The 264359-nt window shown below is 37.3% G+C and overlaps 12 protein-coding genes and 2 long non-coding RNA genes across 26 annotated transcripts; 7 read left to right on the top strand and 7 right to left on the bottom strand.

The window, feature by feature from the left end:
* The first annotated feature begins 11777 nt into the window (after window positions 1-11777).
* LOC121731237 (SH3 domain-binding glutamic acid-rich protein homolog) lies at window positions 11778-13580 on the top strand. Its single transcript, XM_042120593.1, has 4 exons — window positions 11778-11938; window positions 12044-12247; window positions 12356-12451; window positions 12580-13580. The coding sequence occupies exons 1-4, from the start codon at window positions 11894-11896 to the stop codon at window positions 12997-12999; spliced, it is 765 nt and encodes a 254-aa protein (XP_041976527.1). The 5' UTR covers window positions 11778-11893; the 3' UTR covers window positions 13000-13580.
* A 339-nt stretch (window positions 13581-13919) lies between these two features.
* On the bottom strand, window positions 13920-29485 carry LOC121730861 (sphingomyelin synthase-related 1-like). The gene is made up of 5 exons (XM_042120057.1): window positions 28863-29485; window positions 28258-28462; window positions 23362-23648; window positions 15341-15533; window positions 13920-14516 (listed from the first exon to the last, which is right to left on the bottom strand). The coding sequence occupies exons 1-5, from the start codon at window positions 29311-29313 to the stop codon at window positions 14096-14098; spliced, it is 1557 nt and encodes a 518-aa protein (XP_041975991.1). The 5' UTR covers window positions 29314-29485; the 3' UTR covers window positions 13920-14095.
* Window positions 29486-32040: 2555 nt separating this feature from the next.
* LOC121730860 (poly [ADP-ribose] polymerase) lies at window positions 32041-55186 on the bottom strand. Of its 2 annotated transcripts, XM_042120054.1 has the most exons (20): window positions 54936-55186; window positions 53603-53744; window positions 53260-53420; window positions 52972-53153; window positions 50116-50329; window positions 49695-49797; window positions 49211-49397; window positions 48735-48957; window positions 48326-48430; window positions 47956-48061; window positions 47124-47286; window positions 46238-46394; window positions 42731-42889; window positions 41590-41726; window positions 35629-35765; window positions 35073-35233; window positions 34306-34426; window positions 33949-34108; window positions 32704-32877; window positions 32041-32437 (listed from the first exon to the last, which is right to left on the bottom strand). In XM_042120054.1, the coding sequence occupies exons 1-20, from the start codon at window positions 55044-55046 to the stop codon at window positions 32365-32367; spliced, it is 2976 nt and encodes a 991-aa protein (XP_041975988.1). In that variant the 5' UTR covers window positions 55047-55186; the 3' UTR covers window positions 32041-32364. The 2 variants fall into 2 exon arrangements, with proteins under 2 accessions (XP_041975988.1, XP_041975989.1); XM_042120055.1 differs by lacking the exon at window positions 54936-55186 and having other exon boundaries at window positions 53260-53416; window positions 53603-53699.
* A 4626-nt stretch (window positions 55187-59812) lies between these two features.
* Window positions 59813-71202, top strand: LOC121731134 (E3 ubiquitin-protein ligase siah-1-like). Its single transcript, XM_042120488.1, has 14 exons — window positions 59813-60012; window positions 62471-62557; window positions 62682-62808; window positions 64433-64584; window positions 65352-65408; window positions 66018-66119; window positions 66476-66547; window positions 67272-67402; window positions 67855-67924; window positions 68307-68350; window positions 68622-68789; window positions 69084-69254; window positions 70119-70322; window positions 70713-71202. Exons 1-14 carry the CDS (start codon window positions 59949-59951, stop codon window positions 70956-70958), a joined length of 1695 nt encoding a protein of 564 aa, XP_041976422.1. The 5' UTR covers window positions 59813-59948; the 3' UTR covers window positions 70959-71202.
* Window positions 71203-78084: 6882 nt separating this feature from the next.
* On the top strand, window positions 78085-81379 carry LOC121731211 (zinc finger MYM-type protein 1-like). The gene is made up of 2 exons (XM_042120566.1): window positions 78085-78261; window positions 78900-81379. The coding sequence occupies exons 1-2, from the start codon at window positions 78085-78087 to the stop codon at window positions 81315-81317; spliced, it is 2595 nt and encodes an 864-aa protein (XP_041976500.1). The 3' UTR covers window positions 81318-81379.
* A 5503-nt stretch (window positions 81380-86882) lies between these two features.
* LOC121731135 (importin-13) lies at window positions 86883-100573 on the bottom strand. The gene is made up of 17 exons (XM_042120489.1): window positions 100231-100573; window positions 99944-100111; window positions 99561-99677; window positions 99202-99314; window positions 98775-98954; window positions 94898-95093; window positions 94560-94775; window positions 94180-94356; window positions 93589-93826; window positions 93034-93233; window positions 92618-92761; window positions 91138-91293; window positions 90418-90555; window positions 89758-89965; window positions 89225-89362; window positions 88787-88979; window positions 86883-87086 (listed from the first exon to the last, which is right to left on the bottom strand). The coding sequence occupies exons 1-17, from the start codon at window positions 100381-100383 to the stop codon at window positions 86966-86968; spliced, it is 2856 nt and encodes a 951-aa protein (XP_041976423.1). The 5' UTR covers window positions 100384-100573; the 3' UTR covers window positions 86883-86965.
* A 254-nt stretch (window positions 100574-100827) lies between these two features.
* On the top strand, window positions 100828-107415 carry LOC121731030 (ruvB-like helicase 1). Its single transcript, XM_042120333.1, has 10 exons — window positions 100828-101077; window positions 102949-103077; window positions 103294-103468; window positions 103695-103897; window positions 104097-104265; window positions 104555-104646; window positions 104859-104965; window positions 106298-106400; window positions 106495-106586; window positions 106877-107415. Exons 1-10 carry the CDS (start codon window positions 100937-100939, stop codon window positions 107034-107036), a joined length of 1371 nt encoding a protein of 456 aa, XP_041976267.1. The 5' UTR covers window positions 100828-100936; the 3' UTR covers window positions 107037-107415.
* Window positions 107416-107646: 231 nt separating this feature from the next.
* On the bottom strand, window positions 107647-153027 carry LOC121731029. The gene is made up of 14 exons (XM_042120332.1): window positions 152877-153027; window positions 125747-125836; window positions 121128-121269; window positions 115210-115350; window positions 113559-113727; window positions 112621-112735; window positions 112327-112443; window positions 111902-112097; window positions 111272-111437; window positions 110796-110913; window positions 110409-110529; window positions 109747-109932; window positions 109055-109139; window positions 107647-108941 (listed from the first exon to the last, which is right to left on the bottom strand). Exons 2-14 carry the CDS (start codon window positions 125811-125813, stop codon window positions 107820-107822), a joined length of 2745 nt encoding a protein of 914 aa, XP_041976266.1. The 5' UTR covers window positions 125814-125836; window positions 152877-153027; the 3' UTR covers window positions 107647-107819.
* Window positions 153028-156273: 3246 nt separating this feature from the next.
* On the top strand, window positions 156274-208721 carry LOC121731000 (serine/threonine-protein kinase MARK2). Of its 8 annotated transcripts, none has more exons than XM_042120283.1 (28): window positions 156274-156488; window positions 177875-177980; window positions 182384-182583; window positions 184035-184143; window positions 184456-184564; window positions 186716-186835; window positions 187418-187550; window positions 188122-188200; window positions 189291-189432; window positions 189726-189831; window positions 190063-190189; window positions 190508-190595; window positions 190845-191054; window positions 191488-191599; window positions 192466-192555; window positions 193132-193244; window positions 193625-193740; window positions 194286-194386; window positions 196270-196426; window positions 197095-197262; window positions 197656-197856; window positions 198401-198575; window positions 199742-199839; window positions 200982-201008; window positions 201081-201122; window positions 201558-201634; window positions 203816-207365; window positions 207763-208721. In XM_042120283.1, the coding sequence occupies exons 2-28, from the start codon at window positions 177880-177882 to the stop codon at window positions 207821-207823; spliced, it is 6612 nt and encodes a 2203-aa protein (XP_041976217.1). In that variant the 5' UTR covers window positions 156274-156488; window positions 177875-177879; the 3' UTR covers window positions 207824-208721. The 8 variants fall into 8 exon arrangements, with proteins under 8 accessions (XP_041976217.1, XP_041976216.1, XP_041976220.1 ...); XM_042120282.1 differs by having other exon boundaries at window positions 198398-198575; XM_042120286.1 differs by lacking the exon at window positions 203816-207365 and adding an exon at window positions 203316-203413 and having other exon boundaries at window positions 198398-198575.
* LOC121731008 lies at window positions 172035-188860 on the bottom strand. The gene is made up of 3 exons (XR_006036176.1): window positions 188660-188860; window positions 186284-186286; window positions 172035-172049 (listed from the first exon to the last, which is right to left on the bottom strand). It is a non-coding gene; the product is annotated as an uncharacterized LOC121731008 (long non-coding RNA).
* A 3094-nt stretch (window positions 208722-211815) lies between the features above and the next one.
* LOC121731004 (gastrula zinc finger protein XlCGF57.1-like) lies at window positions 211816-215076 on the bottom strand. Of its 2 annotated transcripts, XM_042120296.1 has the most exons (5): window positions 214877-215076; window positions 214028-214147; window positions 213618-213750; window positions 213092-213322; window positions 211816-212937 (listed from the first exon to the last, which is right to left on the bottom strand). In XM_042120296.1, the coding sequence occupies exons 1-5, from the start codon at window positions 214982-214984 to the stop codon at window positions 211862-211864; spliced, it is 1668 nt and encodes a 555-aa protein (XP_041976230.1). In that variant the 5' UTR covers window positions 214985-215076; the 3' UTR covers window positions 211816-211861. The 2 variants fall into 2 exon arrangements, with proteins under 2 accessions (XP_041976230.1, XP_041976231.1); XM_042120297.1 differs by lacking the exons at window positions 211816-212937; window positions 213618-213750 and having other exon boundaries at window positions 213258-213322.
* A 1836-nt stretch (window positions 215077-216912) lies between these two features.
* LOC121731003 (dipeptidyl peptidase 3) lies at window positions 216913-238898 on the bottom strand. 2 transcript variants are annotated; one of them, XM_042120295.1, is made up of 14 exons: window positions 238788-238898; window positions 237377-237498; window positions 237078-237230; window positions 236516-236743; window positions 235873-235999; window positions 230689-230977; window positions 230133-230386; window positions 229248-229390; window positions 228855-228966; window positions 228115-228247; window positions 226273-226396; window positions 223887-224034; window positions 218283-218456; window positions 216913-217694 (listed from the first exon to the last, which is right to left on the bottom strand). In XM_042120295.1, the coding sequence occupies exons 2-14, from the start codon at window positions 237494-237496 to the stop codon at window positions 217546-217548; spliced, it is 2154 nt and encodes a 717-aa protein (XP_041976229.1). In that variant the 5' UTR covers window positions 237497-237498; window positions 238788-238898; the 3' UTR covers window positions 216913-217545. The 2 variants fall into 2 exon arrangements, with proteins under 2 accessions (XP_041976229.1, XP_041976228.1); XM_042120294.1 differs by lacking the exon at window positions 238788-238898 and adding an exon at window positions 238583-238775.
* A 3662-nt stretch (window positions 238899-242560) lies between these two features.
* On the top strand, window positions 242561-256760 carry LOC121731002 (rho GTPase-activating protein 39). 3 transcript variants are annotated; one of them, XM_042120292.1, is made up of 22 exons: window positions 242561-242681; window positions 242858-242948; window positions 244086-244178; window positions 244273-244401; window positions 244770-244912; window positions 245828-245951; window positions 246491-246602; window positions 246929-247038; window positions 247521-247616; window positions 247926-248104; window positions 248396-248551; window positions 249095-249231; window positions 249498-249614; window positions 250332-250487; window positions 250838-251115; window positions 251414-251587; window positions 252228-252433; window positions 253156-253348; window positions 253599-253730; window positions 253905-254145; window positions 254746-254900; window positions 255208-256760. In XM_042120292.1, the coding sequence occupies exons 1-22, from the start codon at window positions 242668-242670 to the stop codon at window positions 255430-255432; spliced, it is 3261 nt and encodes a 1086-aa protein (XP_041976226.1). In that variant the 5' UTR covers window positions 242561-242667; the 3' UTR covers window positions 255433-256760. The 3 variants fall into 3 exon arrangements, with proteins under 3 accessions (XP_041976226.1, XP_041976227.1, XP_041976224.1); XM_042120293.1 differs by having other exon boundaries at window positions 245825-245951; window positions 247533-247616; XM_042120290.1 differs by having other exon boundaries at window positions 245825-245951.
* An 862-nt stretch (window positions 256761-257622) lies between these two features.
* Window positions 257623-260181, top strand: LOC121731009. The gene is made up of 2 exons (XR_006036177.1): window positions 257623-259166; window positions 259427-260181. It is a non-coding gene; the product is annotated as an uncharacterized LOC121731009 (long non-coding RNA).
* The last annotated feature ends 4178 nt before the right edge of the window (window positions 260182-264359 follow it).

Genomic DNA, 264359 nt, shown 5'->3' with positions numbered 1-264359 from the left:
TATATATATATATATATATATATATATATATATATATATATATATATATATATACAAGAATTGCTCGTTTAAAGATATAAGATATAGCTTATACATCAGAATAACACATAGGCTACAACTTTCAAAATGGGGGCGGTGTTATGTTCGTTTTTTATATTCAACGATTACTCCGCGTTTGTGAACCGATTTTCAAAATTTTTCTTTTGGCGTACAAAGTGTCATCCCAATTTGGTACTATACTCACAAAAGTGGTGATCTGATGCTGGGAGCCATGACTAATCGAGGGAACTCCTTAAAATTTATATGGAAACATGTGGTGACCTCGGTTTCGTGGAAAGTAGTCTAAGCATATGCAATCAACAAGTAAGATTTTGCACCAATGTATACCATGATTAGATTGGGAAGGTGCTGAGAGAACTCCTTTGCATTGCTTTAAAAACGGAAAGCATATGCTACTATGCAAATTACATTCATCATCACTACCATATTATACCTTATAAAGTTATATGCATCCCATGATTGTGAGCCTATTATGACCCATTGGTACTTTTCATAGTCATTTAGATCAAGATTCGATTTTGTCAAGCGATTTAAAAAATATTTATTTGTTTGATTGAACACGTTAATCATAGGAACTATTGGTCCGATAAAAAAAAATGTAGTGTTAGATAGCTCATTTATCAAAAAAGGCTATAGGCTATTTTATCACGCAAACTAATAGGACCGAAGAAACAGAGGAAATGTGGTTAAAACGGAAAATTATTAGCAAGGGTTTATCTCACGAACTACTAAAGCAATTTTGTATGTTATTTGGCACAGATATAGAGTAGACTACGTGAAGAGAGATAAGCTATTTTGTTGCGAAAAAATGTACGATTTCCGTAAAATTCCTAATAATTTACGCGAGCGAAGCCGCGTGGGACATCTAGTTTATAATATAAAGTAAGATAAATTTGGCTCAAGGGCGCAAACTATAGTGCGTCAAGAAAGTGAAGAAATTAAAAAGTGGCAACATTGCGAACATGTCGCGAACTTTGCGAGTGTGGATCAGTAAATTTGGCAGAAATCAGAATGCGCGATCCGCGCCGCGGTCCGCGGCGCGATGTCGCGCGCGAGTGTGGATCGGCAGATAAAGTCAATATTTTTTACAAAATATAATTATGTAGTAGGTAGTCCTAATGTCGTTGGAACTAAGGTCGAATTTCGACCATTGGGCGATCTCTGATCTGAGTAGCAGTAATCGCTAGCTACTTATATTTTTAGATAATAATACGGCTATTTTAATGTTCTGACCAGTAGGCTAACTCTCTACACTTGTTTGTACTATCAGAGAAGTTGATTCATAGGCAGATGGCAGACCAACGAATTTACGTCGCGTTAAGTCAAACCCAGCCCACAAAATATGACGATTTACATTAATTTGACATAATTCAACCAAATGACGTAGGTCCGTTAACTGACAATCTTCGTATGAGCTCCGTGCTGACAATGCATCAATTTTTTCGATGGTACATTGCTAGGTTTTTTAATTTTTCATTGTTGCTATTAAACTTGAAATAAAAACCTTATAGTAACTAATAACAGAGTAGGGTTATGTACCGTCGTACAGTGATATGGTCCAAGCTACGGCTAGTCACAAAATTTAAACAAAATATATTTACATTTAATTTGAAGTTTTGTGACTAGACTTGTGGTTTGGGTTGCAGTAGTTTAAATAACTACAAGTATGCGCACGCTAAAGCTTTTAGCGCACATAATTAACAAGTAAGATGTCAGGACCACGGACGTAATTTTTTTTACGTCCGTGGTCAGGACTTATTAAAATCGTTGTCTCATTATATTTTAATGAATACGATTATAAAACAATAATTTCGAAGTCAGTCACTGGTTTTTCAAATATCAAACTCAATTAACATCATTACGATTTTTCAATAGTCAAATCACTCATGAAAATTTAATTTTACACTTGATTTTTTTATACAAAATATTATTTCAAAGTGCAAAATATATTTCTCAGGGAAAACCTGAGAATTGAAAAATCAGCATTTAGAGTGGCAAAATATTTCTTTGTGACAGATTTTTCTGCTTTTATTGCTTATTTATATATATTTATACATATTATTATGAACTGCAAGGCCTTAGAACGTTTTGTCGTGTCGTCGATGACATTGTCAGCCGGTCGTGAACGCAAGGCAGCTGTCAATCCAAACGACGCCAGCATCAGCTTTTATTTCGACCACATGTATATTAATATACATACTTGTACGACATAGCCTTTTACAGCGTGGCGGAGTTTGCTCTGATCTTTACTACGCGCCAAAATACCTTGTTAATCTGTAGATTTAACGATACAATAGTTTTTAACAAATATGGGAAATAACCCGAAAATATTCTTGACTCTCGTGTTTGTCAGTTTTTCTGATTTTTTTATAATTTTCTGGCAACACTGAATAGCACTTTTATTTATTTCCCGATAGAAATTATGATTATTATGTATTTAGTAAAATTGGATTAATTTAAGATAATTATTGTAAATTATATTTAATTTGTATTTATTTACAAGTGTATATTCCATTCTCTTGGCCTAACATAATATTCCACATTGTGATATTTATTTGTATTTTTTACTTCAAATTTTTTTGTAAGTACATGAATTCACTTGTAAAAAAACATTGTAGTAACATTCCAAAATGATATAATTACCCTAAAATATGCGTTCAAATGTATTGTCTTTATTTGCTGGACAGTTTCCAAATAAAACACATTTTATATAAAATTTTGTATTCTTTATTTTAAAATATTACAAATTAACAATTCTCTTTTGACCTTGAAATTTAATTGCGCACACCCTACCATAAATGTAGGTTTTGAAACTACATTTAGGGTATACACAAAATATTTACAAACTTACAGCTGGGTATCTCGAATTCCGAGGTTCCTGACTAATTTAAGCCTAGTTTGACTGGACCAATTTGGATGATGACTGATGAGTAAACACTAAAGCAATGTACAAATTACAATTCAATGGCCCCAACGAATAAACGTGCAATCGAAAAAAAGACAACTTTTCAGGAAGCCAAAAAAACGTTTGGAGCCACATAACTTTGGTCTTTGACTACATAATAAATAGACAAATATAATGTATAATCAAATTAAAGGTAAAAAAATGTCTTTCAGCTCATATATTTATTAAAAATCAAATATTAACGGTTTACTACATATTTAAGAAAAACCATATTAAATTATTATTCTAGTGAATAATATGTGACTTGTTAACACTATTGTATCAGTGCACGTTTATTCGTGTCATAAATTAAGTTTTAACAAGTGCAGTGAAATGTTGCATGGTTATTCCACGTATATTTTTTTCCTCCTGAGCCATGCTCTTTTTTTTTATGAAATAAGGGGGCAAACGAGCAAACGGGTCACCTGATGGAAAGCAACTTCCGTCGCCCATGGACACTCGCAGCATCAGAAGAGCTGCAAGTGCGTTGCCGGCCTTTTAAGAGGGAATTGGGTAATAGGGGAGGGTAGGGAAGGGAAGGAAATAGTTGAGGGTAGGGTAGGGAATAGGGTAGGGGTTAGGGGATTGGGCCTCCGGTAAACTCACTCACTCGGCGAAACATAGCGCAAGCGCTGTTTCAATTTGCTCTGGTCATTTACACGCTTATTCTTGTATATTTTGTTTCTTTTACATGTTTATAAAGATAAAAGCCCGTTTATTAGTGTTAAGAAGTTGATTCATTATTTATGTAATACGACATTATTAGTGTATGGTATAAAATGTAAATCTATAAAGTAGAAGAGTTTGTTTGTTTGAACGCGCGAATCTCAGGAACTACTGGTCCGATTTGAAAAATCCTTTTGTTGTTAGATGGTTCATTTATCGAAGAAAGTTATATACTATAAATTATCACTATAACACGAATAGAAGCGAAAAAACATAGGGAAATGTAGAAAAAACCGCTAAAATTATTTGAGGGCGCTTATCTCGCGAACTACTGGATGAATTTTTAAGTTATTTGGCACAGATGTAGAGTAGAACATGATGTGAAAGAAAATAGGCTATTTTTTGCGGGAAAATGTACGGTCTCCGTAAAGTTTCTCATTTATGCGGGCGAGGCCGCGTGCAACGTCTAGTTAGCTAATATTTTCTTGTTGATGGTTCAGAAAAGAAAATTGTTGGCCTATTGTTGTTGTTAATAAATATTGACCTATCTCGCGTCTATGCGTGGACACATACATATAAAATGGAGTACAACCTTGCCTATAGATCCTTCAAGAGAGAGATCAAACAGCACGTCAATAGTATTGGTGAGAGACTCGACCTTCCTTTGGGAACCCGTGAATTCTGGTCTCTGGCCTAAGCTATTGAAGGGTATTTTTACAAGCCATCCTGTCATCCCTACAAGTAGGAAATGGATCGTAGGCCCACGACACGACACGACAAATACAAAGACGATCTTCTGGGTAAGCTTCTTGCGTCTAACTCGACCCTTGATGACCTTGGGATAAAAACCGCCGACCATACCACGATGCAGGGGCATCATGTGGGATATTAGGTAATAGGTTACGTCAGCGCTCAGTGTGAATAGCCCTGCGTGCCCTTGATATCCAAAAGTCGAGTGGGCCTGACGGAATCCCTCCTATTGTGCTGAAAAAGTTTGCTCCAGAGTTGGCTCCGGTCTTAACGCGTCGTTTTTGGTTCTCCTCTTCTGGCATTGTCCCGGCTTCTTAGAAGACAGCCTTAGTGTACTCGATCCCCAAAAAAAGGTAACCGCTCAAATCCTTCCAACTACAGACCAATTGCTTAAGCCTCCGTCATCTCGAAGATAATGGAATCCATTATCAACTCTTTCGATACTTGGGCGGCCAGACATTACAAAGCGACAAACACGACATACAGTACAGGTCGTTTGGCTGGTTATCTCTTGGCGTACAAAACTCATCGTTGGGCTCAGGTGATTGTGTGGAGAGGAGACACATTGGCTGTTAGTTTGGACATTGCGAAGGCCTTTGATCGGGTTTGGCTCAAAGCGTTACTATCAAAGCTTCCATCACATTATGGGCTCCCCGAGAATTTATGCAAATTGGTCACAAGTTTTTTGGCAGATCAATGACATGTTACATTCCAATGGCATTTATTGCTATACGGATGATAGTACAGGTGATGCCCTATCTACCGGCTTCCACCATATTTCTTGGCTAAATGTCATCGAGAGTCGAAACGAACTTATGTCTAAAATAGAGAATTCACAGGAGAAAATCTCTGAATGCGGTAGACGATAGTTTTCTAATTCTGTTCTTAACAGGTCGAGACAGCATTTCAGTCTGGACCAATGCCTGCAACTCTACAAGGTGCAGGTTCGGCCTCATATGGAATACTGTTTTCATATCTGGGCAGGGACCCCAAAATACCAACAAATCCCTTTTGATCGTATCCAACGAAGGGCCGCTCGAATTGTTGACTGCCATAATGTTTCAAACAGGCTGGACCCCTTGGAATTACGCCGAGAGAATTACGTAAATAGCTTCACTCTGCATCCCCAATCGGTTGTATCACGGGGAGTGCTCTGAGGAATTTATAGGTATACATAGGTACCTCCTGCAACTTTTCGCCATCGTTCCACGTTAAAAATATACCATAAATGAGGATGGTATATTTTTATACTATACAATCCTCATGGATGGTATATTTTTCTCTCATCAAGGTAATGATACCTTGATGAGTGGCAGACTTCCACCGTGCTTTTTCGCTTAAATTTCTGCCGCGTACTGTAAAATTTGGAATGAACTGTCAGCAGTATTTTCGGACATATATGACCTGCAAACCTTCAAGGAGAGAGCGTATTCCCTCTTAAAAAGACCGGCAACTCACCAGCAGCTCTTGTGATAAACTTTACAATAGCTCTTCGAATAACCTTTACAAAAGCAGAAAAGACAAGAGATGTTAGTAAAAGATAATAGAATAGATGTGATTATTATATTCAAAGTTTCGCCATCTGCAATGAGGCATTAGTGATAGAAGTCGCTTGCATTTTTACATGAATAATCATGTAAGAGTTATAACCCAAAGGAAAAGATAGCCACGAGCGCCAGATTGTTTTAACACGTTTATTCTGGTGAACTCAAATAAACAAATAAGCGCATGTTTTAATTTTAATGTGATATATGTTATTATTTTTCCGTACAATAAAGATTTACATTGCTATAAAATCGTTATTTTAAGTCAAAAAAATTACATAGGTATCATAGTCCATGCAAGCGAAAAATAAAAAAAAAAATTTTGGGTAAGAGCTCTTGCACGTTTATTCGTTGGGGCCATCGAATTTTTCTAAACAAACCCGACGTAATATCACGTGATCGCAAACAGCCATCACAGAGTGTGACGTCACGATCTCCAAAACATTGTGTGTGACAGTGACAGTTTTGCCCTACTAGAGATAGCTCTAGTAGGGCAAAACCAGAGATAGATCAAATATTGGGAACGGCCGTAAAACGCTAAAGTTCATCATAATATGGCGTCGCTTTGACATCACGGTCCTCCAAACGACAAAAATCTTTGTATGGGTTTGACATCCAAATGTCACTGTCACACACAATGTTTTGGAGATCGTAATAGCTCACAATTGACATAAAATATATGTCTCTAATGTCTAATGTGAGCTAATCCTATCTCTAGTAGGGCAAAACCAGAGATAGATCAAATATTGGGAACGGCCGTTAGTCACCGCCAAATGCCAATGTGTCATATGTGTTATACAGTTCGACAAGGCTTTAAGGAGGTGACTAACCCTAAAGTGTCGATTTTATAATTCATTTTTATACTTTAAAATATTATGCCCCGAATTGTTTCATTTTGTAAAATTAGATACCTACTACATTATATTTCCGAGAATTCGATCTGAGCAAAAACACGATATCTTAAAATTTTCTCGATAGAAAAAAATCACAAAGATGCATCTAATTTTGACGATTTTTTCAACCGTGCATTGAACTAAGTTAATATTTTAACACATTGTATAAAATTCTATCATTGAGAGATCGACCTAGCGGATTTTTAAAATGTTGTATTTTTATCGAGTTAATGAGAAGAAACTAATTTGGATAAGAATCCGCGTTTTTTACATATTATGTTTGACAGTTCTCCTTTACCAGTAGCGCTACCGTCAATGTCCCCACGTTCAAATAAAACCTTGTCGAACTGTACATTTGTTATGGCGGCTCTCGACATATGCCGGCTCTTGATATAGGCGAACGCGTTGGCCAACGCGTCTGCAGACGCGTTGGCAGTGCGCTTGCAACGGCGTTTGTGAGTAATCCACACATAGGAAGGTCGTTCAGTATGCTTTGGATCGCGCCAATGTGCGGACGGATTCAAAATGGATGTTTAGTCGCTAACAGCTGCAGCTGTTTATTTATTCACAGCTTATAATTACTTTGTAAATGTGGACAAGAAAAAGTTTTTAAAGAGTATTCTGGAAATAAATAAATAAAAGGCGAGAAAACGTAACAAACAAAGAAATAAACTCACTTTTACATAATATTTTATAATATTAAAATAATATAAGTAATTATTTTATTACCTACTTATTATTTATTAAATTATTACATACAAAAATTATTACATATTATAATAATTATCATAATTATAACTCCGGGCAAACTGATCGCGCGGCCTATGTGTGGATGGAGCGCGAAGCTTGCGACAAATGTCCTTTGATCTTTTGCCGACATTTCCGACCCGCGCGGCAAGCTCGCAGATGCGTCGGCCAACGTCTAAATACCTACGGCCAACGCGCGAACGCCCGTTCTACACATTGGGCCAACGCGTCTGCAGACGCGTTGGCCCAATGTGTAGAACGGGCGTTCGCGCGTTGGCCGTAGGTATTTAGACGTTGGCCAACGCGCGAACGCCCGTTCTACACATTGGGCCAACGCGTCTGCAGACGCGTTGGCCAACGCGTTCGCCTATGTCGAGAGCCGCCATTACACCTAAAATAAACACACCGGCAAAATTAGAGGAACATAACAACATTTTCAATTTTTTTTTAAATTGTTCACTGATTTTTATATATTTATTTATTTACTAATTGATTATAAAAAAATAAATTATAAATATATAAATTTAGGGCATAAAAACGTGAAAAATAGAAAAAAATCAGCAAAAATAAAAAAATTAAGAAAATCTTTGAAATTTTAGTAGTAAGTTTTTAAGATAAATTCTCCATTTTTATTAAAGAAATGCCATGTTAAAAGCGTGTAATGCCTTCTATAGATCTCAAGAGGGCCTGGATACGCCATTCCATGCTTGCATTTTAATTGTCAATCATTTCCTGTGGGATATTCTCCTACTCCTCCAGTAGCGCCAACTCGAGCTCCTGGACACATTTTGGAGCTGGAGTTTTAACTCGTACTGTTCACCCATTGATGTGCCACACGTCTTCAATCGGATCCACATCTGTAGACCACGCTGGCCTCTCCACCTGGGCTGCGCCAGCATCGTTTAGGTAATAATGCCCAATTTTCTTACTCTATGGACGCACATAAAATTGAAATTACTACCTAAAATTGTGTAAAAGGAACACCATGCAGTTCCAGGATTTCGGTGCTATAGCCCTGTACTGTCAAAGTACCATCATCTATAATCATCATCTCCATGCGGGCTCCAAATCATATGCAACTCCAAACCATTACGAAGCCTGCGTCATAGGCCACTGTTTCCGGTAAGTTTGATGGCCTGTAGCTTTCCTTATGATTTATCCACATTCTTTATCACCCGTCAATACAATGTACACAGAATTTGCTCCCATCACTGTACAGCACAAGATTTCACTCACTTGTCTAATTTTGATGTTCACGCGCAAATCTTAGCCTGGCTCTTCGGTTTCCTGTCTCAAGTTTTGGTGCCCTTGCTGGCACTTTTGAGTTTAATTTAACTTCTTTGAGTCTTCTTCTTACTGTACAATCACTTACACGTTCATCTTGGATCTGTTCCGACAGGTTTCGTGTCTACATAGCAGTTTAAGGTCGATTTCTTAAGTTTTGTTTCCTTAAAAATGGTCATCCTGAACCATTGTCACCCGATATCTGCCTTGTTCTCGTCTCCGAACGTAAGATCCAGTCTCTCTGAAGCGTTGAAAGTTACGATGAACCACGGAAGCCGACACACCTAAGGCCTGACTGACCGGACGGTAGGTGTGACCTTTCTCTATCGTGGTTACAGCTCTAGGTGTCGCAGATGCTGGGAAATCACTAATTTTGTATCTAAGCAATGTGGTCTTCCAAAAACCAAACAATCAAATGAGCTGAGCATACCTTGCACCCCGCTAAAACGCCATTCTTATCAGGAACACTTACAACGTCAATAATCGAAAAACACTTATTAGGGCATAATTGCTATAAAAACCCTGTCAACTTGCCAGTTTTGTTCAATATTTTATTTCTTGAATGAGCTTAGAAGCTATAAAAAAGGCTTTCAGACAGCCCGACCCACTTCAGTTCAAGTTTTGGCCCTTTTCACCTATGTTCCGCTAATTTTGCCAGTGTGTGTATATACCCAGGGCTTCATAACGTTATCGAATACCCGAAAAAATATCGTTACGTACTGGTATTTTCATAATGGTAGCCAGATAACGGTATTTTTTATCGATATCTAGTAACATAACCAAAAAATATCGTTATAAAAATACCGGTAAATATAACAATATTTTCTGGTATCAGGTATGCGGTATGCGTCGTGCACTAAATCTCACTCGCAGCCCAACTTCCGACTTCCAAGCACCAGTTTATATACGTGGGAGAGCCGAGAGCCATGCTTCGGCACGAATGGGCCGGCTCGACCGGAGAAATACCACATTCTCACAGAAAACCAACGTGAAAATGCGCTTGCGCTGTGTTTCGCCGAGTGAGTGAGTTTACCGGAGGCCCAATCCCCTCCCCTATTCCCTTCCCTTCTCTTCCCTACCCGGCTACTTATTTTACAAAAGTTGACGTTATCAAAGAACATATATTTACCGTTATAAATCCTATTTACCGTTATAATATTTACCGGTATTAATTCCAATTTTTACCGTTACTTCTAGTATCGGGTAAATTTTCATACCGTTATCTATGCCCTTGAAGCAGTATCGTTATGAAAAAATACCGGTATTTGAAGCCCTGTATATACCTTTAATGGCGGCACTCGACATAGGCGAACGCGTTGGCCAACGCGTCTGCAGACGCGTTGGCCCAATGTGTAGAACGGGCGTTCGCGCGTTGGCCGTAGGTATTTAGACGTTGGCCAACGCGCGAACGCCCGTTCTACACATTGGGCCAACGCGTCTGCAGACGCGTTGGCCAACGCGTTCGCCTATGTCGAGAGCCGCCTTAAGAAATAAATACTACCTACCTTATCTTAATATATATATTTCTTGTGTGCGTGTGTATGTGACTGAACTCCTCCTAAACGACTGGACCAATTTTGATGAAATCTTTTGTGTGTGTTCGTGGAGATTCGAGAATGGTTTAGATTTACAGTTTGGTTTACTGGAAAATGTTTTTTCAATTAATTTCTTATTTATAAGGAGTTGTTAATTTTGGAATGTTTTACATTAGATCCGGCGGACGGCGCTATCATCGCATTCAATATTATTCTATTTCAATTTTAGTTTGTCCTGACAGATGGTGCTACGATTAATTTGAAAAAAATTTTGTTATTCAATTCATGTGCTGATTAAAATATTAAATAAATAACACATAGGCTACAATTTTAACCGACTTTCAAAATGGGGGAGGTGTTATGTTCGTTTTCTTATATTCAACGATTACTCCGCCGTTTGTTAACCGATTTTCAAAATTTTTCTTTTGGTATATAGGGTATCATCCCAATTTGGTATTATATTCAGAAAAGTGGTGATCTGATGAAGGATCCATAAGTAATCGAGGGAACTCCTCAAAACTTATAGGGAAACATATGGTGACTCCGGTTTCGTGAGAAGTATTCTAAGCATATGCTACCAACAAGTAAGATTTTGCACCGAGATATACCTGGTATACCGTGGTTCGGAAGGTGCTGAGAGAATTCCTGATTCTTTATAGATACAAGTTTGGGAGTTTCGGCGTTGTTTTAAGAACAGAAAGCATATGCTACTATGCAAATTACATTCTTCATCATCATCATCATCATCATCACTACCATATTATACCATTTCATAGTCTTTTAGATCGAGACTCGAGTTTGTCAAGCGATAATTAAAAAAAATCTATATCTACCTAATATTATAAACCTGAAGAGTATGTTTGCTTGAACGCGTCAATCTCAGAAACTACAGGTCCGATTTAAAAACTTATCTCAGTGTTAGATAGATCATTTATCGAGTAAGACTCATCATTTATCGAGAAGGTTATATTATATTATTACTCTAAGACTAATACGACAGAAGAAACTCAGGAAAATGTGGGAAAAACGGGGGATATATTTTTTATGGGAAAATGTACCTACGGATTCTGTAAAATTTCTAATTTACGCGGGCGAAGCCGCGCGGGACATCTAGTTTAAATTTAAAAAATGTCTTATTAAATTTCGTTTTAAAATTTCCCGTTACGGAATACGGTCGTTTTGAAAGATAATACGGAAATGTCATAAACACTTGACATTTGTCGACAATACGGGTGTGTTCCAAAACGGTAACATTGTGCTATCCAGTGCATAGATAATAGAATATAGTGCGACTCACTGAGATTTGATTGGCTACCGAGTCGTCAGATGACGCATACTAGAAACCTGTTCAGAGTTTAAGAATATACCCTATTATTATTAGAGAGATTGTCTAATGGCCAAGCCTATTTTTCTGAGATAACGTTTTAGTATTTTTTATTTATAGAAAACACATAGCTCAGTTGTTTAGCCATGGTGGTGAAGGTTTATATTAGTGGAATTTCAGGGAACAAAGAGGTAAGCATCCACCCATAACTTGTTAAGAATGCAGGACTTTCTGATTATCTTTTTGTTGTGATTCATAACCGGATTTTTTAACTTCCATGTAATTTTACTATGCAGGTGAAAAAGAGACAACAGCGAGTGTTAATGATATTAGATTCGAAGAACATAAAGTATGAAATTATTGACATAACAGAGCCGGGCCGAGAGTCTGACAAAGACTTTATGCAAAACAATTCGAAGTCTAACGGCGCTACTGTTAGTGATTCCAATCCGCGCTCGCCGCTCCCTCCGCAAGTTTTCAACGAAGAAGAGTACTGTGGAGTAAGTACAATGCATTTGCATTTTACCAGAATCGTTTGATGACATTACCAGAGCAAAGTACTGTGTAAAAAATACAAAAAAAATTTAATCAGAACTTTGCCTTTTCAGGATTATGATCAGTTTGATTTAGCAAATGAATTAGACACCTTGGAACAGTTTCTTAAACTAGAAACTCCCCCAGAACCTGCACAACCAGAAGAAACGGTAAAATATTTTTTATATGAAATATTATATTCCACTTATAACTTTATTGTGCATCTAGTGTTACACAGCCATAAAAGATATATCTAATTATAAATAAGGTAGCATTCAGTTTAAAATTAATCTTACAGGTTGCTGTCAACGGAGATGCAAAATTAAGTGATAAGGGATCAAAGGAGAATTCACAGGAAAGGGAGAGCGTAGAGAGAGTGGCCGAGGAACCAAAACCTGAAGCCGAGGATAGTGCACCAAAAGAGGATAAAGTCGCAGAAGAACCAAAGGAGAAGGAAACATCAAATGAGAGCCCAGAAGAGGAAAAGAAAGAGGATGAAAGAGAAAAGACTCCTGAAGAAACTGAAAAGCCCCCAGAACAAATTGAATCGAACGCTATAAAAGATGTCACAACAATGTCCAACACTGATGTAGTATTGAAAGAAAACGGGTCTGCAGGCTCCCGGGAGGCTTCACAAGAGAAAGAAGTAGAAGTCAAAGAGAAGGAAAGCCCATCCGAAACTCTTATACAAAGTGAGCAGGTGGCCGCAGCTGAGTAATGCTAGCTTGTAAGCATGTTGTCAGCTCAAATCACACTTATAGTTGTAAGTGAACACTACCCATTAATCTCACTATTTATGAAGCATCTATCATTTATTTGCGTCTATAACTTGATGTACATAATTATACACATTTTATATTTCAAGTTAGCTCTCGCTTGTATGAAATTCTCTCACATAGTGGCCTAATCAGTATATAAAAGTATTCATAATTTTGTTAACTTAAAATTATTGTTGAATATGAAATCAGGTATTCGTCAAGTATTATTTTTAAGATTTTAATTGCCATGTTAAGCTTTCATTAGGATAAAAGAGTATAGAATATATTTATTCGACAAATTCTATTGGATATTGGAATGTGTGCTCACTGGATAACATGACACTAGCATTATAGATTTGATCGAGGTGCTGAGCTTGAGTCCATGTGAATCTAATGAATTCATAAATGAACTGCTTTTTATAATTTTTTTCTTCAAATTCTTTTTTTATTTATATAACCATTTAATCAATTATACTGTTAAAGACATTTTTTAATTTACTAATTTTTTCATATTATGAATTATATTAAACAATTATAAAAACACTGTAATTTCATTTCAAAACTACACAGTTACTGTTAAAATTTGTCCTTCCGTTGCTAGATGAGTTGGCAGCACAGTTTCAGTTAGGATTTTCCAACTTCTTTTCCCACAGGTCACGAGAAAATATGGAAATGCTGTAATATAAGCATTTACTTTCTGTCGTTATGAACAAAATATAGTATTATCATAGACCAAATTATAGTATTATGGACAAAGGGTAGAATATAACTATTGTAGTTATCACACACAATATAGCAACTGTAGTCTGTATTACCACTTTCCAGGGTAATTCATTTTTTTTGAGCTAAATGTTTGAGAAATAAAATAAAAAAACTTCACTTTATTTGTACATATTGTATTCATATTGAGCAAAATAAATCACTGTACATATAAAAATGAACTAATGATATCAATAAAAACATGGAATAACAGATTATAAAATATATAACAGATTAAAAACTAACTCTCTTGGGTACAGTCTAGTAAGTCTAAATGTAATGGAAACCGTGCAGGTTTCATATTGTTTTCTTGGAGACCGGCGAAGGTGGGTTGCTTAGGTCCCGGAGTGGTATTTCCCCAGTGACAATGTTGTGGTGGATCAGGTCGGACTCGGGCAACTCATCGAGTAGACAAGCTTGTACATTCTTGTCCAATGTGACTAACTGCTGCCTGGAGCTCTTGTACTCCTCCATAAGGCTGAGATTCCTCTTGATCCCGTCGACCAATTTCACCACGGAGTATTCCCCCATAGCGGCGCCCTCTTGCAGCTTGGTGCCGGCGATTTTCGCGACGGACGACGTCTTGACGTCTGTGACGAGCTGGAACAGCCACTTCCGAAGGTTGTTGGCGATCGTCATCGGCCCCTCGTACTCGTTCGGAACTATCCCGTCCACTTCGGACTCGAAGAACGATAGCAGAGGGAACCAGATGCGTGTCCTGAAATTATAGAAAAACAATTTAGTAGTAATGAGTTAAAAGCTGAAGTATTTAAGATAATAATTATTAATAGTAAAGGAATCTTTGCACGTTTTAGTCTTTGTCTACCCTTCTTTATTCTAATACAATACATATTTAGAAGGGTAGCCAAAGACTAAAGCGTGCGAAGACTTCTATATTATTAATTATTATCTTAAACACTTCAGTCGAAGTATGATAAACAGTTTAGACCGAGTTAGATAAAATAAAAGACACGCTTGTTTTGGGGTTGTTTACGTGTTTAAATGCCACCTGTAGAATGTGTTTTGTTTGTGTCGTCTGGCCAATAGCTTCGGCATAAAAAAAATACGACAAAACCATAAACATTTAAAACCTTAAAAAACAGCAGGTTTTTTTAAAGGTTGGCTTTGCATTTATCTATAGAGTATCCTTTGTTTAGTAAGCGAAACGAAATAGTCGAGAGGACGAAGAGACGAGAGGGCTGTGTCTAGTTTTAATTACAACCAAATAACAATTTACTACGATTCGGAGCTCAGGCTTGGTCAGTCTTTGTCTAGTATTTGTGCTTAAGAATTATGACAATCAGGCAGGAGATTCTGTATGAATACAGGATTTCCTGTTTGTTTGGCAGTTTTTGGTTTAATTTAACACAGTTAACTTTAATTTCGTCAGTTTAGACGTTTGCGTATGCCACTAATGCCAAAGCGAAGAGCCGTATCATGAAAGCCGTTTTTCGCGGCGATCATCAACGTTGGTGTACTAACAACGTTAACAAAATGATGCATTGTAACTGAGGCATCGATATGCAGGCGTCAATAACGTACCTGGAGGAGTCATTCCTCATGAGCGCCTGGTTGTTGGACAACGTGTGGTAGTACAGGAACAGGCGCGATGTGATGTAGAAGGCTATGAACACGTCGATGGAGTAGTGCTCGTGCGCCGCCAAGATGAAGAATATCCCGAACATGTTCATCACCCACGTCAGGATGTGCAGCAGGTACAGACTGCGGGACGTGTCTGAAAAAAATAAATAATAAAATATCATTTTATTCAAAATAGGTATCATAAATACACTTTTTGAACGTCGTAGAAAGATAAAGAATAAACATTACAGCCCAATAGGTACATATTATAAATTATAAAGTCCGTATTACAGCACACCGTATTATGGATCTTTATTTAAGGCAGTAATAGGATTTAGGAACTTTAGGAAGTAAGGTAACCCGAAAAAATATCACCATATTTTTTCGGGCTTAAGTCTATCTAAGGCACTGACTGTTGCAGAAGTTTCGTCGAAATTGGTTTTGGAATGCATTGAGACGTTGAACATGCTAGGAAGGGATAACAAAATCCGCCAAGTATGGGTACCGGGCCACAGTAACGTCCCCAGCAACGAAACCGCAGACGAACTGGCTAAGCTTGGGCCGAAGGTCTCATATATGGCCCAGAACCGGTCTGCGGAATATCTCCCAGTAGGTACTACAAAGCAAGTGCTCGAGGAATGGGTTCGCGAACTAAGCAGAAAGCAATGGGTTGAGACCCGTGGCCTTGAACACTCCAAGGCAATAATTCTCAAGGCTTCAACAAGAAACTGTCAGAAATAGTTTACCATGGATAGGAATCAATTAAGAATCCTTAACAGACGCCTAACTGGGCACTGTAAGCTCAATAAGCACCTTATCAGAATAGGTGTTAGTTGCTTAACGACTTGCAGATTCTGCGAGGAGGACGAGACACCTATACAACTTCTCCTTGACTGTCCTGCTCTACAGAGCAGAAACAGGCACCTCAGTTGCTACGAATACTCATCCACAGAGGAAATTCGTGGCACCAACCCCAACCACATCGTTCAGTTTATGAGCATAAGGGTTGGGGACGGTACTCTAATGCGAAGGAGTCACAATAGACCCTCAAGGGTCGCAGTTACATCAGGGCTACTTGCCTTCAGCACAAAAAAATGTTACTAAGGGGTTTGAGACGAAACGGTTCAGTATTTTAGACGTTAAGGTGGAAACAGATGTCAAAATTAGGTATTTGACGAACTCGGAAGAAAAAAAGCTAGGCTGCGCGGATAGATGTCGCTGGCAGCTACATCATGCATCGCGCTAACGGTTTTAAAACATTGTTACTAACATTAAAGCTCAGCAGTAGTTCATCTTTCTTGGCTGTAACATAATATAGAAATAAGTATCAAAATGTAACTTATGCCCTATAAACATTGCAAGTTGAAACAATAACATAATGAACCGAGTATATAACGTCAGCCGTAGCAAGAGTTTATCAAACACATGCGTAATATCATCAATTTATCAGTATTCCGTAACAACATTATGTTACGAGAGTAATCACTCATGATAAGCTGCACAAAACCTTGTTCATGGGCCATGGCATGGCGTTGTCCGATCCTAAAGCCTCCCCTACACAGGCGCGTTATTATCGGTTTATAATATCGTATGCGTTATTGCGTTTTTTTTTATGAAATAAGGGGGCAAACGAGCAAACGGGTCACCTGATGGAAAGCAACTTCCGTCGCCCATGGACACTTGGACGCATCAGAAGAGCTGCAGGTGCGTTGCCGGCCTATTAAGAGGTAATAGGGGAGAGTAGGGATAGGAAGGGAAGGGAATAGGGGAGAGTAGGGAAGGGAATAGGGAAGGGTAGGGAAGGGATTAGGGAAGGGTAGGGAAGGGATTAGGGAAGGGTAGGGAAGGGATTAGGGAAGGGTAGGGAAGGGATTAGGGAAGGGTAGGGAAGGGATTAGGGAAGGGTAGGGAAGGGATTAGGGTAGGGGGATTGGGCATCCGGTAAACTCACTCACTCGGCGAAACACAGCGCAAGCGCTGTTTCACGTCGGTTTTCTGTGAGAACGTGGTATTTCTCCGGTCGAGCTGGCCCATTCGTGCCGAAGCATGCCGCCAACACGTGCCGTTCGTCTGTAAGCGCTCTAACTAGGAAGCAATTGGCGATATGTCTATGACCTACATTGATAAAATATGTAATATTTATTATATTATCAATATCATTATCTATTTAGAGAATGGCGTGACGTCAACTACTACAAAATATGTTTATCAAAATTCAAAACAAAACTTATTATTTTAGTTAACTTTTAAGCAAACGCACACTGTACAATATGTAGGTCATGATTCATAATAGTCTGCAGTTGCTCTAGATTCTATTTAATTGACAAAGTAATTAGAAACCCTGGAAGCATCATAGGTAATTTGCTAAGCTCATAGGTTTTACCCATCCATGCGAATGTGTGACTGTCTGTCTGTACTCTGTATCCAGTATAATATAGTCTTAGATACTCTATACAAGGATCCGCGCAACAGATTTAAGTATATTTAAATTCGCTATGATACTTTCGGTCCTGGGAAAAGTTTGGATAGTATTTGTTCTGGGATTACTATAGCATCAGCATGCCACGTTCATCATTATTTGTATTTTAGTCAAAAATTTACACGTGGTGCTACAAAATAGCTTATCTGGCAAGCAGCACCAGAAGAAATGTCAGAATCTTATTTACAATGTTCTACAAATTAGCATAATAATTTTGGCCTCGTATTCTATCATACGTCAGCCTATACTGGCATTTTGACACTAATTATTATACTTATGCTTTCCTGTCTTACCGAACAATAAAATCGGGTGTTTTAGTACAAAATTTGGCAGAGCCCTTGAACAATAGATAGATAGATCTACTAATAGGCAATATAACGTGTGCTTTATTCACTCCTTGTCATGAGTCATGACTCATGATTCACTCCTAGTGTGAGTAATCAAAAAAGTCAACGTGGACTGGATTGGCTCGCGTCCATTGAGTGGTTTAGATAAGATAGTAAGTAAGTAATTGTGGAACGTGGTTCCTCATATTATACGTACTTACTAATATTATAAATTTGAAAGTGTGTCGGTCTGTTTCCTGAATCCTGCTGAACCAATATTCATAATTTTTTTTTTAAGATAAGTACCTACTATGATCCCGGAAAATTTTACGCCCATGCCCACCTCAGTGCCCACGTTATGATTCATGAATCAATTTCGCCGGAATTAAGTTGCGTCGAACACAGTTAGCAGTTTATCAGATGATTAGTAGTTATTAGAAAATAAAAGTTCTAGGCCAACAATTTTAAATCAACACACGGGAAAATAATCCATTGTAAAACAACACTTTGACCTCAAGGAAACCTTAGATTTAAAACAAAAGAATGTATAAATGTGCCGCTTGATATAAATGGGTCATCTCATCGCCGCAGTCTCGACTGTCGAGTCTTTGTAGTTTCCATATAATTGTTGGTTTAATAAATTAATATTCATTTCATTCTTTAAAATTGCGACTGAAAACGTTACGAGCTTATACATATTTTTAAATTAGATGGTGGAAAGATAAAATTTTGTTTGATTGCAAGAAATATAAGTATAAGTATAATAAATAATAAGTACCTACACGAAATGTGCGGAACCCTACAATAAAAAAAATTACAATGCGCTTAGCCACTATACCAAGCTCTCTTGATTTATAATAATTTCAAAATCAATAAATTTTATTGACACATACATATACAATATTATGACCCATATAATATGGTAGTTGGTAAGTAATAGCTTTCTTTACGCGTTGGGGATTTTCTCGAGTCAGTAGTGACTAGTAAATAGTAATACTCTTGTGGTTATTTATTGCAAGTCTTTGTACATTGTTGTTACAATTCAAATCTCGCTGTGTTCAGCGAGATTCGTGAGCCATAACAAAATTATGAACGTTTTAAAGTCACGCTTATATATATTATGTAAGTATAAAACTTTTATAGCGATCGCAATAAAAAGCAAAACATTTTTACGAACAGTAACTTTAACATTTTACCTGATCATTGATATCTGAGCAATTGCAAGTTAATGGGAGGGCCATGCTTCGGCACGGATGGGCCGGCTCGACCGGAGAAATACCACTGGCTCACAGAAAACCGGCGTGAAACAGCGCTTGCGGTGTCTTTCGCCGGAGGTTGGGCCTCCGGTAAACTCACTCACTCCCTACCCTATTCCCTTCCCTACCCTTCCTTACCCTTGCCTACTCTATTAGTTACCTCTTGAAAGGCCGGCAACGCACCTGCAGCTCTTCTGTTGTTGCGTGTTTCCATGGGCGACGGAAGTTGCTTTCCATTAGGTGACCCGTTTTCTCGTTTGTCCCCTTATTTCATAAAAAAAAGCCCATAGCATGACGAATAAGAAAATTGGCCATTTTACGCCTGTTTACTATGAAGCTGTGCTACCAGAACCTGCATAATTTAGAAGCATGACTTTCCCACGATAACAATTTGAAACTATCTCCCTTCTTTATCAGTTAATGAGAAGAATTGGATAAATTACTACCAGTATGGGCAAAAGCCATCACAAAATGTCTCATCCTTTCATATATTGGCCTTATCGGTGATGGCCCCCGCCGTTATGTATATTTAAAAGAAAATGCATTTTATGACGTCATGGAGATATAACATATTAATTATAGGTTTATAACATTACATTTAATAAATTCGACCCCAGTTGCATATAATTTGCATAATATCCAAATTCAACAATCATAGTATCATACTAGTTAATATTATATTAATGCGAAAGTGTGACTGTCTGTTACCTCTTTACGCCCAAACTAAGGCCCAATTTCACCAACGTATGTTAGTGTTAACAGCTTGTTAAAATGTCATGTCTTATCTTTCATTCATATGAAAAACGAAAGAGATAACGTGATAATAATTTGAGCATTAACTTTAACAGTTTTTGGTGAAATCTAAGTAGGTATCTGATGTTTCCTAGGTTTGTTATGGGTATACTTTGAGTCCCAGGAGAGGACAAGGATATTATTCATCCCAGAAAAACGTACGGTTCCCGCGCGATAACAAGTTTTGTCGCAACGGAGTTGCGGGCGTCATCTAGTCTAAATATTATTATAGCGAAAGTACCTATGGCTATGGAAAAGTTGCGTAGGTACCAACAAGAGAAAAATCTTAATTCATTGCCAGAACTCGGAAGAGACGATCGACGACTGGAAGTCTGCCAGATATCAATCTTTTTATTTTATTGATAGTTTTAAAATTGCAATGTGTCCAAAAAGTGTTTATGTAACATTGTTAAATCGAAGACTTCATTATTGAAATAGCTACAAATGATATCATTTCGCATATGTATTCAGGTACAATATGTACCTGAATACATACTTGTAAGCAATAACAAATAGCTAATTACTAATACATAACAATTAACAACTTTGTAGAGCATACTAAACACAATAATATCTAACTATTCTAGGTTTTAAGGAGATAAAGTCAATAATATTAGGGACCAGGGTAGGTACATAGAATTTATCGTTAAATTCTCTGATTCAATTAATTAACGTACAGGGCCTCTATCATGAGCTCTTAAATCCATTCTCTTAACGTCCTTATACTGACTGTATAACGACGTAAAGTGAATGGATTTAAGAGCTCATGATAGAGGCCCAGGAAATGAATAAGAAATAACATCAACCTACATTGCATATGTTAATACAATCACAACATAAATAAATTATGTACTTAATGCATAATTTCATATTAATGACTACATTTACATAACCGTCGAGACTCGAGAGCGATATTTTCATACGATCTAAGCCAGTGTTTTTCAACGTTGGTGATGGTATGAAAAAATATTACGCTTTTTTAGGGTTCCATACTCAAAGGGTAACGGGACCCTATAATTACAAAGACTTCGATGTCTGTCCGTCTGTCTGTCTCCAGGCTGTATCTCAAGAACCGCTATAGCTAGACTTCTGAAATTTTTACAGATTGTGTATATCTGTTGCCGATATAACAACAAATACAAAAAATAAAATAAATTAAATATTTAAGGGGGGCTCCCATACAACAAACGTGATTTAATGCTATTTTTTGCTCGATATCAATAATTGCAACACAAAGGCACTTGAAATATTCACGAAATACTCAGTTCTATTTGTACTTTAATAATCAATAATAAAATGTGAATAAAAATAAATAAATAAATAAAACCATACAAAAAACACAATTTTCAGCCTATTTTTGCTCTATTGTGGTAAGGATTACGAAACCCTTCGTGCGCGAGTCTAACTCGCACTTGACCGGTTTTTATCATGGTATGTACCTATGTTATTAAAATATATAATATCCCTTTGTTATCATCAAAAAGATTGACAAATTAAACTGAGAGTTTTCTCAGTTTAATTTGTCAATCTTTTTAATGTTTACTGTTTTTCTTACGGAAATAATTTTCTCCACCTCTGACGACCCGTATAGAGGCTTAGCTTAGCTTAGTCTAGCGACCCTCGGGTTGAAAAACACTGATCTAAGCGATTTAGAGCGTGCGCAATGCTCAATGGTTGTTTCCGTAAACTATGACATGTTATTATGTTTGCGATGGCTCATGGCACCGTTTCAATGCAACACAGATATTATAACTACGTGACGAAACGATTTGTTTACATGTCGTTTACAAAGTTGTATAATGGACTGGAACGTGAAATTCCACAGATCTAACAGTTCTAAATAGGAAAATACGAAAGGTCGTATCAGAGGTATCTTTTATGAGTCTTAACTTAGGATCGTTTTTCTATTAGTCCTTTTCGTGCTTTATTACATAACTAGCTGTTGCCCGCGACTTCGTCCGCGTGGACTTCAGTTTATAGCGCGCGGTGTCAATAAAATTGGTGTCAAAAGCTTTTTCGAAACCCTGGTACCCCTTAAATCAAAATACCCAAAACAGCCGTGTAGTGTGCACATAATATGATTTTTTTTAAATAAACTTTTTTATATCAAGCTTATTTAGCGTTACACAACTTAGCTGCATAATGCATTTATATAATGCATTAGCTTTGCCCAATACCCATAAAGTATAAACTATTTAGTATTTATTATTGGTAGACTGTTGTTTCTGATATCTATGTTGGTACGTGAGTTATTTAATAACATGTATAACAATCGAAAGAATCGAAATATTAACTAAACATGGTACCGCCTCTTATAGAAATACATATGAGCAAGCGATAGCGCGATCTAGGCGACTCTTGGCGCCATCTGTTCCAGTTTTTGGAACTAACTTAATTTGAACAAATTTACGCATAAACACCCCCTTACAACCCCTTTTTCCAGTAAGAAGTAGCCTATGTCCTTTCTCAGGCTTTAGACTATCTGTATAAAAAAAATTTCATTACAATGGGTTCAGTAGTTTTGGGGCTGTTGTTTTTGAATTTGATATCTAAGTTGGTAGGTGAGTTATTAGTTAGTGACGTGCATAACAATCGAAAGAATCGAAAAATCTGATTCAGCATGGTACCACCCCTTAAAGAAATACGCATGAGCAAGCAATAGCGCGATCTAGTGGACTCTTGGTGCCATCTGTTTTGAGTTTTTGGAACTAACTTAATTTGACCAAATTTACGCATTTTCACCCCCTTACAACCCTTTTTTCCAGTTAAAAAGTAGCCTATGGCCTTTCTCAGGCTTTAGACTATCTGTGTACAAATTTCATTACAATCGGTTCAGTAGTTTTGGCGTGAAAGCGAGACAGACAGACAGACAGACAGAGATACTTTCGCATTTATAATATTAGTATAGATATTATATTTCATCGAGCGCTCAGTGACAGTGCCAGGCCCAGGGGTACTGAACTGATGTGGCAGAAAAAAAGGCAACTTTAAATGGACTATCCATTCAGTCATTTTACTTCAAAGCTTCAAAAAAAAGTTAAAGGCTCTCTCAGAAGTAAAATACCTCCGAAAGGTTCACAACTCATTCATTATATTTTAATGAATGACTTGTTTACTTTCAAAACTTACATTCAGTGATGAAGAAGTTGAGCAGCGTCAACGCAACAGTGTGCCCGGAGAACATGTAGTCTCCGCAAGTCCGGACTCCTCTCACGGACATGCCCGCTCCGCTCCATATTTCGTACGCCTGGCGCAGCCGTCGGCCCCATATGGTGAGGTCGTCAGCCGGCGGGTAGAACCGCGGCTCGCACTTGAGATGCGACCCCGGCACCGACAGCGAGGTGATCAGCATCGTGAAACATCGCAGCAGGAACACCGTGCCCGCCAGCGCGAAGAAACGTCTCAGGATTATAAACCTGCAGAGAATTATTTCAATCAATGACATTCTAAGGCCTGCCATAGACGGACCGCATCTTGCAGTCGAACCAATGAATAATAATTATAATAATAATGATTTATTTTCTCACCACAAGATTCAATTACATAATTAACTTAGACTATAATATAACAATCTTAGGTTGTTGTGGGAGACTGGTGCCTAAACTGGGCGTGAGCCTGTACTTCAGGACACCAGGCCTCAATCCCAAATATACACTTTACACAGTCTTGGTTACATTAGTGCGGTTACAGAACGACATCTTGGTAACTGGTGAAGTCGGGTTAGTGAGTGTGTGTGTGTATGTGTTTGTGTATGTGTTTGTGTGTTAGTGAGTGTGCGTGTGTGTGTGTGTGTGTGTGTGTGAGTGTGCGTGTGTTTGGTATACTATTCTGGTATTGCAATTAATTTTTCAGTGGTCTCATAATTCAGATTTATAAGCCAATTTGTTACTCTACTTTTGCAGACAGATTTTGTGGCGTTATATATGTGTTCATGCATGTTGATTCTATTGTAGAGGTAGCCCCCAATGAAGCAGAAGAAACGGTTAGCAAATCGGGTACGAAAAAGGTTGTTGCCTACGGGCTTATGTCTTCTCTTTCCGGAGTGAGAGGAAGGGTCGTATGGTAGGAGATCATGCTGCTTGACAACTGTGTGGAGTATGAAAAGTTGTCGCACAGTTAATACCTTAGTCTTCCTATAAAGGTCTTCAGTTGGGAATAGATATGGTAGGCCATACAGGACTTTGAGGACGGCTCTTTGGGCTCTCTCTAGTTGAAAAAGAGTAGATTTGTGGGTGCCACCCCACGTTGGTATGCAGTAAGTAAGCAGGGATTGGCAGAGTGTGTGGTAGACTATTTTTCTGATAGCTTCATCCGCAACTTGCCGTAGGTTTTTAAGGGTGGGAATCATTTTACTAATTCTGGAAGTAAGGGCCTCGATGTGCGGATGGAAGCTAAGAGAGGAATCCAATATGACACCAAGGTATTTAGTAGAGGCAGTTTTCTCTAATGTTCTGCAAGAACACTGCCTAGCGGGCGTACCTGTCCGCCCGCTAAGCAGTGCTCCAGGAGAACACTGCTTAGCGGGCGGACAATAAGGAAACAGATGGAGGCGACATAACTACAAAAAAGTGTGGCCGGCGCCATATTGCCAAGAACTAAACATGGCGGTCTATAGTGATGGGACACTCGGTTGATATTTGTTGAGGACATCGATAAACTAACATGTTATAAGTGAGCGTCCTGTTATATTATATATTATATTGATATCAAAAATGATTTTTTTATCTATATATATAAAAATCAATTGCTGTTCGTTAGTCTCGCTAAAACTCGAGAACGGCTGAACGGATTTATCTTATCTTGGTCTTGAATTATTCGTGGAGGTCTAGGGAAGGTTTAAAAGGTGAGAAAAATTCGAATAATTGCCGGGAAAATCCTCAAAACAGCATTTTTCTATTTCCCATACAAACGTTTTCTAAATAAAATGGAGAGTCAATTTGTAATTTATTACCGCTGCATAAAGTTCAAATTCGCGTGCGCGTTGGAGGACCTAATATCGCGTTCTGAAACTCAACAAAAGTGAAAGTGAATCGCGAACGCGACAAAATTGCATAGTCTCAAAATACATAGTACATAAATAAACACAATTTTAGCTAACTTCAGTTGTTACTCTGTCCGATTATTTTTTTATTTTAGCTAACTTAAGTTGTTACTCTGTCCGATTATTTTTTTAATAAGACTATATAGAAATCGAAAGATAAATCTATATATATAAAAATCAATTGCTGTTCGTTAGTCTCGCTAAAACTCGAGAACGGCTGAACGGATTTATCTTATCTTGGCCAATTTTGATGAAATTTTTTGTGTGTGTTCGTGGAGATTCGAGAATGGTTTAGATTTACAGTTTGGTCTACTGGAAAATGTTTTTTCAATTAATTTCTTATTTATAAGGAGTTGTTGATTTTGGAATGTTTTACATTAGATCCGGCGGACGGCGCTATCATCGCATTCAATATTATTCTATTTCAATTTTAGTTTGTCCTGACAGATGGTGCTACGATTAATTTGAAAAAAATTTTGTTATTCAATTTATGTGCTGATTAAAATATTAAATAAATAACACATAGGCTACAATTTTAACCGACTTTCAAAATGGGGGAGGTGTTATGTTCGTTTTCTTATATTCAACGATTACTCCGCCGTTGGTTAACCGATTTTCAAAATTTTTCTTTTGGTATATAGGGTATCATCCCAATTTGGTATTATATTCAGAAAAGTGATGATCTGATGAAGGATCCATAAGTAATCGAGGGAACTCCTCAAAACTTATAGGGAAACATATGGTGACTTCGGTTTCGTGAGAAGTATTCTAAGCATATGCTACCAACAAGTAAGATTTTGCACCGAGATATACCTGGTATACTGTGGTTCGGAAGGTGCTGAGAGAATTCCTGATTCTTTATAGATACAAGTTTGGGAGTTTCGGCGTTGTTTTAAGAACAGAAAGCATATGCTACTATGCAAATTACATTCTTCATCATCATCATCATCATCATCACTACCATATCATAGTCTTTTAGATCGAGACTCGAGTTTGTCAAGCGATAATTAAAAAAAATCTATATCTACCTAATATTATAAACCTGAAGAGTATGTTTGCTTGAACGCGTCAATCTCAGAAACTACAGGTCCGATTTAAAAACTTATCTCAGTGTTAGATAGATCATTTATCGAGTAAGACTCATCATTTATCGAGAAGGTTATATTATATTATTACTCTAAGACTAATACGACAGAAGAAACTCAGGAAAATGTGGGAAAAACGGGGGAAATATTTTTTATGGGAAAATGTACCTACGGATTCTGTAAAATTTCTAATTTACGCGGGCGAAGCCGCGCGGGACATCTAGTATTATATAAAAAAATATCATTTTTGCCTATTTTGTCTCTATGTATTATAGTACATAGAGACAAAATAGGCAAATATGGCTTTTTTTTATATAGGAGCCTCCTTAATTTTAATAAAACTATTTAATTTATTTTAAGTTTATTAATTATTATTTAAGTTGCCATTATTGATATCGGCAAAAATTACCAAAAAATCGGACAAATACTAGTTGTACTCGCGCACGAAGTGTTTACAGTTTATTTTAATTTTACCATCAATTATTATTATTATTAAAGTATGTATACAACGAGTATTTTGTGAACATTTCAAGTGCCTATTTTTTTCGCGATATATCGAGACCGATATTGATTTTTTTTCAAATATCGATGTATCGATATATCGATATTTTCTTTCAATTTCGACATCCCTATAATACGACACTTTGACAGTTTATGTACCTCGGAGAACCGGAACATAAAATGGCGGACCGGCCACAGTATTTTTATTTGGTAGAGACCATTATAAAAGTCAATGAGTCGAACTGACTGCAAAATGCGGTCACCGCACGGCGATCTGCAGTTTTTATAGTAAATTCATATCCGCAAATCTCAATACACTGGCTGTTCGAGCAGATCAGAGAGTACCAACGCGACCGCTCTAGAGTAGTTGGTCCCGACTGCAAGTTGCGGTCTGCCTATGGCAAGTCTAATATAACATTATGTCGCGTAACATCGTTTCTTTTATTGCTATTTGAAGCTACACTCGCGCATAATAAATCCCGTAGAACCCATTGTTCATTTTCCCCCCCATAAAAAGAAGCCTATGTAAACTTTGTCTTACAATAAGTAGTTTGATGAAGTTTCATCACTTTTGTTAAATTAGCTACTATGAGAAATGATGATTGGATGACTAAAAATATAATTTTAATGAATTTAGATAATAATTGTCTGTATTATGAATGTAACTGTCTGCAAAACAAAAAGTTATTATAGTTTATAATAACGATGTAATCTTAAAAAAGGAAAATAAATATTCATGTTTTGTTTAATTAAATTATTTTCCTTAGTATGACATTATCATGTTTAATTAAATTTGTCCTCTACATTTACTTCTTTCAGAAAGCATTGTTTATTTGCAATGTGTAAATAAATTTATTGCCTCTTATAAATATTACTACATATTTAAGGGTGTTCACTGCGTTAAGCGTGCGCCCGGCGCGGCCACCCGCGAGGCGTGCTTGTTTCATGTCATCCCATAGAGCAGCGCTGCGTGAGGCGGTTCAGCCGTCGCACGACGACTATGGCGAGCGCACGGCGCGGGCGCCCGCACCGGGCACACGCTCAACGCAGCGAACGACATAAGTTTATAAATTACAACATTTTTACAACTTATCTATCAGAACAAAAGTCATGGAATACGGTATCTATTCTTTGCAAAATAATGACTGTACTTTACTCTGTGACTCACAGTTCACAATAATATTATGAATTATTATCAATCTTGAACTTTGGTATCTTACACAAAAACTGACTTACTGTCCATTTTGTACCTTCACATAATTATAATTGTATATTATGTTTTTCATTCATATCCATTTAATTTTTATTTTAGACAATAGGCCCTTTTAATACAATTTTACTAGTATGTTGTAAAATAATGTACAGAATCAGTAGATTTAGAAAAAAAAAATCACTGACCTGTGTTTATGGAAGAATAGCACAATCAGCCATATGGCCATCAATAAGGATCCTGTTATTTCGCACATATCAAAAGCCCATGGAATGTGTGGAACATTATCTAAAAAGAGATCAGGAAGCGGTGGATATTTCTTCATGTCCGGCACTTTGTCGTGCACTATCACCATCACGACAGCCGTTACCCAAGTCACCAGGAAAACATAGCCTGAGAACAATACAATTTATAATATGAAACATCTACGTAGCATACTTGTGAAATAATTATTATAACTTTTAATGAAACGGGTAACATGCAATAATGATTTGTTGCTAAACTTACATTAAATAAAATTAGAGGGGGTTGCACCAACTAACTTTAACTATAACTACCTTTGCCTTTGAATCTTTGGTTAAAGCTAAATTTGGCGTCCTTACCTCCGCTCATATGTGAATTTCTCCAGTTAAAGTTAAAGCTAAAGGACGCCATATTTAACTATAAAAATAACTTTAACTTTAACCACGCCTCTGGTGCAACCCAATCTTAGTGGTTATAAAATAAGAGAATGTCAGGTTTTTTTTTTAATAAATTATTTTTAACGAATAAATAAAATAGCTGTATTCTTTACCTAATGCTATTGCTGTCTTCCACACCTCTGGCTTTAGCCTGGAGGCTTGTATGTCAGGTGTAAAATTCGAGACACATTCAGTATTCTTATCATAAAGCTCATTGTTTAACTGACTGTGTAAATTGTAGCTCAAATGAGACAGATTGGTGCCAAGAAAGTTTATATTAGTAGCTGGATTCTGAAGCACTTGGTCCTCGCGTAAACCCAGTTCGCACATTGCACTGCGATTCTTCTTTTGTATTTTTTTAACTAACAGAATAAACTTCTTTCTTTCACCTAGTTTTAATTGGTCGAATGGATAATCATAAAAATCACGATCAATTAAAGACAGCAGACATGGTCCGTCTATTTCATTAGTTTTACATATGTCTATCACAGTGCTTGATATATTTTCTTTATGTAGAAAATCCAGTATCTCTTTGTTGTTCCACTTAACAAAATCAACTTCCATTTTCGCAGCTAATGGTACACAAACACAATCAATTACGTTCTTTGTTATGAGAACAACATGAATTTTGTTTAGTACTTCAACAGATTGTCTTATTCATTTATGAATAAAATTATATTACGGTCGATATTTACGCTAGTTCTGTTAAGTTTTTAATTAGAAACTAAATAAACTTTAATTACAACAATTTCACACGGGTGTTTTATAGCAAATTGACGTATGATTGATATTTTGATTGACTTTGACTTTGACAAATGACAGCTGACGTTCACTTACTACGTCCTCTTCTTTTTTCTATAAATTTGCAAAGCTATAGGTCTACCAGGATCTGAAGGCTTTGGATGACAGATTAAAAAAAAATCATTTGCACTGTTAAATATGACTTTATGTATGATGATTGATGGCAGCGTTAGTTCCTTTTTTCGCTACAAGCTGCTGTATTGCTAGATTGTGCTAGAGTCAATTTAATTTCTCACTTTTTGCCATCAGATTCTGGTAGACCTAAAATCCAAAACTAATATAAACTATCCAATCCATAAAGAAATTGTGTTTCTACTTTCTGATAACTGATAGCAAGCGCTTATTAAGAATTCGCTTTACTAGTTAAGCGGATAAATAAAATGCTTACTAGTTACTACGTTCCGGGTTGCAACGATTATTTTTTTGCTTTTATATTGTTATTTGTTACACACAGTGCCGTCAAGCGTCAAATAGTGGAACCACTCGGGAAACAAAGACAACGTGAATCTTCCTACTTGATACTAGATGGCGTTAGGTGCGCGAGTACATGCGCGAATTTTGTAGAAACATTCCACACTTATTTACGTGAATCGGATACTTTCTGGAACTCGACTCGGCCCATATAAATAGCCGCAGGTAGACGAGCCAGTCGATCAGTTTCATCTTCAAGGCGACTTCGGAGTGAAAAAAAGTGATCGAGAGTGATACCTACGACTTGGCTACGACCTAGGACAGTGATAGTGCTTAGTGTTTTGGACCAAGTGCTAATGAATAAAGTCTTCAAGAGAGTCAGCAGGTCTTTCTCTCCAATTCCTTCGAACCCTAGCACTTAACAATATTTTATCCCTTATTCTTATGAAACGAAACTTTTAAACCTATCATTAATGGATATGTTACACTCAAAGACCGAAAACGCTCAATGAGCGGAAAAATTAGCTCACAATGCGTTGTGGTCACAGTGAAACAGCCACGATGCGAAATTCGCGTTGTGGCTATAATGAAAACGGCCACAACGCGTTCTGGCAATCACAAAAAGACCAAGAAGCGAAATTCGTGTCGTGGCTGATATGTTATTCGATTTTCTTGATTGATTAATCATTCATAGATATAGAAGCTTATAAAAGACATTGGAATTACCACGCGTACTACAAAATATATTTTCTTTTACCAAATCACTGCATTATCATTATTATTTATAAAATATCCATAGTTCCATACTATCCGTTATTTCTGTCTATCTGGCGCAACGTAGTTGCGGGCATCAACTAGTAGTATTATATTTAAAATAAGTATATAAATTAAAATAAAACTATATTGGACCGAAGTTCCTTGTCAATTTGTTTATCGCGGAGGAGCCGTACATTTTTCCGGGATAAAAAGTATCCTAATAATATATTGTCCTTTCTCGGGTCTCAAAGTATCCCCATACCCATACCAACTTTCATCAAAATCATATTAGTATGGAAGTATGGATTTGAAAATCACATTATTTAAAATATTTAATTTAATATGATTTATTTTATTATGGAATATGAAGTTTTTTGCCCGTCTTTTTAAATTTGACTTACTAAGGTCTACCAGAATCTGATTTCTATATATTTTTTCTAATTTTATTATTATTATTCCCCGTATTTCCTTATTTGATATTTCCCCATAATCAAGTTTTGTGTTAAATAATTCCATGATAAAGCAGTATTCAATATTTATGATATGTTTATGCTTCCCATAAATTAAATGACAAATACAAGAAATTAAAAGTTTTATTATGAATCAATTAACATGAAATAGGTAATATTCATAATCAAATTAAAAAAATGTGATGACAATAATAATCCGAAAGAAATAAAAATGTCTTTTGTAGACCACATATTAAAAATAAGAATGAAAAATATTCCCAATCTCACCAACAACTGTCAGTCAGTGTTGATTCTTTTTCAAAATATCTTGTTCTACTCTTACATTCATACGAAAAGAGAAAGAGATAACAAGATATTAATAAGGCCAATAAGTTTCACAGTTGTTGGTGAAATTGGCATAAAGTGTAATACTCGTATAATGACAACAACATAACATTCATACAATGACCAATAAACAAAACATTCAGCCCCATTTATGCCAGTCTGATTTAAAAGTAATCAATTATTATTAATCGTTTCTTCTAAACATGAATGGAAAGGCATGATATTTTGCCAAAACGATTAGTAATACCTCAGACTAGCGCAAGTGGACATTACAGGTACAAAATCAAGACGGTAGCCGAACAGCTGTCAATACTTATTTTAAGGCTCTACTTTCTAGCAGCTATAACATTGCATGGCACAAAAACTTAAAAAGTTACAACAATCACTATCAAATTAAACACAAGACAAATATGAAATATTTTTTATCATACATAAACCCTTTTACCAATAAGGCTGCGTTTCCACCAGAGCTGAGCGGAGCTGTGCAATGTCATGGCAAAGTCATGTTAATGAAGCGATTCTATTGGTTTTCAAAAACACATTCCTCGCAACACAGCTCCGCTCAGCTCTGGTGGCAAGGCAGCCTAACAGTAGTTATAGTGTATACTATGTTTTGAGTGTTTCAGAAAAGGACAAAACTTTTACAGCTTATACATTGGGTAAATATTTTACATGATTAAGGTGTAAGTACTCAATATTTCTAGGGGAACAAAAATTTGTTTTGTTATCTTATTATCTTTCTTTTTAACAAGCGAGTGTATTTGATAGTGTTTGTGAGAACACATAAACATTTAAAAATAATTTGGAATTTCGATCATCCAGTTTGAGATTTTACAACTAATTGAAAAAAAACTTAATAAGAGTAATTGAACTTCATCTGCACGAGGTATTTCACGTTCACTTGGGCGACGTCGTACACAATAAATCTGATAAGTGGTTAAGAAAATTTATTAAAACTACTACGGTACTTCGCTGCAGTGGAGTGACGGCCGAATGATAATCCTTGCCGAATCTTGGCCGTTGGTATTATTATCCGCGACAACACACTATGCGACAGGGGAACTACGCGAATGCTCGCTTCATATCTACGTAACGACAAGAATTGCGTCTATGCAGTGTAATTACTTCTAGATTTATTCTCAGACTAGACTCACTTTATGGGGGATTCAGGTATATGAATAAAAAAGGATACTCATTGTACAGCAGGCTGGAGTCAACAGGTTTCGAGACAGGCGGGGCGAGCGGCACTATCGTCCCGTCGGGCAGCGTGCGCGCCGCCGAGTAGTCGGGCTGCGTACGCCCCACACCCCACACCGAGTGCGCGCCCGTCAGCTTCGTAACGTATTCCGCCTGTTTACACTCCTTCCTGTAAATTAAATAATATACAAAGTTGTATAGCTAATAGCTATAGTAGTCTTAAAAAAATTAAATACTGATTTTTAATGTTTGTCAAAAGTGTATTTATAGATTGCAGCTAAATTATATTTTTAACGTAGGACGATTTTAACCGTCCTACATTAAAAATTATAATTTAATTTAATGAAAGTTATAATTTAGGTTTTATGCTTCGCAGGAATTTCGCGGCGCCGCGGCGTCGCGCACGGTTCGCGCGCGAGTGGGGATGCGGTCGGGGAACCAGCCGCGAAGTGCGAAAAATATGCGAATCGGATCCACACTCACGTTTCGCGGAAATTCCGCGGCGTCGCGCGCGGTTCGCGCGCGAGTGGGGATGGGGCCTTAGTCCTTACATACTAGTAAAGATATTTTACGCAGCATATTCAAAGTCTTTATCAAAAAACTTTTCCAATTTAGTAATTGGAAAAGTTTTATATGCAGACACACACACACAATTCCTGCCATGTTTCAGTTTCTTAGTTACAATGTAAGACGCAGTACTAGTGGCGTGGCATATCCAAAATAAAAAATTGATTTACTAGACAAGTGCTGCCATCTACTAACTGTATCTATATCTATAACTTTGTATCCCTTTTGACGAAAAATGGGGAAACGTAGGTGAATGAAATTTTGCACAGTTATAGTTTATATGGTGAAGGAGTGCATCGAAATTTTTTAACAAATAAAAAATTACACACACTACAACACACACACTAGGAAAAATGACAGATTTTTGAGTGACAAGCCTATACATACGAATTATAGTACTCTTTTATTTATGGTTGAAGTCTGTTGACAACAAGGTGACAAATTGAAAATGGATTATAGTTTTTTTATTGAATCTTAGATACTATTAGACAATGCTTACACGGCCAGGCTGAGATCAGCTGAGTCCCAGGGACAAAACTTGAAAAAAATATGATAAAGTCAATATTTTTTTATTTTGTAATAGTCCTAATGTCGTTGAAACTAAGATCGAATTTTGACCATTGAGCGATCTCTAGTTATAATAATTTGTATTAGTAAGGGTAAGTTTACTCACATATCACCGAGCGCGACCTCGCTGAGCAGCAGCAGGCCGACGTCGTTCCGCTTGTCGGTGCAGCAGTAGTTGGCGGACTTGGACACCATGTCCGCGAAGTATATGCCCTTGCCGAACATGTAGCCCGTCACCGGCGCCTCGGGTGGCGCGATACGAAGACCTGGCAGCAGATGGCCATTTTTATTATAGGTCTACAAGGAACTGATGGCAAAAAGTGATCGCAGCATTCAAATGTAAGAAGGGTCATAATAAGGAGCACAACACTAATGTCGGAATAAATTACACAACTTTCTCATATACCTTACCTTTATAGGCTTGTAATAAAGGTAGCATGTTCAAATAACATAAAAACTATACCTTGCGACAGTATGCCGGCGAAGTTGGTGACGCGGGAGCCGTGCCACAGCAGGCGGCGGTTGTGCAGCTTGCGGAACGGCTTGTAGCGCTTGTCCTCGCCCTGGCGGACCACTTTGAATACCTGTAAAGTAACATGAAACATCGTACATTATTTTTTTACGTGTTAGATAGTAAATCTGTTAATTGCTTATTTGCGGGTGACAGCGTTAAAGTGTGATGATGGTATAATATTATTTAATAAGCACTGTAAGTGTTTATTTCGCATCCCTTTAGACCTTCAGCGTCCCCAAGGCCCCACCTTGGCTTCGTCTACTTTGGGAAAGGCTGGGCTATACGGTTATCTTCAAACTTAACCATCGGCAAACTATCAGCCGATGCTAAATCAGTACGACGTTCTTCCACGCGCGCACACGACGCCGATTATTTGGTTAAAATATTCCGTTCAAAAATCTATCGCGGTGAATGGAACCGAGCGAGATTTACTTTTACGATGGTCCTTTTAATAAATAAAGCCGTAGTAAAATTATTAAACTTAATGGTAGAACAAATCTTTTTAAACACCTTTTGCAAATATTTACAAAGACGTCCTTTGAGTGACATTCCTATAGAAAATCGAAGATGTCAAGATCATTAACTGTAGTTCCATGGCAGAGAACGTAGCATACGACGAATAACGTACGTAGTATACGACAAAATGTATCAAAAGGTCAATTTCCGATTTCGATGTGTTCCAACTTCCAACCTTACTTTAATTGCTTTTACCCTACCTCCTGTATCTCAAGCGTGTATGACGAGTGAGTGGCAGCGTGGGTGTTCTTAGCGTACTCCACAATCATGGCGAACTCGTCCGAACTCTTGTCCAGCGGTTGTATCTCCGCCTTCAACTTCCTGTAGTGACTCTCTATTGGACTAACATCATCCTCGTTATCTGAAAAGAGGGCAAATTACCTGTTGAAAAAGGGTAGGTAATAAAATGTCGTCATTTCGTATTATAATATCGTTTTCGTTGTTTGTGTTAACATTATTTTGTTTAATTCACAAATGACAAAGTTAAGAAAATAAATTTGTTTGCTACCTGCGTTACTTCAAAAGTTGGCAACACCCTATGCGATTTTTTTCTTTTGTGATAAGTTTTAACTTTCCTTAAAGGGTATCCAAAACTTTTTTTATACGGGCCCGCCAAGTCACGCTAAGCTTTTGAGTTTGACTGATAATGGGGTTTATGTTAGAATCTTTATTTAATTACCGTTAAGTTATTAATATTCGTATCTGAGTGAGGCAGTCTATGTGATTTTAATTCAATAATGACAAAATCATTCTTACCAGTCTTCAATAAGCTGTAAGCTATTTCAATTTCGAGCAGGTTATCTAACATTTCTGCCTTAGTTTTGATCAGTTCTTTATTATTGAGAAGTGGTGGGTTGTCCAAGCCAAAGCTATGTGGGATAAGTGTATAAAATCTGAAAGGATAATAAAGTTTTGAAATTACAATTTGCAATATATAAGATAACATTTCAGAAATATATAAGTTTTTTTTATTATTCAATAAATATAAACAATATAAGTATCATTAACTTACTGTACCGTAATTCAAAGCCAAATAATGAGAGTGGCAACACTATTTTTCGTATGTGTGGCGGAAATAGTACCTAAACGACTTCTATATCCTCCTACGTCACCCGCTTTCTGCCTCCCTATTGGTTGACGTTTAGTTCTAAGTTTTTCCACCAGGTGGCAGAGTTGAGCTTTTAGCAGCACAACGGATTTGGAACCATTGGCGGTTATTTTTCGTGCTGTGCGGACGTATATTAGATTACGCGTAATTTCATATCTTTGTTTAAATTTGTGCACGTGGCATATCAATTTTACTTTTCGGTTTACCGAACGAATTCTTATAATTAGAAATAATGGGTTCGGATAAAAATATTAGCTCGAGTTCCGACCGACCCTCCTGCGCGAAACAAAAGGAAGGACGAAACGTCGAGGAGCAGCAGAGACCAACGTAAGCGTCGCCGGACATCCGACATTGAGTTAAGTAAACTCGCTGAGCAGGTGAGTCAAATTCAAAGTTTTTTGGCTCAATAGTATTTTCAATGGACAGGCTATAATAATTACTTTCCAGCTTGGCAGCCGCTCGAAAATATACCCTCGCATAATAATTCCGATGACAACCGGTGTTTAGATGTTTGCGGCGAATTATTTTCCGATAATGATAATGAAAATTTAGCTTCGAGCTCCAAACAAGTTGAAAACTGTGTAAATTTTTCGATTAATGCAATATTAAAAGAGTCCTCGTTGCCGAGGTCATTGCAAGATCATTTAGATTTGCTAATGTCGGCGCAACACTTCGACACTCCCGAATGGAGTGACGTGCGCTATTCCGATGTTAAATTATATTGTTCTACGCCCGGATTTCTCGAAGTCGAATCTAACGACGAAATAAAACCTTTCGAGAAATAGGTACCCTAATTTGTGTATTGCCGAACGCAGCTATGCGACTATTTCGCAGGCAGTGCTAAAACAAAAAGATGCCGCGCAGGCAGGTTTTGAATCGTTTTTAAATTGGGTCGTGGAAAATTCCGTCGATTTGACCGTGTCTTTTATAAAAGATAAAAGTAATGAGATTTTTGTGGAAGGTATGTACACAATAAAATTTCTTGCGATATGTTTCAACTCGCTTGCGGGCTCAGGGCAGATATGATAGGACAAAGAAGGGATGGTATTTTAAGATCCGTTAAAGATACGTTTTTACGAGCGAGTTTACGCAAAATACCTCCGTCTTGCCATAATTTGTTCAAAAAAAGAACAGTTTTTGATTGGCTGTTGAAAAACCGGGCGGTAGTAGTAAAATTTGTTGGCCGATACGACCTACAATGCAAAGAACGGCCGCGCAGGCTAGCTCGAGCTCAAATTATAAAACACCCGCGCAGGGTGCTCGCTTTCACCCACCGTGGGGTTCATACGACAGATTAACATCTGTTTTTGCACAAAATGCACACCCGTATCAATATCAACCGATTCAAACACTACCTTCGGGACCTAATTTTAATAATTACCCGAATTCAAACTACCCACAACATGGGTACACACAAAATAAAAGGTTCGCGCAGAACCAAAATAAGTCGAGGGCCGATGCGAACGGATCTCGCCAGAGATCTAATTTTGACAATGCTAAAGGGTCAATCTAAGACCACACAAAATAAAAATAGTTTCAAATCGAAACGTAGTTTTTGACACGGACGAACGTGTTGCATGTCGCTTGCATGTTGCATTTTGTTCACGCTTGGCAAATTTTGTTCATCTCGGTGCTCCAAAAACTGTACTAAAAATTATCCAGGGATTCCTCTAAAGAAAAAGCCACCGCTGTGGGTACCTTCTTCGACTTGTCAAAGATTTCACACTCGAAATTCAACTCAAATGTCGCTCGCTATAAGTAAAAACTTTACTAGAAAACAGTGCCTTGGAGAGAGTACGCAACTCCCCGAGCTTTGTCTCCCCGATGTTTTTGACATCCAAGAACGACGGCAACCTGAGGCCGATATTCAATCTGCGATTTTTAAACAAATTTGTAATTCTAAGCAAGTTCAAATTAATAAACATGCAAAAAGTGCCCAATTTCTTACAACCATACGATTACCTTGTCCCCGTTGCGACCTCTCACAGGAGGTTCCTGAGGGTGATTTACGATCAAAAATTGTATCAAATGACCTGCCTCCCTTTCGGTTTTGCGACGGCGCCTCATGTTTTTGCGATGTTGAGCGATTGGGTCGCGCAGACCTTGCGAAACCGAGGAATAAGAACAATATCTTACTTGGACGATTATCTAATAGCCAATCAAGACAAGAACCGTACTTTCGAGTCAAATTCATAATACAGTAAATTTACTGAAAAGCATAGGTTGGCAAATCAATTTCAAAAAATCTGTTTTAACTCCTCAAAAGGCCCTGGAATTTCTCGGGATCTGTTGGAATCCATGGCTCGGCCTCAAATGGCTTCCTGTAAAAAAGACGCAAATTATTATCGACAAGTGTCGACCTATAATACAGCGAAAAACTGCGCATTTACAAGAAATCCAAAGCCTAGTCGGTCTAGTAAATTTTGCCAGCTTCACGGTCCCTCGAGGCCGCTTAAATTTTCGGGAGCTTCTGCGATTTTGCAATTACCTTTTAATACTTCGCTCCTGTCGTCGCTATGCGTTCCCAAACGTAGTACTCCGCGATCTAGAATGGTGGATAAAGAATTGCAATGTTCAATCTCGTCTGCATTACCCCGCGGCCGAGCATTTTCTCTCGACGGACGCTTCTGAAATAGCATGGGGCGCCCGAATAGACAATCACGAAGTTTGCGGTCCCTGGACATCTCACGAGATGATCTTGCACTCCAACCAGAAGGAGATGCTCGCAGTGCTTTCAATATCAAAAGATCATTGTCTTTACCTAGCCAATTCGTCCACTATGACAGACCGACAACAGAACTGTTGTAACATAATATTTGAAAAACGAAGGGGGCTCAAAATCTCCCGAACTCATGCATGTCGTTCGCAAGGTCTTCGCCCTGCTCGACACTTTCAATATAAATCTCATAGTTCACCATATCCCCGGCAAGATGAATTGCAAAGCGGATCATCTATCCCGCTACCGAGCGGCTCCGGAATGGCACCTGCTACCGGAGATAACTCGAATAATTTTCAACAAATGGGGAACCCCAGAAATCGATTTGATGGCTTCGAATTCGGCTCATGTCGTTCCATCTTACGTGAGCCTCGACTTGAAAGACGAACACGCAGTGCACGAACGAACACGCACGATTGTTTCAACCAGCAATGGAACTTTCATTTGGCGTGGGTGTTTTCTCATCCCCAGAATTCTAGCTCACTTGAACTCGGAAAAAGGGGTCTATTTAATCGTTGCTCCTTTTTAGGAAGTGTTTTGGGTTTTGGAGGCCCGACATCAAACGAGCCCTGTCTCCACCGTTCACGATACATCGCCTCCATAGAGTGCTGGTGGACACGTCGACCGGCCGGGCCCCTCCAAAGGTCGACGAAATGACCCTACAAGTCTGGAGATGTGGGGGTGGACGTCATCATTAAAAGATTGGACAACGGAACAAAAGAATTTATTAAAATCAGGCTGGCGGCCTTCCTCTATTAAAACTTATGAGAACGCTTGGACAAAATGGCTAGAATGCTGTAAAACTAACAAATTAAATGCACCTAGTAGTAGTCCCACTGGCTCTCAATTTGCTAGATTTTTGTCGAATTTATTTCAAAAACATAAATTATCTTACAACACAATTTTAGTATATAAATCTGCAATATCGTCGCTTTGTGATCTTGATATTTCTGAAAGATTAAGTTCTCAAATACTCATTTTCTTTACATCTCTAATCAACGACCTAAACAAATCAGTAAACTTCCCATTTGGGATGTCGATGACTTGAGCGCTTGGCTTCTTAGCAATGTTACGAATCATAATAATTTGTACCAATATTCTAAAAGAGCAGCAACCCTTCTGCTACTTTGTTCGGGACGTCGAGTCCATGACCTAACACTACTAACGACAGATAACAGTCATTGTAATATTCCAGATGACTCTATCGTATTCTGGCCTAGACTAGGGTCAAAAACTGACAAGTCCGACGTAAGACAATCGGGATGGCATCTGAGTAAAAATATTCAACATAGAAATATCGATCCAGTTTATTGGGTACAAGTTATTAAATTATCATCTGAAAGGAGAGCCCAGTGCAGTAGCGATAGGTTATTCATCACTGCTTGTGGCGAACCGAAACCGGCGTCTCGCGCTGTGATCGGTGGATGGGTGCGACGACTGCTGCATGAGGCCGGAATCAAGGCAAGTGCTGGCAGTGTCAGACCCGCAGTCGCGTCAAAAAACTGGGTCCTAAACTGTCCCTTAGATGAAATACTAGCTAGAGGCAATTGGATATCACAAGAAACTTTCAAAAAGTATTATTGTCGTGAAATTAAGACAAAACAAAACCAAACAAATGTGGTATAAGCTATGTTTTCTCCCATAGCAAATTGATTGTTTGCTTAATTTAAGGAGATATATTAATAAATTTTTTTTATTACTGTATTGAAAAAAAAAGTTTTTGCTTTTGTATTGGATAATTTAACAATCACTATTTGACATATTATGTAACTAATTAAGTGAAAGTGATAGTTAATTTAATCCTTCGATCGTAGATTTATGGAAATCAATTGTTATTCTATTGTGTCTCGCTCACTGGTGACTGGTGAGCTAATGGGGCTTGATGGGTTAAAAATTAAAATAAGGTTAACCTTTCATTATGGAATTTGGTTACATCACTATGCATCTTTAAGCTATAATTAGTAATTAAAAACTTAACATAACTAAAAGTTAAGTACTAAAAGCAAAAATTGTATAAAATGCCAGGCAGGCATTTGTTTTTATTTTGGTAAAATATTATCTTTTCTTCTTTAGTAACAAAATAATGATTGTTTGAATATGCTTTAAAAAAAATAGTATAAATACTGACAGTCTTACTGTATCTTATAATGTGAAAATATATTATGTGTGTTTTCAATAATCAATTACTTATCCATTTTGGTATTTCTTTTTATACTACAAAATCATTTCCATTCCATCACCTATGTAAGCTTTTTTATTGAATCAATTTAAGTTTAATTCAGTTATCTTATCTTTCTTCCACCAGGCGATATCAGACAGCTCTCATTATTTGGCTTTGAATTACGGTACAGTAAGTTAATAACAGCGTTTTACCCTGCAATAGAACGCTTATTAATTATACTTACCTAATTCTAAGCCAACTTTAAATTCTGCCTGGAATTTTCAATGCAATGGTTCCAAATCTGTTGTGCTGCTAAAAGCTCAACTCTGCCACCTGGTGGAAAAACTTAGAACTAAACGTCAACCAATAGGGAGGCAGAAAGCGGGTGACGTAGGAGGATATAGAAGTCATTTAGGTACTATTTCCGCCACACATACGAAAAATAGTGTTGCCGCTCTCATTATTTGGCTTTGAATTAGGTAAGTATAGTTAATAAGCGTTTTATTGCAGGGTAAAACGCTGTTATTATAAATGTGGACATGTGTATTTCTGTCTGTCGGTCACACCCAAACCACTGAACCGATTTTGCTGACATTTGGTATGGGGATACTTGGAGTCTCAGGAAAGGACATAGGGTACTTTTTATCCCGGATAAATGTACAGTTTTCGCAATAATCGAATATCTGAGCAACAGAGTTGCAGGTTTCAACTAGTATTTCATAATTTTGTTACCTGTTTGTGGCGTCAATGATTTTGCCTTCATTAGAATTGCCCTTATCAATTTGTTTCAGTAGCTCTGATAACACATTGTAGCCTGTCTTTATTTGCTTCTTTGAAAGTTTTCCTAAAGGCATTTTCTCAGTATCCAACTGAAATGTAATTAAACAAAATATATTGTATAGATTAATCTAAGTAATTTGTATATGTCGCAGTCATCTAGTTCAATCTGCGATTCGATTGAATGACTAGCGCATTCATTGAATGACACCATTCAATTGAATGACTCGGCCGAACGTCGAATGTACGATCGTCACTCAATGTCCAACTAGTAAGCGATTTGTAACATAGCCCTTTGAAGATAGCGGACATGAAATCAGTCAGGTAATTGAATGTATTTTTTTTCCACTGCGGCGCTAGTAATCACTAAAACAAATATGGCGTCAAACATGAAACAGCTCGCACAGCTGATAGCACTGTTGATATTTTTTCGATTAAATTTACTTTAAAGTTGTAAGTGCTTTATTTGTAATAAAATAATATGACAGCGTGGATTTACCTATAACTACTCTGTCAACGGCTACTAAAAAAATATATAGCATCCCATTTAACGACTTCACATGAGTTATGACTTTTAGTCAAGACGTTAAAGGTCACAGTCAATGTCTTGACCAGTTGTCCTTTAATTAAATGGTGTCATTCAATAAATGCGCTAGTCATTCAATCGAATCGCAGACTAAACCAGATGACTGCGACATATACAAATCAATGTTGTTAGCGGTAGGCATACCAGCGCATTATTTCACAATACGTTCCACTCGAGTTCAGGAAATTCTGCATGGTTATTGGTCAAAGCTAAGCCCGGTGCTCGTTCATTATGTGTCGCGAGTACGTAGATGGAGAACCTAACGTTGTCCCAAATCGAGTTTATTTACGTATTGTGATCAGCAGTCGTACCCCAGAAACTGATATATGCTAAGAGTGGGAAAAACCGTTAAGATCGAATTAGTTCAAAATATGCCGCAGCATGATTTTGCGCTAATATAAAATGAAAAAATGTGAGATCGAACTGATTCGATTTGAGATTCGATTGTCTGTTCTGCTTTAAGAACTTGTACCCATGTTTGCTAATTTCTTAGTATTCTATTCTACTTACTTCAAACTCTAACAGCGTTCTCTTCATGTTGTCTATGTCGAATATTTTGGTGATCAGTTGTTGGACGGGCATCGCCAGGCTGCACTTCTTGTCTACTTGCAACTTGGCGGTCGGCTCGTCACCATAGTCCACCTCTATGGGATAGTAGCACCCTGGCATCTGGCAATAGTAAGTAATACCTCGATCGTGGGAATCACAGACACAATAGATTTTTAATTGTTATGCGGCACCCGAGTGCCATATCAGTCCTGTCTTATATTTCTCTATGGGGTGCCACTTGAGGTTTGATGGGTTAATAAATATTTTTTATTTCATTCATTACCCATAATATATTGTCAGTAGAACAAAATTGCAGTCAAGATAATATGAGTTTAAAATTTGTAAAAAAGTTTTTTTTTATTTATAAGTACCTACTCTAAGTAGGTACTTATAAATAAAAAAAAACTACTACCTAAGTACCATCGAGGAAGTTGATTCCTATGCAATTGACAGACCAACGTTATTTGGCCGAATATGTCAATTCAATGTTAATTGCATAGACATAATATAATGCTAAAGACCAACAAAGAGTGCGAGAGAGAAGAAAATCCTTTATGGAATTATAACAAGATGAAAAGAGAGAGGCAGTCTAATGAAAATTGTAACAACTTTTATTTGACAGGTCGTCAAAAGTCGTCAATCGTTTTTATGCCCTTTCGGTATTTGCAATTTATTATTTAAATCGTATGTTATTTTCAACAAATACTATTATATATAACAATAATAACTTGTGCTGTGAGTGATTGCAGTGTAAATCATAGGAATAATCCTGAAAAATATACATTTCACCCGTAATTAATCTTCATGTCCTAATTGCTACGATGTGTTTATTTTTGCTATATTCTGGTCTTTAGTTCTCTATTTCAAATAAAATATTGTGAATCCTCCCTTTTGCTTTCATATTTTGCGTAACTAAAGGTACTATTGTTCCTATATTACACAAATTTTGAAGAAAAATTTTTCATCAAAATTTCTTACATATACGCTAGTGCTTGAATCAAATTTATCGATATGCTTATCGATATTTTACAATAACATAAATCTAAAATTAAAATCATTTACCTTTATATATTTTATCACCTTAAGCCCGGCCGCACATTATCCGAAATTTCTGATCAGAAAAATTCGGACGCCTGGCGGAACGCACTCTGTTCATACATTTTGTTGTAGACCCATCATACTAAAAAAAATTTTGACGTGTCAAAATGTATGAGCGGGGCGGGGCGTTCGAATTTTTGTGATCAGAAATTCGGATAATATGCGGCCGGACTAAAAAGGACATATTATCTTATTTTAACTAATATAATATAGTATAGTATAATATAGCTAATATAATATAACTACTATAATATAGAGTGACTCTAAAACTAGAGGAAGGTTTATATTTATATATCATAATCATTTGTTTTACAGATTCCTCTAATAAGAGGAAAATGGCTGAAATTAATTGGGCGTGTTGGTTGGAATCCCAAGAAAAATTCAACAATATGTAGGCAAACATTTCATTGAAAATTTTTAAAGAAAAATTAGAATAAATACTATTTTGGTTAAAGGAGCTATCCCAACTTTATTTGTGCCAGTAAGTTTGACATACTGTTGCACTTGTTACTGAAGCAATTATTAAAAATAAGCAATTATAAGCAGTTAATTATTTTTAGTTCATTTAAGATTATACTTATATGAACTAAAAAGTATTAAATAATCCTTATTCTGTACTCAATCTTCATAATTTTGAAGTCGGTGTCAGTCCTAAGTATATAAGTTGCTGTTATACCTATTCTGTCAGAGAACTGGCGATTAGGTTAGCTGGTACCGATTGCAAAATAATGAAGATTGAGAACAGAATTAATACTGAGAACAGAATAAGAATTATTTAATACTTTTTAGTTCATTTAAGTATAATATTACTATTGTCATTGCCTTGGAAGTCGGTTTTAATTTTTTGTTTAAAAATAATAATTTTACTCATTTTAGCTGTCCTTAACGTTTTCTATACTTACAGTTGGTGTTTTAAAAAATCAAAATCAAAATTGCTTTATTTCTGAACAAATCTAAAATAAAATATATTTTCCGAATACATAGTGCCTACCACCGGTTCGGTAACTAAGCCGACGAGAAGAACCGGCGTAAGAAACTCGCACGCTCACTTTTTACCAAAAAAAAGTGAGAAAAAAAATAATCTTTTAAAACAAAATTTACAATGTTGTAACTAAAAATTATACAATGTAAACATAGATAGATACATAATAATTGTAAGTCATGTAGAAGTAGCTTTGCAAGCAGTCATTCAGCATTCTACTCCCAAGATGTGCCATCAATTATGAAATCATTTTGGCTTTGGCACAAAACGTTCTTTGACTACTTTTTTAAATTTATTAATTGAAAGATTTTGAACGTTTTCTGGGACCATAATATGTTCCCATTTGAATATCAAGGAGTCACTTCGATTTCTCATTGTTTCCATCACCAGACCACCACTTTTGTGAACATGATACCTACTCGGAACAATACAATGTATAGCAAAAGAAAAAATTTGAAAATCGGTTCATAAACGGTGGAGTAATCGTTGAACATACATAAAAATATATCCACAGGCGAACGTCTAGACTCCTCCTGTTTGGAAGTCGGTTCAAAATAATTGTAATAAAATATTATGATATTTTATAATATGTATTTAATTTAAGAATAAAATATAATATACTATGTGTGTTGTTTACTTTCAACGTTTACTTTCAATGTAAGGACTGATTTACCAGATAGATTTTACCTGAGTAATAAATAAGTAACTTTATAATGTGTTAAGTGTAAATTATTTACCCCTATAAGGACCTCATGCCATAACATATCCGACGATTGAAAAATCATTCCAAAAGAAAATGTGTATCTACTTTTCAATCGTCACCTTTTTTTGCCAATTAAAATTTATGATACCTAATTTGAAATACAAATCTATCAAAGTTGCATATTATTTATTTCTTATAGAAACTCAGGTAAAATAACTCGAACGGACTATACTATCGATAGCAAAATACTATACTATCGATAGTAAAATATACATCACTAGCACACGCACACATTGACAGATCAAAAATGGTCACGCATTTTCGAGTTGTCAGGTGGTCTTTACGACAGTATATATTATGTCTATGGTTAATTGTGATCTGTCAGCTGGGTTTGACGTAAAGCAACCAAACTACTTGGTTCCCGATTTGCATAGGAATCAACTATAGCCAAATAGCTAATATGTAAATAGGTAGTCAAATACTGAATAATAAAAAGGTCTTAGTGGCTTAAGGCTATGAAAATCTTCATAAGTGCTCACTGTTAAAAAATTTTGGTGTAGTAATGTCACTGTTAAAATCGTTAGATTGAAATATTTTTAAGTGATCGCCGATCGGTTTAAAATTCACTTTTTCCCTAAAACCAAGATATTAAAATTGCGAAAATAATTGAGAATTTTTATATTACCTTTTCGAAGTCATGCCTCATTTCCCATGGGTTTTCTGTCTTTTCGAGGTAATGATTTTCGAATTTATTGATTGCCTCGTTTAGAGACTTACAATCCTCCACTTTGTTGCCGCCGATCGGTGTACCGATCCTGCCCCAAGATCTAAATAGCCAGAATCTAAAACGAGATATTGAAAAATACAGTATGTATGGAGTCTTGGTAGCGATAAAGTTTTTGCAGAGCAGTATAGGATTATCGAATTTATTCGATCATAGAGTACTCCTAAATATATTCCTTGAATTTTCCCATACTGAAGTTTATACAAGTTTGCAATTGAATTTCTGCGTTTTGCGCGAGGTCAGCAAATGAGTCGATTCTATTGGTTCTCGCAAACACATTCCTAGCAACGCAGTTTCGTTCGAAACGCACCTTTATAACTTCTGTATAGTATAAAATTAAATTTTAATATTCTTTTTCATAATGAATTTTTACAAAATTACAAAATATTTTCTACAGTGACAATGTGTTGAGAGTACTCTGAGGAATTGTTCGGAATCATACCTCCTGCAATTTTTCGCCATAGTCGCACGCAAAAAATATACCATCCTCATCACCTTGATGAGTGGAAGTCTTCCTCCGTGCGTTTTTTGCGTAACTTTCTGCCACGCACTGTTAAAGGCTGGAACGAACTGTCACCGGCAGTATTTCCGGACCTATACGACCTGCAAACCTTTAAGAAGAGAGTGTATTCCCTCTTAAAAGGCCAGCAAAGCGCCTGCAGCTCTTCTGAATATGTTGCGAGTGTCCATGGGCGACGGTAGTTGCTTTCCACCAGGTGACCCGTTTGCTTACAAAATATTTTCTGAATGTCAAATTAATGCATGTGTGTTTACACTTTACACTCACTTGTCTTTGTCATCGGCTTTGAGCAGCTGCAGCTTGTAGTAGGAGTTCTTGCCGGCGACGACGTCGGTCTTGGCGAGCGTGACGGTGTACTTGGTCCCGTCGCGGTCCGTGTACACGTGAGCCACGTCCGCCAGCTCCGAGTCGGGGTCGACCGCGGTGCCGCCTGTAACATAGGGAAACTAACTATAGTGCAGTGATCTTCTATCCCTTTCTAGTGCGCCATCTAAACCAATAGGCCATAACTTGATTTGTTTTGAATGTGTGGACAATGGGCGAGGCTCGTGGTGTGGGTGTGAGTGTGAGTGAGCGGGGCGAAGTGCGAACATAATTGCGAACGGTTCTAACCGGTATTTTAAGCTGAAGCAGTTTCATTTTGCTCTTTGAATAAAACCAGGAATAATTTCGGTTCGTCCGAAAACATTTCCAAAAGAGCATTTTCATTTCGATTCTGCTCTGAAGCGGAATTGAAATGAAAATGCTCTTTTGGAAATGTATGGCGTTTCTAACGAACAGGATCGTGAAGATTAAACAGGTTTCCGAGCCCCAGATAGGTAATACAAGTTACAAGCTGTTAGTACCCTGATGTCTCAACACAGACTTTTTCGCGTTTTCTCGCATCAGTGTATAAAATTATTTCTATGGCTTTCTATGACACGAGGGGGTCGCCACTCGCCAGTATATTTCAATCCGTAAAGGGGTCGCGAAATCAAAAAGATTGAAAAACACTGCTTTAGATGATTTAGAACAAGACTGCATTCAACTCCCGCGTTTTGCGCCTACATAGATGCAGCGATGATAAGGTAGGATAAAGGTAAGAAATGGGGTTAAGTACCTTTAATTTTCAACTTTTCAATGGTGGATTTTGGTTTGCTGTACATACTACCAGATTTTGGAATAGATTTTCCGTCTATTACATCTTGCGGCACGCGCTGTTTTGGCTGTAATGATGTTGTGTTATTACAATTTTTTATTCTCTCAAATTCTCTGTTTCACCAAAAAGGGAAACTACAAATATTGTCCTGAAAATTAAATTAATCAAAAAAATCTGTTATAAATAACATTTATAACAGATTTTTAAATTAATTTAAATTTCATTCTTACATTTCTGAAATCGGTTATCTGAAACTGCCAATTTGAAAATAATTATTACGTGAACGATTCCATATTTAAATGTGGCTTTAGTTATAAACTTAGATACTTACATCAGATCCCCAATCAGCAATATTATTTTCTTTAATAAGTTCTAGAGTTTTAGCTATTGTTCCTGTAGCTGGATCGATAAGATCTAGAAAACTCTCTTCTACTACCTAAAATTAATAAGGACATAAAATGAGGTTTAGAGTAATGTAACATATTACATTGTTAACCATTACAAAATTTTATAACACTGCAACCTGTGTTTCCTACGATTAAGTTCGAGCAGAAATTTAAACGAAAACTAATCTTATCCATATGCATATCATCAAAATTGGTTCAGAAGCTAGACATGAAGTGGTGAAAGATAGACTCACATAATTTCGTATTTATTATTATCTTAATATTTATTTATAAATGATAAGTAAAATTACAAATTACTTAATAGTTGATAGGTAAGAAGTCAAAAATACCTACCTCTATAGAAAGGTATTGGATATCCTGCATCTTCGGATTCATCTTTTCAACTTCATTTTTAGTGGACACTACAGCTGCAAGTGTATCAGTCAGTTTGCTAGTCACAAGTCCTCCTAATTTCAAGATGCGATTCTTCACTTCTTCTTTGGGTGCTTTAAACTTCCCGTGCAGGTAAAACTGCAAATTCTTCAATGGTGGAAGAGGCAGTGGTTTTTTATTGTCACTGAGGTAAGAAACATTTTTTTGTCTGTCAAATTTTATTCTTAGAAGTTTGAGAAGTTCAGAACAGTAGAGTGGATTTTCTAAAGACAGAGATAAGACCTAGCCCCGACACTTTTTCTTAACTGCAACTATTGATTATTCTTAACTGGTTTATGGAGGCCCTCACAATACTAGTTACGTATGTTGAATATCTACAATACAGTTATGGGTTAAGACTTAAAAAATAAGATTCTTAACAAAGATTGTAATCTTACCCGTTAGTTTCCTCTTTCTTCACAACAAGCAAAGTTGGTGGAGGCTCCACCTCAAATACTCGAACGCCAACCTTCGACTTGAACTTTAGGAAGGCTGACTTTGATTTGTAAGCCTCGGGAATTTTCATCACAGCTCGTTTGGGCTCTTTAGTTACATACCTACATTTTGTCCACTCACTAATATCACCTTAAAAAAAGACAATACATTTTACATCCAATTAAAAAAGAGCAGTCCAACTTTTCTACTTAAACTATACTATAAACTATAATATAAACTATAAAAAGTGCCCTGTTAGTTAAATTTCGCCACATTTACATTGGATCATTATAATAAAGCTGGTACGTGTTTTGGTGACATTCTTTGGGGTGTTAAACTAGTGAGGTAAAACCACTCCCATATCTTTCTTTTCATCATCTAACTCGCTCACACATTGTATCTTAAATCTCTCCTGTACAATACCTGTACAGCTGCATTATATTTTACCTGTGCACTTGTAATTAAAAGTGTCCAACTCTAATTGTCCTCCACACTCTGGGCATGGTTGCAAAACACCAAATGTCATACAATCAGCCAAGGCATCTAAATTCTGAAAAGAAAAGTGTATGTTTTTAATATTATATTTTATTGTATCATGTATGTATTTTAGTTGCTTAATTTAGTTTGCAGGTATATCCCTTGGGAGAGATACATTTTGCAGGGATGATGAGCAGTTTGTGTCCCGTTGAGAGATTTCACATAATATTATATTTTTAGTAAATAATAGACAGCAAAGGAGGACAATGTAATAGCATTGAACTCCTTTCAAATCAAAAAGACCATATTATAAGGTGTATGCCAACAGCTCAACTAGTGTTGCAATAATTTTAAAGACATAAAAGTCTAAAAGAGAATAGCATAACAATACCGCATCAATGCCAACACGAGCAGCCTGTGAGTTAGTCTCAAGCAAATCAATAACTTCCTGCTTGGTCAGCTCAGTCAGTTTATTCCTGTGTTTATGGAAATCACTATTTTGTTTTTCAAGTTTTTTCATAAAGGCTTTTTCCTCTTTTATCTCTTGTTTGTCTTTTGGTTCAGACTTTAGCTTTTTAACAGGAACTTCGTCCATCTTCAATGCTCTGAAATTGTTATTAACTTACTGTACCGTAATTCAAAGCCAAATAATGAGAGTGACAACAATATTTTTCGTATGTGTGGCGGAAATAGTACCTAAACGACTTCTATATCCTCCTACGTTACCCGCTTTCTGCCTCCCTGTTGGTTGACGAGTTGAGCTTTTAGCAGCACAACGCATTTGGAACCATTGGCGGTTATTTTTCGTGCTGTGCGGACGTATATTAGATTACGCGTAATTTCATATCTTTGTTTAAAGGGGATATGAATTAAATACTTCAGATCAGTAAAAAGCAGAATATAAACCTAGTTTTGTTTCAGACTTTATATTTAGATAGATTTCTATGTGTTATTGGAAAAGGTAAATAATCAAATAAAACAACATCAAACCGTTCACGATACATCGCCTCCATAGAGTGCTGGTGGACACGTCGACCGGCCGGGCCCCTCCAAAGGTCGACGAAATGACCCTACAAGTCTGGAGATGTGGGGGTGGACGTCATCATTAAAAGATTGGACAACGGAACAAAATAATTTATTAAAATCAGGCTGGCGGCCTTCCTCTATAAAAACTTATGAGAACGCTTGGACAAAAAGGCTAGAATGCTGTAAAACTAACAAATTAAATGCACCTAGTAGTCCCACTGGCTCTCAATTTGCTAGATTTTTGTCGAATTTATTTCAAAAACATAAATTATCTTACAACACAATTTTAGTATATAAATCTGCAATATCGACGCTTTGTGATCCTGATATTTCTGAAAGATTAAGTTCTCAAATACTCGTAAAGAAAATTCTTTTGTCTATCTCTAATCAACAACCTAAACAGATCAGTAAACTTCCCATTTGGGATGTCGATGACTTGAGCGCTTGGCTTCTTAGCAATGTTACGAATCATAATAATTTGTACCAATATTCTAAAAGAGCAGCAACCCTTCTGCTACTTTGTTCGGGACGTCGAGTCCATGACCTAACACTACTAACGACAGATAACAGTCATTGTAATATTCCAGATGACTCTATCGTATTCTGGCCTAGACTAGGGTCAAAAACTGACAAGTCCGACGTAAGACAATCGGGATGGCGTCTGAGTAAAAATATTCAACATAGAAATATCGATCCAGTTTATTGGGTACAAGTTATTAAATTATCATCTGAAAGGAGAGCCCAGTGCAGTAGTAGCGATAGGTTATTCATCACTGCTTGTGGCGAACCGAAACCGGCGTCTCGCGCTGTGATCGGTGGATGGGTGCGACGACTGCTGCATGAGGCCGGAATCAAGGCAAGTTGATTCCGGCCTGCTGGCAGTGCAGACCCGCAGTCGCGTCAAAAAACTGGGTCCTAAACTGTCCCTTAGATGAAATACTAGCTAGAGGCAATTGGATATCACAAGAAACTTTCAAAAAGTATTATTGTCGTGAAATTAAGACAAAACAAAACCAAACAAATGTGGTATAAGCTATGTTTTCTCCCATAGCAAATTGATTGTTTGCTTAATTTAAGGAGATATATTAATAAATTTTTTTTATTACTGTATTGGAAAAAAAAAAGTTTTTGCTTTTGTATTGGATAATTTAACAATCACTATTTGACATATTATTATGTAACTAATTAAGTGAAAGTGATAGTTAATTTAATCCTTCGATCGTAGATTTATGGAAATCAATTGTTATTCTATTGTGTCTTGCTCACTGGTGACTGGTGAGCTAATGGGGCTTGATGGGTTAAAAATTAAAATAAGGTTAACCTTTCATTATGGAATTTGGTTACATCACTATGCATCTTTAAGCTATAATTAGTAATTAAAAACTTAACATAACTAAAAGTTAAGTACTAAAAGCAAAAATTGTATAAAATGCCAGGCAGGCATTTGTTTTTATTTTGGTAAAATATTATCTTTTCTTCTTTAGTAACAAAATAATGATTGTTTGAATATGCTTAAAAAAATAGTATAAATACTGACAGTCTTACTGTATATTATAATGTGAAAATATATTATGTGTGTTTTCAATAATCAATTACTTATCCATTTTGGCATTTCTTTTTATACTACAAAATCATTTCCATTCCATCACCTATGTAAGCTTTTTTATTGAATCAATTTAAGTTTAATTCAGTTATCTTATCTTTCTTCCACCAGGTGATATCAGACAGCTCTCATTATTTGGCTTTGAATTACGGTACAGTAAGTTAATAACAGCGTTTTACCCTGCAATAAAACGCTTATTAACTATACTTACCTAATTCAAAGCCAACTTTAAATTCTGACTGGAATTTTCAATGCAATGGTTCCAAATCCGTTGTGCTGCTAAAAGCTCAACTCTGCCAGCTGGTGGAAAAACTTAGAACTAAACGTCAACCAATAGGGAGGCAGAAAGCGGGTGACGTAGGAGGATATAGAAGTCGCTTAGGTACTATTTCCGCCACACATACAAATAATAGTGTTGCCACTCTCATTATTTGGCTTTGAATTAGGTAAGTATAGTTAATAAGCGTTTTATTGCAGGGTAAAACGCTGTTATTATATTGTAATATTTAATTTCTCTAGGTCACACTGAACCATGACAATACATTTAAAAATTGTAATTAAAAATATAATATAACTAGATGACGCCTGCAACTCCATTGCTTAAGTTTTCACACTTACTTGATTTCATCTTTTACCATTTGCTGGTCTTCTTTACTAAGACTTTTAAAGCCTGGAATGCTCTCACCTCCAGCAAAGAATAAAAATTCATCTCTTTTTTCTGCAAAACATTTAACATGGTGCCACATTGGATAGTCTCCAAATTTGGGGTCATACCCCAACTTAGATACACGGATTTCATCCTGAAAATATTTTTTTAAGATTAAAGACATTATCTGACACCTTTCAGTAGAAAGAGAAAACATTTCAACAAAAAAAAAAAGATAATATTAATAAATATGATCATACCTTGCAAATCTTAATATCACAGTGTTTACAAGAAGCCCTACTAGACTTGGAGTACTCTATTGAAAAATTAGCCAAAGCTGTTGTATCACTATTGTCTCTCTTCTTCCCTTTTCCTTTCTTTCCTTTTTCTTCTGGCATCACAATTCCACCAGTACCACTAGCTGCCAATAGAAACAAATTGCATTTAACAAACATATTCCTATCTATAGAGAGATGCTGTATTATAAGCCAGAACATTTTGAAAATATTCAAATAATTAACAGCAATATTTGTCACACACAATGTTTATTGTGTGTGACAAATATTGCTGTATAATATTGTATAGGTAAAATAAAAATTTTACCTAGCTTGCTTTTAATTTTCTTCTTGTCTGCATTACTTAGTTTATTGAAATTAGCAATTTCGCTTATGCTAGAAGGACACTTCTTCTTAAAGAAGCATTCTTCATGATGCCAGTTGGGTTGTTTTCCATCATGGAATGCTGACTGAAAAGAAAAATTTATTTAAATTATTGTCTCAGGACTCAATTTTTTTATTTTTTTAATAGATATAAAAACAAAACTGAAATTTACTATCAAATTATTACTTAATTTAATGTTCATTTGATAGTTAACATTAGACACAAGCTGTATTCCTAATGTAACTAAATAATTTCAATTTCCCTTTTTGGAAAAAAAAAGGCAGGTTTACTGTTTATGAGTGATTTAGCCTATTGAAGTTACGAATGACATAGGTTACACAATCAGTTTCTCATCAATCTGGTAAATATTGATGGAAAACTGACCCACAGATTGATGGACAGATCATTTTTTAAATTCTTCAAGCCCCATAAGAGCACCGGTGATCCCGACAACAATAGAATACAAAAGCATTTCCTGGAATCTCCGATCGAAGTATTAATATGTACTTTTTATAACCATCAGTATTCCATCAATCATATTGATGGATCAGATTGATGAAAAACTGATCATGTAACCTACATATATGTTTCTAGACATGCAGAATGTAAGTTTGAGATGAGTTTGAGCACATTTTAGGCATCCATTACACGGTAGATTTTGCTGACAGTTTTACCACAGTCATGACTGTGAGTGTTGAATAACCTGCCGTGTAATGCAGTGACTGATGGTTGCATGAAATTGAATGACAGTTATCTGGATATTTTGGTTTTTATGGCATGCAACCATCAATTATGACTTTTGAGTAAACATTTAATGGAATTTCGTCAATCAGGTGTCAGTCAGTCAGTCGTCCATAATTATCTTGCGTGAAAATATGTATTCTTTGTGAAGTTTTGCATATGACTGGCAATCAGTCAGAATGACTGTGTAATGTGAAATTAATTCCAACACTCATCAACAGTCAAACGAAAGTTATGATTGATGGAATTGACTGACCAGGGCATGCCCGTCTAATAGACGCCCTAGGAATAGTTACATGTAATCAGTAATACCTCGATCGTGGGAATGGCAGACACAATAGATTTTCAATTGTTATGGTCGCATAACAATTGAAAATCTGATGAGCCGGGTGCCGCTTGGGGAACGCAAATTTTAACCCGTCGATCGTGGAAAACGAGACACAATAGAATTTCTATGGTGTCTCGGTCACCGGTGACCGTATGGGGCTTGATGAATATTGTTTTAATTGAAATAATATTTGTAAAAATCCCTTACCTGAACCATAATGGCCAGCCTTAAGGTACCCTGATCAATTTTTTGTTTGCATGCTTTGCACGATGCTCTACCAGATTTGGCATATTCCGCCTGGTACGGTAACTCGTTCATTTTTCTTTTGTGAACCTATTTGGCACTTTTATGAATATTATAATATCTTTCTGTAGTGTTAATATTTTCGACTTGAAAGTTGGAAAAACATTCAATATTTTCCTTGCGGAATAATAACAATGAAAATGACCGCAAAATTTGCCGGATGGCGGTTGCCGGTTAAAATCAGACAAATGTCAATGTCAGAACGATGTCTAGTTTTTTTTTCTTATGGCACTTCGGCAATTTAACAATGGCCAGTGTTGAGTATATTATGGCGGGGAAACAATATTTAAATACAATTACTAGTAGCTGTCACAGGGCCCCGGCAAATATTGTTTTGCCATAAAATGATTTTCCCCGATTTCCTGCTTTTCTCTTGAAGTTTTTTCTGAATTTTTTTCTATATTTTCTTAACTAAGATTACTCTATTAAAATATGATTACTCCTACGATTAATAAAAACTAAGGAAACGTAACTCCCATACTTCAACCGTTTTAAATTTGGCACCTTTTCCAAAACTAAAATATGACAATTCAGATTTTCGCCAAGGTCGTATCCCAGATAACGTATCATAATATTGCGCGCCAGACGACAGCCTGCGCGGTTATTGTCTAGCCCGTCAAAAAAGTCACGACATTAATAGAGTCGCCATTTGTTTCCGGTGTGGCCTCTTATGGCCAAACTGTATCCAGTCACTATAAAAGATTTTGATACTTTATAATCAATACAGTTTAAAAAACACGTTGTAAATATTATTATGATTTATATATTATATTGTGTTGAACTAAGAAAATTTGAAATAATAATGATGTAGTGTATGTTTAATTTACAACATTACAAGAAACAATCTAATCTGTGTAAAGTATTATAATCTTTGTATATGTCATAGTCTGTCTCTGTCAAGAAAGTGAAGAAATTAAAAAGTGGCCACATCGTGTCATCCCTTTCAAATCAATCTAAGAAAAAAGGGATGACATTACGATGTTGCCAGTTGCCACTTTTTAATTTCTTCACTTTCTTGACGGACTATATAAAAGAAGAAATTTAAAAAACCCCCGCCAAACAATTTTAAAAGTAATGAAATAATATATTTTATTGACTTTAAGTTTAAATAATTCCTAAGTGTAAAGTGATATTTTAGTCCATAATTGTTGTCACGGTGTGTCGGGGGACCGCCAACAGTGTCTTTTGCAATTAAATTGTTACATCTCGCATAACATTGTCCATGGCGACTTTGTAAAAATTTTGTAATTATATTATTTTTTGATTATTGCACTTTTAGAATAACATGTAAATTAAATAAGACAAACACAAAGAGACCAGCTTAATTTTACGCAAATACCCTAGCATCCAACTTAAATAAACCATCTTTTTTGGGTCGACAAAAATACAAGAAATTTAGGCATAATTTTAAACAATTCACTTACAGATGAAAGGTTATTCCTGTACTAAAAGTCGTATCTGTATGACTTCTACACCATTTCACAGGGCATTTAGGCATTTTAACAACAAAATATTGTAAAAGGCTACGTAAAAAGTAAGTAAACAAACCTATGTAAACAAATTGTAAAATGAGTTTGACAATCATTGTCATATCAACTTGAATGTCACTCGAGTATATATTATACACGAAAAATGTGTACCGAACACATGCATAAATATGCATAATATGTATTCGGGTCACATTTTGTAGCATTTTGGTGCACTTTTTTTGACGCATTTACTCTTCCTTAGTTTTTATTATTCGTAGGATTACTCAAATGTTCATAAAAATGTTAGTAAAATAAGAGTAAAAAAAAATGTCATACTAAAAACGAAACAAATATTATGTATATTTTTACATATACAGATTGAGATATGTTAATATAAAAGCGTATATAAAAGCGACAGTTCTATTTTTAAACGTCGAATCGTATCGCTGTCTCTTTCTTCGCCTGAGCTATGACGAAAATTCGAGTTTTTCCAGACTGTTCGAAAAAATAATTGAAAATGTAAATCAAGACATGTGGTAAGATATTCCATGTGTTTTGTTTACTTTTGAGTTTTGAGTCATAATTGGTAAATTTTCGATACACGCACGACGTCATTTTCAATTTATTTAGGTAAGACAAGACGCAGCACGTTCGTGACTGCTCTCGATGCCGACTAAACAACAGACGGCCCAATTGGGCCGTATTTGAATCTTCACAACGCGCGTGGCAGTAACATGTCTGCTTTGAGTTTTTCATCATTGATGAAAATTGATGATAATGTAGCCAGAGTAGACAGAATGTAGCCCCCCTTGGATAATATGAAACTTTTCTTGCTTTAAGAGGATACAACAGGGGCTAGAGAAATGAAAAAAAGTACGTGTAATATCTATAGCTGTCTCCCTTACCTCAAGCCTATACCGCAGAACGCGATAGAGACAACTGCAGAAAATCCAGAAAATCAACGATTCGTTGTCCCCTGATTCCTTCTCCAAAACTTAACCGATTTAAGTACTTTTTTCATTAAAGATTAAAAAAAGGCTTGAGCTGTGTTCCTATGTTTTGCTTTTTTTGTATAATCTTGCCAAATCTGTTTTCTGGACGTTTGAAAACAGTGGAAAATCTGGCCATTTTTTTGGGTTTTTGAACGTTCATATCTTATTTAATAATTAAATTATGAAAAAAAAGAAAACATAGGGACATTGTATTAGTGGCCGTAGATATTCCGGAAAAAAATTATAACTCTACTAGCATTATCCAGGGAGGAAACAGGGGACAACGTTTGTATGGAAAAAAGGGCGGTGTGGAATCCTCTTAATACTTTACCGACTATACAAATACCTGAAGTGGAAGAGATATATTTGTTGAATAATGTAAAATGCCTAAATAAACCAAAATTTTATTTTGTTTTTTTTTTTTCGATTTTCCTTGAATCACTCCATCTTTTACTATTTGTACTTTAGGATGTCACAAATTACAATATTATATACATCCAAAAGTGCAATAAGTATTAATAAATGTCGACTGTGAAAGTAGCAGCGCCTAAAGAGCATTTTTTTGTGATTTGTCATTGCAAGCGCCCCAGATTATAAATGAATTTTCCCAAACAAAAGTAAAAAAAAAAATTACTTTCAGTGCTGCTACTTTCACAGTGAATTCTATACAGGAGAGACGTGCATACCCTAAAGTATTATCACTCATGGCTCATTTTCATTGGTCGATGGGCCCGCATGCGGGGTGCGGGAGATTTCTGAAACGCATGCCACAGGGCCCGCATTCGGGGAACCGTTTTCATTAGTCGATAGGGCCCGCATGCGGGGTGCGGGAGATTTCTGGAACGCGTGCCACAGGGCCCGCATTCGGGGAACCGTTTTCTTTAGTCGATAGGGCCCGCAGGGCTGGGGAGAACCTCTGTGTTCGTCGCCAGTTACAGACGTTCTTGCCATGGAACAACAACCTGATTTCAAGGTACCAGACATAAAATCATTTGTTACAGTATGTGTCTAAGCACACTAGGCTGAATTACGCCGACGTAAATTCCGCCGCATTTACGCCGTGTATCAAAACCCATAAAAAATACGGACGTAACGCGACAGACGACACACTATGCCGAAATTCCGTCGCCAGATGAATTTCCGTCGAGCCGAGTTGAGCTTAAAGTTCGGCAGTGATTCGGCGGTAATGTTTTGTACAGCAACACACTTAGATACGCGACGGAATTATCAAAACCGAATATAGCAAATCAAACCTTAACTCCAAATCGTTAACGCACACATAACATCTGAGAATTTTAAATACTCACTTACGCGCGCGTTCCGCAACTAAATTACACCACGAAATTTCAGCTCTTCGCGTTGTATGGCCAGTAGTATGGCGGCCATTGGGAACTGTCGGAAACGTGGCAACTCGCGTCCCGCAAGCTGTATATCGACCGATGAATTTCATTGGTCGATATCACGGTCGGTATAAAGGATGCGGGCAATCCCCGCAGGCGGTGTAACGAACACGTATCGACTTGTAACTTTCATTGGTCGTTATCTCGGCTGCGGGGACTGCCCGCATGCTGTATAACGAACGAGTTAACGACCAATGAAAATGAGCCATCAGTTTCGTTACACCCTGTAGAACAATATACATAAGTTAATCTTTAATATAAAAACAACTTTACAGCCTAATATGCCTAATACTATTTGAATTATTGTAACTATCGATATTTTAATTTGAAAATCAATAGCACAACTTTTCAATAGGTAAACTTTTTTATTTATGCAGCTACACGTTCCTTTTTTTCTTTTCAATTTTCATCCACTATTGCAAAAATCGGAGGCTTGCACGATTTTTACGCTCTGAGAACTCCACTAGTTGTGTTTATTTTCCTAAAATTATCTGGGCTTTTAATATGCAATATTGGTAGGATATTAACCATAAGATATTTGTTATCGTGCAGGAAAGTGATGCAATATCCAGAAACGTGCCATTTTGTGTTCCCTCCAAAATTCCATCGAAAGTTTTTGTAAAGGGTCTACCACTTTACGAAAACAACTGACTTGACTCGTTGACTTTACTGACTACTTTTTTAGACTTTTACTAGACCTTCGCTTGACAATAATCTGGAAAAACGACTTTATATTTTGTAAACATTTTACGATTTTTTTCCCGCCATATTTTACTTGACACTGGCCGTGGTTAAAAAGCTGAGCGCTATAATAAGAAAAAAAAAGTATTTTTTTTCATTGTGTTGACTTTGACAAATGACATATCAACCGATTGTCAAACTACAACCGATTTGTATTTTGCGTCGGTGTAGGTATTTTGTATTGCGTTTGCGTTTTCTTGTTTTATGAAGATCAACAAAATAATTTTGAATTGGTTTCGACAGAAAACTTTTTGCGGCTATAAAAGACTACATAAAATACAACAGCCCTGTTAGATCCCACCAGCGATTGAACAAATGGGTAATCAGAAAGAAAACCTAAAGAAGGCTCTCGGTATCACCGATTACCCCTGGAGTTCCGGTAATTATGTTTACTTGTTTAAATATTACTAGTTTTCTTAAAATGTCTCCGTTCAAGGATTTGATGATTAAAAGCTGTTATTAACATCAACATCTAAATGTGTCTTGTTGTGTTTACTCGGTCTATCGCAATTGTCTCGTTGCAGTATAAATAATTGAATATCTTATAAAATTTCCATGTCCTTATAATTTAAAGCACACTTGGTCTTGAATGTTTATAAGTTTGTTGAAGTCTGAATACACTATGACTATACACATTTTTTTATTTTTATATTATACTAGCTGTTGCCCGCGACTTCGTCGTTCGTGTCAACAAAATTTGTGTCAAATTTAAAAACTTTTTAAAACCCTGGTAAGTGGTACCCCTCTTAGGGCCGTGCTACACCGGAATGGCAGCGCTGAAAGTGCTCGCCTCGCCGCTGCCATTCCAGTGTAGCGCGGCCCTTAATTAATCAAAATACCCAAAAACAGCTGTGCAGTGTGCACGTAATCTATACTAATATTATAAATGCGAAAGTATCTCTGTCTGTCTGTCAGTCTCGCTTTCACGCCAAACGCCAAAAGTATCTCGGTCTGTCTGTCAGTCTCGCTTTCACGCCAAGCGCCAAAACTACCGAACCGATTGTAATGAAATTTTGTATACAGATAGTCTAAAGCCTGAGAAAGGACATAGGCTACTTTTTTACTGGAAAAAAGGGTTTTAAGGGGGTGAAAATGCATAAATTTGTTCAAATTAAGTTAGTTCCAACAATTTATAATAGATGGCGCCGTGCGTCTTTTACATCGCGCTGACGCTTGCTCAAAAGTCTTCCTATAAGACGTGGTATCATCTTACATTTAAGTTTCGATTTTTTTCGATTGTTATATCTATTCTACGGTATTAAATAACTCAGTACTTTATCTGTGCAGTGACGTAACCTTAAATCTATCAATGATAAATAGTTTATGGGTAAAGTTGTGTAATTGGAGGGCTAAATAAGCTTTAAAATTTGGCATAAAATATAAAGTTTAATATAAAAAAATTAAATACTTATTGTGTGCACACTGCACAGCTGTATTGATTTAAGGGGTACCAGGGTTTTTTATAAAAGCTTTTGACACCAATTTTGTTGACATCGCGCGCTATAAACTGAAGTCCACGCGGACGAAGTCGCGGGCAACAGCTAGTAACTAATAAGTATGATTAGTTCTATTTTACAATGAAGTAAAAAATAAAACGCCATCTGTTGAATCGTATTAGAACTAAAATGTTCATTGCATCTATATATTTCTGGATTTTTTATAATATTATACATAAAATATATTTAAGATTTTTGAAATTTTGTTTTAATACACATCCAAGACCCAGGAACATTGAAAACTTTTTGTTCCGCCTGCGGGACTCAAACCCAGGACCCCCGGGATGAGCGCTGGCCACGCGCAATGCGAATTCATTTTCATCGATATTTTCATGGAAATAAGATATTTTCCCACATCAAAATGTAGCCTATGTCCTTTCTCAGACTCTAGAATAACTGTGTACAAAATTTCATTGCAATCAATTCAGTAGTTTTGGCGTGAAAGCGAGACAGACAGACAGACAGAGATACTTTCGCATTTATAATATTAGTATAGATTTTCGGCGATAGCATTAGAAGATATGGATGCAACATATTTTTTGACATCATCCTCATTGAATTTATTAAGAACAAATGAAGGAAAGTTGTGCGTGGGAAAACTTTCTAGACTGTCAATAGTTTGAGACTTTAGTTGCGGATAAGTCAAGTTAAGGGAGCTGCAAAGTGAAAGTTAAGGGTATCTGGGTCTAATGTGTTGGTATTATTATCCGCACTTTTGCCGACTCCTAGGGATCTCAGGAATTTCCATACTTGACCGGGCTCCCAATTCAGTCACTGTTGTTCGTAAAAAGTAAAAAGAAAAGAAAGAAAACCAAAATCTGCACCCCTTGGAAATTATTTCTGCCGGGGCCCATGAATACAGGGTTTTCTAGTGTGTGGAGCAGTGTTAGACTTAAGAAATCATATTAGGCTTTCTATTTGATAAATACAGTTTTTATTTACTAGACGTTCCGCGCGGCTTCACGCTTCCACTTTATATAATATTAGTATAGATAATTTTATTATAGTTATATATAGATAATTTTATTATACTTTAGTAAGGGCTTATTTAAAGAGTAAATTAAAGTTTGAATTGTTATGGGACCAGGTAGTGTAATTGTTGTCATGTACATTCTTTCAATTTGGAAACTATCTTAGTTATTATCTATTTGTGTGGTCTCATGTATCGTTATGAATAAAAATGAATTAAAAACTTTGTTAGTCTCTTAATTTTGAGGACAGCTGTACCGGTTTGGCTAATTTTAGTCTTGAAATATGAATGAAAGTCCAAAAAAGGAGAAAAATTGTGATATGGAGTTCACTGGGTCATCTATTAACATTTAACATAATATTTTTTTCTAGATGATGATGATGATACTCACACTGCAGCAGAAGCTACATCAAGGTTTTCAAATGATAACGATGCAGCAAATTCATCCAGACTTACAGGTGTGTCTAAAATTTTTACTTATAGCTTTTTTTTGGTTATGCATGTCTACTTTTAAATTCCATCATAATTGTTTAATGATCAAATGTTATAGCTTATAATTAAACTTTTATGAACCTTTTTTAGTGCAACCACAAGCACCAAATACTTCTCTATCACCGAGAATTAGGAACCCAACAAAACTAGAGCGGGATCTCTTCTGGAGGATGTTACATCATCCTCGTAGGATACCTCCTACTAGTGATCCAGCAAGGTATAAGTTTAATCCATCCTTCTATTACGTACTCACAATTATTAATCTTGATATAGTCATAGTAGTTGTCCCAGGACAAGTTTTATTTTATAAAAATGTATAAGTTCACTTATGAATATATAATCTTTTTTTTTTAAATATTTATTTATTTCAAGAAACTTAAAAACGAATACATCTAAACCTCGCCAAACCAAGGTTTATCGGCGAGATACGCTCATAAATAAAACTATTGAGGACACTGGACTGAGACAATATACCAAACATCTGCTAGCTTTCTCAAATCCATTCCCATGCTAGTTTCGTAGGCATTGTTAAACATCTGTCCGTAAATATCCGTAAAAGTCCGTAAAAATATACTTTTAGTATTATATTTATTATCTATTGCTTTCTTAGCCCGGGCGCGCACTAGCGGCCAGGCCGTGGCGGCTATCGAGATAGATACCTTCGTATGAAACCGCTATAGACGACGGGCACCTGGCCGCAACGCGACCTGCGCGGCCACACCACACTTTCGATGGCCGCCGCGGCCTGGCTGCTAGTGCGCGCCCGGGCTTATACTCGCTACTATATTATATTGAATTCCGATTAAATATTCAACTTTTTTATCAATGGGAAGATATTACATGTTTGAATTTTGAAATAAATTCTTATAATCTTTTTTACTCCCAATTTTTTCTTTTTTACTTAATAAGTTCTTTAATAATCTTATTTGTATGCTCTTAATATTTTTTAAATATGATGAGGGCCATACACGGACCCGATGGGCACACCCACACTCACATCGTCGTCATCAACAGTCACCCCATCTATCACCGTTTGTATTTTCCTGTCGCTCAGATAACTCTTAAACCATAAACTAGTCGGCCCATGACCCACGTAAACCACATTCATCCATCACCTGTATTAATATATTATGATCAAGTGTGTCAAAAGCTTGTGGCGGTACCCACAATTCGCCTAACATTCTTGCATCGCGCTATCGAAGTTTCGGAGAACGGCAAGATATATACAACGTCTGAGATGACGTCAGTGGGCTTCGGCCTGACCGAGCATGCGATCTCTCTCGGTCGGAAGATCTTCCTTTTCGGCCGCCACGAACAACGTTAAATTGGTGACCACCGACAAGAACACGCATCCTTCTGGACATCAATCATCACCAACACTCCCCGCCCCTCCGCACCACGTCAGCAGACATCAAGCATAACCGGGTCGCCTCGACCATAAGCCGCGTTGGGCGTCCGCGCCGGTCGAACCCGTGTATGGCTTGAACGGGGCAGCCATAGGCTACAACGACCGGTCAGCAAGCAGAGCACGGGTTCCCTCTCCTGGTCATTGCACGCGTAGCTTCGGCCCACACCTGACAACACAAGCGCATCGAAGAATACCACAGGTCTTCGGGGGGGAGTGGTGTGGCGGTACCCACAATTCGCCTAACATTCCTGCATCGCGCTATCGAAGTTTCAGAGAACGGCAAGATATATACAACGTCTGAGATGACGTCAGTGGGCTTCGGCCTGACCGAGCATGCTATCTCTCTCGGTCGGAAGATCTTCCTTTTCGGCCGCCACGAACAACGTTAAAAGCTTTTTTATAAAGTGTAACTTGAAATTTATTACATTTTCAGGCCCGGTCCTAGCTCGTGCCAACCAATTGATAGTGGACACTGTATAGATCTGGAGAGCAAGTTCTCAAATATTGCACGCATGATTGCAATTAATAAACTTCCACGAAAAGTTCCACGTTTAAGTAGCTATAGAAGCAGTCTACCGCTATTACGTAAGTGAAATAATTAAGTTTCCTTTATCAAGAGAAACTTTCATGGGCGTACCCAGGGTAGGGCAGGAGCAGCTGCTCCCTCCTCCCCCTGCATCATATTGACGTCCCTACTAAGTACATATCTTTAAATCTAGTACTTTTATCTATAAAAATTAAGAAAACGGATTTTTGCCATTTGTTTGCTATACAATTTTTTTACAACTGAAAATTATTAATTTTTTATTCTTTATAAACACCTAGCTTATAAAAAATCTGATTTGCCCCCGCCCTGGCCCATAACTTGGGTATGCCCATGCAAACTTTAATTTGTATTATAAAGGCTATAAAAGCCATTTCACCAACAAAGGTGGTAATTAGTAAGTACGATCCTAACCTTTATTTATTAATATACCATTGTATACCTATAAATTTTCCAAAATGGATATAAAATTTTGTTATTAATTAAAATTTACAAAAATATTTTTACATGTTTAAAAATTCATTACGCATTCACGCCCCTAGATATTACATCTTTAAACATTACATTCAAAGTAAGTACTAAAAATAAATATTATGGAAAGGTTCCACAATTTGTACAGGTGTGCATTGTTGTAAATTATAGATCTTACATACTTTCAGTTGGTTGTGAGACTCAAATCAGTTATACAATTTTCATTGCCATATTTATGTCTGTTACCAGCCATATATTATATTATATGAACAATCAAATGTTACAAGAGAGTTGTTGTTCTATACTGTATTATATTATGTATTAATATTTCTTGCAGCTGTTAGTCCCCTAGAAAGGCCTCGAAACAGATCATCTCGCAGTAGCCAAGGTGACCGTATGTAATACAAATAGTAATTTGGATCACCTTGCATCTTCATTTTCACCTAATTCATATGTCTTTCCATCAACAGTAATAACCGCTACATTCTTATATTTGTTAATATACTATATCATGGATTTTACAAAAAAATATTAATAATTTAAATAAAAGATTTCATCAATTGTATTTTGTAAACAAACCATTGTATTTTGCCACTAAAATCTAAATCATTAAAGTATTTTACTACTGTGAAATATAATATCAATAAATTATTATTATCATTACAATAATAAGTTAATTAAACCAAGCATAATGAAATATAACCAAGAAAAGTGATCGTAATTCCGATCAATGAAATTGATTTAAAGGGAGCCAGCTATTCTAGTCTTCTAGCCACATTAACTGGATATAACCTGACTAAACACTAAGTTCCACCATCTGCTTATGTTTTAATTTCTCTGATAGTATGAGTACTATCAGAGAAATTAAAACATAAGCATATGAGTTCATAAAAAGTATCACAGAAACATTAACTTATTATTTAACTTATTATTTACGTCTTCAAAATACTATTATTAAAAAAAAGACAATGTCTAACTAAACTAAACAATTTATGTTGGCTAGGCATACCACCAACTATAGACGTTACAACTACGGAGCCCAGACCTAACCAACCTGCAGCCCTCGATCAAGACTCTGGAATTAATAATTCACTTTCTGATGATGGTATGCTATTATTTTTACTTTTTTAGATGTTTACACAACTTTAAGATTACTGGGTTGAAATGGAAAGGAAAGGCGCAGTGATAAGGCTGGTTTTATCGTTAAGCGTTTCGCTTAACGTGCGCCGTTGGAGCGCGCGCGTTCAAAGATGTATGGGGGTAGTAGTTTCGTTTTATTCGACTATAAAACGCTACTAACCCCGCGCATTCACCAATTGTCCTTTCTAGTTTCGCCGAACAATCTTAAAGTTGTGCTCGGCCTTTGCCTGTCGAAGAATCATCATAAATTCTCAAGCATTTCATATCTAAAACTTAACTGTCAAGTATCACATTAACGATTATCATATTATAATATTTTAGAAGTCGATAGTAGACTACGTGTCTTTCTTGACGAATCTCACGATGACAGCAACGAAAATGGCAACAGTACAGGTAAATTACTATTTATTAGTTTATTAGCTACATAAGTAGCTATGATTTTTTGAAATGCATTTTTTTAATGAAATAAGGGGGCAAACGAGCAATCGGGTCACCTGATGGAAAGCAACTTCAGTCGCCCATGGACACTCGCAGCATCAGAAGAGCTGGAGGTGCGTTGCCGGCCTTTTAAGAGGGAATAGGGTAATAGGGGAGGGTAGGGAAGGGAAGGGAATAGGGGAGGGTAGGAAAGGGAATAGGGTAGAGGATTAGACCTCCGGTAAACTCACTCACTCGGCGAATCATAGCGCAAGCGCTGTTTCACGCCGGTTTTCTGTGAGAACGTGTATTTCTCCGGTCGAGCCGGCCCATTCGTGCCGAAGCATGGTTGTCCCACGTATGATGTTATGTAATTATTGTCTGACACATTGAGGCCGGTATAAATAGTCAGTACTCAAGATGCATCTCGGTCTCAAGACACGGTTCAGGCTCTGTGATTGGTTGGCTGTCAAAATTTGGAGCAATCACAGAGCCGAACCGCGTCTTGAGACCGAGTCGCATCTTGAGTACTGACTATTTATACCAGCCTTAAAAAGTCGAAGTCATATACAAAACACGTATAGCTTATTTTATGAGTAAGTATGCTATATAATATGTTTTGTTCACAATTACATCTTTTGAACATTATTGACACTGTAATTTTCACTGTAGCTTGTATATAAATGAAGTTTTTTTTCAGCTGCACAAGCAACAGAAAATCCACGTCCTGAGGAAATAGTGGTTGAGATTGAACCGGATATAGAGGTCGTAGACAATGGTGGCACAGATAATGCACAGTCTGAGCAGAGACCTACTGAACAGGCGAATGAGGTATTCAATTAAAAAACAAGGTTTATTCTACCACACTTAACGTTAAAATAAGTTACTCTATTTATTAATTTCATCGGCGTAGGCCTGTCCTATCGTCTTCCATGACTCCCGTTCTTTCTATGCTCTCTTTTACCATTCTTTTTAAATATGTCTCCCCATCTTGCTCTTGGACGTACCCTTCCTCTTCTTCATTCTCTTAGTATCCATTCTATTATTATTTGTGTCTATCTATTGGTTTTTAGTTTGGAAATATATTAAAACAAGTTTGCCTATTGTTGCTTGTCTTTTCACTTGCACCCGAAAATACTTTCGTATGCGCATGTGAAAGAGACAAACGCAATGGAATCATTTCTCTCTCTACGCCGACTGTCTTGAAAGCTATATAAACTATCTGTACAAGGAAGTTTGAAACTATGTGGTAATATATAAATATTATTTGATGTTCTTTTTAGGAATCAAACGCTGCTAGCAACGATAATGAGCCGAATACAAGTCGTCAAGCCGTTAAAAGGAAGGCAGATGGTATGATTTTTTTGTAATATCTTCATTTTGATTATATTATTAAACATTTAGAAGTCAGTTCTGTCTACAAAAGATTTCTATCTAATTCTACATATTCAGTTCCTTATTCGGTACAATCTGCTTTTTAACAAACTTGAAAATGGTTTTATAAAAAATTTCTTGGACATAATAAAATTTATGCAGTGAATATAAACTATACATTTTTTTCATTTACGTATTTAAATTAAGTCTGCCTGTCCTTATCTGGCGTATTGGACGTTAAGACAACGTAATGGTTACGTTGCTTAAATATTTTTACTAATAAGAGGATGTTATACATTTTAAAACGTGAAGTAAAAAAAAATGTGAAGTAAGAAAAATATATAGCATACTTTTGTTTCAGATCACGACGATAACGAAATAAGTTCCGTGCGAGAATTCAATCAGGTAAGATTAAATTCTGACCAGTTTGGAGCATCGCTCAGGGGCTTACACTACCTTATTCATATAATATCTTAAAAAGAATCAACATATCTTCGAAATTATGTTATTGAGGGCGTGGCACGCTTTACCAAATCTTGTGAAGTTTGACTTTTGAGTCTCAACTTGCACGCAAATTCCAACACGGCCGCTGGTTGTGACCAATTTCATCACAATTTGAATTGTGACAGTAGCTTGGTTATGAGCCACAGAGATCATCAACAATTAATTTTTGTAGAGCGTCCTCCGTCTGCTGGAGTGCCCGGTGTGCATGGAGTGGATGGAGCCGCCGATGTCGCAGTGCCGGCGCGGGCACCTGGTGTGTGGGGGGTGCCGCGCGCGCCTCGCCGCCTGCCCCGTCTGCCGCACCGCCTTCTCCTCCGTGCGGAACCGCGCCATGGAGGCCGTACGTATATCTACTCAGATGACCGTTATTCCGGACCACCACGTACGCGTGACTTTTCAGTACGAGTGTCAATCGGGCTCGTCTGCGTTCTACCCGTTAAATTTTAAAAATAAAAAAATGGCTCTTTAATCACCAACGGAAGCCTTAAACAATTTACTTTCACTTTATCGTTTATCTATCGGGCTAACTCAGTTTCTGTTACCTGTTGTCAATACCTATATTTTGTTTAAATTTGTTATTTATTTAATTTACAAAAAAAATAAAAAATGTGGTGAATACGGTGGTAATAAACAGGTGGCGGAGCTACTACGCTACCCGTGTCGTCACGGGTGCGGGCGCGAGGCGCGTCTGCGGCGGCGGTCGGCGCACGAGGCGTCGTGCGGCGCGCGCCGCTACCGCTGCCCCGTGCCCGCGTGCGCCGAGCGCGCGCCCTTCCCGCTCGCTGAATTGCACTATCATTTTCAGGTGAGTTGTAGTGTATTTTTTATTAATATAATAATCTAATGATTAATGAAATAGAGTATAAATTACTGTGACATTCAGTAATGATCCAGTCGCATGTATAGAGGTATAAAATAATTGTAATAAAATATGCATGCGGCCAAAACTGCAGTAAGTACAATAATTTAAAAAGCTACATTAGTATTATACTGCTGATGTAAAAATGAGTAGCATTGGTCCCATTTTGATATATCTTAACAATCTGACTTTTCGATTTTTCGTCATTTCTTTTCATTTTCATAATAATTTTGGTCACCGACGATCATAGATCATCGAGGAAATTGATTCCTAGGCAGTTGACGCACTTACGCCACGTGGTTGGTTTATGTCAATTTAATGTTAGCTGTGATCGGTCGGATGGGTTTGACTAATCCTGGCCACATATACGTGGGAGAGCCATGCTTCGGCACGAATGGGCCGGCTCGACCGGAGAAATACCACGTTCTCACAGAAAACCGGCTTGAAACAGCGCTTGCGCTGTGTTTCGTCGAGTGAGTGAGTTTACCCTATACCCTTCCCTACCCTCCCCTATTCCCTTCCCTTCCCTACCTTCCCCTATTCCCTCTTAAAAGGCCGGCAACGCACCTCCAGCTTTTCTGATGCTGCGAGTGTCCATGGGCGACGGAAGTTGCTTTCCATCAGGTGACCCGTTTGCTCGTTTGCCCCCTTTATTTCATAAAAAAAAACATTATAAGAATTTCGGATCAGAAAATTTCGGACGACCCGCCATGACGTAATGCGTCCAAACTATGTAGGTATCTGCCTAGAAATCAACTTCTCTGATAGTACCATTGCTATAAAATAACACTAACGAGTAACGTTATCCAGGCGCGGCACCTGCCCATCCTCAAGGTGGGTCGTCGTCACCGGTTCTCGATGCGGGTGAGCGCGCAGCAGCACGACACGTGGCTGGTGGCGGCGGCGCGCGAGCTGTTCCACCTGCGAGTCGACGTCGACGTCGGCAGCTGGGGACTCGTCGTGTACGTCGCGTACATCGGCCCGCGATGCAACGCCAAGAATTTCACTTATGAGGTTAGTTGGCGTGTAACTAATTAATTGGTTTATGTGGTTTTGTATGGTAGCAAATCTTCTAACCGCGTAGCGGCGCACTCAGCTAGCAGCAGCTGCAGTCGCGATGCCGTTGCAGTTGGTACAGGTACAGGCGATTTGGCATTGGTGTTTTAGCACAAGCTTGACAAGAAAGTGTCTTGATATTAATCGGATTTATTTGTGAAAATAAGTAATCCATAGAAGTTCGAAATTGATAAGCAAATGATGAATGACTATCTACCATATTAAATTATCGAATTTTACAATGATATTTATAATTATTTCATTATAAACTAACAAAATTTATCCCATCTAGCTTTGTCTCACTTTACTTTTGACTAGTAATAACTGAAACCTTATATTATCTCGCAGGTAACAGTGACCGGGCAACACAACAGTCGCAAGCTCGTGTACACGCGCGCCACGCACAGCGACCTGGAGAGTTCCACCATGAACGTGAACCGCCAGGACTGTTTCCATCTCACCCTGGACCAGGCGCTCAACTTCATACGGCAGAAGAACCGTCTGGCGGTGCCGGACAAGTTCCTGGACTTTGTGGTGGAAATCAACAAACGCGAGCCGCCCCCGGCGACTGCGCAGGAGCAGTCGGACTCCTGATCGTGTGTGGTTTACGTCAGCGAGGGACGTATAGTGAAGTGTGAGACGAGTGAACTGTTGGAGTGAGTGTACTTATTGTAGGAAATGTCAGTATTCTGATTAAACTCTAAAGCAGCTTTGCTTCATTGTTCGATTCAGTCTCTCCTGTCGAATATACACCGAAATAGTACTATCCATAAATCCCCAAGCGGTACCCGGCTGCCGCATAACAATTGAAAATCTATTGTGTCTGCAATAACTACAATCCAGGTATATATTATATAATAACAGTGTATTAGTTTAATGAGAATATTATTATGTACTTTTATAGGGAAAAGTTTGCATCGAACAAGAAATGAAGCTGCATTAAAATAGTATAAGCTGGGTGTAGATAGAAAATAAAATTGCGGACGGCTTTTGTTATACTGAAGCCACAAATTTTACACGCGCTTGCACACATATGCATGAAACCATAGTGTTGTTTGATGTGTATGTGCGTGTTTTTCGTTATTTCGTATGAGATTAGTCGACTGGACATACAGTAACGAAAGGAAACTTTTTTTGATCTTTCGCTTCCAAAATTGTGAATCATAAATAATTTTATTATTTTATATTTTTACTAAGTTTAACTTAAAACGTTGGAATATGAAGTATGAAGTTTTGTCTTGTTTATATTTTTTATGTTGTCGAAACTGGTTTATTTGTTGTCACTATTTTGTTTTAGATAAGGTGATCAGCAATCCACCATCATAAGTCATTCCTTGTTATAAAAGTGGTGCCATAAGTTTTACTCTTAAACAAACATAAAATATATGCTTGTCATATTAATATATAAAAATAAAGTTTATAATACGAGTATTTGCAATTCTAAGTAATCTTATGCCGATTCTTTTTGTGGATATGTTATGGTCTTAGGTGGTTAAGATTTGTATTCATAGAGTATTTTATAGTATTAACTTAATTCATATTATGAATCAGTGTGTATTTGTGTATGTACAAGAAACTAGTGCTCATTTTCATCATTATAGTGAGGCCTGCTTGCACAAGTCTAGACTAAAGTTAACCTTGGGTTAATAGGATTGTAATAAAAGGGTTCCCAAGGATAACGTCGATAAAGGATTGAGCACATCAGATTAAGTGAACATACCAAAATGTTATAGGTATGTAAGTAGATTTGGATTAATCATGTAACCTTATTTAGTCTTGCTCAAAAGACATTAGTTCATAAGAAAGTAAACGTATTTTTGGAACCAGAAAATTATATACAAATATGATACATGTTAGAAAATTGTTTCCAAAAATTGAGCTCAGTTAGTAAACTGAAGAGATTGAAAACTATTGTAACTGCTTTCTATGAACAGGTAACGATTAATTGCCCGCTTTTACGATCGAAAATCTTAGAATAAATTATTGTCTGTTTATGAAATGTATAACTGTGTGTCTATAATATTATTTACATAATATAAGGTATGAAGTATAAACTGATTTGCAATATTTTGGATTCCTTTTATTTTAAGATTTACTTCGTGTTTTAATGACTGATATTTTTCTATTGTTTAATGTCATTGTGTTGAGGGAGGGTGCGAATGTTTACCAAAGACCAAAGTGGTTACTTTTCATGTTACTAAGAAAGTTGAGTTTTTTTTTGTTGTGTTTACTTTTAAATAAAACTACCGTGCCTATAATATTTCGTTTAATTTCTATATAGTCGCTGTACAGTGTACACTATATTTACAAAGTAAAGAATAAGAATAAGAAAAAAATATTTTGCACAACACAATATAAATTACAAAGGACGAAAGAACAAGGATACAGTATAATATTTAATTACATTATATTGTGTGATCACACAAAAATGGATCCCAGCTCAGCATGAGCAGCAAGTTGCTGCACTGATTTTCTGCTGGGACCAATGAGTGACCTCACAATAATATAGTTTGAACAATACAATTAGGAACTAAGAGCATACTAAATTAATAAATTTAGAAACTTAAATACTAAATAAATTAATAAAGAAAATAAGAGCTAAAAGATAATAAATATTATACCATATTGGGAGAAACAAAAGAAAAAGCTGTTAGCTGTCAATTGTCTATGACGTTTGACGTCTCTGGTGCAACCCAGTCTTATTTTTAAGCATACCTACCTTATTCTATGAAAATAAAACTGTAACGTGGTTTCATACGTGGCATAACCTATTGAAATATGATGTTACTGCTTAATATTATAACAATAAAAAATTAAACCTGTGGAGTGAGAACAGGCGAATAACTATATACCCATAGCTGGGCACCGTTAATCAAATAGTTAGCTTCGTTAATCGTTAATCCGTTAAAAAAATGTTAGCTTCGTTAAAAGTTAAAGCGTTACATTTCGGACGAATTAACGCAAGTTAACGTTAATCGTTAATCCGTTAACACGTTAACAGTGTAGCTACAAATTGCTAGGTAGTCACCTCACGTGCAAACACGTTTTTTCATAGTAAGTTAAAAAGAGTGTATAATATTATGACATATTATTTAACATAAAATCATATTTAGCCCCTATATTTTCATTTACCCACATGTGGTGCACTCAGTTAATTTATTAAATTCCACGTTAATTATTTCATTTTTTTCGTTTCCTTTAATATCTATCAATCAACTCGTGCACACAGCACAATATCTACTTTTGGTTTGGTGTTTTCTTCGGCTTTATTCATTTAATGAACCGCCGTTCAAGACCCTTGACGGAAGAGGAGTTATGGCATCTGCTATTTTCTATAATCTTATAGAAAATAGTGCTATTGTTTCTCATACTATAATGCTTGTTATTAATCTTTTTATTATTTTCTTACATTATAATTGTCATTTTCATTGTAATTATCGATAAATTAGTTTGTTTTATTTTACTCTAATACTACTAAAAAAATGTAGTAACTTTACATACTCATACTTTAGGAACCCCATCGAAATGTCCCCCGGACATTGTTCAGTTACTTTTTCTAGTTTATAGTTCATACGTGTATGCAAAAAAAAACGATAAGAAACTGATACGTGTATCCTTTAAAAATGTTTTAAATTTCTATGGAGGTAAGACCCGTATGTGGTGCACACACGTACGAACTCAAACTCAAAATGACCCACATGTGGTGCAGGCACAGTGAACGTTAATATGTGTAATATGGCCTTGTTGTAACTTATATCATTGCGTTAGTGTTCATACAAAACCTGTTTGTTTAAGGTTTTGGAAGATAACAGGTTAGAGACAAAACAAAATACTTCTATAATTATTGTATTTTAGGTAGAATACAATAATTATAGAAGTATTTTGTTATTATAAATAATTTGTTGATAAAGAAGAGTGCAGTATAATTTAGTTAGGTAACTTAATTATACTGCACTCTTCTTTATCAATATGCAAATGATTTATAATAAGAATAAACAAATCACTCTCTCTATAAGCACCGGCGCTGAGTAATTAAATGATAAAACGAAACAAATCTTTTCTCACTCGCATGCGCCCGAAAATGTATATCAGCTAGTATTGTTTTTGTTTCGTCTGAACCTGTTTTTGCACCGCGCCGCGGTGCCGCGCGGTAAATAGTAGGCATTGGATTAACGATTAACGGACTTCTGCATATTAACGGAAGTTAACCAGTCCGTTAATATTTTTAAAAGTTAACTTAAAAGTTAATCCGTTAAAGTTAAAATGTTAACTTCGTTAATTAACGATTAACGGATTAACGAGTTAATGCCCAGCTATGTATATGTCGCAGGGAAAAGAAGATATCAGGGATATCCCGAAATCCCTAGGGATATCACGAAATCGCGGTAGATACCGAATATTCTTGTTTCTTACGTCGTCTTACTAAACAAATCTAGTGATATGTCATTTCACTAAACTAATCTAGTGAAATGTCAGAAAAGCGGATACCGCCGAATAATCGAAATCGAGCTACGCATTTCTCTCGCTCGCTCTAATACCCTATAACTATCGGGGCGACTAACTCTAAATTGAAGATTTTATAATTCATTTTTATACTTGAAAATAAGCCCCGAATTGTTTCATTTTGTAAACATACATACTACATTATATTTCCGAGAATCAGACCTAGCAAAAACACGATATCTTAAAATTTTCTCGATCACAAAGATGCATCTAATTTTCACGAATTTTTCATATATTGCCATAACCGCAGTGGCGTAGCGTGGGTGGGGCGGAGGGGGCGGCCCGCCCCGGGCGGCAGTCCGCGGGGGCGGCAAAAAATGTCGCCGGTGAATTGGAAAAAATCCCGATGTGTTTCATTGCTCTTCCTACATCCGCCTGACTCTGTTTTTGTCATTTTTTTTTGTTTGTACATAAATTTGGGTTCTACAGTTTTATTATATGTACTAGCTGTCCCGGCAAACGTTGTTTTGCCATATAAAGTACTCCGCCCGCGTGGATGTCGGTTACCGCTGCAAAAAGCCTACCCAGGAAAGACTCGGTCAGCAAAATGATTCCCAGGTCAATTCACAGACTCCGACACTAACATCGACGACGCAGTCATTATTCGCAGGCTGCACACAACACAAATAATTATTGTCTTCCTCCCGTACGCGCACCCCCGCCTTGGTGACGCCCACGGCCCACTATCGTAATATTTTAATTTCGCCATAACTTCAAAATGAAACGTCCAATTTTAATCATTCAAAGACCAAATATTATCTACATAAACTGTACTTAGTGATAAAATAATTTATTTTGATAAGGATTAATAGCATGAGTAAAATAAACGCGTTTAAATGTAGTCCAAAAAAAATTAAAGATTTTTAAATAATTAAATGGTTATTGTGCCTCACTCGACATAGATAGGTATAGTGTGTCGCGGACTTTTTTGTAGATATTTGTGACTGTGTCTAGTAAAAGGGACCACTTTGAGGATTTTAGTTATCGAGTTATAAGCGATTTTCTAAAATTTGTCGAAAACTATGCAGATTGAGTTTTTTTACTAATCGGTTATTAATACCTTAAATAACATTATGTATATAATAATACAAATATAATCATAATATTTCAGTATCATAATAGGTCACGAAGTTTAGTACCAAGGGTACCACTTTGAGGTAATATTTGACAAGTGAAGTATTTTTCATTTGGCTCGATATTGACGCGCGGGGAATAACCTACAAACGGGCATCCATTAATGATCCTGGAGTCCTGCAATGTACCAAAAGGTTTGATGACCAAGATATCAAAAACATCGCAGTTTTTAATCCAACTTGTGATTTCACTCGAAATGCTAGTCTGACTACAATACCGCCTGTAAGGTTATCGTATGAGCGACAACAATATTTGTTCCAAAAAATTCGTCAGTATGTTTCCCCTGACGCTCAAGATGTGTTGTGTCCAGAACCTATAAAAACCATTACAACAAGTGCTACGGAAAATCCATTACATGACGTGGTAATGCCGCTCATAAGTACTGACTCAGCAACCCCATCGACGTCGGTACTCACGATAGAAAGCCAAAGACGTAAAACACCCAAATGCGGCTACTGTGGCCAACTGGGCCACAGAAATCAAAAAAGAAATAACGTTTATTTTTGCAAACAAAGGGAACTTGATGAGCGCTCTGAATCTGGTTAATAGTTTAAGAAATAAAAAAAAAATGATTTCTTTTTGCTTAAATTATTTTAGTTTGTCAAGCTGTTTTTTTTGTAAGCAAAATATACTTAAAGTTTTTTGTAAGTAAGCCAGTGTAAAGTTTAGTGAAGTGGTACCTGACTTAGAATATTAATGAATAATTTCCTTACAAACGAATATTCGCAGAAAAACATTTATTTTACTATCGAAATACATTTACTTTACTATTTAACATAGTGATAACACGATTTCTGTAATATTAATCATGTTAAATAGTAGTTATTTTACTTGTGACACTAAACTTTACTAGGTCCTCAAAGTGGTACCCTAATTATATTTCCGTAGGAAAAACACTATCAAACCACTAAACTTTAAAACACGATAATTACTACAAAACATAGTACATAGCATCATTACTATCTTTGGATCTCTGTGCTTATGTATATTTTAGCTGATTTTGTGATGTTACTTTAAAAAATCATAAAATTTAGTTGTTTTATGTTATGACAATGTGTAAAACTAATTTATGATAATTTTAATACTTTTGATTAAAAAAACATAAAAGATACATAGTATTTTTATTTTTTCCGTTCCTTTACTACTTCAAATATATAACCATAATTAATAATCCATTGAGTATAGCGTATTTTCTTAAAATTATTCAGTAATTAAGATACTTCATTTTTTCCACTCTTGCATGTTTCTTCTTTGTAAACCTTTCAAACCATTACAGTTATTGAGACCATTGATATCTTTTTTCAATCTTTGATGATAGTAGATTAACTTGGTACCAATCATTCCATAACTTCCTAGTAGAAGTGTATTTTTCACGAGCTTAAACTTCAAAGTCATTTTTCTCAACTTGTACATTTTGCCTACTACAAGTTTAAAAAAATATTAAAAAATAATGGTTGCATCTAAGAAAATGATTCTTTTTTTACTCGATAGGTAATTTTATCTAGTTTTAGAAGATATCAATAACTCCATACCGCTTAAGTGGTCCCTTTTCCCTGGCACAGTCACATTTATAAGATCTACAATTACTTAGAACATTTTACGGTTCTATCTTTTATAGTTTAGGCAGCGTACGCAAAATAAGTAACTTTTCTGGTTGATTTTTTGCACCTTGCGTCCGAAAAACCCAAATATCTTACGGAACCCTATTTTTCTCCAAAATAAAATGTAGCCTATGTTCCTGTTCCAGTATCCTCCATCATCCATTATTGATATTACCTACTTATAAAGAATTCGCTCAGCAACAGCACGCACAATGCGACGTTGCCTGTTTTCGCACATCGCATCAGCGGAACGGAACGGCAACAACGCGCGCTGGCCACGTGCAATTGTTTTTGTTTATGTTTGTTTTAGAATTTAGTGCATCGTGAAGTACCGTTACGCAATCACGCATTATTTTTGTTTCGCGAGAGTTTCAGATTCGGAACGAAAGTCATTTCGATTGTGTTTCGATCGTTTAAATACTGTTGAATCTTCTAAAACTAAACATTAGAACTTCACCCAACCTTTGAACTAGTTTTTGAAAATGAAAAGAGTCAAAGAAAGCGGTGCCAAATTCCGCAAAAAAAGGGCTAAGAAAGAAGCAGATGCGAAGAAGTCTCAAGGTGCATTACTGAAATATTTCAGTTCCAGTTCTGGTTCGAAAGCCACGTTAACGTCTTCGGTGGCATCCTCATCCTGCAGCAGCGGAAGTGATTCCAGTGTAAGTACCTAGGTATATGATTCTTCCATCTAGAATCGTGCGTGGTCTAGAATTACTCCTGTTATTACTTATTTTAGACATAACAAGTATGGGTTGGGTCGCAATAAATTGCAAGGTTGTAATTTTTACTTTCTAGTGAACGAAGTATAGAGGAAGTATTTATAATCGTAAAAAAAATCGAAGTTGAGATTTTGATTGGGATAGGTTCTCTCTCTATCTACACTCGAGAGCAATGAATCCGGGTCGGGGTCGCTTGGAGCGCCTTGGGGAATCCTAAAAGTCTCGGAGACTGGGAGTGCTAGCTTGATATAGTTACTGTTATTTAGAGAGTATTATATGATCTAATAAACACAATATATTACATCAATCTAGCATTCTTAGTTTCCGAGATTTTTGGGATTCTTTAAGGTGCTTTGGGCGGCCCTGACCCGGATTCATTGCTCTCGAGTGTATATCGTTAACCGAGTCCGAAAAACTAAAAAAATCAAAATGTGTAGGTATGTATGTATGTGCGTATGTACTAGTATATCTGTTTTCAGTTGTCAGCTCTAGAGCCTTAACCGCTGAACCAAATCGGATGAAATTTTATATTAGGGGATGTTTATTGTATTCATGGGAATACATAACTTATTTTACAGGAACAAGAAGAAGACGTGCCTGCCGTCGCAGTTGAAAGTCGTTCTGGTCCCACCACAGAGCAGGGTCAAGACGAAATCGACTCACCAGAAGTATCTCAAGCATCTAGTCATAAGCCTGCAGAAAAAGTGAATGTTGCCAAAAAAGACATAATTGAAATCGTGCCTTTTGCTCCTGCCGAAGCCAAAGATGTGAATCTCGACGATGTAGGTTGCTGGCCTTCTCCTATGACCGACGAAGTCAGAACACTTCTAGTACGTCGCGGATCTGACTTAGTACAGCACATCGATTGCAAATTTGCCGATGTTGTTCGCTCAGGGACTTCAACGAAAGGCGGTACCCGAAAACTAACCAAAGAGTGGTTCTACAAACCATTATCTAACGGCGAAAAGGTTCTCCGAACATGGATGGTGTACTCGCCTTCGAAGCAATCCTTGTATTGTTTTTGTTGCAAGCTGTTTGGCAATTCCGACTCAAACTTCGCATCTGAAGAAGGATTCAACAAATGGTGGAAGCTAAATCCAAGAATCGGAGACCATGAAAATAGCCCGGGCCATGAGCAGAGCTTCTTGAAATGGAAGGAGTTGGAAGTTCGCCTGAACCGTAAAGCAACCATCGATCAGAAACAACAAGAAGTTTTCGAAAGTGAGGTGAAGAAGTGGAGGGATGTACTGTACAGGTTGCTGAACATTATCCAGTTCTTAGCCAAACAGAATCTGGCCTTCAGAGGACATCGAGAAGACATTCGAGGAGATGATAGTGGCAATCGCGGGAACTTTCTGGAGTTAGTGCACCTCCTAGCTAAATATGACCCTCTTCTAATGGAACACCTGACAAAGATAAAGCTGGGAGCAAGAGTCCCAGTTTCGTATCTATCTCCAGAAACCCAGAATGAATTTATAAACTTACTGGGACAGCAAGTTCGATCCACCATCATCCGTCGTATTCAAGAAGCTAAATATTATTGCGTAATCTTCGACAGTACACCAGACATCTCCCACAATGACCAAATGAGCCAAGTTCTGCGATACGTACATATCGAAGGAGAAAAAGTCGCCGTGGTTGAATCTTTCATCGACTTCTTTGAACCAAAAGGAAAAAATGCAGAAGATCTCAGCAACGATATAATCGCGAAGATAACATCAGACGGACTGGACATACAGAATCTGAGAGGACAGGCTTACGACAATGCTGCCACAATGTCAGGGATCCACAATGGAGTTCAAGCCCGGATTAAAGCCCTGAATCCGAAAGCTACATTCGTTGCATGCACAAACCACTCACTAAACTTGGCTGGGGTACACGCTGCTTCTGAATCAGTGAATTCCGTGACGTTTTTTGGAACTCTGGAGAAGCTATTTGCCTTCTTTTCTGCATCAACTGCTCGATGGAACGCTTTGGTTGCCGTCACAGGTCAAGCAGTGAAACGAGTCACTGAAACGCGCTGGAGCGCTAGACATGTAGCTGTCAAGATGCTTAAAAATAAGTTTGAGTTAGTTCTTGAGGTACTGGAAGAATTAACAGATTCATCTCAAACTTCCGAAACAAGATCAGGAGCCAGTCTTCTCCTGACAGCCATGCAGTCCTTTAACTTCCTAACTTTTCTTGGCTTTTGGGCTGCAGTGCTACCTGAAGTAGATGACGCACAGATTTACCTGCAGCAACGAGGACTAAGTGTCGATAAGTGTACTCAGAAACTCTGCGCTTTAAAAACCCTCCTAGTGGAAAGTAGAGACCGTTTCGTCCAAGACGCAATCGACTTTGCTAAGACTCTCTGCGAAAAACTCGGAATCGAACTAAAAACGAGAAGAATTCGCAGGAAAAGACGCATGCATGATGATGAATCTTTTGAAGATGCAGCTTTGTCTCACGAGCAGGAACTCCGTCGAGAGGTGTTCGCATCATTTGACAAGATCATTCAAGAAATGACGACTCGATTCCAGCAAATTCAAGAAATATCGGACAAGTTCGGATTTTTGACGCCAGCGAATCTTTTGGACAGCAAGTACGAGTGTGATCTTTCCCATGTATTAGAAGACATCGACAAAGACGAGTTTCAGATGGAGCGGAAGCGTCTTCAGCAGTTTGTTGCCAGTTCTGAATCAGAGGAAGATAATATAAGGGGTAAAGGACCACTGGAGCTCCTCCAGTTCATTCAAAAACTGAATCTCGGAATTTCGGTTCCAAATATAATCATCTTGATTCGTATATATTTGACTTTGGCGATTAGTGTTGCAAGTTGTGAGCGAAGCTTTTCGAAGTTGAAGCTAATAAAAAATTACCTCAGATCTGCTATGAGCTCCGCTAGACTATCAAACTTGGCTATATTGTCGATTGAACAAGAATTGGCTGCAAATATTGATTTTGACAAAGTTATTTCTGACTTCGCTGCTCAAAAGGCCCGTAGAATCCGCTTGTAAAATCGCTCATCCTATTTTACCTTCAATAAAAGATACTTCATTGCCTGTGAAATTTAATTTAATTTGAGGACCTATACAGGGTGATTTTGAAATCGTAAACCAAATTTTAACAGTGGCTTTTACTCATGATACTGAACAACTTTTGTTCTACAACTTTGCTGAATTCTGAAAAAAAAAAATTGGACTTTGTATGGAGCCTTGACATATCAGCTGACCGATCTCCATACAAAGTTCAAATTTTTTTATTGTCCAAAAAATTTTTTCTTTGTGCAAGTTTTCAGTATCATGAGTAGAAGCCACTGTTGAAATTTGGTTTAAGATTTCAAAATCACCCTGTAGAATGGGGGCGGCAAAATGGGTCTCCCGCTCCGGGCGCCGAGATGGCACGCTACGCCACTGCATAACCGTGCATTAAACTAAGTTAATATTTTAACACATTGTATAAAATTCTATCATTGAGGAACTGACCTAGCGGATTTTTTAAATGTTACATATTTATCGAGTTATTAGGAAAAAAATATCTTTTTATACGTGGGAGAGCCATGCTTCGGCACGAATGGGCCGGCTCGACCGGAGAAATACCACGTTCTCACAGAAAATCGGCGTGAAACAGTGCTTGCGCTGTGTTTCGCCGAGTGAGTGAGTTTACTGGAGGCCCAATCCCTTCCCTACCCTCCCTTATTCCCTTCCGTTCCTATCCCTACCCTCCCCTATTACCCTATTCCCTCTCAAAAGGCCAGCAACGCACCTGCAGCTCTTATGATGCTGCGAGTGTCCATGGGCGACGGAAGTTGCTTTCCATCAGGTGACCCGTTTGCTCGTTTGCCCCCTTATTTCATAAAAAAAAAAAAATGAATCCGCGTCGTCCTTTTTCACCTGGCATATGAAAGACGGGCGTGAGTGTGAAGAGAGAAGGACGATTTTTTGCGTTAGTCGCCCTCTTAACGCGAATGAGGCATTATCAGCGTGAACGCATCTTATTATCGGTATTGAGTTATTAATATCCCCATAATATACATTTAACAGGCTATAGAACCATGCAAGTAACATGCGCGTAAGTCTGGAAAATATTAAAAAATGTTGAAACTCGAGAGTCGTAAAAGGTGATATTTAGAAAATCGCATTCAAACTTAACGTACACGTAATAATTTAACGACTAAAATCACACGAGCCGCGCCAGCTCGAGCGCCGCATTTGTTTCACTCCCACTAGTGTCCGTGTGGGTATTAGAGCGAGCGAGGGAAATGCGTAGCTCGATTTTTATTCGGCGGTATCCGCTTTTCTGACATTTCACTAGATTTAGTTTAGTGAAATGACATATCACTAGATTTGTTTAGTAAGAAGACGTAAGAAACAAGAATATTCGGTATCTACCGCGATTTCGTGATATCCCTAGGGATTTCGGGATATCCCTGATATCTTCTTTTTCCTGCGACATATATACCTCCAGAGTACTGAAATCGTGGAACAAATGGGCTAAGATTGCTCATGACTGTCCCGTATTCCGACCATGGACCAACCCTACACCACCGCCAGAGGTGCATCCATCGAAAGGTAAAGTTACGCTGAGAGATGTTGTAATTGAAGCAAGTGTGTTGTATAATGTGTGCTAGATGTTTTTTTTGTTTTTAGCATCCTGAGAGGAGGTGGAAGGTTGTTCCAGCATCGGGAAGCAGCGTACCTGAATGATCCACGAAAAGCTACAGTCTTATGAACTGGTGTCAGGATCCGGTATTGGGAGGCACGAGTACGATTGTTGATATTACTTGCCCAGGCCAGCTTCTCATATAAGTAGGATGGACATTGTGTGAGGATTATATCAAATAGAAGAGCAGCAAAGTGGAGCTTTCTACGTTCCTTCATCTTAAGTAGGTTGGCCTTGTTAATAAATGGTGTGACATGTGTTCGTGGGGGGATAGTGAAACAAAAACGCATACAGGCATTCTGGACCCTCTGCACAAGCCTCTCTGTTCTGGCAAGTATAGCATGACCAATAACTGTGTCCGCGTAGTTCAATTTCGAGAGTATGAGCGTCTCACAGAGCCTGATTCTAATACCTCGCTCAGGTAGGCGCGATAATTGTAAAGAGTTTTTAGTTGATAAAAACAGCTTCTTACTACCTCGAGCATGTGTTGTTCAAACTTTAAGTTAGAATCAAAAAGAACTCCTAAGTTACGCGCGATATTTACTTGCTCGATCACTTGTCCTGATATCATGATCTTTGGTTTTTTTGCAATGATATCAGCAACTTGTTTTCTGGAGCCCAGTATTTTGTTTTGCTGGCATTCAAAACAAGACCGCAAGAGTTGGACCACTCAGCTATTCGTAGAAGGTCTTCATTTATTTTAGAAACAGCCTCATCGATATCTTTAGGGCAAAAACTTAGGTAGACCTGGGTGTCATCTGCGTACATGTGGAACCTGCTGTGAATTATATGTTGACAAATATCCGCACTAAATAGGATGTACAGTAGAGGGCCGAGGATTGATCCCTGAGGAACGCCTTGATCCACACTACCATCCGAAGAGTAGGACTTACTGCCTATTTATGATTTCCACCTTCTGTAATCTATGTTTCAGGTAGCTAAAAAACCACTGGATTACTGAAGGTTCAAAACCATAATATTTAAGCTTGCTAATAAGAAGGGGAATATTAATTGTCTCAAATGCCCTCGAATAGTCAAATAAGACCAGAATAGTACCCTTTCCATTATCCTGAGCAGACAGAATGTTGTCTAAGACATCTAATAGAGCAGTAACAGTGCTATGTTTTCTCCTAAATCCAGACTGGTACTTAGACAAAATTTTATTAACTTCGAGGTAGTTCATTATTTGTTTGTGCACCACTTTTTCGACTATTTTAGAGGGGCAGGAAGGAATGCTAATAGGACGGAGGTCTTGGAGGGAGGAAGGATTGGGGTTTTTAGGAATGGGCTTGATCAGAGCTGTCTTCCAGACTGAGGGGAATGTAGAGTGTTAGGCGGTGTAAGATTTAACATTTGTAAAGAGATATTATCAACCCCGACTGCGTTCGATTTAAGACTTTTAATGATAGTCATAATTTCGTTTTCTAATACTGGTGAGAAATTAAATCTAGATGGTCCAATTGTATGCGATTCAAAATATGTATGTAATGAGTTGGAGTTTAATGGGCTGCGTGATTGATCAGGGATATTTATAAAATGTTTATTTATTTCATTGGGGTCATTACAAAAATCAGGGAGACAGGGTTCTAGGTTCTTATTAAAGGAAGTCGAACGGCCGTATTCAATAAACGTTTAAAATTGTATGTGTTTAATGTTATATTATAAGATATACATAATACATAATAGTTTGACCATAAAAAAGGATAATGAAATTGGAACAAAAAATTGTTGCCATACTCAACCATTTTTAGGTCAGAAATGTAACAGCTACGAAAAAACTAGCCCCCCATTTTTTGAAAACTTTATGGCCAAGCTATAACTGATCGAATTTTAAATCTTTGTCAATAATATTTCATAGCTTATTGAAAGCGGACGCTTAAATGAATTTAAATGATTGGCTATACTACTGTACAAATCTAGATATCTATTACAAAAATACATCTATTTTCCTAGTCATTTAAAAAATAATAAATAAATAAAACTTACTACTGTAATAATATTATGGGAAGCAGAAGAAACGACGAAGCAACGTTTTTTGTCAAAATTTCATTTAACTCTGTAGATTCATACGAAAATTATATGTTTTTTGCGGGTTATTCGTTTTTTTAAGATCATATTAATTCATAACTACATCAATTAATCTACATAGTTCATGGTTGATGACAGCATTTTTATTTAATCATATTTAGCATAGGAAATATTATAGGAAGCACCAGACCTTTCTTGGAACAGAGCTACAAACCAATTCAATGCCTATTGAAATTAAAATGTTAAAAAGTTTGTAGAAAGACAGTAATTCATTTATCAAAAACAAAAAAATATATTTTGTTTTCAAATCTCCTTTATGGCTATTTTTGGTCAAGGCTGCGCCAGTGCTTTTAATGACAATCTGGTAACAAAGCCTCGTTGACTTGATCAAGGCCCGTTTATCGAGTTCATTTGGATTCTTGAACTATTGTATCAACCGATTCTACAATGCACGCCTACTGACTTTAGTGGACTTCTTTTAAAACTCATGACCCACGTTACACAATTGCTAAATCATTAAGAAACAGACCTAACGCTTCACTTACTTTAGTTGTTATGAGGATTCTTAGTTTAGGATGCAATTTAGTACTATCAGAGAAGTCGATTCATAGGCATCTGGCAGACATACGTATTTTGGTCGCGATTTGCCAGACACAGACGACAGATTACGACTTAGGCTTCTTACAGACGAACGGCACGTGTAGGCGGCACGCGTCGGCGGCAGTCGACAGTTTAAGACCCTTATGGTCGATTTACACGGGTGACTAAAGGGTCGATTTTAGTCACCCGGCAAGTCACCAGTCAACAGTAGTATTCGCAGCAAGCGATCGCTTGCGACTGAGCGTTTGCACGGTCGATTTTAGTCACCAGCTGCATGCGGCCATTGGCCGCACGACTTTAGCCGCTTGCGGCGTAGTCGAATTGCCATTTACACACTTTAGTCACCCGTGTAAATCGGCCATTACAGGGGCATACCACGACCTTTCCTAAAACTATCATGTTTCTACAACACTTTTTAGTAAGATTACAATAACATTACCGTATTCACCTTAAACACAATATAATTTTACTGAAAAACAGTAAAATTTAAAATTAAAAACAGTTAAATCCGCTGTGAAATATCAACTTTTTTAAGATCGCTAGTTTGACGTTAAACTAATATTGCTCATCCGTCAAACGGTGTCGCTTAGTAGAGGTGGTGGTAGACCCCCAGTTCTTATGTACCGCCTAAAGGTAAGCGTCCACAGGTCGGTATCGTCAAGGCCGGTATAGGCAACGGACGTCTCGCATCAAAGCGATAATTTTTTCACAGTACGTCCACTGTATTGGCAACGTACGGATTACTGACTAGCCTAGTAAATGAATGCTCAAACGAAAGCAGAAATTTTGACTTAGGAACTATGTTTCGACCAATTAGGAGATAAACATACTGGCTAGTCGGTAATCCGTACGCTGCCGATACAGTGGACGTACTGTGAAAAAAATATCGGTTTGATGCGAGACGTCCGTTGCGTACGATACAGACCTGTGGTCGCTTACCTTTACGCGGTACGTCACAACTGTAAGCGTGATAAACTGTCGACAGCTACCGTCGACTGCCGCCGACACGTTCGCCTGCCGCCGACGCGTGCCGCTGACACGTGCCGTTCGTCTGTAAGCGCTCTTACATAAGTTTACATAATCCGACCAAATGACGTGGGTCCGTCAATTGCCTATGATCTATTTCTTCGATGGTACGTAATGTCTATGACCGGGCTACCTTGTACCATCGAGGAAATTGATTCCTAGGCAGTTGACGGACCTACTTCAAGTGATCGACTTATATCAATTCAATGTTAGCTGTGATCGGTCAGATGGGTTTGACATAACGCGACCAAATTACTGGTCCGCCATCTGCCTAGGAATCAACTTCTCTGATAGTACAATGTACACGTTTGGGCCGAGTATACTTGATCATTGATAGTGTGAACGCAGCTTATGCCACGATAGATTTGGCGGCGAGAGTCTGTCGTGCGTACTCGGTGTCAATGAGGCCGCGACACGCCAGCGAGAACTCTTGCACTGTTTCCAACAGACGCCGTTTGCTGCTTCTTTCTCTGTGAAGAAAACGCAAAAAAATTGTTATTTTTATCTACATTTATATAATACAGATATCTATATGTATGGATCATCCCATCGTTATCAACAGAGACAACTACTTTCAACACCCTGGCGTGGTATATTGTAATCCATGCTTCCCACACTTAGACCCAATTTCACCAACCTCTGTTTGTTAAATCCTAACAGGGCATTACTTAACGGATTTTGGAAAATTAAACAGACTGTTAAAATACTTATGTCCCACAGTAAAAATTTAACAGCGGATTAGTAAATGCAATGTTAAGTGAACAACGAGTGAACAACTATCAATTCGTTCATTCTTGTTATAACGCGACGAAATTGCAATGTACAAGATTAATACGACATGTTTGCTGCAATGTGTCACTTTCTTCCATAGTAGTATAATAGTAGATAATGCGACCAAATTAAAATATCACTGATCGCATACATTTGTTACGCTGTAATAGTTCTTCTTAATTTACCAGGTTACTAATTATTATCTGTCAAAGCTGAAAACATGAATCATAATACAAACTTTTATTTACATATTTCGGTTTGGTAATTTTTATACAAGTTAGTATATTTGCAATGTCAAGGAAAATCCGAAGGCTGAATTTTTGGCAAAGTGAAAATAAATAATTATTCATAACTATGAAAATAATTAACAATAAGGACGTAGCGGAAACATGGCGGAAAGACTCAAAAGTCAAAACAGATTCTTTTATTGATATTGCATATTATTGTCTTTGAAAGTTGTTATTTTGATTCATATAACAGCCTGTTAAATATTTAACGGACCTCCATAGCAGGAATTAAATTTAACACTTTTAAATTTTTAAATAAATAAATTAAGAAGAACTATTATAGCGTAACAAATGTATGCGAGCAGTGATATTTTAATTTGGTCGCATTATCTACTATTATACTACTATGGAAGAAAGTGACACATTGCAGCAAACATGTCGTATTAATCTTGTACATTGCAATTTCGTCGCGTTATAACAAGAATGAACGAATTGATAGTTGTTCACTTAACATTGCATTTACTAATCCGCTGTTAAATTTTTACTGTGGGACATAAGTATTTTAACAGTCTGTTTAATTTTCCAAGTCCGTTAACCTTGTTAGGATTTAACAAACAGAGGTTGGTGAAATTGGGTCATATTATAAATGCGAAAGTGTGTCTGTCTGTCTGTTACCTCTTCACGCCCCAACTGCTGAACTGATTTAGCTGAAATTTGGTAGAAGATAGTTTGTGTCCCGGGAAGGGACATAGGATACTTTTATATCTCGGAAGAATGTACGGTTCCTGCGCGATAAATGAATTTTGGCGCAACGGAGTTGCGGACGTCGTCTAGTATAAAATAATTGTTAGATATATTGGGTGCTGCTACTAATATTGTTGATGCAAATGTCTATAATCTCTTCACTCTTAAATAATGTTTGGAGATTCTTTGAGTCAAAAAGGTAATAGTTTTTATCTCACAGATACAAATCTCGCAATAAACGATTTTTTGTACCATCGAAGATATTGATTCATAGGCAGTTGACAGGCCAACGTCATTTGGTCGTATTATGTCAATTCAATGTTTTATGTTAGCTGTGGCCTGTGAGCGGACTTAACGCGACCAAATCACTTAGGTCTGCCATCTGCCTATGAATTAACTTTTCTGATAGTATAACGCAATTAACTCACTTGATAACATTAGTAAGGAACTTGTTCTTGTGCGCGGGCGTGGCGTGCGCGGTGGGGAAGCCGGGCGGCGCGAGCGCGGCCGCTAGCCACGTCCCCAACCCCTCCCCCTCTTTCACCTCTACCCACTGCGCGCGGTTCAGCGCCAGGAGCAGCTCTGTTAGTGCCTCCAGTTGCGCGCGAGGTGCCGCACCGCCTACAACAAAATATGTAAACTATTTCAAAACACTCCTATCGTATTGTGCAATAAGATTGTAATTTATAATAATATTTTCATTTATTACTGGCATCTTGGGCTGGTCTTATAATTGTCTTTTCCTTAAAAAGAAAGAAAAATAATGGATAAAGATTTACGAATATATTATTTTATTTATTATTTAATTTTTGTTTTTTAACAAGAAAATGACATCAATAGAATATTTTCAAACTATGTCTGTTTACCTATAGTGCAGATAGCCTGATGCGCGAGCGCGGGCGCGGCTGGTCGGAGTGCGTTCGCCCGCCGCGTCGCCAGCGCCGCCAGCCAGCCGCACGCCGCGCGCGCGCCGCCGCTCTCCCACACGCGTACGCACTCGCACGCTGTGTTATATTATGATTATTTTTACAGTCTATTCGTATGTAGAAAGGAGGCGTTAGTGGCGATCACAAATCTTAATTGTCTTTATTAGTGACTATGAAGTTACTTAATACAACAGAACGATACGATTCAAAATGCTTTTGTGCAATGCTTTAACAACAAAAAGCCCTTAGACAAGCACAATTAATATAGTTTTTGCTGGAATCTCACTGTGTTAGATTATGATTATTATCACAGTCTATTCGTATGTAGATTGACGAAGGGAGTTGTGTTAATAGCGATCAAAAAGTCTGGTTCAAACTGGTTCTTAACGAGCAAAATGATAGGTTGGTATTTTTGCGCGTGGAATAGTGTCACGCTACATTTATAGTATCTTACTTTCAAAGTTCGATGTTACCTAAGTTGACGAGATCATGTAGCACGGGATTGATCCAGTCTAGCGTGTGCGGTTTCTTGCGTGTGAGCGCTAGCAGCAGTGTGTATAACGCGTCGGCGAGGTCGGGTGCGGCAGCGGCGTCCGCTGCGAGCGTACGCGCCGCGGCGCACACACACTCCCGCGTCACATTACACGCCCCGCCCCATTCGTCCGCCGCGAATAGTACGATCTGTTCAGAGGGTAATAAAATTAAAATGAGGCTTATACAATATACAGGGTGTGATAAAACTAAGTTATAATACTTTAGGGTGTGTATGGGTCCCCTGTATAGAGTTCACTGTACAAGTAGCAGCGCTGAAAAGGGCATTTTTTAAACTTTTGTATGGGGAAACTCGTGACGCTGGAGTGCTTGTCCATACAAATCACAAAAAAATGTACTCTTTCAGCGCTGCTACTTTCACACCGAACTCTATTTATGGGACACATAATATAGTCGGTCAAGAAAGTGAAGAAATTAAAAAGTGCCAATATCGTAGTGTCATTCCTTTTTTATTACATTGATTTTTTTTTGACAGACTATACACATTGTATTAGGTCTTACCTTTGACACAGTACTGACTTTAATCGGCTAATCTTTAACTTGTCTGTGGATTTCCAAAATAGAATGCTGATAAAACCCACCAGTTTAACGACGTCGAGGCCGGCCGGGCAAGGATGTAGCGTGAAGCCGGCGACTGTGAGCTCGCCGATCTCGTTGATCATGGGCAAGCAGTCGCCCATTAACGACGACAGAGTGTGCTTCAGTATATTGAACATCGGCTGGAATTACATAGTTTATAGTATAACTTTCATATGATAAAATTAAATAAAATGGTTTGTTAATAGCAAAATACACCAAAACTTTTGTCTTTATAACTGTAAGTTTTACAGCGTTGGCGTTTAAGTTTTATTTGATTCGAGACTGAAGCCCTGGCTTTTGATTCTCTTATACGCCATTCAAACATTCAACTTATCTAATTATATTCTGTCAACATTCTGTCAACAGATTGTATATCTAAAAATAAACAAAAAATACGTACAGTTATGAATGCAGTCATCTTCTTTAGATCATTTAGAACAGAGGTTCCCAAACTTATTTTTTCCACCGCGCACTTTAAGAACATATATGTTTCAATTTAAAATGTATGCTGATGAAATAAATCACTCCCCAAGCTTCTACACAACGCCCCCATTTTTTTTATGGGTCCCACACCGTCCTTCAGACCTTCAGCGCCCACAAGGGGCGTTATCGCCCACTTTGGGAAAGGCTGATTTAGAACAATATTGCATTCATGACTCGACAAAAAATGTTTGTGGGTTGATACACAAATGCTTAAAAGCTACCAATTATACAATGCTTACCTCAACAAGACGCTGGTGTTGCGGCAACAGCGCTAGCGCGGGCAGCAGCGCCCGCAGGAGGTCAGCGGCGAGCGCGGGCGCCGGCGCTAGCGCACCCATTAGCGCGACGCATCCCTCCGCCGCGCCGCACCCCGCGCCCCGCCCACGACTGTTAGCCTGTTTTACCACCAAGAACCGACAGCACAATCAATTACATATACTGTTAGCCTGGACAATAGTTTTTTTTACTTTTTTTTTAAAGGTTCACAAACTGGCTTTATCACTAAAACAATTTGTAAAAAAATGCATGCAATATAAAATATACAAGATTATTTTTTCACCAGTACAATAAATTTTACCACATCATTGGTATCAATAGAGTATATTTCACAAATAAAAAAATATTTCAATAACATAATTTATCCTTTATCCAATCTAATACTGCTTGGGCGCACTAATTACAAGGCGACAACGGGTGCGGTATGAGGTAGGGGGCGGCGAGGTAAGCGATCGGTCGGGCGGCGCACTAGTTGCCTCAAATGCGTAATGCACATTTTTTTGTAGTTTAGCGGATAAGTCCGGGGCTTGATATTTTTGTTTTTTTGTTCCAAAGGGGTAGTAACAAAAATCGCTAGTATTTTTTATTTTTGACAACTATTACGTATGGTGATTTATTGATATAGGTACTGGAGAAAAAATAATCCTGTAGAAATTGAAGACGTGAGTGGAAGAACACAATAGCTAACAGTAAAGAAATTGCCGGTTTTTTGCATAAATGGAAGCGTTAGGGCAGGAAAAATGATTTGCAATGTGCATTTTACGTGATGTAACCACGTAACAAGGTTTGTTCATATTATCGAATTATAAGGAAAAAAATAGTAAATGTACTCACGTCTTCAATTATGCTCTTACAAAAAATATTTTGAGAATTGTTTGGTTGGAGAAACTTTATTTAGGACCAACAATTACACATCTTCTGTACATTTTTAGGCCCCGAAAAACATATGATTTCAAGTGTTTGTATGAAATGCCTTTTTTTGCTAACAGCGATTATTATTATCTATCATTTTCCTCTGGGAATGACAAACGGTGCCGAAAACTATTTACAACTTGGTCATAGAATATAATATTTTTAAATTAAATATATACTATCTGTATATATAAAACTCAAAGGTGACTGACTGATTGACATAGTGATCTATCAACGCACAGCCCAAACCACTGTAGATGTTATAACGTAGGCATCCGCTAAGAAAGGATTTTAATAAATTCCAACCCCAAGGGTTCAAATAGCGGATGAAATTTTGTATATATACTTCTACTTCTTAACGCGAGCGAATCCGCGCGCAAAAGCTCGTTATCTATAAAATTACTTTCTGCTACAAATCTATTATGTATGGTTCAATTCCATGTCCAAATATAAGCCACGGAACAGCATTGTGTTGAGGTCATTTAGCATTTCAAGATTTATTTTACGTCAACTTTTTCACTAGTCGTTTACCTGTTGCGTAAGTTCAGCAGCTAGCTGATCTGCGAGCGTACGCAGTAGCGGCGCCGCGCGCGTCAGCTCGCTCGCCGCCAGCGCCGCGCCCGCCGCGCTCAACAACTGCCGCCGCGTCCATAAGTCGCGACCCACGTCTGCGTTCTGTACAAATAATATTACACTATTCCCTCATATTATGAAACAAAAAAGTGTTTGATAATCTTTTATATTATGATTAGATACGAGTCAAAATAAGACGCATAATAATTGAAAAAATGCTGAAAGAACTTTACTTACACGACTTACACGATTAAAAAAGGTTCAATTTGTTCTAAGTATAATATTAAGATTAAATATAAAAAGTGAAACTGTGGTTCACATTGTTTGTTAACATATTTAATATTACTAGGTTTCAGAGAACATTTTTCACAAACCTGCGTGACGTGTACGATATCAGCAGCCAGTGCGGCGGCCGGGGCACTGCAGTCCGCGCACAGCTTGCGGAGCGCGAGCGCGGCGGCGGCGGGCGAGTGTGGCAGCGCCGCGCCCGCCGCGCGCACGCACGCGCCCGCCAGCGCCGCCGCCGCCCCGCCCTCCTCGCCTTCGAGCGAACCCAGCCATGATGCGTACGAACCTGTTGATATCCATACCAATATTCTAATGCAAGATAAACATCCTTTCTAAACGCTGTAGAACATGCGTAATAATACTATAATAAACAATGCAATAGTGTTTCTGTTTACGTCCTTATCATTAAGCCGAAGGAAAGCACACGGGAAAGTTTTTACCCTGGATTTCCGAACGATCAACTAATTTCGATGCAACGAAGTTCTGAAAACATCTTATTCGAATTTTTTTCTTTGTTTTACGTTTGAATTATATTAATATCGCAACAGTGTAAAATAGTATTCAGCATACTTCAATTGAATTTAGATTATCACTTATTTTTAAGTAATGTCAACTGAAATATTAACACAAAAACAACTAACCCAGACACTCGAGCGCAGTAGGCAATGCGCGCGGGTTCGCTTGCGGCGTTGCAGCAACTCTTAGCGAGTGTTGAAGCAACGCGGGCAGGGGCGGGGGGTAGCGGCCGTGCGGCGCCGCGTCCGCTAACGACGCGAACACGTGTAACGCCGCTTCCCGTGACGCTTCTGTGTTTGCTGCTGTGTACGCCCCCGCCGTCACCTCCCAGCATCTATCGCCGAGTATACTGAAGCAGTACATCTGGAATAATAATAATAATTCTTTATTTGCACATTAAAACATAGCTCAATACAAATATTATAAAAATAAAGGATTTGCGCAAATTGGCGTTCTTACCGCTACTAGCGGTTTCTTCCAGACAAGGAATACATTACCTATAGGTTAAGTGAAATAAATAAGAAATAAAATAATATTATTATTTAAAACATCTACTTTTGTTTTTAGTTTCGCAATTTTCTTGTAGTTGTTTCGAGGCATATAATTTCATAAATTGTCATTTAGATGATTTACCTGCCCTCATATCTGCTCTTTCATGCCATGCATGAAACAGATAACATAAGATTTATTTTAATCCTTATTTGCACAACACTTACAACGGCGTCTGAAACGTCTTGTCTGTAACAGCGCAGCAGTTCTTGATCGTCACGGGAGAGAGCTGATTCCGCCGGCATCTCAGATTTCTTAATCAGAGCAAGAAGCAACTGTGTGAAAACATCTTGCCATATTGGATTTATTTTGCTTTTACCGTCGGCCATGTTCAATATTTCGTCCTAAAAAAAAGACGGAAATGTTTTGAGTAATTATTATACACCCCTTACCCCTCACAAATAAAAATAATAACAAGCGTCTTCTCCAATGTCACAAGGACAAAACATTGTATAGCTTATGCATTATTCAAATATTTTTACGAGCAAAGGGGATGAAGTATAAAAACGTGTACTAACACCATGCAGGTTAATAGCTAAATACGCACCTGTAATGTATACCACACGCTGAACAACAAATTCGAGCGCGTCTCGTGCAGCGGGTAGTGTCCGGGAGCCGCTTGCGCCGCGAGCATCAGCTGTAATAACCGCGCCGCCCCGCCCCCCGCCGCGTCCGACTCCACCCCCTCCACCGCCAGCACAAGGGCGCGCGTGTGACACTCGCACGTCGCCACGCAACACGTCACAAGCGCCGTTACTAGCTCCTAACAATAATGGCAAAATAGTTATTTCAGGTGTTTAATTAAATACTGACTTGACAATTCAAGTCAGTATTTAACTGTCGTATAATTAAAGTGTCGTTACTGTGGAGTCTGCTATCACTGACCTCATTGATCCAATCCGGGGCATCAATATCTAGCGGCGTCTGTAGCACGCGGTCGGCGAGCGCGGCGAGGTCGGCCATGAGCTGTAGCGCGGCGGCGGGGTAGCGGTCCGCGGCGCCGGTGGTGGCGGCCGCGCGCACGCACTGCAGACACGCCTCGCACGTCTCCACGGCGCCGTCGCTGCATTGTGAGCTCCAGCTAATGGACAATTTGTTTAGGACAATGAAGGTGTTAAAACACAATTTTAAAAGGCAAATTGATGACTTTAAGTTATCCATCTTAAAAGACAATCAGGTAGCTGTTGCATAAATAATCGGCCAAGTGCGAGTCGGACTCGAGCACGAATGGTTCCGTACCATTATAGACCAAAATCAAAGTCAAAAATTTTTATTGACAATAAGTTTTTTTCAAACATTTTCTTGTGGAAATTTTGTGTTTCTTGTGTGGGAGCCCCTCTTAATTTTTTATTAAATATTAATATTATTATCAAATATTAAAGTACACATAAAATTAAGGATTGTGTGAAAAATTCAAGTACCTACCTATTGCTATTATTGATATAGAGCAAAAAAGGCCAAAAAAAACACGTTTGTTGTATGGGAGCCCCCTTAAATATTAATTTTATTTTGTTTTTAGTATTTGTTGTTATAGCGGCAATACACAATCTGTGAAAATTTCAACTCTCTAGCTATTACCGTTCTTGAGTTACAGCCTGGAGACATACAGACAGACACACGGACAGATGGACAGACGGACAGACAACGAAGACTTAGTAATAGGGTCCCGTTTTTACCCTTTGGGTCCGTAACCGCACCACTTGGTTCATCGGATCATTGCCTTGTTAGGAGTTCTGTGCCACTTACGACGGTGTTAAGACAGCGCGCTGTTAAATACCGTCGTGTGTGGCACTACAAGTCAGCAGACTGGGATGGGATGCGGTCGTTTTTTGCATCCTATCCTTGGGGGCACGTGTGCTTCTCGCCGGATGATCCCGACAACACTGCCAACTCTGTTGCCGATGTGGTGATGCAGGAGATGGAACTTTTCATTCCGACCTCTGTAGTGCCAACTGGCGGCAGATTTCGTCCCTGGCTTGGATCATCCTCCAAAAAGCTTCTCGCCGGAAGCAGGAGGCTTACCAATCCTGGGCCAACGCAGTGTCTGCTCGGGATTTAAATACCAGCACATATAAAAAGGAGTACAAACTTGCCTCTAGGTCCCTCAAGAAAGAGATTACTCGGGCAAAGCAACAGCACGTCAATAGAATTGGCAAGAGACTTGCGTGCCTCCCCTCGGGAACCCGTGCATTCTGGTCTCTGGCCAAAGCTATTGAAGGAAATTTCTGCAAGCCAACCCTACCACCCCTAAACGTAGGAAATGGATCGTTGGCCCAGGACGCACAGGACAAAGCCGATCTTCTGGGCAAGCTCTTTGCGTCAAACTCGACCCTGGATGACGGGGGGCAGAAACCGCCGACCATACCGCGATGCACGAGCATCATGTCGGATATTCGGTTTCATCAGCGCTCAGTGCGAAAAGCCCTCTGTTCCCTTGATATCCAAAAGTCGAGTGGGCCTGACGGAATCCCGCCTATTGTGTTGAAAAAGTGTGCTCCAGGGTTGGCACCGGTCTTGACGCGTCTTTTTCGGCTCTCCTATTCCAATGGCATCGTCCCGGCTTCCTGGAAGACAGCCTTGGTGCACCCAATCCCCAAAAAAGGTGACCGCTCAAATCCTTCCAACTACAGACCAATCGCTATAACCTCTCTCTTCTCGAAGATAATGGAATCCATTATCAATAGCCAGCTTCTTCGATACTTGGACGGCCAGGGATTGCTAAGCGACAAACAATACGGGTTCCGTAAGGGTCGCTCGGCTGGTGATCTCTTGGCATACCTGACTCATCGTTGGGCTCAGGCAATTGAGTCGAAGGGAGAGGCATTGGCTGTTAGTTTGGACATTGCGAAGGCCTTTGATCGGGTTTGGCATAAAGCGCTGCTATCAAAGCTTCCATACGGGCTGCCCGAGAAATTATGTAAGTGGGTCACTAGTTTCTTAGCAGACAGAAGCATAAAGGTCGTAGTTGACGGTGAATGCTCGGAAACTCAGTTTGTTAATGCTGGTGTTCCTCAGGGCTGTGTGCTATCGCCTACTCTATTCATACTGCATATCAATGACATGTTACAAACCAACGGCATTCATTGCTATGCGGATGATAGTACAGGTGATACTGAATATACCGGCTCCCCTAATATTTCTCGGCAAAATGTCACTGAGAGTCGAAACAAACTTGTGTCTAAGGTGGAGAATTCATTGGAGAAGGTCTCTGAATGGGGTAGACGTAACTTAGTCCAATTAAACCCCACCAAGACACAAGTCTGCGCGTTCACCACTAAAAAGTCACCAATGGTCGTTTATCTTCGTTTCGAGGGCACATCTTTAACCATCTCCCCTAGCATTGAGATACTTGGCGTCAACATATCGAGCGAAGTCCAGTTCCGATATCATCTTGAGGGTAAGGCCAAATTAGCCTCGAAGAAGCTTAGTGTTCTTAACAGAGCGAGACAGTACTTCAGTCCGGACCAACGCCTACAATTCTACAAGGCGCAGGTTCGGCCTCATATGGAATATTGTTCTCATCTCTGGGCAGGGGCGCCAAAATACCAACTGCTCCCTCTGGATCGTATACAACGAAGGGCTGCTCGAATTGTTGACTGCCATAGTGTTTCAAACAGCTTGGACCCCCTGGAATTACGCCGAGATGTAGCTTCACTCTGCATCCTCTATCGGTTGTATCACGGGGAGTGCTCTGAGGAATTGTTCGGTGATTCCGAACAATTACCACCACCTGCAAATTTTCGCTATCGTCCCACGCGAAAAACATACCATCCTCATCACCTTGATGAGTGGCAGTCTTCCACAGTGCGTTTTTCGCGTAACTTTCTGCCGCGCATTGTAAAACTCTGGAATGAACTGTCACCAGCAGTATTTCCGGACCGATACGACCTGCAAACCTTCAAGAAAAGAGCGTATTCCCTCTTAAAAGGCCGGCAACGCACCTGCAGCTCTTCTGATGTTGCGAGTGTCCATGGGCGACGGTAGTTGCTTACCATCAGGTGACCCGTTTGCTCGTTTGCCCCCTTATTTAATAATAAAACAAAAAACCCTAAAAAGATAATAAAGGTGTTGATGTCCATGTAAAAAGTCTGTCTTATCTGATTTTCCATTGACATTGATTTAAATTTATATGCCTTACACGATTTATGAACGTAAACAATTATCCCACTTGACACCACCAAAACGACACCACCGGTAGTGTCATATGGAATCTCTAGTCCATAGTTGCTTAGTTGTTGATATGAAAACTCCAAATAGTTATGTCCACACTGTGCACTTTCATCTTCAATTTTCGGCATCAACTTTCATATTGGCGCAGTCAATAATTGAATGCGTCAAGATACGCAACGCCAATATTGTAATTTTTGAAGTTTTGGATACGGTCAGAGGGCATGCGTCGCGGGCATGCCTCACATTCGCTTTTGACTGCGCATTAACGCATGCCCTTGACGAGAGAAAAAGGCACAGTGTGGACAAAGCTATTAAGTTCAAGCAGTAAAGTTTATATTTATCTGTCACTCAAATGGTCATCTTGAAATCACTAGGCTGGTGTCATATGAACTAGAGATTTGACACCACTGGTGGTTTCGTTTTGGTGGTGTCATGTGGAAGGAACGAACGAAAAGACGAGACAGTTTTATGTATTCTATGACACACTTAGACACTAAACTCTTGGGTAGCTGAAGAGGTTTTAACGGAACCATCTATTGGCAACGAAATTACAGTTGGAGGTTTTACACAACATAAAATTCCTAGTACTTACGTGTATAAAACATGCACCGCAGTCAGTAACGCCCTACACAAGGTCAAACGTTCTGGCAATGTTGTAGCACCACTCTCGAGAGAATCTTCACCGTCCATATTCAGCCAACTCGCTGCACAGTTCGCTGCATTGGTCCAAGACAAGATAGTAGCTTCGTTTGGTGGCTCTTTGCTGTAGTCACTATTAAAAGTATACAGTATCAGTTGTAAAATGACACAAGCTTAGCAGAAACACAATATTATGACAACTAGTGTATGTAATAACTGTATTTTAACATTAAACATATTCAAGTTTGAGAAAAATACAAAACCAGCTAACAAATAAGACAGTGCATGTTTGATGTATTTATGCAACTTTGAAATGAATTGCTAACATATTTAAAAAGTTTCGATATGAGTGTAAAAAAAACTAACTAGTTTCTACTTACTTAAAAGCTGTTTGCAGGCATCTTAGCATGTCGTCTAAAACCATATGGCTAGCTTGATTCAAAGCTGCGCGATTTTTCGACCTCAGTGCTGTTCTCATTGTCATACTGGTGTACTGTAAAATAAAATGTGTTCTTAAATTATCTTTTGTATTCCTATTTAAGACACATAGTAAATTGTTCCAATCTATATGCCTTCATGTTGAATATTACCCATAACTTACAGTAATATGTGCAAATCGTTTTTTTTTAACAAATATAATTTTCTATAGGCTTTTGATGAATTTTGTATGGTAGGAGATTAGGGTCTAAGGCTTACTTAGGAAGCATTCTTTATTTAAAATAATACACAATTTTCTTACTTCCTCGGGTATCACAGTAAGGACCTCTAGCAGTAGGGAGGCATTCTCTGGTGTTGATAATGGGCGTAAAATTTCTGCCAAATCCTTTGAACCCTGCTGCAGGATAAATGCAGCTAACTAGAAAAAATATATATTTTAAATTAAGTCTGCTCTGAACCATTGTAGTGTTAGCAATTGTAGAAAAACCTTAAAAAAATCAAAATTACGAGGCACAGAATTTTATATCAATTTGAAAGGAGTGCCTTGTTTATCCATTTGGACTTTTGCACATCAAAAATTGTTATAAAGCAACAGTTTATTTATAGTCTACTCCTTTTATTTTCTTAATAACTATACAAGGATAATAATATTATTATTCAACACAGCAAAGCATGAAGACTTACACTAATACATAATCTGTTTGTGACAATAATGGGGCCTTTAGCATATCCAATTACAGCCTGCAATAACTTTTGTTTGAGTTCTTCGTAGCTCTCTTCTGGCACTTCATTCCAGCATCGTAATATTTTTGTGTGTAATGTTGTTGCAGCATAAAACTGGATTTCTGTTCCCTATGGAAATTAAAGTTATAAAATTTTGAAGAGAGGTCTCAGGAAACAATTCCTAAGCATTTGGTTACAAATAAGACGCTATGCTGATAGGATTATGAGATGCAAACCAAATCGATTACCTTAGTAGGTTGCATTAGCTCCCAAACAAAATTCCAAGCTTCTGGTGCTCTTTGTGCTGTTGTCAACCAAGAATGCGCTTTCGTACGTTCCGCCTGCTCTCCATTATAAAACACGGATACAGCATATTCTAGGTTTTGAGCTGTATATTCCATTGTGTCTAGCAAAGATCTCAATATGTGTGATGGCTTAGTTTAATAGTACATACGATTTTTATATGCACATAGCACTTATAACTTATTTCATAAAAAGCATATTTTATTTTTTATATCATTTTTATTTAATATTAGCTAACTTATTACGGATTTCATAAAATTCTTGTAATATTTTTATTTACACTTAGCAGTTGTGAGTTGAGTGACGACTGACGTCACAGACTAACGTTTAAAGATCTGTCAATTGTCATCTGAGTTCTGACCTGTCAATTGTCATTTGTCAAAACTTCGTCTTCCTCTTTCCATAGAAAAAAATGGCTCTCCATTCATAAGTCATACAACATGACCATAGCCAATAAAACATTTAAAAATAAAAATACTGTTTGACAGTAGACAGCTGACATTTTGAATTTGAAAGAGTTTGTTTTTGCGATTTGCGTTGAGTACCTATCTCTTCTTAGTCTGTTGCGTTGAGACTTGAGAAGCATTGTGAAGAAGTTATTTGGCGGATTCTTACTTTCATTGACTACATTTGAGCTTTATTTATTACATAATGAAGATAGAAGAAGTAAAAAGCACCGCAAAAACACAAAGAATATCAGCTCATAGCCATATAAAAGGTTTGGGTTTAGACGAAAATGGGGTACCAATTCAGATGGCAGCCGGTCTCGTGGGCCAAGAATCCGCTCGTGAGGTAATTTTAGGCATTCATAGGCAAATATTACCACTGTAATTAGTGTGTAGCATAGTCATCATCTTTAAGTGCCCCAAATCTAGATTTTAATAAATACTACCTCGTTAGTGTATTGATCATACAAAGAGGTTAGTTTGGTTACCATAGTTACTTATTACAAATTATGTTTGGGTTGTAAATTCTGCTAAAAAGGGCCGTGTTCGTCGGCGTAATTTTTAGCGCATTCGCTGCAAAACCTAGTTATTGCGCATGTCCAAATCATGTCATGCCATGGCAACGACAACTGTTTACGACTTGACATTTAACCCAATTGCATTGCAACAATGAACAAACCAGTGGGAGAGCCATGCTTCGGCACGAATGGGCCGGCTCGACCGGAGAAATACCACGCTCTCACAGAAAACCGGCGTGAAACAGCGCTTGCGCTGTGTTTCACCGAGTGAGTGGTTTACGGGAGGCCCAATCCTCTACCCTATTCCCTTCTCTACCTTCCCCTATTCCCTTCCCTTCCCATCCCTACCCTCCACTGTTACCCTATTCCCTCTTAAAAGGCCGGGAACGCACCTGCAACTCTTCTGAGGCTACGAGTGTCATGGGTGACGGAAGTTGCTTTCCATCAGGTGACCCGTTTGCTCGTTTGCCCTCTTATTTCATAAAAAAACAATTAAATTTTTAAATATTTCCAAGTGATCCTTATCCATATTTTCCAAAATAAAATAATCAAACACTATCATAGTGTTAAATAATTTATTTGTGCGGCTGTTAGACAATTTAGGCTTATGTATTTATGTTTAGCTTTTATTATTTTAATCATGTATAAACAATTAAGACGTTGTTTACGACTTGACCAGCAACTTGTTATGGCGTTGCCATGACATCTTTTGGACATGCGCAATAAAAGGTTTGTCCAAAAATACGCCGACGAACACGGCCAAGGCCTGCTACAAGTCCTTACGTCATTATTTTCTATAAAATACTTTTTATAGATTGACAATACAAAAATAAATAATAATATACAGTGTAAACTCTATATAACGACACTGAAAAGACCGTGCATTTTATGACGTTATATGGAGTTGTTGTTAAATGGAGAGAAGAAAAATCAATACTTTTTCGTCAATATACATTGATTTTCTTTTACTAACCATATTTACAGTTCGAAAATTTATGTATAACTGAGAATATTATGATAACGAATAAATATTAATAATAATCCATGACTCCTTATTATTAGTAATTAGGGACTAGGGTCTAAAACAGCATACACGTGCAAATCAATCTCAATTTGTAAACAAAAGGACTAATTTGACGACCTCTGTGGCTCAGTGGTGAGCGCGTTGGTAACTCAAGCCGCGGGTTCGAATCCCGCCGATGGAACAAAAAGTTTTCAATGTTCCCGGGTCTGGATGTGTATTAAATATATGTATGATATAATAAAAATCTCAAATATATGTATAGTATAAAAGTATTAAATATATTTCCGTTGTCTGGTATCTGTAACACAAGTCCTTTAGGTACTTAGCACAGGGCCAGACTGACGTGGTGTGAAGCGTCGATAGATATTATATTATTATATAATTTCTTAGAAAGTTATGTATGCATGATGCCGAAAGTCGAGTTTATTGCGGTCTAGGATAACAATGTGACAAAAAAACGTACATAGCTGCGCAGTTTTTACTAATTTTAGTAATTTAAATGGTACTTTTTATTGTTCAATTGTTGTAATGCTGACGGACGCTTTAGAGAGTTTGTTGTTAAATAGAGTGACGTTACATGGAGTTTACACTGTACTTAATTTAAAATTCATATATTTTTTTGTAAGTTGCAATAGGTTAGTCAGAAATAAAATGGGAATATTTGTTACATTTTAGGCTGCAGGTATTGTTGTTGACATGATCAGAAGTAAGAAAATGGCAGGTCGAGCTCTCTTGCTAGCGGGTCCACCGGGCACCGGCAAAACTGCTATTGCCTTAGCAATAGCTCAAGAGTTGGGAAATAAAGTAAGTTATAGATATCCTAAAGTTTTTAGTCCAGTTTAATACAAATAAAACTCATTTTAAAGTCTGTTTTACAGTAACTTAAGTCATAAAAAGCTTTATAGGTTTTTTCTTTATGTCTCAGATAAAGCTGCTGCAAAACTTCCACATAAAGTGTTGTTCACCTAATTGATGATTCTAATATGTAATTCTTATATTTTTTTTGTATTTTCATTTTAGATACCGTTCTGTCCCATGGTTGGCAGTGAAGTGTACAGTACGGAAATAAAGAAAACTGAGGTGCTCATGGAAAATTTTCGTCGTGCCATAGGCCTTAGGATTCGTGAAACTAAAGAGGTTTATGAAGGAGAGGTTACTGAGTTAACTCCAGTTGAGACTGAGAATCCAGCAGGGGGTAAGAGTTTGCTAAATGAAAAGATTTCAAAAGTCAGAATATAATATTATTATGTGGTCATATTCGGAGTTTTATAAAAATCTTTAGAAAAGTTTACATCAACAATGCCATACTTCAATTGTTAAAAGGGCCTAAACTACACCAAAGTGGACCAATTGTTGTTTGGATTGTTTTTTCCCTAATATGCGATTCCCTTAAAGAAACTAAACTGAATAATATATTCCAGGGTATGGAAAGACAGTGTCACATGTTATCATCGGATTAAAGACAGCCAAAGGAACAAAGCAACTGAAACTGGACCCAACTATTTACGAATCAATGCAGAAGGAGAAGGTGGAAGTGGGAGACATTATCTACATTGAGGCCAATTCTGGTGCTGTCAAACGACAGGGAAGAAGCGACACCTTTGCCACAGAATTTGACTTGGAAGTATGTATTAATTGTCTGTATGGGATTTAAAACTAAAATAACTATTCTTCGATTTATTGTGAAATCATATTTTGTGTATAAATCATTTATAATCATACTTATTTATACAAAATTCATAAGAAAGGTTCTTTAGTCAAGCTTATTACATTTCACAACTTATGGCTGGCTGTGGCTCATCAAAATTTCTGTTTTCCTAAAGGCTGAAGAGTATGTGCCTCTACCAAAAGGTGATGTGCACAAGAAAAAAGAAGTGGTCCAAGATGTGACCCTGCATGACCTGGACTGTGCCAACGCGAGACCGCAAGGAGGTCACGATATTATGTCTATGATGGGGCAACTAATGAAACCAAAGAAGACTGAAATTACAGGTTGGTTTTGTTACATTTGTACCATCAAAGAAATTGATTTATAGGCAGTTAACGGACCTACGTAAATCAGTTGAGTTATGTCAATTCAATATTAGTCGTGATCTGTCAGCTGGGTTTGACATAATGTGACCAAATTACGTAGGTCCGCCATCTGCCTATGAATCAATTTCCTTGATAGTACAACATTTTTTACCTTTCTTTTTGACATTGATAAATACTTTGGTTTTTCTTGCCATCTATCATACTTAACAGCCATCTTGCCATTATATTTAAGAGCATATTTTTTCAGATAAACTAAGAAAAGAAATTAATAAAGTAGTCAATAAGTATATTGATCAGGGGATAGCTGAGCTTGTTCCTGGAGTGTTATTTATTGATGAGGTGAGTTAAAAAAAATTACATAGCATGAGGTATAAGATATAACATTATGGAATTAGGATTTGCCTGTGACTTTACGTCTAGAATTGTATAGCCGCTAAAGTAGCTAGTAGTTTGTTTTTCTCCCTATAACCTATTTTGAATGTATCCATTTTTATTCTTATTTTTTTTATCTGATAACCTTAAAATTTGAATTTGAACTTTAAATATTTTAGGTGCACATGTTAGACATTGAGACATTTACGTACTTACACCGGGCCTTGGAGTCGGCTATAGCACCAATAGTTATTTTCGCCTCTAACAGAGGGCGCTGCCAAATACGGTAAATATTTTAAAATTTATTTCCTATACTATACTGTAGTCGACGAAACATAGCGGTAGCGGTCATTGACTCCCTGTCAAAAACTTGTCATTTTCTATATAAACCGTGATTGACAATGAAGTGTCAGATGTTGTCAATCGCCGCTTTGTATAGAAAAGTTTTTGACAGGGAGTCAATGATCGCTGTTTCGCTGAGTACAGTATAGTCCATTACCTACCTATCATGGCCATGCCATCAGATGCCATGAGCAAGATGTATAGCTTTTCGAAGCAGTACCAGGTTTTTATACCTTCCAGGGGGACTGGGAAAGAAAAATCCCAATCGATGTCCACCCTAGCAACATAATTTGGTTCACGGATGGATCAAGGAAAGACAACCGTGCGGGAGCCGGATTCTACGGGGGCAGGCCACCAAAAGGCAAATACGCCAGTTTGGGGGAGTTTGCGACCGTGTTTTAGGCTGAAGTCTTCGCTATCCTCGGTTGTTCACTAGAAAGCCTGGAGATGGCCCTAGTTAATAAAAACGTTTTTATCTTCTCCGATAGTCAAGCTTAAAGCACTGACTGCCGCAGAAGTCTCGTCCAAATTAGTTCTGGAATGCGTTGAGACGTTAAACATGCTAGGAAGGAACAACAACATCCGCCTAGTATGGGTCCCGGGCCACAGCAACGTCCCCGGCACTGAAACCGCTGACGAACTGGTTAGGCTTGGGGCCGAGAGTCTCATATATGGTCCAGAACCAGTCTGTGGTATAACTCCCAGTACCACAAAGCAAGTGCTCAAGGAATGGGGTCACAGACTATACAGGAAGCAATGGACTGAGACCCCTGGCCTTGAACACTCCAAGGCACTAATTCCTGACTTCAACAAGAAACAATCAGAATTAGTGCTCACCTTGGGTAGGAACCAATTAAGAATCCTTACCAGAAGCCTAACTGGGCACTGCAAGCTCAACAAATACCTAAACAGAATGGGTATTTGTAACATAACAACTTGCAGATTCTGTGAGGAGGAGGATGAAACACCTATTCACCTTCTTCTCGACTGCCCTGCTCTACTACAGAGCAGGAACAGGCACCTTGGTCGCCACGAATACTCGTCCACAGAGAAAATTCGTGGCACCAACCCCAACCATATCGTTCAATTTATGAGCAGTATTGGGTTGGGGATGATACTCTAGTACGAAGGAGTCACAATAGATCCTCATGGGTCGCAGTAACGTCAGGGCTACAGCGACCTGCCTTCTTTAAAAAAAAAATAGTTCATTACAATTATGGGTTAGTTGTAAAGCACATGTTTTGTTTAGCATTATTCAAAATGTTTTTTTTTCCAGAGGAACAGAGGACATAATCTCACCCCATGGAATCCCACTCGATCTATTAGACCGACTCCTGATTATTCGTACCCTACCCTACAACAAGGCTGAGTTGTTGCAGGTATGTTTTTTAATGTTGTGACAGATTTTTAAAATAAAATCGGTAAGTATGTTTTTAATAACTTTATGTTTCATATTGTCATTTTTGTTTGTAGATACTTAAATTACGTGCCACTACCGAAAGTATTTCCATAGAAGACGAAGCTCTATCGGCTCTTGCCGAAGTCGGTGCTGCTAGTACACTCAGGTATGCATATCAAGTCTCAGATTTGATCTAAAATCCTTCCTATATTGTATTCTTGAACTCATTTCCATGAGGGCTTTCGATGTTGCATGTGTCGTGTTTCCTTGTGTACCCACCAGGCGGAGTTCGTAACCGTAGGGTCTTTTGTGTTAATTGTTTTAATACTATAGAACTTAAAACCCTCATCAACTCCCAAGCGGTCGAATTCGACCGCGTAAACAATAGATTTCCAAGAATCCGCGATCGAATGATTAAACGCTCTTTAGAACCATATATCATAAAATAATTTTCAGGTACGCTGCGCAACTCCTGACACCGGCGATGCTGGCGGCGCGCGCGGACGGAGCGACGCGCATATCGCCCGCGCACGTTCGCGCCGTGCATACGCTGTTCCTGGATGCCAAGTCCTCCGCGCGCATACTCACGCAGCACTCCGACAAGTATATGAAGTGAGCGCATGCGCCGCCATTTTGATTTACTATAAAATCCGCCATTTTGAAGTTTGTTATGACATGTGCCGCCATATTAAAGTTCTATTTTTGAAACGCTACCGAAAATTGCAACCGGTGTAGCTGCAATACCACTTATCAAGAGAAAAAAGTAAAAAAAATATATTCAACTGGTATTAAAAAAGAAATCTAATCTATTCAACAATACGCTTATATATTTTTAAGTCAATACACATCAATACTATGTGTTAACGTTACATTCCTGTCTCAAATTCTATAATTTCTGGCAACCAACCAAACTCGGAAAATAGGAAAATTAAAATTTTCATGTAAAATATCACAATTTAATGATTATTGTAAATATTATACTTGAATTTCATGTTTGTTTTTCAACTTCAAAGATTCAAAGATTCAAAGATTCAAAGACTTTATTAGCATCCAAGTATAGTATACAATATACAAACTCAGCACCTTGTACAGGCGGTTGCTTGCGTTTATTCAGAAAAGTAAGTTTTCAGTTTTGGGAGAAAAGTTAAACTTTATTTAGAATAATATAATGTATTGCATAAGTGACCGATATGTTCGACCTGGACGCTCACAGTGAAAACAAAATATTAATAAATAAGTTTTTAATTAAAAAAACAAACTGTTCTTATTTATAAATCTATTTACAAACCCTAATTAACTTAATCCTAAATAACTGATAAAATATCTTTGATTCAGTCTAACCAATTAAAAAGTAAAAAAAAGTGTATTTACAATGTAAAAATTACAGGATGGCGAGCGATCAGGTTCGATCTTGAGTTTGTCGGACGTTAGAGTAGACGGGGATGTAGCGCGCGTCCGCGGGGGCGGGTGCGGCGCTCGCCGGCGGGGCGGGGCTGGCGGGAGGCGGGGCGAACGTGGGCAGGTCCACCCGGACGGCGGGCTCGGCCGTGTGCCTGTACAGTGCCTCGAACTGCAGCTCTTCCGGGATCGAGTGCGACTTTATTTTCCTCTCGTCCCTCGCGTTGTTCGGGTACACTATGAGGATCTTCTCCCCCTGGCTGCGGAGGGCCACGGGCGGGAGGGCGGTGCTGGTGGAGGCGGCGACGACCTGCAGCATCTCCGAGGGCGCCGCCTCTATCGCCTCGACGGTCGTCGTGGGGGGCGCGGTCGTGGAGCTCGTTGTCGTCGTCGTGGAGATGACGACCGGTATGTCGGGCTCCTCGGGGGTCTCGAACTCGCGCTTCTCGACCGGTGGGCCCATCGTCCGCAGGCTCTCGATCTTCATCTCCAGGGTGGGCGTCGGCACCGGCACCGAGTTCGTCACGTTCACGTCCTCCATGGGGATGAAGCGCGCGGTCGGCTTGGGGATCTCGCGCGATCCGAATATAGGCAGACGGGGCGCGTAGGCGGAAACTAGAGGCAGAATAGTATCCCTAGCGTAGCGTTCGGCTCGGGAGATGAAGGAGGCCAGTCGCGCGGGGAGGAACTGGACGAAGCCGCCCTCCCGCTCCGGCTCATCGACCTCGTTGGAGGGTGGGGTCGAGACGTCGTAGTTCTTGGCCTTGCGGTTGGGTGGGGGCGGGGTGGGGCGCGGCGTCGCGCGCAGAAGCGGCTCGGAGATCTCGGGCGGGCTGTCGGGCGCGTCGGACCGGTGGCGGGGGGTCTTGCGCAGGCGCGGTCGCAGCACGGGCTCGGCGATCTCGACGACGCCGCTGGGCGCGGTCTTGGTGTTGGTCATGCCGAAGGCGCGGCCGGAGTCGACGGACTCGGCGCCGTCGAACTCGTACGTGTCGACCAGCATGAAGGGCCGCTGCGGGGAGTCCTCGGGCAGCTCGTTCTGCAGGTCGTCGGCGCCGGACCGGGTCACGTTGTCCCGCGTGAACAGGTCGCCCACGTTGGTTATTGTGGTGTTCGAATCGATCTGAAATTGTTACGAAGCCGTTTTGAAAATAGCTACGTTTGTATTATCGTTCATGTTACAAAGTGAAACATGATCATTGATCTAGATTCTTAGAAATATTTGACATAACTGACCAGCGGCATTCGACAGTCTCCCGGATACAACGGTAGTTGCACATATTCGTCAGACGCGAGCCGAAGTATTTTACAGTATGATGACCTGAAACAAAAACATTGCATGCAATAAGGATGTTTGGTGAAACGTTGTCAAATCCATGGATATCTCCTGTGTTGCTGGTTGGCCGTATCAGACCGTTGATTCGATGTTGAAATATTTAGTTAATGGAATCAGGCGTTACTTTGCGGAAATCCATAGTTTAAATTTAGTTTGTTATTATTTTTAGCAATAAGTCCGTTAAGTCATTACTTGACTTAACGGACGTTGTTCGTAGAGTCCACATCCTGAGGATGCTCCGGTGTTGGGGCGAAACGCGCGTCGAGGTTTTCAACCTGCATGGTGGTGAGGGGTCTTGCACGGATTTGCCAACATTATTGCTTGTGTGGTGGTGGTGTTTGCAAGTTCTTGCATGCGAGTGTACGCATAGGCAGTGTGGGAGGAGGGAGGTGTAATGAGTGAGTGTACGCATGCCTATGCGTACACTCACTCATTTACTTAAAGGTGGAAGTTGTTTTCGCAGAATATTGCTAAAAATAATAACAAACTAAAGTTGAAATATTTGTCGGTTTTTACAAATGATAAATACTAGTTCGTTCAGATTTATTTATATAATAGGTACTTTGATGTGTACCGCATTACAGATACTTACGTCTTCCCAAAGCTATCCGTAATTAGCACCTTGTGTAAGACGAGAGCCCGCGCGCCCGCACTCAGCCAGCCCGTGTACGCGGCGTAGTGTACGCTCGCTCGCAGCGGCACGCCCAGCGCGGGGTGCGGCACTAGAACGCGCGTGAAGCGCGCCGACACGCCTCCCCCTGTTGCGGTTTCTTCGTGTCTGAAATGGATTTGAGCAACGAACGTCCGTAATCTTTTGCAAAAAAAAAGTATCTAGTGTAGGTACAGATGCGTAAAGATATTTTTTATTAATTATTACTTACTAAAAACTTCAAAGAAAATACAATTATAAACTTTATCTTATACAGTGTTACATAAACCATTGCGGGGTTTTCCGCACACTGCTATTCTTATTATTTGGTATGGATAAACTTTAAATGTGCTTGATCGCGTAAACGACATAGCCGAACTTATATTTTATGTTTGGTTAGTGGGTATTTATGGGTAAAGTCTTTTTTGCTTAAAATTGCTTAAACGTTACTTCCATCATCTCGTCAAAGTACTTAAATAACCTTATCGAAAGAGAGGTCATAGACAAATGATTCGCTCAGACTAGCGCTGAAAAAGGGGGCTGTAGCATCTCTACAAGAAAGTTGGTTCAATGCTTAACAATGTAATTATTAACTTTATTCTTACTTATTCAATGGAAAAGATTCGTTGAGTCCGGAGTCTCCGTGTAGAGTGAGCGTAACACGACCGTAGTTTGGTTTGTCGCCGACGTCAATTCCTCCCCATACCGCGACGTGGTATTGGTGGGCTGTAGATTGAAAATATTGTGGATAAAATACAATAATCCAGGCCATTACTTAGACAAAAAGTTTTGTAAACTAATATTATTTACCCCTGAGACCTAAAAGTTGATTGGAATTTGCAATCTTCCAGTAGGACAAATATGAGATTAGATACAGATAGCATATCCGGCAATTTCACAGATAGCAACACAAACTACTAACCAGCCTTAAGAGTGGGTCTGGGACCACACTGTCATTTAAACCTTTAAGTGAGAACATTACTCAGACTGACCGCAGAACGGTTCCTCCTCCCTGGTGAGCAGGTACAGCTGGCCGCGGCCGAGCGAGCGGTCCGCGTAGTAGCCCATGTTGCCGCAGCGCCGACCCGCGTCGCACGGGAAGCAGCGCCCCTGAAAAATAGTATTATGAATTATCATAGAGAGAATATACAATGTAATTTCCTTAGTCTAAGGTAATATTCATGAAACAAACTAATCTTGACTGCTCTACACCGTTCGAATCGCATAGGTACCTTCATAAACGAGACAGCTCGCGTTGCACGTTTGCGAGTGAAAAAAACAAGGAGTATACATACAAATTGTAAAATCCAACGTGCTTCGCGATTGCACTTTCGTACGTAGGTATTTCTTCAGGATTAAGTTTAACAAAAATAAAAATCAGATATAAAAGGCAACGTCCCTTAGGTTTGTTAATTGTTATGGACTCATTAATTATGCACTCCAAATAATTGTTTTTGACGTCACTTACCTCCAAGAACTTGTCATAATCTGTGCAAGGGAAGGCGGGGAAGTGGCACTTGGGTGAGACGGAATCCGTGAAGAACTTGTATGCGCGGCGGTGGTTGCACAGCGAGCGTCCCTCCGCAGACGCCGCCGCCCACGGCAGCACCAGATCGGAGACCGCGCCAACGAATCTGGAACATTATGCCAATGATTTTAAAGTTCTGAACACTTTATTTGCAAGCAGCACGTGTGGCAAGCAACAAAAAATATAAAGTAGGTACATTCGCGGTCTCCAAACACGTGTGAGGTTTGGAGACCGCGAAGGTACTCTATATTTTTTGTTTTCCTGGATTATTGACATCGGTATACAATTAAACTGAACATGTAGCTTTCTTGCAGTCAAGGAAGTCTGTCCATTCGATGCCTAGGCCGTGCATTAACTAAAAAACAGGAAATGTAAATAATTAGTTACATTTCCTGTTTTTTTTCGGATACCTATCCTAAATTGCTATTCTTGACAGCAGCGTCATCAACCTTGGTCTCTGCAAGTTGGTACGATGTACTTAACATTAATTTACAACGGCCACTTATTCTTATATCGCTAAAACATGCAGGTATCTTTTTGATCTGCCAAACCATGAAAAGCCACACTCACAGATTAGAGCAGCCATGTTGCACTCGGCCGCCATTCGGGTAAAAGTCGACGTGGCCGAGCGGCTGCGCGGCGCCAAGTCCGCCCAATATCAGCGTCTCGCCGTTAGAGTGGATCACGTCGACGAACTTGGCATCTGTCTTGTCGAGCCGAGCGCGCGGGTCTTGGAACTCGAACAGGGGGCCCGCCGGGTCTAAACCTACAACACAACTCTACGGTCTATATTACTTCTTATTCTATGAAGTAATAGCAAAATAATGAAAGATTATGGACTTGCATGCCTCCACTGCCATGCCTCCAGATGATTATTGATAATTGGTGAGCAGACGGCAAGTAGCGATGATACTTCCTTTGTGGTAGCATATATCTAGGAATACATAGATTTATCGAATAGATAAAGCAAAGTTAAAAAATAGTACAATAAATACCTGTTATCCTACTAATATTTCTTAACTCTGAGCCAGCGAAACCGGCGACATGGGCGCCCAAGCTGAACCCAATAAGATGGACGTCTTCGAACCGCAGGTCAATATGCTGCGCTAAACCTAAATATAAAAAATATTACAACTTAATATGGGCACATGATATGGCTGCATTTAAGTAAAGAAGTTTGAGCGGATAAAAATTAAATTTCAAAAATAAAAGCAAAAAGGTCACATAGTTAATACCAGATAAAAGGTTCCTATCATTTTAACTAATTGGAAATATCATATATTATCAACCTTGCAACAGCAGTGCAAGTTGCTTGCCGACGAGCCGCGTGTTGGCGGCGGCCCGCAGGTAGTTTGGCATCGACGCACCGCCCTCCCAGTCCACGCAGATCACGTTGCATTCCTCCTGAAATTGAGAAGGTGCATGAACGACATGAACATGTGAGACTTTGTGCAGACACTGGTTTGCTCCACTATGAACACATAAAATATATTCGTAACCTATCAAGTAAAGTAATAAATGAGAAAACATCCACATTCCTTAGTCATGCTTTCTGTTTCTTAAACACGACAGAGAAACAACAATATTACAATGCAAGTGATCCTAATTGTTACTTTCTTCCAAGTATTATTGGATGTAAATTGTAAATGGTTGTTATTTAAACTATGATTAATTGTCTTTACTTTCAATACAGATCGTCCATCGCGTGAGCTGTCACGTGGAACTAACATTTTCTTACGCAATCACGTGAATGAGCGTGAACTCAGCTGATGGTTAGTGAATACCAGGGATGCTGTTACATGAATATTGAATAGTGTCATATTTAGGTAATGTAACACTGAAGTTTTAAGTTAAAACTTCGACGTGTTATATTATGAAGCCTCTCCACTCTAGCTAATGGGTCATGAGTCATGATGGACAAATATTAGCAGTTGCAAACGTATAGAGAGGAATACTGAATACATCTACGATTGTCTATGAAGATCGACGTCGATGTGCGGCCTGCGGGCCTGCTATAGACAGCTATTGGCAATTATGTTGGTAAAAACAATAAGGTTTTCATGGCCCTACGTGAAGAGGGCTCTTGGAACTTCGTTTACGAGTACATGTCGCGTAACATGTACTCTATGTCAAATCCCAAACATTTTTGTTCTCTAACTTCTTCGACGTTTTGGATTAACGCTGGCAATTTATCAAAGGCCTGCTGTGCTAAAGTTGTTCAACATACCACAGCCATTAACGCCGACCTCATCTCGTAGACCCAGACGTTGTCGCAGTTGGAGCCGAAGCCGTGGACGATGATGCGCGTGGGGCGGGCCACGTCGAACGCGCGCGCCGCCCAGCCCCACGCCGCCGACATGTTCGACGCTGGCACCGCGATTAGGGGTTGGTCGCTCCTGGAAGGTTAGCGTTAGTGGTAAGTCCAGAGTACTCAATTCATAACGCTGGGGTGGTTGCTCATACAAATCACAAAAAAAAAACTGTTTCTGCAGCGCTGCTAATTTCACAGTGAACTGTATACGTGTTCCTTGTTGAAAGTAGCAGCTCTGAAAGAGCACTTTTATGTGATTTGTATTAGGCAAGCGCCCAAGCGTCACAAGTTTCCCCATACAAAAGTGAAAAAAAATTGGTCTTTAAGCGCCGCCACTTTCTACTCATGCACGCCCTAAAGTATTATCACCTAATTTTGTTACACCCTACATAATAATATTAATCATTGCATAATATGGCCATTAAATTAAGGACACTCCTATAGAAATTAATGACAATGTTAGTTATGACTTTATGAGTCCTATGAACGTGGGCTATGATTCATGATTGGCTAATACAAACGTGAATGCCCTACACATCTGCGCTATCGTGGAAGAGTTCTTTCGTTGTCTAGCATGGCATGGCATGTACCTAATAGTAACATATAGGGCGAAAAAGACAAAGGGCCTTGTCGCATTGTCGATTTGCAATTATTCGCGCCGTATCAGTCAGCTCATCAGACCGCTTACGCCCACAATAGACATTTAAACTACTCTGTCTACTCTGCCGCTTATTTTCTAATGGTCGCCGTGATTCATTACATATTTTGCTAAAGTAATAGCTGGATGTTGCAAATGGGTATTTTACTAATTTATTTCTCCTTCGACTGAGTGCTCAATGTATTTGACCTACGGTTGACTCAAATTTTTACTAACAAACAAGTGTGACTTCATAACAAGAGTCATCCGCTGTTAAGGAATAAAATTACTTTGTTATCCTGTAGTGGGCAGCACATTACAATAAACAATAACGAAATTGTAATGATATACGTGATCTTGTATCGCGATAATTAAATATAAGTTAATCAACTAGCTATAACTCATAAATATAATGTAACGTACCTAGGTATATGTATACCTATATAAATTTGCTTAAAAGAGGTTTTAGACTTTTTCTACTTAGAACAATGGTAAGTTAGGTAGGTTAACCTAACCTAACCTAACCTTACTTGCTATTGTTCCAAGTTAGGTATGGTACATAGGTCGCAACCACGGTCGCAACAGAGGTTGCATCGAGCAAAGTCGTGCTCGGCAACGCAAGATAAAAGATTTAAGTTATATTTATAACTTGAATATATAGTTTTATATATATTTAAGCTATAGCTATAGTTAATATATAGTTATAGGTACTGATTCCCGAATCCCGCAGATATTCATTCAATCATTCAATTTAATTGATATTTGCTCATGTTATACCTACGAGAAAGTGCCTATAAAGTGTAAAGAAAGCCATGGCTTTATATGTCGGTAGAATTCGTGACTCGTGGTAGATTACAAGTGATGCAGTCTGTTCATAGTTATTTTACCTTTAATAAGACTTTATGCCATCGAGTTAGGAACCATATTTACCTATTTACGGTGGAGTATAGTAGAAAGTGAGTGCCGACGTCCTGGGGCGGGCTGGGCAGCGTCTCCAGGTAGGCGAAAGGCCCGGCATCCTCAAAGCACCCGAATTCGCCATAACACACGCTGCCCTGTGATCTCTTGGTCCTGAAAAGTGAAACAGTAAAATAACGTTTTCTTTTATGAAATAAGGGGGCAAACGAGCAAACGGGTCACCTGATGGAAAGCAACTTCCGTCGCACATGGACACTCGCAGCATCAGAAGAGCTGCAGGTGCGTTGCCGGCCTTTTAAGAGCGACTAGAGTAATAGGGGAGGGTACGGAAGGGAATAGGGGAGGGTAGGGAAGGGAAAAGGGTAGTTGATTGGGCCTCCGGTAAACTCACTCACTTGGCGAAACACAGCGCAAGTGCTGTTCACGCCGGTTTTCTGTGAGCGCGTGGTATTTCTCCGGTCGAGCCGGCCCATTCGTGCCGAAGCATGGCTCTCCAACGTTAACGTTAGTACCTACGCACGTAAGTTTCATCAGTCTGCTGTCAGTCCAAGACTGAGAGTGTAACCGAAGTTTTCATCCGTGATTATGGCATCAGTCTCAGCCGGACCACTGATGGACTGAACTGACGCCAGATTCAGCGTGTAACCTGACTTAAGTCATGCTCTGTAAAAGATTCCCGTATGAAAAATGTTTAGACTTTAGAGAAAGGATAAGGAACCTAAATAGATATCGACTCTTTCTAGTCCTAGTGACTCTACCAATAGTAGTAAATGAAATAAGTAATCGTATTCTCTTATATTCTACCTAGGGGTTTTCTCTGATGTGATGTGATGATTTTTTTATGTGCAAGAAAGGGATTATTATGCCTGTCCACCATTATCGTGGTGGACAGGCATAATACCTAGGCATTAAATTAAATTAATATTAGACGACTTCGTCTATCTATATTCGTCTATTAATTGATCTTTGTGAAGTAATTGTTTATTTCACAAAGATATTTAGGCGAAGTCAGGGAAAGTAGACAAAGTTACAACAGACAACTTACAAATGAAAGAGAAAGGGACAAGAAATAAAGTCAAATATTGGATAGGTATCAGAGATCGTTGATCCAATCTAGTATCCAATCTCCTTTTCCTTTTCAACCGACTTAAAAAATGAGGCGGTTATAATTTCACTTGTGTCTGTATCTCATTTCCATTTAATAAAATTACAGCTTATGAAGTCAGAGACAGTTCCGATCTACTTTTTAACATTATTGCCAAATTATTAGGTCTAGAATTATTTTAATGGATAGGTAATAAGTCAACTTGCATTCAATAATATCTACAGCGAAACGAGCAGTTACCATGTTACCATGTATGTACTTAATAATATTATTATATTAGCCATTAGGCAAGTGCCGTGTCGTATTTAGTATAGCGACGCGTTATGTCAAATATCATAATATATTTTTGATTAAATTTCGCTTTCAAAACTAAAGAATTTGCGTGTCTGCGACTGTATTTTTTAAGATATTTGATAGATACAATAATAACCATGGTCTACTTTTAAATAAAGAGATCTAGATTAATAACATTGAAGCTCAGTACTTCTCTCGTAAGCTCAAGCGAGGTTTTTTCTAGTTCTATGTAGAGGCCGGGTACAACACGTTATCAGATCGCCTTATACAGAAACGTGTTTTGAAACGCTGGTATTGAGTCTGTCAACTTCCTATGTTTGATAAGGCAAAAAGAAAGATTTGCGAGGCGAGCGGCAAAACTCGAGTTGAACGAACACAAACAAAATCCTGATGACCGACCGCGACATTGAGGATTACGTTGAACTTACTGAAAAATGGTCTGAGAGAATAACAGGAACAATTTGCAGCAACTTTTTCGGAACGTTACTGGTTATGACACTTATTTATTTTCTAAAGGTTGTTTTTTTACACAATAAAAGTTTCTGATAACTCTACATAACCTAGAGTTGCTATATTTTACAATTTCCAGCATTTTTCTGTAAAATAATAAATAAATAACTCATTAAATATACCACCAATACGGTACCGACAGCAAATATTTTAATACTGTAGGTATAAATGAGGCTATCATACCACAAGGCGAAACAATCGAAAAACGATACCAACTTCCGGAATTACCGTGCCCATCGCTGTTATTATTTTGTATTCGTTTTTAAAAAACCTTCGAAAAAATCCAATGTAATAAATGAGCATTATAATATCACTGGGACGAGCATAATAGCGATCATTAAGTATAATAACAGGGTATAATTCGTCAATTACACGCTAGCGAGGTCAAATCTATTGTTAAAATATTGATTCACTATTGCTAACCTAAGAGCGGGCTGCCAAATTTTGCTGTGTTTTCTAATAAGTATTACGATCACGGAAGACGATTGACTTAAAGGAAATTGAGATTTATTTAATCATTGTATATTAATAATCTAATATGATATTTGCCTAACGGAAAACTAAAACACGATTCACTTATTTTGACTCGATAGTTATATTTTTCGAAATATATTATTTTTTAAAAAATGAATCTTTCTGGGCTTTTCAACAAATATCTGTTACACTTATTAAGTTACTATTATTAAATAACTTGCACTACTACAATCACACATTTTATAAAAATAATAATGGCTAAAGGAAATATTTATTAGTATTTCATATTTAAGTAATCATCAAAAACAGTTTTGGGATGTACGCGGTACGACCTTTATTACTTTCGTGCTATAATGCGGGAACCGTTGTTACGTGATATTGTTCACTATTAACTGCAGCGCAAAGTACAATCCGCGCGGGCACGATTAATGGAATCATTATATCACGATTGGAGGATAGCGGGGTGTGTAGGCGGGGCTAGCGTTCTTTGATATTTTTAGCTTTACGACTGCGACTTGGTACTACTAATATATATTCTGTGCTACGACTAGGATTTACGACGTTTCCATTAATAAGACGATTCACTAGAGTGATTGTTCAATCGAATTACACAATTTATTTTCTCTGAATAATATAATCATTTTCATTTGTTTCATTTGTGTTCAGATGCAAAATGAAAAAAGGAAAATGAACCATATTATTATAACCCTGATAGTTGATGCCCGCAAACCTGTTGCGTAGAAATTCTGTTTGTGGTGTGTGCTGTCCTAGGAAAAAAAATATTTTTTCCTAGCACCTAAATTTCATCAAAATTGCCTGAAGAGGTATCAGATAGGTCGACAGTATAATATTAGTATAAATTCGAAATTATTAAATAATATTTATTATTTAATAATATACTTTTGCCCAATCTTGTTCTTGACTATATTATCTATGTGCCCACTGTCCATCAAAATCAACCCAGTAGTTTATCGGTTTCAAATTTCAACTTTAGTGTTTGTAACTAAAGATTCCTTTTTAAACGAGTATAGATTTCAATTAGTCAGTCTGTATCGGTGAATCGGCTAGACACAATGAACCCAATTTAGACAAATGCAATAGAAAGTGTTTACAATAAGTGAATCGACAGGGAAAGTGTTTATTGTAGTACAGCTGCGGTGCTTGTAGGGTTGCCAAAATTAGTACCTAGCCCGTTGCCGGGTAAACCGGAGTATACTTTAGGGTGTGTAGGTACGTGTTCATTGTAAAGAGTTCACTGTGAAAATAGCAGCGCTGAAAGACCAACATCTTTTTTTCACTTTTGTACGGCAGCGCCGCGCGGCGTCACGAGTTTCTCCATGCAAAAGTGAATTTTTTTGGTCTTTTAACGCTGCTACTTTCACAGTGAACTCTCTACAAGGAACACATACACACCCTAAAGTATTATCACTTAGTTTTGTTACACCTTGTATAATATTTACATATTTCTACAAAAGCCATCATTGTCCGTCTTTATCTGTCTGGCAATATATTTCTACAAAAGCCATCATTGTCCGTCTTTATCTGTCTGGCAACCCTAGGCACGGGCGCTGCGGGCCGTACCGTTATTTGCGTTTGTTCCTTCGCACTTTCCTTTCAATGCGATTCATTGGTTATAGATATGCCTTCCACACGACTAATTGCACCGAAATAATAGATTTACTAGATTATAAGCGCGAAAGTGTGCCTGTCTGTCTGCTACCTCTTCACGGCCTGATCGCTGAACTAATTTTCTTACGCAGGATACTCTTCATCCCGGAAACATGTACGGTCGCCAGTCACAACTCATATTTTAAATTAAATATAGATAACAGAAATATAACTTCCGACAGTGATGTTGCGACTGCTTTTGAGAAATTTTTCGCTGACATTCCAGTTTCAATTACAAGTAACCTAAAGGACTCTCCTGATGATGCTATATTGTTATTTAAAGAAAATGTAAATGAATGTGATATCGACTTTAGATTTAAAGAAGTAGGTCCTGAAGACATTATAAAAACTTTTAATTTACTAAATATTAAGAAAACTACTGACTTGTGGGGCCTATCAATGAAAGTTATTAAATCTATAATCGATGTTATCGCGCCCTACTTAGCGACTATATATTTTAATGATTGTATAAAAAGTGGCGTATTTCCTAATGTAATGAAACACAGTAAAGTTTTACCTCTTTTTAAATCTGGTAGTAAGTTGGACCCGTCTAATTTCCGACCTATATCTATTTTACCGACAATGAGTAAAATTTATGAAAAGATAATACTGAATCAATTACTAACGCACTTTAATATAAATAATATTTTACATAATAAACAATTTGGATTTACAAAGGGACGGTCTACTACAGACGCAGGCGTTGAATTGATCAGTAGTATTTTTAATGCCTGGGAGACGTCGCAGGATGCTCTAGGAGTTTTTTGCGATCTCTCAAAGGCCTTTGATTGCGTGCAACACAAAACATTGGTCAGGAAACTCTATCACTATGGCATAAAAGGCACAGCACTCGCCCTCCTAAAATCGTACTTGTCAAATAGAACTCAGAGAGTTGAGATAAATGGTAAAAAATTTGCTGGTGCAAAAATTGAAAAGGGGGTTCCATAGGGGTCTATATTAGGACCCTTTCTGTTTCTTATTTATATAAATGACCTGCCATTCTTAATTAAAGATAAACATGGGATAGTATTATTTGCTGATGATACAGCTCTTACATTCAATATCAAACGGCTTAATGCGTGTTATGACGAAGTAAGTAATCCTCTCTCAAAGATTGTACATTGGTTTAGCGTTAATAATCTTTTATTTAATAGTAAAAAAAACAAAATGTATTAAATTCAAATTGCCCAATGTAAGGCAAACGGAAACCAATGTGCTTTTAAATGGTGATGTTATGGAGCTAGTGGATACAGCTGTATTTTTAGGTATTACACTAGACTCCAAGCTTCAGTGGGGCCCTCATATTGCTGGGTTGGCCGACAGACTCAGTTCAGCAGCATATGCAGTAAATAAGATTAGACAATTTGCAGATGAAACAACAGCACGTCTAGTGTATCTTAGTTACTTTCAAAGTATTATGTCCTACGGCATTTTGCTGTGGGGCAATGCTGCAGATATAAATACAATTTTTGTGCCGCAGAAGCGAGCTGTGCGGGCAATCTACAAGTTGGCCCGTAATACTTCACTTAGAGAAAAATTTAAGGAAACTGGAATCTTAACTGTTGCTTCTCAATATGTCCTATCAAATGTATTATATGTTAAAAAGAATATATATCAATTCACGAAAAAATGTGATACCCATGGGAGAAATACTCGTAATAAACATAAGCTTGAAATTCCGGTGACTAGACTTACTAAAGTAAAAAATTCTTTTAAAGGTCAATGTATACGCCTTTATAATAAGATTCCAGAAATCGTTCAAAATCTTTCAATTAATAGATTTAAAAAATAGTAATAATAGAGTTTGAGTTTTGTGACTCTCCTTATTTTCTGCCATAGATACCAGTAACTTCGTGTAAAAAAAAAACAAACTGCCAACCTCGTCCTCCCCCTCTTGATCTCCCACTGTTTCATGGAAGTCCGGACGGCGGCGAGCAGCTCCGCATCGTGTAGCTCGTCCTCCGCTTCCTGCACCTCGCTCACCGGCCGCCCCCTCCCGCGCCACGATTCTAGCTCCGCATCTGGTGAACAAGGTAAGTTAAAAAAAATAAACTAAAAAAACACGCCTTTTTAATTATTATTTTTAAATACATATGTATGGTATTATCATAATATTACCTATAGTGTGTATTAGTAATTAGTATGTATTTAATGTAATAGGTAAGTACGGTTTATGTATAAAATGTATTTAAAATAAAAGTTATCAAACATTAATATTTATAAAACTTTTTATTACTTACATCATATTTTAACTAATACTGTTTTAGAATGCGCCATTTCTACATTCTCATTATCACCCTAAGGTTGGCTGGTAGAGAATGCCACTATAGGCATTAAGAGGATACACCAGGGGCGAGAGAAATTGAAAATAGGTATTTGAAAATGTATTGCTATCTCACCAATCTCAAGTCTCCCACCGCAGAGTGCGATAGAGACAACACGACAAAAGTTCTAATAAAAGACAGAAAATCTTCGATTCGTTGTCCGCTGATCCCTCCTCCAAAACTTAACCGATTTTAGTACTTTTTTCATTAAGAATTAAACCAAGGATTGAGCTGTGTTCCTATGTTTTAGTTTTTTTGTATATTCTAGCCAGTATGGTTTTCTGGGTGTTTGAACACAAGAGGAAAATCTGGCCATTTTTTTGGGTTTTTGAACGTTCATATCTTTTTTATTAACTAAATTATGAAGAAAAAGAAAACATAGGGACATTGTATTAGTGGCCATAGATATTCAGGAAAAAAATTATAACTCTACCGGCATTATCTAGGAAGGAAACAGGGGACAACGTTTGTATGGAAAAACGGCGGTGTGGACTCCTCTTAAGCCCGCCTATGTAAATATTTACATGAAGTATAATATAAGCCCGCCTATGTAAATATTTACATAAATAAATAAATAAATAATATATTATTGCATTGTCATTGGCTCTTAAAAGTTAATTCGTATGCAAAGTTTCAAATAAGTATTTTGGAGTTAAGTAAAAATCATGCTCAAAGATTCCGTTACATACGTATGTGTACATACAACCTGAGCTAATAAAAGCGTGTTATAAAATAACCTATGAATTTATTTATAAAACAGCACCATAAAGTTATTTTGATATCATAAATCATAATATCAGAGAAATGAATTAACCTTAACTTTGACCACAGAATTTGACAGATGACAGCTGGTCCGACAAGGCTTGAAATGAACGTAGGCGGGGGCGCTGCTGGTAAAGGAGATTATAGCTAAGAATATAAAAGTAGGTTGGTAGGTTTGGGATTTGCTAAATTAACACACATTCTTTACTTTGCAATTTGCAGTTATGAGTTATATGTTATAACGAATATAGCTACAGGTAAAAGCTTTGAGCTAATCACAAAGTTCAGGGGTACGATTCTAGTGCTTTCGAGTAAAGATCAATAACAATTTTATATTTCAATTTGTGTTTAACTTAATTTCAATAATTGGAATGTCTTTGCATTCTCGGATTTCAAACGTCTTCAATTTTATCCTGTGTTCTAAAAAGTTCGTACTTACTATCTGAAGATATTAAATTCGAATTGTGTGTTTTTGTAATGTGAACAAAATTTCTGTTAAACACGAGAATCGAGACCATGGCTATTAAATTTTATGGACGCTTTTTGTTCCCGTAATAGTTACATACGAACATTTTTTATCAATGCTATCGTGATGAGTGATGACTGTTATTACTTATTTTCAATGATTGAACCAAAGTCATTTTATCTCATCATTCATCACCTACATAGGCAAGCAGATTATTCATTATCGGCGAACAATGAATCCATACTAATATACAGTACTTATTATAAATGCGAAAGTGTGTCCGTCTGTCTGTTTGTATATCTGCCTGTTAGTTACCTCTTTACGCCCAAATCGCTGAACCGATTTTGCGGAAATTTGTTATGGAGATATAAAACTTGGAGTCCCATGAAAGGACATAAGATACTTTTTATTTCGGAAAAATATACGGTTCCCGCGCGATAAATGAATTTAGGCGCAACGGATTTGCGGGCGTCATCTAGTATTAAGTACTATTATAAACTTTAGTTTCCAAGAAATCTTTTGTCACAGTTAAGACGATGTTATAGCAATTAGCAGTGACGGGACATTTGGCTCATTCCAATCAGACACGGCCACGACCATGAAGTATAAAATGTGCGTGGAAACTGTTAAGTGCTAGTTAAATACATCGCTTAAATAAATACCTGCTATAGAGCATTTAAACATAACATAGTATTATACAGAGATTGACTAAAAGTTTGACAGATAAACTTTTTAAGCTTTTTTATCTGTTGAAGTTGCAATCGCACGAAGATCGAAAGAAAGAATTGAGGAGGAATTTTCGCAAACAGCGCTACATGGCTGCCTACCTACTGGCATGTTTTAATATCATGAGAAATATTTCAAGCATTGCTTTTGCTACAAAACAAAGATCACTTCATCTAAATTCTATGCGAGGAAAGCCACTCGAATAAGCCCAGGAGGACAGTGGGTGACATGAATAGTATTGTACGTCTGCGTCTGCGACTGTCGACTCTCGCGACTTTTTGTGCGGCGGCCTTGTGCGCAGTACGTATGCAGGGCACAATCACATCACTAGAATAGAAAGCTGTATGGGTGTTTGTTTTACTAAGGGGCCATCTATGTTTCTCGTTAAAGGGGGAGCAAACGCTAGAATTGTGTAGCAAAGAGACCTAAATTTTATAATATTTACGCCCATGAGCCCATGACACGATCTTGATAAGTTTAAATTACTTTAAATCGTTTAATACGAAAAGTTATATTTAACAAAGTTAATAACAAGAATTTATGCTATTTATTCCCATTTTAAGGTCAAGTATCTCTTAAGACAAATCCTATTCAACTAATATTTATGTATCACCTTAGTCCTGGGGAACAAAGCTAAAAGCCCTATATGGTTGTTAGAGTTATAAGTTATTTGAGAACGTCGATTTACTTTAGGGACGGTAGGTTCTGCCGTACCGTACCGTGAAGCACCATGGGGTTTTGTTGGGTACTATACTGAGAAGCCCTGCATACGGCATACCCCAGCCGATTGTCCTAATACGCAGGTGATGCGTTATTCGTAAAGAAAAAAGGGGCGGTTGGTGAAAACTTGTTACAATAAATTACTTTCTTTAATTTCTGAGGCAATAATAAAGGTTCAAGTCCTAAGTAAATCTTAGAACAAGTGATATCTAGTTAGAAATAATTACATTCATTAGCGGAAATCACAAATATTTTATCTACCATCTTAGCTACTTCATTGCTGTAAAAAAAAAAAAATATATATAATATATATATGATACTATGTAGTAATTTTATCTTAACTTACTGAAATTTTAAAACTAAACTATTATGTCTTGAGCATAAGATAAAACCTTGACATCAACTTGGCCTCACGTTCAAAACTTACAATCGTGATAAATACTTTTAACAATGTTTTTATAGTATTATAAAAGCGTAAGCGTACCCTACCTATCTGTCTGTCTGTTGTAAAAATGTCATGAATGAAAATATTATGTCTGTTTGTCATTATTAATTGAAGACCCTTCCATAAATTAATAACTAATCTTATGGTTTATAATTTATACTCAGTCCTAAACAACAACACGTAGTTAGTTATAATTAAGTATAGCAAGCTACACCATGACCATATTAATTTAAGACTTTTCTAAAACATGCATTGGTTTAAATAGTAGATAATTACTGCAGCATAATATAATACTACAATTCACAATACAATAAAACAAATGCATATTGCTATTGTTTATTGTCTAACGTTGTGGTACATTGTCCTTGTAAGACAATATTAGGTATGTGTTTGTCTGGAGATTTTATTTAGATGGTAATAATTTAACATAAGTGTCGCATTCATAGTTTTTCTATTTTGTTTTTTTGTCTTGAAATATCTTGGATTAATGAATTATCGCAGGTATAATATCAAGTCAAAGCCTATGAAGCATTTGGGATAATTTCCATACGCAGTCGAGACATTTTTCAGAGTTTACCCTCTGCGTTCAGTCTTCTTTGGTTTGGCACTTAGGTGTTAACTGTTGTATGTTATGTAATGTGCTAGTGCTAACATAATAGTTGTGGTAGAAGCCTGTGTAGTCCAGTGGTTTAGAGCCCACACACTTGGGCTCTATAAAATTAAGAGTAATTAATTTATTTTACCAATTATATTTCAATACCAGCTACGCAGAGGCGTAACTGGTATTGATTTAATGAAACTGGCCACAGTCACCAAAACCGGTGTGGGGGGCATTATTATTGTGGTGGTAGCTAGAATTAGCGCCATATTCCTGTATCGCGCTATTGAAGTTCTCTAACTTATGCGTCGGTATTATACATATACGACAGCTGAAATCAATCACGTGGGCTTCGGCCTGATCGGGCAATAAGGGCATATCACCTTTCTCGGTCGGAAGATTCCTTTGGGGCGGCCACACATACATCCCACATTGTTATAATGGTAGTTGAACTTACACTTAGCGGCGACAACAGAGGCGAGTGCCAGCAGACAGGCGAGAGACCGCCACATGTGCGGCGCCATCCATGCGCCCCGGCATCAACAACCTGCAAATAAACACAATATAAAACGCTTAAAAATGCAACTGAATCCTTAAATTGTGATAGCTAAGACATTCTTGACTATAACAGAATTTAAACCAACTAAACTAGATCGAAATCGGTTTAACCGTCCGGCAACTTGCCGTTTTTATATCGGAGTTCATTTACAAACAACAGATCGCAGTTATGGTAAAGTACTGTAATTTTTCACACATCTTCTATTAATAGTAGTTTGCATTAGTCATTGCTATAAGTATTTTACACGCCTCTACATAGAAGTCATAAAACTCAAGCCTAATGAATTCATTATGTATTATATGTAATTAGATTTATAAATAGTAGCACTCCTTACACATAGGTTTATAATAAGATCTAAAGGCATTGTACGCTACAGGTCATGGTGTTCATTTGTCCTCAAGTAAGCCATATATGCTTAAAGTAAATTTTATGTAGTTTAATTATGTAGCTTTTTCTATTGGTTTAGTAACAGTCCTACAACATTGATTATTTATTATAGAATTAACTCCGCCATTTTGTAAAATGTCTAGTTGAGGGGGTAGCTGTTTCAAACTCTCTCTCTCATCCAGTCAAAAGTCCAAATATCAACAATGTGGCCAAATTATGAATTATCACCAGATATTTATTAGACCGTTGTTCTGCATCCATGCTCCATGACAATTTTGGGTAACTTCAATTATGGTGGGCTAGAAACTTGTCAAATTAGTAGCCTCAAAGATGATTTATTAGCTAGCTATACCAGTTTCAAATACGTAAGGCTTCTTACAGACGACCGGTGTGTGTGCCGTTCGTCTGACAAACAGCTTATTAGCCAACTAAAAATTCTAAAGTCTAAGCTACATGAGGTCCTATAGTGAATGCATTGTATAGCTCGAGCAAAAGCATCCTTGTAGAAGTGTGGATCCGCTTAAATTGACTAAATCAGGTCAGACAACTAATACGTCAAAACTGTGCACTCTACATTAGAGAGTATAAGCCATATTAAGTATAATTTAGCTTCAGTGTGTGCTGTTCGTCTAACAAACTTATTAGCCAACTAAAGATTGTAAAGTCTAAGCTACTTGAGGTCCTATAATGAATGCATTGTATAGCTCGAGCAAAAGCATCCTTGTAGTCTGTAGAACTGTAGATCGGCTAAAAATTGACTATCAGGTCAGTAAGGTCCTTAGAACAGGAAAATAAGGTAAGGTAAACTTACGTTAAAACTGTGCGCTCTACTGTCTACATTAGAGAGTATAAGTTTTGTTACACGAGCCATAAGCATTACCATTTACCTAGTTCTATTAGATAATTTGAATATTTAACGAATTAAATACTTAAGTTCGATCGATGCTGAGAAATAAACATAAATAAAGATGTTAGTCCGGTATACATTTTAGAAATAAAATATCAGAGACATATTAAAGTAGGATGCGGATATAAAGTAAGCGATAAGTATTCATTTAGCTCCAAAATTCTATTTTTCAATATTTTATTATGCTGATGCCGGTAGTATATTAAACTTCCTCTAAATCCAATAAAATTAAAATAAACAAAAAAATATTGTAAGGTGCACCAAATATATGTATACTTATAAGTCATATTTGTTTTACATTAAACAGTGCGTTTTTCGCGTAACTTTCTGCTGCGCACTGTAAAACTCTGGAACGAACTGTCACCAGCAGTATTTCCGGACCTATACGACCTGCAAACCTTCAAGAAAAGAGCGTATTCCCTCTTAAAAGGCCGGCAAGTGGCAACGTACCTACAGCTCTTCTGATGTTGCGAGTGTCCATGTGCGACGGTAGTTGCTTACCATCATGTGACCCGTATGCTCGTTTGCCCCCTTATTTAATAAAAAAAAAACAGTTTAATTTGTTAACAGCTTGCCTATTGTTTAATTTATTTCTATTTAAGTTTGATATTAATGGCGTGGCGTATAATATGTTTATTTATATAATGTATTAAAATCAATATCCTACAAATAATATGACGAAGCTGCCCTTGTAGGCCCTTTTTCGACTGCCCTATAATCTATATCATCGATTCTTTGTCTAGATCTGATTTAAAATAATCGATTAAAAGTAATAAAGGTTTGTCATATTATTAAAGCTTCAACCATCGTAATGTGTTTCATAATCTCGAGAGAAATTCTTTGATTACCATTTTAATGGCCGCAATAATATATACTACTCAACTTTAGCTCTGCTACATTGAATACCAATACATGGCCTATGAGTTACAGCTTAGCGCTTAATTAATAACTTAAATTAATTTTATTTTCAGAGGGTATATTATAGTAGTATAGGACTATATTATGTCCTATCAATTATACGTCTACCCCCAGTAGAAGCTTAGAAATGTTTGTCTATAAGAATATTCAAAACATCACCAAAATTTTTTTCGCTTCAAGCGCCGCTTTATAAAATACATAATATGACCCCTTCACTCGGTACTAATGTGTAACTTTAAACACCATCAATTAGAGCAGGCTACCGTTACTTCCACTTTCAAGGGCCCGGCTTCCAATGTAGTCCTAGAATGCGGTCGGGGAAGCGTTTAACGTGTATGCCAACGTTTTTGCTGTTAGAGTTGTTAAATAAATTGTCGTCAGGAGGAATTACCTAGGTCTCAAGCTATACACACTGTAAAGTGTAAACTATCTGAGGACCTTATAACTTAGACTTTAGAATCTGGTTTTCAAATTCGTACGGCTAGTCATATCTGCTAAATCTTAGGCTGTAAATTTTTACCTAGCCCGCCGCTATTGAAATTTTCCAAAATTGTGAAAAAAATATGCTCTAATGAACTAACACTAAGCTTTAGGCTTTGATACAAATATGAGGTCCCGCCTCCGCGATTCTTTAACCCTAATCACTAATTGGTGTCAAGATAATATATGAATCAGAAACTTGTATTATGTGGGCGAGTGGCAAGTGCCCAACGGATTTAAAACTGGGACGAGCCGCTCTATCGTATGTCATCGCGGAAGCCAATTGGTAAATGTGATGGCGTAACAACTGACAACAAACTCTTTTTGTTACGCGTTAAATACAGGGAAGGCCTAGCCACTGCGACCGCCGACCGGTGGTTAATCATCCATAGAAGTTCCGCTATAACTTTATAGTCTATACTCTATAGACTATAGAGTTATAGACTATAGTATAGGTACTCTCTACACTTTAAATTATATTGAAGCCATACTTGTGAGTTGTGACGTGTTTAAGTTACTACGAGGAGTTTTTGCCCCCGATATCACACGGGAAAATTATAAATTTTCGGAATAAAAAGTTACCCACGTTGAAAAACCACAGTCTTAACTGCTACCATGTGAAATTGTGAATCTGTTCAGTACTTTTTATACGTACTAAACATTACAAGTTACAACACAAGGAGCTTTTGACTTTGCATATAGCTATCTAATATTATTGCAATATAAACTATGTAAAGACTAGAGAGTTACAAACTAACACATAAATATTGATACAACAAATGGTAAATAAATAAATGGATTGAAGTCAGTTTTACCTTTATGTAATAACTAATAATATCCTTGTAGGTTAAAAATTGAAAGTAACAAAACAAGCTGCGTTCGAAAGGAAAGAATTAGAATCGTAACTAGCGTGCAAGTGATGAGAGTTTGACCTTTCATGCAATTATTGATTTAAGATAATACTGTCGTAAATAAATTAATTACTGAATATTCATGCAAGCGACAAAAGTTCGTTTTTAAACTTTTTATCTTTAACTTGTAACATTAAGAGGAGTCCACACCGCTGTTTTTCCATACAAACGTTGTCCCCTGTTTCCTCCCTGGATAATGCCGGTAGAGTAATGATTTTTTTCCTAAATATCAATGACCTCTATCAGCATGTCCCTATGTTTTCTTTTTTTTCATAATTTTATTATTAAAAAAGATAAGAACGTCCGAAAACCCAAAAAAATGGCCAGATTTTCCTCTGTGTTCAAACACTCAGAAAACCAAACTGGCTAAAATATACAAAAAAGTAAAACATAGGAATACAGCTCAAGCCTTGTTTTAATTCTTAATGAAAAAAGTAGTTAAATCGGTTAAGTTTTGGAGAAGGAATCAGCGGACAACGAATCGAAGAGTTTCTGTTCTTTTATTAGAACTTTTGTTGTGTTGTCTCTATCGCGCTCTGCGGTAGGAGACTTGAGATTGGTGAGACAGCAATACATTTTCAAATACCTATTTTCAATTTATCTCGCCCCTGGTGTATCCTCCTAATGCTACGTGACAGTAAATTCAACTTGCTATGGAATGCTCAAAGTCGAATCTATAATGTTACATTAGACGCGAATGTTCGTCAGTCAGGTAGGCAGTGTTGTAAATTGTAATGTAATGCTCAAAGTTGAATCTATAATGTTACGTTACACGCTAATGCTTCCGGTGAGGAATGTTATGAAAAGAAAAATATTAAAACTTACGAGTTTGTTACGTATCGAGCTGTTTTGCTTTTAGTAATGATCATAAATCATAAATAATAATCTAAAATTATTAACACATAGTTACATACTATGTTACGAATTTATGTTTAACGGTATAAAAATAAGCAATAATCAGGAAAATAAATAGTTTACCTGTAGTTCCAAACAAAGATACTTCGCTGATGCATTAATGTAAGAAGAGCAGCCCTACTAGACAAGTGGCAAGCGATTATCGTAAACGCCAACAAAATGTATGCGATTTGACATAAGTCATCGCTTCGCTAGCGAATACTAATGTAAAATCCCATACATTTTGTTGGCGTTTACGATAATCGCTTGACACTTGTCTCTAGGCCCAGGCTGTTATATATAATGTATGTCTATGATCAGTGGTCATAGACTTACACTATGATAATACTTACTAGTCATTGACCAGTATGCTAAATTTAATAAATTAAAAAAATATAAAAGTGAAAACTCAATGTAGAGCAAAGAGTATGCAATATAATATGTGCAGAAGATCCACATACAGATCTAGAATCTAGATATACGAGTGACCGAAGTTAAGAATAGCTGGTATCAGCCTGCCTCATAAGAAGGAACGAAATGGAATGATGAAATGATGGAATAAGATAGATTAAGACCCTGAGACATAAACAACACGACTGTAGCAGGTTGATCTAGATTCCAAATATTAGAGCTAGTAAAAGAGCAAAACGTCCGTGATTTTCCGATCAATTTGACTATCGTTCAGCAAACATGTCGGTCGTAGCCACTGACCCTAACAGCTGGGCCTGTCACGCGTCGCCGATCCTGCACAATACAATCAATATCACACATAACGGATCTACTTTGAGTATAAAAAATACTATTTAGACGTACAGTGCACATGCTACAAGATTTGGCTTTGTTAACCGCAATTTAATATTATAATAAGAAAATTATTGATTGCCTTGATCTGGGGGCACGTGAGTGCCCCCGCCAAGATGAGCTTATAAGGTAACTACGAGTTATACTATTTAATATTGCCGAAGAAAGTGTGTTAGCGCAACTATAAAATATATTATGTACGGTTTCTTTGGAACTTTAAATTATGAAGCGGGTATACCTATAATTTTTGATAAACATTTGACCTATTTAATGAATTTGTACAGGGCAATAAGTCGTCAACTTTCACTGAGTAGTGTGAGTTCATCTCAAAGTGACCTCGAACAAAGAACTCAGTCATATTCGAAAGTTTGGAAATTAAACGATTTAAGGTCGATACCTCCATGCCACATAATACTTAAAGTAAAAGTAAGGACGACTTGCGCAATATGAATACTGATATGGGAAGAGAATTTAAAAGATGTTGTCGTGATGTCATACGAGTAGGTCCGCCTCGGTTCTCCAGAAAGGTATTCCGTATTATAGTATAATCTTAATGTGTGCAATTTACTTTAACATTTGATTGTTATAGGTAGATCTTTCAATATATTAATCTTATTAATTAATAAAATATATAAAACTGGTAGCTTTACATTGATTAATCATTACAATAATGGTTTTGCGAATAATTATCTGTAATTTACGTTGCGCCTAAATTTGTTTATCGTGCGAGGACCGTACATTTTACGGGGACAAAATTTATCCTTTCCCGGGACTCATCTAATAGGTAAGTATTAAGTATATAAAATTCTCTTGTCACGGTGTGTATAATTGAACTCCTCTGAAACGACTCGACCGATTTTCGTGAATCTTAGCGAGCGGCTAGGGTTGGGAATCGGACAACATCTACTTTTTATTATTGAAAATTTGTTGAAATAATAGTAAATTACTTATTACAACTCGAGACTGACGGCGACCAATTGTTTGCTGGTTAGCGATGGACGTTGCCATATACTTGTTTAGTACTTCAATAAAATAATATGGGTGAAATACTTTATATGGCAAAACAACGTTTGCAGGAACAGCTAGTATTAGTATAGACCAATTTGCAAAATCAATAACTACTGGCTGTTTGACCGAGCTTTGCTCGGTATTCGATAAAACACGAATAAAATGACATTTTCTAAAAATGATTCCTAGCTAGATCGATTTATCGCCCCTGAAACCCCCTATATACTAAATTTCATGAAAATCGTTGGAGCCGATTCCGAGATTCCAAATATATATTTATATATATATATATACAAGAATTGCTCGTTTAAATATATAAGATTGACATACTTGTTGAAGCAGTGAAACTAACATTCGATCACTTTATGCTATGTACCTAAGTGCTGCACTCCGGGCTAAAGTTAAATCATGTTTAAATGTCAGTACCTGGATGACCGAGCTTTGCTCGGTATAGCAAACATGCGCTAGCTGCAACAAAGGGTATGGAATGAATGTAGGCGTTGGTGACAAAATATAAATTTAATTTAGCCGAATAGCCAAGTCACAGAATTACTGGGTTAATATCAATATATTTTGAAAAATATATTGGTATTAACTGAAATAAAAGCTGCTAAATGATTTAACCCTGTTGCTACTGTAGTGCCACCCTAATTTAACGCATTTCAGCGGACACTTTTCACATACAGAGATAGTTCTCCTCCATCTATACTCCATACGTCGAACAAAAAATATTGTTTGCCAAATTTCATAACGCTAGGTCAATTGGAAGTGGCCTAGAGGTTTTCATTACCGGTCAGTGAGTGCGTGAGTGCCAAAATTAGCTATTTTTACAGGGATATATTTCAGAATCTACCGAACCTATATCTATGAAATTAAGTATACTGCCTTAATACTAGTATAAATAAATAAATAAAATAAAATATTTTTTTATTCAAAATGGGTATCATGATACACTTTTTGAAAGTCGAACGAAGAAACTACGTTGCCTACCACCGGTTCAGGAACTACCCCGCCGAGAAGAACCGGCGTAAGAAACTCGCACGGGGCCACTTTTACTAAAGAAATGGAAAATTACAATGTTATGTCTTACAGCTATGTAACAAAAATAAAAGAAAAACCTGCATGGTGCCACCCTATTCCCAAGGTGTGCTGTCCTCGATGAAATCATTGACTTTATAATACGCTTTAGCACACAAACGTTCTTTAACTGCTTTTTTAAAATTGTTTAAAGGTAGATTTTGAACATTTTCTGGGATTTTATTGTATAGGCGAATACATTGGTCTTTAAAGGATTTGCTTACTTTGGCTAGTCTGAACATTGGTATTGCTAACTTGTTCTTATTTCTAGTGTTTACATTATGATTATCACTTTTCTTTTTGAAAATATTTATGTTCTTTCTAACATATAAGAGATTTTCCAAAATGTATTGAGATGCGACGGTCAGAATTCTTATTTCTTTAAATTTTTCTCTTAGAGTTTCAAAAGATGACATTTTATATAATTTTATCTTTGCTCTCGCTGGTTAGTAGTTGGTATATGGTTAGTAGTAGTGATATAATGTTTAAAAGCATATCGATGCATATCTCGAGCGCTGGCCGCAAGGTAAAAGTGACTCCAATGACATCATCTAATTATGTAACACACACAATGTCTCACATTACAGTTCATCAAGGCCACTATCTAGGTAAAATCTAGCTTCATATTGACACATTTTCTGTATTTTAAATCTTACATAATATGCTGCTTGGAGCACTCAAGTCTTATGATTATATCAGGATGATGTAAAGATGAAAATAGTGCAGCTATTATTATAAGTGTCAATATTATAATTTATATATTTTTAAAATATATTTTCTTGAAAACGAAAGGAGAAATGTAAAATAAGTAATAGAAAAGAAACAAAGAAGAAAAAGCTTAACAATAATAATTAAAACGCCTGAGAAATTAAAACGAAAGCGGAAAATCGTGGAGCTGTGAAAATCGCGAAACAAAAACTTTCGTTGTGGATTTTGTGTAGAAAAAACTTATTAGCATTGAAACCAAACGGCAGACGGCGTGGAACTGTTACGTAAACCAACAAAAACGTTATAAAACTCGTCGTCATAATTATATGCACAAATAATAAAAATAACACTTTACTTTCTTTTCTTTCTTATTATTTTATGAAGCACAAGAAGTTTCAAAGCTGCTTAAAGTATCTGAAACAGAAGTCATAATTATTTTGCGATATGCTTGGTGTATAGTGATCACAAAATAATGTCAGTGCAGTAATATCATTATTTTCTATTCTATAGGCTACAACTATAATATACATTGCATCAATTATTATCTATAATTAATCAATTTTGTGAGCCCGTGGTATTTAACGGGCAATCGCTCGTTAAATACACGGGCTCACAGAAAACCGGCGTGAAACAGCGCTTGCGCTGTGTTTCGTCGAGTGAGTTTACAGGAGGCCCAATCCCCTACCCTATTCCCTTCCCTACTCTCTCCTACCCTATTACCCCATTCCCTCTTAAAAGGCTGGCAATGCACCTGCAGCTCTTCTGATGTTACATGTGTCCATGGGCGATGGAAGTTGCTTTCCATCAGGTGAACCGTTTGCTCGTTTGACCCCTCATTTTATATACTTATAAAAAATGACAACATTCTGAAGAAACATTAAGACCAAAACAATTTAATTAATGCAAAAAATATTTATAATTTTTTATGGTTAATTTTGTATTATGTTGTTAATATTAATCTGCTAGCAAATGTAAGTGAAAGCAAATTATAAGCCTGAGAACTGTTGAAACATGAGGTATGCATTTAATAAGACCATCAATAAGACCATCACGACTTACCTTTGTCACGAAATTATTTAAACCACTTAAAATTTGATCGTATTATTTTAATGCCTCGACAATTTGAAATAAAAAAAAATATATAAAAAAAATGTAAAAATAAACAGCAATACCGATATAAGTTAATTATTATTGAGTAATAAATATTTTAACTCACAAAATATAACTTGCGCATGTGAATAACATTTCACTTTCATAATGTTTTTATAACTTTTGCTTTTATTTAACATTTTTAGTAGTTTATAGTTTTACTCTCGTCAAGTAAAACTGTATATATCGGCTTAAACTTTACTTCAAGACTATCTTACAAAACGTACTTCAGCTACTTAAGTTATTACGTTTTGTTTTTTAATAGAATTTGACTAATATTTTAACAAGATTGATGAATGCAGCAATATGAGTCCAAACATGAAACCTCCACTTTGGGTTCATATGGAGCTCAGTTCTTATAGAATCCAGGTGATGCTGCAGCAGCAGCATGCAAAAATTTATTGGTTATCTATGTCTTACTAGTTGTCGCAATTCAAATGTCACGAACTAGAATGCAATAAAGCCCACCAAACGACTGCAAGTTGCTATTCACAAACCAGATGAACCGCGATTTTTCAGCACGGAGCACGCTGATGATGATGAACTATAGCTAAGAACACTCTCAATTAAATCAGCTTTCAAACAAAAAAAACTAAATCAAAATCGGTCCACCCGTTTGGATGCTACGATGCCACAGCCAGACAGACAGACAGACAGACCGACCGACAGACACGTCAAACTTATAACACCCCTCTTTTTTGTCGGGGGTTAAAAAAGGATCAAAACGTTTTATTCCAATTACCCCGGTATTGCTAGAGTCAATTTATTTTATCACTTTTGGCCATCAGATTCTCGTAGACCACATCATTTTTTGGGAGTCCATCAAAACTGAACACACAACACTCCTTAAAAGGGTTCCGCTACCAAAAAAGTTTGAGAACCGTTGATCTAGCGTATTAACAATGTCAAAGATAACGCGGTAATCGCGGTAACGCGGAACTCCACCTATTGTCGTTTGTTGTGCAATTTGACGCCTTGCTGGGCATAAACAGAGCGTTATGAGTGCAACACACGGTTACAAATTACAATGAATCTACGATTCATACAAAATGTATTACGAGATTCCGGAAATGATGCCAAACAATGGGTAGTTCATTAACAACAACAGAGTGAAAAAATAAGGAGTGCAGGCAACTGGCAATATAAGTATACGTGGGAGAGCCATGCTTCGGCACGAATGGGCCGGCTCGACCGGAGAAATACCACGTTCTCACAGAAAACCGGCGTGAAACAGCGCTTGCGCTGTGTTTCGCCGAGTGAGTGAGTTTACCGGAGGCCCAATTCCCTACCCTATTCCCTTCCCTTCCCTTCCCTACCCTCCCCTATTTCCTTCCCTTCCTTTCCCTACCCTCCCCTATTACCCTATTCCCTCTTAAAAGGCCGGCAACGCACCTGCAGCTCTTCTGATGCTGCGAGTGTCCATGGGCGACGGAAGTTGCTTTCCACCAGGTGACCCGTTTGCTCGTTTGCCCCCTTATTTCATAAAAAAAAAGTACATGTAAAGCTTGTTACATCTTAGTACCGAGATATGGTGATTCAATTATAAGTGTTATATCTCACTCTAGAGTCTAGATAAAACAGTGAACTTCGTATCACTTCCCTCCTACTATAAACCTTCCTTGGACTTCCACGAATATTTCAAGTCTAAAATTAGTCAAATTGGTTCAGCCGTTAGAATGTCAGGCAACAAGATACATTATAACATTTACTAGAGATCGCCTAATGGTCGAAATTCGACCTTACTTTCAACATTAGGACTATTACCTATATTTTGTAAAAAATATTGACTTCATCATAGTTTTTTTTCAATTCTTGTCTCTGGGACTCAGCTGATCTCAGACTGGCCGTTTAAGCACTGTCTAATAGTATCTAAAATTAAATAAAAAAAACAATAATCTATTTTCAATTTGTCAACTTGTTGTCAACAGACTTCAACCATAAATAAAAGAGTATAATTCGTATGTATAATAGGTTTGCCATTAAAAAAATCTGTCATTTTTCCTAGTAGTAGTGTCGTAGTGTGTGTAACGTTTTATTTTTTAAAAATATATATGATAAAAGCATAATTTTAAAATAATATTAGCTCGATGCACTCCTTTACCATATAAACTATAACTGTGCGAAATTTCATGCACCTACGTTTCCCCATTTTTCGTAAAAAGGGTTACAAAGTTTTTCTCTCACGTATTAATATATAGATAACTACAATATAAAACACACATGCTGACATTGGCAACTGCTTCCATACACAGTACACTTTCCTTACAACGAGGTGCTTAGTTATTCAACGTGTCATACATGAACATAATATAAGAAATTTCGCACATAATTTATATATACCATAAAACATAAACCTTCTGTTGCAGTTGCAACAAATTAATATATACCATAAAACATAAACCTTCTGTTGCAGTCGGGTGAAAAGTCCTTGATAGTGCAAACTGCAAGGCTACGGTTTGTGCTACGGTCGTAGGCTTGTAGCGGCGCATAAAAAAGTTAGCAGTACAAAAGACATCAACGCGCGCTGATTACAATAAAATCAATTATTTTTTACCTTTTTTGTAATAAAATTTTAAAATGTATCGAATTTCTTAATAAGAATGACTCATTTTAACAATAAGAAAAACAAATGAAAATATCACATTTACCTAATTTGAATTAGTCTTCTGTAAAATTATTTTTTTAAAGATACTTACCAAAATCAGTCAGATACAATTGGTACAGCCCAAGAGATTTTATGACAAGTACATACATACTATAATTAGAAAATACTTTTTCCCTAACCTATTACTTTTATAATAATAATAATTTATTAATTATTATTATTATCAGCCTACAGTGTCCCACTGCTGGGCAAAGGCCTCCCCTCTCTCTTTCCAAAGTTCACGATCCTGTGAAGTTGTTGGCCACTCTTTATCAAACGCATCTAGTTCGTCGCGCCACCTTTTCTTGGGTCGGCCTCTGTTACGCCGACCATTCGGTAGCCACTCCGAAACTAGACACGCCCACCTGTCCGGGTGCATACGGGAGACGTGCCCTGCCCAGCTCCACTTAAGGCTAGCTGCCTTTCTGCCTACGTCAACGAACTTCGTTTGGGAACGCAGGGTGGTATTCCGGACGCGGTCAATCCTTTTTATACCTAGAATGCTGCGTTCTATAGCTCGTTGGCAATCTCCGAGTCGGGACTTCTGTGAAGCTGTCAAAGACCAGGACTGGGCACCGTAGGTCAGAATAGGCAAGATACACATGTCCACGAGTTTACGTTTTAGGCATATTGGTAGGTCCCCTTTCATCAGATGTTTCATTGACCAAAAGCTTCTCCATGCCTTCTCAACACGTTGGTCTATTTCTTTGTCTTGCCTGTTATAAAAAGATAATAGTTGGCCTAGATAAACTTACTCGTCGACATAGTGTATCTCCTCCCCATCCACTTCGACTCTACGTTTCGTGCTATTTGACATGAGTTTGGTCTTTGTTCGATTCATTTGAAGTCCCGCCTCGAGGCTCGCCATGCTGAGGTCGTCTAGCATTGACTGTAGGGTTTGAGCTGAAGTGGCAAACAGAACTATGTCATCGGCGAAGCGAAGGTTTGTTAACCTTTTCTTGCCGATAACAACACCTTTGTCTCCCCAGCCAATCGAGACTTTCTGAAAAACCTCCTCTAAGGCGTTCGTAAAAAGGCGTGAAGAAATTGGGTCACCCTGTTTAACACCCCTCTCGATAGAAAATCTTGGGCCTGCAGATTGTAATTTAATGGCGGCTATACTTCTAATTATTAATTAGTTTGTTCAAAAATTTCAAAGCCCCTCTAAATACTTTCGGCTTGATTCAAAGCTGATCTCTTAAGGTACAAGTTGGAAGCCGGCTACATGAAGCGGCAGCAGACGACGTGTCGTCGCGACACTACTGGTTTCTATGTACCATCAAGGAAGTTGATTCCTATGCAATTACAGACAGACCAACGTTATTTGGTGGAATATGTCAATTCAATATTCTTCTTCTTCTTTATTTATGGCGGCCTCAGTGAGTTGCCAATGTCAGAGTGGCTGAGTTGACTTTGCTCTATTATTGTAGGTCTGGTGAAACAACAAGGTATACCATACCTAAACGGAATCTAATTTAGTGGATTATCTGTTGAATAATCTAAAACAAACACAAACATATAAGGGTTAGAAAAACATCACAGTTTTATATTGTTAGAACGGATATAAGTACATAAAATTTCAATAAGTGGAGTGTTTACATAACAAATGATTGATTTGAAATTTATAGGGCGGGGGATGTCGTTAGGAAGAAGGTCATAAAGAGAGGGATTATTTCTAGAGCAGCAGAAAAAAATATGATCTAAGGTACCCTCGTCAAGGCCACATTCACACAGAGAGCTGTCCTTAACCCAATTCAATATTATTTGTGATCTGTCAGCTGGGTTTGACGTAACGCGACCAAACTACTTAGGTCCCCGATTTGCATAGAAATCAACTTCTCTGATAGTACATAATTCTATGAAAGTGTCGCTAGCTTCGTGTCGCTAGCTGCGGAGGGTATTTCATAGAAATACATAGAAACCAGTAGTGTCGCGACGATACGACTTCTGCAGTTGTCGCGTGTCGCTCGGTTCCAATTTGTACCTTTAATACCGAAACAAACCGCAATTTTCTTTGTCGTTTAAAAAGTCTAGACTAGACATAAACCTAGATCTACATTTATATACCTGGTACAGGAGAGAGTGCATCAATTGGTATTGTCACCGCTAACTCGCTGTGGCCTACTTAGTTGAATTGGCCTCGTTTGTGTGCGATACTCTTAACCGACTTCCAAAAAGAGGTTATGGGATGTGGATTTTTTATATGAAACAATAATTTCACATTGAACATAAGGTATCAAAAAATTAATCATGCAGTTGCTGATTCATAAGTAATATCGTAACTATATAAACTTTACACTGTAAAGAATTCACAACCTTTGTTGTAAAGAAATAATGTTTATTTCGGAGAAATTTTGAGTTACAATTCTATTCTATTTCTAAATTAGAACTCAAGGTATTATATTATTATTTTGTATGTGTAATGTTAATCATATTATGTAGGTTATTGTGAAGTTACTGATATACGCACTTCTTAAAAGCCTTTGTTCGTAAAAACGTGCGTCAAGAAACAAATGACGTGAGTTGTAACACAATCAACCGACACAATTGACAAAGAGCGACGCGACGTGAGATAGGTACACGTATATGGACAGATTAAACATGGATTAAACATATAGTCGGAAGCCCAGAACATTATTTTTTAAATTACTTACAAGCTAATTTTTTGTGAGTAGCTTCATTTTGATAAAACAAACAACTTTTTTATTTGCGAAAAATCTTGAAAGTGCAGGTAGCTAACAGAGATAGAAAGGATTTCATACTTTGATTTGATGGTCCTAAAATAGGGATCGTTCTATTTGTAGGACAAGGTTACTCTTGAATTACATAACTATTAACCTACCAATATACAAAAAATCAGCTGGTTATGGTTCCGTTCTACTAATAAAGATATAATAATAATAATATAATATCTATGGACGCTTCATATAGAGTAGTAACAAATTTTCATTATTTATAAAATCAATTGCTAATTATTTATTATTATTAATTATTCTATTTAATTATCAAATACAATTTTACTTTTTGATTTGCTTCCTGTTTAGGCTTCAGAGTTTAGACCATATAAGTTTATTTAAGTGAAACACATCGCTAAATGATAGACTAGAAATATCTACCAGTGACAAAAACTTCATATAAAATTCATTTGTCTCGAAAGGCGAAGTATTCAAATATTCTGCTATTATAGTGTATAATTTTATGTACTCTGCTAATATAAACTTAGATACATAATTCATAATTTTTTGAGGATAGATTTGGCGCAAATTTTTTGAGCATAGTTTGTGGACGTAAGTAGTTTGAATTTTTTATACGAAATCACTAAATCGATTTTGATTTATTTTAGCAATATCATATCTTAGTTTCATACTATCATATTTAACGTCGTATCCGTGCGAAGTTAGGTCGTTAAATTAGGTAGGTATATAAATACTAAAATATTTTAATTAGCTTGACAGAGGTTCGACTTTACGAACATTCTTCATTACAACTTTGTTTATTTTAAATTGCATTTGTTGTATTATTTCATTCAAATTTAGAAACAGGAAGTGCCTACGTTCAGGGCCGATGTCACCATGAACTTTGAGACTAATGGCTTAATTATTATTTAAAAATATAACAATAGTCTATAACCATTATAACTGAATAAATTATAATGACATAATTTTGTATCTATATTTACATAAAAAGATATATTAAAGTATTTCGTTTGTTGGTTCACAAAGATACATTCATGTGAACGGAACTAGACCTAGATCGCCATTTTCCAAAGTGGGCGATATCTAAGTGATAACTCGCCCCTTACTTCGACTTCTTAGAATATAATATTTTATTAAACAAAAATCGGAATTCCGGGATTGGAAAATACTCGGGAAAGCAAATTAAGTATCTGCATACCAAACAACAAAATTGGTTTAGGGGTTGGGGCGTGAGGAGATAAAAGACAGACAGACACACTTTCGCATTTATAATATTAGTGTGGATGTCGATGGAAAAATTCCCTTGCTTTTTCAGCGTTACAGGCATTTTGCCCTTCTGGCCTATACCATTTTGTTGTTGTTAAGCGAATATTAAACTGCCAATAACATTTTCCATGTTGTAAGCCTCGTAATAAGCTGTGACAGAAGAAATTACCACAACAAAGTGCCATGTCCTGTGCCGACCGGTGCTCACTTCCAACCGGTACTTTACGTAACCAGTCGCCACGGTCTCAAATGACAGCCTATGTACAGTGTTTAAACTCTGTAGATACTATTACTACATTCTACATCTTTTGGTCATTTATCACAGCTAGCCTTTCCAAAGGAGCGTTTTGCTATCTTCTTTTAAGAGTATGTAAATATGTATCTTATCTAATAATATTATTTATTTGAATATAATATTTTGAAAGTACTAAAGGTGTCTTGCCGATCCTAGCGATAAGCAATCGCAACCGACGAAAATAAAATGCCTCATTATGACCTAGGTCGTAGGCCAGAAAATTCTTTTTCTACCGACATTGGTGTAGCGACCTATGCCGCCGCTGATCTGTGCTGGCGTAGAGCGAAATGAAAATGACATGACCTATATTCAACCGTAATACTTGAGTGTTCTCCTATCCAATACTTTATTAACGAATCCATTCTTCTATACTTCCATACTAATATCCATACTTTCATATTTCCATACTTCCATACTAATATACTAATCTATACATATAAATAAAATTGAAGTGTCTGTTTGTAATATTAAAATAACCGTTTTTTACTACATGCATATGAATATTTAGATGGTACTTACACCAAATTAACAATTTTTAGAATTTCTGTTTCTTTGTTCCGGCTAATCTCCGAAATGGCTGGACCGATTTTGACGGGACTTTTATTGGCAGATAGCTGATGTAATAAGGAGTAACTTAGGCTACTTTGTAGCCAACTTCAAAAAAGGAGCCTCCTCCTTTTTTGAAGTTACATACTTATTTTTACTTTTTTATTTTTTACCTATGTATTTTACATTTTGTTGACGCAGACGAAGTCGCGGGTAACAGCTAGTATACTAATAATATTATAAATGCGAAAGTGTGTCTTTCTGTCTGTTACCGCTTCACGCCTAAACCGCTGAACTGATTTTGCTGAAATTTGGTATAGAGATACTTTGATTCCCGGGAAAGGACATAGGATACTTTTTATCCCGGAAATATGTACAGTTCTCGCACGATAAACGAATTTTGTCACAACGGAGCGGGCGTCATCTAGTACTAAGATATTTTTCAATCCTATTTACTGATTCTACGTTACTGCTAACCACCTACTAGTACAATTTGACCTTTATATGAGTTTCGAAAACTGCTTGGTATGTACCAACTGCTTTTTGAAATTGAGCAAGCCACTAATTTGTCTACTGTCATTGGTAGGTTTTCGACATTTAAGCCCACAAGTTATGCCATATTATGTGTTGTTGGTGTTTTACACAGTATACTGTGTAAACTGCCTTTAATTGAGAGGAACCTAATTTCAACATTTTTTCTCGTATTAAATTAGGCCGTTAGATAAATATTTATCCAGATAAACTATGAAGTTTCGGCAACAAAGGAAAAGAGGGGAGCAATTTTCAAAATACTTTCGAAATATAGGCTGTAAACTTCGATAAAATACGACATGCAAACTACGTGCTGTACATTGATTGACAAGTTCTTTAAATTTTCGTCCTGGAATATGTGCATTACATGCACGTGTGAGGCACCACCTGCTTTGCTCAAAATAAAGATGAATATAAATGACTATTATTTCAATAATAAGAATTTCAAGTTAAATAACAAAATCATTGTTACCATTATACTTATATCATTTTATTTATGACTATTATTGAAATAATATTCATCTTTATTTTGAGCAAAGCAGGTGGTACCTCACACACGCATGATCGTTTCGCGATCGGCATGTCATACAACAATTAATGCATATAATGCTGAATTACCGCGTAAGGAGTGTTTTATATATAGTTACGCATATGGCGCGTCGATTTAAAAGCTAGTTTCATAAAATCTACCATTTTCAAATAACGAGCTCAGTGATGTACAAAAACTATCGATTGTTTCGATCGCCAATAACATATTAAACGAGTTTCAGGGGAATTGCGTCGTTAGGAATTCACAAGCCATTTCTCAACGTCAAGCAACTTTTATTATTTCATTTTTGAAATTTTCCAACAATAACCTGATAATCGCTGCACCATCGAAGATATTACTAAATCATGTTAAAGCAAAAAACTTTACATAATCGGTTTTTATCAAAGGAAATGTTTAATCAAATTACCTTTGTCTAGTATTGCATTGATTGTGTTTAGTACGTATATATTATGCAGTATTAGTTATTACTAATTTAGTATGAGAGTGGTGCGTCCCGTCGTAGTTATATATCTAATACATAGTTGCCACAGATTAGGTACGCGTTGAAAGTTAAGTTGAGTTAAAATTAAATAAACTGTGTGAAAGTATTTTAGAAGCCTATTCAATGCAAATAAACTGTAGAAAAATAAAGAAACCTGAACAGGAAAAACCTTTTGAATTTTGCCTTTTTCATAGCGTTTAACGATTGTGCGTCCAAAGGTAAAAAGGTATAAGTGAAGCATTATCAGGTTTGAGTAGCGAAAAGGATTGGTTATCATATTCAGCTGTAAATTCAGCGGACGTAAAGCGCTTACTCGCGCACGGCTAAAGCTACTTCCGCTTTATATTTGTAAATTGTCAAAGTGATCTCCGGATTGCGTGGAGGAAATTTTTCGAGGGAACTTTCTACGGACGTTTCCACAAAAACCGGACATTACGCAAATAAAGTGCATAATATTCAATAATGATGCTTGATCAGTAGCTGCGACCGTAAGGCTCGACACAAAGAGTCGACATTCGACAAAGATCGAATCGCAAAATCATGCAGTTGTCGCTAGTGTTAGGCATATCGTCGTTTGTGGCAACTGGAAACTTAATCATTCATCCAAAATTACCAAGGAATCTAGTACTATACTATCGAAGCTAGTACTATACTCGTTGTACGCGTTAAAAGGATAGGTACTGGACACTGGACAGGTATGTTGACATAATTATTATGTCAAAATAGCATAATAATGAAACCGAATCTTTTTCACAACGAAATTCATAGAACCAATACTCAAACTGTGTACATAGTCCGACCGTGCGTAGCCTAACTGCACTTTCATACGCAACCTGATTGAAAAATATATCACGCGTGTTTCGACACTGCCGGCAACGCCACCAACTTGCGCATTCGCAATACAGTTGCCGGCGCTTGTGTAATCCTTTTTTGCGGGATTGTTTGCATCGAACAATTAAATAATTCTCGAAGGGTTTAACAATGACGTAAAGACACTGCAACTGCATTATTTAGTAAAGGTATTGCGCAGGATAATCTCACAGTATGTAAGAATACAGATTAGCTTAGTGTGGCGTGAACAGCAATCAATGATAAAGTAATGTCTAATAGTTCTTTAAAAAACTAGTTGGTAGGAAAATGTTTCTGTTTTCCACTGGAATAACAACAAAAACTGGTTACAGTAAATTGCAAGTACTTTAAAGCGGTCAACAATTTTTAGGTCCATCGAAGAAATTCATAGGCAGTTGACGAACTGGCGTCATTTGGCTGAGTTTGACGTTACACGACCAAATTACGTAGGTCATCTGCCTATGAATTAACTTCTCTGATAGTACATAAAGTATGTAATTGTACATCTATGGAATATAAAAACGAAAAATAAAATCCTTTAAAGCTACGAATAATAAAAAAATATTATTCGTAGATTTTAAATAAGCAGTAGGCTACTTGACCTATTTTTTTCTTCATGCTAATCGCTTCTTAATCATCCATTTTCACCAAAAAAACTAATATCTTAAAATTTTAAACAGTAGAAACCCATAAAAATCTTGATTGAAAAATATGCCTTTTAAATGGCGCCGAAAACACTGTCCACAACACTGTCCGCCATAGTGTGACGTCATATTTTTTGTATTTTATACTTTCTTTATTGAAATTTTTTTAATGTGCTAAATGTACTAGTTTAAAAGTGCCCAAAAATTATAAAATAATTAAATAAGAAATTGGAAATCATTTGTAATGTTGAAAACTTTTGGAGAAAAGTTTTGGCCATTTCATTTCCCGTCTACAATAAACGGAGATAATATATAAAACTGATGTTTTATATATTATCTCCGTATGATTCAAGAAAATATATTTTACAAATCTTTCTAGGCTTATTCTTATTATTTATGTACAAATAAACTTACTTATAACGAGCGCGATAAATAAAAGATGTTAAATTACGAGTCTGATGACGTCACATCCAAATCGGAAGTACCGCAAAAGCGTTTTCGTCAGTACTTACAAATCATATTTTCATAAAATCAAATTCTCAAATCGACTTTATTTATCAATCATAAGCTTTTATTTGATGATAAGGGTGAAATACGGTTTCCTAGGCCAAGTTCTTCTAGAAATATGCATTTGTTCAATGAAATTGAATATAGGTCAAGTAGCCTATTACTATAAGTATCAAAATTGAAATATGTAGCCGTTAAAGGTATTTTCCCAAGATTAAAATATAAGAACCTAACCTAAAATTGGTGTCCAGGGTGTAGGTACTACAAGCATACTAAATTTTAATTCATCAAGCCCCATACGGTCACCGGTGTCGGAGACACAATAGAAATTCTATTGTGTCTTGTTTTTCCACGACCTATCACATGTTGCCAAAACATTCTGGTTATACATACTTAACATAACGATTTAAAATAAGTAATAAATAACTTTTTAAGTATTAAAGGTTCGAATTTCAAATAAGAATGAAAAGTCCAGTCCGCCAGTCCCGCCATGCTTCCTTGAACGACGTGATCCGCAGGGCCCTTGCCTATGTCAACGTGCCGGCCACTCTCGAGCCGAACGGTATCGCACGTGACGACGGCAAAAGGCTCGACGAAATGACGCTCGTTCCATGGAGCCGCGGGAGGCCTCTTGTTTGGGACGCCACCTGCGTGGACACGCTAGCGGCGTCACATGTGACGGCCACAACAAGGGAAGCGGGAGCTGCGGCGGCACAAGCAGAGACAAACAAAAGAAGAAAATATGAAGCACTGGGGAATGATTACTTTTTTGTACCTTTCGGGGTTGAAACCCTGGGTCCGTGGGGCCCTGGTGCCAAACAAATGTTCAGAGAGTTATTCCAAAGACTGGTTGAGAAAACTAACGATCCCAGAGCTGGCGCTTACCTCGGCCAAAGTATTAGTCTTGCGATACAGCGAGGTAATGCTGCCAGCCTCTTGGGTACATTGCCGGCAGCCTCTGACTTAGATTTAGTTTTTTATATATAGTCTTTGTTTTATATTTTAGCATTATTTATAGCAATTATTACTTATTATTATAATTATCTATATAAAAATATTATTGGTGATAAAAGCTTTAATAATTATTGATGGTAAAATTAAAATAAATTAAGAATGAAAATAAAACATAATAACATAATAACATCGAGATAATGACACTAGTGTAATGGCAATACAATGCCAAGAACGCGTAACCACCTTGAAGATGGGAACGAAGCTTGCGACCTCAGTTGTGTTTCCACATAGAAACAGCCACATAATATATTACTTAATTGTATTATTTATTATTTTATAGACCATTTACGATTTTATAGACCATTGAAATAAATTGTGTGGTAAATACCACAAAACATAATTGGTGACAACATAACACGTGTCTTTTTGTGGCTAAGTTCTAAGCCAGCTTCTTTTGGTCGTGTCGGGTTCATTTTGGTGTAGATAAACCTGTATATTATGTATAGTAGTCCGAAATCCATACTTCCATACCAATATTATAAATGCGAAAGTGTGTCTGTCTGTCTGTTACCTCTTCACGCCCAAACTGCTGAACCGATTTTGCTGAAATTTGGCATAGAGATACTTTAAGTCCCGGGAAAGGACATAGGATACTTTTTGTCCCAGAAAAATCTACGGTTCCCGCGCGATAAACGAATTTTGTCGCAACGGAGTTGCGGGCGTCATCTTGTAGGTATATTATAATTTTTTCAGCCAATTCAATATACGTAAACTCTACAACTCTACGCATACGTAAGCAAAACAGATTTCAAGAAGTACTGAGCTCTAGCCAATTCTCATCCAAATAAAGCTGGCCATACACGAGCCATCTATTTGGCTCCACTCCATACACTCTAAGGAAAAAGTTTCCGTAACATTAAATGAAAGCCTCAAGACACCGTTTTATAAATCATAAATAAATATTATTATATATTTAAAAGTTGACCCATAAACAATGTTCGCATTCCTTAGGCCAGTTCGCCTTCAATGGGTGGCGAAGGTTGGACAGGACACTACAGAATGGAAACAACTCCTTTTGCTAATCTTAAGTGTTGGTTAGGAATAAGCGACTCTGAAAGGTTACAAATAGAGACACCTTATTCCTTAAATTATTATTATTTTTTAACAAAAAATTGAACCCGACTTCCAAGGAAAAACAATATTCTTAAAATGATCTAAAAACGATGAAATAATTCTTATTCCATTAGTGCCCTTTTTCAAAATTCGACTAAATCTCAATGAATTCTGTACTCAATTTTCATTCTTTTGAAGTCGGTACCAGCCCAGAACTGAGATACTTGACATAGAATTTAGCCAGCACAAGGCTTTATGCGTAGATAACCACTACGAATATTAACTATCCATATTATATTAAACTGTAAGCTGTAAGCGAAATTGTGGTAAATGCTTGCAGTTATCTACGAGTAAGCGATGCTGCAATTTCCAAGCTTTTATCTTTAAAGGTTCAGGAGTTCTGTTCAGTGCTTTTGGACCAAGAGACACCTTCGTATAAAATTTCTCTTATTCGTAACATATGCTTAAGTTACTAGTTCAACAACATTTTAACCACTATGAGTGTTTTGATAAATTTCAAGGATTTCCATCATCAGCTCACCGCTTTCGTAATTGTTATACAAAATTAAGATTATATTCTATATGACAATACAAGAATTTTGAAAATCGGTCCACAAACAGCGAAGTAAACCAAACATATTCCTATTGCATGTTCGCCAAGCAGAAATTACATTATTTTATGAATGCGAGAGAATGCGAATAAACATTATTCGCATTCTCTGTTGCTTCCTATTTCCTTCCTAACATGCAGTTTGTTTTTGCTGGAACAACCTTTCACCTTTCACTTATCAATTCGTCAGATTATAAGATCGACCCCGGAAATTGAATACTGTGTGTTCTTGTCACTTATCATCGTTAGGAGAGAAGACGTAGCTCGTAGGTACCATCGAGGAAATTGATTCCTAGGCTCTTGACAGACCAACGTCACTTGGTCAATGCCAATGCAACCAAACTACGTATAGGTCCCTTATCTGCCTAAGAATCAACTTCCTTGATAGTTATACGACAAGATGTAGCTGCAGCAAGCTGTCGAATAAGTTAACGTTTACTTATTCGACACCCACTTTGAGAAGTGTCTACCAGTCATTTCTAAGTTGTTACACCTACCGAGTAGAGTGACAAGACAGCTTCTCCTTGGCCAATCAAATCGGCTTCAAAAAAACAACACTGTCTTGCCACTAACATGATCTCATAAAACATAATATCTGAAATCTTGTTATGCAAAACACGTGTATTAAATATCTAAGCTCAATTTTATTTTCGATAAAGGGTTTGACCTACTTATCTCTAACTTGCTAAGTAATAAAATACATAAAAATTCAAATTCTTTCAAATTCTTTTCAAATATAACCGCCGTACTCAGAGACATTTAATTACGATTAACCTTCAATTTAACGGAGAGTTTGACAGCTGGTAATGTATGGGGCTTATGTCAAAATTTTGAATTAATTAGGTACATTTAAGTAATTAATTTTCCACTCTGAGTGAGGCAGTCAGACACATTATATTACAGAAGTCATTGTTAAACGGATGTATTTTAGGATTTTAATTGTAGAACATTCACTGGTAGGTAATCTTCGCCTCTGAATTTCGAACGTCTCTATGTTCCATTAGCAAGCAAAATTTATTTTCCAGCCTTTCTGGAAAGTCGGTTACTTTAATAAAAACTCTCCTGCATGCAGTACGTGCATATTCAGTATGTAAACCATAATGACATGTAGAAAAAAGTGTGTGGGAACTATGCAAGGTGAAAGGTGTATGTTACAAAGTCGGCCTGCAATAAATTTCCTCACTTACACTAAAAAATGGCAATTCACTTTTTATGAATATTCGAGATAGATTCGAGTCGTGGGAAATGGGAATGTAACAATGGGAAAGAGGGCAATGCGTTTTGTAACCCAATTGCCTAGTAGCGAATTGTTTACAGTTTGTTTACAAGAATTAGCTTGAATGAAGATGTTTTGATGTTCAGTTTTCTAGGTAAATGGTGGTAAATGGCCTAAAGTTAGGCCACGTACAGACTTAAGCCATGTTTTTAAGAATTCTTACGCGGATTTAGGGAATAAAAGGCTCTATAAAAAAAGGGCCACGCTTTCTCTACCTAACTAGCGGGCTTTGTAAAAGTGTTGTGTTAAATCGGCTTATAGCGTTGTCACGAGGGCAATAGGCATGGATACTTCAGTGGCTTAAAAACACCAGCCATAATTTATAATTCGGCTACCTGCAAAACTGAATCTAAAGTATGAAGACGTTCTTATTTAGCCACGCCGCTAAACATAATTTTAAGATAGGATATTATTTTAATAAATCTATAAGCCATAAAATGGCAATATTATAATATATTATGTTACCTACATATAATTTATGGGCTATTATATAGCAAAATGTAAAGTAACTTAAAATTCTTACTCGTTAAACTTTACCGTGTCAGTCAAACTGGTGTAAACAACTTTTTTCTCCTATTGAAATTCAAAATATTCACGTAAAAACTTGTTATTGAAAATAATAATATATGTAAATTGCCATGTTTTGAGATTGTTACAAAAATGAGTATGGAGAGAAGGTTTAATATTATAATTATGTTGTTTGTAGAATACTGATTCAAATACAATATTTATTATTACATTTGTAGAATATAATAATAAATTGTATCTGTCAGGCAATAATAATAATATTTATTATGACCCTTTGGCCTTTGTCTTGGGAAGGAAAAGGACTAACTTTAGGTGCATAACGTTTTAGACCAGTGTTAGATAAGTTTTAAGGACGCCTCGGCAGTAGGCAAAACATTTCAAAATTAGCGACGAATAACTTATCCGGAAATCTTATCCCTGTCAATTATAAAATAAGAAGCAAAAAACTCAAAATTCAACTACCAATTTCCTCCCGAAATCACTTCTATACTATTTTAATTTATTTTAATATGATAAAGCGGAACAGTTTGTTTGTTTGAACGTGCTAATCTCAGAAACTACTTAGGTACTGGTCCGATTTGAAAAAAAATCAGTGTTATACCTATAGCCTATTTATCAAGGAAGGCTATAGGATATAATATAATATTATGACGCTAAGAGTTAAGACTAATAGGAGCGAAGAAACAGGAAAATATGGAAAAAACCGGGAAAATTATTTAAAAGGGTTTATCGCACGAACTACTGGAGCAATTTTTATGTTATGTGGCACAGATAAAAAGTAGACCACGTGAATGACCATAGTCTATTTTTTGTGGGCTAATTATCTGTCTGTGAAATTCCTAATTTACGAAGGCGAAGACTTGTGGAACGTCTCGTACTTGTATAATATAGATAGAGAGCTATACTTAATTGTAATTGTTGTGTACACCTAGAGCTATAGTAATTGACTTTTGTTAAAGAATACCTGGTTAAGATTCAAACAATAATATTAGCATTTAAGTTGTTAGTATTTTAATCTATATATTAATACGTGAGCCAAAAACTTTGTATCCCTTTTGACGAAAAATGGGCAAACGTAGGTGAATGAAATTTTGCACAGTTATAGTTTATAATTATGCTAAAGGAGTGCATCGAGCAAATATTATTTTGAAATTATGCTTTTATCATACATTTTTTTAACAAATAAAACATTACACACACTACAACACACACACTAGGAAAAATGGCAGATTATTGAGTGACAAGCCTATACATACGAATTATACTCTTTTATACTTTATGGTTGAAGTCTGTTGACAACAAGGTGACAAATTGAAAATGTATTATAGTTTTTTTATTGAATCTTAGATACTATTAGACAATGCTTACACGTCCATTCTGAGATCAGCTGAGTCCCAGAGAAAAGAGTTGAAACAAATATGATAAAGTCAATATTTTTTTAGAAAATATAGGTAGTAATCCAATGTCGTTGAAACTAAGGTCGAATTTCGACCATTGGGCGATCTCTAGTTTAAATAAATAAACGACTGTCTAAATCACTACAATATAATGTTAATGCTAGACGTGTGCGCTCAATCAGGTTGTATTTGCATCATTACTTTAAAATCGAGGTCTGATTTGTTAATTATCTTTGTTAACACAACAAAGAGTAGACAAACATTTCTGTTTACACTTTCTACCCTGCTTGAATTTAAATACACATAATCTGTAGTCAGAGAATATAATATTAAGTACTTACCTCAAAACAACATTAGGACAGAGAAATTCAGCAACAATTTAGTTTAAAGTGAGTCAATTCGGAAAATTTCGCCATAAACGTTCCCGCCCAAAGATTTACTCGATCTCCGCCCAAAGAAGAATTCTTAATATTATAATGTAGGTGACGCCCTTGCCGATATATTATTATATTTTGACAATCATCTTTATTCTATTTCAATTCTATATTTTAAGTTTTATGTAACTTTAAAGTTCTCTACATTATCAATAGAAATTGGTTTAGTTATTGTACCGGTTACAATTAGTGTTACAAATTAAACTTAATATTAATTAATTAAACCGGTATATAAGTGTTATATTCATCGTATTTTGCTAACGGTATGTACCTACGTATTATCATAAACTTGTATGCGTAGTGTCAGTTTGGAGTATACAATATTTTGGCGCCTACAACAATTAACTTTATTATTTTTTAACTGATTGTGATAATACTTTGACAACTCAAACAATGCATAAAGGTCGCAAAAAAATAGTTTGCGGTTGCAGGACCTGTTTGGTGTAATAAACGAATATAATACAAACCTCACAATTCCTTTTAGAGACGCTCCGTGATTTTTTACACTATAGTCACAGAATAATTACGCTATTAACGCTATTAATTAATATATCACAGCACCACACCGGTATTCGCACTTTCGAATGTTGAATCGCGGCGCACGACGCGTACCGTGCCGTGTCGTTGTACCAACTGCGCGCGCGCAGCTCGGAGAAACTCGAGAGAAAAGTGCCTTCCTCCAGCGAATGTGTTGATTACATCAATGCGCAGTATTGTTAGGCCTTTTAATAAATTATCGAGTTTACGAAACACGACTACAAATAATTAATATGGATGTAACTCGTGTAAGACGGAAGCCTAAAATAAGTTATTCGGACTGCCAAGGCGTTTCCGTAAAGGCTGATTTTTATGTACGGTACTAGAAAAATAATAAAGATATCGAATTTGGTGTAAAATATTAAGGATTACTTGTACTATCTTTTTACAATCATGACCATCATGTTCATGTACCTAGTTCTTCATAAAAATATCACACTAATTTATTGCTATGAGCGTATCAGCGAAGTTTGGACTTATCCAAAACTCTTACTTATTAAAAACTCTTAAGTTTGAGTACATAATACTAAAAGGATTAAGAAATTCTTTTCTGCATTTTTGGAACCCTGGTTCCAAAATCGCGCATATATTACCAGGCAAAAACTCTTTTTTAAGCATCATAATTGATAATATATATTATAATAAATGTCTTCGTCTATGATTACCTGGGTAGGCAATTTTATTTTCGTCGCCCCATGTACGAAATCTGCCGCCCCGTATGACGCTGCCGATGCCGCTCCTAGGGCGCGCCCTATTTATAAATCCAGGGCTGATAATTACCACTTTTGTAACAACGAGTCTTATAACGGATTTAACACTGTACCATAACACGTACCCTAAGAATAAAATCGGTCTATCGCGGTGTAATCATTGAGCATAAAAAAATCTATATAATATATACCTAGGTACTCAAATAAAAAATATTTTTAAAAGTTAATTATCGCTTAAACTCGAGTAAGGCTGAACCGATTTGGCTTATTTTAGTTTGGAAATATTCAGAATATAAACCTTCCCTGGACTTTCAATTTAGAGAAGGTTTTAAATAGTTCTTAGGAGGATATATTGGTATGATACTAAGTTCACCGGGTCATCTGGTAAAAATATTTTTTTTTACTTTTGCAACATAAGGGCTATCGAGTGAAAATATATTTTAAGAATAATGAGGTAGGATATTATGTAAGCTCACAAAATGTCTCTATTGAAGTAGAGACATTTTGTGAGTAATGACTTGAGTCTGTCGAATTTAGTAGGCCAGTGACATAGCCGCAAATGTGTTCATTGTTATGTAGTCAGTTTAACACGCATTTCTGCGTGTTGCCCACTTGGTACCCACTTTCTTAGAGTTTCCTTAGAAGAAGGTGCCTATTTAACTTTTGCGTTTTATAATTATTATTGTGCTTTGCTAGGGCTGCCATTCGTCCAGGAGCTCTCGAGTTTCTTCTAGTTTTAAGGGTGTCCGGGCACCGCGGGCTGGGATTTGAAATAAGAAGTGCATGATATTTTGCCTGGAAAAACCTAGGTATTTTTTTAAGTCTATACTTAATCGATAAACGAAAATTAATGTTAGTTAAAAATTTATTCAGGAACTCATGAGTCACGACTCACGACTAGGAATACTAAATTGTCAATGATAGAACGCATAATTTCCAAACCGTACAAAAAAAAAATGCGACGATATTTTTATTTTTGTTCGCGGAAAAATCCATGCGTCTTCGCCGCAATAACCGAGATTTTTCACCAAAACCGGAGATTGCGGTGACGGCAGCCCTACTGAGTACACGGTTCTTCCGGCTGCATCTGGAGGTGTTTGCATTATTACACAAGCGCTTTCACCGCCGGCTAAGGAGAGCTAACAGCTGTGACCACAGGCTGTGACGTGTAGGTTACGTGTTTCAGTATTGTTTGGGACTAGATTTTCGTTTCGACCTGACTTTCGAAATACTATAAAGGGATGTGGTTACGTTACCTACTTGACAAAAATTGCTTTATAGTTTATGCTTTTGTACAGTTAACGAGCTAAGTAAGTAAGCACATAAAACATAATCGGCCAAGTGCGAGTTGGACTCGTGCACGAAGGGTTCCGTACCATAGAACAAAAATAGGAAAAAATTGTGTTTTTTTGTATGGGATTATTTATTTTATTGAAATTTTATTATGTATCTATTAATTATTAAAATATAAATACAATTGAGTATTTTGTCAATATTTCAGGTGCCTAATGCCTATATTATATTGCCATAATTTATATCGAGCAAAAAATGGCAATGAGCACGTTTGTTGAATGGGACTTAAATATTTAATTTATTTTGTTTTTAGTATTTGTTGTTATAGCGGCAACAGAAATACATAGGATAATCTAAGAAAATTTGGAGGCAAAACAAATTTGGAGACAGACAGACATCGAAGTCTTAGTAATAGGGTCCCGTTTTTACTTTTTGGGTCAGGGCCCCCGTAAGGGCTACTGGCGCCTGTGTGCAAAAAAAAAAGATTTTGGCGCCCCCTTAGGCGAATTTTTTGAGTCCTTGGTTTTGGCGCCCCTAGAGGATGGCGCCCGTGTGCCCTGCTTTGTGTACGGAATCCTAAAAAGGTAACAAGGTGAACGACTGGCTTTAGTTTTTTTTAATTAACCATGTGCTACGTAATAAGCAGTGCTTAGAAATAATAGAAATCAACAACTGTACAGCCAGCCTGAAGTCTGGACGGTAATAGGACTAGTAGGGAATTAAAAAGAACACATCCCTAGCACTACTTGTGTGTGTGGAAGTAAGTAGTGAAGGTCCCTACTCCCTACATAACGTAACGATCCCTACTCCCTTAGTTACCGCGGTACAGGGAGTAGCTGGGATCGTCACCGGTGACGATAAGTTACATACCACTACAAGATTTGCCCCCGAAACCCCCTATATATACTTACTTAATTTCATGAAAATCGTTGGAGCCCATTCCGAGATTCCAATTAGATATAAGATAAGGATCACGCACATGAACCTCAGATGTTATACAGAACTCTTCCACGACTCTACTTTTCTAATGCAAAAAAAATGAGCGTGCTCGTTTGCCCGAAAGTGACCGAGACTTGGCTGGAGCACAACCATGCCGCAGAAATATTTTTAAATTCGAATTTCGACCATTCAACGCCATCTGTCACAGAACAAATGAAACAAAAGATTACTTGGCGCTCCATCTATCGGTTTAAATTTGCTATTCTTTTACGACTTACGAGTTTTGTAACAGATGTCGCTGCATGCCATGAAAATATCTAACTTATTTTCTAAAAATAACGCTAGAGTTCGTGTCGTACGCTATATTTAGTTTTTAGACATTTGACAAAAAAGATGGCAACGATTGCTGACTGCTGTCCAGAGGATTTATTGCGAAAATGGCGCATTATGTGATATTTCCACATAATTTATTTATTATAAGTGAAAATATGTGCAGTGCAGTTTTGTGATAGTGTGTTTAAATACATAAATGACAGTGTCTGAAGTGTGTAAATAGAACTTCACCTTTCTACAGGATATTGGATTACATATAAAATAAAGGTATTTAGCTCCTCCTACGCTTATTTTAAGTATTTTGTGATTCAGTCGATTTTCAGTGATGACATCTACGTCTGTATCAGCCCCTGAAAGGGTTAAATAATGTAAATATTACATAATAATGTATACAAATAGTAGCTATCAATATCTCATGCGAATGAATTACTTATTTAATATAAACAATTCTTAGAATCGTACGTGCTTTCGATAGCGACATGCAGAGGACTCATGGTCGCTAAATTTATTAGAACCCATTCGAAGCTTACATGACATCAGCAGGCAATACCTACTGCTGTAAACATGAACAGTATGATTCACCCACCACCCATCACCTGCAAACTTTATGATTCTTTCAATCTTTATAAATTCCCATAAAATCTTAGATTTAAAATAAGTAACAGCCTTTTAATAGATTTTAAATTAATCCAGCTGTTAGTAGGTTTTATAACCATTTTTTTTTGTTACTGTTATAAAGCCATCTGTTTTTCTTATAAGAATTTATTTCCAAATAAATATGAAACTTGTTTGTTTTCGTTCTACATGTTTGACAAATTTAGTAAAAGAGTAAATATCTTTGGTGAGTAGACCAAAGGTAACTTATTATTTTCGGTCTCGCCAAAGTCAACCTAAAAAGCAATAAATTATTGAATACATTTAAATAAACATTTTAAACTTTCGGGTGCATTATAATTAAAACTTTTTAATCTGGACTTACCGCGACTTATTCATTTTGTAGCATACTACTAGAATAAGTCGCGTTAAGCCTGGATTAAAAAGTTTTAATTACATTTAAATTATTTAAATTCACTTTACCAATTGTGAATTATTACAATGTTTGTTTTTATGTCAAAAAAAGTTGGTTAACACCAATCACTGTGCCACAGAACTTAAGAACCCAGTTTTTAATCTGGTAAAAATGAATTTAAAATATTTATTATTTATTAGATGACCCATTGAAAGTATCAATTCCCTGCTAATATAATACTAAAATTAGCCAAATCCGGTCAGCCATTCTCAATTCAGTTTAAAGGTAATTATTATCATCAGTAAAAGAAATAAAAAAGTAATTACACAAGGTAAATACTTTAAGTCTAGACACCACTGGCTAGACAGTATAATTAAGCAGTAGACTGTAGAGATAAGCGTTCTAACTTCTAATATCATGCTAGCAGTTAATCTGGTAGTTAATTTAAATCAATTACTGTTACATAGGAGATATTTTATTTTATTATTAGCCTTTATTCAGAAAAACAATACATATTTTATTTTACATACATTGCAAAATATTCAAATTAATTATTATTCAGTAGTGCGGTCTCTGTTTCTGTGTGCCTCTTGGCAAAGGCTTCCCCCAACAGCTTCCCCTCACTTCTCTGACATGCCACTCTAGTCCACAAATTGCCAGCCATTTGTACTATTTCATCTTCCCATCTTTTTAGAGGTCTACCCTTTTTTCTTTTTGCCCCTCTGGGATACCAAGACGTTATTATTTTTGTCCATTTCTGGCCCTCTCAAAACATGTCCTGCCCTCTTCCATTTCAGTTTTTTTGTTTTATATGTTACATCAGTCACACCTGTCATTTTTCTTAACTCCTTGTTTTCTATTTTGTCATAAAGTTAATATACCTAGCGGAATAGAGCAACAATCTCGAGCTGTCAAACGTAATCAAAATTGGTTTTCATCTGTGTGAAAAATATGTGTACGTATACACTTACACAAGCATGATTGAACATGAATTCTATGAGATTAAATTGTCAACGTGCAGCACGTGCCGACTGGACGTCAAAAAAGAGTGCTGCTGTCATGTATCACACGTCTCTTTTTACCACGCAGTGTTACTGATAGTGACATCTCTCTTGCTCAGGCCTTTGTTTCTCTATTCCGCTAGGTATATTAACTTTATGTATTTTGTCTATCCTTTTCTTTCCAATCATACTGCTCTCCATAGCCCTCTGCCCAACTTCCAGCATATTATGAGCTTTTTTTAGTGCCCAAGTTTGGCACCCATATGTTAGAATGGGTAGAATGCATGTATTAAATAGTTTTCTTTTGGTGCCCATGTTTATACTTTTGCATTTTACTATTTCTTTAAAGGATCAGAATCATTTCCAGGCATTGCCAATTCTTTTTTGTATTTCTTTGGTTGTTGTATCATATATTGAGATGAGTTGTCCTAGGTATACATATTCTGTAACATATTCGATCACATTGTTATCTATAGTAATTAATAATTATGTTAGTTGTACTACCATTGGTCATAACTTTTGTTTTTAGGAGGTTCATTGACAGTCCGACTTCTGTATTTACTGTGTTGAGTTCTTCAAGCATGCGTTGCATTTGACTATGAGATGTGGCAAAGATTATAATGTCATCTGCAAACCTTAGATGTGTCAGTTTTTCGCCGTTAATATTGAGGCCCAGGTCATTCAAGTCGAGTTTTCGGTACGCTTCTTCGAGCACAGCCGAGAACAATTTAGGCGATAGTGGGTCTCCTTGCCTCACTCCTCTTCGTATTTTTATTTCTTCGCCTTCTTTTACTAGTTTTATTTTTGCAGTAGTTCCTGTGTATATAATATTTTTAATAAGTCTAATATATTTATACTCTACACCTTGGATGTTCAATGTCAATGTATGATCTATAGCGTCGAACGCTTTGCAATAATCCACAAAGCAGAAGTAGTAGGTTGTTGTATTCCTTGCATCTTTCTGCTACCTGATTGACCACATGTACGTGATCTATCGTTGAAAACGTACTTCTGAAGCCTGCCTGTTCTCTAGGCTGATTTTCATCTAAAGTTCTGGTGATTCTTCGTAATATAATTCTTGAAAATAATTTATATATGCTGGACATCAAACTGATAGGCCTGTAGTTCCCAATATCATCTCTATTGCCTTTTTTGTATAGCAGTGTTATTGTTGAAACTTTCCATTGGAGTGGTATTTCTTCTGATCTTACTATTTCGTTAAAAACTTTGGTTAGTACTGGTACGACAAGATCTTTATTTTCGTTTAGTACTTCATTGCGTATAGAGTCTGGACCAGGTGCTTTGTATTTTTTCTGAGTGGTTATTGCTTTCTCAACTTCCCGTTGGATGATGCAGGGCACCTCACTTGTGTCTAGTAGTTCGACGTCCACATGTGGTGTTTGTTTGGAGTACAGACAGTAGGAGATATTACTGCAATGTTATCACGGTAAAGGCAGCACCAGCACAGACAGTAAACAAAAAGTTTTGTACAATATTTAACTCAACAATCCCCAAGCGGCAGACGGCTGCCGCATAACAATTGAAAATCTATCGGTGGAGGTGTTAATAAATAATAATAAAAAATTTACCTATGCATCCTTAGATTACCTATCTAAGGAAGGTATAATACAATATTATATATATATACTTTTAGAGAAATTGATTTATGTTATTAAGTCGGGGTACTGTTAATTCTACGTTAGTCCATCTGTTGCCTGATCTTGACATAACCCAATCAAATAATGTTAATTATCCAACGTAAGTATTTAATTTCTCTCAGGGTAAATTGGTCCTTAGGCCTCCTATGGTCCATTGCACTGAGTCCCAGAGAGAGCCGTGATGCACATGATGCTCCTGCACATTGCGGCCCCCGTGTGGACTTTTCTAGGCCACCCTGCGTCACGACCTAGAAAAGCCTGCATGTTTTGATGAGTCTGCGAAGCGCAGACAACCGTAATTTGTAAGGTTGCGGTGGGTTGATCGTGCCTATAACTATGCCTAAACGGGGAGTGGAGCACCATGGGGTTTTAGTGGGTACTTTCTCGGAGACTCCCACATACCCCGGCTGATGTCCCCAATCCGCCCGGGATGCGCAAAGCATTTCCCCGTGTAAAAAAAAGCCTCCTATGGTAAAATACATGTAAAATAACTCAGTGTAAACCATGTAAACTGTAACTTTTGAATTATTGCATCTGGCTCCATATAATGGCCTATGATTCCAATAAATGTTAATATATTGTGATTTGTGAATATTCAGAAAGTAACTATTAATTATTTCGTATTTAATGGGTAGACTAGATTCTGTTGGGAAAAAAAACTTAAAAACGTTTTAACTAAACCTTTTATATAAATATATAAATATATAAATATTAAATGAAACACTTACACAAAAAAGTAAATAAGGAATTAATTTGTAAAGTATTGAAGCGCGTAATTACAAACAGCGTTCAACGATCGCAAAATTGCTTTATAAAAATATTTACTCAAGTTTCCGTCGTATACGTAATATACTGCCCATATGCGTGTCTAGTCGTATAATAGACCTGATAATTCGATTTTAATCACTTTTACACTATGGCAAGATAAATCATTTACATTAGGCACATTGCTAAAATATAGCTTTGGTTATGGCATAAAAGGAGTTGTTTATGTACATTGTACACTATCGCCAAAATGGCTTGATTCATTTTATAATTTACATATTTTTAGGGTTTCGTACCCAAAGGGAAAAAACGGGACCCTATTACGACTTCGATGTCTGTCTGTCCGTCTGTCTGTCTCCAGGCTGTATCTCAAGAACCGCAACAGGTAGATTTCTGAAATTTTCACAGATTGTGTACATGTCTGTTGCCGCTATAACAACAATAATAATATTTATATTTAAAGTACTAACTAAAAACAAAATAAACTAAATATTTAAGGGAGGCTCCCATACATCAAACGTAATTTTTTGCTATTTTTTGGTCGATATCAATAATGGCTGAAGATAGGCATACTTGAAATGTTTACAAAATAAAATACTCAGTTTTATTGATCCTATAATAATTAACAATAAAATTTAAATAAAATAAATAATTAAGGGGATACATACAGTACAAAAATATACATTTTTACCTATTTTTTGCTCTACATATAATGGTATGAAACCCTTCGTTTAACATACTATATTATTTAGACTCAATTTGATGTAAGTAAAAGTTTTAAGTCCCTTTTAAGGAAATAGGATACTTTTATGTACGATTCAGCGCGATATATTCCTGCTCGAGCGAAGTTGCCAGCTGCATCTAGTCACCCATAAACTCATTTTGTTAATGTAATCCATGTTTCGGAACTCTACAAACAATAGACAATAGTAAACAATTACAAACAAAGTTCTAGACATGCACAAGGAAAATAATAACGTGTTGTCAATGTTGTGTAAATGTCGCTTGCCAAAAGACTGTTGTTGTTACTTGTTGCTAATTAGTAATTACAATATGTTTTAACCTATACTACAAAAAGGTACAACGTTTACCACGTTGTACCTTTTGTCTAAAACGTTGCAGCTTCTTCGTGTACACAAACAGAACTGCCGGAATCATACACTTTTCTACTCTTAAAATGTAGACTGTTCCGTGTTCGACTATATTAATATGTATTTTAATTGTCTGTATCACATTCTTTAAAATCACTTCAGTAACATCCGAGCCTATCCGCAACTTCGCTGTGATATTTCGGTGTCTACTTTCGAGAAACTATAATCCTGATAACATTTAAAACTTTCGCGTTGCATTATAATGAAACTTTTTAATCGGGACTTAACGCGACTTATTTAAGTAGTAATGCTACTACGAGTACATACTTTTTCTCGACGTATCGGCCGTCTTGCAACGGCCGTGGTCACGAGGGGACTCCAGGGGACAAAAGTATGTACTCGTAGTAGCATTACTACTTAAATAAGTCGCGTTAAGTCCCGATTAAAAAGTTTCAACTATAATCCTGGGTCAAAGCACTCAAATGGACATATATTATAAAACACTCATACCAAAAGTTTAAGCGTGAACAGTTATCCATAATCCAACAAACAGACCGGACTGTTAGACAAACAGAAACACATTTGTAAAATGCAGATTTTAAGTTGAAACACAATATTACGTGGATCATGAAAAGAAACAATCAAGTTGAACAACATTCTTGAGTTAAACTTGAAAAATAAAACAGAAAATAATGTCGTCTCCTCTACTCTTAATCCACTGACAACAATAAAACTAGTCGCTTTTTTGTACTAAATTAAAAATGTTTAATTTTACGCAAATCTAAAAATAAGGCATACCAAATGACGAATTCGACGCTCACTTTATAACCGTACCCTGTCGTCATTGTGATATTACTGAAAAATGGAAATTTTACAGACGGTCGCATACAGTACAGACACCTTGGTCAACTGAGCTGCAGTAATAAGTTAGTAGTAATATTTAACAACCGTAATACGACTGTGAATAAGGCAGTCAATCTTACACTTCCACGCACAGTAACTCCGGAACGAACCGTCGTCAGCAGTATTTTTGGAGCAATACGATCTGCAAACCTTCAAGACGCATCTTAAACGCACCTGCAACTCTTATTCGATGTATGATTTGAAAAAATATATATTGTCTTGAAAAATTAAAATTCTTAGCTGCTAGAATAGCCTGCCCGTTTTAAGCCACATTGGACACGTTTCCATAGCCCTGCGATGGATAGATGCACCTCGTCCCAAGCTACAAGTTCCAACTCTTTACGCTTTCTTGAAAATCAGGCCGTTAAAACGATTGCAGCACGTTTAATAATTTTATGCTTTGATTACACCTACCGAGTAGAGTGGCGAGACAGTACTGTACCGCGCGGCTTCGCCTGCATAATTTAGGAATTTCACGGAAACCGTACATTTTTGTCCCTTCACGTGGTCTATTCTTCGTGTGTGCCAAATAACATTGCTCCGATAATAAGCAATTTCAAATAATTACCCCCGTTTTTTTCCACATTTTCCTCTATCTCTTCGCTCCTATTAGTCTTAGCGTGATAAAATATAGCCTTCCTCGATAAATGGGCTATCTAACACTGAAAGAATTTTTCAAATCGGACCTACAGTTCCTGAGATTAGCGCGTTCAAACAAACAAACTCTTCCCAATATTATATTCCCAATTATAATATTAGTATAAATATTATAGTAGGTATAGATGAAGTAATACCAAGTGTAGCAGATTTGCTATGCTAATCATTTCAAAATTATTATTTATTAGACAGTAAAATCCATTCAGTAATAACTAATAAGTCATCTAAATTCTCTCTCTCTAGAGTCTAGACTCTAGACCCAGGAGGGGCTCAAACACGGCTCTGCTCATCTCTGAGCTACGTGACCGCGGAGAGCTAGTTCCCGAAAAGTTAATATTATTCGTAAATTAGAAACCGTTTTATCCCGTCGGAAAATATATACAAATGCTTTCTCAAATATATACGTCATTAAATGGTAGATTCTATCATTTTGGGAGTGGTCAAAAGGCAATAATGTTATTTGCTATGATAATCATTATTTTGCAAAGTTGACTCTTAATTTCTCAGACTTTACACTATGCGCTTCAAATCTAAGAAGAAGTACTTAAATTAATTACAAAAATCAAACATAATTTTGCTAATGCACAATCAAAATGTGGCCCAAACCTATGGGCTACCAAAATCTCCTATGGGAGATTTATTAATTAAATATTTTATATTAGACACGTTTGAGTACACATAATGATAATTTAGTAAATAATAATTAATCATGAAAAAGACTGAGTCGATGGCTCAATTTGGTAAATTTCCGTGCCAATTCTTACATTGAAATTGTTACGCGGGATGCAATTTCGCACGGTGCACGGTGGTATTTCGAATGCAAAATTACAAAATTTTGTGTATTTTATTTGTAACATCAGCTTAAATTTTTAACACGATGTTTTCTTTGTAGCTGTCCACTACAGTCAACAACTCTCGAGTAGATCTTGGCTCGGAGTTTGCAAACGTAACGGATCCCAACTATCAGTGTTCCGCATGCCCAATTTTAAAAATACATCACATAGATGATAGATCGTATCCCAGAGATAAAAGATAATAAAATACTGCGCTAGTCTCTACTACACAGCAATAAATATGACTTACAATCATGATTTAGGGTAAACTCTTTATTGAGTCAGCGGCATGGAATTATATTCTATTTTTGTTTCGTCCATCCGAACCGAGTTCTGGCTCTGCCAATTTATAAAATTTTATAGCAGAAATATGCACAACTGCGTCAGTACTCACTACCCAGTCAGCCATTTCAGCTTTATGATTGTACACGAAACTCTTATTTAAAAAACATACTTAACATTTAAGTTGATAATGTTTTTTTTTTCTATTTTTTTAAAGCCTTGCCTCCTTAACGAATGAGGTTTTTTATGGCTACGAAATGGAGTGTTTTCGAAATGGCTCTTATATCTTCACGCACCAACCCCACGAAAGGGTTCACCGGTGAGGAACCTTGCCCAGGACTTTGCCCCTCTACATGAAAATTAGTTTTCGAAATAATGTGAACTCAAGTTTAAATATTTTGTATTAATAAAGGTTACAGGGTCCTTAAAGTTCAGTTATTTTTGTATCAAATTGACCTTTGTGGTGACATTAACATACTTATCGTGAAAGGATTCATAGCAGACGAAGTGTAAATTACGATTAAATCGATCCCGATATCCGCAAATGATCTCCCAACCGACCAAAGCCTAAACCAACAACATGCCATCATATCAAAGGATTTGTAACATATCTATGCTAGTAAGCTCTATACTTACACAGGCGCTGCAGTAGACAGATTTTGTTATGTGCCAATGCTCCTTAAAACTCCTACTATCAAATAAAAACCCCATTTGCGTGCCTGTGATTCGTGTCAAACTCCACACTAGGAGTCGCGCTAAGCTGATAGTAATTATTCGTAGGCATGCATTTGCGATTGTTTAAATTAGCATGTATTTACATGTGCCTGAAGTTCCGAACGTTCAAGTGAACGAATTAGCTACAAAACAAAAACAACTTATCTTGTGTATCAAAATATAATATGCATCATAGTGAGATAAGGGGACACTTTTAGAGGGTGCAAATGTTATTTCTAACTCAAAAAATAGTCACCCCTAAAACCCACCCTTATAATTCCAAGTCGCTTTTCTTCCACCCCACAGTGATTGAAAATTCTAAAAAAAATCATGCTAGTATATTTATAGATCCTACATACGATGGTAATATTTTCAACTTGCGGACTCACCCCTAAAACTTACCCTTAAAATTCAAAGTCGATTTTCTCCCACACCACAGTGATTGAAAATTCTAAAAAAATTCATGCTAGTATACTTATAGATCCTTCATACGATGGTAATATTTTCAACTTGCGGACTCACCCCTAAAACTTACCCTTAAAATTCAAAGTCGATTTTCTCCCATACCACAGTGATTGTAAATTCTAAAAAAATTCATGCTAGTATACTTATAGATCCTACATACGATGGTAATATTTTCAACTTGCGGACTCACCCCTAAAACTTACCCTTAAAATTCAAAGTCGATTTTCTCCCATACCACAGTGATTGAAAATTCTGAAAAAATTCATGCTAGTATACTTATAGATCCTACATACGATGGTAATATTTTCAACTTGCGGACTCACCCCTAAAACTTACCCTTAAAATTCAAAGTCGATTTTCTCCCACACCACAGTGATTGAAAATTCTAAAAAAATTCATGATAGTATACTTATAGATCCTTCATACGATGGTAATATTTTCAACTTGCGGACTCACCCCTAAAACTTACCCTTAAAATTGAAAGTCGATTTTCTCCCATGCCACAGTGATTGAAAATTCTGAAAAAATTCATGCTAGTATACTTATAGATCCTACATACGATGGTAATATTTTCAACTTGCGGACTCACCCCTAAAACTTATCCTTAAAATTCAAAGTCGATTTTCTCCCACACCACAGTGATTGGAAATTCTAAAAAAATTCATGCTAGTATACTTATAGATCCTTCATACGATGGTAATATTTTCAACTTGCGGACTCACCCCTAAAACTTACCCTTCAAATTGAAAGTCGATTTTCTCCCATACCACAGTGATTGAAAATTCTGAAAAAATTCATGCTAGTATACTTATAGATCCTACATACGATGGTAATATTTTCAACTTGCGGACTCACCCCTAAAACTTACCCTTAAAATTCAAAGTCGATTTTCTCCCATACCACAGTGATTGAAAATTCTGAAAAAATTCATGCTAGTATACTTATAGATCCTACATACGATGGTAATATTTTCAACTTGCGGACTCACCCCTAAAACTTATCCTTAAAATTCAAAGTCGATTTTCTCCCACACCACAGTGATTGGAAATTCTAAAAAAATTCATGCTAGTATACTTATAGATCCTTCATACGATGGTAATATTTTCAACTTGCGGACTCACCCCTAAAACTTACCCTTCAAATTGAAAGTCGATTTTCTCCCATACCACAGTGATTGAAAATTCTGAAAAAATTTATGCTAGTATACTTATAGATCCTACATACGATGGTAATATTTTCAACTTGCGGACTCACCCCTAAAACTTACCCTTAAAATTCAAAGTCGATTTTCTCCCACACCACAGTGATTGAAAATTCTGAAAAAATTCATGCTAGTATACTTGTAGATCCTACATACGTTGGTAATATTTTCAACTTGCGGACTCACCCCTAAAACTTACCCTTAAAATTCAAAGTCGTTTTTCTCCCACAACACAGTGATTGAAAATTCTAAAAAAATTCATGCTAGTATACTTATAGATCCTAAGTAAGGGTAAGTATTTTTAATACCGAAATTGGGTAGGTATTAATTTTTTTAGTTTATGGTAGACTTTTACATGGAACTGCCCTGTTAAACTGAACTATAAGGCATCTATTATTTAAACTTATATTATTACTTCCAATGAAATAAAATACGAAAAAGAGGACTGATAAATGTATACTTACCGAATGACACAGAGATCCTTTAGCAATCGATGAAAACGACACACCGTCGATGTTTTCTATATCTTTAATTAGTGTAGCTATTACTTCTGCGAGAGAAACTTTTTTTGCTGTGGGTTTATGCATTTTAAATAAATTAAACCAAGAAAAAAACCACAATGTCTCGAAATATCTCAAAGCGTTACGTCACAGATGGTCGAGCTTGAATGTAGTTGTGGAAAGTTCCATAAATTTTGAATTCAAATCATAAATTCGAAATTCAAAAATTCGAAAACGGCCCGAACCAAGCGGCGCGGCGTGTTTCCGGCCGGCAACACCGAGTGTGAACCAATCAGTGAGGCCCATTCACTGCAGGACTGCCGTGCAGTCCTGCCGTGAATGGGCCTTTTAACACGCCGCGCCGCTTGGTTCGGGCCGTTTTCGAATTTTTGAATTTCGAATTTATGATTTGAATTCAAAATTTATGGAACTTTCCACGACTACATTCAAGCTCGACCATCTGTGACGTAACGCTTTTATATTTTCAATCACTGTGTTGTGGGAGAAAATCGACTTTGAATTTTAAGGGTAAGTTTTAGGGGTGAGTCCGCAAGTTGAAAATATGACCATGGTATGTAGAATCTATAAGTTTACTAGCATGAATTTTTTTAGAATTTTCAATCATTGTGGTGTGGGAGAAAATCGACTATGAATTTTAATGGTAAGTTTTAGGGGTGAGTCCGCAAGTTGAAAATATTACCATCGTATGTAGGATTTATAAGCAGACTAGCATGAATTTTTTTTAGAATTTTCAATCACTGTGTTGTGGGAGAAAATTGACTTTGAATTTTAAGGGTAAGTTTTAGGGGTGAGTCCGCAAGTTGAAAATATTACCATCGTATGAAGGATCTATAAGTATACTAGCATGAATTTTTTTAGAATTTTCAATCACTGTGGTGTGGGAGAAAATCGACTTTGAATTTTAAGGGTAAGTTTTAGGGGTGAGTCCGCAAGTTGAAAATATTACCATCGTATGTAGGATCTATAAATATACTAGCATGATTTTTTTTAGAATTTTCAATCACTGTGGGGTGGAAGAAAAGCGACTTGGAATTATAAGGGTGGGTTTTAGGGGTGACTATTTTTTGAGTTAGAAATAACATTTGCACCCTCTAAAAGTGTCCCCTTATCTCACTATGATGCATATTATATTTTGATACACAAGATAAGTTGTTTTTGTTTTGTAGCTAATTCGTTCACTTGAACGTTCGGAACTTCAGGCACATGTATTTACAGCGTTCTGCAACCAGAGCGTACGAAAAACGAGTTGATTGTACCCTGTCCGTGTTAGTAGGATTCGTAGGCGAACTAAGTGCGAATAGTTGATTGGAGGTTATTCAACTGCTTGGACAGAAATAGCATAGCTCCGTGCACCTCCGATGACGTCTGCAGGGCTACTTCCGGGCTCGGGCTTCCGGGAGGCGCGTGCCCTTATGTCAATCGTTGGATAATGTTTTGGATGTCGATCCGACCTTACCGACCACGTGTTACACATCTCTGCACCTAGATTCAGTGGCTTTGCTTACGCTAAAAACATGTAAGCTCCCAAGTATTCACTTTCTAAAAAGGATTCTGTATCACAACATTAAGCCCCATAAAAATTATGATAGCAGTCGTATAAAACAGTAATTTCTGTCTCCATTTGCTCCACGCAAGGAGCGTACGACCCATAAACCTTTATAGTCTGTACCTGTCTGTGCACGTGACGGGCTGGTGGCATATCCTTTGCGTTATAGATTATTGTAATAAAAAAAAACCGGCGGCGGCGCGGCTGAGGCGCCCGAGGTTCCCGGTCGGGCGGTATTTATAGAGGCGCCGAGACGTCGGCCTCTCACTATCTCACTTGTTAATTGGCTACTTGTGGCGCATTTTTCTGGACGCGAGCGCTCGGACGTCAATGCCATTGAAAAGGCCGCTGGCGACCGATTAACGTTAAATGTAAACAGTGATAGACGATGGGAGGAGTATCAATGGTAACATGTATGATCGTCGAAACCTATAAAATGTCTCTCTTAAGAGGCCCATTCACTGCAGGACTGCCGTGAATGGGCCTTTTTAAGCCCTCTGGTTAAAAAGCTCTAAGTACGCTATCTTTGTTTTAACTATTTTATACCAGTTCTACAAATTGTTTCTTTAATTTCAAATTTTAAATAATAATATAGCTATAAATATGCACTATCACAATGGATTTTCTGATGATATTAACTTTCTTAGTAAGGAATCATTTTTAGGGTTCGTAGTCAACAAGGAACCGTCATCCGTCATAAGTTAATATATATATGATAGTTTCTACTTTCTAGATTATAAGACCTACAAAGCTGTTTTTCGGTATGAATAGGTACACTTATTAATGATGCCGAGTGCCGACAGAATGGTAATATATAAAATCTTATATATTTTTTATGGTACCTCCCCTAATTCACCAACTCATCATGCGGGGATGATTTTTTTCAACGTCCACCCCACCGTGTACCCTACACGGATACCGTGTAACCTCTACCGTGATATACATTTGTGAAATATGAAGTTTTAAAGTGGAAAATCGTTAGAGTCCATGTATTTATATATATATATATATATATATATATATATATATATATATATATATATATATATATATATATATATATATATAGGTATATATATATATATATATATATATAGGTATATATATATATATATATATATATATATATATATATATATATATATATATATATATATATATATATATATATATATATATATATATATATATATAATTTTTTTTCATGAAAGGGTTTCGGGTGCGATAAATCGATCTAACTAGGAATCCTTTTCAGAAAATGTCTTTTTATTCGTGTTTTATCGATAATCGATAAACTGAAAAATATGACTCTTCCTGACATCTAACTTCTAAAGTAATGATAATTCTAAAAAAAATATATGATGTACATTACTATAAAAACTACCAACCAAAATTAGTTGGAACGAGATCTAGCAAGTAGTTTTTTTTATACGTCGTAAATGGCAAACCTTAATTTAACTCTCATTAAGTCAACTGAAATATAGAAATAAATCGAAAATCTTTTGATTTCATAGAAATAAACCTTATTGCTGCTACGGAACCCTTCATGGGCGAGTCCAACTCGCACTTGGCCGCTTTTTAGTTTTCACCTCGTTTGAATTCGTCAGTCATCACACAGCAGACACGAGCTGGTAGTCACAGATAGATTAATTAATCTTGAGTAATACTATACAAACCTAAGATTCACTCTGTCCAATTAAAAAGCAATTAAAGTAATTACGTATCTTCAAGTTTCAAGATTAAGGAACAATTTGAATTTGCATAACAAGTTATCTCTTATTTGGAAGTAAAAAAACAATTTCTTTTATTTTTATTTACACATGCGCCATAAAGTGGTTTATTATAATAAGGTAAAAACTTAGCTTAACTGCATGAACTCGTTTGAGTTAAGAAAAAAAATCGGTAAAAGCGAAATACTTTTATTTTCATAAACTAGATCATATTATCATAGATAATATGATCCAGCCCTACTAGGCAAGTGGCAAGCGATTATCTGATGCACTTGCCTCTAGGCCCAGTTGCGCCAACATTTATTTATCGCTCGGGGACCGCACATTTTTCGGTGATTAAAAGTATCCTATCCTATGTCCTTTCTCGGGACTCCAAAGTATCCCCATGCCCAGCAAAATCGGTTCAGCTGTTACGACAGACACACTTTCGCATTTGTAAACGTATTCAGAATGGATTGTTGATCTAGAATAATCTTATACAACCTTGAATATGTTTGCTTCCAGCAAAAACAGCTTCATATTCCTTCATTTGGTAGTAAGAAATAATATTCAGGAGGTGCGCCCAATTCGGTATTTCGATAGCTACGTCCTACTTGTATTACAATACAATGGTTTTATTTTATAGCTCATAAAATTGTATTCGCGTCGTAAAGCTAAACTTTGGCTGTACAATCGCTTGCCAAAATGAGGTAAAAATCCTTAGCCTATCTGCGTCATTGGCTCCATCGTAGTATTTCTAATTTTGGATAATTTATTACTTACCGGCTTTACTTTACGATCATGGCATAGCGTTTAGTAATGTACTTTGGTGTTTTCAGAAAATATGATTTTATTATTGGTGTAGAACCATACATTGTACAAAAACATACAACTCAAAATTACATACTAGCAAAATTACAAACCTAACTTACAAACGAAAGAGGAAGACAATATTATACCCTTGCTAGAGCACTAGGAGTATATGAGAGAAAATTGCTGCAGAGGATCACAAATATAATTTGAAAAGGTTACCACAAGAGAAAATGTTTGAGAACCTCTGCTCTCATTTCGCAAACCTAAATTTTATGCCGCGATATAGGTAGTCCTACTTATCAGTTGCCACTTGCCAGCTCCCTCCTTCCGCCAAGCTTTTGGCTATTTCCGGCATGGAATCCACATTCGAGTATGACATGCAGTTGTAAATGATAACAGGATATCCATTTCGACTATTGCCTCGACCCCGTTTCTTTATTACATCTACAATAATGATTTAAAGAGGTCACCCATAACATTATCCAGCCTAGATGAAAAATAGAGCTTGTCGCTCCGTCTTGAAATGTTTTGAACTAGCAAGATTTATTTTGAACTAGCGTCCCAGCTTCGGGTAGATACAAAAATACAAATTTAGAATTGACTTTATTAATTGAATAGCCTAAAAAGATTTTACGAAACATAATTTTAACAACAGCTATGCTTGAAGCTCCGTTTAGAAAACTAAAAGAAAGACTTGCCGTAAATACTTCATCTATCATATTCTATCGTCTGTTGATTATGAATTTTAGAATATTATTAATATTTTCATGATATAGATTGATTTAGGGCGCCTACATTTGTCACATCTCTAGTACATCTCTACAATAATTTACAGTCTATAAAATTGAATCTGATCCAGCATTCGACAAGAGTCAAACGTAAATATTTACATACTAACGTTTTAACCCAGGATATGGTTTTAGTAAATATCTTGTGATCATTAATTAAATGGTAGAGTAAATGACATACGAAATAAAGTGGACATTGAATGATGGGAGCTACATTAGGCGCGGATGTCGGCCCACCGCTTTACTAATTACCACCTTCGATATTAAATAGGCACGTAATAAGTAATAACTGACGAAATACTCAACTAGGTACTGTTTGAATTCTAATGTGTAACGACGTACGCTCATGTTGGGCAACCATGGACTATGATGAACAACTATGTTCATTGTTCATCAGTCGTCACCATGTTTGTGAAGCTGTCACTGTCACCATGTTTATAGCATGCACATTGCATAATCGACGATTTTAGGCAAACATAGTCGAATAATATTATGCCTCTTTACACGTTCGCAATCGCTTGTATTGCTCCATCATTGGTATGCCTTATTTGCAGATATGACCAGATTTTTATATCACATTCAGTAAAATGACGAAAAAGACAGTTTTTTACTTTAGTAGGGGTGAAATTAAAAAATAATTAAGATTATTGCCTATTGGATAAAATGAACTAATGTAAGTTTTAACATGAAACCAATGCCAAAAGGCACTAACTGTACTAATAAGTTATACGTGGGAGAGCCATGCTTCGGCACGAATGGGCCGGCTCGACCGGGGAAATACCACGTTCTCACAGAAAACCGGCGTGAAACAGCGCTTGCGCTGTGTTCCGCCGATTGAGTGAGTTTACCGGAGGCCCAAATCCCTTCCTTTTCCCTTCCCTATTACCCTATTCCTTAAAAGGCAGATCTTCTGATGCTGCGAGTGTCCATGGGCGACGAAGTTGCTTTCCATCAGGTGACCCGTTTGCTCTTGCCCTCTTATTTCATAAAAAAAGTACAGTTAGTGCCTTTTGGCATGCCATATAGTATTTTAAAGCTCTGTTACCTAAATTAAGTAGGATCGATAACGGGTTTGGCTAAACAGCGTACCTAAACCACACTTTATTAGGTTTAAAGTTTAAACTCTGTATTCAAATTGATTTTATCAAGGAAAACATAACAAACAAACTGTACTCTACTTTCCTGCTAGACGTTATTGGGTAATGTTCTATTTTTAACCGACTTCGGAAAAGCTTAGGCACGAATGGGCCGGCTCGACCGGAGAAATACCACGTTCTCACAGAAAACTGGCGTGAAACAGCGCTTGCGCTGTGTTTCGCCGAGTGAGTGAGTTTACCGGAGGCCCAATCCCCTACCCTATTCCCTTCCCTCCCCTCCCCTATTCCCTGCCCTTCCCGTCCCTACCCTCCCCTATTACCCTATTCCCTCTTAAAAGGCCGGCAACGCACCTGCAGCTCTTCTGATGCTGCGAGTGTCCATGGGCGACGGAAGTTGCTTTCCATCAGGTGACCCGTTTGCTCGTTTGCTCCCTTATTTCATAAAAAAAAGGAGGAACCGCCTTAAAAAGTGTGAAGATTGAGTAGAGAAATCGTTGAATTTTAGGAAAATTCTGTAAAAGCCACTATTGAAATTTATTTATGTGAATACTTTTTGTGAGTTTACGATTTTTTGTTTAAAAATAATTTTCCATCAAATGCATGCTAAAGAAATATATTTTCCTCCTGTCTCAATGCAGGTTTTTGTAAATCGATGCAAGTTTAATTTGGAATTTATTTTTAAATATTGAAGAAACACAAAACCAACTAAATCGACTTAAATCGTCGTATACTCCTAAATACCTAGGTATTTTCTTATTGTCCATTTCGCCATATATATCCGATACTATTTCCAGATTTCTAAGAGCTTTTTCCCTGTCAAGCGCGTGGCATGACAGGAAAACATCTACGAAATAATAGGATGCGCCCGCAACATTCGCGCGCAGGCGATGACACGCATGACAGGAAAAGTGCCTTTAGTACAGATTTTCCTCCATACTAATTTCCTTTTCTGTGTTAAAGCGATGGCGCATTTACTGTTTACATACTTACCCGAATCATCACAACGCATTGTCTTCGAATTTGCGCTTTGCCTAATCTTTATTCAAGTCATCATAATCATATACCGTCATTTTACCGAGAAGTATAATTACTCAACCCACAATATCTTTAATATATTTCATTCGATAATGCCGATATGGGGATTTTGCCATAGGCATCGCAGGCGTCATGTCACTTGGCGTCTGGCGATACATCAAATCTCATACAAATTTTGATTTCTACTTATGTATCAAAGTTATCGAATGCAAATCGTCGTAGTATCCAGGCTCTTAAGTTTAGAATGAAAATGAAAACTTGTATGTTATACCGGCAAATGCGTGCCAAGGATGTACAATTCAATAGTCAATAATTGATACTTGATCTCGACGCCTTTCACTGTGTGTGGGCTACAAGTTACAACTACGGACCGTTCTAAGATATTCTACCTTAAATTGTCCATGATAGTAAATCTTATGTCTTTGGCATTAAGGCCTAGCGACCGGTATTCTCAAAACTCGAATGTCGCTTCCCGGACTGTATCATTTGCAATACACGCATGCACGATTGAGTCAAAGGAGATACAAACTGCGGATAGAATCAACATAATTCGAGGTTTAGTATTGGATCCTTGTCAGGGGCAAAATAACTGGTCGGACTACTCAGTGCCATTACTTTCAGTCCATTGTCATTAAAATCATAGTTTATTCATTCATTATTCAAATTTTAACGCGCTGTTATAAATTATACGGTCTGTCCACCACAGACTTATGTTGACTTTGACCCATATTTTAACTAAACGCTGTAACCAATTTAGAAAAATAACTGAGAGAAAATTTCAAGGTTTTCAAGGCACAATTTGTTAAGCTATTCGTGGCAAAAAAGTGGAATATCCAGCCTAATATTAATATATATAAAGACAAGACGATCTACTTCCCGGTTATTAAAATAATCTTTTGGTTGTTATATTTTTAAAACATCGACGTAAGAGCAAAATGTTTTTGTTGTTATGGATTTTAACTATTTTTGTACATCGGTCGTTCGTAAGTAGGTCTTTTATTTTAGCCAAGACTCTCGACTAAATAATAGATTAGTCACTATAGTCACTACTGTACATTAAATAAATTTTGTGTCATGTGTACTATAATAATTATTCACCCTTTTTTTAAATAATATATGGTTGCGATTTATTAAATATTATGTTTATTAAATAAGTTATTAACGCCAGAATATTAGGATTCAGAGCCCTCGTTCAGTAATTTCGGCAGCAATATCATTTGAAATTAATCCCACCAAAACATTAAATGTAAAAAGGAGCCAAGCAAAATATTGCATAGCCATGCAATATATCCATCGTAAAAAGTTTTCAGATCACATTCAAGCCAAGCCTTCAACTTATTTTGTTATTTAAATCAACATTCAGTGAATTTATAAATAGTTTTCTTTATTTTATAATTATTATAGTGGCTCGGCAAATGAAGTCGAAACTCATTTTTAATGTTCTTGCAAAGCCACAAACATAAAAATGTTTTCTTTTATTTAATAAAGTTATATTATACTTTTCAGTTTTTAGGTTTCCTTGCCCAAAGGATGAAAACGGGAGCCTATTCCTGATGAGTCTAGACTTCGCTGTCTCGCTGTCTGTCTGTCGACCGTCCGTGTATCACGAGGCTAGATCTCGAGAACCGCAATAGCTAGATATTTTAATTTTTTACAAATTATGTACTTTTGTATTTAATTATGTATTTAAATAAATGATTAATCGGGGGTCTCATACAACAAACACGTTTTTTTTGCCCTTTTTTGCTCTATATCCATAATGGTAAAAGTAAGGTTTTTAAAAATTTCAGAAAATACTTAATTGTATTTCAACTTTAATAATAAATAATAAAAAGTACATAAACTTGTGATTTAAGGGCAAGTCTCATACAAATTTACGGCACGGAACCCTATGTACGCTAGTCCGACTCGCACTTGGCCAGTTTCATAATTTTTCCTTTCATTGTGGATAACGACCTACCTTGTTGCCAAATTTCAAGGTTCTAAGTCTGCTAGAAGTACCTTAGAATTTTGATGATCTGTCAGTCAGTGAGTAACAAAATGTAGTAACTTTGATCATCCGTAACTATTAAACTATTTATCGAAATGTTATGTAATTTGGAGGTTAAGCTAGTTTTAATACTTGCTCCTAGTCACCGAAATTCTAAATCCCTAGCTTTGTTAACATCGAAAATAAAGGGAGTGTGAAAAAGCCGCGAACCGCTTCGAGAAAACTATGCTACGGCCGTGCCTTTGCTAAAAAGCTTGGCTGGAGCACTGCCGTGCTCCCAGAAAATGTATGGAATTTGTCACTAAACATCGCAAGCGCCATGTCACGTCTTGGCGAATGGCGACGCAATGGTACATATATATTCTTCTAATTTAACTTCGAAATTAGCGATTATAAGGTCGGCCATAGACAGACTGCATCTTGCAGTCGAAACCGACTGCACGATATTATGGTCCGTCTATGGTCGGCTTAAGTTGCCTTTGCCCAGCAGTGGGACAGCATAGGCTAATAAAAAAAATGTCTAAAAGATATTGAGGTGGCTTCAATTCGGTAAGGTGAGACCGCACTACCCGACACTTCACGTTCCATGGACCTGACAAGTGACAGTAAAACGTCATTTCTGTGGAAAGTGAAGTGTCGCGTCGTGTCGTGTCACTTAAGTGCGGTCTCGCCTTTAGAGTCGGTATTGTTGCATATTTAAATTGGCAACTGGAAAGCAGAGAATATGTAGAGTGAACGAATTGTGGGGCACATAGGCGGTCACAGCTGATTGCATTCAGCCAGTCGCTTGTGACGTTTACCATTGTTCGATATGCCAACTGGTTTTGAATAAAAACAAGAAAAGCAAACGTTTTAGAAAGCTTGGAACTCTAAACTCTACCTATAAATCATGTTGCACCAAAAGTCCAAAACAAGATCGCACACCAAAGATTTTTTTTTTTAATGAAATAAGGGGCAATCGAGCAAACGGTTCACCTGATGGAAAGCAACTTCTGTCGCCCATGGACACTCGCAGCATCAGAAGAGCTGCAAGTGCGTTGCCGGCCTGTTAAGAGGGAATAGGGTAATAGGGGAGGGTAGGGAAGGGAAGGGAAGGGAATAGTTGAGGGTAGGGAAGGAAATAGTTGAGGGTAGGGAAGGGAATAGTTGAGGGTAGGGAAGGGACTAGGGTAGGGGTTAGGGGATTGGGCCTCCGGTAAACTCACTCACTCGGCGAAACACAGCGCAAGCGCTGTTTCGCGCCGGTTTTCTGTGAGAACGTGGTATTTTTCCGGTCGAGCCGGCCCATTCGTGCCGAAGCATGGCTCTCCCACGTATAATGATGCTATGCTGTTTTAAATTTTTTTCTATGTCTTCAATAATAATCATATGTTTGCTCCTGCTAGTTTCTTTTAGATTTAAAAGTTATGAAGATATTTTAGTCCCGAAAAAGGATATTTATGGAAAAAGGTATTTAAGATTGTATATAACGTACGATTCTCGCGCGATAAATGAACTTCTGCGCTCCTTCTTGCCGGCAATATTTAACAGCATTTAGCAGCCAAGCGTGCTAATTGTTTACTTTGATTGTTTCAGCCAAAATGGTGGTCGGGGAGAACAAACGTTCGACGAACATCATGGACGGTATCGAGAATACCGGGGACGTGCGGCTACACGACCACAGACTGCGTCTAAAACAGAGGTAAGGGCCTTGAATGCCTTGATACACCTACTGAGTAGAGCTGTGCGAGACAGTGCCCTACATAATAAACAACCTTGGCCGAGTGTTTTATTATAATTTTCAAGAACTTTCGATCGAATTATACCAAAACCTATAGTGATTTCAACTTTTTTCGTTACGGATCTTTAGATCACCACTTTTGTAAATATGGTACCAAGTACGGATTGAAGTCTGTATGATATAAAAATAATTTTGAAAATCGGTCCACAAACGGCAAAGTTATTATTGAACGTGCAAAAAATATACAGCCGAATATAATATAGAACCTCTTCCCTTTTTGAAAGTCACTAAAAGTGAATTACATTAATACGGTTTCTATCATACTGCTAAGTGTCCCATCGGAATTTTAATCACCGTTCGTCATGGTATTTTCACTATTTTCATGGTTAGGGTGGTAAATTAATATGGAACACATGTCTTTTTTTTACTGAAACACATGTAGATAAATAAGCTATTGTCATGCAGATATGTAATTATTTTTTAAGAATTTCTAATTTCATACCATTAGGCTATATCGTGTTTTGTATAAAGTTAAGCGTAGTGAAACGTTCGTTTTCATACCATGCGACTATTAATTATACTGATGCAATTATCATCCATACTTAAATTATAAATGCGAAAGTCTGAAAATGTCGGTATAGACTGTAGTCTATACAGACATTTTCAGACTTTGAGAGTTGTTATGGACAGGGCCTGTAGGCCCTGTCCATAACAACTCTCAGAAGTCAGAACTCTTTATGCTTAAAGAAATGGAATAAAAGGTATTTAGATATTTAGAATCTCGGAAAGGAAATAAATGGAAAGGTTTTATATCAAAACTAGATGTTGCGCTGAAACTCGTTTATCGCGCGAGAACCATACATTTTTCCGGAATAAAGTGTACTAAAGCCGTTCTCGGGGCTCAAAGTATCTCTATGCCAAGCATCAAAATCGGTTAAGGTGTCGATCTCGGCAAGAATGTGGCTTCCGCATGCATAACTGTGCTGTGTGGTAACAGACAGAAAAATAAGTATTTAACCAAACATTTATCGCATTTTTTTTTGGATAATCTGCCTCGCGTAATTGCGACTGTGGTAGATAAGTCAGTCTTCCGTCTTTTCATGCGAGAAGCATGCGCCAGGAAAACTGTGGTCAAGCATGCACGTGTGGTAGGCGCCTAGCGGTCTATGTGTGAAGAAGTAACAGCCAGACAAACATTTTCTCATTTATAATATTAGGCGTCCATTACACGGTAGGTTTTGCTGTCAGTTTTACCACAGTCATGGCTGTAACTGATGGATAACCTACCGTGTAAGAGCGTGACAGACGGTTGCAACCGTTGCATGAAGTTGATTGACGAACAGCTGGATGTCTTGGTTTTTGCTTCATGCAACCATCAGTCACGAATTTTGAGTGACTGTTGTCACATCTGACAAAATAGGAAAAAAATTAGAAACGTATACCTTTGAAAATGTTGGCTTTGACTGACATAAAACTGAATACAATTGAGTGACCATCTAATATCATTCGTCAGTCCATCAGTCACCATCAGTCAAACATAATTCATGATTGACGGAATTGACTGTCGCTTGCATGAGCGTGTAATGGATGCCATAGTGTGGATTTTACAGTTGTTGCGCGATAAACGAATTTCTGTGCAAAGAAGTTATGACTGTAGAGAATACTAGCGTCCTACATTTTCACAGCGTTTCGATTTATGCACCTACGCTTACCACTCCGAGTGCCCGTAGGTGTAAAGGTTGGGAGTGACGTCACCGCTGACCGTTACTGATATGCCATTTGGTCTGATATTGTTCGGAAACAAAAGGTTTTAGGACCATTTGGACACCAAGGATTTTGACCCCGAGATCATTCTGCTATAATTTATCAAGCATGCAATCGACATCCGAATACAAGGTCATTATTAGTAGAAATTTTGAAATATTGAAGATATGAGTGGTTGTTTTGATCAATAAAATGTAGAGTTCGATTTAAATGACAATGAGGAATGATATAAGAGCGTTGAAACCAAGCCAGTTACACGTGAGTGATTTTATGCCTAAGTGTGTGCGCAGTAAACAAGAGCACTCTCTATTCCTTTTATAACACTCTCATAACACTGTAGGGCGGAAGACCGACGCAACTATTGAACGAACAAATGAAATGAAAGATTTCTGAGTGCATTTTTCAGTGGATCCGCATAACATGCGGGATATATTCAGTGTTGTAACAAGTAACAACGTAATTGTGCCAATGCCAACTGATTCGTATGCTTTATGTACGGTCGTAAAGAGATTCCGCTGCGTTCGTATGTGAATGTTATGTGGACTATGGCATAAAAATCTTGACCGTCTTCTAATTAACCTTGCATTTTATAATCAAAATAAGAAAATAATTCGTACGCAACGTTATTTATCTTGTATTTATTAAGATTGTAGACACTTAAAACTCTACCTTTAGGCAATGGAAGTTGGAACTCTACTCTCTTCACTCTGATTTCCTCCTGAATTATTTTCTTTTCAACCAATGAGGTTTTTTACGTGTAACACTAGAACTTTTAGACCTAGTCCATACATGATAACTTTTTGCTTCATAATATACCAGTGCGTGGTATGCTTTAGCTACGTTTCACAACAACCCTTGGTATGACTAAATGTAAATTTTGCATTGAGATTTAAACACAACGCTAATATCACTTTACATTGCAGGTGCAAAATCCGTAATCAAATATTAACCCTTAAATTATATCATCGTTTAACGCCAAGCCGCAAAATGCGATTGTACAGTGGGTAAACTCGACAGATCCGGATCTTATTGCTACGATAATAAAGTCCAAAATGTAGTCCTAAATTTGCAGTGCATTCAACGTATTAGCGTGGGTGCCATTTTATTTCCATTTAATGTTTATATTATCTGCTTTAGACCCAGTTTCATCAAGCAATGTTAAATAAATAATGGCTCGTTAAATCAGTTAACGGCCTGTTAGAGCTATCGAGCGTTCCACCATACGCTAATGTCATGTCAAATCGTCTAACACGGTGTTAAATTTTAATCCCCGCTGGGAAGGTCCGTTAAATATATAACAGGCCGTTATAGTAGGGGAGGTCGCGCTCATTTTAAAAAGTCATTTCATACCGAGCGAATATCGTAACAATAATACTATTCTATTAATACCACCAAATTAAAATATCAGTGATATTTTAATTTGGTCGCATTATCTACCAGATGACCAGATGACAAATGTATGCGATATGAATAAGGTGAAAATGACACATTGCAGCCAACATGTCGTATTAAACTTGTACATTGCAATTTCGTCGCCTTATAACAAGAACGAACGAATTGAATCTTATTCACTCGTTGTTCACTTAACATTGCCTTTACTAATCCGCTGTTAAATTTTTACTGTGGGACATAAGTATTTTAACAGTCTGTTTAATTTTCCTGTAGTGTTCTGTTTAATGCCTTGTTAGGATTTAACAAACAGAGGTTGGTGAAATTGGGTCTTATTGTAAGATGCGGTTAAGGAACAGATGGTCACATACTCATGATGATGAAGTATACACGTCGGTAATTTACCAAGAAAAGCTTTACATTACCCGTTTCTTTGAAGTAAACTCTTTTGGTTATTCATACAAGACCCTTAATTATTTCTTAAGATTTCTTGCGCTGTGAAGTAAGACGGCTTTTTATACAAGAGTACTAGAAAATAAACGTTTATTTTTAAATGTTATGATGTCGTGTACGAAATGATTTATCTAACGACCGCGGTATAATGAGATTTAGTACTTAAGTCTTGAATTTGTTATTGATAGAAGCCGTAAAAGTAATGATTTATGTCATGTGACCAACTCTTTCTGGAGCACACTCTATCATTCTGTATTAGCAGCTAGTGCTTTTCAAGAGCACTCGATTAGTGCTATAATGTTAAGACTTATGAGTTATGACAACAGTGAAGTGTATAAAATATAGTTTATACTTAGTTTATACTAACTTTTAAAAGGACTCGGACTTTCTAAAATTCTTAACGACTTTTAAATTAGAGCGAACCACATGGAAGATATTATGGATTTAATGTAGTGTATCAATCAAGACAAAGCGAAGATATTTTTATGTACAAAACAAAAAACTCTTGAGAGAAAAAGTTTTTTTCTTGAACTGGGTTAAACTTTTATTTTTGGCAGTCATTTACATGGAAATAGTTTTTATCGATTTGTAGAGTATTCAATGCCCAGTGTCTGAGTTTTTTCGGTCTTTGAAACCCTTGTGTAGAAAATATTGACTTAACCATCAATCCCCAAGCGGTAGCCGGCTGCCGCATGACAATAATTAAAAATCTATTGTGTTAGTATTGGAGGTGTTAAAGTGATTCCATTCTCTTTCAGATTTGACATAGTAAGAAAATTAGGACAGGGGACGTACGGGAAGGTGCAGCTAGGTATTAACAAGAAGACGGGGCAGGAGGTCGCGATCAAGACCATCAAGAAGTGTAAGATAGAGACAGAGGCGGACTTGGTGCGCATTCGGCGCGAGGTGCAGATCATGTCTTCCGTGAGGCATCCCAATATTGTACATATTTATGAAGGTTAGTAATACAAAGAGTGTTTTTTGAAAAACTAGACTTTGAAAGGAAAATTAAAACTTATTGATCGGGACTTAACGCGACTTATTCAAATAGTAATGCTGCTACGAGTACGGAGTACGTACATACTTTTTCTCGACGTTTCTTAAAGTCCCGATCAATAAGTTTTAATTTTTTTTTTCATTTATTGAAGTTAACAAACAGTGTAGTGTAGTGTTTAAAATGTTATCTTTGAAAGGGTAAATTTAAAGCAAGCTTCTGGGCTATGTCTGGGATAGAAGTCGCTTCTGATATATCAGAAGTGAGTAGCGACTTCAGTCGTATTACTGCTTGCTCTATAGAGCGAGAGTTAAAAAAATTTCACTAAATTTTTGCTTTGAAATCCTTTGAAATTAAATAAAACAATTTAAAACCACAATTTTTGCAATACTAATGCTCTGCGAGTACATCTCTAATTGTAGTAAATTTTAAAAAGGACCATGTTATTCCTACCAATATAAAGAAGTTCAAAAAGTCTTACCAAAAACATGAAATTTAGAGTACCTATAATTTGTCCTAATCTTTTGGGCAATCTATAAAACAATAGTTACTAAACATTTCAATTAAAAGTACATTTCCGTAAATGTATCGTCAACGGCTCTACATTTTTTACGAAGCTACGAAGGTCAATGATTTGTCTGACCTTTGTATTGGCTACGTTTCAGAACAATGACCTTTGAAAATGTATCGTTATTTTTAAATTAAGACACAAATTTTCCATATTATGTATTTATGATGTTCCTTTTATTCGAACACATAATAGCGCACTATTGCACTTTACGTTTTTAAAAGTTATTAACATAGCAAGAGCAGTCACTAATTTGCGAAGATCGTTTGAACACTATGGACTGTTTTCCTAGAAAATAAATATAAGAAACTCAGTAGTGACGTTATAGGCGACCGCCCAGGGCGACTGATAAAAGGGGCGCCGAAGACAGATGCAAACGGTCAGGATTTTTAACTCTACCAGCATCCTGATGCCTGGGCGCCGAAGAAATCTCGCCCAGGGCGCTGGTAGTGCTAAAACCAGCTGACAGAGAATAAAACATCGAAAGTGTACATCTGTCGGCAACAGTAGCTACATTAGAATCTATAAAATCTAGAATCTAGATCATTTAGGATGTATCGGTCTCATTTTGCTATATTTACGAATATTAGACGCATTAACGTTTAATGTTTGTTAATTTATTAAATCATTACTAATATTATGTTGACGTAGGTGGAACATCACTGATGCACATTTCCACATTTCCGTGAATATTTAATTTGAAATTAGCCACGGCTAAAATATGGTTTAAAGCCATAAAGTTAATTATGGCCATCCCACGAACAATATTTTGAAACACATCTTTAAGATCTATAAAACTTTATTCTTATTTTGAAATTACTAATTTTAAATTTGTTTTTTTTTTCAGTATTTGAAAATAGTGAGAAAATGATTCTTGTAATGGAGTACTGTTCCGGAGGGGAGCTGTACGACTACCTTAGTCAGAAAAAAGTATTAGAAGAAGAAGAAGCTAGGAGGTTTGTTATATATTTCTAATAGGGGATTGTTGGGGCAAGATAGTTCTTGTTGACAAGACGACAATAATAATAATCTAAGATAATAGCTCATGCGTTGAACCATAGGCAACTCCTCTTGCCCGGTAGGGCAATATAAACAAGTATGAGACGGTAGTCTCATGCTTGTTTATTATACAGTCATAGTTTGAGATGGGGTAAGAGAAATTTTCAATATGGTCTGGATCTTTTTCCCTCAATGCACTATATTTTGTAATTAATTATTTATCTTGTAATCAATACAAATGTGTAAATAAAATTTTCTTTTGTTTTCAGGTTATTTCGCCAAATAGCGACCGCAGTATACTATTGCCATATACATAAGATATGCCACAGAGATTTAAAGTTAGAAAACGTGTTGTTAGACGACACGGGTAGTGCTAAGGTAATTTTTTTTTCTATATTACTTAAAATACGTGCCATTGAAATCTCATGGTGCTCCTGTCATTCCGAAATCTATAGAAAGAGACGCAGTTAGACTGTCCCTTATACATATTATAAAGTGGTTTAATCGGTTGTTGCATTACATCAATTTAATGATATGGACTATCCATAGATTACCATTAGACCATAGTAGGCAGCACCATCTTAGTCTATGTATGGACCGGCTGTGCAATTTAACTGTCTATTATAAAGCCCTCCTGCTGGGTTGAGCGTTAATATAATATCAATAATCTTGCTTTAATGTGAGCTTTTACCGCATAATGACTAAAGGTTATCAAAATTGGCAATTTATTGAAACCGTTCATTTTTCGGGATAAAAAGTATCCTATGACCTTTCCCAGGACTCGAAGTATCTCCAAACCAAATTTTAGCAAAATCGGTACTGTGGTTTGAGCGTGAAGAGGTAACAGACAGACACACTTTCGCACTTATAATCTATACTAATATTATAAAGCGGAAGAGTTTGTTTGTTTGAACGCGCTAATCTCAGGAACTACTGGTCCGATTTGAAAAATTCTTTCAGTGTTAGATAGCCCATTTATCGAGGAAGGCTATAGGCTATATTTTATCACGCTAATACTAATAGGAGCGAAGAAATAGAGGAAAGTGTGGAAAAAAACGGGGGAAAATTATTTGAAAGAGCTTATTTGAACGCGCTAATCTCAGGAACTACTGGTCCGATTTGAAAAATTCTTTCAGTGTTAGATAGCCTATTTATCAAGGAAGGCTATAGGCTATATTTTATTGCGCTAAGACTAACAAGAGCGAAGAAATAGAGAAAAGTGTGGAAAAACGGGAGAAATTATTTGAAATGGCTTATTTGAAAGCGCTAATCTCCGTAACTCAGTAGTTCCGGAGATTAGCGCTTTCAAATATAATAAATAATCGGAGTAAAAAAATAATCGGACCAGTGTCAGATTTCAAAAATTCTTTCAGTGTTAGATAGCCTATTTATCGAAAAAGGCTATAGGCTATATTTTATCACGCTAAGACTGATAGGAGCGAAGAAATAAAGGAAAATGTGGAGAAAAACGGGGGAAATTATTTGAAAGGGCTTATCTCACGAACTACTGGAGCAATTTTTCTGTTATTTGGCACAGATAAGAAGTAGACCACGTGAAGGATCATAGGCTATTTTTTGTGGACTAATTTGTCTGTGAAATATCTAATTTACGCGGGTGAAGCTGTGCGTAACGTTATATTTCACGTGGTCACGACATCACGCGTAAACGGCTGGACCCATTTCGCTGAAATTTGATATTAAGATACTTTGAGGCCCGAAAAAGAACATAGGTTATATTTTGTCCCGGAAAAATGTACGGTTACTGCACTATATACTTTTATGATTTAAACGCATAAACTATTAAATCTATTTTGATGGAATTTGGTATGGAGATACTTCGAGTCTCGGGAAAGGACAAGGAATACTAATTTTGTCCCGGAAAATGTACGGTTCCCACACAATATACCTTTCTGATTTGCGCGTAAACGACTCAATCGATGTACGGGAACAACTTTCAAAACAACGGCAACAGCTAGTATTATATAAGTAGGTATGGATGAAAATTTTGACTTCCTCTAACCAACTACAATTATATATGTAGTTACATGGTAAACAGTAAACTACAAACTATTATAGCCTTTGCGTTAAGGACAATACTGCCTGCGTGCGATAGACGGTGGACGATATGGCACAATAATTAATTTACATAGAGGTCGAGGAGAGGTACGAATTACGATAGATCTGAAATGACCGACTAATAATGTTTCTTCACATTATATGGTTGAAGAATGAAGAAGTTCAATGAAGCCATGTTGTTGTTTAAAAATTAATAAGCTTAACTATATTATGTACTTATTAAATTATTTACTACTAGAGGACGTCCGTAAGACCATTGCGCTAAAATTGTTTTATCGCTCGGGGATCGTACATTTTTCCGAGATAAAATGTGTCCTACGTTCTTTCCCGGGACTTGAAGTATCTTCATACCCAGCAAAATCGTTTCAGTGGTTAGGGGAGGAGGTAACAAGCAGACTGACAGTCAGACATTATAATATGTAATTTGCTAAATTCACTATAATTTTATAACAGATAGCAGACTTCGGTCTGTCGAACGTGTTCAAAGAGACGTCGCTACTGTCGACGTTTTGCGGGTCGCCGCTGTACGCGTCGCCGGAAATTGTCAAAGGAACGCCGTATATAGGACCCGAGGTATGTGATTCACTTTCTAATGCTTTGTATGCAGACTACAGAGTATCTGCTAATACTATGAGCTGTTTGTTGTACGATTTTGTATGAGTTAGGTTGTGCAAGCTTTTTATTACAAAGGAAGAGAAAATATTGAAATGTCTAAAAATTGTTTGAATTTTTAACTTTATTAATTACATATTTAGTAAACTACTTTTTTTAACATCGCCTGCACTGTCCTATGGCAGTGAAAACCTTGAGTAAATTAGGAACTTACTGTAGACGATTCTTTTAGTTACTTATCTAAAAGAATGGTCCAAAATTTAACAGGCCGAAAGGGCCAAAAACAACTTTCTGTCCGTCAATATAGTCAAGAAAGTATTTATACTATATAGTATATAGCGTTCTATACTTAGTCATGGTACTTTATGATATTACTATTTAAGTAATAGCTTTTAAAACCTACATACCAAATTCTTAAATACATGTAAGTATGACATTCATAAGGTGTACATACAATGTTGGTCTTAGATCTATCTAATTCTCAATTTCTACCTCTTCTGTCTTGTTTACAAATGCGCAATTTCAACGTATTTATTGTTACAGGTGGACTGTTGGTCTCTGGGTGTGTTGCTGTATACTCTAGTCTACGGCGCGATGCCGTTCGATGGATCCAACTTCAAGCGTCTAGTCCGACAAATCAGCAACGGAGATTACTATGAACCCAAAAATCCTTCAAGTAAGTATTGTTGTAATAATCTTCAAAAAATATTCCTTTCGAATACTTACCTCTAGTTTTACAAAAAGTACAACACACGTACACAATTTCCGAATGAAACATTTCCGAATCAAACAACTTCGGCACAAATGGGCCGGCTCGACCGGAGTAGTGCCACGGGCTCACCGAAAACACACACATCACAGAAAACCGGCGTGAAACAGCGCTTGCGCTGTGTTTCGCCGAGTGAGTGAGTTTACCGGAGGCCCAATTCCCTACCCTTCCCTATTCCCTTCCTTACCTCCCCTACCCTGTAATCCTATTCCCGCTTAAAAGGCCGGCAACGCACCAGCAGCTCTTCTGATGTTGCATGTGTCCATGGGCGACGGAAGTTGCTTTCCATCAAGTGACCCGTTTGCTCGTTTACCCCTTATTTCATTAAAAAAAAACATATACATATTTTCCTGGGTCATCGGTTGGTTGTTCTAGCTCGTCTAAAAACATAAAGGTAACGTAACGATAATGACAATCCAAACTTGACGACGACGACGACATGTTATAACTTCTGTCGTAACGTCACATAAATTTCCAGCCGCGTCGCCGCTGATCCGCGACATGCTGACGGTGGACCCGCTGAAACGTGCCGACATCGCGTACATCTGTGATCATCCGTACGTATTACTGAAGTTACAACGTAGCATATGCCAATAATAATTGCTCATCCAGTGACATAAAAGGTGAGAACGCACTAGGCCCTAGTGCGTTCTAGGTGACTAGGGTAAATACACTGCAGGGAACGCCGCGACACGAAATGTCAGTGCTTTGGAACGTGAAGAGCCGTGTGGCTCCGCTGCAGCGTAATGTCGCTGAGTGCGGTCTCGCCTTTATGTTTTTTTTGCACTTTGCTGTCCATGTGTTTGTAGTTTGTGACGGTAGCGGTTATTGGCCCTCTGTCAAAAAACTTTACAATATATGAAACTACTTTATAACTGAGTATGCATTAAATAGCTTTGAATTCGTAAAAAGTTGGAGATAAGTCATAATAATTCTAACAGTTACCAAGATTTTTTGTTGAATCTATAATAATAATGTGTCGTTGAGTTTATTTTTTTAAGTTAAAAACAGAATACAGTATACATACACACACAAGCATCCTAGCAGTCACTGTCACTGAACCCAAGACGTACTGCCGTCGTAGGGCTAGTATGCTCGGACATACCATAACACTGCAAGATCACTACACACTATCATCATACACACACACAATAATATAATAAATAATATTGCAATAAAAGTCAGGTCTTATGTGTAAGTAACTCACCTCATCACAAACTTACACATACTGTAGCTGGTTTTAGTGGCTCTGGTGATGCTATTATAATATGTATATTGTATACAGTAATCAGTATATAGTTGTCTACTTTAAAAAAAATGTTTTTTTTTTACTTATAAATACGTATATTTTTTGTTAAAAAGACTTAGAACATATTCATGGTAGTCTGTCTGTAGTAATATCAAATATGTCATTAGCTGGTTAAAATAAGTAATTGAATATTGTTTCCTAGTATTTATGTGCATGATGGAAGAGACTGGTCTCCACGACACAGGGAATCCTAGTGCGGAGATCAGAGTTTATGTAAGATTAGCGTGTAAGTTTCTTTAAGCGAAATAAAGATTTGTTTGTTTGTTTGTTATTATACATTGCGAGCATTTCCGCTGTTCATTGAGCGCTGGTGCCAAGTTAATTAATTTTGACTTTAGTTGGGTGAACGGCGGTTGCGAGACGTCGTGCCTGGAGGTGGCGGAGGCGCTGGCGGCCGAGACGCCGGTGCGGCTCGACCTGCTGCTGTCGCTCGCGCCCGCCGCGCCCTCACACTCCAACAGCGTGCTCGTGCCCGACCAGGTGAGTGAGCGAGTCGTCGCCGTGCGAGCGGGATAGATGTATGCACTTGCTTTACAGCAAAATTTTAGCAAAACTGCAATATATGCTATGTTTTTAAGCAAAGACATAAAAGACGACGTACAAAATAACGTATCACTTATATTACTGTAAGTCTGAAATTCGTAGCAATAGAAGGTGCCCATATGTTTGGTTTGAATTGGGTTTTAGCAGAATACAGTAGCTATTCCAAGATCAATGTAATCAACTTTTTATTTCACTTCGAAATGAAAGTTGATCGGCAACTTTACTTTTAGAACGAGCTGGGGCCGGAGGAGAGCTGCACGGACCTGACCAGCTCCGCGTCCATGCCGGTGGAGCCCAGCAACTCCGCAGAGAAGAGGATACTCGAGCTAGTGGCGGGTGAGTTTCGAGGCCGAATTACCTATTTAGGGTTACTAATGTTTGTCTAAACTCTAAAGTATCGTACCTTCTCTTTAATAAGTACGAAAGACGAAAGAGACAAATAATTATATTTCCTCTATTATGATATACAAGCTTTTTTTCACTACATTGTCACAAAGACGTCTTGCAGCTTAATCTTCAAATTCTTCAAATTCAATTAAATGTTGTTTCTCATATTTTAATTTGCAGAGGGCGGCGAAGATGCCATCAAGCCGTCGCCGACGCGCACGCTGGTGGCGGCCGGCGACTACAAGCGCAAGCTCGACGCCGCCGTGTCCAACAGCGGCCTCGTGCGCAAGAAGGAGCGCGTCGCCAGGTAATGTCGACCTGGCGTTGTCGTATGAACGTCAAAATAATGGCATTACCAACTTTTAAAATTGTAAATAAAAAAAAGTTCAAATGTCAAAATTTTACCCAAAAGCAATGAAATTCATGTTCATCAAAGTTGCGTAATAAGGTGGTTGTGACATTTGTACTGATCAGTTTTTTTTTAGTCAGTGCCACAAAAATCTGATCAGTACAAATATCAAAAACCCTTAAGCCGTTTTTCAAACATTAAAATGTTGACATACTGACGAATTCGAGAAAACTGAATACATACTTCAATAACAAAATGTTTTTTTAATCATTGTAGTTCGGTCAGCGTCCCTCCTTTGTCTCCAGCGCTGCCTGAAGAGGACGCGAAACTGGACTCGCCCCCCACTGACGAGTACCAAGAAACCGTGAGTATAATAATTTTGATCAAAATAAATATAATTAATATTAACTGCATATCAATATAATATGTAATATGTTTTGTCAAAAACGAACAACTAGATCCGCTTAACTGCATTACCAGATCACGCTACATTACGAGATAATTATTACTGTATTTGGTTAATCTAAACACGTTGAAGCTGATCACGTGATTCTAACTGAAACGCGAATAACTTAAGTATTTCGAATTGTGGCTAGTGACATTTTGTTTATAGGAACCCCCGCTGACTCTCAAGTCTTCGGCCACAATAACTATAGCGCCCACGCCGGAACCCGCGCCGGAACCACCCAAGGAACCCGAACCCAAAGTGGAACCCAAAGAAGAAAAGCCAAAAGAAACCCCAAGACCAAAATTAGTTATCAAGAAGAAAACCTCCCCTACAAAATCTGAAGAGAAATCGCCGGAGAAGCTAGAGTCACCGAAGGTATTTTTTACATAATATGTTTATTGTTTCGATCTATGAATGTATGTCCCGTCCATCGCAGCTTAAACCACTCATCATATTTAAATTTTCGCAACGTAATATACGTAGTTGGGTTAAAAATTTCAACATTTTATGTTTGAAAAGGACAAGGAAACAATAAAAGGTTTTCTTTGTCCTTTCCCGGGGACGAAAGTACTATCTTCATTCTTCATACCTTTTAGCAAAATCAGTTCAGCGGGCGTGAGAGTAACAGAAAGACAGACAGACACACTTTCGCATTTATAATATTAGTATGGACTATGGATCATGGATGTCGTCGGGTTATAGTTTTGAGTTTTTTAATATTATTTGCATGTTTTATGTACTTATGAATATTATAATAGAATTCACCTATTTTATATGTATAATATTAAACTTTTACTTTCTCTGACAGATTGATGAATCCAAAACTAATTCGGTATCGTCTACGGCGGAGAAGCTGACTTCGTTGTCGTTGGCGCAGCCCGCCGCGACCACGCCTACCAAGCCCAAGAAGCTGTCTATTGGTAATACTATGTTGCCTAGTTTTTACCTTTTTACTATAAGGACGTACCCAAATTGGTACTGCGAACTGGTGTTTTGAAACTTAGAATTAATTTATCTAGACTAGTGCGCTTTGTGCACGATCCCAATTATTGCAAACATGATAATAAAATATCTACAGTTCAGCTATCGAACAGGGAGGAATTTTAGTCGGAGGACTGACGACGGTCCTTCTTAACCTAACCAGGCCTGTCCCACTCGCGCCTTTAGGTATCGAACTGTAAGTACCCCTTTAAAGGGGCAAATCACAAGGGACTCACAAGCGAGCGGTGACGCGCGCGCATGATTTTTTCGTCGCATATATCTACGTACTGATTTAACCGCTGTGACAATCATTATTAATCTGATAAATATGAACAATTGAAAAATCTCTACCTCTTACGCAATAGAAAGAGAGCGCACATGTAGGCAAATATAATTGTAGGCGCCTAGCACTGCGCGGTCGGAATTTGAACTTTATAGTATCGCAGCAAGAGTTGTTATTTTTTTAAACGGGTTTCACGAGTTGGACTTCTGTTGGTACTACTAATATATATTCTGTGACCTAACATCCGTTAAAAGGGTATTTAATGAGATGCGAATGATTTATTATTACCTTCGTCATAACTCATATGTTACAAAATTGCATTTATGGATTCGTCCAAAAAGTCATCTCAAGTAAAATCTAAAAAAACGAGTTTTCGTTTATCGAATCAATACAGCCCCCCCCCCCCCCCCCCCCCCGATGCACGATCGTCGGAAAGTTCTCACGTGAAAAGTTCTCATATTCTGTCAGTATGTGTTATATTAGGCTCGTTAATATTTTCTAACTACGTGTAATTTGTATCAGGTGGACATGTCGGCAGTTTCAAAGAACAGTTCGAGAGGCGCGCCTCGCTCACGACATCGCCAGAAATCAAAAGAAACATATCAAAACCTGGTAATTCATATCGCTACATGTAGATCGCCAATCATGTATGGTCTTATCCGGTCTAAGATTTAACTAGTTGTAATAAACATGTTAAGTTTTCCTGTTTTAATGTTATGAGAGAGAGAGCGTTACATAGAACGTATTTAACTCTCATTGTTATGCAATATAATAGATCGGCAGGGCTATCACGTAAAAATAGATATCAACAATCCACTAGCAATAATCGTGCGAGCGATTGCTGGGTGTCATGAATGTCACAAACAATGGTGTCATGTATAGTGATCGATTGCAATCGTATTGTTTTGGCTGATACGTGATACGAAATTGCGATTTTGGAGCAATTATCGCGCAATAATTGCTATCGCATTGCTCTCGCAAGATACGTGATACAAAGTAAATAATAATATATAGCAAATAATATACAAATTGGTTGGTAAGTAAGGATATCATTACAAAATCTGTTCCCAACAGAAAAGACAACTTCTTTCACAAAGTCGTTTCTTGGGAAACCATATAAGCGCGTGATTTTGAGAATATATTATTTTCTTATCACGAATAGGCTATTAACTCTTGTCTTAATTACAGTGGTGTCTAAGATCGCGAAGCCCAAAGCCCAGAGCGAGGACCGCGAGTTGCGCGCGCGCTCGCCCGAGTACGGCGCCGTGCGTCTCCAGCAGATTGGCATCGAACCATCGCCGGTAAGTTACATATTATTGTTTTTTAAAGCTATTACATAGCGATTATCGCGGGCATTAAGCGCGGTGAATCAAGCAATTTCCTCCGATCGGTGTGGTGCGAAAATTTTTCTATAGTAAACGAATTGTTAAAATTTTTATATTTGAATTTGTTTACAATTACCCTCCGAAATTACCCATCTTAACATGTACTAGTTTTCCAATAGGCTTATTTTAAAAGTGTTACCATATTAATATTATAATGTTATACTGTTTTTTTTTAACTGGTCAAGTGCCTTCCACATAAATTGAACTAAAAATCCATATTTTTTTAAAACACGTAATATCTAAGGATATTACGTGTTTTAAAAAAATATGGACCCTTGACCCTTTTTTATGTGCAGACGCCACCGGAAGAGAACAACAGGCGGATGGACGGTGGCGTCAAGAAGACGGAGAGCGAGCCGTCCAACTCCAGCACCACGGTCGACCCGTCCGTCCTGCTGCAGGACGCTCGAAGGTGAGAATGAGCTATTTGTACCATCGAGGAAATTGACACCTAGGCAGTTGACGGACCAACGTCATTTGGTAGGATCATGTCAATTTAATGCTAATTGTGATCTGTCGGCTGGGTTTGACATAACGCGGTCAAACTGCGTAGGTCCCTCATCTGCCTAGGAATCAACTTCTCTGATAGTATATCGATTGAAAGAAATGTTATCCTTGGCCAAGATGTCTCTAATTTTCTGTTGAAACTCGAAATTTTAAGAGACTTTTTCATTTTAAGAATGAAGCTAATGGATTTCGAAAGCCAACATTCGTGACATTTGGCATAAAAAGAAGAAGCCACGGGAAAGGATATAGGCCACTGCCCACTTGTAACTTCGCTCTCTCTCTTAGCAGGCCCGTAGACGATCAATTTTATTGTGCAATATTATTGTCAAATAAATTGTTCAATAATTGTTCAATGATATTGCACATAAAAATTGATCGTCTAGGGACTCACTTATAGATGCGGTTGTAATTTTTCGTTCTATTTTCAATTTATGATTATATTGTTACCAGGAGTCTTCAGAACTCGATGGCGAAGCTGGTAGAGGAGCGAGCGGGCGAGGACAGCCGCCGCCGCGCCGCGCGCGACATCATATCATCCGCCATACGGACAGGTAACACTATCCATACTTACTAATATTATTATGAATGCGAAAGTGTGTCTGCCTGTTTGTCTGTTACCTCTTCACACCCAAACCGCTGAACCGATTTTGCTGAAATTTGGCATGGAGATAATTTAAGTCCCGGGATTGCACATAGAATAGTTTTTATCCCGGAAAAAATATACGGTTCTTCGTGATAAACGAATTTTGGCCCAACGGAGTTGCAGGCGTATCTAGTTATAAAGTTTACTACACATTACACAAATTATGAGAATTATTATTGGCGAACTGATTTAACCGATTCAGTACGGATGACACGGGAGCCGTGTCATACATGTTTTTAACGTGTGGCGTATGACACGTGAGCCGTGTCATTTAAAAAACGCTTCTATCTCCCTCAAATTACACTTTAGAAGGTTCTACTCTGAACAAAATCATCTTAATTTTCCACGTAGAACAAGCCTATGGGCTTCGCCTCTAAATATTCTATGAATTGAAAAAAAGTAGGGGCCGTCAACCTTTTTTAAAAGGTGCATTCATTGCGGATTACACGGCAGCCGCGTCTTATGGACTTTCAAGTTCTCGCAATTTTTTTTTTAAACAATAATGTAGAAAAACGCAAGTAGCGTTGACATCAAAGTATTACTAATCCACTAACGATTTTTGTTTTAATCTAAGTTGTTTCTTTTGAAAATATTTCTAACTAGCTGTTTCCGCAAACTTCCTTATCTATAGGAATAAAACGTTTCCCTGCGGCTTAAAGTGATCTTGTACCTATAAGCTTTATTACTAGAACCCAATTATCGTGCATATAAAATTTATCTAAATTCGATATAATATTATATCGAGATAACTTAGTTTTTATGTATGGAATTGGCTAGTTCATATATATTTTTTTAATTCCTCATAGTTCCCATCATCAGACCACCACTTTTGTGAACATGGTACCAACTCGGAACCGGATCAATCGGAACAAATACCCCATACAACAAAAGAACAATTTTGAAAATCGGTACACATCCTCCTTTTTGGAAGTCGGTTAAAAAATTTAACAACGAACTTCTTTAAATTTATCTACGAACGTATAATTTACATCGGAAACCCAGATCTATTTAATATACTCATTTTTCTAACTTTGAAACCTACAAAAGGTTTGCAACATCTGAATAAAAAAATCGCTTACCTGCCATTTTCAGGTTAAAACTTAGTAAAACTCACAGATTTTAGAAGTAAGTAAAACTACTCGAAATCAACTCAAAACTACGTAGCCTTCCGTTAACATTAGTGGTTTGGGTTCAATTACATAAATCAAGTTAATAAACACGTAAAAACCAAGAAAAACATTAAACCTTTTTGAACGTGGCGGGTGACACGGTAGCCGTGTCATCTACTACTATGGCGTGTGACACGGCTCACGTGTCACGAGAAAATTGTATGCCGCCGACACGACAAAGTCTTCAAAAAGGTGCGCCGCATTGAATCGATTTATTCGTTCTTCTCGGCAATCTGTATTTCTTGTGATGAACAATGCATGAAAAACCACTAAGTTTTTTATTGCTTTAAGATTGATTAAATTTATCTTTATAACCCCTTACTAATAAACGTTGTATAAGCTTTGAATAGTTATACAGTGTTTTGTTCCTGTCACACAAGTGACATTTTTAATTGGATTGAAGAAGACAAAACACTGTATAACTATTCAAAGCTTATACAGCGTTTATTAGTAAGGGGGTAAGAACATAATGTTTTTTTATTAATAATTATTAAGTACTCGTATCTAGGTATCTTTGGACTGTAATTTAAAAATAGTTTGGGACTAATCCTTCCGACAATAATACAATTACTGGTCACTGGTCACCAATAGAACGCACTGTATCACTCAATCGTTGTTCCAGGCAAGCCCCCAGTGCCATACGGTCGGTCGTCGTCTGCGGGCGTGGCGACGGCGTCGCTACAGTCCCCGCCCCCGGCCACGACCCCAGCCGCGCCCGCCCCCGCACCCCGCGTTTTCCGCACAGAGGCCCATCACAAGGTTGAGGATCATCGCAACAGGTGAGTCATGTGACTAGTGTGCGGTTTCGGTGATTTTTTTGACATGGGCATCTATTGAAATCACGACCGCCGGCCGCCAGCGTCCATGAGCGGCCACGGGCGGCCGTAGACTTCTCAAGCGATACTATGTATTACAATAATGAATATAAAGTTTAAAATCATATGACACTGAAAGTGCTAGGCGCGTCGCTGCTATTCCGGTTTGGTACGGTCCTTCCAGATCAGGAGCACTGATTTATGTTTACCTATAGCTATTGTCAAAAGTCAAAACTGTAGGACAAGACACTAGTCACAACATTTATTTAAAGTTACATGCCGACGTATTTGCAATAAATTGTCAAAAAACAACAGGTTATAACATTTAGAACGAAGGGGGAAGGGCTAAGGGAAAGGCCCTAGATGTGTAAACTACATTAAACTTTTTTTACCCAACGCAATAAAAAAACACGTCACGTGTGCCCGTCGCGGCTGCCTTAGTAATCGTGTCAGCCGTCGCACGATTACTATGGCGAGCGCATGGCGCAGGCGCCCGCGACGGGCAGCCGCGGCGGGCACACGCTCAACGCAGCGAACGCCCTAAAGAAGTTTTTCTTCAAGAAACAATGAGCTCGATAGAAATACCTACGTGCGTAAACAAAAAGAAACAAGGACAGTACGGGAAATTTCAGAGGTGTATCGGTGGAGCGCATTATACCTATACACCTGGCGGGCGAAGAGCCGACCACGCCCAAGACCACGCCCACATCGCCGCCGAAGTTTACGCCCGCCGCCACGCCCCCACCTCCCGCCGCCGCCGCCACCGTCACCGCCGCCAGGCAGTCGCAGACGCCGATCAGGTACAGTGCAACGTGCATGTGCTCTGAAACAGAAGTTCCTTTATCGCGCAAATATTTAATTGCGCATGCCAAAATCATGTCATGGCAACGCAACTTGACGTGTAACCAAATAAAAATGCCATAAACAACTTGTTTGTGGCATTTCCATGACATTACATAATTTTACTTTCGTAATGCAAGATTTGCGAGACAAAAAAATCGACGAACACTACTGTCAACTAGTTATGCGATACAATTTACGTCACGTAATTTTTTATACCATTTAATTGTCAATATCCGACGTAATTAAAATTTATTCTGCCAGTTTGAAAACGACGTTGGCTTCTTTTGGGCGCACATTTTTTCTCAATTATTTTATCAGATACCAGTCAGTCGACAATCTTATCATTACAGGCGACTCACATCAAACGAGTCGTCGGCCGGTGACGCGTCTCCTGGCGAGCCGATCAAGAAGTCGGCGCGCGAGTTCATCATACCCATTGCGGTGGAAGGCAAGGGCTACGTCACGCCGCGCCAGCGCAGCCTCGAGCCCGAGCACGCGCCGCACTCGCCGCTCGCTACGTCGCGACTCGCACGCAAACCGCGTCGCATCAGGTACGTCATATACGCAGGACGCACGCAAACTGCGTATGGCCGAGTTCGATCAACAAATTACCCCGCATCTTACTTTAAATTGCCTCAGGGTGTGTAAATTCCTTTACTAAATGAGTGTCTGAACAAATTTTACGTGGCGTAGGCGTGTAATAACTAACATTATTTCAACACTAGATGACAATTAATTTATCTTGTGACTGACTGTGATGACTAAAATAATTTATCGCTCGGAAATCAAAGGGTAGAATTCCCGAAACATAATAATATGTCCCTTCCCGTCTCTAAGGTCAGCGGTTTGAACGTGATGAGGTCACGTTTTTGCATTTATAATGTTACAGATAGTTCAACTCATCTTTGCGCGCGACGCTATGTGTGCGCTTGTAATTTTTAAAAGCAAATTAAAGCTACGGAACCGCCGTCGTCCGAGCAACACGTGTTGCAAGTACACGCGTACAAACGCACGCACACATAGCGTCGCGCGCAAAGATGAGTTGAACTATCTGTAGGATTATATTAACCTGGACTTTACATTTCCTAACAGCAGCCTTGTAAGCGGCGGCGAATCAGAAGAGGAGGAGGAGTCGCCCATGCACCGGCTGCGGTCGGCCCGCTCGCGGCCCGCGCGCGCCGACTCCGTCAGCTCCGGCGAGGACGACGAGGAGGACGAGGGCTTCCACCTGCTCACCGCCGAGAACCTGTTCTCTACCCTGCTGCATCGGGTACGTACACAAATGTTGAAATAACGCAAGGTGAACACAACTTTTGTCCGCACCTTACGTCGCGAAATGCGGCGCGAACGGTGCGGATGAATGTCAGCACCGTACGCGCCACATTTCAAAAGTGCGATCAGCTTAATAATGTAAAACATTACGTACATAAGTATGACGGCGTTATTACGTTTAACCCATCAATCCCCAAACGGCAGCATAACAATTGAAAATCTATTGTATCTGCGATACCTACGCTGGAGGTGCTACTATAGTTTGTGCGTTTTATGATGATATGCGTGACACATTATAATTGACAATAGTAGGGAAGTTACCTAACAAAAATTAATCGATAGTTTAAAAATATCGAATCACTTCGTAAAGGAATTGCAATCGAAATTATCGATTTCGTACTGACATTTCAGTGGTGCCGGCGATTTAAGATGGCCGCCCTTTTTTATCGATTTGATTTCGATTCAACAGAGTCAATCTCTATTGACATAAGTTTCGTTTCATGCATATGACATTTTTCAAATTTTTTCGTAACAATAATTTTATACTCCTATTTCACAGTTAATATTTATAATTTTATTTAATAAGTTAGCATTTAGCATCTTTTAATTTTTATTCATTTACAATTATAGGAAACATTTGATTTTGTAGATGGAATATAATTTATTACATTTAGATTTTTTTTGTTTTCTTGTAAAAAGAACCCGTAGCAAGGAACGTGAAAACTGTCACCCATATCATCTTTGAACGCACAAGCTATAGAGGGTACGAGGCACGAGGGTTCCTAGTATCTTCGAGAACTTGCTCTACGCCACTACAAAGCAGCGGCGGCTTCGCCCACTAGATCGATGTCGGTAGAAAATTAAACCTATAACCTAGATCATAAAGTGACATTTTATTTAAATTTTTGCCGATCGCTTACCGCGAGGGCACTCATTCTCACTTCAGAGCTGCTATTTTTACAGTGAACTTTATACAAGGGACTCGTACACTCCCTAAAGTTCACTGAGTTTTGTTACGAATAATAAAATTTTAAAGTAACTTTTTGAATATATACAGGATGTTTAACAAGCTACTCATTAAAATCTAGGAGTCTACAGCGCATGTATACAGAGTGTAAAATATATTTTTCATACTAAGGGGAGTGATGCTAATTACCTTTTCAGGTCCGCGCGCTAACAAATCGTCTCAACGGCGAGGAGGGTCCCGGCTTCCAGCATCCACACTCTCTGTTCAACAACCTGCAGTCGCCGTTCTTTAACAGGTGGATAATCCACTAGCTACTCACAATGTGGCTTAGCATATCAACACATTTCACCCTCGATATTTATCGTGATAATATGTTGAGATTTCCGTAAGTCGATTGCGTCTAGAGCAAAGTTTGGGATTTTGCAGTTTCGATTTCTAGTTTCGCTTTAAAATTATTGAGTGCAATGAATAACAAGATAAATATCGAGCGTGTACCATTCCATAACGAAATGAAATTGCGGAAAGTTACTTATAACGTTTAATTAATAATTTACCCATTACGAGTCCATTTCAACATTTTCAATCCAGTGTGAATTTCAACTGTAAACTTGGCAACGATAACATACCTGTGGTTTAATTCAAATTTTCTTAGTATTTTTTTATCTAAATAATGTTAAAAAAATAATTCTTATTTTCATGTCATTTTCCTAATTTTAATTTTTCATTGACAATATTTTAAAAATTCTAATGGTGGTGGAAATTTTATCATCATTCGATACTAAAATTGACGAGTGAATATTTTGAGCTCCAGGCCCTGAGTACTCATTTAAATTGCATTCGCTAGTTGCGATAGCGAAGATAGATATCAAAAATAGGATATGGCATATTATGTCATGACCATAAAGTTAATATACCTAGCGGAATAGAGAAACAAAGGCCTGAGCAAGTGAGATGTCACTATCAGTAACACTGCGTGGTAAAAAGAGACGTGTGATACATATCAGCAGCACTCTTTTTTTGACGTCCAATCGGCACGCGTGCCGCACGTTGACAATTTAATCTCATAGAAATCATTTTCAATCATGCTTGTGTAAGTGTATACGTACACATATTTTTACACACAGATAAAACCAATTTCGGTTACGTTTGACAGCTCCATTGTTACATTGTTGCTCTATTCCGCTAGGTATATTAACTTAATATGGTCATGACACTTAGCCTTATGTCAAATCTCATACATTTTTGACATCCAACTTCGCTGTCGAAACTAGCGATTGCGATATAACTATCGAAGCACTCTGCTCTTCTGATCTCAAATAAAACACTGCTTTGAGCTGCAAAATCAGTAGGTCCTAACTTTTCAATAAAATTTCTGCTGCCAACAATCTCCATTTTTGACAAGTCAACTAATACTAATGTAATATTTTCCGCATGCAGCGCACACTTACCCCGGAGGAATCTATTGTGAGTATACACTCTTGTTCTACTGTTTGTTGTTATTGTCTATGTTTCATTTTGTAATTTACTTTCATGCAGCACACATTCGAGTAGGGAAACAACGAGAAGTATCTCGGAGACGTAAGTACTGCACCGTGATGTAGGGCAAACATTCGTAAGGATATGAACTTTTTTACATCAATTTTTAATGTGAATTGATATACTTACTATGGCATGATTATTTTTTTAATGACAAAAAAATCAGACCATATACAAATGGTATTTCATCTTTTTCGAAAAGGAAAAAAGATTGTATGAAGTAAAAGTTTTTTGTTTTTCTTGTGTTCGGGATGCAGTTTTGGTTTGAATACATACAGTATGTTTAAGATTTTGTAGTTTCAAATCAAACGTTTTTTTAAAGTCGAACCAAATCAGTTACTTTAATGCAGAATTTTACGTTTATCTATATTATGAAGAAACGTTTTATGTTATTTATATATATTAATAATAATTTTAGCTACATTCTAGGATATCTGCATAATGATCGAGAATGTTTTAACGTGAGTGTGTGTGCAGGCGCGAGGGGTGGGGCTCGCGCGACATGGGCGCGCCCTTCGACTCCATGTTCAAGTCCCGCCAGCAGATGCCGCGAGGTGAGTGCCCGCACCGCTTGCACGCTCGCGGAAAACGTTGCTAATATCACGCACTAAGATGTTGCCAACTTCACGCTAAAGGCGAACGTTGCCAACTTCACGCGGTAATCAACACGCAGTAGGCGTACGTTGCCAAATTCACGCAGTACGCGAACGTTGCCAACTTCACGCACTATCGGCACCGTAACGTTCACGCACAGTTGGCAAGCTGTCGACCTCCGCACTAGGCGAACGTAGACGTCATTGTATACATCATTGCACTCGGGTTTGAACACATGCTTTTGCTATCACAGATTTTGTAATGAGTGTTTTCGATATTTTATTTGCCACCAAATTAAGCTATATATTATGGCCGGTGGTCTTTCGTGTCAAATAGCTGTCATAATATGTCACTATTGTCACTATAATATAGTGTCAGACAGACATATTATAACTATATTTGTCATATGTCTGTCTGACAAATAATTGTCACGAAAGACCCTACGAAAATATAGAGCTACGCTGTTGGTTAAAGCAATATCGAAAAACCTCATTGACGTAAGTTGTAGCCAATTGTATAGTTCCATATAAGTAAAGTTTGTTTTCAAAAAAAGTTAAAGTCGATGTTAGCCCAGTATTTAAAATAAAATATTTAGTTTTCGTATTGGTGTTATTAGGTTTTTTTTTAATTTTTGTATTGTAGGTACTATTGTATTTGCCTATTAAAACATAGATCCTATCTTTAATTAATTAGTTAGGCTAAAAAGAAAACCTTGTCTGTTATTTTATATTAGGCAAAGATAATATATAATTAATAAAAATTCAAGTATTCGTCGATTATAAACTTTTTTGCTAAGCAAAATGATTGGTAGCATGACTTTATCGCTGATAAATTCACAATAAAATATTCGAATCGGATTCGAAACTATAATAATATTATAGTTTCGAATCCGCAAAATTGACCAACAATCGAGCGACTAGTTTTTAAATCCAAATCGATTTCAATTATTATGAATAGCCCGGCTGAACTCCCGGATAAAGAGTCTCGCGATTATTGGACGCGTTTATTGTTTCACCAGTAGCTAGATCTGCACGGCTACCACTCACAAGAAGCTTCAACTAAACAAATCAATTAACTATTCATGACGAATGCCAAAAACAAACTGATGCGTTGCGGACGATATTAGTAACGTTTTCCATGTTTGTTTTGAGTTCAGTGTCACATACGATGGACCGTTGAAAATATATATTCTACAGTTCATTGTATATCTGTTTTACCTTAACTGAGAGTTTTATTAACATAAAATTAATAAATTTTAACTCATTTGCATCGTAGTGTTTACACTGTAATGAAAAGCATTCTTTGTGCAGGTGTTGACTTTCTCCTACCGCTAACATTAGCAGGAAAATGTTGCGATGTTATCGATTACCACAAATTCATTATTGTAAATTATATGATTGCATGTCGAGCATTTCACGAATCAGTAGTACTACGTCTGTATAGACTTTATTTTTTAAATTTCTACTGTTTAATTTATGTAAAGGAGTAATGTAGACTGTTAATTAATTTGTTTGTAAAACGTACACGGCCTGCCTCGTAGCTAGATGTTGTGACCGTAGTCGCGTATCGCGCGGGTCGGGCGGGGCGGGGCGGCGAGCGCGGCTCGGACCGCAGTAGTGAGGTTGTATGGTGTGGTTGCAGTTGGGTTGCGCGTTACACTGCATGCTCCGACCAAATCTACACTCCACAGCGGCACCAGCGCCTCCCACAAACCCGCCACAAACGCCACGCAGGAATAGGTACAGATATATTTATTTGTTCATTTATGTGTTTTGTGTTGCGCCTCGCGCGCGCCGGCCGATCGCTGATGCAATTAATAATAATTTAGAATGCATTCTGAATACATTTTTTTATTGGAAGAGCAACATTTTAATGCATCCCTTTGTTTTTGTTTTGCATCTCCGCTTAACGTGTGACCCTAATCGTCGCCCAGACTAAAATTAACCACTTAACATGCGCATCGGTTTCGCATCGCCCCCTAGCGAACTCAAACGATCGCCGATCGAATCTTGAGATACTATCGAAACCGAAGCCGACGGCTCGGCCCTCGAGAAGTAACACCTCTCGGCCTTGAGGATCTATATCACTATTGGCGAGCGTCGTGCATGATCGAAATCGCGTGTCTTTCGATTGCATTGCAGGTAGCATCAAGAGAAGCGGCAAGCACCAACCGAGAGAGCCACCGACGGACGAAGAGAGCGCCGGACTAGATCTATCCGATTTGGACCTGAACTCGATCGAGTTTTCGGAGCGCGAGATGGCGGCGCTGTCGGGGCTGACGCCGGCGCTGTCGCGGCGCCTGCAGCAGCAGCTGCTGGCGCATCTGCCGCCGCGCGCCGCCCGCCGCCTGCGCCGCACGCTCTCGCTGCACGCCGACCAGCCGCCCGCCGCGCCCGCCGCACCCGCCGCCCCCGCCGCATCCGCCTCGTCCTCCGCCGGGGAAGCCGGCCCTCTCGCAGACGACCTTACCGACGATCGATCTGCCCCAGAACGTTCGAGATCCGAGGAAACATCAAACGTACCGACTTCACAATTCTTCACCCTGCCTCGTCTAAAGCGAAGAACGGCACCGGTACAGTGCGTCACGCCCACCCCGAGCGAGGATGTCGTGAGCGAACTTTCGCCGGAGACCCAAACGAGAAAACTAGTGCGCGAGCTTTCGTCGGAACCCAAAGAACCGGACGTGCGGGGCGGCAGCGTGCGAAACACACCCGACCGGCCTCTGCTCAGTAAATATTTAACGCCAGAAAGAAATATATCTCTAGACGACTATTCCTCCGATGGCGGCAGCATACTATCCGAACCCAGTTACATCATGGCTTACGGCTCCCCATTAAAAAATTCTAACCCTAGCTTCAGACGGCACTCTCTTCGATTGAGTGTGGATCAACCGAGAAAACGTATTTCTAGATTTTTGCGACCAGATTTCTTTGATCCTCCGGCGGAAGAGAGTTTCGTAGCCAAACATAAGAAAGAAAAGGAATTGGAAACACAAAAAATCCTCAAAGAGATCAGGGAGAAGAAGAACAGAGTTCTCGAACCGGAATCTTTATCTCCAGAAATTAAAAATGAAAATACATTCAGGGACGATTACCTGCCTGTAAGAAAGTGTCTTTCACCAATTAGCAGTATAGTTAATAGAGAGCGGAGTCGATCAACTACACCATACTCTCCGATCCTCGACAATATTAAAGAGACGAACTTAGATAATTCCTATATAGGAACAAAGAAAAGCGTCAGTCTAGATCGAAACGGTTCTTTGATCCCCTCTAAAAATGACAATGTCCAAAGTAAAGAAACAAAATTGACAAGACCAAAAAGCTATCCCGTTAAGAACTTTGAAACTTTTGAGGATACTAAAGATGCTTCCGTAGAATATGGAGCTTCAACTATAGAAAAGGAAGTGGATGAAAATAAGGTGGCACTAAAGGAGTCGAGATTAATACGCCCTAAAAGCTATCCAACAAGTAATCCTTCTTCAGAAAAAATGACACTTTGCCGCAATGTTAAAAACGATGAAGTTAAAAGCGATGAATTTAAAAACTCAATGTACACTAATGGTACGGAAAGGCAAGTAACTAGTAGCGCTGATAAAAAACCTGACGTCGAAGTCAATTTTAGCATTACTTTGCCAAAGAGAAAACCTAAAACATCGAACTCTGAGATAAGTAATAAAATAGAAAAATCATCAAATCAAAATTCATCTTTGCTATTAGAGCACGATAAAGACACTAGTTCTACCCTATCTATTAAAAGATATCAAGTAGTGAATGGAATTAACTCAAGTCCGGTTGACGTTAAATGTGAAAATACAGTCGATCATGATGTTGTTAAAAATAAAGAATCTCAACCACTGTCAGCAGATCAAAAAACGAACGTTCCTGCTGTTGCTAAAAACGAAATTTTGAAATCGAATACAACGAATCTCGAAACAAATGACAAAAAAGCTACAGTTAAAAAGAAGATTATTAAAAAAGTTACTGCACGATCAAAGACTGATTTAGATACCAATCCATCTTCTAATGAGTCTGTCGCAACAGAGAAGAAAAAGGTCACAAAGAAAATAAAAGAAAAAGCGACAGAAGATAGTTGTAAATCATCAAGCGCCACGAAAAAGAAATCTGTTTTACAATCGATTGGACATAAATTAGAAAGATTTGCTACATCAAAATCAAATTCACCCGACAAGTTAACACAAGAAAGTGTTGATACAAGTGAAAGTAAAAAAGTGTCAAAATTTAATAGAACACAGCGAGAAAACTCTGTTCCAGTAAATACTGATCCTCCGACCGAATCAAACTTGATTAAAAGAGCTGTAACGATAACCGATGTAGCTGCCTTAGATAGCCCGGCTACTAATAATAATCAAAATAAAACGGCTGTATCGAAAGTATTGGGTTTGTTCAAGAAATTTGAACCTAAGGAAAAGAATTTAAAAATTTCTTTAGAGAAATTACAAAATGAAACTTCCGAGGCTACTACAAAAGTAAGTAATGTAGGTGACTTAAATATAGAAAACGGAAAAGATAAACTAAAAAGACCGACTTCTCTGTTACTCAATGGATTAGGTCGCAAGAATCGATTAAATAAAAACACGAATAACGGTACGTCAGAAAGTACGGAAAAAGAGTCAGGAGATAGCATAAAAGACACAAAAGACGAAATAAAGAACGTAAGAAATTCACTAAAATTAGATTTTTCGAGATTGCCAAGAGTTAAAAAAATAGTTCCTACGAATCCTGTGATAGAACCGCTAATCATGAACGTTTCCGATACTGATAAAGATTGTAACTTAAATGATAATTATAAAACTAAGGCCAGTAACTTAGAAAATAGCACCATCGATGTTCCCGATTCACTGAGTCGCAGTAGATCTAGGAGCCGATCGACGTTTTCTAATTCGGACGTTAAATCGGAAGGAAACGCCGCGGATCTCAGAGATAAATATTTCTCGCCCGATTCCTCTCTATACCATCTACCAGTAAGAAATCGCGAATCTTTGACACCGGAAAAGGAAGATTTGGCCGAGAGAATACGGCGAAAAAGCTTCTATTCCAGATTCAACGAAAGGAAGCAGCGTCGGAAAAGCAACCTCGTCGGCCCCGGTGCCACGGAATACGATCCACTCGCAAGGATACACTCGGCGGGATCCGATCACAAATACGATATTTCGCCCACTTCGCCGAACACGTACGATCTGTCGCCCGGGTTCTCGGTCGCATCCGACGCATCCCCCTCCACCGACCGATACAAAAGCTTATTCGGTGACGTATCCAGCACTAAAGCCAATTCGAGATACGATAGCCTGAACGATAAAATAGACACGTATCGCTCCCTCGATCGAAACGAATTCAGGAAATATCCGGGTAGTCGAAGCTACTACGATTACGATCAAACATCGACATATATTCCCCATCGGTACTCCAGAACGAAATCGTTATTCGACAGTTGCGAGAGCGAGGACCAGGGAAGCCTGTCGAGGGAGCCTCATAAATACAATCGCACCAATTCGCTTTACACGCCCGGTAACTACGCAACTTACAGGCCAAAAAGAACTCGAAACTCGGCTATCATACTCAAGGAGAGCGAAAAAGAACCGAGCCCAGAAAATATTCTAGATAAAATAAGACAGAGAAAGATTTCGATCAGCGTGACGCGAAAATCGGACCCCGAAAAGGAAACATTGCAGAGGTGTGTATTTTTGTTACTATACGTAAATAATTATATGAATAACATACCCAAAGAGATTTTACTCTTGTGCACGCTTCATGCTTTAAAATTAAATCTCATAGCACTAATGCTTTTCAGTTTACGATAGATTATATAGCTGTATATTTTTTTCTTAGCCGATGAAAAGCTCCAGTGTTTATGTAAATATAGCCTGTAATACGAGCGGTTGAATCACAACTACTTTATAATATCAAAATTTAAACTTTACAACATAATCAATCATGTAGATACTCAGTAGAAATTAAACTGTTAAAAGATTCATCATTGGTATAACCACGAGTAACGTGCAACACGCATCACTCAATAGATACACGAGGTAGGGATTTACATAGTAAATGAACTATTTTGTACGTTTCAGATCCCCTGGCCCACCTAAAGGCGAAGGCGACAGTTCAGAACGCGTTGAAAAAGTTGACTGAAAAACGCTAATCTATTATCATGGAAACTTACTTGTGATTAAGCATTTTTGTCAAAAAATATTTTATGAGTACCACTTAAAGCCCGCAGTGAACCCGAATCCCACATATTTTTATAATAACGAATCTCGATCACTTTTTATACGTCAACGATGCGAACGTTATTCTTGCCAATGACTCGGTGTTTATGTAGTTTTAGGACATCGACTGAAATATGAGTGTCAAAGTTCTTAGAAAGGCGCGAGACGCTAAGTGAATAAGATGCGCGCGGAGTCGATATTATTAAGTTACGTATTTAACAATAATTTTAATAATGTAATATTTTATGAAGTATTTATGTTGCGGTGTTGAAAGGTGTCGTCGGTGTAGATGATGGAGAATTGATCTTCGTGCCTTGTGTCGTGTATGCGATAGGAATTGGTGTTGAAATATTGAGGACTACCTGAGCAACACTAGTTTTTGCGTGCTGCACAAAATATATTTATCAGTATATATTTTATTTTAACGAATTAGTCAATACCGATGGTTTCTGCTACGCTAAGTCAACTTTACGTATAGACAGTAATCGAATAGTGTTCAATTCTTAGTCGCGTTGTAACATTAATCGAAAGAATGGTGCTTCGTTGAAGGTATAAGTAGTAACTAGTGACTCGTATTTACGTAACCTGACGAATCGCTCGCGACTTGCGAGTTGCGATCGATAAAATATGTTTTTATTAATGTAAAGAAATCTATTATATTTTGTTAACGGTACATTAGAGTTTAAAACGAAACGGTTGCAATAATTTGTTTTATCGCCATTTTATTATTATAGATCTGTAGAGTACCAGACGTTAGCGGAAAGCTGAGTAGCACATATTTTATGAAATTATATTTAACCCTCGGTTGGTCGCGCTTTTAAAGTAACACCGTTGGGGTCTTTGAAAGCCCGAAAATTTAATGACATAAAAATGGCATAAATTTATATGTTTCTTAACTGTCTCGGTTGGTCGCGCTTTTAAAATAACGCCGTTGGTCACCTGGGGTCTTTGAAAGTCCGAAAATTTAATGATGTTAGCTATTTGACCGAGCTTTGCTCGGTATTCGATAAAACACGAATAAAATGTTAATTTAATTAATTAAAATCGTTGGAGCCGATTCCGAGATTCCAATTAGATATTGCTCGTTTAAAGATATAAGATTATTGTTATTTATATTATTATCAATCAGAGTCAATCAAAAAATTAGTAACATTTTCAAGATAACCCAAACTTACAATTTAAAAATAGAAGTTAAATTTCAACTGGAGACCGTAAGATAGGAAAATGAAAAAATAAACACATTTTAAAAACTGTGGTAAAGCTTAAAGATAACTGGAATAGTTAAATTTACTATATTAAACATTGGCATATTTTCATCACTAAAACCTACTATATTTTATACAAGATGTTAGTGTAAACACCGTTACCCTTGAAACCATCAAATGAGCCCGTCAAAATAAACAACTTTTTCTATGAGGACAATGCTGGGAACTCAAAAAAAACCGTCTTCATACCCATACAAATTGCCGATCCGGGCATCCGTATGGGTATGAAGACGGCTTTTTTTTGAGTTCCCAGCATTGTTCTTATAGAAAAAGTTGTACATTTTGACGGGCTCATTTGATGGTTTCATGGATAACGGTGTTTACACTAACACACTGTATATTTTTCTGTTTCAACACTTCAGACGTACTGTAAATATACCGAAAATATCATTCTCATCATCACATTTCGGTGTGAAAACTGCATGAAAACATCAAATCAAATTTAGTGACGCGGTTGTTCACAATATGTGGTCTTTAGAGACCCTAGCGCGAATAAGCACATCTATAACACACAACACATGCACGCGAGCTCAAAGTAGTTGCGATTATGTCGATAATTCTTTTTAGGAAGCTACCCAAAGAACGGAGATGCTACGACTATTTTAAAATTAGGATTTTCTCATTTTCGCAAACTCCGGGCTTTTAAAGACCTCACGCGACCTCTAGAGGGTTAAACGAATACGTAATATTATAATATGATTATGAAATAAAACTATAAAATAGGTGCTTGTGTAAGAAGATAATGTTAATGATTAATTAAAAGTTAACAGCTGGTATTTAAAATGTCTAAACACACTATGCCGAAGTTCCGCGGTGGAGTTTCCGCATGATTCCGCCTGCAATGTATTTTAAATTACCGATGACACATTATGCCGAAATTCCGTTGCGTCATATTGTATGCGTTTGATATTGCTGACGTAATCATGCTGAATTTACGCCGCAGAACTTCGGCATAGTGTATTTAGACACTAATAGAAAAGGTACGGATTGGCGTATTAAAACAAGGCAAGCATTGTCGAATTACATGCTAACATAAGAGCCTGTACACACGGGCGTTGCGGCCGCGCGCGCTCAACGCAGCGAACGCCCTAAGAAGCAGTCTTAACGTCAACACTCCCTCCCGCTTCGTCTCGGGAGCTACTGCCCGTCATGTGTGCGTTGCGCGCTGCTGTCGGTTATTTGTATGTAAAACAACGCGCTGCGTCGACGCAACGCTGACGCAACGCGCCGTGTGGACTGGCTCTTACGGTCGTGAAAGGCGGTCGGTTTTGTAATTGTATCTCCACTTTACAGAGTTATTTGATGTGTCTCCTTTTTACTTTTCGTACTTTATTTATTTATTAGTTTTACTTTAACTATTTATTAGTGTGTGGTGATCATTAATATTTTTTATTTTAATTCAATTGATCTGTTTTTAATGATGTTATAATCTCTGTCACACACGTTTTGAATTGTATGTGAATAAATTATATAGTTGGAGAGGCGTTTTATTTTAACAACCATAAAATGGATATTTTAAAACGTTTCCTTAAATATATGCGAAGATCACGAGTATTCATATTATTTAACTAAAACTCGCCAATATTAGTACGGTTCAACATAGGAAAATCGGCTGAAAAAACAGGCATAGGAATTTACAAAAAGCAATATTTAAATCATTTATTTTTTAAGAACAAAACAACCTGTTATAAAATAAATAAATAAACCGGCCAAGTGCGAGTTGGACTCGCCCATGAAGGGTTCCGTAGCAGCAATAAGGTTTATTTCTATGAAATTAAAAGGTTTTTGATATATTTTTATATTTCAGTTGATTTAATGGAAGTTAAATTGAGGTTTACCATTTATGACTTATAAAAAAAACTACTTGCTAGATCTCGTTCAAACCAATTTTCGTTGGTAGTTTTTATAGTAATATACATCATAATATTCTTTTTTTGAATTATCATGCTTACTTACTTAGCATACTTGAGAAGTTAGAGGGGGGGGCACACATTTTTGAAGACCTATCCATAGATACCCCACACGCAGTTAGATGAAAAAAAATTTTTTGTTTCAGTTGTACTTAGGGGGACCCATAAATTTAAAAAAAAATCCATTTTTGTATAAAAATCTTAATGCGGTTTTAACATCTACTTACCAAGTTTCAATAGTATAGCTCTTATAGTTCCGGAGAAAAGTGGCTGTGACATACGTTTTATTGTATTAGTACGGACGGACAGACAGACAGACAGACATGACGAATCTATAAGGGTTCCGTTTTTTGCCATTTGGCTACGGAACCCTAAAAAGAGAGCACTCTATTCCTTTATAGTGAGGGATCCCTAGAACAAATTTTTTTATGATTACAAGTTTCAAGATCTCTGTTAGCTACCACTTTTGAGATTTTTCGAAAATAAAAATATTGTTCGTCTTATCAAAATGTAGCTTTAGCTAGCTAAACTCACAAAAAATTAGTTTGTTAGTAATCACAAAAAATGTTGTTCTAGGGCTCCCTGACCATTACTCCCATAACCCAGGGGGACGGACGATCGATACGACTGACTGAAATCAGGCGTTGGACCGACATTTCACATGCCCATACGAATATATCATCTTACTTGTCAGACAATCAGGTGATCAGCCTGTCATGTGAAAAATTTTGAGGGCAAAATTTCCTTAACATTTTATTTTTAAACTAATCTACATAGGTCTAACAATTATCTTCGATGTATTTTTAAATGTGTATTTAAATTCACTTTTTGTGAAAAACTTTTGGAGCAAATATGACAGGTGTACGGTTTCTCGCCAGTATGAACTAGCAAGTGATTGTTCAATTGACCCTTCTGTGGGAATGACTTGGTACAAATTTTGCAACTATAGGGTTTTACACCCGTATGAACTCTTTCGTGATTTCGTAAATACATCTTACGCCAGAATTTCTTTGAACACACATCACAACTGAACGACTTCTCGGCATGAAGTCGTCTGTGTTCACTCAAGTGATACTTTATCTTGTATGTTTTTTCACAAATACTGCAGCGGTAGGGTCTAGCTGGGTCAGTATGAATCAGCTTGCTGTGGTCATCCAATTCACTCCTCCGAGGGAACGAGTCGAAACAAAACTTACAAGTGAACAATTCGTCGCCCCTGTGACTGCGCATGTGTCTATTTAAATGACCTTTCTTTATGAATGCCTTGGAACAAATATCGCAGCTGAATGGCTTCTCGCCAGTATGAGTGCTGGTGTGATATTTTAAATCAGCTTTATAAGAGAATTTTTTTCCACAAACATCGCAGGTGTGAGGTTGTGTATGTATCGCTTTGTGCCTCATCAAATAGCTCCTAAGTGCGAAACTCTTCGGGCAAGAATCGCAAGAAAACGGCTTTTCGCCGGTATGAACTTGTAAATGATGAATTAAATTTATTTCCTTTAAAAAATTTTTGGCACAAATGTGACACATGTATGGTTTGTCGGTAGTATGTTTTCGAATGTGAGCACGTAAATGTCTTTTGTGCAAGTATTTTTTTCCGCAGATATCGCAACAAACATGTTGTTTGCGTACTGTGTGTCTTTTTAAATGTTTGTTTAAATAACATTTTTTTAGAAATGTTTTTGAACAAATATTGCAACTAAATAATTTGTCCCCCGTATGCATCCGTATGTGTTTGATTAATGCTCTTCTCAAAGTAAATGCCTTTGAACAAATATCACATATTAATGACTTTTTGTTGTAGAGTTGATCCTTACAGCCAGCTTTGTCTTCTGGCTCCTCGCAATCATCTTGATTGAAACCTAAATAAATATGATGACATGAAAAATCTTATTTTAGTAATCCATACTAATACTATAATATATCCAAAAGTTTGTCTACGTGTTTGTTTTCTTATTATTCTTCTAGATTAAATATGTGAATTATAACATGCATAATATTATATAAAGTATTTACCTTTATCGTCTCTGTCATCTTCTATCTCTTGTTTTATTTCCGCATTTGTTTCCTGATTCCCCCACATCTCTTCTCCGATATGCACTTCTATAACCCCACAAATTGTGGAATTTTGTCGACATCTGTCATTCACATTAATTAATTCATCAGCGAGTGGGTTTTCAAGTTTAATACAGGGTTTATCATCTTCACTGTCATTCGTATTTTCTACAATTATATCTTCCTCAAGCCCTGGAAATAAAATGCAAGAAATGATAACACCCAAATAATTTCAAGAAAACTATAATCTTGGGTATGTTGGTTTGGTGGTTGCACAGAGTGTGTGTTCATGATATTACGTGTTTGTTGTATTGAGCTGGCATTTCTTCAGATACTAGAAGCGATAACTGTTCTTAGGAATCATAAAATATAGTCAACGATAATTTCTGTATGTAGCAATTGAAACATGAGAAGCAATACCCAATTGTAAAGGCTAAAAACAATAGATAAATAAACCATAAAAGCTGTCTTACAGCATATAACCTACCTTCATAATTATAGTAAAATCCTATACTATCATTTGATTCTTCTTTGCTCAATGAAGTGGGAAGTGAAATAGTACTGATATTGCAAGATGATAATTCCAACAAAGATTCAAGATCTCCATATTTTATCTCAATCTAAAAGCAATAAAGTAATACAACATCTTACAATATGTAATATTTATTAACCAATTCAATTAATTTGTCAACTGATGTGCCATTAAAATTGATGCCCTGCACAGTCATCACTTTCGCCATGCCTGATAATTGATAGCACCATTTTAGTATTAAGGCATTATCTCCTTTAGAATGCAAAAGAGCGTTTTCTCATGCATAAGAACTTAGAGCCAATATTACTATAAGCCTATGTTGGCAACCAACTTATTGCCCTACTAAATCCACCTATGGAAAGTACCTTATTCTGGATAACATCATCAACAAGACCTCTTGTCCATTCCACCAACTGCCGTAGCTGATGACACTGACGCAGCCTAGTGTGGCAAATGTAGCAAACCCAGCATTCTGAATCTTTAATCTGCAAATTGAAAAAATACACAAAGCTTCCATAAAGAAAATAAAGGTTCCATATAGAGCATGGAAATTATGTTATCCGAACAGGATCTGGCTGGCTGGATGTTTTTGCGTCCACGGTAATGAACGAGGCACAGGGACACATCCATGGGCGTTTTGGGTTCATGAGTCAATTCTTTCTGAAATGACTGGCCAGAAGTCCGAAGATCCGTCTTCCTACAAACATGCACATTGTTGAGCTGTATCCATCAGCCGTGGCTTATGGACGCGTCTGTAATGTAATTTGAATTTGGAGACTTTTAAAATTGACCTGGCTATGGCTACGTACCATTTGGCAAGAATGATTTACGCATAGATCATTAGTTGTTTCCTCAAGATTTCCTCCACTCAGCTCAACCTAAATCTTCAATAATATTAATTATTGTCATTTCTATAACAAAACGTCATATTTTTAAGGATTAAGGTTGAGTCGAGTGGAGAAAATCTTCTGGAAACGATTTATTACTATAATAATATTATAGTAAGTTTATTACTATAATATTAGGAATTATTAATAAAGCCTAATCATCATATTATTATGATGATTTGGCTTTACACAATCCCTTTTCCCTAAACAACAAAACAAGTGTTCGAAGTATATTCTGTAGTTTTTCTAGATAGCAAAGCCGCGACAAAGCGTCGACATTTCATGATAAAAACATTGCAACTCAACAGAACTTGGTATGTAACATACCTTTTCATTTGCAAGATTTTCATAAACATACTGCAGGTCTGTCTCATAAATATTAATGGTCCTTTTATTTAAAAATAAACATATCGAGCAGCAACTGTTTTTCAACATCTTGTATTATCTGGCGTGGAATCATAAAATAAAATCATTAAATGATTTATATCGAAATTAGTAGAATTTTTCAAAAGTTCTTCACCAATCGCCATCGCATCTACAATACATTGGACCACAGATTACTAGTATATATTTGCATTGGACAACCATGGACATTATTTTTGACAGTTGACACTTGACAACGTCATTGTCAGATTTTTCTTTCTTTTTTTTTTTAGCCACGATTAAACTACCAGACCAGTAGCTTAGGTTAGGTAGATCATTTCGAAAGAAAAAAAACCCACGCAAGTTAATATTCGGAGTTTTTGGAAGAATTGAAAGAGTGATGTTGTGTTTTTATATTATTTTCCTAAAATTGTGTTATCTGGGTTTTTAATGTGTAATATTGGTAGGATATTAACCATTAAATATTCGTTATTGTGCACAAGTGTGGGAAAGTGATGTAGTAACCAGAAACTTGCTCTTTTGTGTTCCCTCCAAAACTCCATCAAAAGTTTCAGTAAAGCGTCCTACCACTTTACTGAATCGACCGACTTGACTTCTTGACTGTATTGACTTTATACTGCTGCTCTAATATTTAAATGTTTCATTAAAAACATTATCAAAAATACGTGCAATACTTTTTTGTTGAAGAAAATAAAAAGGAATGTTTTTAAAATTCTTGTTTTTATTTATTTTTTACAACATTAATACTCTTGAAGAAGATTGGAGTCTTTAAATTTACTAAAACACTGCAAACATTCTTCATGTTTCTGATTCTTTACTCTATGTATTAATATACTTTCAATATTATGGATTCTTACTCGAGCAATATCATAAGCCCTTTCGGTTTCTTCTTGAGAGTACTTGTTTTGTTTTGCTCAAAATACCTTGTAATTTTAACTTTTTTATCCCTTTCATCTAAAGCGTGCTTAATTGAAAAACCTTTTTCATTCAAAACTCTCCAGCTTCTAAAAGATCAGTTAAAACCAGATGTAATATCTGGTTTATCGTCATTTGTGAGTCACTGTTTCTTCCACCTGATACTTTGGATTTAAATGAAATAATATTCTATGAATCTATCACTGCAAGTTTTGTCGTCGGGTTTTGGAGACCATGGTGATCCATCAACACTAAACAATAGTTATATCTACTGACTACCTATTTCTCCTGTTCTTTTTGCAGTCCACGATACAAAAATAATTAGGACAAATTTCTAAGTTGACTACGGACTAATGGCCCCTTTTGTTTCATATTTTTGCCGCGGCAAGCGCGGCGATCGCTTTCTTTGCCCCCTCCACCCACTTCGCACGCTCCGAATACCTATCGGAAAGGTATATTAACTTTATGCGCAGGCCATAGATCGGCCTGCCGGTTGATTATAACTAGGTTGAGTGTCACCAATGCACTGTTTAACCAGCTAAGTAGAAAATAGACACTAAGGGAGCTTTCACACAACAATGTGACGGCAACGTTTTTCGCCACTGCGGTGCCGCAGGAGCTGCGGTGTTTTACCGTAAAGCTAGCGACACATACAATACCGTTCGCCGCGGTAAATAGACTTGTGGCCGCCGCCACGGCGCGGGCGTCGTAACTCGTATGGGGTTCATATGTACAAATCAAATCCGCTGCTGTATAATGTGTAAACGGCCTAACTGGCTGGCTACGAGTTACGACAGTCCGGTTACCTCTTCACGCTCAAGCACAATCCACGACGAAACTTCTGTATGAAAAAGTTGGGTGTTGGGTATCAACAAATACTTAACACAAAATAACATATTTTATCGAGGAAAAGGAAAAGGTTTCCGACGAAATAACGAGATAGCGTGAAAATTAGGACCTATACTCGCTGTCTTAATATATAATAATATGGTTTTTCTTTTGTTGATGTCAACTATCAGTTGGGACTTGGGTTTAATTAAAAAATAAGGAGAATAAAAAGAAAATTAAATTAAAAAATATATTCTGTGCTTAGTACGCTGGTATCAAACATTATTATTTATCAGTTGTGTTGTTGTAGTTTGCCTTGCGCATGTTTTTTTAAATTTCATTGACACAACTTTGTCAGTTCACACAGAAACGAGATGAACCTCTGCAACTTCGAGCTGCATTGGGCTAAATGTGTCGTTTGCACTTTTATTTCTAGAAGTTTATTTTTTTATCGAGACGTTATGGTGCGAGTTGTGACTGATCCAAAGGCGCGTTCCTTACATTATAACATAAACATGAGCATGGCACACGAACTTTTACCGTAGACATAGACCATAGATATTAAACATATACCCCGCGTGCCATTTGATGTCAAAAACGATTAAAACGCTCAAAATAGGAGGCATTTTGAGCGTTTTGATCGTTTTTAACATCAAATGGAACGCGGGGATAGTAAACAAGAGGTGTAATAACGCGTTATGTTAAATCCATTATACGTTGACGAAATTAAATCGAATATGGATTAGTAAATTAACTTCAATAAATTAAATATTTGTCGTACTATTCAGACATATTTGTCAATTTTTTTAAATATGTCTCTGTATGTGGCTTTTGGCCCGTAGTCTATGTGTGCGGGTCCGCGGCTACATTCAGGCGAGTAGGTCCGCGAAGTACTGTCGATCGTGTTCGGCGAGCTGCTCCAGCGCGTCGTCGACGGCGGGTGTCGGGAACCGCTCCACCCACGACTGCACCTGCCCCTCCGCCGACGCCGCATACCGCGACAACTTCACACTGTCACCTGCGTACATTTCTAAAGTAAGGAACTCTCGGAGCATGGGTATGCCTGCATGCGATTAAATGTACCATCGACGAAATTGATACCTAGGCAGTTGACGGATATACCTCGATTGGTTGGCTTATGTCAATTCAATGTTAATAGCTGTGATCGGTCGAAGGTTTGACTTAACGCGACCAAATTACTCGGGTCGACCATCTGCCTAGGAATCAACTTCTCTGATAGTACTATCAAAGAAGTTGATTTATAAGCAGATGGCAGTCCTACGTAAATTGGTTGCAGTATATCGAAACCAGCTAACAGATAACAATTAACATACAATTCATATAACCAACTAAATGATTAGCCTTTTACTTACGCTGTGTTATGTGTAACATGCAATGACGGATTAAGACTACTTGATGCCCTAAGCAGCCAGTGGACCCTCTATCTGTATGTCAACTATAATCAGTCTTTGAGCGTTTTCTCTTCTGGGGTCCCCACAGACGTGATGTCCTAGGCTTTATATCATTAGGGTTAATCCGTCAATGATAACATGTGTACCCCTTAAACAAAAACATTCATATTATTCCTTGTTGCAATAACTAGTACCTGCGAGCACAGTGTTCGGCTGCACGAATATGTTGCGAGGCTGCTTGTGCAAGACGACGATGTCGCGCCAGCGCGCCCAGGGCTCGGCGAGCTCGCTGAGCGCGCGGAACAGCTCATCGCCGCCGGCGAAGTCGCCCGTCGCCTTTATAGTCTGAAGCTTCACGAGGAACGAGCCTGCAATTTTTTATAAAGAAAAATTAAAAATTGTTTCTATTGGAACGAAATTCCTTATCGCGCGTTGCAAAATGGGGCTAGACGGAAAAAGTTATAACGACATGACACAAAGTGTCGGTATATTACAACTAGAGCAAAAATGCTATTCTAAGCCGTGCGAGGGTTTTTTTTATAAAAGCTTTTGACACCAATTTTGTTGACATCGCGCGCTATAAACTGAAGTCCACGCGGACGAAGTCGCGGGCAACAGCTAGTATAATACACTTGCGTGCAAAAAAATCGACCCACCCCGCGCATTTCTGTTCAAGTCGCTATATCTTAAAAAGTTATAGTTATTTATTATTTCTTTTTATTAATAATGCGAGTTAATATGATAGGGAATGTGTACGTTTACTCTACATTTTCTAAAACCAACATGCTTGACTACAAACGACACAAATCACTAAGCACCCCCATCACTCGGTTTTTTAAATCGTTAATTGAACGGTTATGTTCTGTATGAAAAATCGGTCAAATCTTATTGTTTTGGTTTTGTCTCGATTTTTATTGATTCATTGTTCATTTAACTTAATTGTAAACGTAATTTCTTTGGGTCAAAATGGATATTACTCCGAATAAAGCCTCTCAAGCAGAGGCTTTGCTAAGAACTGAATTTAGACAACGAGTTGCGGCTAGAAGTCTTAATTTAAGTCGAACTACGGTTACAAGAGTATACCGAAGTATTCTAGAGACTCTAAACTTTACTTAGTCCTAACCTTAATCCTATTGAGCACCCATGGGGAGAACTCAAAAAGAGGGTCTGGGCCCGGACTCTTGCCGCAGATACCCTTCAGGACCTCCGGGTGGCTGTACAAGAAGATCGGCATGATATCGCTCAGGAGTTCATCATAACTTTGATAAGGTCAAGGAAAACCCGGATCGAAACCTGAATTAGGGTAATGGGTGGCACAACGAGCTATTGAAATCAATCTGCGTAGCTAGCACGGGGTTTCCCAGTCGATTCTTCGGAAGAAAGTAATGGCAGTTTCTTTCCCATGTCTACATATCTTATTCCCGAGCATGGCACCACCCATCGACTTGAGTTTCAGTGGACAAAGACAAGAAACTCTTTCCATAGCAACCATTAAAGCAACGGCAATTATTTTTTTTTGACATTTAGTTTCTTGGTTCTTTTTTTTAATTATGGCACCTCGGCTATAAAACCATGGCCAGTGTCGAGTAAATGGCGGCAAATTCAAAAAATCTTTATAAATTTAGCAACCTTGTCTATAGCCGGAGTTATAGTTTTGATCTACGAAATACGAATAATAAAAACTAAGGAACTTTATTATTCGTAGTTTGTAGATCAAAACTATAATTCCGGCTATAGACAGGGTTGCTATTCATCGATTTTTTTAATTTGCCGCCATTTACTCGACACTGGCCATGGTTTTATAGCCAAGTGCCATAATAAAAATAAAAACAGAATCAAGAAACTAAATGTCAAAAGCGGATCGTCGTGCTTGACATATAGATTTTCAAAAGCGAAAGATATCGAGATACGAAAGAAACTTTTACTCCAATGTTTTTCCGGTAAAACTGTCAAAATTTAGTTTCTTTCGTTTGTCTACGTGCTTGTGCTAGCTATGCTGTTAGTGTTTTTTACAAGAAATATGTCATTAATCGCCTACTGAAATATTATGCCAAACTGACCGGTTTTTGTTTTACGGCTGTAGAATTAGTAAACAATTTACAGTTACAATAACTATAGCATTAATTAAATCCTTATTGTACTACCTTTAAAACGATACCAACATTTATTTAATACTTATTTTATCTCTTAAGTTATTACCGTTTGAATCATAAGGACAGAGGTGGGTCGATTTTTTTGCACGCAAGTTTATAATATATCCTTTAGCCTTACTCGATAAATGAGATATCTAACACTGAAATAAGTTTTTAAATCGGACCTGTAGTTCCTGAGATTAGCGCGTTCAAGCAAACATACTCTTCAGGTTTATAATATTAAGTAAGTATAGATTTTTTTTTTAATTATCGCTTGACAAACTCGAGCCTCGATCTAAAAGACTATGAAAAGGCTCATAATCATGGGACGATGCATGGTATAATATTATGGTAATGATGATGATGATGATGATGATGAATGTAATTTGCATAGTAGCATATGCTTTCCGTTCTTAAAACAACGCCGAAACTCCCAAACTTGTATCTATAAAGAATCAGGAGTTCTCTCAGCACCTTCCGAACCACGATATACCAGGTATACCTCGGTGCAAAATCTTACTTGTTTGTAGCATATGCTTAGAATACTTCTCACGAAACCGAAGTCACCACATGTTTCACCATAAATTTTGAAGAGTTCCCTCGATTACTTAGGGATCCTTCATCAGATCACCAATTTTGTGAATATAATACCAAATTGGGATGATACCCTACATACCAAAAGAAAAATTTTGAAAATCGGTTAACAAACGGCGGAGTAATCGTTGAACATAAGAAAACGAACATAACACCTCCCCCATTTTGAAAGTCGGTTAAAATTGTAGGATATGTATTATTCTGATGTATAAGCTATATTATTGTAAAGTTTCATTAAAATCCGTTCAGTAGCTTTTGCGTGAAAGAGTAACAAACATCCATACATATGCTATACGTGGGAGAGCCATGCTTCGGCACGAATGGGCCGGCTCGACCGGATAAATACCACGTTCTCACAGAAAACCGGCGTGAAACAGCGCTTGCACAGTGTTACGCCGAGTGAGTGAGTTTACCAGAGGCCCAATCCCCTACCCTATTCCCTTTCCTACCCTCCCCTATTCCCTTCCCTTCCCTTCCCTACCCTCCCCTATTACCCTATTCCCTCTTAAAAGGCCGGCAACGCACATGCAGCTCTTCTGATGCTGCGAGTGTCCATGGGCGACGGAAGTTGCTTTCCATCAGGTGACCCGTTTGCTCGTTTGCCCCCTTATTTCATAAAAAAAATAAAATACATCCACACATCCACACATCTATACATCCAAACAAACTTTCGCCTTTATAATATTAGTAGGATTAAACTTTTTTATACCAAATTTTAAAGCTTATTATAGCTTTACACAACTTAGCTGCATTACACAACTTTAGCTTTACCCATAAACTATTTAGTATTTATTATTGGTATGCTGTTGTTTCTACTTTCTGATATCTACGTTGGTAGGTGAGTTATTTGATAACGTGCATAACAATCGAAAGACTTGAAAAACGTAGTCCAACATGGTACCACGTCATAAATAGAAATATAATAAGTATATGAGCAAGCAATAGCGTGATCTAGGCGACTCTTGGCGCCATCTGTTATGAGTTTTGGAACTAACTTAATTTGAATTTTGAACAAATTTACGCATAAACACTAGGGTGTGTCATTTTTTCCAACTTTTGATTTTTTACATGTTATAGTTTTCAAAAGTTGTATTTGTCCCTAAAAATAATAACTGCATTTAGCAATAAGTTTTTCTACTTAAGTTTACGTATTTGGCTCGCTCAAAGACCTTGAAATTTCGAAAAAAGCACAAAATCAGACATTCAATTAAGATTTTTTTTTTACTATTTGCAATTAGAAAAATAAAAACAACGGACTGTTTTAATATTATTAACAATGTAAACAATATCTAAAAAATATTTAAGACGTTATACGACTGTTATTTTATATTTTATACTTACATACCCGCGCCCTGTTTTTATTTGACCTTATTCGACTCCTACAGTTTCGACTAAGCGGTATTTATCAGTTATCTGAGTAGTTCAATTGTAATTTGTGAGCTAAATAATAGATAGGAATTAGTAATTCGTTTCGTTTAATTTGATAAAACGACTAAAATCACTTCAAAACCTAAGATAGAAACGAGAGGGCGAACTAAATTACTATAGAGTTATGAAAAGATATACCGTCGCATACGAGTAGAAGAGCATATAACAATGGTACAAAAACTAGGTCCAGTATATCTGGGGCATGCAACTTATTCATCAGAATCTCCGAAGGTAGTTTCGGAAGCTATAATTTTATATTTGGCGGAAATCGACTAAATTGGATTGGTTGAACGCAACCGGCTATAATTTTGCCTTATGTTTAAACTACTTTTCAATAATTTAATGGATTAAAATTATTATTTTTACTTCCTTTAATGTATAAACATATATTTATAGCTGATTTATCACTTTAACCGATTTAAAAAAATTGGACAAAAATTCATTTTTTGGATATTTCAAGACACTTGAGCGAGCCAAAAATAAAAGAAATATATAACTTTTATAACATATACATAATCATAGAAGTCCAAGGCAACTTTCGATTCCTATTACGTAAAGAAATTTAAAGAAAAAAAAATCGCCCATACAACGTGACACACCCTAATAAACACCTTTTTTCCAGTAAAAAAAGTAGCCTATGTCCTTTCTCAGTCTTTAGACTATCTGTATACAAAATTTCATTACAATCGGTTCAGTAGTTTTGGCGCTGTTGTTTCTGATATCTAAGTTGGTAGGTGAGTTATTAATTAATAACGTGTATAACAATCGAAAGAATCGAAAAACTTAACTCAACATGGTAACACTTTTTATAGAAATACATAATATGAGCATGCGATAGCGCGATCTAGGTGACTCTTGGCGCCATCTGTTATGAGTTTTGGAACTAACTTAATTTGAACAAATTTACGCATTTTCATCCCCTTACAACCCCTTTTTCCAGTTAAAAAGTAGCCTATGTCTTTCTAAGGCTTTAGACTATCTGTGTACAAAATTTCATTACAATCGGTTCAGTAGTTTTGGCGTGAAACCGAGACAGACAGATACTTTCGCATTTATAATATTATAGTATAGATTTTCCTCTGTTTCTTGGCTATGAGCTATCTTACTCTGAAAGAATACTTCAAAATTTCAAATCGGACTAGTAGTTCCTAAGATTAGCGCGTTCAAACAAACAAACACTTCAGCTTTATAATATTAATGTAGATAATAACGCAACCGCATAAAAAATGACGATAAAAATATCGATACCAAAATCTGCATCACACCACATTACTAGTGCCTTAGTTTGATAGTTCACAGAACATTTTTCGTGAAGAATAATTGATTTTTAAATTAAAAAGTCGTATAAATTACAGTTGACTGTGATAGGTGATCCCGCTATTTTTGAAATTCACAGTATCGCTGCAATTTTTGTAGGTAATTATAGCACAAGTCAGCATTTTGTTCGCAATTTACGGCGTAGTGAAAACGTGTTTGCCGTGGAGTGATTGACATACGACTGACAATTTGTGCCCATATGGGCAGGATTTGGCGACATGTGACAAGCTCTATATCATATCTCTTACTTCTAAAATCTGTGGGTTAATCCAATCATCTGTCGATTCCAATTTTTAAAATTCAAGTTCGTTTAAAAATTTTCCTTACCAATAATCCTCTTGCCGTCGGTGGCCAGTCTACTCCTGTCCAGGGTGAGCAGCAGGTTCTTGCCCGGCTCCGTCTCGGATATAGTCAGCAAGCCGTTGCCTTCTTGTTCCAACAGACGCATCAGAACGAAACGGGCGCGCGCGTGAGCCTAAAGTGAGTATAATAATAATAGTTTAATATATGAAGAAACATTTTATCCTACTAATATTATAAAGGCGAAAGTTTGGATGTATGTATGGATATTTGTTACTCTTTACAACTTAAACTTTACAATATTATAGCTTACTCGCTAGTAAGGCGGGTCGCTACCCGCCCCGGTTTCGATTTTTTGATTTTTCAATTCGTTAAGATATGCTGTAAAAGGCCATATATATCTATATTAAATTAACAATGTATTTAAAGTATTTAATTGAATATTTGATAATTTACGGATTAACCGATTCAATGCTGCGCACATTTTTTTAAACTTTCAGTAGTGACGGAGCATACAACTTTCTGAATCAGGCCACCTCAGCCGGGCTAGCACGGCCTTCAGCAGAAATGCGAAAGTATGGACAAACTGTGGACATAAAGTTAAGGTCCGTTCCGATCTTTACCGCGGTTAATCGCAACCGACACAAATTCAATTAAAATGCTACTTTATAACATACTATAAATATATGTCATAAAGAAGGATATTATTTGAATTTTTAGGGATATATTCTGTCATAAAGTGGCATATTAATTAAATTTTTCGAAACGAAAAAAGATCGAAACTACACCTTAACTTTTTTTTTTTATGAAATAAGGGGGCAAACGAGCAAACGGGTCACCTGATGGAAAGCAACATCCGTCGCCCATGGACACTCGCAGCATCAGAAGAGCTGCAAGTGCGTTGCCGGCCTTTTAAGAGGGAATAGGGTAATAGGGGAGGGAAGGGAATAGGGTAATAGGGGAGGGAAGGGAATAGGGTAATAGGGGAGGGAAGGGAATAGGGTAATAGGGGAGGGAAGGGAATAGGGTAGGGGATTGGGCCTCCGGTAAACTCACTCACTCGGCGAAACACAGCGCAAGCGCTGTTTCACGCCGGTTTTCTGTGAGAACGTGTTTTCTCCGGTCGCGCCGGCCCATTCGTGCCGAAGCATGGCTCTCCCACGTATAAATTTATCTCCACAGTTTGTCTATACTTTTGTATTTCTACTGGTGGCCATACTAGCCCGGCTGGTTGTTATAGATCACATCATCAGATCACCACTTTTGTAGAAATGGGACCTAATGTAACAAAACAAAAATTTTGAAAATCGGTTCACAAAAAATAAAATAAATAATAAAATAAATAAAAATAAAAATAAATACCTATTTACGAGTGAAAAAAGAAAATAGATTGAGTGGCCATTATCATATAAAGTCTAAAAAATTGGTAATAAATAAAAGATCGAAGAAATTCACTAATGCAAACGCAACAATCAATAAAATAATGTGTAAATGCGGTATAAAAAAAACATGGTCTTGTTACTAGGCCATAAAATCTTATTTAATAAAAGAGGATGTAAGTATAGTATACGATGTTACGATGCCATCTGTGATACCACAAAGCAACTAATTTTGGCCATAAAATTACAAGGTATCGATTTAAAAACCACAGATTAAAACCTAAATTCACAGATTATGCTACCTAAATTTGCCATTGTATGGAAATGTCCTACCCCTGGTCTGCTTGTCTTTGTCTGGAAAAATGGAATTAGAAATGTCTAATGACAGATAATGACAGCAGCGACTTAGGGCGAAGCCAAACGAGCGTAATATTTGTGAGTTGTGAGTCGCAAAATTTCTACCGGGCAGAATTCTGCTGCATTCAGTTTCATACAAAAGTCCTGTTTGATTCACACGAGCGTAATTTTGTGAGTCGTGATTTGTATGAAAAAAATTCTGCCCGGCAGAAATTCTGCGGCTCACGACTCACAAATTACGCTCGTTTAGCTTCGCCCTTAATAGCTTTTACGCTGCTTATAAAATTGCAAAGGGGTGTCTAATGTCTATGCACTAGACAGACATAACTATTTATCTCCTGCCAATCCTTATGTGCCGTTTGCACTCAGCCACTGCCACTGTTACTCGCGCTACCAGAAATATTGTCCCGAATACTTCTGCGGCAGTAACGACGCGCATGAGTGTTTTTCTTTATGTAATAAGGGGGCAAACGAGCAAACGGGTCACCTGATGGAAAGAAACTACCGTCGCCCATAGACACTTGCAGCGTCAGAAGAGCTGCAGGTGCGTTGCCGGCCTTTTAAGAGGTAATAGGGTAGGGGAGGGTATGGAAGGGAAAAGGGTAGGGGATTGGGCCTCCGGTAAATTCACTCACTCGGCGAAACTATTTGGTGCTTATTTCGTTGGTGTGTATTACCTGAAGCCAGGTCTGGGTGGAGGGCTGGTACATTTCCGTGGCCTTGGCGGCGCCATTCCAAAGCAGGCTTAGCCAGTTCACGTACATTACATCCTCCGCCTCTTTGCCTTCGTAGCCGAAAATCCTGAGAGGAAAAAAATAATTTTATTATTAATACTATCACACTAATATACAGGTATAACAAAACTAAGAGATGATACTTTAGGGTGTTTGTGTGTATGTGTTCTTTGTAGAGAGCTCGCTGTGAAAGAAGCAGCGCTGAAATAATTTTTTTACATTTGTATGGATAAGCGCCCCAGCGTCACGAGTTAAATCCCCATACATGATACAAGTGAAAAAAAATTGGTCCTCCAGCGCTGCTATTTTTATCACAGTGAACGCTCTACAAGGAACATGTACAGTGTACACGCCATAACGTATTATCAATTAGTTTTGTTATATTTCCATTTTCATAATACCAAAGTTTGTTAGGGTGTATTTTCAGTTAATGAGCTGAAAAGCTTTAAAAAAATACACAGAAAAAATATTTGAGATCGAAAATTATATTGATACAATAAAAAAGTTAAACAGTAGTTTAAACTTGTCCAAGACCACCGCTTTTGATGAAATATATTCGGAATTGCGGGAACGGCAAAACCGACTAAAAAATATAAAAATTACTGGCCTTCCCGAATCATTTGGCCAAAATTTTAAAGAAAGAAATGAACTTGATACAAATAATGCCATGACAATCATAAAAAGTTACTGGGCGCAATAGTGCATACATCAGATTAATTTATTCATAAGAAAAAGACCCACAGTACTTAAATGTAAAATGTCGACTGGACTTTCACATTACCCCATGAAATTAGGTAGCATGTCTATTGTTACGGTACGGCATCAGGTGCGCAAGTACATACTCGAACCTTCTAGGAAGGTCCAATGTTTGTTTACGTATTTACCGTTTATTTGTTAGCGTGTTTACGTGTTTTAATTTAGACCTTATGACTGAGTCCATAAGGTCTAAATTAAACTGCACTTATCGCAAGGACGGCAGTTTTATTGTGGTACATGCCCGAGCCTCCTAGAAATTTCCCACGGTTGTTTACTTGTTTACGTGAATCGGGAAATTTCTGGAATTCGTCTCGCCATATAAAAAGAGCCGCAGGCAGGTCCGGCAAGTCAGTTCAATCTGAGCGATCTTCAAGGCGACATCAAGTGATCAATAGTGAGTGAACCAGTGCGACTTGGCTACGACCTAGGACAGTGATAGTGCTTAGTGATTGGACCTAGTGATTAGTGTTCGGACTTAGTGCTAAGTGTTGTGACCTAGTGTTTAGTGCAGTGTTAATAAAGTCTTCAAGAGAGTCACCAGGTCTTTCTCTCCAAATCCTCGAACCCTAGCACGTAACACTATATTATATATCCATTTTTTTATATATTATGTAAACCTTTAAGCTTCGGCCAAACCTGCGCGACCAAAGCGACTGCGAAGCGGGAGCGTCTACCGCGCGGCGGACACTACCAATATAATATGGCGCTTTGCACACCTGCGCGACCGCAATGCGGGAAGTTTTTTGGTAGCGTCCGCCGCGCGGTATACGTTCCCGCAGTCGCTTGGATCGCGCAGGTTTGGCCGAAGCTTTAAGCCTACGCCACACAGGCGCGTTATTATCGGTCGACAATATCGCATGCGTAATTGCGATATCTGTTCCTACTTCCATTGCGGTGTTATTATCGCAGCAGTGTGTTAACTACATGACCATCCTAATTCCTAATACAAAATGTGCTGAAAACAGATATCGCAATAACGCATGCGATAATATCGCGTCAGTAATCTTTATTAATACAAGTTTTACTCACTTTAGTATCTCTGGCTCTAGCGACAGGTAGAGTCCGACGGCCTCGGCACGACACTCCTCGAACGCCGAGCCGAGCGTCGTGAACTTGCTGTCGTACGTCTCGCCTTCAGTGTACCACGACTCGATTGCTTTACCTGACCAATAAAAAAAAAAGAATTCAGTATTGTGATTATTTTATATTGAGAGCTGTGGCTTATACAGGAGCTTTTTATTCTTTGTGTAAACATTCAAAAGTGTGTATTTTTTTCATGTACGGACAGTGTTTGTTGCACACCCTTTATGGCACATATTCTGTGGAATAAAAAAGATTCTAGATAAATATAATGCGTGTCTGGCTCTTGTTTTTACATTAATAAATAAAAAACTAAAGGCAGTTTCATGTTATAGCATAATATATTTTATAAACAATAGAGCAGTGGGGCTAAAATGGTCGCTTTGAAGAATCATGATATGAATCATAATATGATTCTTTTTTCTAAATTCGCAAAATGCAACTCTGCTTGCAATTCATTTCTGTATTTTTGTACTGATTTGACATTTGTCAGTTTGACACTTTTGACAATTCATTTGCTGAATTGATTGAGAGGATTTGCTAAATGTGACCATTTTAGCCCCGCAGTTAGTTGTTATCTTATGTGTTTAGCATTTTGTAATAAAACAAATTCCGCTAAACTACTGCATCGCTAACTGCCCACTTTGTATAGTTGCATGCTTGATGGGTAGACCAGACAATAAATATACCTGTTAGTGGGTTTTTGACTTTCTCCTTGTCAAAATTGAATGTTCCATCGGCGTTTTGTCTGAACAATTTACCGCTGCCGTGTCCTAGTAGCTCGTGAAGACCTACTTGCACCTAAAATAGTTAAAAAATATATATTAAGTTAAAGAAAAATAAAATTTAAAAAATTCCATATAATGTTAGTATGGAATATATGAAAATTTCCATAATAATATTATAAATGCGAAAGTGTGTCTGTCTGTTACGTCTTCAGGCCCAAACCGCTGAACCGATTTAGCTGAGATATAGAGAAGATACTTTGAGTCCCGGGAAAGGACATAGGATACTTTTTATCTCGGAAAAGTGTACGTTTCCCGCACGATAAACGAATTTTGGCACAATTTTTTGTATCTCACCTCAAAAGCAGCAACCCTGTATTTCTCAAGTAACTGCTTGTCGGACTCGCATAAGAACGGAATAACCGACTCCTTGTAAGAAGCAGGGATCACATTGCCAAGTGACACATTCTTGAAACCTTCATTTTGGCGAATTTCATCATCTGTAATTAATAATTTAATAAGATTTAACACCTCCATTGTGAGTATCGCAGACACAAAAGATTAGCGAATTTTGTTAATAAAATAAAGAAATCACGGTAAAAAATAAGTGCTCCCAAAATTTCGGCTTGATAGCATTTGTAATTTTTTTGCTGTGCGCCTTTAAAGTTGGATATTCAAGTCGATTTTTTTTTCAATTAAATTTCTTAATATTTGTATACAATTCGATAACGTATGCAATTAAAAGCAACTTTTGTTATGAAACCACTTTCATAAACGCAATATTTAATATACCTTACACAATAACAAAGTTGTCTCCCGAATCCCGATGAGTACAAACTACGAAAGACTGACGTCATACTTTCGTAGCACATTGTATGGAGCGTTTCGGGCAGGTCTTTTTTATGAGATATTTGAATCATATCTTGGTGAATTTTTAAGCTATCAGAGTCATCCTTTCAACAATGTTTCTATTTTTTAAGTGTCCTTCAATTACCGATAAGAAAAAAAATAGTCATCATGCCTAATAGCTAAATAACTGTTTTTAATCATTTTCTTGCCGCAAAAGATGTGAAAAAAATTAAATAAAGTAAAATGATTAAGTAACAACAGTTTCTTGTGAGTTGTGACTATATTTTGTAATGAGTCAGTATATATTTCAATCTAAGTATACGTAAATAAGCTTGTATTAAATAAAGGACTTATTATCATTAAATGGTTTAAATCAAATAATTAAATACTAACAATTAGGGATATTGATGCCAGCCGGGATGCCACTACCCGAGAAAGTCAGTACATCCAAACTAGTGAAGTCTGGTCGTAGGAAGGAGTCCTTCTCAAAGTCCTGTCCCCACGGCAGCAGTTTCAGGAACTGTTCAGCTCCGTCGACCAGCGCACCAAACTTCTTAGACATCTCCTTGTTGACCATCGCAACAAAACCTTCAAATTCGCCTCGTTGGCCGCTCGGATCTCTGTATGTCTCAATAAAGCCTTGGTATCTAAGTGAGAAAAAAATACAAGTTAAATTTATTGCAATAAACAGCAATAGACCCAATGTTAGTGTTTGAGCATATTACAATTTTTTTAAGCCTGAGTCTAATCACTAATCAGAGTACTACAATAAACTTAAATTAGAAAACAAAACAAGTTTGTCAAATAAATATTATTAGTCATAAACAAGCTGTGAACAAATCAGACAATTAAGTAAAAAACTAATTTGTTTTTTAAAACTAGAAATAACAAAAGCAGAATAACACCTTACAGAGAAGTCCCTGTAATGAAATGTAAAAAATATATTTACGTTTCAATGATTGGTCCCTTGTCTCTGATCCAATATCTGCTACCTTCCTTATGCTCGTTCAGGTCACCTTCTTTGAAGCTGCTAATGTAATGCTTGAGCATGTTCTTCTCATTGTCATTAGCCGCATATTGGACAGCCTTCTCTAAATTTTCATTGACCAACTTCAAAAGTGGAGAGTAGTCTCCACGGGTAACTCGGAAGTATGCATTTTTGTATTTCTCCTTTTCCATTGTTAGAGGTGGTTTTGGTGTCGTCTCAACACTGGCATAGTGTATGGTATATAATGGTACTATAATAAAATAATAGCTTTAGATGTGTTTAAAAGTTATTGCTGTGGTCAAAAAGCAAAATTATTGTAGCATTGATGTAAATACATTATACACTAAGATAAACAACATAAGTTACCCATTTACAAAGGCCCCTGCGGGGCTAAATTGGTGGCTTTGGAGAATCATGATATGATTAATTTATTTTAACCCCCGACAAAAGAGAGGGGTGTTATAAGTTTGACGTGTCTGTCTGTCTGTCTGTTTGTCTGTGTGTGTATCTGTCCGTGGCATCGTAGCATCCAAACGGGTGGACCGATTTTGATCTAGTTTGTTTTTGTTTGAAAGCTGACATGATCTAGAGTGTTCTTAGCTATAATTCATCATCATCAGCCTGCTCAGTGCTGGACAACCAGGGTTTATCTGGTTCATGAAAGGCCATTAGCAACTTGTAGTCGTTTGATGTGTTTTATATTTCATTCTAGTTCGTGACATTTGTGAATATACAATATACGTATACACATAATAATGGAAAGTTGACCTGGTGCTGCAGCATCACCTGGTAATCAATAGGATATCCAACTCCTTGCCAACTTAGAGCAGAGGTTTCGTGTTTGGGCTCACTTTAATTGCGATAACAAGTAAGAAGTAGATAAACAGTAAATATTTACATGCTGCTGCTGCAGCATCACCTGGATAATGGATTCTATAGGAACCGAGCTTCGTATGAACCCAAAGTGGAAGTTTCATGTTTGGTCTCATATTAACGGTCTCATCGAAAAGGACATTGATAGATGGTAATCATGAGAATATGATTCTGTTGATAGGAATCATTATAACCAACACAAGTTTAAAAAGTATGAAATAAAATTAAATTAAGAAATTTAAAAAAACCCCCGCCAAACAACTTTAAAAAGTAATGAAATAATATTTACTGCCTTTAAGTTCAAGTTAAGGTCCCCCGACACACACCATGACAACAATTATGGACTAAAATATTACTTTACACAAGTTAGGAATTATTTGAACTTAAAGGCAGTAAATATTATTTCATTACTTTTTAAAGTTGTTTGGCGGGGCCGTAGGGTATGTTATTCGAATATTCGAATATTCATTTTATTCGAATATTCGACGATTTTATTATTCGAATATTCGCCAAATTATTTTTCGAATAATTCGAATACTAAAAATATTTTTTATTTTTGTTTAAAATGCTATTAAACATAAAATTTATATGGAATAAGAACATAGTTAAGTTTATTTTAGAAAAATAATATTATGAATATTCTACATCTTTAATGATATATACAAATCTGTTTTTAGTCTAACAAATGAGTATACGACCATTCATCATCGCCGTTGACCATGTTTTAGACGTTATTTTACCTAAAGACATGCAAATGAAGATTGATATAAACTCCTTTCAGTCATAATATCATTCAGTATTACGCCATAAGGGTGTATATAAAACAAACTCGTTTTATAAGAAGGTAATAGATGTAAGTGCATTGCAATGTTGAGAGTTTTAAAATATGTAGTTAAATAAAAACTTCTGGCTTAAAGCTCACGATATGTGATCTATGATTCGACAAGTTGATAAAAATTTGCTATTCAATAGCTTTACCGCAGCAGTCCTCGACTGATAATTGAAACAGTTAGTACAGTATCAAAAAATGTCGATGGCTCCTTAATGAGTAATTCTCCGAGGCCCCTCAAAATGTGGTCACACGCTCTTTACTACTACCCTAATAAACAAGCCTTAGGACCAAACACACGTTATTCCTCATTTATTTAAGTATCTGATTTCAATAAAAAACATCTATAATTATTTATAGTTTTTGTTTAATGGTTAATTCAATGTCGGAATCGGGGGCAAAATCGGTGTTCTCCGCGTGTCACACTCTGTTCGCGCTTACGGAAAGCTTTAATAACTTTTGTATTCTATTCATTAGCATAGAGTATGATACATCAAAATAATGTAGATTAACTGGGCTACCTAATTCCTAAAATAAAATAATGTTATACCTTAAGTTAAAAAAAGTTAATAGGCATAACGTCTGTGTCACACGATTTTGCTAGTTTCACGAGCGCGACGCCGTTCCGACGTTCCAAACGCGACGATTTGTGGTTACACGTTTTAGCTGCACCAACGTTCAGTGTCTTTCCAGCATCAGTACAGGGGACTCAAACCCTCGTTGCTTCAAAACAAAGAGAATATAAGATAAGATATTCCTTAAAAATTATGTGGTCGCTGTAGTCACGTAACTTTTGCGAGCATGTTTTGAATAATAATAATTTATAATTATGACACTCATATCAAATTAAGGAATAAAGTATATGATCGAGATTATTTCCTAGTACTTTGTTTGTTTATTTACCTATTACTTTAATCATGGCACAATTTTCGTGGATTTTCACCAATGAAAGTTACCTAGTGACCTACGAAAGCTACGTAGGCTGTTTTGTACACCATTTACCTATGTGAATTGGCTATAGTATAGTATTTCCAGCTATGGTTTTGGTACCCAGAACGAATTTTTCACTCTAAAAGCTTTTTTTGAAAAACAAAACATATGTGGCTTTATACATCAATCTACCTTCTGATATTTTCCCCAAATATCGAATCTGCTTCTAATCTAGTGGATTTACCTGAATATCAGTATTTTACATGACCAACTGATATTACATCCTCAATCCGAATGCAATGCGATACGATACTCAGATGAGGGCGAGCGAAGCGAGCCCTCGTATATATCCCACAAACTGAATCGAAGAAAATATTATGATCTTGAGTCCTAAATCTCCATATTTAGTTGAAAACCCCCTTATATGACCTCCTAAATCACTTAAACTTCACGAAATTCAAATAAAATCACCTGAACCTCGAAAAAATCACAGCATTTCAGGACCGGTTACTTGACAGATTAAGCAACAAATTAAAGCTCCATGCTCTTTAGTATCGTCGATCTTAATAAAAACTGATTAAATAAATAATAATTTATTTTATTTTTTAAGGAAAAAAAGATTTCAATCCATATTTTGTTCCTAGAAAATTCAATCGTAACTTTCGTGGAGTTTGTCGCAACTTTCGTGGGGACCGAAATTTCAAATTTGATTATCTCAGTAGTTTATGGACCGATTAACATGCCTTTAAGATCGTATTTATTACCTTTAGAGCACCTTAAAGGTATTTGCATTTATTTAAAGATAACTCGAAAATAAAAAATTCCCACGAAAGTGACGCGGAGAATCATTTTTGAAGAATCACTCTAATATTATCATGTTATTAGTGTTACCAAACTTCAAGTTACTAAAGTCACCAGCTTTAGGATTGTTTCACCCTCCCCCAGGGCTTCGTTGCAATTTTTTTCTTGGTTGTGGTGTTTGTTTTCTAGCGGCCCTTTTTTATAATTTCGAACCACGTTGACACAAATGAAGCCAACTAGGTGAACGTAGATCGAAAATATAAAAAGAGACGGGTGAGCTGGCTTAGTGTTAAGGAATAGATATCATAACGTCGAATATAATATTATTATTAAATCTCAACTGCTTAAGAGTTAAGAGTTAAGGCTAAACATAATCACATGAGAAAAGTAAAAAGTGCTACGATCGAAAACGATTTACACTTTACAGCCTTTCTTTTATTGCCCAGCTGTAACCTTAAAATATACATTTTTAAAGTGTTTAACAATAAAAACTAACTATGTAAGTTTTTTACACAGATTTATGTTGATAAAAGTAAAAATAAGAATTGCTCACTTCATAGTATTAACAAAATAGGTTGTACATGGTTGTAGGAAGCTTCTTGTTACTTTTCGAAGGAGTTTTCAGCATTTTTCAAAATTTTTGAATTATTCGAATAATATTCGAATTATTCGAAAACTTTTGTAAAATATTCGAATTATTCGAATAGTAAATTTGTCGAATAATAACATTCCCTAGGCGGGGGTTTTTTTAAATTTCTTAATTTAATTTTATTAAATGACAGAATGCAATTTTACTTGCGATTCATGTCTATAGTTTGTGCGTTTTAAGATGATATGGGTGACACTTCTCATATTCTTTGCTACGGGTTTTTTTACAACAAAAAAAAAAAAAAACAAAATGTAATAAATTATATTCCATCTACAAAAACAAATGTTTCCTATAATTGTAAATGAATAAAAATGAGAAGTTGCTAAATGCTAACTTATTAATATAAAATTATAAATTTTAACTGTGAAAATTATTGTTACGAAAATATTTGAAAAATGTCAGATGCATGAAATGGAACTTAAGCCAATAGAGATTGACACTGTTGAATCGAAATCAAATCGATAAAAAGGGCGGCCATTTTAAATCACCGGCGCCACTCTGAAATGTCAGTACGAAATCGATAATTTCGATTGCAATTCCTTTACGAAGTGATTCGATATTTTTAAATTATCGATTAATTTTCTTAGGTAACTTCCCTATTATTGTCAATTATAATGTGTCACCCATATCATCTTAAAACGCACAAACTATAGTAATTCGTACTAATTTGACATTTGTCAGTTTGACAGTTTTGACAATTCATTTGCTGAATTGATTAAGAGGAATTGCTAAATGTGACCAATTTAGCCCCGCTGTATATCTCTTGTTCCTTGCATAATTGAATAATGGAAACAGAAGCAAGGATGTTGGAGAAATGAGCACTTATGGTCACTTAACTTCTGGGCTTTTAGGTTTATGTTTCTCTATTTAATATTCAGTCTATTTTTGCTGTCGCCGACTACTGACCGTCGACGCTGGTACCGAAATATCAGCGTAGGCTAATACGTGTTATCAAAATACGCTTCCCAGAATTTTATACATCTGGAAACACACCGACGTGCGCGAGCTGTCGGCGTAAGACTAAAATCCGCCTTTAAAAATTAATAAATAAGACACAACTCACATCCATCATCGGAAATTGTTTTAAAAGTACGACAAATATACGCCTCAATTCGTTTTGTCTTCATCCAGTCGTTTACTAAAGCTGAATCCTCTTCAGTACAATTACTTGAAAAGTAAGTAGTGACACCCTGAAAATTACTTCTTTATTAGTCTTTATAATGTCAGATGTGGCTAATATGATTTTAATCTCTGTCATTGGTGTAGCAAACCTTAGGCTCGAATCACACCAAAATGGCAGTGAAGCGGCGAACATTTTCAGTGTCTTATTATGATTTTAAACTTTATCTTCATTACAGACTGCCCAGACTGCCAGTCATCAGAGTGCTCGCGGCGTCGCGAGCGGCCGCGAGACTTTCCAGGATTCTCAAGCAATACTATGTATTACATTAATGAAGATAAAGTTTAAAATCATATGACACTGAAAATGCTCGCCGCTGCGCTACCATTTCGGTGTGATTTGAGCCTTAGGGGATTCTTACTATTCTTTTTTGAATGCATTGGGCCCCTAAGATTTTTTGGGTAAAGATTTTTTATGTAAATTAAAATCAACGTAATGAGTATTTGCTGTACCAAACAAACTTTGTAAGTTTATGTTTGTGCTTACTGTTTGTGTTAAAAATATTTAAGTAAAAAAAAGGTCTTGCCTTTTTAGCTAATCCCAAGCTAGTCAGTCTAGGAATAATACTGTAAATTGCTCCCTTTGTATTCTCCCACAACTTTAAAATATGAGTGTTATCATTCTCATAAGCGTTAGACGCTTTAACAATCAGTTCAAAAGACTCAGTTGATAGGTTTGGAATGAATTTTGTGTCTCCAAAGCCCTTGTAGTTGCCACTGTTAGCAAACAACGCGCCTGCATAGACTAGGAAAGCCTGAAAAAAAATGATATAAAATGTAAGCTATTTTGACCACAATGATGTCAAAAAATCAAGTCAATCAAGAGTCAAGTTTCCTATGATAACAGAATAACATAGAGCAAAATAATACATCTGATATAGAATAACCACAAAGCATGATAAAAATGTGGTTTCATTATTTTTATCTAGTTAGGGTTTTTATATCAAACAGAATATATTATTCGTAGTTTAAAAAAATATATTTTTTAAAGTTTTTAACTTGTATATGTGATATGTCTACAGTTTGTGTCTATTGCAACTTTTTCAATATATTGTCTCAATCCACTTATAATACAAAATAGAAGCTAACCTGAAAATCATCTTTTGAGACACCAGCTTTCAAAGCCGAATTCTTAAGCTCTTCCAAAGGTTCAGCAATGAAAATTCTGTGCAGCAATGAAAATATTTTAGGAGACTCTGGGCTTGTTTGAACAAGAACAATCAGTCCCCCATTCCATGCTGCCTGCAAATAAAACAAATTAGAATGAGCATTTTAAAGCAATATGCATAGTATCAAATACAAATATCAAACAAGAGAGCAAACAATCAGATAACAAAAACCAAATATAACACCCAGCTGATAATTTTAATATTCCATGTGTAAAATACCTGACTCAAATAATGAGCATAAAGTTTTTCTTGTTTTGATAAATTCTCAAAAGCTTCAGAACTATCTAATTCAACAAATCTTTGATTATTTGGCAGTAAAAAGTTTGATTTGTCTTCCATAGCTGTAACAAAGAAAGTGGTATTAAGAGTGTGTATACGAAATTTTGCCGATTTCGCTGATTTAACAGTTAAAATATAGTATTTCTATAAGTTTTAATGCACAACATGTAAGATCATTTCAATTATAATCTAATGTTGGAGCTAGATTTTTATTTTTTTTTAAGTATTTTTAAATAATCCAACTCAAACCCGGGACAGTTTTGTGATTTTTGCTGTAAAAGGTTTAGAATATCACCTGTTTATGGATTGTATTGACGTCTTAACGGTGTGAAAAAAATACAATGTACTGTTTTCTTTTTATGAATTACAGCTCCAAGTTGCCGAAATTAACAGCAATGCTTTGCCCATTTTCTCTAAAATTTTGCCGAGTTACATATTTTTTTCACTCAACTATTTCATATTAAAGTGGTAAAAAGTAATTCCAACATTGTATAGACGACTTTCTCAACATACATTGTATTTTTTTCATACCGTTAAGACGTCATTACAATCCATAAACAGGTGATATTCTAAACCTTTTACAGCCAAAATCACAAAACTGTCACAGGTTTGAGTTGGATTATTTAAAAATACTTAAAAAAACAAAAATCTAGCTCCAACATTAGATTATAATTGAAATGATCTTACATGTTGTGCATTAAAACTTATAGAAATACTGTATTTTAACTGTTAAATCAGCAAAATCGGCAAAATTTTCTATACGGACTCTTAACTTTCATTCAATTTAAAAATGAGCAAAATATTTTATGCTTAAAAGCTTGGCTGGGGCACTACCGTGCCCCCAGATTATTATACTCATACATAAAAATGTAGATGCACATACATAATAAATTTATAAATAAGTAAAGAAAATTATCTTGGATGTCTCATTGCAAAAGGATGATTAGAAAAATCTAAAACATTAAAAATATGGATATTTTTAGTATGATTAGTAGACAAGCCAAAGGGTAAAGTTTCAAGTGAATAAGTAAATATATAAAAGATAACAGAAAATTTAAAATAACAATGAAATGAGAGAGAATCTGATAAGCACACCTAAATGCTACTTGACAAGTGTTGGTGATGTTTCATACACATAATACTGACCATTAACGATTTTAACAGATTGTAAATTTCTGAGTTGGGAACTCAACGATACATGTTTTTTGTGTATTTTGATAAGTGAATCAGCATTTTGAAAACGCCGGCATTTGGCAAGGTTAATAGTCAGAGTTCGCAACATTTGTAATACTAAAGTAACCTCGTTTATTCTCGATATATTATAAGCTTACTTTACTGAGATAGTACTTACTAAAATTTTATTATAAAATGCTCTTAAATGCTGTACAATAACTTTATACTTGCTCGATGAATGAGCCACTTTCCACTTTTTAGAAAAAACGTATGGAGAATGACAATCAGAATTCAGGGTGACCATATTTAAATTACAGATCCTGCCAAACTTTGGTCAAAAAACTGCCAAATCCTGCCAAAGCCTGTAGTAAATAATGCCTAAATACTGCCATCTTTATTTACTGTTGTTTTAAAGTAAGAAAAGTAAAAATACACATAATATAATATATTGTATATTTTATAAGATTAAACATTCGCATCGTCTTCTTCCATTTCTTCATCTTTATACATAGATTTGTTCATGCGATTCAAATTGCGAATCAATTTTTTTTACGTGGGAGAGCCATGCTTCGGCATGAATGGACCGGCTCGACCGGAGAAATACCACGTTCTCACAGAAAACCGGCGTGAAACAGCGCTTCCGCTGAGTTTCGCCGAGTGAGTGAGTTTACCGGAGGCCCAATCCCCTACCCTTTTCCTTTCCCTACCCTCCCCTATTTCCTTCCGTACCCTCCCCTATTCCCTTCCGTACCCTCCCCTATTACCCCTTAAAAGGCCGGCAACGCACCTGCAGCTCTTCTGATGCTGCGAGTGTCCATGGGCGACGGAAGTTGCTTTCCATCAGGTAACCCGTTTGCTCGTTTGCCCCCTTATTTCATAAAAAAAAAAACCGGCGTGAAACAGCGCTTGCGCTGTGTTTCGCCGAGTGAGTGAGTTTACCGGAGGCCCAATCCCCTATCCCTTCCCTACCCTCCCCTATTCTCTTCTCTTCCGATCCCTACCATTCCCTATTACCCTATTCCCTCTTAAAAGGTCGGCAATGCACCTGCAGCTCTCCTGATGCTGCGAGTGTCCATGGGCGACGGAAGTTGCTTTCCATCAGGTGACCCGTTTGTTCGTTTGCCCCCTTATTTCATAAAAAAAAATTGTAGGTTTCAAGGAAAATTTGCAATCACTATGCTCACCATTCATGCAACATAGATGCAACATGTTTGTCTATAAAATCGGCCAAGTGCGAGTCGGGCTCGCTCACGAAGGGTTCCGTACCGTTACAGAGAGAAATCAGAAAGTACTTAGGCAAAAAATTGTGTTTTTATGGGATCAAATATTTATTTTATTATAATTAATAATTAAATTACAAAATATATAATTAAGGATTTTGTGAAAATTTAAACCCTCTTACTAATAAACGCTGTATAAGCTTTGAATTTTTTTTTAGTTTTTAGTTATACAGTATTTTGTCTTCTTCAATCTAATTAAAAATGTCACTTGTGTGACAGGAACAAAACACTGTATAAATTCATAGCTTATATTTATCAGTAAGGGGGTATGTGTTTAGCTGTTGCCATTATTGATTACGAGCAAAAAATCACGTTTGTTGTATGGAATATTACTTTTATTTTGATTTTAGCATTTGTTGCTCCGGTTGCTTGGTTTAGCGGCACCGGAAATAGACAATCTGTGAAAATTTCAGAACTCTAGCTATAGCGGTTCTTGAGATACAGCCTGGAGACAGACAGATGGACAGACAGTCTCATGAACAGGGTCCCGTTTTCACCCTTTGGGTACGGAACTCTCAAAACGGTTCCGAGTTTTTGTATTGATTTGGGAGAACATTCTTTCGCATGAAGCGTTGGTAAGCATAACAATCCCTTTGAAACATTTAAAATTATACTGTCTATTAGAATTTCGCATTCTGCCTTTTGCACCCCAAAAATTATCTACACTTAAAACCGAATTTGAAAGAAAGAAAGAAAATAAATTTATTTGGTAATATTAATTTGAATTACTACCACCAGATTCTAATAAATCACTGACTTCTTTGATGCAAAAATAACATTTATTTTTCATACCCCAATCCTGCCAAAACCTGCCAAGTTTTTAAAACGTCAACCGATCATGCCACAGGCCGAAATAAGACGCCAATCCTGCCAAAATGGCAGGAACCTGCCACATATGGTCACCCTGATGACAATTGACAAGTGGACGCTGGTGATAAAATTTGACATTGACAATTGAGTGGCAACTCATAAATCTAGCCATAACTTTTTTTTTTCGTCCCGGTCGGCCGTCGGGACAGGCCATTGACTTTTATAAGTGGACTCGGCATAATGGTCTCTACTAAATCAAAATACTGTGGCCGGTCCACCATTTTATGTTCCGGTTCTCCGAGGTACATAAACTGTCAAAGTGTCGTATTATAGGGATGTCGAAATTGAAAGAAAATATCGATATATCGATACATCGATATTTGAAAAAATATCAATATCGGTCTCGATATATCGCGAAAAAAATAGGCACTTGAAATGTTCACAAAATACTCAGTTGTATACATACTTTAATAATAATAATAATTGATGGTAACATTAAAATAAACAACTAGTATTTGTCCGATTTTTTGGTAATTTTCGCCCGATATCAATAATGGCAACTTAAATAATAATTAATAAACTTAAAATAAATTTAATAGTTTTATTAAAATTAAGGAGGCTCCTATATAAAAAAAACATATTTGCCTATTTAGTCTCTATGTACTATAATACATAGAGACAAAATAGGCAAAAATGATATTTCTTTTATTTAATATTAAAAAAAACATTTTTGATATCAATATAATATATAATATAACAGGACGCTCACTTATAACATGTTAGTTTATCGACGTCCTCGACAAATATCAACCGAGTGTCCCATCACTATAGACCGCCATGTTTAGTTCTTGGCAATATGGCGCCGGCCACACTTTTTTGTAGTTATGTCGCCTCCATCTGTTTCCTTATTCATTGGGACAGGCACTAGCCATAAATAGAAACTTTCTTTATGGTTGATTAAGTCTAGACTCTAGTATGAATGAGGGATTTTCATTTATATTTTTTAATTTTAATTTTAACAATCTTAAAGGGCCCATTCACGGCAGGACTGCACGGCAGTCCTGCATTGAATGGGCCTCACTGATTGGTTCACACTCGGTGCTGCCGACCGGAATCTGAAATTATCTGCAGGTTGGCACCACTGACTACATATGGGTTGTGTTTCCAAAAAATATCAGTGTAGGTACTGTCAAGTGTGACATAAATCATTGGCCTAAGCGATTACGCCAGTACACTGGTAATAGTTTAGGAACACATAATAAAAACTTGTCAAACTGAAACTTGACAACTAAAAGAGTTTTGGCGGGCATGTCACTTTCAAACTTCTTCTACTTTTTATTGTTGGTGTGGTTTTTATTATTTTTCCCCAAATTGTGGTTTTTGGGTTTGTGATATTCACTATTGGTAAAATATTAGCCATTAAATATCCGATAACTTGCACAAGTGCAGGTAAGATGTTGTCAAAATTCCTGTGACATTTGGTGTGAATATCGGTAAATAGGGCTATTTCTTCCGTGAATTTTAGCTAAAACATTGTTATAATAACTTTATTATCCTATTCATTGGAATATTATTGCGTCTTTTTCAAGTTGAAATGTATCAAGTTTTACATTCTTTTGCCCAGTTTTGTAGCAATTATTGATGGTATTCCCTGGTATTACCGATAGTTGTCTACCCATACGCCATCTTGTTACTGAAATGGAAACTGTTTGACAATCAAATTAAAAATATAGGAAAATCTCTCATTCGTGTCTCGTGGGAAAGCGCCCTTAACGTATGTCAACGGTGCTTGAGAATCTGTGTAAAAAAAGAATTAATCTATGGAGAAAACTGAAATGTGAGTCTGTGGCAGAAGTAAACACTCAAAATGGAAATTGGGAGATATCCCTAAAGTTTAGATTATTTTATTAGAAATTAATGTAAATATGTTATAGTGAATCCCAATCTACTCATTTCAAGGCCTTTAAAATGTCTTCAGAGAGGTAAATAGCTAACTTTTTGTGCCATATACTTAATGTCAATATTACTTCCGAAGATCAGTTGAAAGTTGCAAAATCAATAAAGTACGCGAATACACTAATGTCACGCCCTGAATTATTTTGTTGCTGTACAGTTATAGTCATAAAGCTCGTTACGACCTACTGATGTTTTATTCCAGGGTAGAATGGGTGGAGATTATAGAACCGAAGACAAAGGAACATATGTATGCTAACCTTACCACAGGAGAATGTGTATGGGATCCACCTGAGGTATGCCATTTTTATTCTATTTGCTGAAATAAAAATATATATATCCACAAATTCAAGTGAATAGTCAGCAGAAGAATACATAAAAAGTACTGTACAACATCTTTATAAAATTAACTAAGAATGTAATAGCTCTCCAAAAGGTCTACTAGTTCTATCTGACTACTGTTACTAATACCCGGTTTCAAAGGTTTTTTGACAAACATTTTAAATCTTTTTACTGTTGTTGTAGATTGGTTTACTTTTTGACGTAAGCTAAGTAAAAGAGATAGTCGATAATAAATTCTTGTCAAAAAAACTGGGTATAGAATACTATTTTTTATATATACTATTTTTGAGCTACAGCAATAGTTTATAAAATATTTTAAATTCACAGTAAAATTTTAATCTTTTTGTCCATATCTATTTTTTTATTTTAGTCCACACCTTTCAACTTTTTATTCCAATTAAAAGTGGATATATTCTCACCTATAAAATTTACATAAATTATAAGAATAACATAATTTATAGCAACAATAGTAATGATCATTTAGCAAAGAAATAATTAATCATCATTATTGCCTCATATCATTCTACGCATTGGTAATTAACACTGTAGTATGTTAGTGTAATACAAAAAGGTCATTTACATTTAAGATAAAACATTGATTTATGTATTAAGTACTTGCATCATCTTATAAAAAAATTAAAAAACATTATTTTAACTGTAGAATTTGATAATATTATGTACAATGTATGTACATCCTTAGTATTAAAATAATTATGCAGCATCATAAAGTTAATATACCTAGCGGAATAGAGAAACAAAGACCTAAGCAAGAGAGATGTCACTATCAGTAACACTGCGTGATAAAAAGAGATGTGTGATACATGACAGCAGCACTCTTTTTTTGACGTCCAGTCGGCACGTGCTGTTCGTTGACAATTTAATCTCATAGAAATCATGTTCAATCATGCTTGTGTACATATTTTTACACACAAATGAAACTTATTTCGGTTTGATTTGAAAGCTCGAGATTTCCAATATGCCAGTCAAAGGCAAGCATACCTTGTGTACAACTCTGCCAGCTGCCTTGCTGTAGGTAATATTGATATTTTAGCTAGTGTTGTAATTTACAATGTCATTTTTTATTGTTTCAGGGTGTAAAAGTAAAAAGAACAGATTCATCACAATGGTGGGAGTTGTTTGATATAAATACTCATAGATTCTACTATTACAATGCATCTACTCAGGTATTATAAATATTTTAATAAATTGAGAAGTATTAAAAAAAGTGTGAGAGTTAATATTTATGATAGCATTTTTAATGTGTTGTTTTTATTTCAGACAACTGTGTGGCATAGGCCAACCGATTGTGATATTATACCTCTAGCCAAACTGCAGACTTTAAAACAAAACACAGATCCACAGAAGAGGAGAGAGACAGCCACACAGACTAACCAGGCTGTACCACAGGTGATATCAAAACTTGTTACTTGTGAATTGCCAAAAGTTTTAAAAATATAACAGTGCCTGGGATTTAGGCTAATTTAAAACTAAACCTAAATACCTATTGGCCATCTAGGCTAAAAGCTATTTACAACTTAAGAAAACATAATATAAAATTTAGAAAGCTTGTGTGATTTACCTTTTTTTTCATCCTCCTTGTACAATCACAAGCACAATGCACACAAGTTTATAAAAATAAACCACAAACTGTCATTATAGCAATCGAAACAAATGTATCATTATTTCTATACTTTTTGCAAACATATTTTTGTGTATAAACAGCTTGTGACTGTACATATTGTGCCGCTATGTGAACATAATTGTTTCCTTGATAGATACCATCGAGCCTTGAGCCAATAAGTAGTAACGGGAACAGTACGGAGGCAAGCGCCAGCAAGCTCTCACCAAGTAATGCTAAGAATGTTACCATACCACAAACCAGCCCCATCCGCACCCGGAGGTCTCATTATCATCACAGGTTGGGTCGCATGCATCTTACACATACTTCATTTAATCTTAAAATGAAAAACAAGGGTATAAAATATGCTAAGCTTCATATTTTCCTTTTCATGTATGCTATAATAACTATATAAAAATACTTTTTTTAAAGTATGACTATTATATCAGATTTTTTTAAAGTTGTTTAATAATGGTAAGCGACGCTAAATTCTGCTGTTACATACACATTTACATCTTTTGAAAATTGATGTCTTATTGCTGGTCATTCAAACGGGTATTCATTTTCTGCTTTTGCTTCAATGACGCTTTATAGCAATGAAAAAATGTACCTTTTTACCGTACACATACATGTTTAATAATAATAATAATTATTATTATACAGTAGATACTAAAAACATTATGGGCATAAGAAAACTTATTCGAGTGTCTGGGAAGGTAGACTCGAAACTTTTGAAGATTTTCGAAGAACGAAATTGGAAGAAGTGAAGAAGTACCTAAGGGCCGGGTCACAAAAACACGATACGACGTCGTGGTCACGACGAGCATCGTAAAAAAATACGACGAGACATCGTGACGTGCCTTGATATACGGCGCGACGTCGCGTCGTAGAAACTCACGATGCGTCGTCATCTTTGAATTTCTACGTAGCACGTCACGATGTCGCGTCGTATTTTTTTACGATGCTCGTCGTGGATTCCCACGACAAGACGTCGCATCGTGAAACGACGCCGCGTCGTGGTATGACACGACGTCGTATCGTGTTTTTGTGTCCCAGCCCTAATAGAGAGATACACTGTCTGTCTATGTCTTACTTCTTGTTGACCTAATTTGGCTTAAATTTGAATTAATAGTCATAGTTCTTATTGCTTAAAATATACAGTTACCTGCACTTCGTTGCGTACAACGTATACAACTTCAGTATGTATTGCAGCAGGAACAGCGGTGAGAGTCGGCGTGGGCGGTTGAGCGAGGACGGTACCACGCAACTGTGTAGACATACAGACTCTGGCCGCTCGTCAGACAGCAGCATCAGCAGCGCGCAGCAGCGACGGAAACAGGTAACGACCTCGGGAGAATCAGGGAACTTGAAGTTATGGGTTAAGCAAAAATAATACCAAGTTTCGTTCTTAATTGAGATAATGTCTGTATGCCTAGTTGTAATAGCATTTGAATCAGCCAAAACATAATATTATGTATTATGTACAACTTTTTTGAGTTGGAGGGTAAACACTTCTTGGGTTAATCAAGAAACGAATTCTATGGAGCATAAGAAATCATTGCGGATTTTATGTCAATAATTACAGATTAATCTATCGCTGGTGATCTGCTGAAGCGAAGCAAGACTAATGTTTAATCTATGTCAACCATTCTGTATTTTTGAACTCTGAGATAAGGTTTCGAGAATCTGATTTACGAGTATAATACCTCGATCGTGGAAATCGCAGACACAATAGATTTTCAATTGATATGCAACGGCCGGGTGCCGCTTGGGGGTTCGCGAAATCGTTCGCCTCGTGTTGACCGATGACAACGCGCTTCTAAATCCAAATGGCAATTATTGTAAATTGACCTTGGTGATGGTATTAATTGTTGTTAGGAGCTGAGCGCTGCAGCCAGTAGTGTGCCAACATGTACGCCGCAGCTGAGGAAGAGGAGCAGCGTACAGGCCGCGCCGCCGCACGAGCCAGAGAAATGGTCGCCACACTCAGGTATAACAGCTTTAGTCTGTCGCAGAGCGTGCAGGAACATTGACGTATTGCCACTGGGTGTTAAGTTGAATTGTAGTTTAGCTATGTTGGCTGACATGAAAACGTTAACCAATTAATAACGCTTTTGAATTTAGAATTTATAAACTCCTGTCAAAATACCCCAGAATCTGGGCGTTAGCGATTCGTCATGACAAGAATAGTTACATTTAAACCCGTTTAAATCTTTAAACCATGACAAGAATAGAGAATACATTTAAAAACAGGAAGTCATTGAATGTAATAAATACATAAATTATGTGATAATAATGTGACTTAATTTATTACAGGAATAAATCGCAGTGGAAGTTTTATATCGCCTCGGAAAGATGCGTCCGATGACTCCATGCACGAAAAATATTTTAAGTCGGTTGAGAGTACGCCACTTACTAGGAGAAAGGTATATTTAGGAAGACATAAATATTACAAACAAACAAAAAGTTTATATTTAGTAATAAGACGTGACAGTATTGTTTTTATGTTTGCATATTAAAAATAAATTATATTGATTAAATATTTTAGCCTTAAAACGAGCTTGTGCGCGGCTTCGCTCGCGTTAAGAAGTATTATTATATACAAACTTTCATCCCCTATTTGAACCCCTTGGGGGTGGAATTGAAAGAAATCCTTTCTTAGCGGATGCCTACATCATGTCATCTACCTGCATGCCAAATTTTAGCCCGATCGGTCCAGTGGTTTGGGCTGTGCGTTGATAGATCACTATGTCAGTCAGTCACCTTTGAGTTTTATATATTATATAGATATACTTAAGGTATATTTAGCTTTTGTAATAATTATTTTCTTAACTTAAAAATGCAATTATTTTAATGACATTTGAACTTTTACGAAAGTAAATATTGACTGTTGTAATATATGAATCAGTTAAAACAACAGTCGGGCGGATCGTCATGCGAGTCGGCGTCGCCGCAGAGCCCCGGCAGCCCGCTGCAGAAGCCGCAACCCACGCTGTTCCTACAGGTATTAGTGCAGACACCACGCTGAAGATTAATAATTCGATCTCTTGGATCTATGCTATTGGATCTTAAAAACACATTCCTCGCAACACGTGTCTGGTGGAATCGCAGCATTAGTACTTACAAAATGTGGTCTTGGAATCCCAAAAGTAACCTTTTAAATTGGTGGCAATAGTAATCTGAGTATAATCTGAGGACGCACTTGCCTTTTAACATGGTCTAATCCCTAGCCTTCTTTGAGAGTCGGCTTTTAATATTTCATTTCGACTGATAAAACATTTCATCGATAAAAAACACAATCTTATTTCACCAGACGAGCGCGGCGCGTCCATCTCTCGTGTCCTCCATATCGCTGGCGACGGAGTCTGCGGGCGCGGGGGGCGGGGCGAGCGGCGCGCTGGGCGGAGCCAGCGGTGCGGGCGCGCGCGTCATGCACAGCCTCGAGCGCCCGCACCATCTGTCCAGGCATGCGAGAGAGCGGTATTCTGATAGGTAAATATAGTATGAATAGTCAGTGATATCTCATATTATTATTGAAGCATTCTGAAAACTACTTTTAAATCTAAAAAATAATAAATACTACATTATATAAAAATAGTTACCAGTGGGCGTACTATACAATGATCATTAAGCATCTTTTTCAACTTCACAGACAAAGACGAAATATAGTATATCGTAGCCATTGTGTAACTATTTTTATTAGTAAGAGGATATGACAACACGTATTATTTTATTCATGAAATGAATCTCAATACCAGTTTAATGGCAATGTTAAATTCTCAGGCACTTAGACAAAGATCGACTAGCGGAGTTGGACCGCATAGAGCGGTATCCGGAGAAGCAGGCGGTGTACAGCGCGGACAAGCCGTTCCGTCAGACCAGTCTCGACCTGCGACAGAACGCCGCCTCCAGCTGGCATCCGCCGAGGGAGTTCACTAGGTAGATGAAATTATATTAAGAGGGCGAATAAAGCAAAAAATCAAAACATCGTCCTTCTTTCTTCACACCCGTCTTTCATATGCCAGGTGAAAAAGGACGACTCGGAATCATCGCCAAGTTAGTTTTTTCTTAATAACTCGATAAATATACAACATTTAAAAAATCCGCCAGGTCAGTCCCTCGGTGATAGAATTTATATACAATGTATTAAAAAATATTAAGTCAGTTTGATGTTTTGGCAATACATATTATATGAAAAATTCGAGAAAATTAGATGCATCTTTGTGATTTTGGAGTTGCGGCCGTCATCTGGTATAGAAATAAAATTCGAAATACTTAAATTAAAAACTTGATGCAATGTCGTGTTGCATATTGTGTGACAAATTCTTGAAACAGATTTAGCTAGAGCAAACACGAAAATAGTTTTCATTATTTTCGTGTTTGCTCTAGACTGGAACTGGCCTTGATGGAATACACAAAATACTCTTAACAGAAGTATGACGTTTAAAATTGTTGTTTTAACTGTATTAAAATTTTTCACAGACGGCAGCAAGCAGAACCCGAGCGGTACAGCTCTAGCAAGACGTCCGTGTCGTCGGGTAGCAGCAAGCATCGCGCGCCGCACGAACACAGTTTCATGCGACTGTCGTCCGCCAACGAGCAGGATAATATCGCCGCAGGTAAAACATTGGGAGTGTTTTAAAAGCCCTCTATGGCCCTTTACCTACAAGCCTAGTTACATAATGTCAAAATTTATTATGAAGTTTTGTGATTTTTATCTGATTGACCTACGTGTATATGGTAACTTTAGCCATTCAAATGCAGCAGCTAATTCAGATATAAGTTTTTTGATTGGCGTATAATAAAATATTGACATGTCTGATGTCAGTAAAATCGGTTTTATCATCTGAAATGGAATATAATCTAATAGAGCTTATTTTTACAGTGAACTACAAAATGAAATGCGTTAAGCTAGAGCCGGTCTTAACTGAACCCAACGTGCAGAAACATAATCAGCGACTCGAAAGAAATTCTACTCCTCGAGATAGAACAAAATCGAAACGTAAGTCTGTCTTGCAATGTTGTGTCCTTTAAATTTTTTTGTAGTAGTCCTATCTATATTGCAATAAATATCACAGTTTTTTCCTACTTACAGTCATATTGACGTTGACGCTGCACATAATACTTATTAAGCGTCACAGCACACATATCAACTCCGAAAGGGATCGTCACCGTATCGCCTTCGCCTCGCCGTCAACCAGGCGTCAACCTAACGTATGCGTATTAACAAAGCGTATCAGTAGCGCCTGTACGTCAACTAGGCTACGGCTAGGCGAGGCGATTACGTTACGGTTCCGCTTAGTGTGCGTTACAGTAGGGAGTTTCATACATACAATATTCAACGGCTCGAGGCGATACGGTGCCGATCCCTTTCCGAGTTGATATGTGTGCTGTGACCTTTAAGCTAATCGCACATTTGTCAGCATCGTACACGTCGAACATACCGCATAGTACACGAAATGCGTCGCGTATGGGGTAGAGCAATGTGTGAGATCATTTCATATAACGAATTCTTAAACGTGGCGCGTTAGGCGCGTGCGTGCTGATAAATGTGCGATCACCTTTACGTCCCTTTATGTTTCCATCTAAATTACAATGTAGACGACAATCCGAAAATGCAGTCCGAATTTTATAAATTTTTTTCAACATATTTTCTTAACATCAGAACCTATTTTCCACTTTTTTAAAATAGAAAATACATAATGATTTGTTGTGTCAGGTCACAAGCAGCCCGTCGAGGACGAGGTCGCGTTGGAGGGCGAGGAGGAGGACGAGGAAGGGGGCGGGTCCCCGTTGTACTGCAACTGGGACCTGCGCGGCATGCAGCATCTCCTGCCGCTGCAGGACTATATACTGCAGCAGGCTAAGCTCTCCAGTAAGTGACAATTCTAATTCTCATATGTAGAATCTCGTATGTGGCATGATAGCCTAAGCATAAAAGTGATATTAGAGTCATGAAAGTTGTGCCACTGTATATAACAGTGTCTATGTGAGGTAAGAGTTGCTAAGTCAGTAGCGTTCGAACTCAGAACCGATCTTCGACGCGAAATAGTTTAGACTGTAACGGGTTACTCTGATACATTCTAAACTATTTCGCGTCTAAATAAAATTATAACAATTATAATTATTTTCAAACACTTACTATTATTATATTTTTTATTTGTATGTACGAAAACACACTTATGTCACAAAATATTCGTGATTCTATTTATGCTAACTTTAAAGGTCGTGGGCGATACGGCGCGTCGGAATCGGACGGGGAGTCCGGCACGTCGCGCTCGCGGTCCGGCTCCGAGCGGTCTCTCTCTGGTCACGAGCCGGACAACGAGTCGTCGGACGGCGGCGCGCGTACGCCCGATGATGATGACGGCTCCGGCGTATACCTGCCGCATTCGTATACGCAGCGCCCGCCTGACGTCGAATACATGAACCATGGAGTTTCGTATTACAATACCTTCGTCGGGTTTGAGAGAGACCGCCAGCCGTCGCCCGGTATACATAGGGTGAGTGAAAAATTATTACGAAGCATTTGAATTGTTACATAAGAAATCTGACTATGAAAATGTTAGCCTATGTTGCCCTAGCAATTACTAAGAATATATTGATATAATATATGAAATCAGTAGTCACTTAGGCATAACTATGCAATAAATATACCAAATTGCCAAAATTACCCTTTAATTTAACATTACCATTCCCTGCTAAAACATTTTAAGGGTATATTATAATAACATGCCAACTAATTTCCTTATTGTATGCCTTTACCTACTGTGTAACCAGCCGTTTAATTAAAATGTCCAGACATCATCACTCGGCGGCGGCGCGGCAACGGGCGAGGCGCACGGCGCGGCGGGCGGCGCGTTGTACAGCCCCGTGCGTGCGCACCCGCAGCACGCGCACGCACCGCCCGAGCAGGACATCGAGATATTCGCCAAGGACAACCTCAACTTTAACAAGGGGATATTCAGGAGGAAGGTGCGTTGAGATTGTTATTATTATTGAGTAATACGGACCGTGTGAACTGGTGTCACAAATCCGAAAGGTCCCGGCTTTCGGATTTGTGACACCAGTTCGCAGGACCATCGTTGCGCACATTCCTTATGGCCGAAAATATTGATGTTAAAATGTTATATTGCGTTTTTCTCGCTTTCATTGTGGCGAAGTCATTAAAAGGTGTTAATAACGCAACGCGCATCATTCATCCTCCCATCTCTACATCTCCTGCTGTCGTTCTGTGACAACATCACATCAACGATGCAACTCATTAACGGCCATTCCCAATATTTGATCTATCTCTGGTTTTGCCCTACTAGAGATAGTAATAGCTCACAATTGACATAAAATATGTCTAATGTGAGCTATTTCTATCTCTAGTAGGGCCAAACCAGAGATAGATTAAATATTGGGAACCGCCGTTAGTTGGCATATACAACGTCGAAGCGGCGCGGCGACGTAAGACAATGCAGGGGAGCAATGTACCATTGAGTAAATTGATTCCTAGGCAGTTGAGGGACCTACGTCATGTGGTCGGCTGGATTTGACGTAACGCGACCAAAGTAGGTCCCCCATCTGCCTAGGAATCAACTTCTCTGATAGTAGAATGAATGAATTCCAGGCTTCAGTGCGAGATATGCTTTCTTGGACATCGTCGTCGATTAGCGCGCCGATGGTGGGCGTGGCGTGGGACAAGGCGCATAAGAAGGCGGCGATCGACCTGTTCCGCCTAGTACAGATATACATGGGTGACCGCAAGGCTCGACCCGGCATGACGCTCAACTCCGTCGCGCAGGATATACTGCACGCTACTTTCGCCAATGAGAAGTGAGTAGTTTTGATTGATTGATTGCGTTTGACGTTAGTTTTATATTGTAGTTTAACGCCTCTAGTCCACCGACACTGCGAACTGCGAAATAGCGGCGAACCGATTTACTGTCTCATCCGCCACACGACAATGCGTTATATTGCATCTCGCTCGATTTCTGTTTCGCATTGGTTTCGCAGATATTTCGCAGTTCGCAGCGTCGATTGACTAAAGGCGTAATCGTAGACTGTATCGAGACCAAAAAAAGCTGTATTATTGTTGGATATAACTGCATTAATGTTAAGTTGATTAGTCCTGCTTCTTACGGTGCCTCACTGGCCCAGTAGGGCCATTCACCTTTTACGGTGTTGTTAGTACTCTGATGCAGCCAACTGCGAAAAAGCGGCTGCTATTACTGTCTTCCATTTCAAACGACGAAGCGTTATGTTGCATGTATCAATGTCTCTAGTCCACCGACGCAGTTCGCTGCGAAACAACGGCGAACCGATTTACTGTCTCATCTGCCACACGACAATGCATTATATTGCATCTCGCTCTATTACTGTTTCGCATTTGTTTCGCTACTGTTTCGCAGCGAACTGCGTCGGTGGACTAAAGGTGTAAGAGCCAATGACAATGCAATAATTTGTTCATTAAAAAAATTCGAATAATTCAAAGAAAAGATGAAAATAAATAGAGCATGTTTTTTTATTTTTTTTTAAACTATTATTATTGTTCGCAGACTCCGGGACGAGCTATACGTGCAGCTCTGCCGACAGACGACGGAGAACCCGCTCCGCGACTCGCTGCTGCGCGGCTGGGAGCTGCTGTCTGTGTGCCTGGCGTTCGTCCCGCCCTCGCCCGCCTTCCAGCCAGCGCTGACCAACTACGTCAACAGGCATCGAGATCCGGCTTTCGCTGATTGTTTCCCGGAGGTGAGGATGCTCCTAGAATGTTCTACAGTCTAAAACCCTTGTAATGTTTACACCACGCTTAGCATCCATTTTGCTGTCTTTGTCTGATACGTAAGACAAGCAAAACACCAAACACCTACACCGTCAAAGTTTTAGCGCTAATGTTTTTTTAAAAGATAGAATATTTATTTATTAGCTAATAACGAAAAGTTAAAATTAAGTTATAGAGGAAAGTAAAGAAAAAATCTAATTTGTTTATATATTGTTGCAGATTGGGAAATGGCCTATTCACATTCAAGTGTCACATTACGCGAGTGTCGCCTGCAAGAGACTGGAAAGGATCGGGTGTGGCGGTAAAAAGCAGCCCAGAAAACCGAGCACCGAGGATATTGATCAAGCTAGGGTAAGTCGTAGTTGCTACGATGTTATGAGAAAAATGTAATGTTATTATGGGAAAAAAATCTGTAGCAAGAAATGCATGTTGTAACTATTATAGTCTAAACCGTGATACATGCCAAGGAAACTTCATTGGATTCTAAAAACAGTGTGTATAGTTCAGTTACTTTCTTTTTTACAGATACAAATCTTCAGACAGTCAATGTTTGGCAACACGCTATCAGAGGTAATGGCGCTGCAAAAGGAGCGTTTCCCGAACAGGCAACTGCCGTGGGTGCAGGTGGCGTTGTCGCAGCAGGTTCTGGCTCTCAACGGCAAGGAGACGGAGGGGATATTCCGAGTGTCGGCTGATGTTGATGAAGTCAACGCACTGAAAGCTAAGATCGACAACTGGGAGCTACCTGACGCGTCTACGTTGACAGGTAGATATTGTTGTTTTAGTTGCTATATTCTGTAGTTTTTTAGCTTATAGCGTTTTCGGCATCTCGAAATGCCCCGGGGCAGGGCAGGCAGGACGGGCCGAACGGATACGAAGTTTAAATTAAGAACATAAACAACGTATTGCACTAGTCATAGATAAAGGCACTAGTACTAAGTCCACGTGCTTCGTGGATCATCGGTTTTGTTCGGCTATTTCCGTATCCATTCGGATCCGCCTGCCCTGCCTGCCCTGCCCCGGGGTAGTTCGAGATGCCGAAAACGCTATTAGTCAAGTGCCTAAAATACGCGTAGGAATTATAATATACAAATTTCTAAATTGTTTATTAGTATATTTTTTAAACTGAGTATCTCTGTACTGTTTCTTATTTTTATCAACATTAACAGACCTGTGTTCACGGTTCGCGCTACAGAAAATCTTATCGGGAATAGTAAAAAATTCCACTATAAAACGTAGCTTGGCGATAACTATATCAGTACTTTTCATCAAAAGAAGTTGGTAGTTTGTGAATCTAATCAACCCCGATAATTTCCTTTTTTTTACACTTTGAGTAATAACTAATAATAAATATTTGTAATTGTAGACGCGCACGCGCCCGCCAGCCTGCTGAAGTTGTGGTACCGCGAGCTGTACGAGCCGCTGATCCCGGACTCGCTGTACGGCGCGTGCGTCGCCGCCGGACACGACCCCGCCGCCTGCGCGCGCGCCCTGCAGCGCCTGCCACCGCTCAACCGCCTCGTGAGTGTTATATACTGCTAACATTGTTTAGCCCTCTTACTTATATAGATGGTTAGGGCACTTTTACTGTCATGTGGCATCGCCCGTGCGCGGATCTGGTGCGCATCAATGTTATCCACATCTATCATTTCTTATCCATACGTCGAATAAGCATGCAACACTGGGTTATGGGAGTAGGGAAATAAGATTTCAGCTCAGTGATTCTAATGTGGCATGGATTTTCATAAAAAAATAGTACGTAGTTTTATGCATAATGCAAACATGTCATAGTTATGAATATTGACTCCAAACATTTTCTTTTTTCCAGGTACTTACGTATCTAGTGAGCTTCCTCCAGCAGTTCTCCGCTCCTGAGGTGGTGAGTCAGACCAAGATGGACTCGTCCAACCTGGCGATGGTGTTCGCTCCCAACTGCCTGCGCTGCACGGCGCAAGACCCGCGCGTCATACTGGAGAACGCGCGGAAAGAAATGACCTTCATGAAGACTCTCATCACCAACCTCGATACATCCCACGTGCAGGATCTCCTGTGACCAACGAATCTCAACTATAACAACAATGTTATACGTCAGGAATACTTCTAAATCCTAGTAATGTTATGTGGCTACGCGGCTGAGCGACGCTTGATGAAATTGTATGAGATCGCACTAACCGGCTATGAGTCCAGTGTGCTCAATCAAATGGCATTCTCAAGATTGGAGAGATGTCAAAAATGTATGAGATTTGACACAACGCATCGCTCAGTTGTGGCGTAGTTACGTCTAGTGTGGTCCTACCTTTAGGATGACTTCTAGTTAACCCTTCGTAGCTCGCGCGATCAAGTGACCTATCCTCTGTATGCCGAATTCCAGTGTCAATTGACGACGGTATACGCGTACTCGTGTAACATTCTTGTATATTTTTTATATTTTTGTACGCTATGTAATTTTATTTGGTAGAATCCAAAGATATTTAATGGAACGTGATTGCGAATGTTCGCTAGGGCGGCCGCCCGCGTTCGTGTGTTTGTTATTTAGTTTTTGTTTGTGTGTATGAAAGGTTATGTTTAAGTTTTAAGGCGCACTGTACTAAAACGGTACGATTTGCATAACACATTGGACTCTAACAAGCTCGGCTTAACTCTTTAATCTCAAATTAACATTTTACAGCTAAGTGTTAATGAAAAAAAATATTCATAAGAAATATTTATCTCGAAATTAAAGATAATTACGATTTTCATTGTATTGCTTGCAAACGATGACTAGAAGATAACACCATTATAGAATTACCAGAGCTATTTGATAGTGTAGTTCCTGAAAACATAGATTTATATACATATTAGGTAATAAAAATTATGAAATTTGACAGTTTTTGGCGACAGACTGACTTGTGACGCCATAGACAAAACGCCAATGAAATCATTCGAATTTAAATATTACTGTTCGGCAGCTAAATTTTAAATGGTATTTTGTGGACAGTATTTTTTTGGTCACATTTTAAAGCACATGGGATTTAAAGGCCAAATGACGTTAATAAAATATCATGGTGATGATTCAAGCTAAAGATATTATGAACAAAAATCACACTGAAAATACTCATATTATCTCATAATATTTTACATACTCATACATATCTTATATTTTGCTTTAGTCTGAGCATTTAAACCATATTATTTTTGTACACTTTATTACTGGTTGTAAGTTACCTTTTCTATGATGCATTCCTTTATGCACATATCTATATTACAATTAACTTTACGTTTACTTAATTAATTGTTGTGATATATTTCGTGTGTCGACGCATTTCCGTACCTGTGTAAGGGTGCGTTTCCATTGAAGCGGAGCGGAGCTTAGCGGTGCCCGAATTGACCAATCGTGCTATTCCAGCGGAATGACAGCGAAGCGGAGCGAAGATTTCAAGCATGGTGATTGGTCAATTCGGTACCGCTAAGCTCCGCTCCGCGCCAGTGGAAACGCGGCCTTAACGTGATAGCAATACATTGCGAGTAAAAGAAACAAGTGGTGATGCGTCTAACGAAATTTAACCTGCTTCAGAACACTTGACAATGCATAATTTCAAATCACAATAATTATCTAACATAAAACCATTCTAAAAATAGTGTCGCTAGTAACTATTAACCCCGCATTTAAAACTCACCGCTTTTTAAGTCTAATTTAGTTGTTACTTTTCGAATTTAAACGAACAAAGTGTATTTCTTAGTTTTATGTTCTGTGATAAACTATTTGGACCCACGTAAATGATTGCGAAGTGATAACCCAATGCAATCGCACTTGTCTGCGACTTGTGATGACATAATATACAGTTAGAGTGAGGCTATAGAACTGCGTCACTGCGTTAAGGGGACGACTAACCCTATAGTGTCGATTTTATAATTCATTTTTATACTTGAAAATAAGCCCCGAAATGTTTCATTTTCTAAAATTAGATACTACATTATATTTTAGAGAATTCGATCTGAGCAAAAACACGATATCTTAAAGTTTTCTCGATAGAAAAAAAATCACAAAGATGCACGAATTTTTCATTTATTGCCGTAATCGTGCATTGAACTAAGTTAATATTTTAACACATTGTATAAAATTCTATCATTGAGAGATCGACCTAGCGGATTTTTAAAATGTTGTATATTTATCGAGTTATTGAGAAAAAACTAATTTGGCGATGAATCCGCGTCGTTCTTTTTCCCCTGGCATATGAAAGACGTGAAGTGAGTGTGAAGAGAGAAGGACGATGTTTGATTCTTGGGGTTAGTCGCCCTCTTAACACAACCATTTTCCATTCCGTTGTGTTGTTAAAACACCACATTCGACGATACCACGCATCTATGTGGCATGCCATACAATATGTAAATATGTATGGAGCGTCGCAACGCATTTAAGAGCCATAGCATACGGATGGCTCATCGTATACAATATACATCCTTCACACGAGAAGATCTATAAGTAAAAAATCATAACACGTTAATATTATGATTGTGCAATGTTATACGACCTACATTAGTATATTTGTGAACAATTAACTTCAAAGCAAGATGCTGCGTTACCGTGAATTTAGTAGTATAAATCTAAAGAACTTATTTAAGAATAAAAAAGAGCCTAATTCTCGCACCTCGACTCTGAGAGTCTCGACTCTGTTGAAGAGCTGACATTTGACACAAAAAGTATGCGTGCGAGCGAGACCAACTGACAATAAAAATCGAGTTCCCAGGCTCAAGAATTGGGTTCTAGATCGAGTTTACAGAAGCTATTAAAAACGTTACCTTCAGCAAGGACGAATTTATGTAACGTATCTCTCAATCTTCTGACTCAATGGACGGTGTTATGGGCTATGCAATTTTCTGCAGCACAAGTCTACTACTGTTTTAGATATTATAACGATAAGTACCTAATATTATACGGTATATCTGCTGGATTAGAATCACATATTATAGAGGTTATGTAACTCAAAGTATATTTGTATAAAACCTATTTATATAGTTGTTGACATATAGAGATCTATTTCACAACACAAATTTATCTGATACTGCCTTCAAACATAACCAGTAAAGTGCTTTGAGAGGGCGTGGTTTCCTTGCTTCTGTGATACAATATGTTATATCGTAAAGGAGTATGCATTTATTTTATATTCTAACGAGCGTGAAGCCTCTAACAGACGACGACATTGGAGTCTTTCGATAAAATAAGGAAATATTGTAAGAAGATTGTAAATGCTTTCTTACGCCGTCTTTCTCTGACTTGGGAGGGAGTTGTTTGGTGAAGTTTTGTCTTTTTCTGTTATTACATATAAGAACGAGACAACTATATCGAGAGACTTTTGTGATTCATATTCTTTTCTTATTAGAACATTATGAAAAAAAGAGCAAAATTGCGCTAAAAATAATAATTATTTTATATAGTCATGTTGTCTGTTTTAGGCCTGCAAATCATAAACTTAATACTGAAAGATTTATTAATAACCACAATAATGTAATACTTACAAATAAATGTAATTTAATCGAAGTCACAAATTAATTTTTGGTCTCAAAATCTGTTTTCAATATTTACAATTTTTTATCTCTTTTTAAATTTGTGTATTAATAATTTTAATTATTAAGACTTGTGAATGTATTGCTTTTTACTCTACACATAGTGACGTTTTAAAAGTATATAGCTAGTCAAATCCCGGGTTCTTAGAAATGCACAAAGATGTGTTTTTAAATTGGGTCTTGTAAGACTAAAGGACTAAATAAGGCATATCTTGTATGGTAGCTTCGATACTTATATTCTTCGTAAGTAAATATTTGTAACTTTTTCTGTATACAACCTCTATAGATTGTACCATGATGGACAATTTCAGGCAATGTGAACTTGTCATGACTGTGTGTTTTTTGGACTGCGTAATCGTGGTTTCAATCATGGCTCATTCTGTAATTGTCCATCATAGCTCAACGCATAAACCTATAATACGACAGTATATATTAAGTCTATGGCTCAACGTATAGAGGATATTTTGGCACATTTATGATGGACTAATGAAGTATTCTGCCAGTGTATTGACTTTTGACCGGATCAATCGCAGTATCAGGCATTTTTGCAATAGCATCACGTTGTTACTATTAAATATTGTAGTAAACTATTAAGCCTGCATAAGACTCATCGTATTAATGTTCTCAGCGTGAATAGATAATGCAACATATAGAAACGATAACGAATTTAGACAAAGAAAAAATTAAACTTACTACGTTCTCACGCTCGTGTCCTTGCGCTATCGTCTATCGATTTTTAACTTCGATATCGTTTCGATATTGTGCATCGTCTAAGCACGCTCTGTCGTAGTCGAAATTGAAGTATGTTACCGACTTTGTATTGTGCCATATTGACGCATTAGCTAGCTGTAGTCCTAAGTCTTACGTCGCGTACTTTCGAACACGGATTTTTCGAATTTCTCGTATTATTTTTATTGAATTACCGCTTATTTTGTATTATAGGTCTGAACGATTGTAATTATAGATAGGAGCCCCCGAGCTCTAGATTAACGTTCGGGCGATAGTCTCCTTGCAAGTTCTGAGCTGGCTTTCGGCAGCGAAGTAGGTATAGTTTACTGCTAGTACCACATTATGTAAAGTTATATAGTGCTTATAAATAATGCAATATCTCACGTGGAATACATTGTATATAATATTGCTTATTTTTTGTTACTCGGACGGTTGATGTCTCATGTCTAGCGCCTGCGTTGTTCTGAAGGCTATCGAGTTACTGAAAAATAAATATCAAAATTATCCGTTGGATTAATGCGAATACCAATTGTTGGTTTTATTTTTTCCTTCCTACCGACGCACAAAAAGGTTTTGTCAAGATCAATGAAGATTTATTATGTGGCCGCTCTGAGACCAAGGTCTGCCTCGTTTCCAAGAAATAGCATGAAATGACAATGTAAGCTATTTGTTTAATACGTAACTTTCCGACCTTATATGGAATAGCTGGCGTCATCTATGTGTATTGGAACGAAATGGGGTATGATTGGTATGAATCATACCGCCCATCCCATTACTTTACAATGTCATATTTGTACAGACGTTTTATGATTGCTGAATCACAAGATTCATCTGGCGCCAATTAAGTTGTAGGTACTAAAATATGTAAACGACGGAGCCGACGATAAAAGGAATAGAAACACTAATAAAGAACGAGTTTTTGAGGAATTTCTAAGATTACCTTTTAAGGCACTCTGACATTTCACAAGTACGTTTTGGAAGAGAGCCGGTGTTGAGCACACGGCAAGGTCAAAGTGAGTCTTGTTTGAGCACCGAGCGTTGACCCTGTCTTTTCTAGTTGGACTGTTTTGTCTACTGGATTTCTCTTAATCTCGATAGCTAAGATAACATGAATCATTATTGACTTCATGAGTTCATCAACCAAGAACAAGAAGCTGCCGAATTTTGAGCCGCTTAGTTTTTGTGTCGCATAACTTATGACATATTTGTGCAAAGATCTAATACTATGGTAAATTCTTACAGTACCAATTATTAATTTTATGAACTCTAAGAAATCGTATCGTAATTAAACTTTGAAGTATAGACCAATAATATTAGACAAACGTCGGGGATGTCGCTTTATTCTTTATCTTTTATTTGCTTGTATAAGGTACTAGCTGTTGCCCGCGACTTCGTCTGTGAAAAAAATGTTCAAATCAGACCAGTAGTTCCTGAGATTAGCGCGTTCAAATAAGCCCTTTGAAATAATTTCCCCCGTTTTTTCCACACTTTCCTCTATTTCTTCGCTCTTGTTTGTCTTAGCGCGATAAAATATAGCCTATAGCCTTTCTCGATAAATAGGCTATCTAACACTCAAATAATTTTTCAAATCGGACCAGTAGTTCCTGAGATTAATGCGTTCAAATAAGCCCTTTCAATTTCCCCCCTTTCAAATTTTTCCACACTTTCCTCTATTTCTTCGCTTCTATTAGTATTAGCGTGATAAAATATAGCCTATAGCCTTCCTCGATAAATGGGCTATCTAACACTGAAAGAATTTTTCAAATCAGACCGGTAGTTCCTGAGATTAGCGCGTTCAAACAAACAAACAAACTCTTCCCAATTATAATATTAAGTATAGATAAGCATGGGCGTACCGAGGGGGGGGCAGGGGGGGCAGTTGCCCCCCCCTGGATCATGTTGACGTCCCTACTAAGTTTAATATCTAGTACTTTTATCTATAAAAATTAAAAATTAAGAACGAATTTTTGCCATTTGTTTGCAATACAATATTTTTACAACTAAAAATTATTAATTTTTTATTCTTTATAAACACCTAGCTTATGAAAAATCTGATTTGCCCCCCCCTGGCCCAGAACCTGGGTGATTTGCCCCCCCCCTGGCACCTGAACCTGGGTAATTTGCCCCCCCCTGGCCCAGAAACTGGGTACGCCCATGTAGATAAGTAATAGATTTAGCTGGCTAGGTTATTGGATTTCCTCAAAAAACTCTTTTGGCGTCGATACTAGCCAGTAGCCAAGCCAGAAAGTAATTGAAGACGTAAGTGGATGAAGTGGGTAACTCACATTTTATAACATAACGGCAATTACTCATTTTCCTTTATAATTTGAACAAACCTTGTAACTTACCTACCTCATAATCTATCTAATATAATATCAGGATATACATAAAATCTATTTTTTAAGTCATTTTCCCGACCCTTAAGCCTCCATTTATGCAAAAAAACATTTTCAAATTTTTAGATGTGGTTAGATAGTATCCCTAAACCCACTTATCAACTTACGCCTTCAACTTAAATAAGATAATTATGAAGCTTCCATTAGAAGTTTTCAATTACGTTATCATTAATATTTAATGCCTATGGCCTATAAGTATAGGTACCTACCTAGGTACTTTGTGCCCACCCACGGTCCACGGAGAACTTGGTGCGTTACATAATATAAAATATTCAAAAACAATCTACCTAATATGTGACTAGACTTCGACTAAAATAATTTGTGAGTCATGATGGGAATTAGTCGACTCATGTAAAAAAAATCAAACCTTTACCATTAGAGCTAATTAAAGTCCAAACGGAAAACGTTTTTCTATGGAAACGATAGACGAAGAATAAAATATTCAGAAAAATAAATCTTGATTGTTAAGTGTTTACCTACTATTAACTTATAAACCTGCCATTACCTTCATAATTTAAAACTAGCTGGTATTGTTTAAAATATATAACATAACATAATAGAAGACATCCCTCCACTTGAGGGTCGAGCGTCTTCAGTCTCGCCACAAGGTCAACTTCAGTTCCTTTGTGGTGAGAGTACCGACGCATCTTCTCCCGACCTTTGAAGCGGAGGAATTCTGGCCGACTGATGTGGTTTACCGTAGGTTCCGGGGGAGACTCAGGAATGAAGCGCGTGTCACGTCGCCGTTAATTCGTGATAATGTGTAGTTGTTAAGTTTATATAATTTTTATGTATGTTAGTCATTAAGGTATATATTGTATGGGCCTACGTAGCCTGATTTAAATAAATAAAAAAATAAAAAAGAATAACACCTAATATTGTAAATTATGACTAAATTATCATTCGTGTGAGGCCTGTCCCATGAAGCTAATGTAGAGGCTCCAGTATCGGTGAACGACACCGAATTCTGTATTATCATACTTTATACATTTACCTATAATATGAATATAAGGAGTAGATATTTGTTGATATACAAACCAAAATAGGTATAATGTATATCTATTATCTACTTATTTATTTTATCTTTAAAAACTGTTTCCCGGATCTACTTTCGTTATATTGTTCAATTTAACACGTGTTACGTAAGTAGTACCTATACAATTACATTCTCTTTGAATTTAATTTTAGCTTCCGGCCGCTATAGCTTCTTGGTTCTACTTGTACTTAGGCCCGTATAAATAGTCGGTACTCAAGATGTATCTCGGTCTCAAGACACGGTTCAGGCTCTGTGATTGGTCGGCTGTCAAAATTTGGACCCCCGCCTACAATTATTGTGGACCCCCATTTTTTGTCAGGGCCAACGTAGACCCCATCTAGTCGCGCGTGGGGGGTCTACCTGGACCACTTTGGGAATTACTGATTTAGAATAAAAAAATTGCTAAAACTTGCCATGTCCGGTTGGATAGCAACTCCTACGCATATACCTACTCAGGTAGATAATATGATATCCTGTTTCATGTTTGTCCTTAGTTGATTTTGCCCGAAAATATAAGGTACGAAACACCAAACGAAAAAGCGTGAAAGAACCTACTTAACGTCTCTTTTTCTCTAATATTCTATTCAATCTATTCATTTGTTTTTTTTTTTTTCGTTTTAGTGATACAATATTTAGCCAAAGGTTATTAAGCGCCAAGCGGGTAAACGCTTATAATATCAAGGAGTCAGAAAAAAGATAAAATAACATTTCTCGGAACTCCCCGAAAATTCTCTATGAGTCACGTAAGATGTAAGTGACACACTTTTCTTTGTTTTGTTTCTTTTTGTTGTTCAAGAATACAGATCGCTACGGTGAGAAAGTAGGTTTTCCATTTTAATTCGGAGCATGTCTTAGCATAACAAACTGACCAGCCAAAACGACGTCCTTCGGATTTTGTCTGGCACCGGTTTAACCCTTAGGTAGACTTAGAGCCTGCCAAAGAAATTTGCAATAACTATTATAGAGACACTCGTAAAATAACATTCCTTCTGTTATAACCGGGTAAAATGGCTGCATCGGAATTCTGGCAGCAGTCGATGCGAGTGCAAAGTGAATTTCAATATTGGCCAATAACAAGTGTAATTTATATATTTTCAATGGAAAATAAGGTAGCGTGATGTTAGTGGGTCAGCCGGTCGGTGAATCTTTTTATAAGTCGAATTAATAATTCACATGATTACATTATTGTCGTCAGTTGATTAAAAGCGGTTTTTTGAGTAGGTAAATTATACAATGCGTCCGCAATAAAATACGGTATTTTCGATATTTTTAACC

This window comes from Aricia agestis, chromosome 10 (assembly GCF_905147365.1).
Source record: "Aricia agestis chromosome 10, ilAriAges1.1, whole genome shotgun sequence".
NCBI lineage: Eukaryota > Metazoa > Arthropoda > Insecta > Lepidoptera > Lycaenidae > Aricia > Aricia agestis.
The sequence above is the reverse complement of the archived record's forward strand: the minus strand, read 5'-3'. Positions and strand labels throughout refer to the sequence as shown.

What these genes read in the sequence shown, in the direction of transcription:
- LOC121731211 (XM_042120566.1), top strand. Translation starts at nt 78,085, where the DNA reads ATGAAAAGAGTCAAAGAAAGCGGTGCCAAATTCCGCAAAAAAAGGGCT. An exon ending in GCAGCGGAAGTGATTCCAGT is followed by an intron (nt 78,262 to 78,899) that starts GTAAGTACCTAG and finishes CTTATTTTACAG; the next exon opens with GAACAAGAAGAAGACGTGCC.
- LOC121731000 (XM_042120282.1), top strand. Translation starts at nt 177,880, where the DNA reads ATGGTGGTCGGGGAGAACAAACGTTCGACGAACATCATGGACGGTATC. An exon ending in CTGACGAGTACCAAGAAACC is followed by an intron (nt 190,596 to 190,844) that starts GTGAGTATAATA and finishes TTTTGTTTATAG; the next exon opens with GAACCCCCGCTGACTCTCAA. An exon ending in GCCCAAGAAGCTGTCTATTG is followed by an intron (nt 191,600 to 192,465) that starts GTAATACTATGT and finishes AATTTGTATCAG; the next exon opens with GTGGACATGTCGGCAGTTTC.
- LOC121731004 (XM_042120296.1), bottom strand. Translation starts at nt 214,984, where the DNA reads ATGTTGAAAAACAGTTGCTGCTCGATATGTTTATTTTTAAATAAAAGG. An exon ending in ATGATGTTATCCAGAATAAG is followed by an intron (nt 213,751 to 214,027) that starts GTACTTTCCATA and finishes TATTGCTTTTAG; the next exon opens with ATTGAGATAAAATATGGAGA. An exon ending in AGATGACAGAGACGATAAAG is followed by an intron (nt 212,938 to 213,091) that starts GTAAATACTTTA and finishes ATATTTATTTAG; the next exon opens with GTTTCAATCAAGATGATTGC.
- LOC121731003 (XM_042120294.1), bottom strand. Translation starts at nt 238,718, where the DNA reads ATGTTGCGAACTCTGACTATTAACCTTGCCAAATGCCGGCGTTTTCAA. An exon ending in AAGGGACCAATCATTGAAAC is followed by an intron (nt 230,387 to 230,688) that starts GTAAATATATTT and finishes TTTCTCACTTAG; the next exon opens with ATACCAAGGCTTTATTGAGA. An exon ending in CTAGAGCCAGAGATACTAAA is followed by an intron (nt 226,397 to 228,114) that starts GTGAGTAAAACT and finishes TTTTCCTCTCAG; the next exon opens with GATTTTCGGCTACGAAGGCA.
- LOC121730861 (XM_042120057.1), bottom strand. Translation starts at nt 29,313, where the DNA reads ATGGAAGTTGATTTTGTTAAGTGGAACAACAAAGAGATACTGGATTTT. An exon ending in CTATTCTTCCATAAACACAG is followed by an intron (nt 23,649 to 28,257) that starts GTCAGTGATTTT and finishes AATTCTCTGCAG; the next exon opens with GTTTATAATCCTGAGACGTT. An exon ending in CAACTTCTTCATCACTGAAT is followed by an intron (nt 15,534 to 23,361) that starts GTAAGTTTTGAA and finishes TATTTTTTTCAG; the next exon opens with ACACGTCCCGCAGTCTGTAC.
- LOC121731134 (XM_042120488.1), top strand. Translation starts at nt 59,949, where the DNA reads ATGGGTAATCAGAAAGAAAACCTAAAGAAGGCTCTCGGTATCACCGAT. An exon ending in CGTTAAAAGGAAGGCAGATG is followed by an intron (nt 67,925 to 68,306) that starts GTATGATTTTTT and finishes CTTTTGTTTCAG; the next exon opens with ATCACGACGATAACGAAATA. An exon ending in GGAACCGCGCCATGGAGGCC is followed by an intron (nt 68,790 to 69,083) that starts GTACGTATATCT and finishes GGTAATAAACAG; the next exon opens with GTGGCGGAGCTACTACGCTA.
- LOC121730860 (XM_042120054.1), bottom strand. Translation starts at nt 55,046, where the DNA reads ATGAACGAGTTACCGTACCAGGCGGAATATGCCAAATCTGGTAGAGCA. An exon ending in ATGGTAAAAGATGAAATCAA is followed by an intron (nt 50,330 to 52,971) that starts GTAAGTGTGAAA and finishes TAACAATTTCAG; the next exon opens with AGCATTGAAGATGGACGAAG. An exon ending in TGAAAAGTTGAAAATTAAAG is followed by an intron (nt 47,287 to 47,955) that starts GTACTTAACCCC and finishes CCTATGTTACAG; the next exon opens with GCGGCACCGCGGTCGACCCC.
- LOC121731002 (XM_042120290.1), top strand. An exon ending in AGAGAGCGGTATTCTGATAG is followed by an intron (nt 248,105 to 248,395) that starts GTAAATATAGTA and finishes TTAAATTCTCAG; the next exon opens with GCACTTAGACAAAGATCGAC. An exon ending in GCAGCAGGCTAAGCTCTCCA is followed by an intron (nt 250,488 to 250,837) that starts GTAAGTGACAAT and finishes CTAACTTTAAAG; the next exon opens with GTCGTGGGCGATACGGCGCG.
- LOC121731237 (XM_042120593.1), top strand. Translation starts at nt 11,894, where the DNA reads ATGGTGGTGAAGGTTTATATTAGTGGAATTTCAGGGAACAAAGAG. An exon ending in GAATTTCAGGGAACAAAGAG is followed by an intron (nt 11,939 to 12,043) that starts GTAAGCATCCAC and finishes TTTACTATGCAG; the next exon opens with GTGAAAAAGAGACAACAGCG. An exon ending in CTGCACAACCAGAAGAAACG is followed by an intron (nt 12,452 to 12,579) that starts GTAAAATATTTT and finishes TTAATCTTACAG; the next exon opens with GTTGCTGTCAACGGAGATGC.
- LOC121731135 (XM_042120489.1), bottom strand. Translation starts at nt 100,383, where the DNA reads ATGGAATATACAGCTCAAAACCTAGAATATGCTGTATCCGTGTTTTAT. An exon ending in TACTGCGCTCGAGTGTCTGG is followed by an intron (nt 93,234 to 93,588) that starts GTTAGTTGTTTT and finishes GGATATCAACAG; the next exon opens with GTTCGTACGCATCATGGCTG. An exon ending in CTGCTGAACTTACGCAACAG is followed by an intron (nt 91,294 to 92,617) that starts GTAAACGACTAG and finishes GTGGTAAAACAG; the next exon opens with GCTAACAGTCGTGGGCGGGG.
- LOC121731030 (XM_042120333.1), top strand. Translation starts at nt 100,937, where the DNA reads ATGAAGATAGAAGAAGTAAAAAGCACCGCAAAAACACAAAGAATATCA. An exon ending in CCACAGAATTTGACTTGGAA is followed by an intron (nt 103,898 to 104,096) that starts GTATGTATTAAT and finishes GTTTTCCTAAAG; the next exon opens with GCTGAAGAGTATGTGCCTCT. An exon ending in GGTGCTGCTAGTACACTCAG is followed by an intron (nt 106,587 to 106,876) that starts GTATGCATATCA and finishes AATAATTTTCAG; the next exon opens with GTACGCTGCGCAACTCCTGA.
- LOC121731029 (XM_042120332.1), bottom strand. Translation starts at nt 125,813, where the DNA reads ATGGCGCCGCACATGTGGCGGTCTCTCGCCTGTCTGCTGGCACTCGCC. An exon ending in ACTTGCACTGCTGTTGCAAG is followed by an intron (nt 112,444 to 112,620) that starts GTTGATAATATA and finishes TTTTATATTTAG; the next exon opens with GTTTAGCGCAGCATATTGAC. An exon ending in AAATATTAGTAGGATAACAG is followed by an intron (nt 112,098 to 112,326) that starts GTATTTATTGTA and finishes GTTGTGTTGTAG; the next exon opens with GTTTAGACCCGGCGGGCCCC.